We start from the raw sequence: 278,434 nt of genomic DNA, 5'->3' as shown, positions 1-278,434 counted from the left end.
ATTCCTTCTTCAGCCTCCTTCCAGCTCCCCATTTCCCTGCCTCCTTGTGGATTCCTCCTGACCAGTCCCTTAGCCTTAAAGGAGCAGCTGCTTACCAGAAGGCAGCCTGGCTACAGTCTCATTAGAAACAACAGGAGTTAGTAGTCATCTTTATCTAGCCGAAGTATTTTTATAGCCCCCATCAGTGCAGTATCTGAGAACCCCATAATCTTTAATTAATTTATCCTCACAACACCACTGTGAGGTAGAGAAATGCTATTATCCCCATTTTACAGATGAGGAACTGAGGCACAGAGATACAATTGATTGCAATGGGAGTTAAGTACCTAACTATCTTTGAGGAACTGGGCCTAAGTGACTTTTCCAAGGTCAGACAGGAAGTATGTGGTGGATCAGGGAATTGACCCTGAGTTCCAGGCTAGGTCTAACCTGTGAGCCATACTTCCTCTGTACTGCTTTACAGGCAGATTCACCTCCACATGCAAATAGTCTTGGGACATGGTGGCCATCTTGACTACAGGCAGCATGGCTTCAGTGATGTTAGCAGTAATGGGTGATGGATGGGTATTGCGAATAAGTGAAAATTCTCAATACCAGTAATGGGAAGCTTAATAAATTCCACCAAATATCACAAGGGTCACCATCAAAAATCATGAGAGTTGGCAACTGTGGAGGGAATACCTCACAAGAGTGGTTCTTGTGGTATCTCATTAACCCAATATATCGATCACTGCCCAGGTAATATTGTAGAAAAAAGAAAATTAATTTATTTAGAGCTATGGGTCATTAGATTCCCAAATATATTTGTCTCCTTATTTATATTTTTTGTAGCTTGCATAATCTCATAAATATATTACAATATACTATCTACCTCAGTCTTCAGCTGCAATGACCCTCTTACATCATTTCTCATTCCCCTTCTCCCAGGTACTTCACAAATGAATCACTGGTTAAATATATTACACCTAAGGGCTTTTTGGATTTATATGCCCCAGAGAGTGTAACAGAATACACAACATCCCTAACTATTCCCTTCCTTTGGTCATCACCATCATCCTGAAAATTCCAGTATCTCAAGCTTATATTGCAATGTGATAACCTTGCAATAGGTTTGTTGCATGAATGAGAAAGCTGTCATGAGGCTTTAAAACTTATAAATATGAGTCAATAAAATGATGGTGCAAAGTTGATTTGAGATTAATAGTTAAGGCCCAAAGAGACCACAGCAATATAGAAGAGAGACAATCACTTGTCTTCAAATCTTTTAGAACACTTATTTGACTGCCCTAGAATCATTATAATTGCAGTCTACGGGACACGGTCCTTTCTAGGGGTCAGTTAGGTTATGCTTAGAAAACTGGAAGGACTTCTGAAACCTGAAGGGCCATATGAGTCTATATAACAGGTCTCTGGAACTTCGGGGTTATACAGTATAAGAACAAAAGAGCTGTGATACTGGGTCAGACCATGGTCCATCTTGCCCAGTATCCTGCCTCTGACAGTGCCCCATACCAGAAGTTCAGGTTGAGTGTACACAACAGAGCAATTATGGAGTGAGCCATCCTCTCTTCCACTCCCAGCTTGTGGTAGTCAGGGATTTAAGGTTGCCCATATAATAATTTCAACTTTTCTTCCCTAATTCTCTGTCCTATCTTCTTAGCTGCACTTGTGATACTTTTCCTTAGGCTAGGGTGGAGGTGCTTAGTATTCCAAAACCTAATTCTGTTGCTGTTCCATGGATGAGCTGGCACTGGAAGCATTGTGACTGATGCAGTCAACACCCTTCCTCACAACCTGTGCGAATCACCTGTGCAAGAGCGCTGTTTGCATTATTGCAGGGAATCTCAAGTCTTTAAAGGAGTTATACTAGGTTTTCAAGTAATTGAACTGAAAATAGAGAAACAAGTATGGTCACTCAAAAAGTTTCATCATTGGTGGGAAAAGGTATTGGTCATCCCCTGTGAACCCATGGCCCAAATTTAGGATGTAGGAATTTTAAGCTCTGTTGTACAACAGACCAAATTAATCCCTGGCAGTTGATGCATGACTCCAGCAACTACACAAGAGCTGTGCATGTTTACTCCAAGGATGAATTTGGCCTGTTATAGCTAAGCAGAGCTTGCAGTTCTGTTTTACTTGTTCCTCTATGACATTTAGGGAAGGTCGGTCTTGCAGCGAAAGCACAAAAGTGAGAGTCATGAGCTGTGACATCTCTTCCTAGTTCTGCTAGTGGTTTCCTATGTGCCTTGCAGTGAGTTAGTTTCTTTGTCTACATTTCCAGGTTTGCAAATGGGCATAATACTGCTTAGAAGTGTTGCAAACTTTAATTCTTTTCTGTAACAAGGTTTGAAATGCTTAGATAGAAAGCACAGTAAAAGTATGAAATATTTTCATTATTTATAAGTTGTAGAGGTGGCTCTAAACCAAAATGTTTTGTTTCCGCTCCAAACTTCTCCATAGTTTAGGTCCAGTTCTAATAAAATTCCATCTCTACCAATTCTCAAGAACACTTTATGCAATGGTGCTGAAAGTAATTTTGTCCTCTGGATAGTAGCAGCTCAAGGGGACCTGTTGTTTCAGCATCAGCTCCGTTTCCAAATGCAGACAGGCTAAAAGCATTGGTGTGTAGATGCGTGAAAACATTTCAAGGACAAGCAATTCAACAAGACAGTTCTTGCCATCAATGTCCCTACAATGGTTTCATCCCTTACTGAAGATGCGCCCTGTTACAACCTAGCCCAATCACCCTCTGTAAGCATGCCAGTCTGTTGTGAGTGAACCCAGCCACTAGATCTCAAATGCGTCTAAGTCAAACAGATCCTGGCAGAGCCATGTCACTGTTCCTAGCTCTGGGTCTCTAAGCCACGTTCCCAGTTGCAGATCATTATGTCTTCACCCTCACCTTGGGATGTGGGGCTCTGTAGGCCAGACACCTTAAATCCCAAAACCAATGCCTCTGCCTTCCTTAGTCCCCACTTGCTTACACACATTCCCTCAGAGTCCCACCTCATTGTGGGTACTCTGCCTTCTCGATTAACCTTGTCAGGGACAATGGGACAAGCTAGCATGGAATGCAGACTTAGCAAAATAATTTATTTACTACAAGCACTTTACTCTTAAAAGCATTTGGGAGTTACAGATCTTTGGAAAATAAGGAATAGTTCTGAATGCACTTCCCCTGATGAGTCTGATCTTACCCCTTCAAGTCCTGGGTTTGGTCAGCATTCATAGGCTATGTAGCCCTTCCTGCCTTCTTCACTATCTCTTTTTTCTGCTTTGTGGTGATGGATTGGTCCCTCACTAAAAGAAGTACCCATCTTTTAAAACAGTTCCTGACCTGTTGGGTCAGGTGCCCAGCAGGAGAAACAGCAGAACTCCCAGCTATGTGTTCTAGCTAGAAAATTTCAGCTCTTCCTCCTCCCCCCCAGGCAGGCTCTTGTGCAGAGAGTTCATTGTTCCATGGGCTGGCGAGCTGGTCATTGGGAGACAATCAGAGCTGATGGCCCTAGATTGCTCTGTCCTAGCTTCTTAGACATAGGATATGTCTACACTAGAAACACTACAGCGGCATAGTTACACTGCTGTAGCTGCACTGCTTTAAGACTTCACTTATTACAATGACAGAAGCGGTTCTTCCATCGCTGTAGTAAATCCACCTCTCTAAGAGGTGGCAGCCAGGTTGATGGAAGTATTCTTCCATTGACCTAGCACTGTCTACACTGGGGCTTAGGTCAGCTTAACTACATCTCTCAGGGGTGTGAATTTATTTTTCTGGTGTAGACCAGCCCATAGTCATTCCATCAGGTGTCAAGCACCTAACACAAAATGGGTACTCTAATCCACAATGGAGAATACAACAGAACACGAGGGTCACATCCAAACCTGAAAGGTTTCAATACAAAGTGGCGGTCACAATGAAGGTTACAGTCAAATTTAGAGAGACAAGCTGGGTGACATAATATTTTTTATTGGACCAACTTCTGTAGATGAGAGAGACAAGCTTTTGAGCTTATACAGGTCACCTGTCTCTCTAACATCCTGGGACCAACATGGCTACAACAACACTGCAATACAACAATCAAATCTGGCATTCACAAAACAAAATGGAGTTCACAATTTGACACAGACCTATCCCCATTCTGTCACACACCTTATATAGATATACTATTCACAATTCAACTTCTCAGGGACAGAGGCCATAAGAAATCAAGAATGTAGATATCTGAATAAGTAATAATCATACAAAGTCTTTAATTCAAGATCTTAAAACACTTTTACAAACATTAATTAAATCTCATGACACCATTAGGAATTAGGTCCTCTAAATTATATATTCCTTTTTCAGACAGGTTGATCCAGCTGCATAGGGGTTCACTGACTTGTCCAGTGGCAGAGCTGTGAACAATAAATAATAATAATACCTATTTTAATCAGATCTCAAAGTGTTTTACAAAGGAGGAAAGTATCATTACCCCATTTTACAGGTGGGGAAACTGAGTCACAGAGCAATTAAGTGACTTGCCCAAAGTCACCCAAAGTTCAGTAGCCAAGCCAGGAATAGCACCTAGGTCCAGTGGTCTATCCACTAGGCCACATTGCCTTTCAAAACCTAGGTGACTTGACTCCCAGTCCCCCACTCTAACTATTAGACAACATTTCTTCTCAATAAAACATATTTTTGTTAATGGTAAAATAAATCTTACTCCATCTTGCAAGTTACATTTTTGCCAAATACAATAAACCAAACAGAACCTAAAAACATCCAGTATGGAGTATAACTAACCTTCAGAAAATTATAAAACCCTACTGCTTTTATATAACTGAAATATTGCTAACTTTAATCCCTGTTTTAAAGAAAAAAAAGAGTATAACAAAGGGGAAAGGATTTGTGTCCAAATATTGATCAGTAACGTTATCTATCTGTCATTATGCTCCCCAAAATCTTTGTAACACACTTGGTGTTAAATCATGGTCTACAGACTAGCACATATTGTTCCAAAGTCTCATATCTTGTGGTTCAGCAGCACCCACATAGCTCACTTAAGAAGAACGAGCAACATATGGTGCTGGGAGGAGCAAGGAAGAGCCTTCTCCAGCGCTGAGTATGTATTTCCTAAGAGTAAAAACACAGTCAACTGGTTGCTGATGGCCTGATCCAAAGTCCTCTGAAATCAGTGGGAGTATTTCCATTGACTTTAATGGGCCTTGTGTCAGTGATCAGAACCTATTTTATTATGGCCTAGATATTCCAGCAGGGAGCAAAGGAGGAGGGGGAGGAGCAAAGGAGTTCTGTGACGCACACAGTGAGAGACAAAGCTCCTTCAGTTTGAATCACAAGGGCTCTGCATCAACAAGTAACATGGTATTTGCTGAGTGGCAATAAAAGTACAGTACAATGGTGTGAAACCCCTCAATCATATATGATTGTGAGTGGAAGGGGAAGAGGAGCTCTGCTGCATGAAAAAAATAGCTGCCTCCTCCCCCATTTGACATTTAAAAATGTATATCATAATATTTTAATATATCATTTACTGCAGTATTTTTCTTGAAATCTTGACTTTCCCATCAAATTTTACTCTAGAGAAAGAATAACTGCTGACAAGTGAAGTCTTTTGTGGCTCCTCTTGTCCCATTCTTAAAGAATTTATGGGGAGTAACACCTTTTCACTCCTCACAATTCAAGACATTTTAGTCTCCCACCCTATTTTTATACTGTCTCAAGATGCCATTTAGCACCAGGAGCAGTTGCACCATGTTCTCATGGTCACTGATATGTGTAGGTCAGTCAGCTTGCATTTATTCAGGTAGTGCTATTACTATTAATCCAAATGTTACATTTAAAAATACATTGGTGTTTGGTTTGACTGTATGACCTCCATTAAAAATAATAATTCAGAGCATGATCTTGCAGCTTTTATTCAGCAGGATAAATGAGGGCTGTAGAATAGCCTAGATCACTGGTTCTCAAACTGTGGGTCACAACCCCATTTTAATGGGTCTCCAGGGCCAGCGTTAGAGTCACTGGGGCCTGCGGATGAAGCCAAAGCCGGAGCCTGCCCAGGCTGAAGCTGAAATCCAAGGGCTTCAGCTCAAGGTGGCAGGGCTCGGGCTCCAGACCCCTCTACCTGCCCAGGGTCATGTAGTAATTTTTGTTGTCAGAAGGGGGTCGCAGTGCAATGAAGTTTGAAAACCACTGGCCTAGATAAACTGAAGAGTTATATAACATGAAGGCCATTCCATGATAATAACAGGACAGAAGACATGTTCATTTATTAATTCAAAGTATACAATTTCTTCACAGAGTACTGAAGCCCCTAGCACTTAAAGAGGGATCTTCAACTAGAGAGTCAGCTTTTGTAATGTTGCTGCTGCTGCTATTTCAGTTTAATGTTCTAATGTTAAAACATTACAATGCAGAACTAAGGTCATGAGGTAGCCTTGATTTTACAGATGAATGCATTGAAGCAGAAGTATTATCAGCTGTCAGATCCTAAAGCATCTGCTGCAGTCAGTCTGTAGTCCTGGCTGCTTTCACATACTTTTCTCTCCTTACCCAGTGATTAATACAAGTGATTCCAGAGCTCAAAATTTTGCTGACTAAGAACCAGAAGCAGTTGATCAATATTGTGTTTTTTTTCTAAAATGATCTAACTCAAAGTAGTTGTGAATGTTTTTGATTCTTGATTCCTAATTAAGATGCCATCACTCTGTGAGCCTGATTCTGTCATGTACGTACCAGTTTAACACACATGCAACTTCATTTACTTCAGTGAAGTTACTCTTGATTTATACCACAAAGAGAGGAGACTCAGACCCTATAGCTAAATTTTGCCTTTACTGGGCAGCTATGCTAAACTGTATGGACATAATCCTGGAGTCCTTTCTCGGGTCCAATTCATGGTTGCTATACCTGCTCTGCCAGCATAAAACTGCTGTATAGCCACTATAACTGGGCATTGGAGAATTTTCCTGGTGTAGAGGGTATCTTCACATAGCTATTCTGATAAGGGGAAGTTCTTGGGGGGGAAATAGCTGCACTCCAGGTATGCTCAACTGCTGGAACAGCTCTTTGGAACTATAGGCAGCTTCGTGCAAGGTAGAGAAGCCCCTGAGGCTACTCTAACTCTGCTGCTGGTGGGTGAGATTAGTCGAGCCAACCCCAGAGGAGAAGTGAAGGTGACGCAACTCAGTTGGATTGTAACAATGAACTAAGCTTTCAGTATTGACTAGACTACAGTTGATTTCAGTGGGAGGAAGGTTGGGTAAGGACTTGACCCTAGTTGTACCAGAAACCTTTAGCAATATTTGTTTACTTAATATATCCCATTATGTCTCTTGTTTACAGTCTGTTAAATTGGAATGGAATTAGGCTATTTATTACTACAGCTCAAAATGGTGAAATAAATGTTTACCTGGTGGGTTATTTTACTGTTATCATGATGAAGATGTTGCTTGGATAAGAAAATTTGATCAGCATAATAATTTAATGAAAAACATTAGCTATACCTTCCTATCAAATACACACACTAAAACACAAGATGTTCATTTAATTGGAAAGATGAAGTATGTTTCTGTGGCTCTGCCAGAGTATTAATGTGTTGCGACAACTGTTTAACGTGTTGTACAAAGATTAATCTTTTCAAGTTTGTTGTTTTACTTATATATACTCTAAAAAGCATAATAATTGAGGCAGCACGGAACAACATGCACGGGATATAGTTCAATAAAGTTACATAAAGCTCTTACAATTTCATATCCACATCAGTGTATGTCCTTGTGAATTTATTACAAATGATTTTTTTAAAACCCTCATTAATACAAATGCTGCATTGTTACCAAAAGTTTACAAGATTTTTTAAAATAGAAATAGTTAAAAAAGCAAGTGTGTGTAAGGTATTTATAATTATCTGTCTCATCCTATACCAGAGTGGTAGTGCTTTCAGTGAGTAAACAGTGTGGGTAACTTCCAAACAAGGCTGACATTTATTTAAAAATGTAAATCTTAATATATAACAACCCTCCCCCAAATGTTGTTAGAATATTTCAATGTTCGCTTCAACCAAAAATGAAAACTCTTTGGTTCTACCAACACAGAAGAGGAAGAGTTTTGTAGTTCTTGAATATTTTAAAGGCTAAAAATAGCCATGTTCTCATTTTAGTAGCATGAAAAACCTCAGCCTGAGGGTGAGCAGAAGGAACATAAAAAAGTCAATGGTTAGGAGGTCAAAAAAGCAACAGAGCAGAGAGTATCAGAATAAAAAGTTAGGAAGAAGATGGGCATGTCAGATATGCTGAATGACTGAGTTAATAGAATTGCTCTAATTCCACAGCAAAACTCTTATAAGCTAATAGAGCTATGACTTAGGTGAGACGGCCATTAAAGCTCAAGACAAATAGAAGGCATGACTCACCAGGAAACCAGAGGTGGTGTGTTTATAGTAATAATATTTAAAAGTGTGCAGATGTATTAGGAAGAATCTGGTAAACAATCTCACTTTCTACTTCTGTTGTAATAATTCTATCCGGTTTGTAGAAGAATGAAATGAATTTCCTTTAGTAGTAGTTTACTGAAGGCAGGGAATCCCCTAGCTCAGTAACACTGGTAACAAGGAGACTAGCTTTATACATTCAGTTTATTGCTATAACTGGAGGAGATCCTTCAGTGTCAATTCTGTTTTTTAATAAGTTATATTATCCTATAAATAAAAACCAAAAAACAGTTTGTTGTCTGGGCTCTCAACCCACAGTGTTACACTCCAGTATTTCTCAGTTGAGGAATCCTCCAATTTCATAGGGCTGCCACAGTTGGTTCCTATGCCCTATTCCCTCCTAGCCTAAGGAACACAGGCAGGGTAAATAGGCATTGCTGGGGTGTAGGAATGTCCTAAGTTCCAGCTGCTGGGCAGCCAGCTCAGGAGCCCCAGGATCAGAGGAGTATAAAGCTGGCTTAAAGCCACCTTTGCATATCAGCCCCTTAAAAACAATCTTAGAAGCACAAAGGTTGAGATCAGGAATCTGGTCCATTGTCTTGAACTCTGCTTATTACAGCTTCCAGTTAATGTGAGTGGATGTCACTGATTTAAAAATAACCCACATACAAGCAATCCACAGCAAGGCTCTATTCAGATTTACTATCCTAGGCCATTTACTGATTAGCTTGTAACAAATCTAACTTGGTGAACTTCTTTCCTCCTACTAATACTGAAAACAAATCTTGAGTTTTAGAAACACATAAGCAAGTACTGTAACTTTATAGTCTCCACAAATTCATACTTCTACATCATTTTGAGGTATATTCACAATATCCACTCTCTATGAGCTGCAGGGAAGATTGCTCTCTCATTTTTCAGCTCTTTGAATTGCTGATTCACAACACCACAATGCATAAGGCAAGCTTTATAAAATTGTGGTATGGTTTTCTCTGGAACACACAGTTTTATCTCAGTTCTTCTAAGCAAACCCATTTCCAGTATTTAAATGCATATATATAGCTTCTGATTTACTCTTGACCATTCACATTTTATGTCTACATAAACACTTCTCAAAATACCTTTGCTTAACACATTAAAACGGTGAAATTTACTACTTCATCTGGAAACATCACATTTACTGATATTTAATTTCTAACTGCTGCTAGAACAAATTAATAGCCTGTACATTTCTGGATTTATTCCTGAACAGTTTTTTCAAACCTAATACTTATTGCTGTCCTTGGATCTAGCTCCATTTTGAGATTTCAACCATTACATTTCAATATCACAAGTTATAGGTATCACTCACAATCTGCATTCATATCAGTGATTTAATTCACTATAATTTCTGTTTTATAGTCTTGGGAATATAGAGAATTAGCATAAAGTGATCCGTTGTCTCCTGCTGTTACTGTTACAGTAGAAACACTGGGTTTCAATTAGCTCTGATGTACACCAGTGTACTGAATTCAGTGGAGGTATTCCTGATTTAATATAGCCAAAGCTGGTAGCCCCGCCTATTATTAAGGCTGCCTGACACTTCCCATTATAAGACTCTGTCTTCGGTTGCTCACAACTTTGCCAAACATTAACAGTTTAGGCTAAAATTTTCCATGATGGGTGTCTGCCTTGGTTTTGTTGTTTTTGTTGAAGTTTCAGCAAAAATGGTTCTGCTGTTTCCAAAAAAAGGAAAATATGGGTTTTTTGCCCATGTTAAAAAAATTCTTACAACTATTGCACTGACAAGCTCTAATATCTCTTGCCTTTGGAGTAAGTGCTTGAAATCTGGGGCGGAGGGGAGGGGGAAGGGGAAAGGACGGGGAGCTGCTGGGATGTGCCTTTTGCTGTTCCTGTAAAAAAACTACACAAGTTTGGCCAAGCTCTAAGTCTTTGAAAAATGTCACTTCACCCTTGCTGCCATGCCCATGTTGTGTATTCCTCAATACCTGGGCGTCCAATTTGAAGCAAGTGCTGAGCACTCACAGTTGCAACAGAAGCCAAATAGGACTGTACTTTGACCATAAAATGTGCTAGATAATGCTAAGTTCGCTGAAAAATCAGGCCCTAGATATTTCAAACGGGGCACTCAAAATTAGAGGTTATATCTACACTATAAACTTTGGTTGATGCAAATTACATTGGTGCACAGCTGCCAAAGTTAGTACATCGCTTGTGCAAGTGCATACTTGGCTGCTTGCATTGGTACTGAGCATACTTGCCAGGAGTGCTTGAGTCAATGCAAAGTGCAGTAGCTAACCCAGTGTGCCATGTGCTGCCATCTGGTGCAATGCCTTCTGGGAAGTTTTTACAATGTGTTGTTATCCACAGTGCTCAAGATTCTTATCCCAAATTTTCAACCTCTAATTTCCTTCAGAGGTTGCTGTTGTCAATGCCATAATATGATAGAGAATCACAGCTTTCCTAGTATGGAGAATCTGTTCCTACCCCTCCTACTGAAATCAGAAACAAACTGTGGCTCTCACAGGAGTTATAGGATTAAGATATTACCTCACACACTTTGCGTCCCTCAGGATTAAGGGTCACATTACCAAAGATGAAGGACTCCTGCCAGACTGGGCTCCTAAGTAAGGAACCAGTGGAAACGAGTTCCACCCCTCATAATTGGTTCCTCAAGAAAGCTGCATTAAATTAATAAAAAGGACAGGTGTGCTTGTGCATGGGCACACACACACACACACACGTGTTATGCTTGGTGGGAAGGTCTCAAACTTAATCCTAGACTCTCCCTGCTTACACATTTATCTTGGCTGTTCTGCTAACATGGGGAAGCTATGTCTCCATTGTTGCTATAAAAGGATTGGACCCAGATTTTGTGAAGCTCAGCCCTATGCCTCACACACAAAAAGCCACCTCTGAATGTTCAGACAGGGTGGGCATGGAAGGGTTTGGTTTTATGCTAGTCAGTTCACCCATCACTACTAATACCCTTATAAGGGAATAAGTTTCCACTGCTGAAATGATTTTGAAAGTTACCTGTACGAGAATTAAATCTGTTAAGTCAGAATGTTTTGTCCAATTAAAACACATTTAACAGATCTAGTATTTGAACAAGTCATTTAATTAGGGATGGATGAACTGAATTGCATAAAATAAAACCCTCCCATGCATATCCTGCATAAATATTAGAGATTAGAATTAAAAACACGTCTCTGAAATTTTCAGTTACCAGGCAGGACTGGATGAACCAAACCACAATGGCTGTTCCATCTGAGACTAGAAGCAGCAGTGTTGGAAATCTGATTGTAAACTCTCTAGAGTAGGGTAGAACAATGTCTTTACAACGCTGTACATACAACTTCAGATAAGCATCCAAAAGTTTGCTTATCTGATCCTTAAATCTGAATTCTTGAAGCATCAAAAAGGGGTCAGGCTGTCATAATGCAATGCATAGAATTTATTTCTAATACTGTAGCTTTTTTAGGAAGTGTTTTTGTTTGCATGATCCACTGCATTTGAAAGTGTAAATTACAGAGTTCATGTGTTGTAAGCTGGCAACTCTTGTTAGCAGCTCAAAAAAAAAATCTCGTTGACTAAGAAGTCTTTCTGCACATTTTTATTCTTAGTGTACACAGGTTTAGAATAAAACAAAAGATCTGTAAGCCCTTTGGGACAGGGAGAGTCTTGTGTTGTGTGTACAGTGCCTCACACCACCATGGGAAACCAATTCCAAACACCACCACTGAAGTTTCTATTTGAAGAGAAGCCAACAGAAAAAAAACAGCCTCAGCTCTCTAGGAATAATCCAGAGCTCTAACAAGAGCCTTCTCAAGCTGACTTCTTTTTAAAGGTTCCCTGATTTCTTTCCAAGTGCTCGACTGGGTCATTGATTTCTATAGCCTGTACAACTGGATAAAATTGTGACGTCAAGGAGGCCCTCTGGACCTGTCCCAGTCTCACCGCTGGGATCCAATACCCACCCTCCTGGTGACATCTTTTAAATCTGCTCTTCTTACCATTCTCAGGAGACAGTTGCTTGTTTTTCCAGGCCTTCTACAGAAGCTTCCATGGAGGCAGTGAACTCATTCAATATTAGAGCTTGGCTGGAAATTTTTAATTAAAATGTTTTTTGTTGAAATAACCTTAGGTGTTACTTGCACCTACTATTGGTACAAAGTGTTCAGAGAGTGACTTAAGTTGACAGTATAATGAATGCATGAGTTAGGCGGTATGGACTTGATGAACAGGTTTTTGATCATGAAACTCCAGTCAGCTTTAATAGGAGCTGAGAGCTAAAACCTCCATACATCTAGTTTGGAATGTAGACCAAGCTTTCAGGATCTACATGGTATTGCTTACACAGTAGGTTAACTTCATCATATTTTCCTTTGCACAGCTGAAATCTGCAGCATAGACAGCCCTGACCTAACAGTTGAAGTCTGTATTAGCTATGTCACTGACAGCAGCTTTTCCAAGATGTCTCAACTCCATAAAGGCAAGATGGCACGGGTCCTGCAAGTCCCAGCAGGTTTTAAGTTTCAGGTGTGCATGTGTGCACACATGTATACACTAACCAGTTGGTTCCTCTATCCCCCTCCTGTATGGCCAGTGGGAGGCAGAGAAACCCCTCCCCCCCATGCACAGATATAGGGAAAAGGGCCCACTCTGGATCTCGCCCCTTATCCATGAGTTTATGTGTCATTAATTTTAGTCTGGCCAAACATTTCTTTCTCTCCCTCTCACACATGCACACGCACGAACACACATCTGATGCGAGAGGTTGCATATTAGACAGGCCCTTGCTATGGACTGGAGCACTGTAAATTCTTCAGGCCCACTCAGATGTTGCCCTTTAGGATTGACAAAGGCACCAACTGTTAAACTTGTGTTTGTGTAGTGGAGATTCAACTAAGACTATAAATCAAAGTCATTTCATAGAGACCACCACAGCTATTAGATTATAATGACCTTTGATCAAAAGTGACCAGGGCTTGAGACCTAGAGATGAAGGGCTTTTTATCCCTGTGACCTGTCTGTACCTAGGGTAGCCACCTGGAAATGCCAAGGTCAGGGCAGGCTGTAAAAGGAGAGCAGATTCTCCCAGCACTGATGGGTGACACTGAAGTCAGACTTCCCAACCAGCCACAAACAGTGCTTCTGATTCCCCACACTGGTTATCACGAAGCCAAAATAAAAAGATGCACAGCTCCCTTTACTGCATTTCAGTCTCTGGCTCCCAATCAGCTACTAGGTCCAGTAAAGAGATCAGTTATTTAAAACTCTATGGTCTTTACCAAAAAGGTTTCTCCTGACTCCAAAGGGTCAACTACAGTACCAGATCAATACAAGTTTGGATCTTACCCAAAATACCACGCTGCCAGCCAATCCTTTAGTAACTAAAACTAAAGGTTATTATAAAAAGAAAGAAACAAATTATAAGAGCAGTGTTAAATAATTAAAGCAATCAGACACATACAATTGAAAGTCCATATATATCAGGTTTCTAACAGAATTGTGGAGTTTGCAGGCTTATATAGTCCCTCTGGTGTACATCCAGTACCTGGATGGGTCTCAGTCCTTTGTTTCACAGCTTCAGTTCAGTTGTAGATGAGTTGATCCAGAGGTAGACGGTAGACTGAAGACAGACTGAAGACAGATTAAAGACTAAATGGATGTCAGGCAGCTGCCTTTTATGTCCTTTGGCCTTTGCGATGCTGCTTGTGGAATTTTACAGGAATAAGATGGAGTCCAGAGTCACATGAGTAAGTCCTGGTGACTCATCGGGTATACACCTGGCTTCTCCCCCTGGGCCCATACCTGTGAATTTCCTTAATGGGCCATTAAGCAAGCTAGTCCTGCAGCCATCCTGTCTGGGGTGTCGCCGAGACTCAGCACAATTTGAAATACAGATTTATCAACCATATCCATAACTTCCATTACACATATAACACATGAACATAAACATTATCATCTTACTTAGCACATTATAGCCTTTCCAACAGTACCTGACATGGCATATCTCACATGAATTATTATGATTCTGACGTATTGATGTTAAAAAATATAATAAATACCCCCCCAATCCAGCCAGCGTGACACCCCCAACGCGAGATTGATGTAGAAGGGAGTAATCAGAGCTCCTGAATAACCTCAAGGGCCCCCTTACTCCAGCCAGCGTCACAATCCCATTACCACAACCCAGCACATAAACCAGCCAGACCTGCCAATGTCATTTATGCATATTTTTTTTTCTGACGTTAACAAACACTTTCTGTCAAGGCCCAGGCAAATCATGCAGAGCACATGAGCACACCTTGCGCAGGAAGTACCTGTGGAAAATCACCCTAGTGGTTTAGGAGCCTCTAGGTCTCTCCTGCACCCCAACAATTTGCTCCTTCCTTTAAACTAACAAGGAAATTTAAAAAAAAAAGACTGAGTGAGTCCCCAAAATGTGGAGCAGGAAGGAAGATGTTCCATGGGAGTTATTTCAGGGGAAATTCTTGGGATTCAAATCTTGCTGAAAGCATATAAAAAAACTCTAGCTTGTTTTGTTACAAACCCAAAACTTGGGCCAAGCTAGCCGTGGCTCAAGAACCAGTCAATCAGCCATACTGGGGCTGAAGTTTAGGAGAACTAAGGTAGGGTGAGGGATTCAGATAAAAAACAGGCAAGATTTGGCATCTTTGCTGCAATGTAACTGAATGAATGATAACGAGAAACTGATGAAAAGTGCAAACAAACATCTGGAAACTGAAACAGCTGAATTTAACTCATCTCTAATTCAAACCCTAGCAATCCTACCATCAGACCCTGGCATTCATGTGACATACTATTACACACACAAAAACTATTTTAAAAAACCATTAAGGTTGCAAATTTAAATATTTAAAAGTTAAGACATTCAGTTAAACTAAAACAACCTCCTGGTGCATATACATTTGGTACAATATTTGGGCAGGTCTACAATACTGCTTAGTCGATTTAACCTATGTCGCTCAGGCATGTGAAAAAGACTCCCCGAGCAACGCAAGTTACAGTGACCTAAGAGCTGTCCACACCGGCACTATGTCAGCAGGAGCCGCTCTCCCGTCGACATACAGCATCTTCACCAGAGGCACTACAACGGTGCAGCTGCATCAGTGCAGCTGCGCCGCTGTAGCGCTTCTAGTGTAGGTCTGCCCGTTAATTATAAGAGCGCAAGCTATTTTTTCCAAAGGACCCCTGCCTCATTCAGTGCACAGAATGGATGGTGCTCATTTAGTGAGCAGGTATTCCATATTTTGTTTTCTCCTTATTGTTCAAAGCTCTGCCCTTGGCCTTATTTACAGCACTCTATTCAAACCCTGCCCTGGAGACAATTATTCATTTCCTCATGGGCTTTTCTACGATTCTCATCACCAAAATATCCAACTGATTCACAAACATTAATGAATTTATTTTCACAACAGCCTTGAGGGGAGGAGGTGATAGTATCCCCATTTTACAGATCGGGAACTAAGTGACAGATTAAAGTCAAAAGTATTCATTAATTTTGAGTGCTCATTTTGAGACACCTAGGAACTGATTTTTCAGAGTACTTAGCATTATAAAGCACTTTATAGTTTTACCTATTTTTGACCTGAGCAGTTAGTCAAAATTTTGGATCCTGTGGATTGTTTCCATTAAGAGAAAAATTTGATAGTTATATCTTAGATGCAATCCTATTTCTTTACAAAGAACGTACCAAGTCTTGTTTCCTTGAACACAAAAGGAATCAAACAGGAGATAGTTACTTCCTCTGCTGCTCCATCTAGCTCTTGTCCCCTCTGCATTCAAATCTGGCAGCTTCTTTCTCCACACTGGGTGCAGCGGTGGTGGAAGAGGTGTCATTGATAACACAGGCTCTCTGTTCTCAGTTACAGGTCCAAACCCTGCACACAGCAACAGACCAGAGCTGCAATATAACTGCAATAATATATAATATATAATAAAAAACCCTGCTCAGTCTGGGGGCTGGAGCATGCTTAGTCTAGATGGAATCTTCAGAAAATGTAGCTGCTAAGATTTAAGAAGTCTCTACCGAGCATGTGCAAACTGCAGTTTTTCAAAGGCTTCTAAGTTGGCCAAATGTGGGTGGATTTTCACTGGGACACCCAAAGGAACATCCCTGACCAAAAGGCAACTCCCTGCCAAATTTCAAGTGCCTGCTCCTAAGCACGGTGGTACTAGAGCTATTCAAAGAAAAGGTTGCAAGAATTTAACATGGACAAAACACATTGTCCCATACTCTTGATCTTGGAAACTGCTGAACCATCTCGGCTGAAATGTTTAAAAAAAAAAAAAAAAAAAAAATTCAGTGTGAGGCAGACATCCGGCATGGAAAACTTTAGTCCAAATGGTGAACGTTTGGCATAATTATAAGCAACTGAAAACAAGATCTTATAATCTGAAGTGTCAGGCAACCTACGAATGGGTGATGTCCCAGCCCTGGCTATAACATCCCAAGATAGATATTGTAGTCAATGGGAAATATGAACCAACTGAAAAAACCAAGAAGAATTTTAGTCGTTCTGATATTAGAGATGGGTACTGTCAATTTGGTACAGGCCTAAAATTTAGCTCTTTTTAAAAATTTCATACAAATTCTAACATGAATTCCTCACCCAAGTCATTCATTTAGAATTAAGGATGCTCAAGTGCATTTCCTATTAGTACAATCCTTAAGAAGCAATTGCTTTTTAAGGCAAAGCCCACTTCACATGGCTTCCCGCCCAACTCTCATACCCAAACACGTTGGCCTGACTCCTCACTTCCACAAACTCCATTTTAAACATTTATCTCCCATCCAACAACTCAGAGCACAACTGTAGGCCCCAGTTCAGCAATGTATTCAACCAGGTGTTTAACTTCAAGCATATGAGTGATCCCATTAAAGTCTACCTTGCTGATTCTTGGCCTTACTGTTGACCTTAGGAAGGGAAAAACACTTAGCCAAAGCATGACTTTTTGTTATAGCCACCACCACCAAAATAGGTTCTAGATATTAATATTGCCTTAGCAGGCAGTTTTAGTGAATTGCATTGATAAGGAAATAAAATTGATCAAACATAGTTAATTAAGACTATATGGTGGATATCAATGCATCTATTAGTCTTTCTTGAAATCAGTGAAGATTGATGGGATTTACTATTTCCTAAGAGTAAGGGAATTATTCTTTCTGTGTAATATTAAAATTGCCAAAGCTACCTGTGTCAGATGTTATAATGGCAGATTGCATTTCTAGTTTTGAGTTTGTGGTGACCAGTTAGGAAACTCTTGGGGCCAAATTTAAAAATGGATATTTTTCTAAATAATCTGATAGAAAATTCAGTTAGAATCTGAACAGTAATTGTGGTACACTTAGAAATATGAATGAATTTACTATAAAAGAGAAATGTTTAGGCCTGTTTTAAGGGGAAAGCTTAAAGCAGCATAACTCAAGGGACACTTACTCTTCTGTAATGTATACGTTCATGATTTTAAAAAAGCATGAAGTGTGGGCCTCTTGTTTTTTGTGTTTACTCCCTCCCATGTAGGGTTTTGAAATTTGAACCAAAACGTAACAGCACCATGCTCAGCATGAATAATCAGAAAGTGAACCTTGCTAGCAAGTGACTAGACAAGTGAAACTGACTAGTTGTCCTTGCCTCCTTTCATTAACTGCCTGCACATCATATGAGTCTAACTTTGTATTAAATGCAAAGGTAAAGGGTTACTCGGTGTGTGATGAAGGGGACAACTGAAATTAAAAGAATAAGATTTCAACAAGAAAACAATCAATGACAAGAATGAGGACTTAAAATAATTTATAGCAAACATTATAAAATCCTAATTATGATATTCCCTCCCACCTCAGTTTTGCAGTGGTATTTTGACTCTAGTATGGAAAAGAGGTCAAGTTCCCCTCTGCAAGTTTTGTTGGCAACTACAGAGCATCTAATGCAAGATGGGTTCATTGGTTTCCCTACTGCTTTCTCAGTTATACAAACACACGACAGAAGACACTAGTTTCTTCAGCAGCCAACACTGAAGAGGAAACACAATCTTTTTTCTTAAAATGACTTCAAGTGAGTGCTGGTATCCAGGATATTATAACTAGTCTGTCAGTTCCTATGGATGGGTCTCTCTACTATGAAACATTTCTAATAAACAAACAGGTGAGACCTCATCTGTTGCTTCAGTTCCCCTTCTCTCACTCACCAAATGGTCACTCACTATGCAGAATCTCTGCTGGAATACTGAATGCTCTTGAGACTAATTCATTCTGGAACAAGGGATTTAGTTCAAGGCTTTGATCTGTGGCTTTCTGAAGACAATACTAGCATGTCCAGAAGAAACCAAATGACAATTGTTGGATGACTATGCCATGCAACCCCATTGCTATGCTGAAAAGAATTTCTAGAATCTCCTAGCCAGCGGAAAGATATCCTAAGTGACAGAGAAGCAGCTGAGTTCACACCTTCTCCATGTATGATGTAACCTACGTTAGGTCAGTCTATATCCAGTAAAGCCACTCAGACAACCAGCTTAATGCTCATAGTTTAGGAGCAGAGGCTGGTAGAAGGGGAGGATTTGTAACTAGAAGCTGTACAATATTGACTCAAAATCTTGTCATATTTCAGTCATTTAAAACAGAGACTGCTTAGTGTTGGCCCTTAATGCAACTTTAACTGCCACATATGCAGACTAAAGAGCTTGTCTATATGGGGAAATTGACCAAAATAGCTATTCTGCAATACCTTCCTGTGTGGATCCTTGTTCCTTAATAAGGGTGCTTTTGTCCAGTTTAACTTAAACCCCTTTGAAGGAGGGAATTAAATTAAACTGGAGAAAGGTTCTCTTTTGGGAATAAGAGTGTCCACACAGAGCGTTATTCCAGATTAACTACTGTGCTTTAAAATTCATACCATACCCCACATACCTTCTTCTAGAATACATTTCCCATGTACACAAATCCTTGAAGCCTGTGCTGTGCCTTGCATCATCTTTGTGCCCTCTGAATTCTGGGCTTAGCCAGGAGACTGCTAGTCCTCCATACAATGCACAGCAGCCTGTGAGTCTGTTTTAAGTTACAGAGGGTTTGTACAGTCATCTACGGGCTGTTCTGTGGTCCAGAACAGCTAGGACACAATGCAACACAGCCACATACTTCTCCCTCCCCTGGACATATAGATGTTCCTTTATGCAAGGGGTATTTCCCAGGGGGCCATTTCCCCTCCCTTTATGCTGCTAGGGTGTAGACAGGCCATAGTAAAGGACAGAATGAGCCCTTACTGTCTGTAAATCATACACCATTTTATTGTTGTGCTAGCCTCAAGGTAAACAATTCCTTTCCCAAGAACTTTAACCCAGGATACTGAGATAAAGATCTAGGCACTAATCTCTGCATCTAGGGGGACTTTAAAAAATAAAATAAAATCAGATGAGTTTGTTGAAGTGGCATTCAGTTAAAGAAATCACGTTTGGGATCCCTCTGAATGTTCAACCCAGCAGATTTTCTATTGCATATGCCAGAAAGTTACAGGTTTTGCCAGGGCAACATTTTGACACAGCACTTACAAAAGTGATCAGTTGAAAAGCAACAATTCTACCTTCTACCTTCATGCATCCGACGAAGTGGGTTTCTGCCCACGAAAGCTTATCCCCAAATACATTTGTTAGTCTTTAAGGTGCCACAGAACTCTCACTGTTTTGCTAAAAACAGACTAACATGCCTCTGGAATTCTACCTTTGAACAACGACAAGGCAGAAGGCACACAGTACGGTGATGTCACATTTTTCCTGCCATGTGGAATAGGATGTGGGAATTCCAACAGATCTAATTTCAAGATAATCTTGTTTTTACAATTCTGGTGCTCATCTTCTGTTACATCAAACTCAATCATTTGAAAGAGGTGGTCTCTGTTAATGTTAAGTCCTGCACTCCCTCTCTGCTTGCTTAATCTGGGTAGCTGAGCTATCAGCAGTAGCGCCAGCTTTATGTCTGACTTGTACTTTCTTTCCCCTCCCAACTTCCAGATCTGGCAAGAATGCTAATTTGGGAAGCATCCATACGCAGGATTAAGAGAAGGGAAGGGAGAGGCGCTTTCTCCCTGACTGTCTTGTTTCTCCAGCATAGTAGGACTCCAGGATTATTTCCCTTCACACCAATACCTTTAAAGTCTTTCACAAAAGGGCCTCAGTTCTTGGAGTCAGTAAATTGTAATTCTCATTTTCAATTTAGCTCATGACTCACAGTGTAATTTGTGAGGGAGGCACATACCACAGATGAGGGGTAAATTAAACACAAGTCTATGCAGTATAGTTTAATTAGTCCTGCTAAAGCTATTGCTGGAATAGCTGGAATAATTTAATTTTTCCATTCACCTAGCTGAAACCCTTCATATAAGTAAATAGCAAAACATCTAAAACCATCCGATACCAGAATGTGGGATTTCATAATGTTCTAATAATGCAAGACATGTGAGCAGAATATCAGGATTTATCTATGCCAATGAGTTAAAAAGGCTAACCTTAACAAAAATCAGGTAGTTGTCAGGTTTCTATTTTCTTCTGCAAAGAACAGAAGAATACATTAGATACCATAATTTTCTTCAACACTTTCTCCATGAACTTTGTCTTTTTAACAAACAGTAGGGGTGACTTATGACTAACAGGACCCAGTCTTCCCTTTCTCCATCTGAAGGCAAGTACGTGGGTGAACATGCAAATGCTTGCATCTAGCCCAGTGTGCGCACAGATGTTTCCAGAAACCGGAACAGACTTGGGCTGAACACACTGCTCATATATTCAACAAGCACATGCCTTTCTCTCCTGACCAAGCTGCCTATAGCACTCACCAAACATACTTACTCCTCCAGACGCCTTGATCTTCCCTCCAGTCACTTGCCCCAGATGGGTTCTTTGATCTTCCCTTTGCAGCCCTCTGAATACATTCTTGAGGCCTGATTCTCCACTCTCTTGAATCTTAGAGTCACTAGCACCTGTGTAAAGTCAGTGTAACATTACCAGATCACAGTTACTTTGAGCAGCCACATTATTCAGAGGATCTAAAGTGTGGTGGCTGCATGATTGCTACAACTGGAAGAGAGTGAATCTGATTCAGAATCCTCTGTCCTGTTAGGATGAGCACCCCATCTTCACTGGTGTAAAATTATTAACTGAGTATCATCTTTACAATAGCCTTTACTACATCCTATATGGATATCTTGGCTGGCTGGCGCTGTGAATCCTGTAGATCACAAGTTGACATTATAGAGTTATCCTGCAATTGCAGGACTATGGACTATGGTCTAACCCAAGATTCTCAAGCGATGGGTCCAGGTCCACTATGCAGTTGCTTTGTGCCATACCACCAGAAGATCCTGATTGTAGCGACAAAATCCCTGATCTCAGAAGGATCACACCCATGCAAGCCATATCCTTTAGTGATAGAGAGGCTCCCATGGCCTGGTGATGTAGGGACATGGCTGGGATGCTGCGACATTACATCAGTCCTCAGCTATAATTTCAGTCCCTTGGGCTATTAGCAGCCAGCATAAATTAGTGGCCTTCTGGGTGCTCCAACATGAAGCAGCGGGACCAGCCCTATGCACAGCAGACTCAGAACCATTGTCAAGGGCAATCTAACTGGTGACCCACTGGCTATGTTAGCTTGGCTTGTTTATTAAAAATATCTAAACTGAATCTGTGGGTCAGCCACAAGAGGGAGCAAGTGGTATGTGGTAGAATGAAATCAGGTACTTAAGGCTTTGTCTACAAGCCAGGAAAAAGTTGCACAAGTTTAAACTGCTATTTTAAACCAACTTATGTAAAATCAATGCAATGTGGATACTTTTAGTTCAGTTTAAAAGTGCCTTATTTTGGTTCATCCTAAATAGATTTCAAATTGACTTAGGGTAAGTCAATAAAGTCTATAAAGGCATTTGTACTGGTTTAACTAAATTGTTTACAAAACCCATTCATGTTTAACCAGTTCAATTTTTTCATTTACACAAGGCCTAAGACTGAATTACATTAAATTAGCTCAGAGACATATACATTTAAAAGCTTAACTTGAAAAGTAAATTGTGTTACATTCATTAGCAACGTCACAAATATTCCCATCTTTAGAAAAGGCTACTCACCTCTTTTAAACTTTTCACACTGATTTTATTGCATTTGACATCTTTCATAACAATTACATCTCAGAACACTAGGATTACTGTAAATACAGTGACAGAACTAGTCAGAGAGGGAGAGAGAAATTAACAAATGAAGACAACAGAGAAGAGATATTCTATTCAAGGATTTTATCCTACCACCCACTACCATAGCATCTGAGCACCTTCCACATAAAATCAACAGCAATAGCAAAGTCCTCAGTGGACTTCATGGAGTCTCTGCTAAGTCTGCCTTTCTGGAGTAAAAATTCAAGTAGGGGCAGACTTTGTGTTTTAGAAAGCGTGTGTGGTGGGGCGGGGGAATTGGAGTATAAAGGTGTATCAATATTGAGTGTTTTCTTATGGTGAACAGCCTTTTACACAGAGGAAAGTTGTGGTTTTCCTAAAGATGGTTGGACTCCTGATACATCTTAATCTTCTCTGGATGTTGATCCATAGCCAGATTCCCCTTAGGTGATAATGCTTTGTCCCCCAGTTCTCATGTGCTTCCCCCTTAGTTTTCTGATTTGCATTGTCCCAGGGGACCACAGATGTCATGGCAGTTCATAGATCAAAATTAAGCCTTTACTGTAGCTAGGGCTTGACCCATTAATTGCTTTGAAGATTAGAATGAAAGCCTTAAGTTTCATATTTCAGATGCCAGTTTAATCATGAGAGTCAATGAGGCAGAGACACAGGAAAAGCTGTTCTAGGCAATCAGATGCAAAGGAGGAAGCTATTGCATGCAGTGTGATAAGATTCTATAGAAAGACAAAGGAAACCACTACTGGAGTAGTGGAGGAAGTGGGGAGTAAACAAAGTAAGAACTAAGGGATGCTGAGGCAAGGCTAGGGATGGATAGCTTTGAAAGCAAAAGGGTAGTTTTGAACTGGAACCTGAACTGAATGGATGAGCCAGTGGAGTCTTTGGACGAGAGTGATGCGGCACACCTTGTACTCATGAGAAGTCAGGCAATAGCATTCTCCATATTTTGGTGTCAAGAATTTGAAGGTTTGAACCCATTGAGAGATAAGTTGCAATAATCATACAGAGAAATCAAAGGTATGGATGAGGATTTCTGCAGAGATAGAGCTGAGGCAGTGGCATACCTGGTACTATGGTGGACGTGGTGATAAGCAAACTTACTAAAATGGGAAAGGGAGAGAGTTCAGAAGGATGATGTCAAGGATGCAGAGTTTAGAAGGGAGCTCGAAGTGATGGCTGTACGTTCTTTTGACCACAAATACTAATGTTCTTGAACCATCAAGCTTCCTTCTACTAGATATAGGTATTTATTTGATTTCCATCATCATAGCATCCAAGTACCTGAGATGGATACACATGTTTATTGGTCATGGCCATCAGAGAAAGTGGACAGGAAGGTGTCATTAAAGATGTCAGATATTATGGTATATTTCAGTGTCATCAGCATGAAAATAGTTGGGTTATCTTGGGTCTACCCTTAATCCTAGAAAAAATAAATTAGAAAGCAGAAAGAAAAAAAGGTAGAGAATTAAAGATTATGGGGTGCTAGAGGAAGTGTTCTTAGAGCAGAGGTGAAAACAACAGAGCCAGAAGGAGAGTGTTTGGAATGAACACCCATTTAATTCATCCAGTTACTTCTAAAATAAGAGCTTTTTGATTATCAGGAACATCAACTTTGGTTTTCCTTGGTTTTGCCACAAGATGTGTTGGTCCACAGAGGATAAGGTGTTAGCTCATAAACCTTCATTGAAGGGGCTGAGGTGCTGGATCTTGAAAGGCTTTTTTGCCCTAAAATACTTAAATCACTAGCGTTAAATAGATGTTAAGAACAAGAGGAAAAAGTTTTTAGTCTGAAAAGCTCCCCTCTTGACTCTTGTGATGTCATAATTCAACTATTTCTCTATTCCAGTGGTTCTCAACCAGGGTACATGTACCCCTGGGAGTACACAGAGATCTTCTAGGGGGTACTCAACTCATCTAGATCAGTGTTTCTCAACCTGGGGGTTGCGACTGTCAAGGGAGTCACAGGATGGATTTAGGGGGTTGCAAGTGCAGGGTCAGAGTTAGGGGGTAGCAAACAGAATAACTGCCCAGGACTTCATGACACAAAGCTAAGCTACATGCTTCAGTTCTGGGTGGCGGGGCTCAGGCTTCAGCCCTGCCACTCAGGGCTCTGGCTTCAATCAAGGCTGATTAGTGAAAAACAGGGACAAGTATCGCTCTGAAATGTAAGTACAATATTTCTATTCCAATCAATTTATTTTATAATTATATTGTGAAAATGAGCAATTTGTCAGTAATAGTACGCTGTGACACTTTTGTATTTTTGTGTCTCATTTTGTAAGCAAGTAGTTTTTAAGTGAGGTGAAACTTGGCATATGCAAGACAAATCAGACTCCTGCCATGAGTACAGTAGTCTGGAAAGGTTGAGAACCACTGCTGTAGTCAGAGTCTCAGATTAAGACAGGGCCTCAATTTGTAACATAAGAAACTTCAGGCAAACCTTAGGGTGGTGGCGGTAAAGGGCGCAGGAGGTGGGAAAAGGGCCAAAGTTGGGGCAGCTTTCATCAGAGGTGAAGAGGATGTGGATGTGGGGTGAGTGTGAAGGTACAGCGAGTGGAAGCAGTGACAGGATTAAGGTAAAATGGGGGGGTTGGAGGCTGTAGGGGAATAAGAGAATTGAGGGAAGGAGTAGGATCGTAGAGACTATGCAGCAGAAGAGACGTGTGGTGAGAGAGAGCAATAGCTGAGGATCCGAAAACCCTCGAGTAGTGAATTAGTAAGTGAGGACTAATTAAATCAATCAGTGAATTGATAAGCAACCAGATGAAATGAGAAGTCATTTATTTCAGCAGACAGTCATACGATGAGTGGAGATGCAGTGAGCGGTCCAGGGAGTGGGACAGCAGTAGCCAGTGAGGGATAGTTACTCTGAGATGATCAGGGGAGAGCAGGAATTGGCTGAGGTCAGCATTTACAGAAAGTTTTTGGAGGCAGCTGGGAGCTCAGCAGAGAAGGTAGGGGAAGATGGCGGCCACTCAGCAGGACCATAGAGTCAGCCACAAAAGAGGTGAGATGGGACTGGGGCAGGTGGGACAGGGCAGCCATTAATATGGCAATGCAGCCAGGAAGGTAACAGGATGTGGGCAGCCAATGGGAGTGAAGAGAAGTTAGAAGGTGCTGATCTTGCAGGGAGAAAAGTCCTCCAAGGTTTGAAAAGGCAGGTTTGTAGCCTATCCATGGCTGGGGTGCTGGTGCAAGGTCTCACCCTGGGAGGGAGAGAAAAGAAAGCAGCTTGGCGCAGACACTAGAGAGTAACTGGGGAAGGAGACTTGGGATGCAGGCTTTCTCCTTATAAACCCCATTGCTGGGAAGCTGGAGGGCAGTATAGCAGAATGCATGTGCAGCAGCTCAATGTCACAGAAAAGGCACAAGCCAAATAAACCACAACATCAAGCAGAACTACTGAGCAGAAGAAAAGGGACAAATTGGCACCCCTGAATGCAAAGATTTGGTGCCCACAAATGTTGGTGGCAAGGGTAATTGCCCTGGTCACCCACCTCTAAGGCCAGCTCTGGCTAAGAGGGGAGCAAGGCAACAAAGTGAGATGCATGCTGGCCCTTTAAGGAGAGCAACTGTTAGCCAGTTGGCAGCAAATAAGGAACAACAGGGCCTACAGTTCTCTATTCACCTCCCCATATCCTGCTACCTCCCCGGTAACTAGGGTGGTGGACGGCAACACAGAGAGGCAAGGAGTAGCAATGCTAAAGATGCAACTTTTCTGTTCACCCCTTAGCAAAGCTAGATGAAATACTCGATGCAAGAACATTTAGACACAAACCCACCCAGCCAAAGGTTAACAGTCTTCTGAAAAGCCCCTGCCAATGGGTGGCCCAGATCCACCTCCCTTCCTGAGAATCTCTGCTCCTGATCCAATGAAGGGAGCAGGGATTCTGCCAGATCCATCTCTTGCCTCAGGAATCCTTGTGTGTGTTTGTATGGTTAAAAAATTCAGAGTGTATTCCCATAAGTCTCTTCCATGGCACAGGTTTAAACAGAATTTTTGTTGTCTTTAAGGGACCCAGGAGCTACCCAAGGGGTTGTTAATATTCAGTGGACCAAAAGTGCTGTTTTTACTACTATGTAGCCCAGGAAAAAAGTGCCCAGTCTTATTCTCCCCTTAAAATCCTTCAAATGCAGTTCTTTCTTAATGCTTTGATTTCTTTCATTACTTCTAGAGACAAAACACCAAACTTTGTATCCCATGGAAGCTTGACTCAGCCAGTTCCATTAACACTCTGGTTAGAACTGTGTGGGAACTGGAATTTGTCCTATGGAAAAATTTGCATTTCTGAAAAAATAATTGTTCCAAACTGGAAAACACTCAGAAATGTAACTACAGAACAGAAGTTTTCAGAAGAAAAGAATTTTTCAAAGATTTCCAGACAGCTCCCCACAAGCAGCCCAGGGAGGCTGGCAGGCTGGTAGGAAACTGAGGACACATACAGGCTGCCTAGCCTGCTTCCATGAAAACTTTAGATAGCATAGATGCGTCCTGCAGATCATTTAGATTCCATCCAATCAACATTTTCTGATGGAAAACTGTTCCATATAAAATTTTCAACCAGTTCTATCTGTGGCATTGAAAACATTAGGTACCACTTCCACATTCTTTAAATACTAGTTGCTGCTAATCACTTTCCATTACAGATTTAGCTGCTATCATATGTAATTATACAAGCTATGATTCATTTGGTAGACTAACTGACAGAAGCTCTGGGGTTTTTTTCTTTCTAAAACATTCCTAGGCAATTTTTTTGTATTAGAATTACTCAGTATGGTACTTATTTTATATGGACTTCTATTACAAAAGATAAACTGTTTTGTTCACTACTTACTCAGGGTGTTTTCTATGCAAAATATTGTCATTGCACCTTGGTCATGATATGCATATTGGCTGATTATTATGTTCCACACATGACCAATTGCATTTTAAAAAAACTGTATTAAGATGAAGTTTAATAAAATGGTAACATACTACATTGTTTATTACTTATTCAGGATCATGTTAATATTCAGAGAACCTGGCTAAAATTTTGGCTTGCTGGTTGGGGAGCCCTCCTTTTTTGAGTACTCTACAAAGGGTGACCACATTTCTAAATACCTATCCTTTTTTTGGCGCTTCCCTTATGTATGTACTTGGTGTGAAAGCTCTTCCATTACAAGGATACTTCCTACTTTCCTACACTACAATTCTATAAGAAAAGTCGTCACATTTTTCCAATAATGTGCAAGTCTAGCTGCTAACAATAAAGAAGAAATTCACTTGTCATTCTGTTTAAAATACAGATTATTTACTGGAACATTAAGTAAGCAGGTCAGGGGAGCTCTAGGAAGCTACAATCCTGTTTTCCTACTGGCTTCATTTTTTAAAAACTGTATTCATTTGGAGAAATGAATTGACTACATAAAAATATATTTTGTTCTTGTATTGCACAGGACAAAGTTGGAAAGGCTTGCTCATGCACCTAGTCCTACTAAAGCCTATAGGGCTACTCATTGAGCAAAGAAGGCAGGATTTAGATATTTAGAATAATACCCAGTTTGAAAGTATGCACTCTTGAAATGCCTCAGCTATTGCATATAAAATATCTATAGCAGAGTAAATCCATAGTGGGACATTAGTGTCAGGATAACTAAGTCTTTACACTGTAACCCTCTATTTGGTGACAGAGCAGCAGGGAGGAGGTTGGTATATCTAGGCAGTTTTCAGAGATCTAGCTTTTAATTAATTTATGGTTTTACATTAGCAGCCTGGTTGAATTCTTTTGTTATGGCTACTTTTGTTTTTACTAGCAATTATTAGTCAGCGCAGCTATTTTTCAGTTAATTAACTGCCAACCTTACAGATGGTTTGACATGTTTGCTCGCAGTGGCTAAGAAGAGTGTAAAAGCTGCTTAATTTCCCATAATGATTTTTTTTTAAACCCTGGCAGTTAGACCACAAAATAAACCACATCTGACTGATTCTTTAATACACCAAATATTTTCTTCATATGTACCACACGCCATAGAGGTGAACAGGATAACTCCAGAGGAGATACTTCTACTGGAGGCTGCAGAGTTTTTACAGGAAACCATGATTCCTCACTCCCATACTCCCTTTCACAATCACCCCTCCTTTCCCCCCCGAAATCATGGACACTGAAAAGTTGCTGACCACAACTGTTTTCACCAGTTGTGAAAACATCCTCAAACCTAGTCAAAGTTGTCCAAACTAACTCAGCAAGTTGTACCATCCCAGCAGCTCATGTCTGACACAGTAATATCAATATTCAAGGCATCTAAAGATGCAGAGTCCTCTGTCTACATGTACAGCTCTGTCCACTCATTAACCAATCTGAAGGAAAGACAGATTGACCCTAGTACATACACTGAACGTGGCTACAGCGGCTCTCACTTGCTCTTTACATCTCTATTGTCAGGATCTTCTGTCTACATTCCAGTACAGCCAGTTTGTGTACTCCAGGAGCACTACTGTAGTGAAAGCTGAGACTTTAAAAATAAATAAAATAAAACCCTACCTGTTAAACTATAAGTTAAAGTGCTAACGGCCACATGCTTACTGGGGGAGTCTTGAAAATTGCTGTACCTCTGGAAAACAAAAATCTGGAATCACATTTAATTGTTTTTATCTTTTTGCACAACCTGCAAATACAAATACACATACCTCAAAATACAGTCTGCTTTTCTCGAAACTCATATCAACCCCTCAGGATTGACTTTGAGGATCTGGGTACGCACTGATCCATGGGGGAAACAATATTTAAAAAGTTATTTAGAGTAAAACTTGCATCTCAAGCAAGTTTCTTGAGCCAGAGAAAGTCAATTGCGTACATGCAACAGGACTAGGCCTTGGCTGCAAACACTCTGGCATGAAACCAACTATTTCCTGGTATTCAGATGTTTAAGTAAATGGGCATTCAATGTTCTGAAAGAGTACAAGGCATTGACAGACAGCCTTAACTATGTTGACGTTTTGGGGCAGTTATTATGTACATTATAAATAGTATTGTTCTAACTGGGTTGTCTTTTCCCAGGCTCGTTTATTCGTTTATCAGTGATGTTTGGTATGAAATATGTCAACTGACTGACTTCACAAAATCACTGTCTGCACTGAGAAAATCACATGTAAAGATTACACAGTCTTCCCTTTGTATATACCTGGATGTGGCTGTGCTTATTGGAGCTTCCCAAATCTTCAATCCAAAGTTTGACTAGCTTTTTAGAAATAAGTGACCTCATAATATAAATATCTAAATACATAATTATTGAAGTAGTACTATGCCTGTGACCCGCCCGTGCCTAGGATAGCCACCTGAAAATGCCAAGGCTGCAAAAGGGAGCAGATTCTCCCAACACTGGTGGGTGACACTGAAGTCAGCCTTCCTAACTAGCCACAAACAGTGCTTCTGATTCCCCACACTGGTTATCACAAAGCCAAAATAAAAAGATGCACAGCCCCTTTTACTGCATTTCAGTCTCTGGCTCCCAGCCAGGAGGTCCAGTAAAGAGATCAGTTATTTAAAACTCTATGTTCTTTACCAAAAAGATTACTCCTGATCCCAAAGGGTCAACCACAGTACCAGATCAATATAAGTTTAGATCTTACCTAAAATATCAGCCAATCCTTTAGTAAATAAAACTAAAGGTTTATTATAAAAGGAAAGAAACAAACTATAAGAGAAGTGTTAAATAATTAAAGCAATCAGACACATACAATTGATTTGAAAATCCATATATATCAATAGAATTTCTAGTACAATTGTGGAGTTTGCAGGCTTGCATAGTCCCTCTGGTGTACATCCAGTACCTGAATGGGTCTCAGTCCTTTGTTTCACAGCTTCAGTTGTAGATGAGTTGATCCAGAGGTAGGTAGCTGGTAACTGAAGACTAAATGGATGTGGTGCAGCTGCCTTTTATGTCCCTTGGCCTTTGTCATGCTGCTTGTGGAAATTTACAGGAATAAGATGGAGTCCAGGATCACATGAGTACATCCTGGTGACTCATCAGGTACATCTCTGGCTTCTCCCCCATTGTACCTGTGAATTTCCTTAATGGCCCATTAAACAGGCTAGTGCTGCAGCCATCTTGTCTGGGATGTTGCCCAGAAACACAGCACTATATGAAATACAGATACAAACATATCCATAACTTCCATTACACATATAACACATGAACATAAACAGTATCATCTTACTTAGCACATTATAGCCTTTCTAACGGTACCTGACATGGCATATCTCACATGAATTTTTATGATTCTGATGTATTGATGTTAAATAACATGATAAAGGCCCCGCCCTCCCCCCAATCCAGCCAGCGTCACAATGCCATTAGTAAACCAACTTTAGATTGGACTGATAAGAGGTTGATTGAGAGAGAAAGTAATGATGATGTCGTAGTAAGTGATGTAATAGTTATGATGTAATTAGATGTGATGCTGTACCAAACATGATGAATTTAAAACCCTCCCTTTCAGGTCCATGAACCCACCAGGATATCCTTCCTTTCCAGTGCCTTGCCTATCCCTTTCAACCATCCTTACTAAGGCAGGGAAACAAACAGGATTCGGTGTAGGGCCTGAGCCTATAAACCAATGACTGAGCACCACCCCTAGAAATACGGAATCACAGCAGAAAAGTTTTAAAATATTTGGAGAGACTGGTTAAGGAAAATAGATTTTGTAAAGAAGTTCTGCTAGAAACTAAAGGCTGCCTAAAACCCTAATGTCTTTTCCTGCATGGACAACTGAAAAGTAAATTGTAAGAGACTTCCATATTTACCTTATAATCTTTGATGAAAGTTATGTATGTTTGCTTTTGAACAACAAAAAGTGTAATACATGCAATTCAGAGTTATTTTTAATTTCTCCACCCCTTCCAGAAAAGGGCTAATGCTAGGTGGGACCAAATATTGTTATGGAGAAACAAAACAGACATTTTACAGAAGCCACAATCTAACCCCATAATCTATACAAAAGCCAGTACTAAAGGAAACCCTTTTTCCAGGCAGATCAAAGTAGTTGTATGGTGCTACAGTAATACAAATAAATAATCATTCCAATAACTATACTTTATTAAGACTTGTATTAATTTTTGTTTTTCAATACAATCACAATACAAAAAAAAAAAAAAAAAATTATAACCTTAATTGAGACACCACAGCAGTAACACACCTGAGCAAACATCATGTAACAATCTTACTATTAAAGTGCATAAATCAATACTTTACTTTACAGACAAGGCAGGGCAGGGAGCATGAAGGAGTGAAAAAAGGAGAGGAAATCAAGGGGAAAAAAGAGGTCTGGACTAAGCCTTTGGGTGTCCCTTAGTCAAAAAGTTTCTAAAAACAGAGCCCAGATTTCTTTAAACATATGTAGTCAATCCCTAAAGTGGAAGGTGACCCTTTCTTTGGCAGAATACCATTGTTTTGTTCTACTTTTCCACCTCGGTCAAATTATTCACTTTGTGATCATAACTGCTCCCAAACCACAAATGTTGTGCTGATGAGAGGCCCAAATTTGCACATAAATATCTGAATATGTAGTTCCTTGCCAATGTTTGCTTGCTAAAGTCCAAAATCCTTTTAATTCTGCATCAATACCTTTCCACAGATGTTTAACTGGAGGATATTCCCACAACATGGGCACCAGTGTGGCATTATCTTTACCACAATGCCAGCATATATCCAAAGAAAGAGCTTTAATCTTATATAGTCTTTGCAGTGTCCAATAGACTTTAAATATTTTGTTTAATTAAATGTAAACAACTCTGCAGAAGCATGTTTTGCATTGACTAATACAATTGACCATTGTAGAGCCTTAAAAGGACCCGCCAGCTCTTTATCCCAGGTTTTAATATCTTCAGGACTCAGTCCTTTTTCCTCAAAAGACATACATGGATGATACGGTGTCTGGAAAGTTGATGGAGCATCTCTACTACCCCTCTACTTCTGGGGTGTCAGTCAGTCCCGTGGCATTTATACCAAAAGTGATAAGTCAATAACCATTTCAGCCATAGGTATATGTTGCCATACCATTGTGGCCAGAAGTTATACTAAGGTTTGTAGGATCTTGAATGAAATGATACTCACATCATCATCCAACAGAGAGACACAATAACTTACTCAAGGGCATGCTGGTTGATGGGACGGAGCCAAGATTAGAGGTCAGGAGCTCCCGGATACCAGACCTGTTTTCAGACCTCTAGACCATCCAGTTAATTAGAGACAGAACCTACAAGGATGAATGCTTAGCCTGATGCAATAGAATTAAGCAAAACAAACAGTACAGGGAGGGGTTATGCAACTCAACTTAAGCGCTAAGTGTGTTAAAAGACAAGGCAAATCCTGAAGGCCAGTGGCATGTCTAGAATAGCATATAGAGCAATGTAAACCTAGAACAAGGGTCCTTCCAACTGGTGGAAATATCACTGAACCCCAACTGGAGTTTCACATATGGTGATACTGATCCTGCTTTTTCACACCTCAGACTTTTCCCTTGTACTCTCCCAGCAACTCCCTATGCACAGGATCCCCTTTGGGTAGGAATTCAGAGAACAACAGATGATTCTGGGGCTGAAAGCTCATTACAATCCTAGACTTTGATTCCAGACACATTAGTAGTTAAGTCCACTTTTAACAAGATATAGTAGCTATGATGCAGAGGAAACTCAAAAGTTGTTAGTCTGCAGTTCAAAATTCACATAACTGATAGTATCGATGTGGTTCAATGTGATTCTCACCTATTTGAAAGCTCTACACTGAACAAAACTGGCATATTTCTCTTGATTGAGATGGATCCAAGATGTCCATAGACGTTCTTTAAAAGTAGCAACTGTCTCTAAGATGAAACGTACACAAAAAAAGTAGCAGGCAGGGGCAGTAGCCACAAGGAAACAGTCCTGATTTCCAGTTTAACAACCCCTTTTCGGTTGCTTTTAACTTTATTAAACAAATTCCTTTTGGGCTGGAACTTTCTGTGCTTAGTCCGAGATCAAAGGCTAACTTTCTCTTTTGAAAGCCTAAATAAAATGAGTTGTCAGTTTTGAGTTATTCAAATATGGAAGTGTGGGAGAATGATACTTTTATGTTGTGGTCAGAAATTTTGCATTCTAGTTACTCAAAGCTGTTTAAGTAGTTTAAAATCCCCTAAGCAGCTTAAACAGTTTAATCCATTTAAACCATCTATCAGCAGACTACTTGGATTGTGGAAAATCAGGGAAATATGGTTGAGAGTTCAATAAAATCAGTGTAAGGTGGCTTCAGGTCAAAATCTCTTCTGTGTTGCAGCCCCTAAGATATAAAGGGACTGGTGTAAGTGTGCCATGAGGCTCGGGGTCTGTGTCACACTGTCTGGAGTGGCTCACAACTGTGAGTGTTTACCTCAGGGCAGACTGTCAGAAAACAGGGCAGTGTGGCAGACACCCCACGCTGGGGGTGAGTTCTGTAATTAGATTTCACCAAGCCACTAACAGATGTGAACTCCTGGATCACTATGTCAGGCTTACCATAGAGTCACAGCAGTCCCCTTCAGGATTCTCAAATTGAGTGTTGCAACCCCTGAAGGGGTCACGAGGTTATTATGTGGGAGTCACGAGCCATTCAGCTCTGAAGGCAGTACTGCTGTCAGCAGCAGTGCAGAAGTAACAGTGGTAATGGGGCGCTAAGTCTGCTGTGAAAAGTGATATGACAAACAGTGACTATTTAAAAAAATAATTTTTCAGCTTATAACAATAATGCAATAAGAATGTGTTTTAGACATAATTTAAAAACAGTGAGAAATGATAAAATCATTTTAAACAATAGGGTTATAAATGTAGCATTTAAAATAGTGTTAAATATAAAAAAAGAATTTTTAATTTACAAGGAGGGACACATTCAGAGGCTTGCTGTGTGAAAGGGGTTGCCAATACAAAAAGTTGGAGAACCACTGGAGCCTCTCCAGTTTATCTTACCACCAAACGAACTGAATTTTGTGATAAAAGGTCACTTAAACCAAAAAAAAACACCACATCAGGTTGCTCCCAGTCTGAAAAGACCAGTCACTTACCCCAGATCAACTAATACTCTAGATCTTACACCAAAGACAATGCTGGCAGCCAATTCTACAGTAAACCAACTAAAGCCTTATTAGCTAGAGAAAAGGAAATGAGAGTTATTGAGAGGTTAAAGAAGGTAAAATATATGCACAGGTGAGTCAGAGTTTGTAATTCCAAATGGTGGCAGTGATGTAATAAACTGCCAGTTTCCCAAAAGTCTTTTTCATCTGGCACACTTCCCTGTGAGACTCCGAACAGTTGACAGAGTAAGGATCTTTCCTTGAATCCATGCTTACAGCTTCTTCTCACAGAAAATAACCTGACAATGTCATTACCCACATAGGCTTTTCCTCTGATGACAGTGAGTGAGGAATGCACTTAGAGTCTTTGACCTCCAGTCATCACACACAATGGCCACTTGCTTTGACATTAATATTTTGCTGTTAAAGTTCTTCTTTACATTCCACAAGGCTTCTTACACATTTGATGAGTTGGTTAGTTATAGGGGTGAATGCAATGTAAATGTTTGCTATTACATTATGACAAGAACCAGATAAGTGAAAACAATGCAAGTAACTTCCCATTAGTTTTCATGAAGCTTAAACACCAAATACACTCATACGTTTAACAATCACTTCGATCTATATGAAGACACAAGTGAATTGGCCTCGGGCTCTGGCATGAGCTGGCATCTGGTCTGCCAGCATCACAGCCAGCTCCCTGACAACAGCCCCATTCTTGCACTGAGCTGATTTGCATAGGACAGAATCTGGCCTTTAAATCAAATAACTCCATCCTCAGGGTGATGCACTAATTCTCTCATCAGGAGAGCTCTAGATTTTTTTCTAAAGGTATATTAAAATGCAACACAAGATTATGAGATTGATCACTCAAAAGCTGGGCAATTCCAGAGTTCAGGTTGTTCCCACATGAACTTGGCTCTAGTGCACATACTTCCCTGTGTGATGCAAACCTCAATTGTTATTGTTTGCTCTTAAGGTATACCATAAAATATGCATGCTGCAATGTGGCAGAAGCAAAGTTGTGGAAGTAACCTTGTGTTTGAGAGTTTCCTGATTTGTGTGCTTTAGATCACCACCTTCGGGTGCATTTAAACGAGAATTTTGCTTTTAGTTTGGTAGCTTCCCTCACAGCTCTGTGTGCAGTGCCTATCCCACTTGAGTATTCCACAGTTTTTCCACTGCAGAGTTCCTCTTCTGGACACTTGGCTGAAGACACAGGACTAATGTAAATTGTAGCCGGTATGGTGCAGCACCTAAGTCAGTAGTATGCTCTTGCCTTATTAGACAGACTGGCTGAAGAAACAAAAAAATACGCAAAGCAGTTCAGCTTGTTTTACCATGTGTGCAAGGGCCCAGTTACCTTTATGTAAAAAGCCCTAGGAGGAAGTGTAACCTGGAATTTAGATCCTGTCTGAAAATAGCTGAAGGTATTTAGGTAATGTAATAAATCATTGATAATAGCTCTGGAAAAGACGTATCATATCCATATATGAAGGACGTACTCAGTCTCTTATCCTTCAGATACCTGCCTGTGCCTTTAAAGGAATTAACATTGACTTAACCTCCCTGGTATGCAGTGTCAGATAAACTAAAGCTATGCTGAACAATAGATATGCAGCAAAAATACCTGCAGAGGAGCAAACCAGGTTTACATTAGGCATTTTCCATGTGGCATTTTGAAAAGTTACACCTAAACCTACGAAATGGAGGAATCAGAACAGGTAAGAACTGCACTTAACAAGGTGTACAGTAAACAGACTTGAGAGAATGTGATAGGCTCAGTTAAAGTGCAGTTCTAATCTGAAAACTGATTGTAAAGAGTGACTGTGTGGGTTTATTTCAGTGCATCTGTCATTTATTTAATTAATAAGCTTTATAAACTGCCTTTAACTGCCAACCCTGCCAGTTCCCCCTGAATGTACGTCTTCACTGCACAGTTACCAAGACTCCTACTCAAGTTTTAGGCCCAAATCCCCTATCATACCCACACACAACTCTTTAACCTGGATTAATACATGCTTTGAACCCAGGCTTGCTGGCACAATTAGGGCTCTGGGTTAGAGCGTGGGACTGTCTGTAAGGCTGCTTCAAATTCACCTACTTTGCAGTGTGGACACAACTGAAGCACAGGTTGTGGAGCCTGGTAGTCCTCCAATCCCCTTCTACAATACCCTGGGCCTGCATCTTCCAGCCTTTCTACTTACTCACTTCCCACATGCCTCCTATACTCCTGAAACCATCTGCGGGTTTACACACATATGGTCAGCATTTATCCCCTCATTCTATGTGACCTTCTCCATTTCTCCACAGTTCATCTGAACATTGCAATAAGGTGCCATCCCAGCATGCACCTAGCCAGCCACAGGATCACACCAGGGTTCTGGTTGCCCTCTGGTGCAAGTACAAGAAAGAACACAATGTTGGTCTGATGGCCCTCAACCAGACCCAAAAATTCTCTTAATTTTTTAAATGAAGAAAATCTGAAATATACTATGGTAAATATTTGGGGCTGATAACCTGCTATGCAACAGCTTCTGAACAGGTTAGTGTGTGGAAATGAAATAAAGACATACCAAGTAGATAAAAGTATTGACTTTTGGCCTTGCCATGATGCAGAACATAAAAGGGTAGATTCTTTTCTTTCCATGGACAAAATTATAATGTTCTTTCATTGCCTTGGCAGGACCTTCCATCTCAGATGGGCTGAGGTACCCACCCAGGTCTCTTGGGGAAAGGACCAGGCTTGAACAAGGAATGAATAAAGTATTTGGGGTTGATCGGCTGCATAATGACTTTGGACACAGGTCAGACCAGCACTTGGAGTACCAAAAGGAGGAGTGGGACAAGGAGAAAGCAGAGAATGGCATGGAGAGTGTGAACAAAATGGCACTAGAGTACTTAGCCCACAACTGGAAGATGGGGGAGAAGGATCAGCTGCCACAGAGGAAACTGTTTGAGCATACTCAATGAGAAGTGCTTTATGTGACTGTGTTGGTGGGCTACAAACATTGCCGCACAGGGGCTCAGGACGGACAGGCTAGCTCTTGGACAATACACTGCAAAACTATTCCTAGAGCAGCTCAAGTTAGTGATGCACCAAGAACCTTGGGATATGGCCCCAGAAATCTTAGCACCTAACCCATGTTACTACAGCATCAGTGTGGATGCAGCTACATGGGTATGAGCAGAGTGCGGCTTTGCAGCACTGATGTTCACAGGCATGCTTGACCCGGGTCAACTCTGCAGTGATGACATCCTGGAAGGCTAAAGTCAAGCTGGTTTCTTCCTGGCTCAGACATCACCACCAGTAGTATGGGGTTCCACAATCATAACTTGGTTAACAGTTCTGTTGATAAACAGTACCTAGCTCACTGTCCCCTAGCTGTGTCTGCTCTAGTAGAAAGATTTTTGTATGAAGAGCAATTAGGCATGACTGAATACAGATGGAGTTGATTTCTAGGCATAGTTCTATCTATAACAGCACTTTAGGAACAGATTTTGATGTGGACATGACTGAAGCCATACAAGCAAATTAAAGAAAATAGTTGCAACCATTGAACCAACAGATGTCTCCTGTAGTTACGTTAGCCATCGCAGATAGCAAGCTCAGACTAGTTCATAAAATCACCTTCATGTTAAAAATCGTCTGAGAGTCTCTATGGCACCAGTTGTATTTACGGTCTCATTCTTCCTGGAAATCAGTTGAGACTGATCATTGTAATTAATATATGGTCCATTATAACTCTGTTCTTTCAGGACCATGTACTTTTGGTGTTATAAATAATAAGTAAACCTGAAAAAGCTCAAAGTTCAGATAAGCATTCCTGAGTCTGCATGCTCATCTGATGTTTAGGGCTATCCCCATGCTGCACAGAGCTCCCTCTCTGGTCTGCATACAACCTTTTTGCCTTGCAGAAAGCCCTGAAAGCTTCCCAACCTTCCTCTCTTAAAGGGTCCAGTTTCCCAGTATTTGGCAAGTTTAAATAAAGAAGTGAGCTAAATACAGAATGCTGTAGCAGAAATTCCTTAGAATTGGTATATTTAAGAACCAAACATTATGATGTACTTTAGAAGCGCTTGCATGGAAAAGGAGAGCTGATCAAAGACTTGGCAGCTGATTAACCTCACATTCTTAGCAAATTCATGTTTGTTGCTAAAATCATATTTTAAAAGATAACCAGTAGCCTTGGACAAAATTATCTGGCTATGACTCAGTCCAGGGGGCGTTCTGTTATGGCAATAGCACTTCTAAATTATACTTGTCTCATTTTGCAAACTAGGCTGTGTATATAGCTATTTTTAAAGCAGCCCTGTAAAGTTGAAAGTTACATGTTTTTGAAAACAGTTCATTGTTACTACTAAATTAGATTAAGTGGTTCATTTCAAATTTAATAACATACTTTTGTTTCCATCAGCATTTGTCTGTTTGGAGAATGAGGCTAAACTAAAAACAAGTGGCACTGAGCAGTTAGTTTCTGGGTCTCTTGCATTAGTTCAGTATTGAAATGTTTAATTTTCAAATACTGTAAAAGAATGTTTATATCCAAAAACTGTTTTAATTTACTTGATTTCCCTCTCTTCCTTCACAAAAACATTGAACCTAAGCTACTGGACAAAGCATACTCGGAAAATTTTCTGCCCCTCTATACAAGAGGGGAAGGACAAGCTTGTCAAGTTAAGGGCTAAGAATCAATCACAATAGGGAAACATGGGAAGTCTCTACATCTGGGCTGACTGCAGGCAGACTGAGGCAGTGGCAGCCACATGGGGGTCAGGGATTTCCCTAACTCCCATTGCTGGAGCAAGGAGTTTGTGGACCTAAACTGATTCTGATGTCAGAGTAGCTGCTATAAGCACCAGAGAAAAAGGCAGAAAACTTTCATGATACAGAACAAGTTTCTTACATTGACAGTCGCTGACATGATCCACACCTTATGGCTGTATCTTCCGAAGAACTTTTAGTCCATCAGAGAACAGATAATGATTATAACCCACAAAAAGTCTGAAAATCCTTGACTCACCTTGTCTGGGTGAAGATCAATTTAGCAGACTCAGATATTCTGCTGGGTGGCCTGGAGCTCTAAGTGATATATGTCTAGCATACAACATTCTCTGCCAAATTCTTGGGCTCTCTTAAAGTACCTGCAGTAGTAATAATCTGTGCCTACCATAAATACAGTAATACTTCAGCCAGTGATCTCAAAATGCTTTATGAAGATTAACTAAACCTCACAATCTTAAGTACAGTAGAGTTCTACTTATCTGAACCTCCTTCTCTAACAAATTGCCGGTGTCCTCTATTGATTTAGTTTTCCAAACTCTTGATTATCCAAACATATTTACTGCTGCTACCCAAGCAGTTTCAAAAAGTGATTCTACTGTATTTTCCATTTTACAAATGGAGAAACTGGCAGAGAAGTTAAGTGACTTGTCTCCATGATCACATGACAAGTCAATTGCAGAGCCAGAAGACCTGGCTCACAGTCCCTTGCTCTAAATTAAACATTACACCACAATGTTGAATTTGTCTGTTCATTATTTTTTCTGATATAGAGAGAAGCCTATTACCTCCAGCATATTTCCTTCTGCATTGTTTATTTTATGCCATAATTTCGAAATCTTATCCCTGCAGAAATTAAATTTGTTAGTCTTTAAAGTGCTACAGGACTCTCGTTGTTTTTGCTGTATACAGACTAACACGGCTACCCCTCTGGAACTTAAGTATTACAGTTGCTAAAGATACTACAGTGATCAATGTTATAGAAATTTGTATAAGAAGACCATATAATTCTTGGTATGCATTTTTACCCCCAAACAAGTTAACCACTATTTTTTTCCTTAAAAACAAAACCTGTAGTAAAACTTCTCATGGAGGCCAGCCAACAACAAAACCTATTTGGAGTGATGGGATAAAATGCATTTTGATAAAAAAGGCAGAATTTGGTTAAGCTTCTAAGAGATTCCCCCCCTTCCTCCATTCCCCCCCCCCCAAAAAAAAGTGAGTAAAAGGATCAGACTATGAAATGTTGTTTGATCTTTTAATTAAATTTTATCTTTAATCTCAGTGTCACATTATAGGATCTGAAAAGCTATTTATTAGGTTTCAGTTCTTCTATTTCTTTGGAGTAGCAGAGTTATTCACTTTGGTCCTGAAGTTCATCACATGTCAGGTTTCTTAACTGCTGCACCCACACATATCTGTCTGTCTTATGCCAATCTGTATTCTTGAAAATGTGCACACTCCTTTCTGGTGGAAAAGCTTGTTCTGTCAGCTTGGTGGTCCTGATCCAAAAGAGCAAGTGTAGGTCAGACTCAAAACTAATAGGGTAGAAACAAAGTAAAGAAACTATACCAAGAGTTACAAAGCACATGCAAGTCAGTGACAAAGCTGTATGTTAGGAAATTTTTTTGGTCATCAGATCAGCTAGAGTCATTCTAGTTGATGCAGTAATTTCCCCTTACTTGAGCAATTAATTATGAGGAAGTACAAAGTATGTTATGGCATTTAAAAAAAAATCAGCGTAATGACAACAACAGACTATGATAACTCTACATCCATAAATTATCACAATGTGTGAGAAGGGGAATATTTCTCAAGGGAAGAGTTCAAAGTACGTCAGTCAGAGTTGACGGATTAAGTGGTCACTTTAAAATATATCCATTCCCATCTGTGGGTGCATCCTGACATGTAACTACTTCGAAAGGTCTCTTCCAACTAGTAAATGTGGGTGACTAGCATTCCATGTAAAATATAAATCACTGAAGGCCAAAAATTAGCATAGAAGCAAAGGATTTGCCATCAGAGCATATCCAGACTACATATGGCTGTGTTGTGCGGATATCCTAGGACTTCTGTTTAGTCCTCTGCTTCAAGATGAAAATATTCCCCAGCCCTCATGTGGTAGCTCCAGAGGCATGCAAATATAGTCTTTCTTTGGACTTCTCACTCTTCCAGGATTGAACTCCATAAGAGTAAGAATCCGTGCTTAATTTGTAATGAAAGAGGTGCTGAGGCTCAAGCAATTAGGTGCTGGAGCTGAAGCAATTTTTTTTACTTTCATAACTGATGTGGCAAGCCCAGAGGTGCCGGGGCTATGAACTGCCAAGCCCAGAGGTGCTGGGCCCTAGCACAAATTAAGCAGCGGTAAGGAGTAATTCTGAATAGAGCCAGGTGCCATACAAGGTTCCCTCCAGGCAATCTCTGGCAGCTGAAGTCTGAAATCTGCCCCTAAATGGGCTAGCGTAGTGCACAGTACACAATTTCCATTGGCATTTAAACAAAAAATCCTGGACTGCTGCAGCTCTTTCTAATCAAGAGTAGCATTATTGAACCATGAATCTAAAGTCTCAGCTGCCACCATCGAGTCCGTTCCTCAGCATCCAGTAATAGAACCTCTTGCTGATCCCCCATTTTCTGAGGAAGCTTGGTGTGCCATCATTCAGATTAGAACCAACGAGGAGCCAGGCCCAGATGGCATCCCTGTGGAGGTCTTCAAAACTGGTGGCATAGCATTCGTGCAAAAACTTCATCAATTTCTGGTTCGCATTTGGGTTAAAGAGGAAATTCCACCTGACCTATAGAATGCTAATATTGTGACCATTTTTAAGAAAGGGGACAAATCAATGTGTGGGAATTACTGAGGCATTGCTCTCCTCTTCATTGCTGGGAAGCTCCTTGCTCACATTCTTTTGAACCATCTCCTCCCTCTTCCTGAAGACGTCTTTCCGGAATCTGTGTGGTTTCAGACTGTCTTGGAGCACCATGGATATGATTTTTGTTGCATGACAGATCCAAGAGAAGTGTTTATGGCATTTGTTGACCTAACTAAGGCCTTTGATTGCATCAGTTGGGAAGCATTATGGAAGCTGCTGTCTAGGTTTGGTTATCCATTGAAGTTCATTCATGTTCTCAAGCTATTTCATGATGGAATGACTGCCACCATCCTCTGTAATGGGTTAGCGACAGACCTGTTCACCATCCAAACTGGTGTTAAGCAGGGCTGTGTCATTGCCCCAACTCTTTTCTCCATCTGTTTTGCCATAATCTTGATTCTTATTTCTTACAGCCTTTCCTCTGGAATTGAGACTGAGCATCACATGGATGGCCAGCATTTCAATCTGTGGTGTCTCCACTCTAAAACTGAGGTCACCAGGACAGTTATTACCAACCTTCAATATGCTGATGACTTTGCTATCCTTGCACACATCAAGGCTGACTTGCAATTCACCCTAGATCTCTTCTCACAAGTCTATCATAGCTTAGGACTCACCCTCAACATTAGGAAGACTGAGGTGCTCCACAGGTCTGCCCTAGCAGAAGTTGCCCCTCTTCCACCACAAATTGTCATCAGCGATGACTACCTGGAAAACGTTGAGCACTTCCCTTACCTTGGTAGTCACCTCTTCCAGACAGCCAATGTTGATGTGGAGATCGAACATAGGATCCATTGAGCCATCACATCCTTTGGAAAGTTGCTCTGTTGTGTCTTTATTGATAGAGATCTGCAAATAGAAACTAATATCCTGGTCTACAATGCAGCAATCATCCCCACTCTTCCTTATGGGTGCAAAACATGGGTTATATATCGAAGTCATCTTAAGCATCTGGAATGGTACCAACAGCACTGGTTTAGGAAGATTTTCCGTATCAGAAAGGAAGAATGTTGCACCAATGCCAGCATTCTCTCCGCAACTAACATCATCACTCTTGAAGTGAAGATTATGAAATGTCAGCTTTGCTGGGTTGGTCATTGTGTGCGGATGGCTGATACTCATCTTTGGAAGCAAGTCCTCTTTTCTCAACTTACTCATGGTAAGAGGACCTGGGGGGACAGAGGAAACACTACGAGGACACCTTGAAAATATATCTTAAGAAGGGAGGCATTGACCTCACGAATTGGGAAGAGCTGGTGGGCAATAGACTGCACTGGTGTCACATCATACATCAAGCCTCCACGCATTTTGAAGAGAATCACCTTGCTCAAGAGGCTGAGAAATGGCAGAGGAGAAAGGAAAGTGTACAGCATCCTGGCCAGCAGTTGTGCTCTCTCCAAGCAACCACCTGCTACATATGTGGAAAAATCTGTAGAGCACAAATTGGACTCCTCAGCCATCTTAAGTCTCATCAATGACTTTTACCCTCATATTGAGGAATAGCCAACAATGAGCATTGTTGGAATAGTTTAACTGCTAAATATAGATTTATACTTGCAAACATTATACTTCATTAATGAAGTGGTTAATGTTGATACAGTGCTCTGAAGCCCTAAGTGTTAATTATTCTCCATTTCCATCATTTTTGCTCCACTGATGGCCAAAATCTTTAAATTCAAAGCTAGGATCAGATTCTGGGGGAGCCTAAGAGCCTGCTGTGAAGAGCTCACAAGAACAGCCATACTGGATCAGACCAATGGTCCATCTAGCCCAGTATCCTGTCTTCCAACAGTGTCCAATGCCAGATGCTTCAGAGGGAATGAACAGAGCAGGGCAATTATCAAGTAATCCATCCCCTGTTGTACAATCCCAGCTTCTGGCAGTTAGAGGTTTAGGGACATCCAAAGCATGGGGTTGCATCTTTGACCATCTTGACTAATAGCCATTCATGGTCCTATCCCCCATCAACTTATCTAATTCTTTTTTGAACTCAATTATACTTTTGACTTTCACAACATCCCCTGGAAACAAAGTCTACAGTTTCACTATCTGCTGTATGAAGAAATACTTCCTTTTGTTTATTTTAAACCTGCCGCCTACTGATTTCATTGGATGACTCCTGGCTCATGTGTTATGTGAAGGGGTAATAACACTTCCTTATTTACTTTCTCCACACAATTCATGATATACTAGACTTCTATCATAACCCCCGCCCCCCTCCCCATCGTCTCTTTTCCAAGCTGAACAGTCCCAGTCTTTTTAATCTCTCCTCATATAGAAGCTGTTCCATACCCCTAATCATTTTTGTTGTCCTTCTCTGTATCTTTTCCAATTCTAATATATCTTTTTTTTATATGGGGCAAGCAGAACTGCATGCAATATTCTAGGTATGGGTTTATAGAGTGGCATTATGACATTTTCTGTCTTATCTATCCCTTTCTTAATGGTTCCTAACATTGTTAACGTTTTTGACTGCCACTGCACACTTAGAAGATGTCTTCAGAGAACTATCCATCATGAATCCAAGATCTCTTTGAGTGATAATAGCTAATTTAGACCCCATCATTTTGTATGTATAGTTGGGTCTGTGTTTTCCAATGTGCTTTACTTTGCACTTAACTTTGGGCAACAAAATGGCAGATAAAATTCAGTCACTCAGTTTTGTAACTCTTTGCAATCTGCTTTGATTTTAATTATCTTGAGTAATGTTGGATTGTCTGCAAACTTTGCCACCTCACTGTTCATCCTTTTTCCAGATCATTTATGAATATGTTGATCAGCATTGGTCCCAGTAGAGATACTTGGGGGACCCCACTATTTACCTCTCTCTACTGTGAAATCTGACCATTTATTCCTATGCCTGTCTTTTAACCAATTATTGATCCATGAGAGGACCTTCCCTCTTATCCCACAACAACTAACTTTGTTCAGAGCCTTTGGTGAGGGACCTTTTCAAAGGTTTTTAGAAATTCCAGGTACACCATATCCACTAAATCACCCTTGTCCACGTTTGTTGACTCTCTCAAAGAATTCCAATAGATTGGTGAGGCTTGATTTTTCTTTAAAAAAGCCATGTTAACTCTGCCCCAATATATAGTGTTCATCTACATATCTGATATTTCTGTTCTTTATTATAGTTTCAACCACTTTGTCTGGTACTGAAGTCAGGCTTACCAGTCTGTATGATGTGTATTATGGCAGGTCAGGATCATCTCTGGAGCCTTTTTTGAAAAATTGACATCATATTAGCAATCCACCAGTCATCTGGTACAGAGACTGATTTAAGTGATAGGTTATGTTCCAGTTAGTAGTTCTACAGTTTCATATTTGAGTTTCTTCAGAACTCTCAGGTGAATACCAGCTGGTCCTAGTGACTTATTACTGTTTAATTTATCAATCTGTTCCAAAATCTCTTCTTACACCTCAGTCCAGGACACTTCCTCAGATTTGTCAACTAACAAGAATGGCTCAGGTGTGGAAATCTTCCTCACATCCTCTGCAGTGAAGACTGATGCAAAGAATTCATTTAGCTTCTTTGCAATGGCCTTGTTTTCCTTGAGTGCTCATTTAGCATCTCAATCATCCAGTGGCCCCAGTGATTGTTTGGCAGGCTTCCTACTTCTGCGGTACTTACAAAAACTAACTGCAGTTTTTTTCTCCTCTTTTGCTAGGTGCTCTTCAAATTCTTTTTTGGACTGCCTAATTATACTTCTATATTTGATTTGCTAGAATTTGTTCCTTTCTATTTTCCTCAGTAGGGTTTGACTTCCAATTTTTAAAGGATGGCTTTGTCTCTAACTGTCTCTTTTACTATGTTGTGTAGCCATGGTGGGTTTTGTATTTTGTCCTTTTAGTTTTTTTAATTATTTATTTATTTATTATTATTCAGGGTATACATATGTTATTTGAGTGTCTATTACAGTGTTTTTAAAAAGTTTCCATGCAGCTTGCAGGCACTTCACTCTTGTGACGGTTCCTTTTAATTCCATTTAATTAGATTCCTCATTTTTGTGTAGCTCTCCTTTTTGAAGTTAATGCTACTGTGGTAGGTTTCTTTGGTGTCCCCCCCCCCCCCCTACAAGGATGTTTATATTTAATTACATTATGGTTGCTATTACCCAGCAGTTAAGCTATATTCACCGCTTGGACCAGATTCTGTGCATCACTTAGGACTAATTCAAGAATTGCCTCTCCTCTTTGTGGGTTCTAGAACTAGCTGCTTCAAGAAGCAATCATTAATGATGTTTAGAAATTTTATCTCTGTATCCCATCTTGAAATGGGATGTTTCCAGTCAATATGGGAATAGAAAACCCAATAATAATGGGGGATTTCAACTGTCTTTGTAGCCTTTCTAATCTTTGACAATCACGATCAGGGTCTTCTGCTATATTCTTATTATTCAAGCACAGAATTTCTATCCATAGAGACTCCATGATATTGTTTGATTCATTTAATATTTTCACTATATTTGACTCTATTCTTTTTCATATGTACTGCCACTTCCCCACCAGCGCAAACTATTCAGTCATCCCTATGTATTTTGTACCACTCTACTGTATCCTGGGAAGTCTCACCTATGTACCTCTGTCCTCCTTAGCTCCTCCAGTTCAGCCATTATGTTTCAAGAGCCTGTATTCTGAGGGCCATGAGTTGCTTGCACCAAATACACATATGCCACCTGCCCACAAGGCAGGTAATCACATATACACCATATAACACAATAAACTGGATAGCCCCCATTCTGCAGTTGGATTTCTACCTGCATTATTTTTGCTCTTGCTGAGGATGTTTTGTTGTTCTTTGTGTAGGTTTCTTTTTTGTTTTGTTCTGGGGTTTTTCTTTTGCGGGGAAGGTGTTATTGATCTAAATTTAGAGAATGTTTATTCGGTGTATCTTGTTCTCAGGCTCCCTCTCAAACGTGCCCTGTCTGTTGCTTGTTTGCCAGCTCCTCTGATAATTTATGAGCTGTCTTTTTAAACCCCTGTTCTCCCTAAATTAGTCCCAACCCCTCATCAAGGGATTCTAAAGGGATTAGGGATCAAAGAATGTCAGGTTAGAGCCTCATTAGGGAGCTCTCAGCCTTGCCTAACAGGCTGCTAGGTTCAGCACATGGCCCCCAAAATAGAGTACACTATAAAACTTCAATCATGCAGGCACACAACAACAACAGACTGACCCCAAGGGTCACATAGTTGCTTCTCCTTCACTTGGAGAACGTCCCTACAAAACTCTCCTGTTTGCTTATGAGATGATTTTTTAAAATCCCTGTTTTCCCTGAGCTAGCCCCGCCCCCTCATCAAGGGATTCTAAAGGGATTAGGGATCAAAGGATGGCATCAACTCCCACTGATCTCTGATTTGGGATTTTTTTAACATTAATAAAATAAAAGCATGAGATTTGTTCCATAGTAAGTAAGTAAGTGACTTTCATGCACCAGGTTTCGCATTAGCTGACCTAAGTTTAAACTCTGCAACCACTGCAGGTGCAGGTACATATTGGTTAATATTTGATGGACATATCTCTTCTCACCACCAATGAAAGAAGTGTGAACAGGTGCATTTCCCATCTGGCTCTAAAAGTTCATACCTCCTTGAATCAGCTCTTTTTCGTAGGGTTTGGCTCCATTAACAATAAGATAAAGTAGCTAGCATTCAAGTTTCCTTCATCAGGATTTGTAAATCCTTGCCAGAGATCCTCTCTAGAGAGAAACTCTCACCCATCTTAGAGTGGGGTCATAAGTCTCTTCCTCACTGGCCTTGTCAACACTAGCCTTTCACTCTTCCTCCACTAAAGCCACCACAGTGACTGCTTCAATGATAGCAGCAATAATGTAGGCCAGGGGTGGGATATTCAAAAGCTCCTAGGAGCCTAAGTCACTTAGGAAATTTTGAAGATTTTACCCAACGTACCTGCAACCACAGGCATTTTAATTCAGAGTCATCTAGATTTGCTCTGAGCAGGATGAGATGACACTGCTTCCAGTTATCTAGATTCTTACATTGGTACCATCACTGCAGTATCCACTTAAAATATCAGTAGATAGTTTTCACTAGTGCTTCCACCACTATTACCACTAGTGAAGCTATACTGGTGGGAAGTTTGGGGGGCTGGGGAGAGAGGTTAGTGCAGACAGCCAGAGTCTGCAAAATACACTTAAGCCTTTCCCAGGAGGAGCAACACATGCCAACAGGGGGTGATGCTGCAGGCCTACTGCTAGAAGGAAGGAACATGAAGTGGTGTTCTTACACCATTTTAAACAATTCAGCTACTGCTTCATAGCATAGCGTCAGTGTGACCTTTCATTTTAACTGTGAAAGATAAAATCTCAGTTTGAGGAACAAATATAGGTTTGTACCATGTTTAGCACTGCAGGGCTGGAAGGCCTCTATATGCTATTTTAATACAAGTAATAAAAATTGGCATATGATACTGAAAGTAGAAGATTATTTATCTGGAATCCTGGAAGGGATGGGTGAGGAAAGACTCAGATCTGTAAATTGGCAAAAATACTGTAAAGGCATTTATACATCTTTGTCCATCATAACTCTTAATTTTGTAAGTTGGTGACTAGACCTACAGAAATACAAATGCGATTGAACAGTCTTTACTATTGTAAAACTAAGTCTTTAAAACTGGAATAATTTGCACTTTCAAGTAGTTTCTCGTTGAAGTCTGCAGTTTTTGCGTGCTTTATGTCATCTCAACAGTTTCCTTTTAAAACCATCAATAGTTGTTAGGTAAGTGGCCTGGCTCAAATTATTACTCTCATTGAGCTTGTTCTGATGATTAATGCTTGTACTGTAAATATCCCAGGGCTTTTTTGCGGGTTGAGTTCTATTAGAAGTAGCCTGAATTGGTTTCTCTAGATTAGAATCCTCCAGCTCACTTGATTGTGCAGTTAATTAATCTCTCAATATAGAGCCAGTGACTTAATTTTAGCCTATATTATAGTATATCCCAAACTTTTAAAAGTTTACATGTGTCACATGAGTCAAACTTCCCTGCAGTCCCCCCATGTGATGTTAAGGGCTTACCCATCTTACTTTATACATTTTCTACACTCTTCTCCCCACTAGTCCTTTACACCACCTCACCATCACACAGGAAAGTTCAGGTGGACATTGTCAGTTGTTTCCTTCACTGCAGCCATTTTGAAGCCATTCATGTGTGCAGTTCCCACTGAAGTCAATGTGAGCTGTGTATATGCAAGAACAGAACTTGAACAGTTTATGACCAAGAAACTGAAAATTGAGTTTGAATTATTTTAAATCAATAACTATTCCTAAATTTGTTACCACATTACATAGCTCTCACCTGGGGAGCATGTAGCAAATTCCTACTACCAATGTAATCACAGGTACTTAATTTTTGCTCAGACTAAACTCCCACTGAAGCTTGTGTTTTGTCTCAAACAGGGTGGAGTAAGGAACTCCAGATTTGGTCCTAATTTTTTTTTTTAAACAGTTCTGCACCATCCAACTGTATCCTCAATGGTATTTCTCCAGTCTCCGTTTTGGAATCTCCTTTAGATACACAGTGTAAGTCAGTAACTCTTAGCTGAAATATAGTAAAACAAGTCTCTCAGGGGTTAAATATTAAGCCAGTATCTCCCCTTGCCAAGATTTCTAGTTCCCCTCTACGGCATCCAAGCGCTGCCCAAGGAGAAGAAAGGTCACTCAGGGAGTGCTTATAGCAAGCCTGTATACAAATGCAGAAAACATGACAGTGTGGGAAGCTATCTTTCCTAGAGATTAGTTTAAAGAAACTGTTTACTGGAGGAGATTACACACCACAATGATTACGGTCACAACAAAACACACTTGCATTTGAATGTATAACAGAAGAACTTATGTTTACACGAATGCACAGGATTCACCATCAACACTAGAAATATTTACACACACCGGCTGCTTACAGGCTTCTTGGGTGTCCAGCTCTCACCTAAATTCACCCCTCTGTGGTTCTGTGTTAGACGTGCTGTGATTTGCTCTGGTATAGAAATCATGGCCATCACTGGCAACTCAGCTTTTGTTGCTTGAGGTCTTGGTGATTTAACAACATTCCCACCTTCTTCAGGAACCTGCCTTAGGCCATAATCCAAACCGCCCAGCACATTGAGCTGCATTCCCTACCCAGCACAAACATCAGTTTCCTTAGTGCAGCACCCAAAAGTCACATGGTGAGGGCACTGCTGTGTATAAACTGGTGGATCTGAAAAAGCACCAAATTAAAGGGCTAGCTTCAGGCAGATTGGCTGAAGTATGGAGGTGCAATATACACCTCCTTACAGCAGTCTGGCCCTCTGTATTGCAGGGGTATTCACTGCTGCCATCCTCATTCTCCTGAGGGCAGCCTCAATTGCATTAGCACTAGTGAAAACTATTTACTGATATTTTAACTGGATACTGCAGTGATGGCACCAATGCGGATCTCAGAGCCATGCCAGCAGAGGCTAATCTGAGAATGTGCTGATTCCATACATCCTCTAGCACAGTGGTCACACCCATTCCCTAGCCAGTACTACCCACTTCTAAGGTTGTGCTAATCCACACAGTTCCCTGGTGGAGGAAAGTCTGTGGTTGCTTTCTACCTCTGCCATCTCCCATAGCACAGGTCAATGGATTTTCTGCACTGTGAGCCTTCTCCAAAGTCTCAGGAAATACCATCATGTGGCTTTGGGACAACATTAGAGCTTCTGAATCTCCTGCTAGCAGTTTGTCTATATGTCAAGTTATATGGACTAGCACCAGTTGCTCAAGGGCCCAGGGCTGGAGACCATAAAAGAGTTTCTCATCTACTATATTCTTCTAAAAAGTCAACTTTACCCATTTAATAATTTGTTAAAAGAATCAGTAGTATCCAAACAGTATGGGAAGCAACAACCTTGTTGGCAGAAGCCTTTTAAAAAGGGATCTACATGCACGTCAGTCCTGATAGATTATTAGGAAGTAAAAGGGCCCTATTTTCTGTAAAGATCCCTGGGCTGAGTTTTGGAAGTTGGTCACAGAAATCTATAGCAGTTTGCATTTTTAATTCCTATTTACATACCCTTAACCTTCCCAGCTCTTCCTCTTTGCCTGTTGATGAACTTCTCCTGATCTCTTTCCAAGCCCTGACGTAAGATAAATAGAGGATTCAGACTATTTGGTTTTGGCCAGTGCCAAGGTTTGTGCCCTTGGCAGCATGCAGATCTTGGCTGCAATTCCTGGCTCTCAGGGGCTTGGGATCCAGTTACATTTGCTGGCGTCAAGCAGGCTGTACAGGCCACTGTGAAATCTAGAATCTAAAAATAAAATAGTGAAAAAAGCATGAAACTTAAAAAAGGGGAATATTAAAATCCAGGGAAAATTGTAGGCCATTTTGGAAAAGACACAAACTAGCTCAAGGGACAATGCTAACATCTTGGGTTTCGAGTAAATTAAGATAGTGGGTTTGTCTTTTTTAGCTCTATCACCCATGTGACACTCAAGAGTTCAGTGTGCGGGTCCAGGTATTTCTGCAAACAGACTGAGCATGAGAGCCTTTTGGAACTGCAAATCATTCTGACAGCCTCAGTCTATCCCCCCTCATTCTCCTTCCTCTCAGAACTGTTAACCCTTTGTGTGCATCCTTCCAGTCACTTTGGGGTCCTTTCTCAGCCCTCTCAATTTTTCTCTCAGATTACAAAACAAGATGATGACGCTAAATAGAAGCTTTTTCTGCTAGCTATTGTGGAAAGGAAGTTTTCAGGCTTCCTTTGGTGAGTTTCATCAGGGATGGATAGTGGGACTAATTTTTTTGAATTCCGTATTTTTAATAGGTGTCTGTTGGTTGTGATCTGACATACAGAGGGTAATTTCATCTGGAAATTATCAAAACTAAACGTCAAAGATTATGACTAGATGTGTGTTGAGTTTGTTTTGGAAAGTTGGGAGGACTAGCTTGAGATCAGATGGAAAGGGACAAGTGCTAGTCAGCAGCATATTTTGCTCCTTTCATAAAGTCTGCAGTTGTGCTTTCCTGATATTTAGGGAAAAAATATACGGGATAGATCAAGTGTTCTTTGAGATTGTCTTTCCCTGTTTGTGTTTACGAAGCATGTGCCTGTTTATTGTGCCTGTTTCTCTTCCCACTAGCATGTTTCCATTTTGAGGTTTTATTCCTAAATCCCATTTTTGAAAGGTTTATAACTCAGGTGTAAGAATTCAATGTAGATTTAAACAAGGTCTCATTGCAGAAGTGATTAAAACAGTCACATCTTCAGTTAGCCCACAGTGTGCTGTGTTGCCTTGAAACTGTAATCATGAAACATCTGATACTGAGGTTTAAAAATAAGTGTGTGTTTACATAACTATTTATTGCTTATTCAGTACTATGGCACCATAACTGGAGTTGATTGCAGTGATAATGCATTCACAGTGGTAGCTCCACTGGAAGTTTGCCTGCAGGTTAGAGCTTTCCAACCTGGTGGGCCAGATATATATCGATTACTGGATTCATTTTCGTCAAGCCGTGCAGAGATTTAGCTACGTGACTCATGGGAATTGTGAAGTTATATCCCTGCATGCTAGACTCAAAATGCAGCCCTGCATTCACTGTAATACCTCAGAACACTTAAATGAACTCAGATTTCTAGGCTTCACCCTCACTCAAATTCCTGTTCTTTGCTGAAAGGGTGTCTTAGTGGTCAAACCATCAGGTATGAAATACCTAGCTTCCCCACAAATCACAGGTTTGTATATAGTTAGAATTGACTTGGCATCCTTTATCTTGAATACTGTAGCTTATGCTCTGTATTTTCTAAAGAAACCCTAAAATTGATCTTTTAGCTGTTTTGAGTGAACATTAAAAATCCCATGGCTTTTTCCCGTAATGGCTAGGTCCAGTGTCTGCAGCCAAAACACAGCTGGGATGGGAGGCAACCTGCCATATACTTCATTTAAAGTATTTTCTTCTATAAAGTTGTTTTGATTTTTTAGTGGGAGATTAGAGTATTTAATGATTCAAAACAATTCGTTTTACTAATTTAGTATATTCTGTGTTAAACCTATGTTGATAATTTAGGTTTCCCCTCCTTTCACCTGATTAACTTTGTAGAGTAGATTAGAACCATATGTTTTAACTTAGGTTGGTGGGGGAGAGTTAATAGAACTGTCGAGCAGTCATTTTGGGTTGGATTACTGCCGCTCACTGTGTGTGTTCTAAACATGAATCAGCTTACACTAAGTATGCAAAATATTTGGTACTTACATACACAAAAGGCCTTCCCCAGTATAGTTCAACATAACACCAGGGTTCCAGCTTTACATCCGATATTAAATGTGTAACCCTTCTGCCAGTCGGAGTCAGCAACAACATGGGCTGGGTTCAATATCTAGGGGTTCCTTTCAACAATACAACACAAAACCGAATCGAGCCCCAACCCAATTACCTGGGACAATTACACACCATCCCCTTGGGTGCCTCTAGAGGCAGTACTTCCCCTCTTGCAAGCCCAGAGACTGAGTGTAGACAAGAGACTTTTAACAAAAAAGGGAAAAAGTAACCAGCATTAAATTGGGAAAACACTGCAAGCAGGATTCACATGCATAAAACCATGAAAAAAAACACCCACCCCAGAGTACACTGGGCAGTTTCCTTTTGCCTCAGGTTCTTAAGTCCGGCAACAAGAAGTTCCTTTAATGTACCCCTCCCTTCACAGCACCTCACTCATAGGTGTTGTCCTTAGTCAGGGCAGACCCAAAGTCTAGAGGTGCAGCTGCAGAGTTCACTTCCCACCCTGATTGGGGAGGGAGGTGAAGAGGGGGAAAAAAGCACCTTGCTCATTCCACTGTCTGGCCGCTACATTCTGGCTTCCCTGATGACGGCCACTTGCCACCTTGCTGGTTGCCTTGCTAGCTGCCCTGCTGCACACCATCACCTTCTACTACCACCTGCTTCTCCACTATGACCTCTGTGGGTCGGTCTCTTGAGGTCCCACCCAGTTCTCTGATGTTCAGCTCTCATTGATTATCAGCTCTCATTGATTATCAGCTCTTAGTGGGTGAACCTCAGTGCTGACGCTGGGCAGGTGCACTGTCCTACAGTAGATTAGTTCAGCTCTAGTGAGCATTTAACAAAACAAAAGACTCCTATTGGAATCTTAACTAGCGTTATCTTTGAACAGTGGGAGGGGGAGATTAAACCATGCCCAGGGCTCTTAAGCAAAGCCCACACTTCCAGGCAGGTATACCTGTCTCCACCCCATATCAATCTTCAAAAGGCTCTGGCATCCAAGCCCCTTTCTTAGCCAGTTCGGTTCAGATGATAGTAACCCTTCAGTCAGAACAGGCTAAGCACAGTTCTACTGCCCTTTACTCATACAATAACGAGAACAACATTTCATTACCCTGCCTTTAACACTAGAGTGATTTGTAACCCAACACCAGCCAAAGGGATCGTTTAGGCAAAGCAGTCCCATACGGAGTGCCTAAGCAGGGTGGGTGTGCTGCAAATACAGTCTGGCTCTGATGATTGTTCTCCTCCCTCCAGGCAGCTCAGCAGAAGAGGGCTCATTCAGACCAGGCTTACAAGTGTACCTTTCAGTGTTGGATTTTTGAGGCTATAACAAGGGAGTAACTTAATCCTGTTACACCCATGCAACACACTAAAGTCTGTGTAAATGAGGGTGGAGTTTGCCTTGAGGACTCCATTTGTTAGTTACTATGTAACAGTGTCCAAGCCAAGATCAGGACCCAATGGTGCTTGGCACCGTATATATACAGCTGAGGTGCAGTTTGTTGAACACCACCCTGATGGATGTCACTAAGACCTGGACTAGCCATTGCCTCAGCTAAGAAGCAAACCCTCCAAAAGGCTCCCATCGATGAAAATGAGCCTGATAAACTCTCATTAAAAATAATATAAAATTCTTCTTTGAGAGAGTTTTCTTTCAAAAGAAGTGTAATATGTTTCAGCTATTAACCTGGAGTACACTGTGGGGAAAAGACAAAAACGAAAAGCATCATAAAACCCACTGTTCTTCAGGGTATGTGTGACATACCAGGGCACAATCCAGACTAATGAGCAGCTGTGTCTCTCCTAGTCTCTAACCTGGGGTGCCCTTTACAATGCTTTGCTGCTGTAGCCTGCAAACTGCTCACAAATGGCATCCAGCATGCAAGTCACTCCCAGCTACATCTGGTTATACTGCAGGGTGACTCCAACACACTGCCAGGCTTAGTTTTTGCCCCAGAAATGTAGATCCTGTACTGCCCAGCCCTTTCCTGGACAATATATGTTTATATAAAGACCCATTATTTCTTTAATAGGAATTATATGCACACAACTTGTCACCTCAAATGGAGTTTCCCAAACACTTCAATTTAAACAGACTGGATGAGATAAAACAATAAAATAAGTTTATTAACTACAAAGAGATAGATTTTAAGTTAGTACAAATAATGAGGCATAACAGTCAGAAATGATTATAAGAAAAGTAAAGATAAAACACAACTGGTGCCTAATTTAAACCCTGTTAAATTCAAAGCAAAGTTCTCACCAGATGCATTCAGCAGTCTTAATGACCAAACTTCTTAGGTCAGGACCCCTTTTCCCAGAATCCAACAAATGCTTTCTTTGTCGCTTCAGGTGCTGTGAATATGAGGGAGGGAGGGAGAGAGAAAGAGAGGGGTGTCTTGGGGTGTTTGTCCCTCTTATTTATAGTTTCAGTCACCTTCTTGAAAAACACTTCCAGCTGGGGACCAGAAAACAAAAAAAACTATGAAGAAGGAGGTGCTTTCCCGCCCCACCTGTTTGAACTTCCTTTCTTTCCCTTCCTGCTTGATGACTCTGTTTACTGCTTAAATGCAAATTAAGCAGAACATTCATTCCTTTGTTTGAGACAGACCTGTTTGCCAACCTCAGTTTGGAACACGCGTTAATACCATGATACAGTGGAATCTTACAACTTCACATACAATGTTGCCACACATTTTAGCAAGAGAATACTGATCAGCAAAGTATGAGTTTTCAAATGATGCCTTACAAGGAATACTTTGTACAAAGATGGTCACAACAGTGTGTAGGGTGTGTTTGCAATGGTACATTCCACCGCAATATGGGACTATACGGAGGCACTCCCAAGCCTTTGAAATGACCATCCATAGCAAGACTGTCTGGCGCCATGTTGGCCAGCAGCAGGCACAGGACCACAGGTTAAAAGTGGCATGAAAAAAACCAGACAACCCTTTTTCTCAGAGCCGGTGTCAGAAGAGCCATTCACCTCACACAGATCTGGAGGCTTTCCCTGACTGACAGTTAACTCCCTCCAATTGCCATGAATTTCCACAATTCTGCTGAGCTTGTTCACTGTAGTGTGATCTGTCCAAGTGTTTGCCAAAGCCCTTCCCTTACAGCTCTGCAGGAGGAGGGAGTTATACATACATATTGTAAGAATCCCTTGTCCTCAAGGGTTTACAATCTAAACAGACAAGACAGAGGGAGGGAAACAGGACGTATTAGTTCCCCATCTACAAAATGAGGATCTGAGGAAGAGATTAAGTGATTTGCCAAAGGTCACACAGGAAGTCTGTTATTCCTAGAAATGATATCCAGATCTGCAACACACACACTGTGCTAGTGCCTTAGTCACAAGACCATCCTTCCTGTCATCTGTGTAGATGAAGTAAGAGTCATAAAAAATTAAGGACACATTTCTGTATAATTTCAAGTCTCTGTCTAGCAGAAATCTGAAGGAATAATTGTTTGCCATCTATAGGCCACTCAGAGGACTGAAGAACATGGCTTTAGAAGAATACTAGATAGGCTAAGGGAACCGAATGGCATGTCCAGCAGATCTGAACAATTAATATATTGACATGGCATCCTTTAGGGACTTCAGTATATTTTTGGTATTCAGTACTTTAAAATATTCATAGAAGGACCACTAAGGGCATGTCTAAATGGCATTTTTGAACAAGTCTCCCAGCCCAAGTTGAAAGACCAGGTTAGCAGGGCACATGCTAGTGCTCTCTAAACTTAGCTGTGTAGACAGGGCTCTGAAGTTGCAGCTGTGTAGACATTCCCTATTTGTTAATACCAAGCACTGTGAGGGTGCTTGTCAGACCATCTGGTATACATTTGAGGTGTGGTTCTCAACTTTCCCCTTATCAGAGCCATCCTGGGACAATATTCCCACCCCTGATACCTGATCCCTAAAGGAAAAGTGATCCCAGGTTGAGAACCTCCATCTTAGGAAAAATTAAACACAAAAGTTCAAAGCAGTGATTGTTTCTCTAATGACATAATGGTTCTAAAGTAGGCTAGCAAGTACTTCTTATTCATGTCAAATATAGTACATTAAAAAAACCAGGTTAAAAAGAACATTAAGATTGCAAAGTCAAGCACTCAGTTCTGGCATTTCCTAACTTTTAAGGTTGCCTGTTCTCATCCCACTCCCTCCCCTGCCTCGCTGTCAGTCTTCCCATCCTTCCACACTCCAGCCAGGCTGTTCCTCCTTGTTGGTGCCAGGGCATCAGCACTCCTGGGGGAACATAAGAAAGGATCTCTGTTCTGAGTTCCTCTTCCTGGCCACACAGTGCCCCTCACTCCACAAGGAGAAATTGCAGGCAAAGTCCTCCTGAACCCAAGGCTGGAGCATATTCAGTGCTGATGGAATCTCTGGAGAATTTAGCTGCCAAACCAATAAGCCTCTGAGCATGTGAAAACTGATTCAGAGATTCGTAACTTGGCCAAATTTGGATGTGTTTTACACAATAATGGCAAAAGGCATATCCCTGTCACCAGAGCAATCACCCTGCCAAATTTCAAGCACTTGCTTCAAAGGCTGGAGGCAACAGAGCTTCTCAGTGAAGCAATTGTAAGAACTTTTGATGTAGGGAGGAAAAAAAAAAATCTTTTCCCTAACCTTGTCCTGAGAAACAGGTTAACTTGTTACTTAAACTTTCAGAAAAGATTCAACCTCAGCAGAAACCCAGAAAGGAAAATTTCCAACTAAATAGTTAATGTTGGGCAAAGTTATGAGGAACTGAAAACAAGATCTTATAATGGGAAGTGTCAGGCAACGAGGCCTTGGTACAGGTACCACTTATAATGCATAATTTATATTCATGCACTGTGTTTGCGGGATGCTTTAAATTCCAGCTTACTACCTGCATATGCTCCAGGGATCATGCTTTGCCTTGGCACAAACTTCTGAAGGCATTTTTTATGTCTTTGGAATGCACCAGATTGATGTTTATTAAATAAAACAAGAACCTTCCTCCTTCTGAGAAGACCAGAGCAAAGAGAGCTCCAGGCTCCCTTCTGATGATTTTATTATCCTCTGCCTTCTCCTCCTCTGATCATATACAGACCAGTGTTAATGTTTAGAAATGAAGCATAAAGAATTCCAGAAACTGTTTGTTCTTGGACTTTTATTTAAATAGGAGAACTAATCCATATGCTGCCAAATCCTTCCTTCTGGCATTTGATCTGGCATTTATCTCCAAATAAAGTCATTCAAGATAAAAATGTTGGCAAGTCTGACTCATCCGCCTGGTTTGGAGGACGAAGTCCAGAGGGATGCATGCACAAGTGTTTTTTGTGTGTGCAAATCAGGTTTTTTGTACATACAAATTTGGACAATTACAGCAGCAGAGTTGATGCAACTTTGAGAATATATCCCTTTGGGTTCATGCTGTTCCAGAGCTTCAATTTAAACCACTGTGCATACTGGGAATTTGTTCTACTGTAGAAAAAACTCTTGAGAACAAAGATTTCTGCTAAATGATTGATAGCAGAGACATGGCTCCTTCCTACAGTAGTTTACATGCTTTGGAATTAGTGGGTATGGGGGGGAAGGCAGGGGAAGAGAAGTGCAGAGATATTGCTCAAACTGCTTATCAAAGACCTGAGGACTGTGGGCACCAGGCTGGATCTTGACAAGTTGAATTTAAATTGGTCCTTTTTGCTTTCTACCAGCTTTATTTTTGTTCTGATTTCTTTCCTTCCTCTCATTTATTGCCATGAAAATTAATAGCAGTTTTACAATTTATTTTAAGGGACAAGGATTGGGCCTGTTTATCTTTTGCTTCTGCTGGTTATAGAGCATCCTGAAAGGCAATGCAATTGGCTGCTATACTGGCTGGTTGTAAATGCATGTTTTCCCTCATGACCTCTGAAAAGCGATTCAGCTTTTTTAGTCAGGAAAGCCCTAGAGAAGTTGAACTGGAACTTGGGGTATTAGGAAGTAAGTGACATGGAACAGTTACAGATGCAGAGACTTTGAGTTACAGGCAGATCTAATAGCATTGTCTATATTTAAGGCTGTCCCAAGCTTTCCATGGCAAGGCCTTCTTTTCAGTTGCTTATAACTGTCGTACTAACTATTTAGAACTGAAATGTTTCGTGCCAAGTGTTCATCTCAGGCTTTAAATTTCAGCAAAAGTGGGTTCAGCCATTTGAGAAAGATTATGGGAAAATACGTTCTCTTGCACACATTAAAAAAATGTCTTTACTATAGTTTCATTGAGAAGCTCTTGCACCTCCATGCTTTAGTACAATGGCTTGAAATTTGACAAGAGTTGCTTGGCATAGGCAACCTTAATTCTGTATTTCTCACCTTGACTTTGCAGCCTCAACATTCTTTCAATGTAGTTTTTTTGTACACATTACATTATATATATGCAGAGCCAGCAGCACCAAAGGGCCGGGTTCTATATCTAGGGGTTCCTGTCAATGATACAACACCAAACTGGCTCGAGCCCCCACCCAGTCACCTGGGAAATCACACACTATCCCCTGGGCGCCCCCAAAAGGCAATGCTTTCACTCTCGCAAGCACAGAGTCTGATTGTAGAAAGTAAACCTTTTAATAAAGGAAGGAAGTAACACAGCACTATTTTGGGAAAACAGTGAATTGATGAACACAATGAGCCGAACCCACCCCACCCCAGAGTACATGGGGCGTGTCCTTTGCTTCTCCCTTCTTGCTTTCCCCTGCCCTACTGACAGTCGTAGTTGCACTGCCCACCTCTCGGTTGTGGGGCCCCGCCAGTCCTCTCTGCTGGGTCCTGCCAGGGGCCAGGCGCAGGCTTGGGTGGTCTCCTCTGCTGCACCTGCTGCCTGCAGACCCCCTCCACCACTGTCTCCTGCCACCTCTGGGCCTCGCTGAGTCCCTGCTGCTGGCTCCTGCCATCTGCAGGCGCCAACTGCTGCTGGCTCCCGTCATCTGCAGGCCCTGCTGGGTCCTCTCTGCTGGTTGTCAGTCAAGGTTTCCCAGTTCCTTTAGTGATTTCAGCTCTTAGTGAATTTCAGCTTTCAACTCATGGGAAAACCGTCTACTGACCCAGGAGCAATGTCCCTGCTTTTAACAAAACGAAAGACTTCAAGAGGAATAATTAATTCTACCTTTTAACAGTGGGAGGAGATAGTCAATCCATGCCTGTGGGTAGCCCTTTGCCAGGACTAGTGCAGCCTTAACAGGAGATTCCCTGACCCCTCCCTGCTAATCTTACAATACCTGAGCATCCGTACACCACCCTTGTTGAGTTCTGTTCAGATGAGAGTAAATTTTTCATCAGAACAGGCTAAACACAGTTCTGCTGCCATTTGTTCATACAACTGAAGGACAACAGTTAACACAAAAGTGATTTATAACATGATACCAGCCACATGGACCATTTCCCATCATACCCAGCACCTAGTGTGCTTATGCAGATACAGTGCAATCATGCTGAGTACTTAATTGTTCTCATGAAAATACAAAGCCCATGCAAATAAAGTCCCCCCTCTTTCACTGGATGAGCAGGAGGAGTGTCACTCAGACACTCAGACCTTGCTTACATGTAAGTGCATGCTCAGTTTGCTATTTTCAGCAGGATCCTGGGTGGATATATACTAAGCTACTCTTTGTAAATCACCTGTAGCAAGTCTCCAATGTTCCACTAATAGTATGCATAAGGGCTACCCAGCAGAACAGTGGCTATTCCACATGCTACACAGTGCCTAAGTACTGCGTTGCTACTCGCTGCAGATCCAAATAAGGGGGCACATTGGAGGAGTGAGTGAGTGTCAGGCCAAAGGCCCCTTCGCATGTTATACATGGTAAATGTATGGCTGCTGAGCAGCCACTGTGTGTCTGAAGCCATGTCACACACACCGGGCATTCCTTCCCACCCATTCCACTCTTACCAAAGGGGCCTAGTGGCCTTCATCCCTATCCTCCTCCCACGATTTCAGGGTTGTTTTCCCTTAACTGGACTTCTGGTTGGAAATAGGGGCAAGAAGCTCCAAAGTAAAAGCCATAGTTCTTCCAGCCTCCCACTTCACACCAGGCAGAAGGGAGAGGTACCAGTTCATGACCTGGGATGAGGCTATAGAGAGCAGGGCATAAGAACAGGACTCAATGGCAGTGCAGCAGGACACAAGTCCTGGAGGATCCAGACACAGGGCAGAAACACAGAACAGTACCCCAGTACCCCCCACCCCACCTACCAATCCCTTGAAGTAAGTACAATCCCCTTTCAGTGTAGAATCCAGAACACCAGAGAGCTGTCTGGATCCAACAAACCCTACGTCCTCAAAAAGAGGTTTGGGGAAGAGGGGTCAGACTTTGTATTCTTGTTCAAGTCCATTTCAAGTTGGGTATTCTCCCTGTTAGATTTGTACCGTGGTGTGATCCTTAACCCCATGACTGCAGCTAAACATTTAAAAAAAATAGAATCTATGCAAAAAAGCATTTTTGTTATAAATAGTGAAGTGGAACTTCATAGTATTCCATAAACTGTGGGCTCAAGTACATGGCCAGTTTCAAAGACATTTTTAAAAAAGCAATAAATGTCATCTCCATAATCCATAAGCAAAAAAGCTTCCATACATTTCAGCGTGCAAGAAACACTGTAGTGGTACATTAGTGTTTGCAAAATTAATACGCAATACAAATTCACTAATAAATTTTCCCAGCATTGCCACACTTCCGAAAACAGCGCAATTACAAATGCCTTTTCTCTCACCCTCAGACACCGGGTGTACAAAACATCCCTGATTTCTAGTGCATGTGTGAATCTAGCCCAAGTAATGATGTGCACTTTCTGGCTATCCACACCAGTTCAGCAAGCCAGCAGTGTCTTGGGTTCAATCCTGGTGAAGAGATTCCCCTAGTCCTCCCAGACACTGTACAGAACACAGCAGGCCAGTCATACAGATGGCATTGACACCACACCACCCAAACAGTTCTGAAGGCAATGCCAGCAGGATTTCATTCTGCCAAATACACATTTAACCACCATTATCCAGCTATGGAGTGCTTAGTTGAACCTTCTTTTGCTTGGCCCTCTGAAATTAGGGTATAGTTTCTAAGACACCACAAAAGAAGGTTAAGTGGGCTCCCCTAAATAACAGTGGTGACAATGACTCCATTTACAATGTTATTTGGTGGGATTAATGTCCCAGCTGGTCCATGAAGGTAGATTCATGATTTCCAGAAAACCCTGGCATCATGCACCTTGCCAGTGCCATGAACATGCCTCTGTGGTTGACCAGGACCTGCTTAAAGATGAAGTAACACCCTTTGAGGTTTACATACTCATGTGCTCCTTGCAGAGAGTGGATTATGGCCACATAAGTCCCATCAACAGCCCCAGCACAGTTTGGAAAGCCCATTCTCTTAAAGCCAGCAATTATTTCAGGGACCTTTTAACACCACCACCACCTTTGGTTACATCATAGTCCCAACTGCCTCACAAACCTCTGCCACAACAACCTCCACAGTGGACTTGCCTACTCCAGACTGGTTAGCAACAGACCTGTAGCAGTTTGGGGTAACCAGCTTCCAGATGGCTAAAAACACTCTGTTTCTGGATCAGCATGGCCTCCCTCCTGCATATGCCAGGGCACTGAAGGGTCAGGTCAAGCTGATCACAAGCCTCCAGGAACATCTGCTTCTTCATTCAAAAGTTCTGGAGCCATTGCTGGTCACCCCAGATCTGCATGATGATGTGATCCTGCCAGTCTGTGCTCGGGGCTCTGTCCCAGAAGTGCCACTCTAGACATGCGGAATGTGCAGCATCAGGGGGTCACAGCCAGCATGCTAATGTCACCCTACGAGAGGTGCCTTCGGTAGGTCAAATATAACCAAAGTGTCCAGCATCTCAGATGCTGCCTGATTCCCAAACTAAAGACAGCCTTCTTTGACCAAGGGGGCAGAGATGAGATGTAGCATAGACATGAGAAATGAGCTTCAAAATGAACAGAACTAATTGATGCATGGAAACGTGTTCCCTGGTATCTAGCCAAACAGTGGGTTGACACAGCATGGACTGATCAAGTAAAGCTGATTTTAAGATTCACCAATAAAAAAAATCTCACTGATTTTAATCAGAGTTCCACTTTAAATTCATTTTCTAGAGTTAATCATATGGGTTGGAATGATCCCCAAAAGTAGGCTTGTTCGAGTATTCAGACTGCTCAACTTTTAAAAGATGTTTCTCATATTTTATATTATGAATGTTATTTTATTAACTAGAGCTTTTACATTAAAAATGTGAGCTGTAATGTTAGAATTAGCAGAGCAACTTCACTCAAATAAATGTGCATTTATCTGATTATGAAGGGCTAGGTCATTCTTCCTGCAGAGGTAATGTAGGGAAGTGCACAAAGGTAACTCAACTGTGAGCATCTTCTCAGTTTTCATGTAACTTTCCACCACATCTGAGGGCACAAATTTAGAGAACGGCCTCCTCCTCCCAGCTCCCCATCTCTTTAATGGAGCCTGTAGAGGAAATATTTTCTAATAAGTTTAAGGCTTACCATGACTCAGTTTCCGCATAAGCATTCCTTTATTAGTTCAAAGGCCACTTGGTGTTGGTTATATCTAAGACACAAATATAAGCATATACATACCTCCAAACCCTAGCAACAATATTAGCTAAATACTGACAACCAGATCAGGCCCTAGAGACACTTTCCCATCATGGCATGACTCCAGGGGGTAAGAAAAAGCTCTGACAAAACCCCTAAAAATCCTTGCTTTTTATAGACTTTTTATGCATGATTGAGGCCATGCAACTCTGCCCCCAAAAATTGACCAGCTAGAGAGTAAGGCAGAGAGCAAACTCTTGCTGTTTGCAACAGCTTCCCCAAAAGAAACTACATCAAAAAGCATGGCATTTCTTCAGAGACGGCACACAGTACACACACTAAGTGCTTCCGTACACATAGTGTTATTCCGAAGTAGCTATTTGGGTGAAGAAAACAGAATAGCTGAAGCTAGCAATGTCAACTGTTTGTTTTTGAAATGAATGCAAACTTAATTCAGAACCTGTTGGAGAATGTTCATGTAATTTTTCTGTTTTCATGTTCATGTAATTCAACTGCTCAGAATTTCTGCACATAAATCATCTTAGGGCTGAGGCCAAGCATGGAAGACTTCAGCCCCAGTGGAATTTGTTTGATAAAGTTATGAGCAACTGAAAGAGGGGAGTTAGAATGGAAGCCATATTTCAGCCTTAGCTATGGTGTTCATTACTTACAAATGCTATCCTCACTTTTATGCAAGAAAATGGAGATTGTTTTCAGGCAGGAAGTAAAGAAGATATTTAATCCACTTCAGAAGAAGTAGAAATTACTCATACAGATTAAAATCAAATGATGTGGAGGTTACTCATCTATAAATTGCGCTTGTTTTCAGATGCAATGTTGAGATTACTCACATGCTATATAAGGTACAGTTATTTTCAGACAAGACAGAGGAAGATTATATATGTTTCTTTCTGATTAAGTATTATTTATGTTAATTTCATTCTTTAGATGAAATTGAGATTGCCCATGAATTGCAGTAGTATTCAAATGAAATATGGCAATTACTCAAATTAAAGGTGTTTCAGATTTGAAGTCTGGAGTGCTTGTGTTCAGTACATCATATACTGCTACAAGAACTACATGTTGCAAGATCTTAGACTCATAGACTTTAGGATCCCTCAGAAGGGACCATTATGATCATCTAGTCTGACCTCCTGCACAATGCAGGCCGCAGAACCTCACCCACCCACTCCTGTAATAGACTCCTAACCTCTGACTGAGTTATTGAAGTCCTCAAATCATGGTTTAAAGACTTCAAGGTACAGAGAATCAACCAGTAAAGTGCCCCATGCTATGGAGGAAGACAAAAAAACCCAGGGCCGCTGCCAATCTGTCCTGGGAGAAAATTCCTTCTGGACCCCAAATATGGCGATCAGCTAAACCCTGAGCATGTGGGCAAGACGCACCAGCCAGACACCTGGGAAAGAATTCTCTGTAATAACTCAGAACCCACCCATCAAACCTCCCATCACAAGCCTCTAATACTCCTACCTGTATAATACCACGTTCTCACAGCACCAGGATTCTTCAGATGGCATCTCCTCCTATTTCTTTGTTCATACACTAATCGAGACGTAGAAGAACCTGCTTTATAAAGGGCCCCAGACTCCACCTCTTCCCAGCATGATTTGAGAGGAGCTTGATAGCCTTTCTAGTTCTTTAGTCTTTCTCTAGAATAAGCCTGGTCTTCATCACTACTCTAAGGCTATTCCGCAGGTAAGAACAAACTTACCAGTTTTGTTTTCTCCCCTCCGTTCTCTCCCTAAAACCAGACTATCTAACTTAGTAATATAGGTGGTGGGGAGCCCTGTTTCTTTTCCCTTCCCCCGCTCCTCTTTTTCTCAAGGTCGTGGAGTCTTAACCAACATCAGAGAGAACAAATTTAGCCTGTTAAAAAAAATTAAAACTATTTTTCTCCCTGAGGTCCATCCTTACATCATAATGACTGCTTGCTCCAGTATACTTCCCTCTTGTTTCCTTGTTTCACTGTTTAAATTTCAACTAACATGAAAAAAAATTATTATGTAGAGATTTTCAGTGTCATCTCCAAGATAGCACTGCAGTATTACTAACCCCAAAAGTTCAAAAATCATGAGTCAGACCTTAAAAAGTCATGAGACTATAAAAACAGTTGGGTTTTTTTTTTTGGTCTGTCTTTTCACTTTTTAACTTCCGCTATCCCAGGGGTAGTCAATTATTTGTTATCAAGGTCCAAATTTCTTGGTCAGTTTGTCAAGGTCCAGATTCCAAAGAAAATAATTTAAAAATTTAAAATAATGATAATAAAATAATAATTATAAGTAAATATATAGATTTACAGGTCCATTCAAAAGCATCTGGCAGTCTGGCTTTCCTATTGTCCATGTATATCAGATTCTCAGCAGAATTGTGGAGTTTGCAAGCTTGTACAGTTCCTCTGGTGTACATCCAGTACCTGGATGGGTCTCAATCCTTTGTTTCACAGCTTTAGTTGTAGAGATGTTGATACAGAGGTAGAAAGGGTAGGAAGCAGGAATGAAGACAAGATGGGGATGGTGCAGCTGCATTTTATATAGTTTCCGCCATGTGGCTTGTACTTCCTTTGTCCCAAACACAGCCACAAAGTACATGGCATGGAAAAGCCTCAGAGTCCCCTATCCACAGGCATGATCCTACATGTCCTGGTGACTCATAAGGTGTAGTCCCTGGATTCATGAATCTTTTACTGGATTAATTGTACATTTGAGTTCCCTTGATGGGCCATTAAGCAGGCTTATTGCTGCTGCTATCCTGTCTGGGGGGTGTCACTTAGAAACAGAGCACAAATTTGAAATACAAATATACCAGACATATTTAGAACTCCTAATACAAAACTGATACATGCACGTAAACATTATACTTAGCAAATTATAACCTTTCCAATGGTACCTGACACAGCATGTTTTGTAAGATTCAGTGTAATTTTGCAACAGTGATACCAATATTATAAATGATCACTTATATTCTAGACAGCATCACACACAAACCTGTGTCAGTTTTGCACTATCTATATCTGCATGTCCCCTAGCTCATCATTTGATTATATTCCCTGCGTTGCATCTGCCTCTTGTCCCTCAGTACACTTCTGCTCCTTTTGCAGCTCTTGGGTTTCTTCATCCCTCCTCTTCTATGCCTGGGGGGGGGGGGGGGGGGGGCAGCTATAGTGGGGGGAAGCTCTAAGTGTGCTGTAGGAATGCAGAGAGAAGTGGGAAGAAGAAGAGAGCAGGCAGACCCCCCTTTTAAAAAAAAAATACCAAAGAGGAGGTCGGAGGAAGCACGACAGCCTTGAGCTGCTAGGCTCTATCTGCTTCCACCCTCTTTGTAAGAATGGTATTTTGGCATTGGTTCTTCCTTCCTCTTCTCCCCTTCCCTACCCCATAACTCCTCCCTCTCTGCTTCTGAGGGGAGGGAGGAGAGTTCTGCCTGCCTTCTACAGCAGCCCTATGGAGAAGGCAGCTAATCAGAGGAGATTTCCCTCAAGTAGAGATGAAATGTGTGTGAGGACTGGAGCTTCTGACTTCATCAAGAGACTGACTCCACCAGGGGCCAAAACAGCTTAGTTGGCACCACCGCCCATTTTAAACCCAAAGCAGTAGCTCAGGGACTATTATCTAAATCTTGGTTTGGCTTCAGGAAATGAATGTTTTGTGATGAGTGAGCTACACCACCAAGAAGATGGGGAGATTCCCCTTCTCAGGAGAATCCTGCTTCCAGCAAGGAGCAATCAGTTGTTGAGGTGTTATAAGCTTAAGGCCTAATAAAATGTATGGTCAAAGAACCAAATGTGCCCATTGTAAACTGTTGAGAGCCACATGGTATAGCTGCTATTAATGGCGTTAGTAGTTAGACTGATGTAACAACTGTCCCTATTTAGCAGGAATGCTCTTTTATCTTTTTAAGCAATACTTCTGCCACCTGGACACTCCAAAAACCTCTGTTCAATGTATTTAAAAGTGTCTTCCTTTCCCTATTCTCCCTCCCCCCCGCCACAAAATAAACTTGTCACTATTTTAGTTATTTCTATCTATGAATTTGTATGCTCCTCCATCACCCTTATATCTAAGTACCTGTCAAATACTTAAAGTGTATTTTCTTACAGACCTGTGTGCTAGGGTAGCAGTATAGTTTGTTTTATGGATGGAGATCTGAGGCACTGAGTGATTATGGGCCCTGATTCAGCAAACCATGTAAATACGTGGAGTGAGAGTTTCAAAAGTGCTTAAGTGATTTAGGAGCACAAGTCTGACTGACTGTCAGTCTTGAGTATTTAAATCTGAACCCCTCACAACATTAAATGCACTTATCCTCACTTTGCTCCAGTCCTGTGAAGTAAGGAAGTGGAAGTGTTCTCATTTTACAGATGGGGAACTGAGGCATAAAGAGACTAAATGACCTGCTCAAGGTCTCACAAGCTCTCTAGCAGAGAAAAGGATTGCCCCTGGATCTCCCAAGACCCAGACTAGTGACCTAACCACTGAATGGTATCCTCTCTCTGCCTCGTGTTGCTAGGACTTTTGTGCCCAAGTCACTTGGGTGTTTTTGAAAATCCTAACTCATCTGTTAAACTTTAAACATGTGAATAATCCCACTTACATCAATAGAACTGGTAAGCATTGTTTAAGTTCTTTAGGGAATCTGGACTTAAGTGACTTGACCAGAAATTGAACCCTGCGCTGCAGAGTCCCAGCCCCCTGCTTTAACCACAAGTCTATCTTTCCTCCCGCAATAAGCTAAACTTTTTGCTGTCACTATGTGGATGTTTCCTTTCCAACTACATCCAACTACATGGATGGCTGAACACTGCCTAAGTTTTATAAATAGGCAAAAAGTGCTGTAAAGCATTATGCCTGAGTATTTAAGCATTGTAGAATAAAAAGAGGACTATGGGAATTAAAGGGATAGCGCTGGCAATGGGACTTCCAAACAACCACAGGTTAAAGGGAGGCTCTGCAGCTAGAGGATTCTCTATTGCAGAATTCCTCACTGGTGCTATTCTATGGCTGTAAGGAGAGAGAAAACAGAGCCCAGTTTTTTGCTTAATTTACCATCAAAAACAGTTTTGAAGGATGAACCTGGTAAGATATGTGTAATTCTTAACAGAAACTTTTTTTTCTTTTAAATAAAAAGCAGTGACTCTAAAACTATTTTTTTTCTGGACACATTCCACCTTGGAAGAAGCAACACTTCTCTCATGTGGTTTGAAATATCCAGTCATTTGGCCAATGATTTCATACATTGGAGCACATGGAATGAAGCTCTGCTTATATTAGCATGTTGACACACATGTTCCCTTCTAGTGGAAATGTCACTGGTTGCATTATCTGTTCTGCTGACCTCCTCAAACTGGCAATGTCTTAGGATCATTTATTTAATTGGGTTTTTTTTCAAAAGATCTCAGATCTTGTAAATACTTGTGCAGGAGCACACAATTGCACAAGTGTGAGTGGAGGCAAGAAGACGGCTAAGCATGAAGCACAGCCCTCCACTGTGTTTCAAGATTCTTGAGTACCCATTCTCTTACCTGCAAGCATGCATGAAAGAAAAGGAGGTAGCAGAAAAGGGCAGTTTGAGGAGACATGGGCCTCCTCATGAGGAACAAGTCTTATCACGTTAATGAGATGCATAACTGTGCCATTTCTTAGGCAGAAGTAATTGGTGGCTGTATAACAGTGCTGTCAGTACAGGATGATTTTCCCATATGCTCCCTGTCCTGCACCTCACTTTTTATCTTGTACTTATATGTGCAGCACTCTGTACCTACATTTTGCAGGAGCAAGGCCAGTATAAGAGATCTTCTATAGTAGGACATTTAAACAGGAAATGCATAAAGGTAAATGACTGCTTCAATGACCCACTTCAGGGCACTAAGGTTAGCTTGGCTTTTCTTAACATTTCTCCAAATGTAAAAAGTTCAGGTTGTTTGAAAGACTTATTCTGTTATTTACATTACTACGTGAGCTTGCTGATGGAGCTATTTTTGTATTCTGTGGTCACATCACTGAGTTCCTAGAATTAGGATAAATTTTAATGTTGTACATTTATGTAGTCAACTTCTGTATTTTGAGTTCCTCTTTTTTACTTCTCTTTTGAGCTTGCATTTCTGTAAAGTCTGTTTCCTAGGCTGGATGGAGCATGTGACACTTTTCAGAATACCTGGATGACAAAATATTGTCCCCTCCTCTTTGCCCCTCTCCTGTAATTTTATCTAGAGTTGGCATACAAAAAATCTCATTTTAGGGAGCAGGCTGGGATGACAATGCTCTTTGTGCTATGTGTTTACTCTAAATATGCTATCAATATATACCGCATAGTGCGTATGTCATGCTACTTCTATAAATTGGTCTGAGTGTCACAACAAAACAAAAAACATTGGACAGAAACAAAAGCCCTGGTGCAATCACTGCTTTGCAGCTTACATCCTCTGCATGTCCGCACTCCAGAAATGATCAAGAGATGGGGCTGCTCTGAAAAGTGCTACCCTTTGAATACACCTGTCAGGACACAAGAGTTTTTTGTTTACATAGTACTTGACTTTTTTGGTTTTTAGAGTACTTTGCTAGAATTACTTTTAGATTTACTTTGCTAGATGAGTATTTAGTAATGTCACTTCTACCAATTACATGCCGTCCTGCTCAGTGGCAGAATATAGGTCTTTCAGTGAAGGTCTGAGGTTCATATGTTAACTGTAGAGGGGAGCCTGAGCCAAACCCTTGCCTCCAAACTCTCCAGAACTTTGTGAAGGTGTTTGTGGGCCAGGTGGTGGGGCTGAGTTTCTCTGAATCTGGGTCAGAATTTTGCTAATAGACAAACAAAACCCCAGATCAAACCTCACCAGATTATGGGACGTTCAAAACACTGATATTTAAATCCTTCTTAAGTTAGCAGATGAACATGACAGACTGGATAGATCCTTTTACCTATTTCTGTCAGTCAAAGAGGGGCAGTCTATGGGATTCTTTCTGTTTTGTGCGTTCAGATCCACTGAATTTTCCTTCAGATTCAGAACTCTGAATTTGAGACAAGTTGAAAAAGGAAAGAAAAAGACAGAGCCTCCAGGACAAGGATTACAAGTAAAATTATCCACCCTGCTATCCCATTGGGAGTGAATCTAGACACCTGGCATGCATAATTCCTGACAGGAAAACAATTACAAAGTATAAAAGGGACTTTTATGACATGTATGGCCACCAGTTCTACTAGAGTTCTGAAAAATCAAGAACTAGCAAAGGGATGAAAAGGCCAGGAAATTCTGCCACCAAAAGAATACATACAAACTATTCCTATTTAGAAGTGATAGGCCCATTTAAAAAAAAAAAAGGCTCTCATTTTCCCAATTTACAAGCTCTACTAATCAAATACATTTCAGTGGATTTTTCTCCTTCCTAGTTGTCTATTAAAATGTTGTCCAATTTGGCAGCATTGATTGTGAACCTGCATTTTGTGAAGGTGTGGATGAATTTCAAAACAGCTGTTCATACGCTTCTTTGGGAACTCTCCTCAATGTATATGATCATGCCTCATACATATTTTTGCTAGAAATGAAGACAGATTTTTGAGATCTATTCTAACTTCCCACAAGGTTAAGGGGGTTTGGTGTTCCATTTCTGTCCCATCTCTAATTCTTATACTCAATCAGTGATGTGTCCAGCTGTACAAGTCATGGATAGATGGTGGGGAAATTTTTCTATGTAAGTTATTGCTCCATCTGTAGAAAAATGCAAAAATATAGCCTCTGATAATGAGGTTTTCTGCTTTTATTAATGGCATCTTATATTTAGACAGTACCAAAGTGCTTTACAAAATTGAAGCACAGAGGATACCCAGGAACCATTTCATTACTGCTGAAGAGCAGCACCTGCAGAGATGTGGTAGCCATTTATTAGCATAGTGAAAGTGTGCAGCCGTTGACAAGAAGTGAAGAGTATTGTCACTATAAAGGGGAAACTTAGGTGGCAGAATACCATTACCAAGCTGGAATTTGGTTTGAATATTATGAATTAGGCTATGTCTTTACTAGAAATGCTGCAGTGGCACTTCAGTGTTGTAGACACTCACTACTCCTGTCACTGTAGTTAATCTATCAGTCTAAGAGGTGATAGTTAAGACAAAGGAAAAATTCTTCTGTTGGCCTAGTGCTGTCTACACTGGTGGTTAGTTCAGCTTAACTATGTTGCTCTGGGATATGGATTTTTCACACCCCTGAGTTGCATACTGGGTCAGCCTAACTCTTGTGTAGACCTGACCCTGCTCTAAGGCCTTGTCTACACTACAGAGTTTTGTCGACACAAGTTATACCGGTGTACAGCCACTGCTGTAATTAAACCGCTGTTGCATGTCCTCACTATGCTCCTTTTGTCAGTGGAGTGCATTCACACTACCAGCTCTTGCATCAACACAGGGAGCAGTGCACTGTGGGTAGCTATCTCACTGTGCAACTGCACACAGGGTGCTTCAGGAAGTGTTTGCAATGCCTTATGGGACAGGCATAGCATCACATGATGGTTTCTGAATCCCATTGTTCCATGGGCCTCCTACTAGACTGACAGCCACTTTTCAACTGCCCTGTCAGCCAGACTGACATTGCTGAACACAAACACAAGAAGCCCACGAGGGGGGGGCGAAGGCGAAGGAGTGAGAGAGAATGTGTGACAGGGAGTGAGTGTGTGTGAGTGAGTGAGAGAGATGGAGGAGTGTGTGTGTTGGGGGACAGTGTAGTGTAAACCAGCCCTAAGAAAAGTATCTTTTCCATAAAAAAGTGAATGTACTATATTCATTGGGGCTTTTGGGTGCATAATGTCCCCTGTGTCTCATGTATGGAGTATTGTTAATTATATTAAACTGACTCAGCAAATAAGTTACTTTGGTAATGGTCTAAATGTTTTTTGTTGTGTTGGGGTTTCACTGCATAGACATTATTATGACAATTTCTAATTGACTCTGGCTCAGTATAAAATGGTCAGTCGTATGGCAGTGGAAGAGATGGAGCTTTACTCCAGACAGCATTCTTTTGCCAGTTACTCTGTCATTAAGTAGTATCCGTATTTGTTTCACTGATATATATATATATATATGGTATATAATAGATATTTAAGTTTTTAAGATGAGGCCTATTATCTGGATGAGGCCAAAAGGTCTCTCTCATCTACACTAGGCCACTCTAGAGATCTACATCAGCACCATAAAGAGATAATTTTGTGCACCTGTACCCTATAATCAATCTGCTTTTATATTCAGTGATTCACTTGTTGGCTGTGTTATGCCTATGTGGTTATCACTTAGAGCTACATTTTCAAAACAATATGCGCTACCTATGTTCCTCTATCATGTGACATTATGTGCAAATTTGCATTTTCATGCTGCATAGGAGATGACATAAATAGGCATCTGTAGTGTTTTGTAACTAGTTTGACTCTTAAAACAGGGTGGAGAATACAGGCAAAGCTTTGAATATACCGTAGACTATCAAATCAATGTTTCTATAAGTATTTATCCCATTCAGCTTTACCCAAAGGGTAACCTGACGGTGAGGTTCTGTGAGAGCTAGAACCCCAGATCTGCAAGGTGGGGGATGGCCAACACTTCCCTGCCACTATCTGGTAGCTGTGATAGTGCTGTATGTATTATCACATAGACCCAGGGGAGAAACACACAACAGGAAGTACCACTTCAAAGGTCCAGACTGATAGTTTTCCTTATGGCCCCTGATTGGTCCAGACACCCTATTTTAGTCCAGGAGGAGTTCCCAGAAGTGTCCGAGGTGGACTTCCCTACCAATTGTAGTGACAAACCTGCCTCTCAGCTCACTCTTGGATTCCTGATCCCAGCTTGGACCCTTCACGTCTGCCCTTGAACCCTGACCCCAACCCCTGGTTCCACTACTTGAACTCTGATCTCACCTTTGCCCTCTGGTTTCAGTGTTTGACTCCTGACTCCAGCTCTGACCTTTAGCATTGTTCCTGGCCTCTGACTGCCACTGCTAACTATGACCACCCAAGCCCCAGTCATGACAGTGACCAAGAAACTAACTTCAACTGAAAATATGATTTAAAGCAGGAATGACTCTAGTATCTCAGATTACCTGAGAAGATGTCTTGTAGGTCAGGATCAAGAGGAAAACATGAGACAAGATTTTACAGGGGATTAACTGTTCCATAGGGGAGGGGATACAACAGCTATTTCACAAATATTAGATACACATACAAAAAAAACTGTCCTTGGATTTCTGTAAGACTGTATATGTCAAACATGGAGGTGCAATGCTGTAAGTTAATTGTGATAGCAAAAATACCACAAGCCTAGAATTCCAATTTTGAGAACACTGCTGTCGTTTTGAGATACAGCTGTAATAGCAAGCCTTGCCTGATTTACATAAGACAAGGAATCAGTTCTCAGAGCTTGAGAACAAACCCATGTAGATAATATGATTTTCTTTTTGAAGTTGAACAAACGATGATATAACAAACCTTTTTTTGCTGTGAGCCACTGGCTTAATGTTTCCATCACCCCTGACCCCAATACACTGCTGGTATTTGATAATTCCCAGAGACAGCATTTACCATTAGTTCATACCATGGCTATCCATGACCCTGTTACAGCCCCAGAAGTAAAAAAAAAACCAAACCTGGCAGTTGGCCTTGTGTGGGGCAGGGAAGCCTCCTATAATATTTTGACATGGCGGTATTGTTAAACTGTAAGAGACAGAACACTTGTCTCTGGCAGAAATTGATACAATCTGCCCACCATTGGGGCAATATGGGAAGCAAATGATCTTTGCAATATTTCACTTGTTCCATAGAAGTGCACATTCTCACTATGTTGGCAAGAGTATGCAATGTTGCATCTACTCTGGAGTGCCATATTTCAACAGTCTTGTTCATGGTAACATAAAATGGGATCTATGGTAAAGAGTATTGCCAAATTGAGATTAAAAATGAATCCCCCTCAAGACATGAAAAATCATAGCTTAGACTCCCCCAAGTCATGAGATTAGCCCCATGAGTGATGAAATTTTAAAAACATTCTCAAACCATGTTTTTAGTCTGTCTTTTGATTTTTTTAAACTAGCCTTGCCAATGATCCCATATTATAAGGGATGTCCCTTATATAAATAACAAACAGCACAGGCTGCTTTTTATCCAATATTTCAACCAGGAACTTCACGCTACAACGTGCCACTTGTTGGCAACCTGACCTAGCACATAGGGTCAAAACACTCAAATTTGACCCTGCTGCCTCTCCATCTGAGCCAAATTTGAGAGGCATTGCAACCTGACGCATGGGATCGCAATGCCACTCAACTCTGTCCAGATGCCCATTCCTGGAATCCAGCTGAAAGTTCCCCCTTGCAAAAGGAATCCCTCTGGTTGCCGCGAGGTCTCCTCCAGCTGCTCTTTCTCCAGTCCACACCCTCCTTTCAGATCCCATGCACAGCTCTGCAGTTTCAGATTGAAAAGTCAACCTTAAATACATGCTTTCCCCAGGCTACTCCACCTCCCTCTCCTCACCCCTAAGATAGGGGAACTACCATACATTTCCTATTGCTGTCTTGATTCCCTGCCTCATTACCCCCTGGGGCTTCTCCCCAAATAAGGGAGAGGTCCCAAGGCAGCGGGAGGCAAGGTAGAAGTGCTGGGTCCGGGGCCCCAGACGTAGTATCAGTTTTTCCCTGACTCCCTCATCCAATGCCTTCCACTGCTCTAGGATCCTCAGTCTGCTCCAGAGCCATACATGCAGGCAGGGCTCAGTGTCAGGATAGGTCTGTGTCCTTAGCCCCTAGGCTCTATGCAGAGCTCTGTCTGTGTGCCCAGCCCTGAAAATTGCAGGATCAGGAGAGCTTCTTGCATCAGGGCGATCCATAAATTACATAACGCTTTAGGGGCTGGGTGCGTCCTTAATTTTGCATATTTTGTTTCAGTGTTAAAATGTTACAAGGGGTGGGTGGGTTGTGAAAAATCACCAAAAAATCTGTTATGTAACTTATGAGCAGCCCCTCTTCATGACAGCTCCTCCTGCAGGTTCCAAAGTCCTGTGACTCATGATCAGTTTGTAAAAGTTGGCAACACTGCCTTCCCCCGGCTTCTGAGAGGGCACTCCCCTTACCCACCACAACCTCCACGGGGAAGCTGCCATTGGATCCTCTATCAGGATCTTCTGCACTCCCTGCAGCCTCCCTCCACATCCCCTGCATCCCATTCCCCATAACACCTAAATCTGCTTCCTGTTCCCACACTCTCCTCATCCACCTTTCAGTGTCTCTGTTCCTCCTGACAGTCCTTGTGTCTAGCCCCCTGAACTATAGAGAGGCATTTTCCCTGTGAGCCTGGCTTCAAAATATTTGAAAACAGTGGGAGGTGGCAGCCTCCCTTCCACATGTGGATAGACTGCAGGGAAAAGCAGCCAGCTTGCTGGCTTTAACTCCATTGACAATAAAAGGAGATGGTGGTCATTTTGAATTAGGGAAACTTCATGTGTTTGGTAGCATGCTTTCATCATATTTTAATGAAACAGATTAAAAAAAAAAAACCACCCCAAACTTGCTAGAGTCACAATAAAATCATGAGAGTTGGCAATACTAGGTTAAACTATTTCTACACTGGAGAAAGTTATTTGTGACTTCAAATTAAAGATGATTAGACACTGGTGATGGATTAGGGCCGATAGGTTTCTTAGAGGAAATTTTCCTGGTCTCTTCTTGCTCTTTTCTGAAAAGAAGAGTGTTATTTCCTTATTGGCTGACAGAAACTGAATTTTGGCAGGTAGGTCTTGATTCATCAGGTGCTTAAGTATATTCTTAACTTCAAGCAGTCAGGAGCTCCTTTGATTTAAAGTTAAGTATGTGTTTAAGTGCGTGTTTGACTCGGGGATGTAAATAGGGTTTTGACCTGTCACGAGTAGTAATTTCAATAGTCACCGTATTTACTTGAGGCAAATCTTGAACCAACCTAATTTAATGTGTCCATTGTATTAATAATTCACTTAAACTCCAAAAGACAGAGAAAGTACCACACAAAGTATTATTACATGGACTTCAGGCTGCTGATTTCCACTCATAAATAACAAATACTTAAAATAAAGGGATGTCATGAAGTAAGGTACTTTTGCTGACTTTAGTATTCACGTGCATTTTCAAAAGCAGTATTTCAATCAATACGCTCATATTTAAGTCTGAAGAATAAATAAAAATTAATATAGCATCCTTAGCTCTGACCATACACACTATTGTCTCATAATATTATGTTATAGGGTATGATTAAGATGTTCATGGCAGATGGATTGTTAGGTTAAAATTGTAAAGTGGGATGTTTATTTTGTGTAGGACATGAAATACATGAAAACATCAGATATATACATTTAAGTGTTTTACATGCTTGTCTGATGAATATTGATCTATCTTTATGACAAGCATTTTTGTAGCTTCAGTTATTATTTTAATCCATATACATGTACTGTGACTTTCTTGACAATATGGCTAAATAAGAATGTGTAAGATTATCATTATCTAGAGTTCTTCATAAATGGCTTAAACATGGAAACATAAATACTTTATATATTTCAAAGCTGAATTAATATTGTTGTAGTCTGAGTTAAGTTTACTATGTGAATTTTTATTTCTTCAAGAAGTATTCTTTATGAAAGAGGAAGTGATTTCTTAAGTTTGTGAAAGAATCTTAACTCAGGATTTCCTGTATTCTTAGCTCTTGTTATATATGATATCAGCAATCTTAAGAGCATCTTAACACAGTTTAGTATCTTGAAATATAATACAAGTCTTCTCACATCACTAAAAGGGACTAGATTTAAATATAAGCTAGACCATTCCTGGCAGGTATTTATCTTGTAATTTACCTGTTCTTAAAAACCTCTAGTGACAGATTCCACAAGGCAACTTGTTCCTTAACTGCAACTTAACTACTCTGACAGCTAGGAAGTTTTCCTAATGTCCATTCTAAACCTCCCTTGCTGAAATTTATGCCTGTTGCTTCTTATCTTATCCTCAGAGGTTAATGAGAACAATTTTTCTCCCTCCTCCTTGTAACAAGCTTTTATGTACTTGAAGACTGTTATCATGTGCTCCCTCAATCTTCTCATCTCCAAACTAAACAAACCCAGTTTTTTCAACCTTCCCTCATAGGTCATGTTTTCTAGACCTTTAATCATGTTTGTTGCTCTTCTCTGGACTTTCTCCAGTTTGTCCACATATTTTTGGGGCACCTAGAATGGACACAATACTCCAATTGAGGCCTTATCAGCATGGAGTAGAGTGGAAGAATTACTTCTCATGTCTTGTTTACAACACTCCTGCTGATATATCCCTGAATGATATTTGTTTTGTTTTGTTTTGTTTTTTTTTGCAACGTTGTTCATCTGTTGACTCATATTTAGCTTGTGATCCACTATTACCTCCAGATTCCTTTCTGCAGTACTCCTTCCTTGGCAGTCATTTCCCACTTTGTGTGTGTGCAACTGATTCCTTCCTAAGTGCAGTGCTTTCCATTTGTCCCTATTGAATTTCATCCTAGTTACTTAGCACCATTTCTCCAGATAATTTTGAATTTTAATCCTATCCTCCAATCCCTCCCATCTTGATATCATTTACAAACTTTATAAGTGTGTTCTCTATGCCATTATCTAAAATCATTGATGAAGATATTGAAAAGGACTGGATCCAGGATTGATGCCTGCGGGACCCCATTCACTATACCTTTCCAGTTTAACTGTGAACCACTGATAACTACTTTTCCAACCAGGTATAGCAACTCCATCTAGGCAATATTTCCCTAGTTTATGAGAAGGTCATGTGAGACAGTATCAAAAGCCTTACTAAAGTCAAGATGTGTGAGGCTTCAGGAGAGTCTGAGTGGTGAGAAGCAAGGCTTCTTTTAAAGCTGAGCATTAAAACAAGGATTAATAGGCAAATTAGCAAGGTTGTAGAGAGACTAAGTTTACATTAGCCAGTTAACCAGTGCACAGGGAGAGATAAGTGGAGGAAAACCTTTACCTTTTTTCAGCTTTTCAAATACAGGCACTGCTTGCAAGGATAATTTGCATGAGCAGCAGGAAAATTCAAATAAGTGTCAGTTAAGGACTCTAATTTTTAAATTGCCAGAAAACTCCAATATGCTACACACAGCAAATGGCTTGCATATCTGAGGGCACAATCCAGGTTTGGACTGGCATGCTTTGACCAAAGCACCCTGATTGTCTCCCCTTTCCCATACAAATTATTCTTGCCAGAAGCAGAAGTAATTTGTGTATATGTGGAGTGGGGGTTGAGACTGTGGCTTCTTAGAATATGAATATGCTGGGAGAACCAACAAGTGTCAGAATTTGCCTCCTTACCGCATTAGCAGCCTTAATTGACTTACATAGAGTAACCTCTTAGCTTAGGTGTATTTACAGTGGAGCCCTGATCCTAACTGGGAGCTTTGTGCACTTATTTCAGTGCAAATACAATTATAATACTTGTTAAACTGTTAAAACTGTATACAACTTGTTAAACTTTACGTACATTTATCCAAAAGATGTGGAGGATGCCCAGATATTTCCATTAAGTCAGTTTCTGGATGAATGGAGCCATGCCCTGCTCCACTGACCTTGCTACTTGCCTCTAGCGGAGAATCGCCCGTCAGCATAGGACTGAAGCACTACAGCAGCACAACTGTGCCACTGTAGCATTTTCAGTGTAGACAAGCCCTCACTGAGAATAATTACAAAACTAATGTGACTCCTACAGTCTAGTTCTATAATATGAAAACACCACTGCAGCGTTTAGTATATAGCAGAAAAAGTACCAAGCTCAGCACGTATTTAGCATTCTAACTGGGGAAGCATGCAGGTTACCTTGTATATAATGGAGTGCAGGTGATACAAGGAGTATTTGGAGCAGAGGAAAAAGGGGAAGGGAACAACTGCAGTGTGGGAAAGGAAGACAGATTACAAAGGCTTGAGAGAGAGAGAGGTCTTCCTGGTAACAATGTTATCAAGGGCAGATAGTGATCAACCACATCTGACAACAGATCTATAGTGTTAGTATCCTTTTTGCTACTTGTTTACTCCTTTATCACCTATGGGAAATCAAGATGACACATCTAGTCTTAAATTAAAAAAAAAAAACTGTTTAAACTGTTTGCAAATGCAGATTAACTGAAAAATGAAGAAGTTGAAAAGGCAATAACCACTGCAGTATGATATCCTGGGTACTATAATATACCATTGTTTATTCTGAGATACTAGTGGAGGCCAGGGATTTATGCTAATGCGATATAAATAGTAATTTAAAAGAATAGTATTTTCATGTATTATTTCTTCAATACATTTCCCACTGTATTAAATCACCACAAAAGACTATCATGTTTCCCTTGCCTGTGATAAACACCCACAGGAGGGATCAGGGGGTTTTGAGAAATTACCTTGCCCATCTTTGAAACTCAGTTCCTCATCCAAGGAAACCTGAACACTTGGGGATAAAGGGGAGCCTGCCATAGATCCTTGTTTTTCTTTTTCCTCCCCACCAGTGGAGAGGAGCATAGGACCCTATATAAAAGCCACAGACCTTCCAATGGTTTTGATCAGTAAACAAAAAAAGGTTACTAAAAAGTAGATTTTATAATATGGCTTGATTTTTTGGGCAGCTGACTTTTTTTGTCCAAATCCACTCTCTCCAATGAAGCCTTACTATTTAAAACTAGGGTTCAGAAAAGACTATCCCAGATTGGGAGCCCTGCAAAACAGTTTAATTTACCTAGCATATCAAGGTTATACAGAATTACCTGCAATGCAGTATTCTCTTACCTGAAAGGTTTAAACTCGAAAGCACAGTCAGCAGTATGCACCAGATCTTTGCTTCATTCTGTTCAATAAGCATACTTGGCAAACAGTATCTCAGATATTGTGTGTCGGTAACTTTACTACAGTATCATTTGTGTCAGGGGACTAACTTAAAGATCAGGAATCTGTACTATTACTTGTTTCTTGACCTGTAATATTTAGTGTTCCATATCACTACTCAGCAGTAGCATATTTTGATTTTTGTGATGAATTTTTTCCATTACTCATAAAGCAATGGAAACATCTTAGCACTTTCCTCAGAGAATTCTTCACTTCCTACAAAAACAAGCAACAAAAAGTCACCAAGAAAAATAACCAGGAGGCTTTTAATCACTTGAGTCTGTATGCGACTCCTAAGTAAAAAGGAAGAATTTGTCCCTGATCTCACTGATATTCACTTCAGTGAATAACTTAGAGCAGTGGTTCTCAGCCAGGGTATGTGTACCCCTGGGGGTATACAAAGGTCTTCCAGGGGATATATCAGCATCAGTGTTTCTCTACCTGGAGGTTGTGAGCTCCAGGGGGTCAAGGGATGGGATTAGGGAGGGGGGGTTCCAAGTGCAGGGCCAGCATTAGGGGGTGGCAAGCAGGGCAACTGCCTGGGGCCCCACACCACAGGGGGCCCCGCAAGCTAAATTATATCTTTCAGCCCTGAGCAGTGGGGTTTGGGCTTCAGACTCCTGAAAGGGGTACAGTAGTCTGGAAAGGTTGAGAATCACTGACTTAGAGAACCTAAATTAAGCCAAATACCTCCACGCTCTTAGTTGGTTGTAATATTCTCAGTGTTAGCTGAAACACACTTTCAACCTAAACTTTCCTAACAAAATTGTATTTCTATAGATTCAAAAAATCCCTGTTTACCAACTGCTAGGAAAGGTTTTTAAATCAATCCCATGCTACCATACATTTATTTTTTAAAAGGATCAGAAAATACACTACCGTACAGTCAATAAACAAGACGTTACAAAGTGACATCAGTAGATAGTCAAACTCCCACTATCAACTTTAAAGTTTTTCTTTTTTTAAACTCCTTCCAAATAGTTCTTTGGATAAATCCCAGAATGGATAACTAGCCCTTGTAGCAATACCTTGCATAGATCCTATGCATGTTGATAAGCTCAGATTCTGTTCAATGAATAGGGAAAGGGCCCTAAAGTCAAGAGTCCCCCCATTACAAATGCTCAGCTACCAGGTCCTTCATGTTTAAACCCATGGGCTGTTATATCGATCATGTGATACACTCAATCACTGTGATATGCGAAGGAGAGAGAGGATTCTCCAAGATAACCAAGCTCCAAATTACAAAGGGCTTCAATGGTCAAAATCAACATGCACTTGGAAGCAAATTAGAAGCTGGAGATATTTTAGGAATCATGATGGCAAAATCATTAGAATGACTGACATTTCAAAATGATGATTCAGGAACCCAAATGAGAGACTGATTTTGAGATCTACAAGTTGGTGGAACATGAAGTGGGGAGGTTAGTATGGACAAGAGCATGGTGGAATGGAAAACAGTCACTTCTTCATTTTGACTCTGTCCTCTTTTCCCTTTTGTCCCTGGGATTGCAAATGCCAGTGGAGTTGGTAGAGAGACAAGGTGGGTGAGGTCATATCTTTTATTGGACCAACTTTTGTTGGTGAGAGAGACAAGCTTTCGAGCCACAGTGACAGAGCTCTTCTTCACTTCTAGAAAAGGTACTCCCAGCAAAATGCAGGTTTAGCATAAGTGCCTATTATAAGGGACCATTCAAGGCAGAGTGGGCCGTTAATACCTCTGCAGTCATGGGACAAAGAGAGTTGGTAATCTGTTAATATTTATTTTTCAGGTGGTATGCACTACCTGCCATCTTCCACTCTTCCAGATAAGGTGAGGCCCCTTAAAATCTAGCCCTTCATGTACACGTTTTAGGTAATTGATTTGCATAACAACTTTCCCATAACCTGGCATCTGTATTATAAGATGTTTATTGGTATTAACACTAACAGCTCCATATTATGCAGATTGATAAAGGCACAAAAGGAGTTACAATAGATTGTCCTGGTGAATTTCACTATCTCTATACTGCAAGAATGCCAGGCAGAGCAATCAAAAACAAATTTGTAGAGTGTCCAATAAAGATACTGATAAAACACCCACCTACATTAGTACAAAACTGTGGAAGCTTTTTAGAGAATAGTTTGGGGCTTATTTAGAGAGACACAATATTGACTTTTCAGTATCAGGGTGACAGTACCCAGAGATGACATTTTGCTGTAATTTACTGTGCCTACATCTACTGGGGAAACTAGTAAGCAATACCATGTTTATTATGGACTTTGGAAAATAAGGAACAAAAATGGCTTATTCGTGAGAAGAAATGAGCACCCACAGCTCCAAATGAAATCAATGGAAGCTGAAAGAGCTCAGCTTTAGTTTTCAAAGACAGCCTTGAAGGAAGAATATCCTTCATGTCTCCTGGCCAGGTGCCCTAGTCACACCAGCTCCCTAGCTGGCACTACCATTCTTGGACAAAACTGAGCACCTCTAAAGAAGTGCTCACCCAAAGTCTTGAATGATGTTTACTACCTCAACCCCCTTCTGGCCAGACTTCCCTCCACTCTGAGTTACTCTGTCAAGAGCCATCATAAACAAGCATTGATCATTTAGAGTGATATTGACAGTAATACCCAGTTAGAGTTAAGGGAGCAGTTTGGATATCAAAGAATGAGAGTAGTGGTTTGTTCATGTCATCAGACCCCCGAAGGTAAAATTATAAGCAATCTTATGTTGTACGCTGTCAACAGGAATTTGCCCCCAGGTTTAAATTTAGAACAACAAACTTTTATTCTTTATCTTTGACATGGGGACTGGTTAGTGCATGAGTGTGGAATCATCCTATACTAGTTACTAGAACTGGAAGAAAAACTTGCAAAAAAAGTACCATTCTTATTTTTAAAAATTTGGAACAGATTTTCCTGTTTTTCAGCTAATTTCTTAGCATTTGCTGAAAGGTTTCATGATTTGATCCAATTCCAACATACAGATATTTGAAGAGAGACAGAGCAATAGACTTTGTCCTGATGTCTGTAATAATTATTCTTGTACAAATTAAAGTGTCTTATTAAATTTTTTTTTCTGATATTAGAGTTGGAAGGGACCTCAGAGGAGGTCTTTTTAACCTCAGCCATCCCAAACAGTTATTTTGAAAAACTTGCTGAGGGTGCAATCTACCCCATCCTCCAGATCATTAATAAAGATGTTGAACAAAACCGGCCCCAGGACCGACCCCTGGGGCAAGAAAATGAATCCCCCCAACCCAATCATAAAACTTAAGACCAATAGAAATGTTTCCATATCTTTTTTATAAAGTCTAATAAAAACAGTTCTTAAAAATTTCTCTGTAGAGTTGCGACCAGGACTTCACCTGTAGTATAGACGCACTGCACCAGTATACATTGTGACTGGCATTGATGAAGCTTACTCCAGTTTGAAAACAGGGTAAGACAGAGAGTGTCTAGAGGTACAAAGAACTGATGTACTGGTACAGCTGCAACAGGCAAATCTAACAAAATCCCTTGATACAATGAAGGCCTAGGATGTTAATAACAAACACATTTGTTTACAGCATATGACTTAAGAGGACTATGTCCCTTTCTATGTACATTTTCCTATAAGTTCCAATGTCATGTGCAGTATCCCAAAAGCTAACTAAAATGTGAACATATCTCCCAAGGATAACATGTGTTTGATCATTTACTTCTCAGTCTGTTTATCTGAATGTTTTGGATGCCCTTGAAACATTTTGGATAAGTAAGGTTGTACTAAATGTCAGGCACTATTGTGTACCTTGCTCGCCTTTTTATATTTTCAATCCAATAACTGAGAGGTTAATGTCTCTCAATGCCTGTATATGGGCTAAGATGGACTCATTAATTGCTAATAGGTTCCAATTTACTAGTCATTCAAAGATTGAATGTGTTCATTACCTTGTACCTGTATTCTAATCGGTTTGGCTTTGTCTGGAGACAGCAATACAGAAGAGCAGTTCTGAAGTAGTTTAGAGAAATGTCCTGGCTAAACTGCTTTTGGTACCTCATTCTTTGGAACCTTTCTTTCTTTGCTAAAAGCTGAGATTTATGTTAAGAGGAATGAGAATGGGGGTTTCAGTACATAATACACAACATATGATAATGGGGATGGAATCTTCTTTGGAACTGTAAAAAGTTTTGACTTTTGTTAAAGAATCACAGTGGATGGGCTCTATGAAAAGAGGGAAGTGTCTAATCCTCTTTCATCACCTATTCCCCCAGCTGTTTAATAGTTCTTTTTATAAAACTACCTCTGAGGGTATAACAAAAATATTGTACATTTTAACATCAGCTTCTCATTGTATACTTTCCTATTATGAAATCAGTATAGATTCAATAACAAATGAACATATGAACACCTCTATCTTTCCACCAATTATAGGCTCTTGAATAGTATTGTAGCAATTACTACCTTGAGTTGTTTCTATAGAAACTATGTACTGTAGCAAATATTTGTTAATGAAGTCCATAAAATAACACAAGCCATGATTAGAAATAAAACCAAGATTACTCAGAATCAACAGATCACTAATATCTTTACGCAGCTCAGAACTGGGCAACTAACTAGTGTAGAGGAAATAAAAGTCATCTGTACTTGAACAATTATATTCACACAAGGGGCTGAAAGAGTTTCTCGAGAAATAGCTATTTATATTTTATATCTAAACCAACTTTGGTACCTTGTTCTGGATAGTAAATTTTATTGTGGTTAGGCTCTTTTACAGGAAGTAAAAATAAGCCCAATAAACGAGCCTGGTTAGGTTTCACAAATAGAACACGTGCCTAAATCATTAAGTGTTACATTTATTGTGTATGGAATTGGGATGACACCACAAACAGCAAGCAGAAGAGCTGGAAAGCCTGACTGACTATGCTTTTCCTCTGAAGTTCAGGTATTACTTATCCAAATAGGATACTTATTTACTGATTTTATATAAACAGTACCCATTACCTTACCATGCTCATATTAAATTCACAAAATACTGTTCTAAAGAGTCTCAAACTTGCATATTCTGCCCATAAAATAATACACAGCTTGACTTACCAGATGTCTTACACAGTTCCTAGAAACTTGCCAAACTGACTGAGCATGAATGTCTACGCTGCAATTTTACAGCCCTGTGACCCTGAGCCCAAATCAGATGACCTGGGATAGACACAGGTGTTTTATTGAAGTGTAGACATACCCTGACAGATCTTCATAAAAAACCTGTCATAAAGGCTTAAACCCTGCACTGAGAACCTTGCCACCATTCCTTAAGTTCTCAATTCCAAAATCAATAGGAATGGTGATTCAATATAATGTAACTATATCAATGGGATATAAGGAAGGGCATTTTTTCAGGTAATTAGGTACCAGATCTTACATAATTTCATTGAACTTCACTGCATTTGTAAACAAACTGGTACCTAGTGCATGTAACAGTGACTGAAGTCAACTGACACTGATCCAGTCATAAGGCTGGATCAATCAGTCTTTTGTGACTTGAGCCATGTCTAAAGACTGGGGACATGAAACGTTCTCTCTTAACAGCACCCCTGGGTGTCACAACTTTATTACAAGATATTAGAAGAAAACTAAATCTTGGCAAAAATAGAATGAAGCCATCTGAATTCTGCAGCCTAGAAGGGAGTCTGGCAGAGAACAGGGTGAAATGGTTGCAATGTTTCAAAATTTTCCTAGAAGCAAGTGGCATTGACTGAAATCAGATAAAGTCTCTATATTGCTACATGTAGGTATCCAGTGTCTCTGAGCTTATTATAATATTATACCTTATAGTGAGAGCACTCAGAGGACTGAAAACTGGTAGACGAAGTCATTAAAATTTTTTTCAAAAATACTCTGATTCAAGACTATGATAGCAAGACTATAATTTGGGAAAGATGCACTTTATTTCCAAGAAACTTCCTGTGATGGAAGCCATTGGCCATTTTTATAGACACACATAATAAATCTGAAGGATGGTGTACACAAATCTTTGTAATGTCAAATCAATATTTTCCAGCCTTAGCTGAACTTAGTTATCAGTTTTATCAAACAATTCCTCTGCTTTTATAATCCATCATATTCAAATGACTCAGGTGGGTCTACACAAACTTGCACCAAACTATCTAAATCAGTTTTAATTCATACTTTGTTACTTCTGTAAAAGTCTGTATGGCCATTTTAGATCATCTTCTATTTCAAGTTAGCTTAGCAAAATTTAAAACAGAACCTTTTCATTCTGAAATAAGTGTCTACACAGACTTGCACTGAAATAAATTTGTTTTAATAAACACATTGTTAGAGATTTTGGTGCATGTTTGTGTGTAGACCATCTCTGAATCATGTAAATATGAACACTTAACACATGGATTATAAAATCAGAGCTGGAATTGTTTCAATAAAACTAATAACCAAATCCAAATCAGATTGCAATATCAAGTCCATTTATTTTCAAATAACATTGTGTACAGCTGCTAGGATAGTGAAAAATGTATTTTCCAAATGAAAGAATTAACACACAGTGGGAGAACTGAAGTGCATCTAACTAAAATGGGCATAGAGACCAAAAATACAATGGTAAATAAATTAAGACAAGTTTTGCTTGCAATAAATGATAATTGCAATGCAACACAAAGGTATCCAGCACAAGAGGTGTGGCATCATGTATGTAGTAAAAGCAACCATTTAGCAAGAGCATTGTCCTCCGCATAAGTTAGAGAAATATAAAGTAAATACATTAATGAAAATATAGCCAGAGGTATGATGCAGAAAGTGTTTTTTGCTAAGTCTCAATAGATAAACAAGGTACTAAAAGCAAATTGGTTTGACACTGGAAATAAATTTTAAAACTATTTCAAAATAGCTACTGGAGTGGAGTGCAATATAATTACAGCACCAATATAGAATTGACAGACTGTTATACTTAAGCTTGTTTCATAAGGGCCATGTGGCAAAGCTATGCTGGGTTGTAGAAAGGCATATTTTACTTTGAGGACCTAAAGCATGAGATGTCACTAATCTTATGGCACATAACTAGAGTGTGAGTTAAATAGGTCCTTACCAAAAGAAAATTTTTTGGGATTAGATCCTGCAAATGGATCTGCCTAGGTACACCCCTGTGTGGTATCTGAATTAAATGGGTCCTGGATGACTGCAGGAGTCTGCCCACATGGATCCATTTGCAGGATCTAATCTTAACTTGAAGACAGTGGGAGTTGTGTGAGGAAAGATTGCTGGATTTAGCCCACCACTGATGATAAATTACATGGATTTTTAGATTGTAAATTCTTTTGGGAAGAGGGGGAATGTGTCTGGTGCCTAAAATATGCTAGGTGCCATTTTAATAAAATAATAGTCCTCTAAGATCTAACTGCTGTGACTCACCACAAGAGAAGATGCACTGTACATAACCAAACAACAATTTTTCATGTGGGAACTGATTAATGCAAAAGTTTAGCATTGCTATATTCTTGCTATTTTTCTTTTGTCTTACCTCCAGGACATTTTGGGATGAACCAATGTGAACAGCTTATTCCACTTTTTCCATTCCAGAAAAATCAAGCTTTCCGCCTTAATAGCAGCTCAATATTTAGAATGTCCAGTTGCTGTGCATTAAACATGTATGCAGTCTAAATTTAAAATGGAAAGGGGAAAAAAACCTCACAAATTACTCTTCCATTATATTTTGACCACACCAGATACGTACGGGCCACAAACCCTTTTAAGGCCTAGCTGTAAAATATAACAAGGCTACAAAGAGCTGGAGTTGTAAACTCTTTCTTAGTCTATCATAGCTCTGTTTTTTGAACAGCTTACCTTTTAGATTTTCATTGCTCAGTTTAATGCCTTCATTTGTTCAAGCTGCTTTCTTTACAACCTATTTACCTTGGACTTCTTTTGTACCCAGTAATATAAATACTGTAGGCTGAAGATAGAGGTGAAGTACTGCTGTGCAAGGTTGCAAAGTTAGTCTATGGCAATCCTTTGGCATAAGTAGTAAATTATATTTTATAGCCATTCCTCCCTGAGGACTTTATGTATGCATTTTTTTGTCTTCACTCTGTTACTTTTTTCACTTACCCCTGGTTGACACTTAAAATACAGATCAACCTAGCTATATTGCTCAGGGGCGTGAAAGTTCAAACCCCTGAATGCCTTAGTTAAACCAGCCAAACTTCTATGGCAGATACTGCTAGATGGATGGAAGAATTCTTGTGTAAACCTAGCTACTGCCACTCAGGGAGGGGGCTAACCCACATCAATGGAAAAAATCCTTCCATTGATATAGACAGTATTTACATTATGATAATACAACAGAACAGCTGCAGCTGTGTCACTGTAATGTAGATATGCTCTAACAGTGGTCTTTGGTTTTGCCTTTGTTGCTCCTTGAAGTTTATCCATATCCATTTATTTATTTATTTTAATGCAGTGACATTGCAATTAAATATTATTGAAATTTTAAGAACAATGTTTTACAGCCATCATTTGAGGATTTTACAGCAGTTTAAGGCCTTGTAATCCCAGTCAAGTAGATGAAAAATATATATACTGACTCTGCACATACTAAATTGAGGCAATGAGAAGATAAATAATTCTCAAGATCACACAATGATTAGTGGCATTTCTGGGAATAGAACTCAGGTGTGATGACTTCTATTCCCTCATTCTAATCACTGGCCATACTACTTCTCACATTTGTACATAGCTTCAGGCAGAACATCACATAAGAGCTCACTATGTGTCTGGACAAAGAAAAGCATGACATACACATCAAGTGAGAGACTCTGTATTGTACTGTCAACCTAAGCAAACATGAAACAAATCAACCCAGAATGACAATAATAATTTCTAATTTATTTTGACTCATTCTCTTGACTTGACTTATTCTCTTTTGTTTTTTCCACTTCTATTTTTGTGTTATGATAATTTTGTTTTGTTGCTCGATTTGCTTGTTCTGTGTTCCTTTTTCTTTACAGTGGCTATATTACTTTACAATGCTTCATTGTTTAGCTATTTGGAAGTTGGCTTACTTTCTTCCCTACATATGTTCACTTTTTATTTTGCTATCAATACCACTTACCATGGTATCATTTCCCCCTTCCCTCTCTATTTCTTCTTTGGTTTCTTTTGTCTCGTGTTGTCTTGTATTTTCTCTCATATGCTACATTTCTTTATATGTGGTGCACAGTGTTGGCTCTGCCAAAACCTATCTCCTTGACACAATATTATATAAATTAAGTATGTCTGTATAACTAATGCTTAAATTGTTTGTTTTTCTGGGCCAGATTTTGCAGTCAGATGTGCATATAGCTCCTATTAAGGCCTTGAAAGTTGTATACATGCATCTGAAGTTAGATCCGGACACATAAGGTTTAATATAATAATTTAACAAAAACTACTCTACATGAAAAGTACAGTTCATGTTTATAAACCATGCCTTTTGGTGTGTGTCAGGGTCTTGCCCTTTGACGATACCATATTGGTTTTATTTGGTAGTCTTTTTTCAGGACCAAGCCTGTAGTAGAGGGAAGAAGGGGAGAATAAAGGCATGTCTATATGGGAAAAATTTACCAGTTATACTATTATAGTTAAACTGTTATAATGCTCTGTAATGGGGCATGCTTACCTCTCGTAAACACCCCCTACTCAGAGTGTGTGTGCCTGCACTTTCTTTCTGTAATTAGGGTGGTTCTTCAGCAGCTTCTGGACAAGCCCTACACAGTCTGTATATAGGTAAACAAACTCCTTCCAGGGTACTCTGTCCAAATGTCCTGCAGCCCTCCCTGGGCTCAATCCCTTAATAATCCCAGTCCCGGTATGGAGCCATGTCCTCAGGGCTCCCTCCCCAGACCCTCTTCACCTGCCTTGGCTTTTCTGGTCCCTGCTCTCTGGCCGGGCCTCTAAAAGAGTTCAGTTCCCCTTCTGGGGTATATCAAAGTCCATGCCACTTCCCCAGTAGTTGGTGGGGGGGATGGGACCCCAGGCCCACCCACTACTCCAGGTCCCAGCCCAAGGACTCTCAAAATAGCAGCCATCAATTGTGTCCCTTTCCTTAAGCCCCACCACTACTTGAATTCCCTGGGCTATCTTCACCCTTACCTCAGGGCCTTGTCTTTGTGCAGCCCCAGCAACTGGCTTCTGCCTGCACTGCCTGTTCAAGGTCCTTCTGGTTGGTTGGTTGGTTGGTTGGTTGCTCGCTCACTCGCTCGCTCGCTCAGCCAGCCAGCCCAACCATACTCCTTCAGTTCCTGCAAAGAACCACTTAGCCCTAGACTGGCTGAGCTCTGCTCTCCCGTTCCTTTTTATAGGGCCCTCCTTGCACCCTGATTGTCTGCTCCCTGCAGCCACTCTAGCCCACTTGGAGAACTTCCTCTCTGCTCCTCTTCTGGGAGGAGTGTGACAGAACTCTGAGGCCTCCAAGAGGAGGCCTTTGAGCCTCATCCACCCCATCACACATCCCATATGGACACTTACTTTGGTATGAGTGCCTTTTTCATTTTTTTTGGTTGAGCTTAAACCCCCATCAAAGTGACATAAATTAAACTAAAAAAAGACACTTAGGCCAGGTCTACACTAGAAAATTTGCCATTATCACAATGTTGGTTGGTGATTTATTACATTTTTAAACCAGCAAAATCCTAATGTAGATGCAGTTATACTGGCTAACAATAATATCTAGCTCTTATATGGTGCTTTTCAACAGTAGATCTCAAAGTGCTTCACAATCTTTTATGTATTTATTCTCAAAAAGTGTTTTTGCCAGTGTAGTTTAATTTGTTCCAGCAATTGATATAAGCTATGCTGTCAAAAGCACAGTTTTGATAGTATAAACTACATCTACACTGGGAGAGTTTGCTGGCCTGTCTATAACAGCAAAGCTTTTCCAGTGTAAGAGTACCCTTTATGCTGGTATAAATTTCCATACATAGTGGTATACTGGTATATTGGTTTAAATTCACACCTTAGTTGTTATATTGGTATTTGCCGAACTGCAGTGGCGTGTGCATATCTTTATTTCTGGCAGCAGTCCACTTTGCCATAGAGTAAACCAACAGAAAGGGCTACTTTTCTATGGTTATGCAAGCATTGGTGGATCACTGGGGATGTGTCACCAATATCAATGTGGGCTAGTCAAAGAAGGTGCATGACATTTGCATTTTTAAGAACCCGGGACTGTTCAGAAAGTTGCAAGCAGGGATGTTCTTTCCTGACTTGTCAATTACCATTGGTAATATCGAAATGCCAATAGTGATTCTGAGTGACCTAGCCTCCCCTTGTTCTCCTGGCTCATGAAGTTGTACACTAATCATCTTAACAGCATCAAAGAAAGATTCAACTACTGGCTCAGCAGGTGCAGAATGACAATGTACTTTGGTAGACTGAAGGGACACTGGGGGTACTTATTCACTTTATTCTCAGTAAGAAAAATATCTCATTGGTTGTAGCTGCCTCTTGTCCTGCATAATGTCTATGGATATGACTTTTTCACGGTAAAATTAAACAAAATTCACAGAACAGCCATAGTAAAAATGTACAAAATCAAGGTATGATTAGTACAAGGGACCTACCATCAATCAAACGTTATCCCTGCCCACCTGTTACCAGAAGTCCCTCCCCATCCACCCACTTGTCACTGGAAGTCCCGCCCCATCCAGTAATCTTACTTACACCCCTGCCTCTGGGAGGCCCCGCCCCCTCACCCTTAAGCCCCGCTCCTGTCACCGGAAGTCCCACCCAACCGGTAACCTGACATCCGGTCCCGCCCCAGGTTATGACTTCTGGGTCAAGATGGGCACCTGACTGTAAGCGGGTGGTGCAACCCCTCCAAGGACACCTCCTGCCCGCTCCCCACCTATGGGAGAGGGTTTCGCCCCATGGGACCACCCCAAGGGTGGGATTGGACCCCAGATGGGCACCTGTCCGGAAGCAGGTGGTGCGACCCCTCCGCCAATCGGTGTGCATTTCACGCCGAGAGTGGGATTGGCCCAGAAAGGGCACGGTGAGGAGTGGTGCGCCCCCTCTGCCAATTGGAGTGGACTTAGGCCATCCCAGAAGGGAAAGGCGCACCAATCAGGGATGGGGTGGAATCTCTGGGGCTCAATGGTTGGTTGGACGGCAACACCACCTCCGGAAGTCTCAGGGCCTTTAAAGCGTCTTGTTTTCAAGACCGCATGGTTCACAGCTCGTGGAAAAACGCTGAGAGGAGAACATGGATGCCTTCACCACTCTCATGAGGTCTTCGGAATTTGTTTTAGCTCCTAAGGCCTTGGCCTCCCTGAGTAGAAAGTGCTACATCAGCAACAGTTCTGAGGACAGCCCTTTGGCTCAGCCTTTGTTCGACCCGCCGGAACCCGAACCCCGAGCGACCATGAGGCAGCCCGACAAGTCTGACGGCCTGACGTTGTCCGTCCCCACAGAGTCGTTGACAGGCCAGACCGAAGGAGAAGACGAGACACAGGTAAAGGAACGAACATGGTTGGGGAGTGTGATGGGGTTAGTAACCAATCTGGGTTGTGTAGATCTAAAAACAAAAACAAAAGCCAAGCCGTAGAGACCTACAGCTATTTCTTTTCTGAAAATCTCTCAGCAGGTGACCCCAAACAACGTTGCATCAGACACCGTAGATGAATCGGACCCATCTTGTTTCTGCTCAACGCTGATACAAATCGATGAAGAGGATGACCCTGAGGATGACGCCTATATGGAGTTTAAGAGGAGTCTTGGCATGGAACAAACTGAGCTGGTGCCACGTCATGAGCGTAAAAAAGTCATGCGGGCTATTGTACGTGTTGCTGTTTATGCTATCCTTAATCACTGTCTTAGGGAAAAAGTTTTTTGAAGATTGTGAGGGTTGTGTCATAGACGCTCCAGGCCAATGGGACCATGACTGCATGACTTGGACTTCAGAAGATATAAACTGCAAGCTTTGGGACCTGTGTGCTGAATTATGTTTTGAAAGCTTGTTGAATTCTGTTATTGCCATAAGTTATGTTATGCAATGTTGCTGCTTAACTCAAGAACATTTTGCACAAGGGGTGACCTTGGTAAAGGCTGTGCAATTCGGTTAAGACTCCGGCAGTGTTTTAAAGAAAATGACCAAACTGGAGGATGCCTATTTAGAGTGTTATATGGATTGTCTGGTCCGCACAAAAAGTTACAGAGCCCTACTTAGGAAGCAGACTATTTGTAAGAAATCCAAGAGGATTAAATTAGAGAATGGTGAGGGGCCCTACATGCGATATCAGGCTTGTTAGCTGTAAATAAAAGTATTGAAAAGGAACTTTGTGACTCTCTGTGTTTCTGTAAGATGGTCTGTGTGGGCCTAATATATATATTATGTTTCAAGGTGGCTGCATGTCTTTTAAATAAAAAAAACGTTTTTGTGAGAACCCAGCTATTGTGTCTTTGTGTATTTACAGCAAAAAGCTGAAATGTGTGTAGTAGAAACCCATGGGGGAGGAGAAGCGTTTAAAATAAAAGGAAAAAAAATCTGTAAAAAACAGAAATGTTTCAGACGTGTCTGAGTACAATGGCTCTGACTCATCACCCCACTCCACTGAATTCCAAGGAGCCAACCTTTGTTTCCATTAGGGTTAGTTAGTGATCAGGTAATTAGGTCTGCTGGGTCTCACTCACAGTAAGGGAGGTGACTGAATGCTATTGGATAGTTTAAATATTACTTTGGGAGTTTGTAGAATGCGATTGGACAGTTTAAAAAATAAAGCCTCAGGAATTGGTGGGTCATTTTTTCTCCTAGCAACTCAAAGTCATGACAGGTTTAAAATACTATATTAACAACAACCAAAATAAAAAATCAAAGCCTCCACCATACCTTTCATATTTTAAAAAAAGCATTTGTTGTAATAACAATCAATGTTATTTGTAGAGGGTGTACTATGGTTGTGGTACATCCATTTTATTTTTAAAATGTTTTACGGTTTCAGCATATTTTTTTATTTAAAAAAAAAAAATTTGTTGTAAGAACAATCAAATATTTAAAAGCTATGGGTGTTTACTATGGCTGTAGTACGCACATTTTTATTTCAAAGCTTTTAAGCATTAAAAAAAACAAACAAACCCCAAGCCATTCATTGATATCTGCAAGGTCCTGGAGTCAGAGGAGGGGCGGGGGTAGTACAAAGAAACATTAAGGACTGTTATGTATGGCAATTACTGTTTAATACTATAAGAAGGCCCTACAGTTTCATTCAAACAGGAAAATGTTATTTTAATTTAAAAATTTTTTAAAAAAGTACCCCAGTTATACAGATCTCAAAAACTAGTTGTGCATGTTACAAAAGGGAACATTTGGGGTGAGGTATGCATTAATTAAGAGATGTAGTGATCAAATCAACTTGCTAACTGGACTTTGAAAGACTCAGAATGGTATAAAAACCTCAGCTTTTTTGAAGACTGTCCTTTCTCCTAACAGACACTATTTGAACTGCTGCTGGACTAGGTATGTTGCTTATTCTTAACTCCGAAAAATGTATATATTATATAATGTTACTCTTTTGTTCATGCTATCCTTACTAAGGATGATATGTGTCTTTATTGCAATGTGATCTATTGATCATGGAAACAGCACCTTCAAGCAGCCTTTCACCAGGGCAAGATAAACCCCCCTATTTTTTAACTATATACTTGGGGTTTAATGCTGTTTAATTTTTTTTTTTAAAACCTGGGTATTAAACAGGTTGCAGGGTGGAGGGTTTGATGCATTTGTGGTATCATACTAACTCAAATTATGCTTGTTCTTTCATTCAAAAAGTGCAGTTACACGTGTGCCAGCTTGTCTTTAACCTGTGGTGGAAGGTAAATATTTGCAATTGGTTTTTGAATTTGTGTTTTAAAATGTTTTTTTTTTTTTTAAAGTTGGTGAGGCCAGGGTTTATTTTATGTATTTAAATTGACTGTGGGGATTTTTTTTTTCATTTTGTGCAAAAGATGGTGTGTTTTTAACACTTGAATTGTTGTTTGTGAGGCAGGCCTTGAGCTAAGTTAATCAGTGGGATTCTTGAAAAGTATTATGGTGTGTTTAAAACTGCCTGGAGGATTTTAGTCTGAGCACAGGGTGAGCTAGAGATAAGTGTGGAGGTTTTTTTAAAAGTATTTTGATGGTGTGTTTTAAATTGTTGTTTATTTATTTATTTATTTTTAAAGTCTGAACACATGGTGATATGTTTTAATTGTTGGTGAGGCCAGGGTTTATTTTTTTTAAAAAGTATTTTATATGTTTAAAGCTGACTCGGGATTTTTTTCATTCTGTGCAAAAGGTGGTGTGTTTTTAATGCTTGAATTGTTGTTTGTGAGGCAGGCCTTGAGCTAAGTTAAGAGGTGTGTTTCTTGAAAAGTATTTTGATGGTGTGTTTTACATTTTTTTTTTTAAGTTTGAGTTGCTGTTGGGGCTAGAGATAAGGGTGTTTTAAATGACTGTGTTTTTAAATTCTGTGCAAAAGGTGGTGTTAAACAGTGATTTTCTTGAAAAGTATTCTGGGGTGTTTAAAACTGTTTTTTTTTTAGTCTGAGCACATGGTGATATGTTTTAATTGTTGCTGGGCCTTGGGGTAGAGATAGTTATGGTTGGGGGGATTTAAAAAATATTTTATTGTACATTTTGGTTTTGGGGCCTAGTGGCAAACTAGGATACACTAGGGGTAGAAATCCATGTCTGTCGTACAGCCTGAAATAGACATTTTAAAAATAGTATGGAAAGATTAAAATGAGTATTTTATTTTAAAAGCTGATAAAACCATTTTATAATAATGTTGTATTTGTTTTACAGAATGGTCAAAACATGAAAGAACTTTAAACCTGGGGGTAAACAAGCTCAAAAGATAAAGGAAAGAGGAAAAATCACCACTGTCAGCGACTGACAGAGAGATGAAGTCCGGTAAATATATTTGTTTATGTGCTTTTTATTTTAAACAAATATGTTGCCAGTGTGGTAAAGTTACATTTTTTAAAAATGTTATAGTTGATGCTAAATTGGAACATCTGTTTTCCTAATCAGGCATGGCCTGCTTTCCTGACGCTGTTGTAGTTGGAGTTCCAAGGACACCTCCAAAGAACCAGAAATCTTCTCCAAGACCGTTAACGACGCCAGCTCAAAACAGCAGAGGAGCCCAGATGAAGCATCAGGAAAGTCCCAAGCTCAGATATGTCAAGCCCAAGGACTCTGGTAAAAAGCACTAACACACCTCCAGTTCCTCAGCGGTCGACACCACACCAAGCCCTGAGCTAACTGTGAGCGAAAACACACGCATTCAGAAACCCGGAGCACACGCTCTAGGGGTTGTGAATCAAAAACCAAGGACTGAAAGCTCCCACGATGCTTGGGGAATCTGAGAATTATTAAAAACCAGGTCCCCGCCTCAATATATTTGATGCAGCTCTTTGGTATTGTAAAAAAGATGTGGGAAAAATATGACGCTTTGTTCAGAGAGCGAATGGGTGAATATCACACTTCGTTCAGAGAGTAAATGGGCGAATATGACACTTCATTCAGAGAGCTGATGGGCGCTGTATTCTCCAGGGTTCCAGAAGAAAGAATAACCAGAAACCATGTAAAAAATGCAAAAGCTCTTGATAAATACGTTGAAAAATATTTCCGTTTTCCAGAGGGTGGCTCTGAAGCTGCACAGCTAGTCATGAAAAGGGGCACCCGACCATTAAAGTGTAATAAAAACGGGGGATGTCATTTGAGGGATAGATGAATGGCTGCCAAAAAGTTATGGGCCAGGGTCATTGTAAAAATTTTTAAAAAGGCTAAAGAGGTGATGAGAAAAAAACAAAAAGAGATGCCCCCTAGTGGAGATTCTCAAACTGGCGTGTCTGAGAATGGGGAGGTGGAAACTGACTTGTGGGGTGGTGGTGACTCTGATTCGGAAAGCTCTCTAGGTGGGTCCCCATCTGCTCCTGATGACCCCTTGGAGTCTGACATAGAAGACGGCCCTGTAGAAGAACCCCCAAATGACCCCAGCCCCGATGTGTATACGGAGCGGGTGAGAAGCTGGCAAAGGGAGTTACCTAGATTTAAGGGTTTGGTGTATTGTGAGGAATTTCGTTTTGTCAATCTTGAGCGAATCAGTTCAGCTGAGCAGGTCATTGAAGCCGTGCACAGAGGGATACAGTCGGTGCTCGATGATGTTAGTGTCAGGCTAGACCTGGACGATTACGTTCAGTTACGTTTAGAGGGTCGTAATTTAAACAACCCTTTTTTTTTTGGTCAGAAGAAATAGGGACAACCTGTCTGCTGAGGATTTCTTAAATCAAGCCTCTAAACTGTTGCAGAGTAACAGAGAGGTGCACGTCGATGGGACGTTACGCCTCATTGTGACAGTTGTGAAAAACATGGGTGGGGGCAGCTGTAGGGTTTTAAATTCTATCCTCAACTGTCAAATCATCCATAAAAAGAGACAGTGTTTAGTGGACCTGGCTTACACCGGTACCTATCTGTTTGCGGGTGGGCTCATGTCCGACCACAAACCTACAGATGCAGAATTGTTAGACGGGGCGAGAAAGTTGCATGAAAAACTGGGTTGGTCAGACCAAAAAAGGGTTTTGCTCAGTGACATGGCGTCACTTGAACAGCATTTGTGTGTCAGCATACAGGTGGTGGTTTACACGATGAAAGGGAGGTGGGGGGTTTTTAAAACGGGGGGTTTGGTGTACCCCAAGACATTTTTCATCCTGCTGCACGATGAGCATTACTATGGGGTTTTGGATGTGAAAAGGTTGTTTGGGGCAAAAAATTATTGTGAGTTTTGCCACACAGTGTTCAGTCACGACCACTCTTGCGGATACCGTTGCCGCCTCTGCTTGAGCGCAACGTATTCGGACAATCTGGGCACGCCACTGAGATGTCCTACCTGCAGACTGTATTGTCGGTCCCAAGAGTATTTTGATGGTCATGCAGAAGATGCGTCCAAAAATGAAGTCGAATGCCTGTCTAAAACTTTGTGCGATGTGTCAATCTTACGTGGACAAAGGGCATAAGTGCAAAGGCCCAGGCATATTTGGATAGAATGTCTATCACTGTTAAGATGTGCTTAAAACCGCTGTTGTGTTTGGCGAACCTTTGCATATCCACCAAATCTGCCTGCCATTGCGCGTCCACGTCTGAAACAACCATCTGGTTTCTTTTAAAACGTATTTGAGTTGGTTTGTGTAAAGTGTAAGTGTCCTGGTCCGAAAGCCAGGCTGTTACCACTCCCCTGTTCAAAGTTTCACTATGCTTTTTGGCCGCTTGAAAAAGAGAGTTCACCCCTCCTAAGCTCCCAATTTCCCCAGGGGTGTAATATATTTTTTTAAAAAGAGCCGCCTGCGTTGACATGGCTGTCACTCGTAATACCTGTTTACTAACACAAGTATGGAGGAACACGGTCATGCTGACAAATTTAAACAATTTTTATTAACCGCCTGGTTTAACATGCCCTTTTACAGTGTCCCATGAGCTGGTTCATTCTTCCATTTTGCTGTTTCCCTCTCAGATCGGTGTTTCACACACAAGCAAAAACAGCTGACGCATGATTGATATACTCTCACAGGGTTACCAATGTGGAGGGTCTCAAAGGCCTGTAGAAAGGCATCGTCGATCTGTCGAGAGATTTTCAGAAAGAAATAGCTGTAAGTCTCTACGACTTGGCTTTTGTTTTTGTTTTTAGTTCTACACAACCCGGATTGGTTACTTACCCCATCACTCCCCCCATGCTCGTTCCGTTACCTGCACCGCGTCTTTTGCTTCAGTCTGGCCCGCCGGCGACTCTCGCGAGCCGCCTTCCTCCATGGGGACAGACAATGTGAGGCTGTCTGACTCGTCGGGCTGCCTCACGGTTGCTTGGGTTTTGGGTTTTGGTGTGTCGAACAGAGGCTGAGCCAAAGGGCTGTCCTCAGAACTGTCGCTGATGTAGCGCTTTCTACGCAGGGAGGGCCAAGGCCTTAGGAGCCAAAACAGATTCCGAAGGCCTCACGGGAGTGGTGAAGGCATCCATGTTCTTCTCTTGGCGCTTTTCCATGAGCTGTGGACCACGTGGTATTGAAAACGAGACACTTTAAAGGCCCTGAGACTTCCGGAGGCGGTGCTACTTCCCAACCAAGCACCGAGCCTCAGAGATTCCACCCCATCCCTGATTGGTGCACCTTTCCCTTCTGGGACGGCCTAAGCCCACTCTGATTGGCGAAGAGGGCGCCCCGCTCCTCCTCGTGCCCTTTCTGGGCCAATCCTGCTCTCGGCGTGAAACGCATGCCAATTGGCAAAGGGGTCACACCGCCAGCTTCCATTTGGGGTCCAATCCTGCTCTTCGGGCCATCCGGTAGGGGCGAAACCCTCTCCTATTGGTAGGGAGCAGGCAGGGGACATTCTTGAAGGGATCGCACTACCCGCTTCCCATCAGGTGCCCATCTTGACCCAGAAGTCATAACCTAGGGCGGGACTGGATGTCAGGTTACCGGTTAGGAGGGACTTCCAGTGACAGGTGGGCGGATGAATCGGGACTTCCGGTAACAGGTTTGCAGGGGTAACGTTTGATTGATGGTAGGCCCCTTGTACTACTGGTATGGTAACGTTGGGGCTGAAGCCCAAGCCCTACTGCCCAGGGAGATCTGTTAAAGTCACAAAATCCATAACCAAATCATATCCTTAATAATGTCTGTGAGGCAAAGGGGGAAAAACTGGTGCCAAGGTGAAAGGAGGAGGTGGGGCTGCTGTCTTTGAATGGCCAGACACAAGAGCCATTACAAGAGCCCAACATAGAGCTATGTGGTTGAGGGAGGCTTTAAAAGAGCACTTTAATGATCAGAGACAGTATTGTTATGTGGTGGTCTGGGCCTGCAGCTTTGGGTGCTGCTAAGAACTATGGTAGTGGTTGTTGTACATTAATAAATGACTGCATCTCTTCCTAAAGCTATGAATTATGTGGTATTTGTTGTGCATTTACAAGTATTGTTCATTCTGACTACCACTATGCATTCTGCAATATTTGTTGTGAACTAATAAAGATAATTTGATTATCCAAAAATAGAACTTTATTGAGTCGGGGGGTGTAGAGGAAGAACAGTGCAGAAATACAATGTGGAAAAAAAACCCAAACAAAACCAAAGCCAATGTATACAGAATTTTCAACTTAATGGGATGAACATTTTAAATTAGAAAGGAAATAAATGCTTATGTCCATTTGAATGCACAAATGTAGTCCATTATGGCTACTCATAAATTGTCCTGTGTGAACCGCAGTTGGTGTATGTAAAGCAGTGTTCCTTGCTGTTCCCTGGCATGGAGTGGTAGGGTAGTAATGTGACATGTTATGTAGGGGGGTATAGTGAATGGCAACCATGGAGTCCTCCAAGGATTACAAAGGGTAGAAAGTCTGGGATTTTTGGACCCATAGAGGTCAACCAGGGGCTGAAGCATTTGTGTTTACTGTCCGAGAAGACCCTTTATGTATGTATGCATTTTCCTCTCCTTGTCTTGCTGGAACTCCTGAGTCACCTTCTCCTCTTTCTCCATGCTCTTTGTCATATTGGCCCTCCAACCCCTTTGTTCACAGTCCAATGCAGCTTTGGCATGACATGTTGTGCAAGATCCTGCTTCCCTCATCCTCTTATTTCTTCTCCTGTGTTCTACAGGCACAGAGGGGCATCCCTCAAGGCTATCACATCAGAAGTTGCTAATAAAAACAGATAGATGGGATTTACAGTCACACTGGAAAGGAAAAGATATGTTTCAAAACTCCCTTCCCTTAGTCCCACAAATATTTTGAATAAGAAATGCTTATTGATACTTCAGCTTTGGAGTGTCTTGGCACAGCGCTGCTCTCCAGCCCAAGCCATGGTGAATATGGCGTATCAGGGACTGGGGTGCGGAGGAGGGATTTTCTGTTGCATGAAGCTATAACATTTTGGTCCTTATTCCATGGTTATGGATATAGGGCAATGGCAGCGTATATTGGCTGTATTTCCAGTGGCGGTGATCATTTTAGCTGATCTCACTCTGGAGGGTCAAAAGCACAGAAAGCACAGCTGCTACTGGTTTCCTGAAGCCACTTAGGCCCATATACCACTATCCTGTTTACTGCAGTAGTGCCAGCCAAATTCATCACAGAGTGGCATGGAACAGTGTCTTACCATGGAGAAAAAAATAAAGCAGCTATCCCTAGAAACCTTTGGGAGATGAATGCAGAGCATCTCCATGAAAGGTTGATTGAAATCTCTAGAAAGATAAAACAGATGTCCAAATGCACATAAACAAAGTGTTTGCATGACCCCCCTCCAGCCTACCACAAGGGGAAAAGAAAGCTGTTGCCAACTTGACCTCTTTTTGTTGTGTCTCTACCTTCTCTCGTATGAGTAAAACCATGAAGTCAATACCTTTTGTCTTGTTAACTTGGGGATAGGCTAGGTGCCATCTTTAAATTTAAACATTGTAAGGAAAAATAAATATACAGACTTACCCAACTTCTCTTTCCCTTCACCAGGCTCATCCGCTTTTGCCTGGTGGGACTGGTTAGACTATGGCAATCTCAAATAGCTCCAGGCTTGCAGCATTACTGGAGTCCCCCAACCCCATCTCCCTCTCCCTGCTGTTCATGGCGGCAGGGGGGGAGGAGGAGGGGTCTCCTGGTATCCACAGTGATCTACAGAGTGCTGGTGGGGTCTTTGCAAAGCATGGCATGCAGCACCCAAGTACCCAGATCTATTGTTGTGCTCCCTCACCTTGTGGTTTCTCTGATGTAGGTCCTTTGCTTTCACACTGCACTGCTCCTGAGCCCTGTCATACCCCGTTGCCTGAGCAATCTGCTCATGTATGAGATGCCCATGTTTCTACAGTTGGTCCATGTACAGAAGAGTTGGTCCTGCCTACTCCAGACAGGAGCACATCTAGTGTGAGGAACTGGCATGGTCAACTGATTTGTTGCACACAACAAGGTGTGTTTGCCAAGGTAGGAAACCAAGAAAAGGCATTTCAAAAACACAGGGTGGCTTCTGCTCTGTGAGCCTTGAACAGTAGAGTTTAAAACTGTGTTGACTGGTCAGTGTAACAGAGAATGGGGGACAGCTTCTGGAGGGCTGGTAGGGTCAACATAGGCCCTGCAAGAGATACACACATGCACTGCGTCATCCTCAGTAGGTTGATGATGTCTCCACAACGTTGAGAACGTGGTTTTCCCGCACGCTGCTGTAGTTGCTTTTACAGGGGCTGGAGACAAATTGGAGCACAGCCTCAACCACAAATAGGTCAGCGCAAGCGAACCTGCCGTACCCGAGCTCTCTGGGGGAACCCGGGCCCTCGCCTCCTGATGATAGAAGCAGCCCGAGCTACCTCAAGAACTGCAGCAGGGGCACCCCGCTCCCAGGGGCCCTCCCTCCAGGGGAAGAGCAGCAGACTCAACGGAGCGGCTACAGCGGGCAAGCCGAGCTCTCCTCAGCGAGGCTGGGGGCGGAGGGAGCAAGAAGCTAGACAGGGCAGCCTCCTGAGCCGAGGCCGTTTTTAATCCCCTCCTGCTGCCCCCGCTCGCAGGGGGCGGGACAGAAGGTGGGTCTGTGTCTGTCTGTCGGTCGGTCGCTCTCCCTCATCCATGGCTCAGCTCGGCTCGGCCCAGCCTGGCGGGGGGAGGAGGAGGAGCCGAGCGCCGGCCCGATCGATGGGCTCGCGAGAAATGTCTCGCGCAGGGTGAGGCCGCCATTTTAGATGGGCAGCGGAACGAGCGGCGCCGACGAGTGAGGAGCGAGTCGGGGAGCTGCGGAGCCTGCGCGGGGGAGGTACGGGCAGTGCGGAGGGACAGGGACAGGGACAGGGTCAGGGAGGGGACGGAGTAACGGTGGGTTCTCCTCCCCCGGCCGGGCTCCCCTTCCCTGGAGCGGAGTCAGCGGCTCCCTGCCCCGTCGCTGAACCCCGGGGACACTGACCCGCCCGGGGAGGAGATGCCGCCGCCCCGCTGGGCAGCGGGTGTCAGCGAGTTTGACCCTCTCTTCCCCCGACGTGGGCGGAGGGCCCTGGGCTGCCCCTGCGCCGGGAGCGTGGAAGGAACGGGCCAGGGCGGAGGCAGCCCGATGTCCCTGTGCGTCGTTTGCAGCTGGGTCCCTGCCCGGCCTGGGCCCTGAGCAGGGCGCTCCTGGCGCGGCGCAGCCTGTGCAGCGGCCGGACCCAGCGCCGCAGAAGATGCCAAGGAGGGGGCGGGGGGGCTCCTCCGTCCCAAAGCGCTGCGGGTCAGGCGAAGGGTGGCCAGTCTCGGCCGTGCTCTTCCGTCTGGCGGAGTCCATGGGAGCCCCCCAGAGGTGACTTGGAGCCGGGAGACGGTATCGTTCGTTCCCTTCTGCGGCCGGGAGGAGAGGCTCTTAAGGGGCTTGTTGGGGGTGACGTTAGCCAAGCGGCTGAGTAGCGTGGGGCGCGCCGTGTACCTGAGGAGTTTGTACGGACCTTCCGAATCCGATTTTAGCTAGTTCCTCCTCCATCGGGGTTTTTTTTTTTTTTTTTAATCCCCAGGCACTGTGTCCTGGGTCTGGTGGAACAGGTGAGCAATGGGCATCTAGAAGCACCTGGAAGGTTACCCTGGCAAAGGATGGGATGCTGTTTCATATTTATCTGAACTGAAATGATGTATTTGGAGCTATACTAATATTGCATAGAACTGGGGATTATTGTGCCAAGTGTCTAGTGATCGACTGGCACAGCAGTGGCCCACTAAGCCTCACTGTCACCTTGATCTGCTTTACTGCATTGAGACTAGAAAGTGTACATGTATTTCATATGGTTAAATGAATCAGTTTTTAAACACAGTCCAAACCACTGTGTGGGACATTGGTATTTCAGTTTTGGTGCTACGTAGTTTGGTTAAGCTTAAACCAGTTCTCAGTTTAAACTCAAATTAAATAAACCTTTTGTGAACTGAAATAAGAGCATCTTTTCAGGGTTTTTTTTAAAGTGATTTAATCAAATCTGTTCAAAATTATGATTTTTGTTAAACTTGGGCAATTTTGCAATATAGATAAGGCCTTTCTCTGGAGCAGTACTTTATGATTATGCTATTATGTAGAGTTCACTTATCTAAGACCCTCATGGGTACACACATGGCCTGTCTCTAAATAGCATCCTCTTGTACAGTTGTCATGTCTCTTGGCTCAGATTCTGAAACGTACATGCCTGATGTTGCCTTCTACCTCAATAGCCTTCAAATGGCATCCATAAATGAAAGGAGTTCACCAGAGGCTTTGGGATCTCAGAACCAACTGAAATGGGATTGTCAAGCTGGGGATGTGTTCCAGTCCTTTAAGAGGCAGTTGGAGATTGTCATATGCATGCCAAGTAGAGAAGGAAATTAAGTGGGTCCTTGCACACTTTACTTGCCTGGGGCTCCACAGAAACTGAGGCCAACTGTGGTGGATGGAAAATATTTGAAAAAGACTATGTAAAAGGATTAAAAATTATAATCTGTCTTGAAAAGCTTATAAATGGCTAATATTTATATAGTGTTCTACAAACACTGACTAATTAATAGATCTGTTTGTTGTATAAAGATGAAGTACACTTACATTATGTTTACACAGGGAGATTGAGGAAAATTAATCCAAATTAACTAAAATTGTGAATTTAAAGTAGATTAGTTAAATAGCATTAAAACCCTGTGCGGACATTCTCATTCAGAATTAATATGGTCTTAATTTGATTTAGGTTAAATAGTTAATGTCTCTCTAGATTACTCTTGGTTACTAAATTGTGTTGACACACATAAATAGGGCCCTACCAAATTCGTGGCCAATGCATCATGGACAGTGAAATCTGGCTTCCCCCATGAAATCTGGTCTTTTATGTGTTTTTACCCTGTGTTATAGGGTAAAAGCATACAGAAGTGCACAGCATTTCTCAAACTGGGGATCCCAACCCAAAAGGGAATTGCAAGGCTATTGTAGGGGAGGTCGCGGTATTGCCACCCTTACTTCTGTGCTGGTGCTGCTGGCAGGGGTGCTGCCTTCAGAGCTGAGCACCTGGCCAGCAGCTGCTGCTCTCCAGCCACCCAGCTCTGAAGGCAGCACAGAAGCAGGGGTGGTAATTCTGCAACTCCCCGTGCAATAGCCTTGCGACGCCCTTTTGGGTCGGGACCTCCAATTTGAGAAATACTGAGTCTTAAGGTCTTTACATGTTTATATTTTGCCATTTTAAAATGCATATTCATGCTTTGTTACAATACCGTGAAATTTAAGATTTAAATATCTGAAACCGTGAAATTCAAGACTTCAAAAATGTTATGACCATGAAATTTATGAAAATGAACCATGAATTTGGTAGGGTCCTACACTTAAGATCTTTAACTTATTTCATGAGCGTAATTTCTTTAATAATACAAACCTGACAAACTGTGGTGGTAATATTGATCTGCAAAGATTACCTATAATGGATTATTAAATTTGAAGCACATTCATCATGCAGTTTGTGTACATACTTAATATCGCCAAGACTAGATGTTTTATTTTGCAACAGTTGTAATTGACTTTACTGAAGAGGAAATATGAAAGTATCAGGGAGAAAATGTGCTACTATTTCTGGCCAAATTATATCAACTTAATACCTACTATTTGTGATGACAGGATCAAGGTGGGTTGCACATGGACACTGGATAAACAAATTCTAACAAATTCTCTTGTATTTTGTGGCATGTATTTGTTGCAAGAAAACTTCTAAAGCAGAAATTTGAGATATGTTAAATACATACATAGGACAAGTTCTCTTAGAAGACTGACTAGAATCCTGAGTTGATAATTCATGTCACTGATCAAATCAGAAGTGGCCAAACTACGGTTCCTGGAGCCTCCTACGTGCCTGCCCCTCCACCTATCAAACTGGGGTGAGGAACTCAGGGCTTCTGCCCAGGGGTGGGCTAGAGGCTTCTGCCCAGCAGGGAGGGGGGGTCTTGTGGCTTCAGCCCCATGGGGTGCACCTGCCAGGGCTTGCGGGGCTGAAGCCCTGAGCCCCACCACCCTGCTGCAGGGTTGAAGTCCTGAGCCCCAGCAGGCACACCCCAGCTCTCAAACTTCTGAAGATTGTTGTATGCTGCTTGGACGGGTCAGTAAGTTTGACCATCCCTGAAATATAACAACAGAGTTCAGTGAGGCAAAAGTGCTACCTTTTTGGTCTTTACAAAATTAAACTCTTTTTAGGAATGGCTATGAATTAGTTGCTTTTGCAGTTCTGCGATAACTTGAAGTTTGTATGTATGCCTGGTATAGTTGAGCACATGAATAATCTTGGAATGCATTCAGTTATGTATTTGCTCTAGTACTGCTAAAAGGAGAGGCTGAATTTAGATACAAAATTCTGTGTACAGTTAATTCTCAGTGGATTATTGGCTCTTGCTACTTGCACAGTATTTTTTGTAAATGACTATTTTACTTTGGAAAGCAGTGGCTGAATGTTTACTTCTTTAGTCACTTGAATATTGTGTTTATACAATAAATGTAATCTGTTCCATGCAAAGGTGATTTTGTTGGAGTTCTGGATGATAACATTTTATAGTTTAATGGAACATGCCCTTTTGTGTATTAAATTGTTATTGTGGTTACATTAGAGTCCAATAAATGAAATACTGTCAGGCCAGGTCTATACTACAAATTTACGCTGGTATAAGTATATAACTTAGGAGTATGAAAAACCCACATTCCTGAGTGATGTAGTTATACTGACCTAACCTCTGGTGTAGACGGTACTATGTCGATGGGAGAGGTCCTCTTATCGACATAGCAATCGCCTCTCATGGAGGTGGATGAACTGTGCTGAGAGAAGAAGCTCTCCTTTCGGTGTAGTAGCATCTTCATTAAAGCCGCTGCAGCTTTTTAAGTGTTGACCTGCCCTCTGTGAGAATTTTGTGATTGAGTATAGCCGTGATCTCTCAGTAGAGTTTAGAGTTAAGAAATGTAAGAACCACTGATAAATGGACTTTGTATCAGTAGATGTTTATTTTCATGGGATATAGTCAATACTGATTGACTCCAAATGTTTTCTGGAGCTTTTGTCTTATTTCTGATGAGGAAAAAAATAGTTTTTTGAAACAAGGATTACAATACAAAAATGCTCATATGAGCAATACAAAAATAAATCTTGGTCAGTGTTTGCAGTTGCAGGTGTGTGGAAGTTCTGCCATCCCTCTCTAGTGTCTGCTCCAAAAACAGATATCCTGCCTATTTTCCTAAATGAAGCAGAGCATGTGTTCAAACCAATCAAAGCTGATTGCCTAGGCTGTTTTGTCAAGAGTTAAAACCAATGGGCCTTTCATGTAATGCATATGGCAATGCTGGCTTGTTTCCTTTACGCTATTGGGGAAATAAGAATTTGTTTTCTATCTTGAGACCATCCTGATATTTAGCCTGATCTTTCTGTTCTGCAGTGTCTTATTCCATTTTACACTTTGGTTGAATCGTTTCACTGGCTACATACACTACCTGAGGCCTGCTATCTGCGTATTTCACTTATATACTTCAGTGCTGCCTGTCTTCTCTTGTTTATTATGTTATGTTAGACTGCTCCAATTCAGATTCAAAATTGTGTGTTGCACTGCATCTTTGTTATTGGTTTGATCCAAAACTGTTTCTGTTCTTTCATAAATCACCCACAAAAGGGTGTTAATTTGTATTGCATTCCAATAGATATACGTAGTATCACTTAAGAACAGTTGGGACATCTTGTAAGTATATTTTTAGATCACAAACTGAAGAAGGTTGCTTCATTGACTTGCAGCTGGGTGTGGTGTGGGTTAACCATATTAATTAAAGCTGGCTCACAATTTTAGATTTTTTTAATGTAATGGGGGCTTAGAATTGCTTTTCTTAACTTTTTACTGGAGAGCAAGCTAGAATTTTGAAAATCAGTGTTTGTTGAAAGAATTGCCCAATGGAGATGCTAAGCTGGAGACTTAGCAAGAAAGAGAGACACAGAATTGCCCTGCTTCAAGGAGCGAGGAGGTCCCCTCTTCTCTCTTTCTGACACCTGGATGACTTGGGGAGAGTGGGAAACCCCATTCTGTGTTGCACTCCTGCTACTAAACCCCATTCTCACTCTTTAGAGAGGAAGAGTATTGTGACTTTTATTCTCTGATCATTTTCTGCTCCCTGCTCTGTCTACTCTTTATGTGTAAACCAGACAGTGGCTTGCTGAGGTGGTGGGAAAGACTGTTGTATTCAATGCTTGTAAATTGTGGCAGATAATTACTAACCTGTGGTAGGTATGAAAGGATGAAACCAACAGGGTCTGGGAGGGCAATGCTCTGATGAGGCCAGCTACACTGGAAGGAGAGGATGCTGAGATTTCTACCAAGCTGCTGTCTCTGGATCCTGCATGGGGTTCCTTCATATCAGCATTGAGTAGTACATATTTTAAGGACCTTTTGCCTTCCTTCCTGTAGTTTCTGGAAGGGAGAAGGAGCTTACCTCCCCCCTCCCCCCTCCATAGCTTCTTCACTGCTGCAAGGGAAGTAGATCTCCACTGCCACTGTACACTGTTCCCTCAGCCCAGCCTGCTGCAAGGAGAGGAAAAAAGAGGTCTTAATTTATAATTTTTGGGTTTGCATCTCCTGTGAATAACTCTTGTGTCTGTTGCTACTGCTGTCCACAGTTTCCCCAAGCAACAATAGTAGCTCATAACTGACATGATTTTTAAGTTTCACTGATGCCCATAGGATTCTGAACAGCAGCAGTGACACAAGTCTTAAGCAAGATCACAATGAAGTTGACAAAGTGGTGAGCAACAGTAGAGGCACAAGCGCTACCTGTAGCCTTAAGAAGGCAAAAAACTGCCTGGTTCTGATTCAGTTCACATTTGAAAGGTTGTCTTTGCAACTGCAAATATGAGAAACTTTGTGCAGAAATTGGTATAGGTCCTCCTGCTCACCAGAACAAACTTCCCACTCACTGTGGACATCTGCATTTTTTTAGTTGGCTGTGTAACCTATCTGCAAATCTGATTTACCAGGGCAAGTGTGTTTCATGAAATGTAGAATTAAGGATCTGAGGAGTTTAAAAGAGAACTGTACTGAATTAGTTTAGCCTAGCAAAATAAGATATTACTTACATGAAGAAATTATGTGTACTTGAAAATAAATTTTAATAACAATTGAAATATTAGAGGTTTGGCATTTGGAATTTTTTCTAATAAAATGGCCATTTTAAAGTTTTATATAAGACTGTCTTTCTAGTCTCCTCAAATGCTTTTTTTTGTATCGTTTAAATGGGTTTCTCTCTGTCCTCCCTCTGCCTGCTTGTTTGTATTTTGGTTGCACTCTTCCCTGTCCACTCACTAATTGTTTGTGAAAGTTGCTGGCCTATTTGACATCAGTAGAAGTCTGGAAAAGCCTTTGATTTATGTAGAGAATAGTAACATCTGCAGAAGCTTCTATCAACTTTTAAAATGTCTTGACCCTATCTAGACTATCTCTAGGTTTGAGAGCATAGTTCAATCTCCATGGCCAAACCAGGTATTTGTAAGTTTAAAGCTCCATATCCAATTACTAATGTGCCTATTTTTCTATATTCTTATATTCATTATTCTGCTAATCTTTTCCTTCCTCTCTTTTAATCTCTCTCTCTTTAATTTAGAGCATTTCTGTCATGCACCACTTTCTTATTTTAGTCTTATTACTTCAAAGATCTTGGATTATGGATACTTCATTTGCTGAAGACCTGGATATGGTTCTCTCTGCAGTGTTTAGATTGGTTCTTTCAGTCTGCTTGGGAGAATTGCTAGAGAGAAAAACATAAGATACATTTCATTTCTTACCTCCTTCCATTCTCTGTCCTGTAACCTCCTCTCTTGGGATGAGTTTCTACATAATGCACCCACTCACTGCCTATTGGACTGATGAGTGATGGACCACAACCTTGTTCTCTTGCCTCTTTCCACTTGCAAAATTCCTTTTTTCCACTGCCTAGTTTATAGAGCACTATGGTAGCATAAGGAGAAACTTGCCTGTGCTGTTTTTGTATCCCCTTCCTTAGTGACAGTGGCTGGAGCACAGTGGAACTCTTCAGTTCACCATATCTGTGGACATTTTATGTTTGGGAGCAAAGGTAGCATACATTCACAGGGTAACGTAACAAATGCAGGAAAGATTGGTGTGGAGTGGAATGAGACTGTATTTTCGCAATCTTACATCTAAATTGGCCACTAATTGAAAAATGTTTTTGGTGAATTAATTATATGAATTTGGTATTTTTTTAACCCGTTGGTCACTCTTTTACTGAAAGTTGACCTCGTTTGTGACAGATGACATGGGCCTGATGTTAGGTTGAAAACCAGTTTCTATCCACAATTCTAAAATGACAAAACTAATTTCAAAGTTGTAAAATAGTACTTACCTTAAGACAACTTGGAAATTGACCTTTCAATGGAATCTGAATTTTCTCAGTCCTAATCTACTTTATAACCTTGTTAAAATGGCTGTTTTTCTTTTTGTTAACAGTTCATCATATTTTATATAGTTAAATGACTCTTCATTAAAACAGCGAGAATCCTTGGCATCTTGAAGACTAACAAATTTATTTGGGCATAAACTTTCATGGGCAGAAACCCACTTCATTGGATGGGGATGGGGTGGGGTGGGGGAAGCGGGTATTGCAGAAGTCCCTGAAATAGAAGGGGAGGGAATGGAGGAATACAAGGGGCTCCCCTGGGTGGAATGAGCTTTTCCTACAGAAGCAGAGCATTCTGACTCTTGTTTTACTGTTTATTTCAAATAAAAAAATACAAGGTTCTAGACTCTCATAATTCATTTTTATGAAACTACAGGGAAGTCAGTGTAGAATTCAGTTAGGCAATAATGGTTTGCTGGAAAAAAGTATATAGGGCACAGTAAGGTAGTAATTTTGAATTTAACTGAAGGTGAGTTGCTTCCAGCGCTTACTTTTCTAGTCCTTTAAGCTTTTTTAAGTTTACTGCATTCACTGTGTAGCACATACATAGGCAGTTAAGAAGTTACAAAAAGAGAGCCAGCTTATGTTGCAATCTAAGGCTATGCTACCTTACAGTCTTTACAGCAGTATAGCTGAGCTGCGCTGCTGTAAGGTCTTCTATGTAGCTGCTCTATGCCAACAGGAGAGCATCTCCCGCTGACGTAGTGCTGTTCATACCAATGCTTTTGTCAGTGAAACTGATGTTAGTTGGGTGTGTTTTTTCACACCGTTGAATGACAAAAGTTTTACCAACAAAAGTGCTCATGTAGACAAAGCCTAAACAGTGGCTGTATAGTGGAAAGATTCTCCTTTGGGGTGTTCACTAGTGTTATTTTTACCTATTCCAGTAAAAACTGTGCTTGTGATTTTAAACTATAGTAACTGGAATTATTTTGTTTTACCAACTTACAGTATACACTGAAGAAACTTATGAGAGAGATTGTTAACCAGATGCTGCCAGCCTAAAATTCACCTATGTCAGAACATAGTTTATATTGTCACAAATAAAATGACCACTACAACTGAAAGAAATACTTTTCTCCATTTCTTTTGTTTTTATACTTTGCATTTGACAGAACCTTGTCAATAGTCAGTTTTTAGAGATTCCCGTGTATGTTGAGTATTTCCCTTGTTTGTTAGTTTTCTCACACAGCAACTAGGGAGAAACATTTTTTAAAAGAGGCAATCTGATTGTAAAACCACAAAAATTGGCCTGGTGGTTTAGGAATGGGCATAGTGTCTGAAAATGTTAACGTCAAATTTAGTCAATTAAAAAAAAATATTTTCCTTTATGTTCTGCAAAATTTAGAACCTAAGACTTCATTCACCAGGGAAAATTTTCCATTCCAGTGGTGAGTGGATTTTTCAAGTCCTGCCAGAAATGACACTTTACCTAGAAGATTGATAATAGTGAAAACTGGAGCATATAGCGGGAATGCCACTTCTGATATTACCATAATATTGCAAAATTAATAGGCTAATAGAAAATACCACATATATACAAGTTATAACTGCCATGTAATCATAACTTTGAATTTTCTAACTTTCATGATTATGTAATCTTAACTACAGCACGGCACTACTGTGTTTTTTGGATCTATTAAATGTAATGCCTTTATTTTGATTAGGTGTGCTTCTTTCTTAAAGTTAGCAGGTATTGTGGTTTAAAACTTTGCTGATTGCAAACTGTTAAGCATGCTTTTTATGGACTTCAGAATTATATTTATGGTGAGCAGAATTTTAAAAATTACTCTAGCAGGTCAAAAATCAAGTGATGCTAGGTTTAAATGAATTTTTTAAAATGAAAAGCAGTTAATGATGAATTTACAGTAGGAAGCCAGTACTCTGTTTTGCTTTTATAGAGTAATGACCATATTGAGTTGATTTTTAAACAAGAACATTACAAGAAGTTTTTATTAAAGTGGCCTTTATCTCTATTTAGCTGGTACAGACAGAATTTGTTAACAACAAAACATATTAAGTGTTCTCAAATTAATGTGAACTGTTGCTATAATTTACAAAATAGTTGGTGTGATTAAACAAATAGCCTGTGTCTGTACACATCTGTTGGTTCCCATTGCAAAGCAAGAACGGGCTGGCTTTTTGATCTTCACCATTTATGTTTTCATTGTAAAAGCTGAGAGCAGGGCAAGAAGCCTCAGGCTGCTGGACCCCCAACCTGCTGTGACTGTAAATTGACCTAACATACCCCTCTGGAACTTTTCACTAACATAGGTCAGTTTATTTTTGTAGTGTAGACAAGGCTTAAGACCCATCTGGGTTCCCTAGACATTTTTTCCTCTTCTGATGCACATTTGTTTAAGTAGTAACTTCTTTTATGGCCCTTAAAGTTCTAGTTTGGTACTGCATTTTCTTGAACCAGCGCTTGGCAACAATAGCCCTAGTTCAACAAGGTGCTTAATCGTATGAATTTTAAACATGAAGTAATCCCATTGTTGGTCAGCGAAACACTTAGCAAGTGCTTGTCTTTGACTTCAGTGAGATTTAAGCATGATGTTTTGCTGAGTAAAGATGAGATTAGTCAAGGGCTTAAGCATCATGCTGAATTGGGGATAGTATTAGAATTTTGCTATCTTAATTGTGTGATATGTGGAGACCAGTCTAGCCTATAAATTCACTCTTTGCACTGAAATATTGCCTAAAATGATTGACAGCTCCTTACCTAAGGCTTAGAAGGCCTTGAAAACTTGCCATTATAGTGTAGGAGGAAATCAAATCAACTCTATATTAAGTAATACCCAAGTAATGGTTTCAGTGTGGTGTGGTGTATTATATAGCTATCTGTCAATTTGATGTTTTTGTTAAACCCATGAAAACTTCTGTTGATTATTGTTCATGTTCACCAGGTGTTGTACCTCAGGGTTTCATTCCATAAGACTTCAGTCACTTTACTAAAGATTTAAAGGTATAGATTCCTCTTCCATGCCTCATGACTCCTGGGTCACTTTCCTGAAGGAAGGACATCTCATCAGTATCAGCTGCTGTGCATGCACTCTTTGGCTTCTGAATAAAATCTGGCTAGTTAATGACTTTTCAGAAATTTCTGACAGCTGGTATGATAGCTACAGTTGTGCATATTTTTGTTTTGTAAGAAATGCACAGTTTGGGTGAAGTGCAATGTAACAATAGTTTTTAATCAATCTTGTAGGATATTTTTGCTTTATGCACATGATCGTGCAGAAGTTTAGTTTTTCCCTTATTTTCATGTTCTCTTTCTCCTGATAGCATCTGTCTTTCTGCACAGCTATAGGTCTGTCACAAATAATGGTAAGCCTCATTAACTCATATAATTTGGCTCTCCAGAATTGACATAAATCCTGGTTGCAGCAGCACCTTGTAAATAGACCTTGCTCTTCCTTTGAACCAAGAAGTCTATTATGAGGAAGATCTCTTTTGAAGTGAAGTTTGCAATTAGATTCATGGAATTTGGAGCCATTATAAGCATCCCTATAAAAGAAATCTTTATAGTGTAGGAAAATGTGTGCTTAGGATGCTGTGGGGCATTGTGGCTTGCCAAGCCAAATAGAGCTAAAATTCTTTGAGAACACCATCTAGAACATATTTTCTGGACACTGGTGAGGGTATATTAAATGATTGACCGTATTAGCAAGCAACTTTTTTCCCTGTAGGATCTGGAGTTTCTAACTGAATCAAGTACTTGTTTACTATTTTATGTAGACTACTTTGTTCACTTGTCTGGTATGGTAAACTGTAAAACAAGAATAATAAAAGTAGTTATAGAGCTGTCCAAACAGTTTGGAGCTAGAAACACACTAGAGTATTATCATGTGTTAGGTTTGGCTCATACTGTAGAAACATATTTTGACTGATGCCCAGATGTATTTTAAAAGCAATGAATGTAGAAGAAAATGAAAACCTCTCTTTCAACTTTGAGGACTCAGGAAAATAGTTAATTGTGAGTTTATTGGTATGTAGACATAATAATGTACTATAGTGTCTAGTGATTTGTAAGTATCCTAGTAGTGAGGCTTTCTTTAGGATATGTTGAATCCTAACTATTTTATATTTGCTCCCCCATTTTTGTAAGATGATACAATATAGCACCATATTTTTTATCTTTGTGTTATTGGCATGCTCTGTAAACGAACAGTCTCATTTGACTGCATTGTAGTTTCAAGAATACAAACAACTCTGAACAAAATGCTTTTTGGCTTTTTTTAGTGTGAAAGGATTATAAAAGTTGACTAATCTTATTTCTATTAAATATTTACTCATTTGAGCTTTATTTTAAGATTTAGGAACATCTATGTCTCTTAACACTTAGATGCTTTACAAGTAATTACATTTTTGTTTTAATGAAGTTAAAGCAATATATTTTACTGCAGTGGGCTCTTCAGCTAATTAAGGCCTAGATAAATGAAAGTCTTGCATTACTCCTTAAAGCTCACCAAACCTGGTTTTAAAGAAAGAAAACCAGAAAACAACCACCTTGGTGGTCTTAAAGGAGTTCTGTAGAAGAATATTAAAAATTAGATTTGCACCATCTTCTGCCCTTTTTTTATTAAAGTGGCTTGAAAAGTTTCTAAAAAAACTTAAAAAAAAAATAAAAAAATTTACTTTTACCCTAGATCTTGCTGACACTTAGTTTCATCAGCACAGTTATATGTTGGTAAGAGGTGTGATTTTTTTTTTTTTCTTTCCTGAAAAAGTTATTCTGGTGCAAAGCCCTAGTGTAGATAGTTATACTAGTATAAAGTGCTTTCTATTGATATGGCTTATATTGGTTCCCAAATCTGAACAAGCTACACTGGTATAAGCACTTGTATATTGATCTAAATACATCAAGAGTAGCGGTGTGTTTGCTACTTTACTGATGCCAGCATAGTTAAGGCAGTAAATCTTTTAAGGATAGACAAAACCTTAGAAATATGAGGAAATAAATTCTGGCCATCTGTGGGGTTTGCCCTTGTGGATGTTTTGGAACAGGTGCATTGTTAGCTCTTGCATCTTCTTTGAAGGGGCAATGGTGAAAAGATAGTCATTGCAGTTAAATAGATTTAGCAAAAATGAGAAAACCGAAGTTTTGAATAGTGTGACTACTATGACCTTCATAGCTTAATTTTCACTCTTTTGTGATTTTGATACTAAACTAGTTCCAGTTCCAGTCATCTTAGGCTATGTCTTCACTACCACATACGGTGGCAAAATTCACGTCACTCTGGTGTGAATATTTCCCCCCTCGAGCGACTTAAACCACACCAACAAAAGCGCTGGTGTGCACAGCACTATGGCGAAGGGAGAGCTTCTCCTGCCGACATAGCTTATGCCCTTCACAGGGGTGGGTTTTTTTATGCCAACAGGAGAGCTCTCTCCCATCGGCATAGTGTCTTCACCAGATGCGCAGCAGTGGCGCAGTTGTATCAGTTTAGTTGGCCTTTGTTTTCCGGGCTAGATAAGACCTGCATTTGTAACGTAAAAAAAACAAGCGGGGGGGAGGAAAACCTCTTGAAAGAATTTGGAGGGAACCCCTCTCAGTACCTTTTTTATATCATAAAGAAGCAAGACCGTAACAAGCCCAATTCTGTTGCAATTCACTTATTGCGTGTCAGTGCCATCTTATTCTCTTTCTTCCTGCTCTTTGTTAAATGGAATTTGTGTATATTGTGTCTAAATTCTTCTCCATTGAAAAGTCTGAAACTTGTTTCTATTTTTGGTAAATAAAAATCCTTGTCCAAACAGCTGTTAGAAATATAATGGAATTTAACTTCTTTATGAATAATGTAAACATGTCAAAAGAGTGAGGAACACAGAAGGAAAGAGGAAAACCACCAACCATCCTGGACATAAAAAAGCTAAGGAAGTATTGAATGTCAAATATCAAATGTCTCTTGCCATCAGTAAAAATATAAAAATGCAAAAATCTTGCCTGCTGCTCTTCTCTATGAGATTATAGGAACATACAGCTGGAAGTCATCAAGTCAGCCCCCTGCACTGAGGCAGAATCAAGTAAACCTAGACCATCCCTGATAGGTGTTAGTCCACCTCTTCTTAAAAACCTCAAATGATGGATTCTGAAACTTCCCTTGAAACCTATTCCATAGTTAATTACCTTTATAGTTAAAAGTGTTCCCTAATATCTAACTTAAATCTCCTTTGCTGCAGATTAAGCTCATTACTACTTGTTTATACCTTCAGTGGACATGTAGAACAATTGATCACTGTACTCTTTATAACAGTCCTTAACATATTGGAAGACTGTTATCACATTCCCCATAGTCGTCTTTTTCCAATACTAAACATGGCCTTTTTTTAACCTTTCCTCCGAGGTTAGGTTTTTAAACCTTTCTTCATTTTTTTTTTCTTTTGGTTCTCTTCTGGATGATATCCAGTTTGTCCACATCTTTGCTAAAGTATGGCACCCAGAATTGGATACTACTCCAGCTGAGGCCTCACCAGTGTGAGCAGAGTGGGAAAATAATCTCCCATATCTTAAAGTAAAATACATACTTTATTTACCTGGATGCAAAGGGTAGGAAAAGAGTAATTCCACTCCTGTCCCTGGTCAGACACACCCCTTCTTTGTTGGCTGTATTGCTGCTAGAGGAGCTATAATTGGGAATTTGCTGTGTTTCAAGCTCCTCATCCTCTCAGTGCTGATTTTGTTTGGGTTGCTCTAGTGATGGACTGAGAAAGCTCTTAGCATCTGCATAGATTCCCACAATAATCTCCCGTGGTCTGAGCCTGGCTCAGCTGATTTGATGGCCATAATGTACCATGTTATAGCTTAAACTTGATCATTCTAGGGAAATTATTTTTGTAACCTTGAAATTACTTTGCATCAAGAATATCCTGTCTTTTTTTTTTTTTTTTTTTTTTTTCTGGCTTCTGAAAGGTAAATGTTTAGTCTGAACAGCTAAAAATTTCAGGCTTCCTCACCAATGAGTGTTTAGTCTGGTTATCAAGAAGTCTGGAAGCTCCCATGATGTATAGTTAATATAAAATTTGTAAGATGATTTGTAAAATGTCTTTCCCTTCTCTTTCTTTCCACTATTGTACAAAAATTTAAATACAACTTTTTCCCGCAACCAGTCACTTCTACCTGGCTAGCCAACTGATAAATTCACATTGATTAAAAACCACAACAGGTGGAAAATATAGAAGATGAACACTTTGAAACAAAATCTGTTTAAATATGAGATTTTTCTAGGGGGCATGAGGATTTAAAAAAAACAAAAACTAACTAGTTGCTGTCTCTGAGGCATAAAAATCACCAAATTATCCATCAACATTTTCAGTTGTTTAATTTAACTCCATGGTCTTTTTTGGATGATGCATTTTTTGTTTCTTTAATGTAATATTAATGTTAATGGTACAGAGGGGTTTTTTTGGTACAGAAAAGCTTTGAACATTTGTCTACTTCAGTGTTTTGTTTCCTTATTATGCAAGATACGGAATACTTTTTTAGTCAGTTTTTAAACCAAGAGCGTTGACAGATGAGACTAAAGTCATGGGTATAGAAAAATGTTTTAAATAAAATTGTAGTGCATGAGGTTTTGTTCGACTGAATAGTTAGTATGGATTTAAAAACTGAGTATTTCAGAAACTCTTACACATTTTTTAAAATCTTGGTGTGTTCTCTGTGCAAAACATCAGAACTGATGAAAACAAATACACAAACCATATGCATCTTCAGTAAGACATTTGTTTTAATTAAACAGTGATAATAGTTTCCTAGGGCTAAGTGCGCAGTTGTCAGTGTGTAAGTGTTAATTTTGGCCTTTATCCAGCAAGCTGGTATCTTCTTATAATATTGTAATTCAATTGATAATTGTTAGTTATGCTGGAGTTAGCGCTAAGTTCTGGAGGGAACGTAGGTCTCATCCACGTCATCTCTTGGTCCATTGTGATGGGGGAGGGGATCCAAAGCCATCCCTCTCTAAAGCAAAAAGTCCTACATCATAAGAATTCAATGTTTGCTGATTGAACATTTTTCTTAATGTGAGTGAAGTAATACAGCTAACTGCATTTGCTTTCCTGCTAAATGCTTACAGAATTTCTGTTTAAAATAGTATATGGAAAGAGAGGGCAGGGAAAGCCTATACACACCTATATGAACTTGACAAATTAGTTGTCGTGTACAATAGGGCATGAAGTGTAGGACTCTTTCCTGAGTCTTGTTTCAGGCTTTTCTCTTTAGTAAATTTAATAGTATTTTCAGTTCATTGAAAGTTGCATAAAATATGCTCTATGCTATATCTAAGTTCATTTTGTTATAACTAATCTTGAACTTAATCGGTACTGGTTTTCTCAGGGATTCAGAGATATTGGGGATGAGGCTGAATTTAAATCTTCAATTTTAACATTATGTGGTGAATTCAGGTTTACTAGTTAAAAAAACAAATGACAAAACAGTCTGGAGGGTTCATTTCTTATCTGAACTGAGCATACCACATCATGGTGTTTTTATTATGTTTGATCAGATTTGTTGTTTCTTAGCAGTAACATGGTAACATTCTGACAACTGTACCCTGCTGACAGGTTTTGTTCCAAGAAAAAAGTGTGTAAAGCAGAGGAGTGTGCTGTAGAGGTGGGGCTGTAAGACTGAATCTCTATCAGCATGCAGTGGCTGCAAAGAGGAATCAGCTAGAGATACCGGTAGGAGCAGCTGCAGAAGCAGCCAACACAAGACGACTGTTGCACGGGGGGCCGGGGGAGAGGGAGGATAGAGTAAAATGGGGCCCAGCTGCAGCCACACCTATCCCAGCACATGCTCAGACCCAAACAGTACAGGGGAGACCCCCCTCCACTTTGGGGAAACAAGAACCCAGCTAGTGCTTCCCTTTCCCTCTACATTGCCTTGGGGAGCAGCTGCAGAAGCACCAAAGGAAGAACCATCAGACATTCAGAGAACTTTCTGTGGTTTTGACTGGACTTTGTGCTGATTAGCTGTTTGCCCAAGTCTCTCTCAGTCTCTCTAACTCCGCTTCACTCCATATCTGCCCTTCTTACCCTCCCTCCCCTTGCTTCCCTTTCCTCCCATCCCACTTCTTTCCATTTAGTTTATCCCCTCCTAACTAAAATTACTCTTCCCCTCTCCCCCCCCCCCCCCCAAAAAAAATCTTGGAACTGACATTTTTTGCCATCACATGGTTTACGCAGAGTGCATATTATATTACACACGCAAGCTGTATTAAAATAATATTAAGTTTGCAAAGTGAAGCGCTCAAAAGTTAGAAAATGCCAATGTTAAGGTTGCCTTAATTCAGCCCCCTTGTGTGTGTGCATTTTGATTGTCTTTAATTATATGACCAAGTATTGTTTCCTCCACTATGCTTTGGAGGACTCAGGGTTGTGTACTGAAGAAGGTTGTTATCTGTAGGATCCTTGCTCCATTTGTATAAGAAGTTGGAAAGTGTGAGAATGAGATGGGAATTGGAGGAAGAGAGGATGATCTCATGGTTAAGGCAATTGAATGCTATACTTGAGAATTGGATTTGATCCCTGCTTCTGCCATAGAATTCCTGTGTGATGGTAGACAAGTTACTTAAACTGAACTTTTCACAAGTGATCACTAATGTGTTCCTCACTTTCTGGGTGCCCATCTTGAGACCTTGCAGAAATGTTGATATCTCCAGCAGCAACTGAAGTTAATGGAAGTGGTGCTTTGAACATATGAAGTACTACATAATGCTGAGTATTCTGAAAAATCAGGTCCTTGGTTTCTCAAATTAGTTAACATTTGGCAAAGTTATAAGCAACTGAAAACGGTCTTGCATTGGGAAGTGTTGGGCAACCTTAATAATAGTCATTGCTACCAGTACCACCTGTAGTCCCTTCCCCCCAGCCTGTATCTGTCTTGTCTATTTTGATTGGAAAGTCTTAAAGACTGGGACTGTCAGCTACTCTGTTTGCACCGGGGCTAGTGTAGTGGAGCCCTATTCTTGATTCATCTTGCTGTAATAAATGTGATTAGAGGCTACATGTGATCACATTTGACACTCCCCATATCAGGGCTGCTCAATAAATAATCTTCTCCACAGTCTAGGAACTAATACACTACGCATGCAAAATACATGCCTATTTTGTGCATTCAGTTTGTGTCTGTGCAGATAACTAATATGATGATTTGTGCATGATTACGAGAGTTGCTGGTGTGATCCTGATAACTATAAGCAAATGTCAAGAGCATATTTATGCACCTAATATTTTTTAAACATGAGTCCCAATATTAATTCTGGTTGAAAAGTATAATTCTGGGGTAGGCTGAGGAAGGGAGAGAAGAAAGAATGGTATAAACAGAGTAATAAAATATGATGGTTTGTTTGCCATGTTAAGAAAATCCTGTATAATTGCCTGCAGACCATACCAAACCATAGCCTGGAATCATGGTTTTTGAAAGCCTGAAGATACAGTTCTGATAGTGTTATTTGCTTCCACACAGTCAACAATGATTTTTATTTGTACATGAAGAGCATATTTAAAAAAAAAACACCTTAAAAATAATTAAATATAAATAAACAGTGTAGGATAGCAATCAATAAGTAAACAGTACAGCAATATATATGAAAACATAAACTTTAAATAAATCCCATGAGAAGGGCACTTATTTGGTACTTAATTCAGTACTTACTGAAATATTTGTGAAATATTAATTAACTGCCATTTGGAGGAGGAATGAGTGTAAACTGAGGGACAACTATTTGTGATGGCATAAGTATAAACCTCCCTCTCCCCAAATAATTGCTGTAAAGTAAATGTGATTATAACTGAAACCTATCAAAGATCTGTTCACTGGATTGAATTTGTATGGACCTTAGAGAAAATCCATTTAGTTTTAACAAAGTTGAAATACTTACAGATAGTAGCTAGAGCAAAAAAGTATTCTAAGTAATTGCTTGCCTCATGTGATTCTAAGATTTGTCTCCTTTCAAACAGAAGGATAGGTTATTTAGGCCAAAACTTACATTCATCAGTTTTCAAAATGAATATTCCCAAAAAAATTGTTTTTAGAGGTTGGCTCAGAATTGATACTAACAGCAACACTAAAATAACAAAATAGTGTGAAATATGTGACAGGATAAACCAATTTACCAAGCTACCTAATTTAATTTTCACGGTGATAGTTTATTCTAAGCCACATTTTAAAAAAAGATATTTCACCCTCTGAAATTCTAAGGTACATTCACAGTATAAGATTATCAAGTTAATGTTTAATGATACTGTATAATTAGAACTGGCATAAGATTTTCCAACAAAGGCTTCAGATATCAGTATGTACACATTGCTTTAAGCTTGGAAACTGAGACTAAAACAGAACGATTATACTAACATAACAGGACATAGATGCACATTGTGTGGCACCCTCAAATGCAAACAATACAATGTAGATTTTTTTAATGTATTGGTGTGGTCAGAAAAATAACTGTATCCCAGGTACTGTGAAATAGTTAAACATTTATTAGTCTCTTTGCTACTATATTCAAAGTGACCTATTATATCTGTTACATATGACAGTGTAATATGGTATATTTTTCAGCAGTCCAGTGATTACAAAGCTCCTTTTTTTTTCTCTTGTCTGATTTGTGGAGAATTTCTTCTCTCTGTGTGCAGTATGAAGCCTTTTGGAATCAGAAAGTAGTTTTAAAATTACTTGTCACAATCTGCCACTGAAGCTCTCTTCATTCAAAGCTACAGGAGAACTGCTTCAAGGGTCAGTGTTAATTTAAAGGTGACTTACATAGAATAATGGGGGAGGAGAGGGTTTTGTACTTCTATTTTTCTGCATTTGCAGTGTGTAAAAGTTAGGTCAGTGTTTTTGTGCTTTTTTTAATATTACAACTTCAATGTGAAAGATAAGACTTTACATTCCTGGTTTTTCTAAGATAAAAAACAAGAAGATACAGAGCCCCCCCAACCCTCAAAAAATGGGCATAAATTATTTGTAGGTCACCTTAATCAGTAACTGAGGCCATGGAGTCTCTGTTCCACAATAACAATGCTCACATCAAGAATAACAAATATTTCTATGGTTCAGAAATAAAAAAAAAATATAGTCACAGAAAGTTCTTCTGATACTTGTATAATTCCTATTAGTGATGATGGGAGTCAGGTATGTGTGTACACAAAGGGAACAATATAGGCTCCTTAGGCTTTTTAAGCCAATTAAAAACATTTTGTTTTGCAAGTTAGAACACAACATAATATCCATATGAAACTACTACATTAAAAGAACATTAAGGTTGCAAAGCAAAACACTCAAAAGTCATGAAATAATAAAATTAAAGTTGCCTGTGCAATTATAACTGTCATCTTGTGTCTGTTATGATTAGAATGATAACCTACTATTTTTCATCAGAACCCTTGCCTGATTCAAGTTTGCAAAGTGCTTGAGGAATGACAACTGCCCAGTATATCTCCTGTTCTCATCATTCATCATTTGGCCCCATATTTCATTTACTGGACACCATCCAGTTCTTTCACTAAAGAAAGAAAATGCTTTTGTCATAGTGACAGGGTTAGTGACACCTCTGTCCCTTTTCTGGTCTTTGAGTGCACCCCCTCAGGTCTGAGGCCTCATACCTTTCCTATCACAGGATGGAATTCTGCAGATCTCCCACTCTGTCTGGGCCCTGAGTTACAGTATCCTGTGTATCAACTGTACTTACCCAGCTAGTCCAGATATTTTTGGATGCCTGTGGTTCTTCCCTTCAGGAGCCTGTAACCATTGGTACACAGTGACAAAACAGCCTTCCGAAAACCAAAGTATTTTTAGTAGGTACAGAGCTCAAGAGGAAAAAAGTCTATACTAGTGGTTTCCAACCTGTGGTCCGTGGACCCCGGGGGTCTGCAGACTATGTCTAATAAGTTAGCCAAAGATGACTATGAAAGTAAAGTATCAGATCCCAAAAAGATACTGTTTTTCTGATGTCAAAAATGTGAATACTCCCACCTACAGGTCAAAATCTGGAAGTGTTGTCATTACCATAGAAACCCACAGTTTAATGCCCTTTCTCATGCTGTTTCAAATACTGTGCCAAGCATGTGCAACATTTATAGTTGAATTCTGTTCAGTCTGTTTTCAGTTTGACTTCTGTGGTAGGGGTTCATGGAGCAGAGGCTGAATTTCCAAAAGGGTCCACACCTTCATTTGAAATTTTTTAGGGGTCTGCAAATAAAAAGAGGTTGAAAACGACTGGTCTGTACTCACTTCTTACCTAAAGGCTTCCCTGATAGAAACCTATGCAGGCTTAACTTCTTCAGACATCCCCAGTGGTTCCCCCTCTGGTTCCCCTGAACAACTTTCCCTCTCTTGAGAAAGTGTTCCTTTTTAAACCTACCACAACTCTCTTGATCTTTAGTGTGTGAGGGCCTTTTCCTGTCCTGAGACTGTCTCTCTTAACTCTCAAGTGTTTGTGAAGAAATGGAATATCTTGAGCCTTTGTTTTTCCTTACAGCCTCCCATTAAATTAAAGGAATGTGTTCATACTGTAAACATCCCAATACGCAGATCAACGTGCAGTATTAGTAAATTACTACACAGCAGCTCTTATTCCGTCACAGATTTTTCTAGACTTTTCTATGGCTGTTGTAACTGTAGTATAATATCTTGATTAACTTATTCCCAGAACATCCCCATATGTCCAGGAAGGACAATATTACTACCATTTTACAGAACTGGCACTGAGATACAGATTAAGATTCTGGAATTCAGTAAAACTGTTAAGCATGTGCTTAATTTTGAGCATATGAGTAATCCCATCAAAGTCTATGGAAGTATTCCTGTGCTTAGTGCTTTGCTGAATCAGGATCTAAATGAGTTGCCCAAGGTCACACGAGAAGTCTGGTGGAGGCAGGAATGGAACCCATATTTCTAGGGGCCTAGTCCAATGGCTTAGTCACAAAGCTATTTATTTTTCATTTTCCAGCAGAACCCTGCTTCATTTACTACATGCCTTAAAACTTCTACAGTGGACACTAGACTTATGCATGGCACATTAGCCAACTAGTGCAGTGCATAAGAGAGGGGTTTCGGACTCCTAAACAAATGCACTCCATAACCTTTATTGTCCAATGTTCTAAGGATCATAAAGCAAGGGTTCTGACTAAAAAAGTATGTGAACATGTAATTAAAGACTCATATTATGGGGAAGCTGTTTGCGATCCTCATTTACACTGCCTAACACTTTCTGTTATAAAAGATTCTTGTGATCTTTACTTGACAACCTCTCGCTGTTCTCTGATACGAAGCAGGCTTTTCATATTTGGCAGGGGGAATGCCCTTGGGCTGGGGAAGTGCTTTTTCTTTGTTCAGGTTTTGCTAACAAAATTTTTTTTTAAATTGCCATTTCTCTTCTATTTTATATTCCTCAGAAAATTTTGGTAGCATGTCTAAAAGTAATAATGAAAAAGAAACATTTTAATTCCTAGGTTGGTGCACTGTCACACAGACTGCACAAAGGAATACCTGTGAGCTGCTGGAGAAGCTGAAGAGATTTAAGGAGGTGTGGGGAGAAAAGAGAGCCCCATCTCCCAATCACAGCACATGGCCTATTTCTCCTCATTCTTGCCTCCCCAGCCCAAAACACCACCTCCCGGTGGTGAGGGGAAAAAGAGTGAGACAAAGCTGGGCTGTCGTTCCCCCCCCCCCTTGCAGTCTCCCAGTCCCTGACCAGTTGTCTCCACTTTGCGATAACAGCGTTCTGCTGGTGCCAGCTAATATAATTAATCCTTTAGCTCAAGTGGTGGCTATCTGTGGTTAGGGGTTTTTCTAGTTGCACACAATAGTAATTGATTGTACCTTTTTCTTTCTTAAAACCACCTGAACCAATCTAGGAAATGACATCCAAATAAAATATAGGGTCACGTGCTTCGTTGCTTCTCTAGGCTAAGCGCATGGTCCTCATCAGGTTTTCTTGAAGTCCTCTATTTCCGCATCTCTTCCCCACCACAAGCACCCTGGGTGCCACCCATCCTCATCTATTTCAGGAAATCCCTGCAATCCTCTCACCCTCTCCCTTATGCCAGGGACTCTGTGTACCACCTAATTCCCTTCTTTCTCCATGCCAGAGGCTGTGTTTCTGTCTTGCTCCATGCTCCAAATTCCCCTTTCTACCCCATACTAAGGTCCCCTATTCCTTCTGTGTGCCTCTCCCATTATCTTTCCTATGTCAGAGGCTCTGTATGCATCACCATTTTCCTGTCCACCACCCACCAACAGCACTATTCTTTTTCTTTCTCATTCAGGATGTCAGCGTTTTAAAACTGTATTGTGAGAATTGGCAGAACTAAGATCAGGGGTATTGCCAACGAATTCCATGTGTCCCCCATTTTTCATTTTTCCTATTTTCACCAAAATCAGTAGGTTCTTCTTTGAGTAGTGTCCCTGTGGGTGCTCTAATTTAGGTGTCCTGTCCCGCGGCCTCAATCGGAGATCTTCTCAGCAGTACTTGCTCGGGCCATGCATGTTTAGCCCTTGTCTCGCAGTGCCATTGGCACGTCTTCTATTGCACATGCGGCCCAACCCCCTCAGTTCCTTCTCAACCGTCCACAGGCTGAAACAGTGTTACCAGCAGTCAGAAATTTTTCTTCATTAACAGTTTTAGAATTAGTTATTAGTCTAGTTTAGTCATGGTTAAGTTTAATTTAGTCAGTTAGTTACTTATCTGTTGTTTAAAAAAAAATAATGTAAACATTTTTTTTTTTTTAAAATCTCCAAGTAGTGGAGCCTATAGGAATAAGACATGCCAGGTTCCCCTGGTTTTAAGAGGTGTACCTCTTGTAGAGAGGCTCTGCCAGTGTCCGATGGATGCTCACTCTATGTACGCTGCTTGGGCGAAACCCATGTACCACAGAAGTGTACACTCTGCAAAATTCTCAAAGCAAGGGCCAGGAGGGACAGAGACCTGAGGTTAAAACTATTTCTAATGGAAAAATCCCTCAGACCCTCATCTGACCCGGGACCGGACAAGCCTAAAGCAGAACACCAAAGAAAGAGGGCCTCTTCCCCTACTTCTAGCTCTGCGGCAAAAAGAAAATATTCGCCTAAGAGGCTGTCCCCCAAACAGAGTACCAAAGAGGCAAAAGGATCTTCAAGTACAACTCGGTCAGTGCCACCTAAGGATTGAAAATGTCCTGGTGAGGAGTCAAGCAACTTACAAAACCTGTCCTCCAGTACAGCACCACATAAAAACATGGTACAGAAACCGCCTGACCAACGGTCAACGGCGACTTCGGCACCGCAAGACTCAGCGGCACTGAAGAAAAGTACAGTGCTGAGAGACACATCAGCACCAACACTAATCACGGCACTGGCAATAGACAATATGCAGGCTGCGGCACTGATAACCAGTAAGGTACCAACCACAGCATCGATGATCAGGAAGGCACCAACAGCGGCACCGACGGTAAGTGATGCATCACTAACAGTACCTACCTCTGATACAGTTCTGTCCTCGGCACAGACTACCACTGCGGAACTGAAGGAAACCACAGCACTGACCCCAGCACCTTCAGGTAAAAGGAGCTGCAAACAACATCACATACAACCTGTACAGCCTTCATCTCCAAGGTCAAAAGGCACCCCTGAGTCTCCAATACATTTTGCACGTGATGAGGCGTTTTCACTGGTATGCTCCCTCAGTTCCGATGATAGTGGTGCAGAAGAAGCTCAATTCTTGTCTGAGCACTCCTCCCCTATCAGACCTTTACTACTACCTCCTGATTATGCCTACCATAGGGGAAACAAGCCATATCCCTGCTATGGTCCATCCTGGTTTGCCCCTACTATACCATATCACAGGCAATGGCATAGCTGGGTTGTCTGGTCCTCCCATTCAAGAGCATATGAGAGACCTAGCTCCCATGTTAGCACCACAAAATCTGAGACCATCAACTTCAAATACAGTGGCTGAAGCGGGGATGGAACCTCAAACAGAGAGCTTCACTGTGGATCAGGATACATCTCCTCCCACAAATGAGTCCTCATCTTTCCCAGATGAAGCTGTGATTCCCCCTGCACTTACCATTGTCGATGATACCAAACAGTTCAATGATCTTTTTAAGAGGGTAGCTCAAGATCTGGAGATCTCTACAGGAAATAACAGAATATCACCACAAGTTACTGAAAATATTACATATGGCAACACCATCCAAAATCGCAATCCCCATGGATGAGGCTTTAATGGAACCTGCTAATAATACATGGATGACACTGGCAACCATTCCTCCTACCAACAAGAAGAATGATAGAAAATCTTACATTCCAGCCAAGGGGATGGAATTTTTATTCTCACCCACCTCCAAACTCACTTATGCTAGATACTGCTAATCAGAGAGGAAAGGAGACAAACTATAAAGCCACACCACATGACAGGGACGTCTTGATTTATTAGGCAGGAAAGTCTACTCATCCTCTACTTTGTTAATGAGGGTCTCTAATTATGCATCACTCCTATCTAATTATGATCACAACATTTATGAGAAGTTGTCACAATTGACCAATGACATCCCAGACACTAAAAGAGCTCAGTTTAAAAAAACTGATTAATGAAGGACAACTTGCAGCATGGACATCTCTGCAGGCCGCTTTAGACGTGGCAGGTACCGCGGCTAGGACAACAGCCACATCGTCATGCGTATGGCTTCCTGGCTTCATTCCGCAGGTCTTCTGAGGGAGCTGCAGACAAAAATATAAGACCTGCACTTTGACAAAACGCAGCTTTTTGCTGAGAAGATGGATGAAGTCCTCCATTCAATGAAAGACTCCAGGATGACCCTCAGAACACTGGGCATATATGCACCTGGAACAAAAAGAAAACAACACAGGTTTCAGCCCTATACTCGCAGATATCCCTTCCAATCCTAGTATAAATGGTACGAACCTCAAAGGGGAAGACAAAGATCACAACGCTGATAGCCACAACAATCATCTACCACTTCTCAACCTAGACCATCTAAGCAACCATTTTGAGAAGTTGGTTGAAGATCTGAGAAACCCCAATCAGCATGCAGTGCCAGCCTCACTTAAAGAAAAATTTTGAATTCTGCTTAAGACCGTTCCATCCCAATTGGTAAACAATAACAGACAAATGGGTTTTGGAAATAATCAACTCAGGATACACCATCCCATTCATATTCATTCCTCCCACTCACTACCCTTCACTGTCTCTTTTCAGGGACCCATCTCACATGCAAGTATTGCTACAAGAAATAGAACATATTTTTCAAATAGGGGAAATAGAACATGTACTGCCTCAGCACATAGGGAAAGGATTCTATTACCACTGTTTCGTAGTACAAAAAAAAGTGGGGGATGGAGACCCATATTAGACCTCAAGGCATTAAACAAATTTGTGAGGCAACAAAAATTCAAAATGTTTACTCTGACTCTAATATCGGCACTACAAAGAGGGGACTGGTTCTCAGCCCTCGACCTACAAGACACATTTTCATATTACTATCCACCCGGTGTACAGCCATTTCCTAAGATTTATGATCTCCGGCAACCACTACCAATACAGAGTTCTACCATTTGGCCTTTCCACGGTACCAAGAGTGTTCTCCAAAGTGCTCGCAGTGGTAGCGGCACATTTAAGGAGACCGGGAATTACCATCTTCCCATTCTTGGATGATTGTCTGATAAAGGCATTGTCACGCTGGCTGGATTGGGGAGGGGGGAGCATTTATGATAATGTTTGACATCAGTATGTCAGAATCATAATAATTCATGTGAGATATGCTATGTCAGGTACTGTTAGAAAGGCTATAATGTGCTAAGTAAGATGAGGATGTTTATGTTCATGTGTTATATGTGTAATGGAAGTTATAGATATGTTTGGTATATCAGTATTTCAAATTATGCTGTCTGAGTGGCATCTCAGACAGGATGGCTGCAGAACAATAGCCTGCTTAATGGCCCATTGAGACATTCACAGGTGCAAGGGGCCCAGGGGGAGAAGCCAGGGATGTACCTGACTAGTCGCCAGGACTTGCCCATGTGACTCTGGACTCCATTTTGGTTCCTGTAAAATTCCACAAACAGCATGGCCGAGGCCAGAGAAGATATAAGGCAGAGGCCTGGGAAGCCATTTTGTCTTTCAGTCAGGATTCAGCTACCAATCTACCTCTGGATCAGCTCATCTGCAACTGAACTGAAGCTGTGAAACAAAGGACTTGAGACCCATCCAAATACTGGATGTATACCAGAGGGACTATACAAGCCTGCAAACTCCACAATTCTTCTAGAAACCTGATGTATATGGACTTTCAAATCATTTGTATGTATCTGATTGCTTTAATCCTTTAACATTTCTCTTATGGTTTGTTTCTTTCTTTTTATAATAAACCTTTAGTTTTAGTTACTAAAGGATTGGCTGGCAGTGTGGTATTTTGGGTAAGATCCAAACATATTGATCTGGTACTGTGGCTGATCCTTTGGGGTCAGAGGGAACCTTTTTAGTAAAGAGCATAGAGAGAGTTTAAATAACTGGTCTCTTTACTGGACCTAGTGGCTGATTGGGAGCTGAAGACTGGAATGCAGTAAAGGGGGCTGTATGTATTTGTATACTGGCTTCTTGATAACCAGTGTGGGGAATCAAAAGCACAGTTTGTGGCTGGTTGGGAAGTCTGGCTTCAGTGCCACCCACCAGTGCTGGGAGAATCTGCTCTCCTTTTACAGCCTGCCCTGACCTTGGCATTTTCAGGTGGCTGCCCCAGGCACCTACCCAAAACCTAGCCAAACAGGCTACCGATCAAGCCATACAAATATTTAAAAAACTTGGACTAAGGATAAACATTGAAAAGTCCACTTTAAATCCAACTCAACGTCTGAAATTTATAGGAATAGCCTTGGACTCATCAATAGCTGGGCATCACTACCAATGTCAAGATTCAGAGCTATTACGGACCTGATATCATTAGTAAGGAACAGCCATACCGCAACAGCGCATGTAGCCCTACAGCTTTTGGGTCGCATGGCAGCTACAATGTTTGAAGTGCGTCCTACACGTCTACATATGTGATGACTCCAAGGGTGGCTCGCTTCAGTATACAGACTGAACAGACACAGCCTGAACAGAGTGTTAACAATACCAAACATGGTAAAAGACTCTCTGATATGGTGAACTCAGGAAAACAATATCATGACAGGAATTAATTTTTCCCAGAAGCCACCATCCATTATGATCACCGTGGATGCCTCACTCCTAGGATGGGGAGCTCACATGCAGGAATACACAATTCAGGGCAGATGATTAGAATCAGAAACTTACCTTCATATAAACATATTAGAACTTTGAGCAGTGTGCAACGCTTGCGGACACTTTCTACCACACACAAGGAACAAATCAATAAAAATGACAGACAATATAGTGTGCATGTTCTACATAAACCGCCAGAGGAGAGTAAGATCCCACTCCCTATGCAGCGAATCAATGAGACTGTAGAATTGGTGTATAAAACACAATTATCGACATATTGGCGGCATACCTGCCCGGCAAACAAAACATAATCGCAGACAAACTAAGCAGACATTTTGCATGAAATCACGAGTGGGAATTGAACAACGAAGTCATCAGAGAAATTTCCCATCAGTGGGGACATCCAATGATAGATCTCTTTGCCATGAAACAGAATTGCAAATGTCACTTTTTCTGCTCAAGAGCAGGACTGGGACTAGGATCATTGGGAAATGCCTTCATACTCAACTGGAGCGAGGGACTACAATATGTGTTTCCACCCATACCACTGATACACAATACCATGCAAAAAATCAAGGCCGACAAGGCAACCATGATAATGATAGCACCAGCCTAGCTGAGACAAACATGGTTCTCAGATCTCAGCATGTCAATACACAAACTGATCATGCTTCCCTGAAGACACGTTCTTCTCTTATCAGAATGCGGGCCAAATTTATTACCCACAGATACAAAAACTTTACCTCACAGCATGGCTAATAAGTGGTTCTGTCCTGAAGAATTGCAATGCTCTGATCAGGTCAGACAGAAACAGCAGAAAGCTAAAAACAAGGAAGATTTACCTGCAGAAATGGTGTAGATTCCAATCATGGTGTGAAGAGCGATGAACTGACACACCATCTTTTCTAATCTGATGATTCTCTAATATATAATGGAACTAAAGAAATCAGGGTTATCAATTAGTTACGTAAGAGTACATCTGTCGGCGATCACCGTTTTCCACAACAAAATAAAGATACAACAGTATTCTCTCACCCGACAGTAAAAAGATCCTTAGCCGGGTTACAGAGAGTATTTCCAGTCATTCGTGCCCCCACACCATCATGGGATTTAAGTTTAGTACTCAGCCGTTACTAGACCACCATTTGGCCTCTAGCAACATATTCCATGAACATGTCCACGAAGGTTTTATTTCTGGTTGCTAGTATATCTGCCTGACGAGTAGGAGAGAATAGCGTGCTGATGGCTTATCCTCCCCTACACAATATTTCACAAAGATAAAATCACCCTTAGATCACACCCTAAATTCCTACGAAAGGTAGGGTCGGATTTCCATATTAACCCAACCCATACACCTACCTACCTTTTATCCGAAACTGCATTCCAAGCCACAGGATGCAGCACTACACGCTCCTGAGGTCAGAAGGGCCATAGTTTTCTATCTGGAGAGAACAAAACCATTTAGAAAATCAGACAAATTGTTCGTGTCACTAGCAGAGTGCTTGAAGGGCAAGGCCATCTCCAGCCAAAGACTATCTAATTGGATTTCAACATGAATTCAGTTATGCTACAAACAAAAAGGTTTACAGGTTCCCTCAGGGACCAGAACTCATTCCACGATAGCAATACCCACTTCCATAGTCTTCTTGAATGATGTTCCTTTAATGGACATATGCAAGGCTGCAAAATGGGCATCAATTCTTACCTTTATAAAACATTATGCTATTGATCAGGAATCAGCCAGGGATGTCTGACTAGGACTAATGGTACTGTCATCCATACAAAACAATTAATTCTGAAGTCCCTCCTCCTATACAGGATACTGCTCTACAGTCACCTAAAGTGGAGCACCCCCAGGAATGTCACTCGAAGAAGAAAAAATTACTCATCTGGTGCAGTAACTGGTGCTCTTTGAGATGCATGTCCCTGTGGGTGCTCCACTACCTTCCCTCCTCCCCTCTACTTTGGCATTCTAACCGTGGACTCTGTAGTGGAGAAGGAACTGAGGGGGTCGGGCCACGCTCATGCAACAGAAGATGCACCAATGGTGCTGTGAGACAAAAGCTGCATGTTCACGGTCCGTGTGAGTACAGCTGAGAAGATCTCCAATCAAGGCCGCAGGACACAAAGACACTTAAAGTGGAGCACACACAGGGGACACATCTTGAAGAACACCAGTTACTGCAGCAGGTGAGTAACCTTTGCTTCTGCCCATTGACACCAAGAACAGTCTCCTGAACTTTTGGAATTGAATAGATACAGCATTCAAAAGTTATCGTATTACATCCAAACAGAGAAATGCTGTCAAATTGACTCTAAGCCTTGCAAATTCAGTCGATTACATTAAAAGAATGGTATTTAGATTGCAAAGACAAAGTACTTGGAAGTGGGGAAATGCCAACTTTGTGTTCGTCAATGCAAACTTAATTATTTCTTCTTGTGCATATGTATTATGTGATACACTCATTAGCTGCATGATCCCATTCTATTTTTTTCTACAGGATCCCTGCCTCATTCAGTGCACAGGCTAGACATGCAGTGGGGCAGATATAACTTGGCAAAGGTAACCGTAAATGTGGCATTTTCTGACTTATCTATGCCTGATGTTGCAACATAAATGTTCTTTTAATATAGTTTATTGTATTTCATACATGTTAATATGTAAGGACAATGTATATGTATATAAAGAATCCATGTTAAGGATTACACAGGCAACTTTCATTTTTGTCACTTCCTGACTCTTGGTGGGTTTGCTTTGCAACTTGAGTGTTTTTAATGCAGTTTTTTTGTATAGAATTTCCTACTTTTAAAAAAAGAAAAATGAAAAAACACCTTTTACTTTGTATTGCTATTCATTAGACATGAACAGAGTGCTGATTACTGCATATGTGCAATGAATGAAGTGGGAGTCCTTGTCAGATTACATTTGTACCTTTCTATAACATATGAAAGAAAGGCCTCCTTTGGAGTTCCTGTATCCCTTTTTTTATGCACCTCCACAGATCACATTTCAGTGCCCTACATAGTATAACTGAAATATTGCTCCACTTTGACTGTACTTTGTGTATATTCAGTGGAATCTTGAGATGACCCCTTTTTGATTGAGATTCCACTATGTCTGTTTACAAATACATACACAGTGTCTGAGGAAGGAACTTTGGGAGTTTGTTAGTTACATTTTAAAACCCTTTTATAATTCAGCACAACAAATCCAGTTTTCACTTGACTTGTGAAAGGAACACCTACGAACTAAGGAGTCCTCATTATCACTGTGTGTTTCCATCACCTTCCATTGAGATGTTACAGCTGTTCAAAAAGAGTTACTAGATTTTTTTTCTTTGTAGAAAACTGATTTTTTTTTTATAATTGTGTTCCAAAACAGCTTATCTATTTCAGTAAAAGTCAAATGCAACCCTGCAAAACTCACATAATTCTGGGTAGTTGCATTGCTCCTTCCGAATGTTTTGGGCAACAGTGAAATTGACCAGAATCATGTCATTGTCACTTTGCTGCTTCCCAGGGAAGTCAGGAAGAAGATTGAAAAATAGAGGTGAGGAGAGAAGGGATAGAATACAGTAGAACCTCAGAGTTACAAACTGACCAGTCAACCACACACTTCATTTGCAATCAGAAGTACGCAATCCAGCAGAAGCAGATACCACCTTCCCCCCCCCCCCCCCCCCCCCCCCCCCAAAAAAAAAAGAGCAAATTCAGTACTGTGTTAAACATAAACTAGTAAAAACAAAATAAAGGGAAGGTTTAAAATATTTTTTGACCAGGTAAACTTTCTGTGCTAGCTTCATTTAAATTAAGATTGTTAAAAGCAATGTTTTTCTTCTATATAGTAAAGTTTCAAGGCTATATTAAGTCCATGTTCAATTGTAAACTTTTTGAAGAACAACCATAACATTTTGTTCACAATTGCAAACAACTGCCATTCCTGAGGTGTTCATAACTCTGAGGTTCTACTGTAGTTAAGAATCTCCACCACCCCAGCAGCATATAAGGGAACAGGGCAAGGTGAGTAGCAGAGACTTCTTCCTTCAACTGTAGAAGGCTTTTGGGATAAGGTGGAGAGAGTACTCCTTCCGTACAGGTGGTGGTTGGAAGTCGCTTGGATTTAATCACATCTGTGCTGCTACAAAGAGAAGCATGGAGAGCACCCTCTTCTTCCCAACAGTTGCAAGTTGGCGAGTGTCTAGCTTTCTGTGCTTCTGCATCTCACTAATAGTAAAAGCTCCCCTCTCAAAAATCTTTCTTGTAGGCCTCTTGTTATTAGATGCTGGTAAATTGTTAAAGCCCTATGTACAACCTAAAAAAGTGACATGTGCCAGTGATGTAATTCTAGAAAGTCAAAATAATGTTCGCAGCATTTCTCTTTAAAGGCAATTCATAGCTGGAAGGCATTGTAAACCAGCACTGTAATACCAAGCCTTTTAATATTTATGTTCAATAACAGGTATATTTTGCATATCAGAATCAAAGGCTTTTATGAATGCTTCTTCAATTGACTAGAAATAATAGGAAATTGTAGTTAGCATCCAGCTGTTGTCTGTAAGATGGCATTATGAAATTCATTCTACATTTTTATATGTAACATGTAACTTGGTAGGACTCCTACGTAACAGCTACATTTTAAACTGTAATTGATTAATGTAGAATCTACCTCATTTTAACAGATTTGTTGTCCTGAAGTTTGGGAAGGCTGGGAAAACTAGTACTTGTCCTTTTTCCCCCTAGCATTGAAATATCATCAACTTGAGATTTTAGGGGAAGTAAGTGTAGAGGATGTATTTTCCCTGATATCTGTCCTGTCCCTGGAAAAAAAAAATACAGCTAGTAAGTTATTCATCTTGATCCAGATTGGCTAAGCAGTTTATCAATTTAAGTTAGACAGCCACTCTAACTATAAAAGGTTATAGAAAGCTTGTTGTAATTTACGTCCTGCCCTTAGTTCCCTTTCCGTTGATTCTCTTAAATTGGATCAAATACAAGACCAGTCTCATTTATGCATGACAGGTAAATTTTCAAAAGTGCCCAAGTCCCATTAACTTACAGTAGGATTGTTACTGCTAGGATTCAAACTGCTAGTAGCCAAGCCAATGTTCTCTTTATTTTTTTCTTCTTTAGATTATTAAGTGCTGCTCTTGTTCATCAGGCTAGAGCTGTAGACTTGCGAGAGAGAGCGGGAGCACACCACCTCTGTTATGGGTGGGGAGAATGGGGGACTGTGGCGTGGCAGGGAAAGAAGGAAATAGGGTGAGCACCAAGCCCCTGGCGTGGGGTGGAAAGTCGAAAGGGGGACATAGAGCCACTGGCATTGGGGAGGAGGGGTTTCAGGGAGTCCCTGAAATAAGAGATGAGAGGGTGGGCACAGTTTGTGGAGGTGGGGGGGGGGAATAAAGGAGCCTCTAGTGCAGGCAGTGAGTTAAGGCTACAGAAGCAACAAAGTGTGCGACCCTCTAGGTACCCAGGTTGGACATTGGCAAGGGGCAAGGGCTGACATCTATTATCTTATAACCAGAAAAAAACCCTCAAAAAACCCAAACTATAGTTGAAAAGAAATTTCATCTTCATTGAAGATTGTAATCTGGAGGATGGCACATTTGACAGTATGGCACCTCAACGCCATGCCTTGTGGACTGATTCAATAGTGACTCAGAAGAAAGACTGCCACCTGCAGTATGGAATCACCAGCACCACTGGTAGTCCTTGGAATTTCCTTTGCTCTTCTGTTCAAGTACTGACTCTGCTTAGTTTATGAAATCTGACCATCTTGCAGAATAGTGTTTTATGGCTGCACACTGTAACAGAGATTTCCAATAATTTCAGGAAAGAGGCTTCAGAGAATCTATAGGGCATAAATTTAAACTGGGGAAAAATGATTTTATCTCTTTTATAAAGTTTATAATGCAGTAAACTATCAAAATTGAACTCTTGCATATGGTTTTCTATAGAATTGACTCGTGGACACATCTCTTCTGTAGCTCTACTCCCCTTGAATATTTAAAATGGTAACCTGACCCTACTCCCTCTCTCTTGATTTTTATTTTTTTTTTTTTTTTGAGCAGTATTAATTTTTGAGTTGATTGCTGAGGACTGGCAACAGATCACTCAGTTCAAAGTAAGATGATGTATCAAGGGTACAACGTCAGCATTTATATATCGGGATGTGCTCGCTGATGCAGATACCAAAGCTTAAAAGTTTGATTATGGGCAAATATCCTGTGGGTAAACATAAACGAAAATTTCACAAGATGCTTATATATTATATCATTAGCTGTGATTAAATTTGATTCGGCTATTAAGATGTGTGTTAGGTACAAATGGTTCCTTGACTTTTCAAAAGTTTCTTTTGCACCTGCCATTGATTATGGGAAGGGCTGGTAGCACTGCTTGTTGTTAAGGTTGCCTGACACTTCCCATCATAAGATCCGTTTTCAGTTGCTTATAATGTTGCCGAATTTTACCATTTGGGCTGAATTTTTCTATGCTAGTTGTCTGCCTCAGGCTGAATTGTTTCTAAAGTGTCAGCCAAAATAGTTCACAGTTTCCAAGAACAGGACTAGAGAAAAATATTTCAGCATGTTTTACTTTAAAAAAAAAATAAATTTTTTTTGGGTGACCTTTTCTTTGAGAAGTTCTAGTACCCACATAGAATAAGATTTGGAATTTGGCAGGGAGTGGCCTTTGAGTCAGGGATATACCTTTTTGTAAGTACTGTGAAAATCTGAAATTTGGCCAATTTATAAGCCTTTGAAAAATTTTAATTTACACTTGCTTAGTAGAGACTTAGTAGAATTTAGTGGCTAAAATATATGAAGATTCTGTCTTCCTGGGGCATGCTTCATTAGCTCTTAGTGCTGACCAAACTCTGCATCACTGTCCCAACAAAGTGACTGAGCATGCTCTATTTATTCCTACGGTTAAGGGGGCAAAGCCAAACTTTTCCTATAGTTGTAGCTTCCAGTAGCTGTTACCTGGGGTAGAGCTGGGTAATGGAACTGAGACCAGAGACCCTGTCTTTCCTCTACTCTCGATACCACCCTGGTACCCAGGCAGCATGGAGGAGGAAGTTGTCTGACTTAAAACCTAAGGGGACAAAAGGCAGACCAGAAGAGGGGGAATAAATTGGGACAAGGATCGTGATGACACTGGGACTAGAGAGAGAGGAGCTGTAATTGTAACTGGGAGCTGGAGTGTGGGGGAGACTGGTGGTTGGACAAGGAGACTGGGTTTGGGAACCAGAGGGGGTGGGCTAGTTGGGCAAGAAAATTGGGATTGGGAACTGGTGTGGGAGAGGGAAACACAGATCAGACAAAGAACTTGATGGGAGAGGAAAGTCTGGGACTGGCTAAACAAGGAGACTGGGACAGAGAACCGATATGTTGGGGGAATGGAGCTGGGAGGTGATAGGAGACATGGAGCCAGGGAATAATTGGGATTGGCTTGGCAAAGAGACTGGATCAAGCAGCCAGGAAGGGGGGATATTAAGATAAGGGAAGGAACAGGTGTGAGGGCAACTGGAACCTGAGAGTAGTGAGAATGAAGTGGTATCTGGGATGGGGGAAATGAGACTAGCCGGACAAGGAACCTGGGACTGGGATGAGAAGCCTGAGAAATGGAGACTGGGACTGGGATGAGGAGTCAGGCATGGGGACGAGACAGGAATGGGACTGGGACAGATTGGAGGAGATAGTGCTTGGTGGCACAGGCAGAAGGATATCTGACCCCTAGAGAACACTCTCCTCCAGAATTTAAAATGGAATCCCAGATTTCTGAGTTTCATCATTCCTCTGCTGTCAGTAAATATCTGTGAAACCCACTAGAAAAGTATCTTTATCTGCCTCTAGTGCTGGTCAACATAGAGGATGACAACCTACTACTGTTAACACTTGTTCTGTTAGCTCAAGTGGCAGAAGTCTGTCCAATGTATCTAAAGTTTCCCTCACCTCTAATTAACAGAACGTTAAATTTAAGCACAGAAAAGTTAGGAAATGCCAGATTTACAGTTGCCTGTGCAATTTTTATTCAACCCCCTTCTGTATATGTATTATGATGCGGTCTTTATATGATCACATACTGTTTTTTCTACAGGATCCCAGCTTCATTCAATGCACAGGATGGACCTGCTCTGGGGATGAATCAAGGTAGTATAGTGATGGAGGCTGTTGTCTGTAGGACCCCTGCTTCATTAGTTGCAGAAGTTGGAAGGTGTGTAGTGAATGAGCAGGAAATTGCTTAAGTAGAGAGGATGGTCTTATGCAGGCAGTTAAATGCTGCCATGGAGAACTAGATTCTGTCCTATCCTCGGCCACAGAGTTCCTATGTGGTGCTTGGCAAGTCACTTAAACAAAAGTTTTCACACATGGTCAGTAATTGTGCATTCTTCAATTTTTGGATACCTTACTTGAGATCCTGGGGTCTAATTTGTAGACGTGCTGAGCACTCACAGCTGCAACTGACATCAATGGGAGAGCTGTGCTTGGAACTTAAATAATGCTGAGTTTTCTGAAATAATCAGTGCCTAGACTTCTAAAGCTTGGCATCCAAAATTAGTGCACGCTTTTCACTCTAATCTCTCTTTCAGCTCTCCATCCAGAAAATGGGGGTAATACCAGCCCATCACTAACAGGTTTTGTGAAGCTAGATTAATGTTTGTGAAGCACTTCGATATTATAGTGATGAGTACCATAGAAAAGCCTATGAGAAAATTAATAATTTGGCATTCAGAGCAGGGTTTAAATAATGTGCAGTAAATAAGTTTTAGGGCCACACATTGAACTGTGAAGATAAAACAAAGTATTGAATAGGTGCTCATTAAGTGAGAACTGTCCATTTTAGGTACTGAATGATACCGGGCTCTTTTGGAAAAAATAGTATGTGATCATGTAATTGAAGACTTACAATGCGCATATACAAGAAGGCTGAATTAAGGTTGCACAGACAACCTTAATTCTGGTATTTCCTAACTTGAGTGCTTGACTTTGCAATCTTAATGTTTTAACATTGTTTTGTTTGTATAAAGAATATTAAGATGATCAGAAATGTAGATAATAGATTGTCAAAGATTTATTTGGCAATAATTTCTCTTACTATAACTTGGCTAGAGAAATATACTTAAAAAGCTTGCATTGTTTAATTGCAGATCTTTGTCTTCAGATACTTTGTGCTCAGTTTTTTGGGGGGAATACATGTGCTTAATTTTGTTCCTTCTCAGTTTTTGGAAAATGTGATAATGACTTTGGCCACTTAGAAAGATCTGAACAAAAAAGACTTCACACAAAATAAATATATTTATACTTTAACTCAGACCTTTTAGTTTCAAACTTAACATGTGCTTAGCCATGAGCGATGAATGTATACGTCAGTTTGGGAGGGGGAAAAGAACTCCATCAGAAATGTAAGCATGCACCTGATGAGCTGCTTTTGAGATTCACAGGAATATGTGTGCCTATTTGTATATTTGGAGATTGACATAATTAAATAAACATAGTTGAGGTTGCTGTAAATACATTTTAAAGAATTTGTCTGTTGTAATAATACATGTACAATGGCACTGTGCTTACATGTTATATAATTTTACAGTATAACTAAGGAATGATATCATGGTTGTAAAGCACTTGAGATCTACCAATGAAAAATACTATATAAAAGCCTAGGTGGTATTACTATTTATTATATTGTTTGTTTGGCCTTTTACTGTATTTGCTTTCAGATTTGACTTTGAGAATGTTGTAATTTCTCTTGTCTGTACTTCATTTCAGATTTTACTGTTCCTTAGGCAGTATCAATGGAGCACATTCAGGGAGCTTGGAAGACCATCAGTAATGGTTTTGGATTCAAGGATTCTGTCTTTGATGGATCAAACTGTATTTCACCTACTATTGTTCAGCAGTTTGGCTATCAACGCCGAGCTTCTGATGATGGCAAACTCTCAGATACATCTAAGACTACTAATACCATTCGGGTTTTCTTGCCTAACAAGCAGCGCACAGTGGTAAGTCTACACCAGCCTCATGTATGGCTATGTCTATGTTACACTCTACTGGTAATGCTGTATAGTGTAAGTGTAGCTACATGCTGCAGTCAAAAGCATATCGTGTCCACACTGTGGTGTGTAGCTATACATGTCAGTGAAAGGCTCTGGCAGAGGGGAAGCAGTGGGGAAAGCTTCCCCCCTACCAGAGCCTTACCGTGGGTCAGGGAAGGACTCCACCAGCAGGGAGCTGATGGAGCCCTTCGCTGCTGCCAGTTTTTTTCCTGCAGCAGGAAAAACTCCAGAAGAAGGTAGGCAATGGGACGCTACACAGCTAAAAATAACAACATAGACAGGGAGGCACAGGTTGAGTAAATAGAGATCCATTGAGGAGTACATACCCTTCAGGCGTATCTGTAGTCTGTTCACCTAAGCCATGCCTCAGTCTACACTGCTATTTTTACCTGTGGTAGGGGGGACTGCATGCATGTACACTACACGCTACCAGAAGAAGGGTGCTGTGCTGATGTGCCCTATGAGATATTATGGACTTTTACCACTGTTAATACCAGGATGTGTATGTGGCAACAGAGATTAAATAAAACCGGAAGGTTGGTCCATGTTTAGGAAAGTCATGATCAGTCTGTTAATCATAAAGGCTATATTTTAAAAATAGTATCACTATATTCTGATGCAATGTTCTACCAATATATATATATGCAAGTTACATTCAAATATTTAATGGCAAGACACTTCAGTAGTGAGCTAACCTAACTCTCAATACAATTGCAGAACTATCCTAGTCTATGTAAACTCAAGTATATGATGATTTTTGTCACAGGTTGCTTCAGCATGGATGCCTACAATGAAATATGTTGAATATAGATTGAACTTAAACATCTCTTTGTCTTTTTTCCAGTAGCTGCATTGGAACGGAGCAGTCCAGTAATAAGCTAAAATTTAATCATGTTGCTTGAAATCCTAATTCATGTTTTGTCCCTTCCCTCGACATAATGTCACCTACCCACAATGCTATCACTTCTGTCTGCATATGTGTCAAATATAAAACACTCTGTCCAGAAGAAAAACAGTAAACTGCAACAAAATTTCCTTTCATAAGTGTGTGTACTATTGTGGGTGTGACAGAAAATATGCCTGTCTGGCCTTGCTGGCACAGTATGTCATGAACCAAAATATTAAGGCCCAACAAATCCATTGTTGCATGCCACAAGTTAACTTCTGTAGACAAACCTTCAGAAGGGAACTGTAATGCAAATTTTTTTTTAAAAAGTGGAATGGTCGTTTGGTTTATGTAACTTCCTCAGATATTTTCTGAAAAGCTTTTTTCTGTTTCTACATTAAGCGTATATGGTCCTGACTTACTGCTTTTCCTGTGGAGGACCTGGAATGTGGCATCACAGTTGGAGGCTGAAACTTGAATAGGAGGAAAGGTTGAGGCTTAGGCTGGGAGATCTGTAGCTCAGATTTCAACCTCCAGTGCAAACATCACATTCCAAGTGCAAATACTGCCAGTGTTTCTTAGGGAAAAAGAAATATATCTGATATTTCTTATTAAACAAGCAGAATCTTTTTCTTAATTTTAGGGCTGTCTTTTCTTATAATAAAGGAACATCCAGAACAATTTTTGGTGGTATAAAAATAAATTAGCCACAGTAAATATAGCAAACCTTTATAATAAAGTGATTGTGGCAACCACCAAAATAGCTCCTTCCAAAACTGATGAGAAGATATTGGTTATTAAAGCAAGGGGATAAAATGAAACATGACAAACTCAGAATGCAATACATAAAGTTTGTATCATCTGCCTTGATTTTGGTTTCTCTTTTGGTCAGGATCAAGTGGCATGTTGAGCCAAAGTGTTATACAGGCATAATTCTTGAACCTACTGTAGGTCAAGTAGTAGGTATACAGCATTAAAAAGTTATCACGTTCCATCCAAACAGAAATGCCATCCAGTTGAGTGTAAGGCAAACTTGTCCAATGCGCACATGCACATTCACACATCAAACCTTACATTTCACTTCCTTTAATGTCAAGGCAAACAAGTGAACAAAGCAAACAGTGGCTTAAATTCCTCTTACTCTTTGCTGACCTGCATAGAAATCAAAATAACTATTAAAATGAAATTTTTTTATGGGAGGACAACTTTTCTTTATCTTGGGGTTTTAAATCCACACAGATGCCCAAAAGTTGAATAGTCACCACATGGTGTAACCGTAACTTCCACTAAGCATAGTTGGTTGTTCTTCATAAAAATTCAGGAGGGCAGCAAAGGCAGGTCTGCCCTTTTAAAATGAGGCGGGTATACCATTTGTCAAGGAAGTTCACAACTGTGGAGATGCTTCTGAATCATAAGGTAAAATTGATGGCCAGAAAGCACCACTGTGTACATCTGATTAGATTTACAACCTTTCATCTTGAAGGGAGAACTTGCCACGATTGCCAGTGCCTTTGTCATATCCAGATTTGACAATGCATTCTATAGGAGCTATCTTAGAAGATCATTCTGAAGTTGCAGCCAAGAAGAAAGCAGCTGTAAGCATTGGCTGCCAATCTGCTTTTGGGTGCCATTCTGTGTGGTGGTTGATTTTTATAAAGCCTTGCATGTATGGTTTGAGATCTGCTACTTAAGAGACTGCCTTTGTCTCTCCATTGTCACACCACCTCAAATTAGCTGAGGTACTTTCAGTTTCACTCAGTTCCTGGATTTGAAAGTTTGGGAACTGTTCTGGTGGTCAGATGATTTTGGAAGAATACTTCACTACTGCTTCACACGTACATATTGGTCTGACAGCTCCAGGTGTCTTTACATTAAAGGCATGTGTCAGGCTCTTTTGTTTTCTAGGGAAGGCTGTATTGAATGGATTTTTGGATGTACTTTTTCAGTTAAATTCTGAAGGAAATAGTATCTTTTGTTAACTGATTTAGCATTGTTCCTAGAAATGCTTGTACATGTTGTCAGCAGGGCACATTAGGCACAATTTAAAATATTAGACTCCATTAATAAAAGTGCTACTAAGACTGTCTTTATTGTAGTGATGTGTAGAGTGTGATGTCTAATCTTCTGTAGAATGTGAAGATCTGAAAAATGGTATTTTTAAACCCCTGTATATCATTCTCATTAGAGTTTTAAACTAAATGACCATTCACAGGTAAATGTGCGGAATGGGATGACCCTACATGATTGTCTTATGAAGGCGCTCAAAGTCAGAGGTCTGCAGCCAGAATGCTGTGCAGTTTTTCGACTTTTTAATGAACAAAAAGGGTAAGAATATGTATACTAAATCAGAAAAACAGTTTTAACATCTTATTGGATTTTTCAAATCCTGTTTTTAAACTAGCAGAAACAGTGGTTTCTTCCCCATTTTTACTAATTTCTTTAGAAGTTTAACTTGGCTGTGGAGACAGTCTTCTCTTGCTTTCTTTGCTCTTCTCAAATTTCTTCTTCAAAAATCCATTACTTAAGCATGCTGAAATGATGCAAGAAATTAAATATGTGTTTTATTTAAATGTTAAGGGTATTATATACAGGGAAATACCATGAAAAATTCCTGCACTTCTGTCTCAAAACTGAAGAAGAAAAAGCCTCATTTAGCTTTTTACAGACTTTGTTATATCACCCTAATCTAGCTAGATTATGTTCAAATTTGAGTTAATATTTTCTTCCTGCATTTGAGGATAACACTCCAGCATTATATGTGCGTGGCTCCCTCAAATAAGGATCCTTGTATTCAGTTTTAAGGTTATAAATTCCTCTGGAAATTTTAACATGTTATGGATTTAAATCTCATCTCAAGTGTTTCTTTGCTTTTTGTAGGCGGGGGATGCTACTATTAAATACCAAATTATTATTTTACAAACTCTGGGAGTGAAGGTTTCATGCCTTGGAAGACTTGGGCTCAGTACTTTTTTTAAGCCACAATCATGAAATAGTTGTTCGTTGGTTTTCAGCTTTGTGTAATTGAGTCCGTATTCAAGTAACTTTGGCGCTAAAGCACATAATATGGTTTCCATATCACTGTCTACCATCCATAATTTAGTACTCTAGTTTATAAATATATGTCTACAGTGCCCATCACCATAGTGTTTGGATGCCTTATCTCATAAAACCAATAATCAAAATATATGACAACCCATGTAAGGTAGTTAAACTGCTGCTTCTGAAAAATTGGTAATCACTTACAATTCTGTGTTTAAAAAAAACCACACTGAAATACCTCTCATTCTAAGAGGTTGGTTGTCCTTCTTTCATTTATAGGTGCATGCATTACAATTTACTTTATTGAATAGGCCTGTTTATTCTCACTTCTCAAGTTGTTGGGTTTTTTTTCCTTTTAGCAAAAAAGCACGCTTGGATTGGAATACTGATGCCGCCTCTTTGATTGGAGAGGAACTGCAAGTAGATTTCCTTGATCATGTTCCACTTACAACACACAACTTTGTAAGTTTAGTTTTCTTATTTCTTAGTTTTCTTCTGTATTTTGAATTCAGGCTGCTGGTGCAGTTGACTTCCTAAACACAGGAAGCAACTTCAGATCTTGATGCTACAGTATGATCTCTCCCAATAAAATACATTAATTAATAAAACCAGAATGACAACGTAACCCCAAATTATTTATGGGTGTTAGTACCCTTATCTCAGTGATTTTTTTCAGACCTGGCCAAGAACATGTGGCAACGTCCTCTTTCATTTACAACAATAATAATAAAATTCGGCTGCTCTGTCAGGTTGGTAAACAGATTTTTCTGTTGCCAATATTGTTGACAGTATTTTCTAATCCCAAAACAGAATGGATGTCTTCACCCTAGTCTTTATTTCAGAAAACCAAATGATTTCTGTTACATGTTCAGTAAAATGCCCACTATTTACTCAAAGAGAGAGTATTCATGGTTTCTTTGGCACACATGTTCATTCTTTTCATCAGTTGGAAAATGATTGTTACTAGAATAAGGTGCTGCTTTTTGGGCTAGCAGTAGTCCTAAACATATTAATGAAACGCCTGTCTCTGGTGACTCCCCATCTTCATCATCTGGGTTTACCTTTGTATCTATAAATGTATCACTAGGTTCTAAGGATATGACCTTCTCAAAGGGTGGTCAGGTTCTGAAAATGACTTGCATTTGGAGTTTCTGGGTCTTTGGTCAAAAAATCAGTGATGGAAGCCCACTTAGAGTCTGTTATAGAGGGCTATTTTTTTTCATGGTATTAAACATGTTGGTGTCCTGCAAATTCATTACATCTCTTTGCCAGGCTGCGTATAAGGCTATGTTCACAATTTGATAGAATTTTGTTCTCTCAGGAGGTGAGAGACTCTTTGATTATAGTTTCTTCCCAACAACATGTTATGGGGTTCCTTTGCTTGGGATCCAGTCAGGACTCTACTCAGTAGAGATGGGGCAACAGATACATCCAAGCATAGTTGGAATTCTGATCTGTCAACTTGACGTCTGTAGCACGTAGAAGCAAAAGAAAGCCAGGCTACATTTAACTGTGTTGAAGAGGAGAGCAATAAGGCTAGCTCTCAAGGCCTTTCTTCCTTCTATCAACAGGGAATATGGCCAGACATTTTCCCCAATATGGCCATGCATTATCTAAACTGATGGGCAACTTCATTCCAATCTTCTCTGTCAGGATTTACTTTTCCTTAGGGATATTGTATCAGAATGGATTTCATTTTTTGATCCATCTGGTAGGACTAAAGAATTTTTTAGCAGATTGTCAGTTAGAAAGGTTGATAAAATAAAGCCCTTTTATTTGATCATTTTTTCTGTCTGTGGTAGACTATAAGTGGACTTGTTTGTGGGTAGGCAGAACAGAAAATGCAAAAAGTTTTACTCCAGAGTGGGCAGGAACCTAGATTTGGAGCCTGTCTTGATTGTGCATTGTGGAGGAAAGGATTGTTGTATGCCTTGCTTCCCAAGTGTCTTGGTAAAGAGATGTCAAGATGTTTAAAAACACTAAAGTTCACTTAAAAAGAAATTTGCCATAAGGAATATAACTATTAAATAGCATTCTTCTGTGCATAGTATACTGATTACTTATACACACACAATTCTATAACTCTTCAAAAAAGTCCAAGATGTTGTGATTGGCGCTTTAGATTAAGGGTCTAAAACGTCTTCCATTGAAGTCAGTGTCAAAACTCCCAAGCACCTGGCAACAAGATCATGCTCCCAATCTTGCAAGGATGCACATACATTTTTGTGTTAAATAGCTAAGTAAAGAGCTCCTTAAATGTTTATCAAATATCCATGATTGTAACAGCACAAACCCACAAACTTTCTCAGGTGTAGTGTTAAGCTCAATATTTGGTTTGGAGCAGCTCTATAATAATCATTCATGATTTTACAGTTAATTTTTGCCAGATCTTTAGGTATTGATTTGAGCCACTTGACAGAGCTGATACCATAATGGTATGTGGGGTGTGTGTGTGTGTGTGTTCATTTTAACCATTTAACTTTGTTTTCTAGGTTCGGAAGACATTTCTAAAGCTTGCCTTCTGTGACATATGCCAGAAGTTCCTGCTAAATGGGTTCCGATGTCAGACATGTGGCTACAAATTCCATGAACATTGCAGCACTAAAGTTCCAACCATGTGTGTAGACTGGAGCAATATCAGGCAACTCTTGTAAGAACTTTTAATTATTAATACTAATAGTGAGTGTCTGTGTGACTGAAGAATCTCAGACTCAGGGCAGATCTACACTAGAAGTGCTACATTGGCGCAGCTCCATTGAAGACGCTGTATGCTGATGGGAGAGTGTCTCCCACTGATAGAGTGCTGGTGTGGTCAGCGCTTATGTCACCGTAACTTGCATCACTCAAGGGTGGGTGTGGGTGTGTGTGTGTGTCTTTTTCACAACCCTGAGCAATGTAAATTAGATCAACTTAAACAGTAATATGGACCTGCCCTCAGTCTATGTTAGTGAGGTGTTATGGATTGTTGAGCTGTGTAATAGTACGATATGTAAAGATTTGGGTATTGATGTAATGAAATAGCTATCAGTGTCTGCTCCCAGCCAGTTTATACAATAGGACAATTGCCATGAAGTATATGAGGCTTTTTTTTGTAAAATAAATATTCTGGGACAAGCAGACAAATGCACGCCACTGTCCAGCTAATTTCTGTAGAGTCGCCTCAAAGTTTATTCAACATGGACGTATGTAGGAGTTCCTCATACAACTCTTTTTGTTTAAGGAAAAAGTTAACCCTTTTTGACATGCAGTACCACTGATAGTAATAGGCTTTTGAAAATTTTACCCCAGACCTCCTAGTTTTTATGAAACTCAATGAAATTTAGACTTCTGAGTCACTAAGCATTTTTTTAAAAATTTTATCCCTTGTTGATATTAGGAAGTTGCACCAGTGTAACTAAATCAACTTAAAATAAATCTAATTATACTGCTCCAAACTTGTAATGTAGATGCAATTAAAATAAATGAAGTTTAAAATGGTTCAATAACATCTACATTAGGAGTTTATATTGGTTTAACTAAATTTAGTTGTGTAAGTACAAATTTTCTAATGTAGATCAGCCCAAAAATTGTAGGATAAATTGTAGTGCTAACTTCTAAAACTCCCTTAGCTCCTTTGCACGAGCAGTTGGTGTTAAATGTCATGCCAGAAAAGGTTAATACCTAATATAGAAGAATTGCAGTTGAAGTTTAATTCATAAGTAACACTTGAAAAATTCATTAGTGTGTAAGAACATACAAGGGTTTTTCTATTTGTCATGGTTCACACAATAAGCTTAAAGACGGAGCAGGAAAACAAATGGTATATAAATATGGATAAATATAATATATTGCATGATAGCAATCAACCATAATGCAAAAACAGAAACCTAAAGCCATAACTCTTTCAATAGCATTGATCAGAATTGAATGTAGCACACATTTGTAAATTTTTGTTGATCTTTCAGATTGTTTCCTAATTCAAACATCAGTGACAGTGGTGTCCCTGCACTGCCTCCCTTGACAATGAGGCGGATGCGTGAGTCTGTCTCCCGGATGCCTGTTAGGTAAGCTATTTCCAGTATTTTTTGTTTCGGAAAGTATAGATTTAATAAAACAGAATGATCATGTAATACTGGTGATGGATGGAATACACTAAAGCAACATCACTTTAGTTTTAATATTGAAATGCTAATATCTGTTTGCATGTAGATATTGTAAATAAGGTGTGTAATATCCCCCTTTCCTACAGTTCCTAGGATCAAGAGGAACTTGCACCTGGGATTGCAGGCTTTGAATTTTTAGTCTTGAGGTTTTAAATGAGACCATTAAAGGTGTGAGGGGTTTTTTTGTTAAATATTTTTAGACCATTGTGTCTTCCTGTTCATCAGTAGCAAAAAGTAATATGCTGTAGAATATGAGGCTCCTTCAGATAGTATTGTGCCAATAGTCCCAGTAAAGCACAACCAGTTATGTAGTGTGTGTGTGAAGATGGATGATTTATTTGTTTTGCATGAGTCCTATATAGAAGTTTTTAAAACACCATCAGTTTTGATACTACCATGTGTTCTTATTGTTTTAATCTAAGCAAAGGGCTTTAAAAAGGAAACAAAGTGTATAATAGGTTAAAGAAAGTATATCACCCTTGAAATTCTGAAACTCAGAGAAAATTTGTGTGGCTTTAGATGCTAAGTGCATATTATTCTCCTTCTATGCAGCATGTCCTTTGGCCCTTACTTGTGGCTCGAGTCCCTTTCCCTGCAGTTTTAGAGGCTGATGAGGTTAGGCTAGGCCAAAACTGATGTCCCTCAACGTCCTCCTGACAAGACTCTGACTTCTCAGGAATGGTGCAAGGCCAATTCTGTGATCCCTGCATGTTAATTTGAAAATTTTTCTTTTGGGGATCTGCAGAAGTAACTAACTCCTCCTTATCACTTCCACCTCTACACCTTGACTTCTTATGCCACTTGCAACCCAAGTAATAGCAAATGAATTAGGGGTGTATCCTCATCATCTTTGGTGAATAGTCGCAATTACTTCAGTCTGGCTATTCATGTGATTAAGGTAAACAGGATTTGGTTGGCCTTTAGTCCTGTTTGATTATTCTTTGCTTCAACTATAATCCAGTATTTGGTCCTATGTTAGAGCATAGTTTCTCAACCTGTAGTATGCGTACCCCTGGGGGTATGCGAGACACAGGCGGGGGTACCTGGGGAAAATCTAAGTGAAGGGGAGGTGGGCAGCAGCTGCCGACTTCTGGGGGAGGTGGGCAGCAGCAGCCTGCTTCCCACCCGGTCCCAGCTCCTAGCTGGGAAGCAAGTGGCAGCTGCCGGCTCTTGGGGGAAGTTGGTGGCAGCCCCCAGCTTCTGGGGAAGCCGTGTGGCAGAAGCCCACTTCCTGCTGGGTCCCATCTCCTAGGTGGGAGCCTGGGCTTGCAGCTGGGTGGCAGCCACCCATGCCCCGGCTCTGAGCTGAGGGACAGCCTCCAGCGCCCCAGCTTGAAGATAGGCAGCGGTCGCCTGCTCACATCCCTGGGTCCCAGCTGGCGCGGAAGCCTCCTCCACCCCAGCTCAGATTGGGTGGCAGTCGCTCACTTCCCAGGCTGGCAGCCAGGCGGCAGCTGCCTACAGCTTGCCCAGGTGGCAGTCCCTCTCTCTGGCTCAAAGCCCTGTGCCCAGAAAACTTGTCAATTTCAGCTATGACAGCCCCAGATTTTACTAGTTACCCTCTTTTCCTGTCTCTCTCTCACCCCTTCCTCTTCTCAAGTCTATGGCAAAAAATTTGGGGTGGCGTTTATATTCCCCAGCATTGGCATACCGCTCAAAGCCTCCGAGTTTTGGCCAACATTACCTCTAGCCCAGGCACATACTTGAGTTGTGCACCCCTGGTGTAAAGGTGGTAACCCTGCCACACTGGATCTGACCATCAATCATATCACGGCCTTATATACTCAGCCCTTCTTCCAATGTATGGCTCACATTAGTCTGTAAATATAAAATCCCATGGAATATTGAGTGTTGGGGTACTTATTAAAATTTTCAGAAGTTAGGGGGTACTTGCTACTTAAAAGGTTGAGAAACACTGTGTTAGAGAAATTACATTCTTATTTAACCACTGTTGTTTGATTTCTATAGAACTGGCATTGGGTTTCATGACTTCCTTGTGAACTGTTCTGCATGTATAGTTGAACAGTCCCAGCAATCTGCTCCCCGCTCCCAAACTATAATTCTCACAGCAAATTAAAACTATTTTTTTAAACTCCATAAATTGACTAGGCTTGAAAGAAGTGTTTTGCTTAAATTTCACAGATCTGAATTAATTCCAACTGAGCTAGTATTTTAATAATCAATTAAATATGAGTTGGCAGGAGTTGAGATGAGTAGTAACAAATAATGGGAAAAATACCACAGACTGCTGCTGAATGGGCTAGGTAGGTATTGCCAGCTATTAAAATCTTGCTGAAAATCCTTTGATTTAGTTCCTAAATTAAATTGGGCAAGATCCAACTGGCTAAATAGTTTAGTCAGCAAATAGTACTAATCCTTCTGTTAGGGATTCTGTGTGTTTTGTTTTTAGGCAGGATGTACTATACAGTAATATACAACTAGTATAGAAAGAAAAATGAACTGTGACTTACTTTCTCCCTTTCCCCATGTTAGTTCCCAGCACAGATATTCTACACCTCATGCCTTCACATTCAACACATCAAATCCTTCCTCTGAGGGCTCCCTTTCCCAAAGACAGAGATCTACGTCCACCCCAAATGTCCATATGGTCAGCACTACCATGCCTGTAGACAGCAGGATAATTGAGGTAATATGCTGAATAAGAAATTGTGTAGAACTCATCTAAAGCTATTACTGGTTATTTAACCAGGTTTTTTTTATTTTTTCATGTTGCTCCTTTCTGCTTAACATCTTCCCTTAGTATGGCAAATGGTGAAAGCCCAGGGTGACCAACGTCTGTCTAGTCTAGAGACATAAGCATCTTATCTTTCATGCTTGCAGCCTGTCTCCCTTTGCTAAAGGTTTTTAACAGATTTTGTGCTGCTTTACAAAGAATTGGTGGGATCTAATGTTAAGAAATTTAACAGATCCCTCTTACTGACAAAGAGCAAGACCAATTGTGCTGCACAACTGCTTATTGTTGGTCCTTTGGAATGTGTTCTTTGCCATTTAAAGAACATAAATCCACATGCAAATTGATAAATCAGTCTGTAGGTGGTGCATATCTGCATGCCATTTACAAAGAATGAATATTAAAGGCAATGCCTCTTGTGCTGTTTAGCCCATTAGACCTATATTTAGTATTAAGGACTCTGGAATTATGTGGTAAGACTCAGCACAGCTGAGATGCTCCCTCCTCCTCCAAACTTCTATTCTTTTCATAGACTGGCAGTGCAGAGTCAAGCCTGGAACATGCGCTCTAGTTAAGGTGCTATTAATGTTAAAACTCAGGGCAGGTCTACATTACCATGTAAGTCGGTTTAACTTAGTCACTGAGGGGTGTGAAAAAGGCACCCCATGAGTGATTCAAGTCACAGCAACCTAAGCGCTTGTCTACACTGGCACTATGTCAGTGGAAGACACTCTGAATAGCAGAGCTCCTAAGTGCTCTTTGGAGCAGAGGCTGTGTTCAAGGTGAGCTTTATAGAGGAAGTACCTTTCCTTTTACGTTGGCCACTGTCTCATTCCCTCTTCACCAAGTTCCATTGCTGACTGTATTATGGCACGTAAATTATTCACAGAGCAGTTTTACAAATAGGGAATATAGATGGCTGTATAATTTATTCACCTAATAATTACATAGTACACACGGCTTTGAAGATACTGTCATCTTTGCGTTTCATATACTGTATCCTTCAAAGTCTAGTCTTTTTCATTAAATACTGTGTGAAACACCTTCCAGAGATTATGCAAAAAGTCTTCCAGAAACAAATAGCTTTTTACATAATCTCTGGAAGGTGTTTCAGACAGTGTTTAATTAAAAGGACTAGCTTTTAATAAAGTAGTTTAAAAAAAAATGGACATTAATATTCTCACTGTAGTTTAAAACTACACTTAATAGAAAGAAAAATGTAACCTGCCACAGAGCTAATGAATAAAGCTGCTTTTTCTTTCTTCAAGTTCCTGATAGTTTCTATTCTTTTATTCATTCAGCTTAGCAACTGAAAACTTTTTTTTTTACTACTTCCTCTGTTCTTTTCTTTATTTCTCATTGCTTTGTACTAGAACAACAACCTGAATGCTTCTCCCAGTTCCTGGTGCAGAAGATTTTGTTTGAGGGGAAGAGTAGGTATTTTTCTTCATGCCTTTTGCTTTCTTGCAATTAACAGGATTTGTAAGGCTGTAAACCATAGTAATGTCTAAATTAAATTATTAATCTAAAGTTATTTAATAAAGATGTTGGTATGGCATGTTTGTTTTGGTAGCAGTTCTAATATTTGAATACAGTTGTTGGAGGCGATACCTAGGCAGCATAGTTTCAGTCATGGGTTAAGTTGATAATTCTACAGAGTGAAATTCATCCTTTGAATAAACCCATTCACTTTAGTAGGTTTACACTAAAGATGCATTGGCCCCACTATGTCTAAAATAAAATCTTATCTCAAACATGTCCTTTGAAATACTGCCTGGCCTTTTCTTTAGGAATTGTTTTGGTGAATTATAGCATGGCCACACCAACGTGATATAGCCAAGTAGAAACCAAGATTAAATAAATATTGTGCTCATGGAGTCATAGAGTTTGAGGCCAGAAGGTACCATCAGATCATCTATGTCATAGGCCAGCACCACCTAGCACCCACACACACAGTCCAGCAACCATAATTATTGCAGCCCAAAGGCGACTAGGCTATTATGTGTACAGTTAGTGAATGGGAGGAACGGAGGTGCCCCAGTACCCAAAGCCCGCACAGTGGCAGGGAGATGCCAGTCCTGGCAAGTGACCCAACTCACATTATTTATACTTCACATAAAGGTTAAGTGTAAATGACAAATTATAGTACTCCATATGTAAATCTAAAAATATAATTTCTTTTAAAATGGCTTTCTTTAAAGTAGGTGAGTTTTTTTCAACTCATTTGACTGAAATTACACTCCTAGGTAGTTGTACAAAATTCATCACTGCTTCTGATTGCAGGTTTTTAAAAGTTTTCTGCTTTCTGCATGGTTGTCTCTGTTTTTGAACAGGTAGTAATGTAAGAGTGCTTCAAAGAGTTAGATTTGTGTACATTTTAATCTGCTCAGGATTAGAGCAGAGAAGCACAGTAGGAATGTGTGAATGTTTTGATTCAAAACACAGGACGTAGGTCAAAGTTTAGTATACTAGCCATGATAGCATATCTTTCTGAATTAATCTTTAGGAATTATAATTAGAGCAACCTTTAAAAATGTGTTGCTTACCTTATACAGTTAGTATGAATCATTCATAAGCCTTCATATAGTGTTCCTGTGGGCTGTTCTGCCCTGCATGAAATCCTAAATGTCACATCTGTGGATGATTGGTTGCAAAATTTGAATTGACTTCTGTTAAATCTTTTTTAGTATTTGACATTTCTGTAGTGCATGTTCTTGCTTTGTGTAGTACTCAGCCATTTTGCCTTTCCTGTACTTACTTTGGGATAAGATTTAGTAGAAGGAACAAATTGTAAAAGATCCTTCTGCCAGAACTGATCCTATGCATGACTATAGAATTAAGTGCCATAAAGTTTGTGTGGCATGATGTTAGGGGAGTAGAAAAGCCAACTCTGGTGCAGCATAAGAACCTATTTTTAGCTCATTTGTAGAGTTGTATTTTGGTCAGCAATGTAATTCTTGTGAGAGCTTATTTACTTTGGTATTAGAGTACAAATCTCAATCTTTTGCAGTCTCACATGGTACAGTGGGTGTATATACTTCCGAAATGTCTATTGGTGTTAAAGTTTGTTCAGGTTCTAGCAATATCCCCTATTATATGTCTAAGGAATCTCTCTCAATGCAGTGCCAAAATAAAAATGATTTTCTAAATGCACTCATTGTAGGGAATAGGCCTCAGTAGTAGTTATGTACCTATCTGAAATTCAGGGATGCATAACAGTTTCACAAGACAGTACAATGGCTGGGAAAATCTAAAACATGTTCGGTACTTTCTTTGACAAGAAGGTTCTTATTCAGCAGGAGCCATCGTATAGCAATATAGTTTAACTTCCCCATGAAAATTGTCAGTTAATTGAGCAAGCTCATGATTAGAGTCAGAGGCAACCTAGATGTTTTCAGCAAATAACAGTAAGATTCTTAAATGATTTCTAAAATAGCCAAACCATTCTCTTTTGGAAGATACTGGTCACTAATCTGGTGCCCTGAATCAAAGCTCTTTAGCATCATTTCATGGGTAGCCTACATTTTCTGATATCTGATTTCCAGACCCCTTTCCTTCCTCCACACTCTGTCTGACATCTTACTGAAGTGTTGATCTTTTTTTTTTTAAAAAAATTTATTTTCCCTCCCCTGTTTTAGGATGCAATTCGAAATCACAGTGAGTCAGGTAAGGTTTCTTTACATAAAATAATTATATTTCTTTCTTTTACTGTACATTTATTTTCTCTTGTTCATAATTTCCTGTTTTTGTGTATTAAGCTTCACCGTCAGCTTTATCTGGAAGTCCCAACAATATGAGCCCAACTGGATGGGCTCAGCCCAAAACCCCAGTGCCAGCCCAAAGAGAGAGAGCTCCTGGATCCAATACACAAGAAAAAAACAAAATTGTAAGTACTGTATTATTTGTTTTCAGACTTACCCTGAAGGAGAAGAAAAGAGGGACCTTGGGACAAAATTCCAGTATTTGAAGGACATAACTTGTGATAAACTATTTGGAATGTTCTGTGTAGTTTGTATTGAAATGAGATCAGCCTTGTACTTAGCCCCCTAACAAATCACTGTGTGTAATTTCAATTTCACATCCCATGTTAAAATGTTTGCAGTACAGAGTCAAGCATTATCATTTGTGTTTTTCTAAAGGTCCCTATATTTTTTAAGATACTAAATTTTTAAGATTAATCTTATGTCTTCATTTGAAACTCACTGCCACAGCTTTCATTGAAAAATGATGTTGACCTTGTCTGTTCACTACAGTGATAAATGGTTAAATGAAATTTTTATGAAATTTGAATTTAACAAAATGCAAGTATTCTTTTAAAATCTTTGTCTAGTAGTTTAGGCCTCAGTTTGTACCAAAGTTTTCCTGCCTACATTTTCCTAACTCAAACTAATCATTGTAATTCTAAGGCCATGTCTACACTAGCAAGCTTACAGCGACACAGCTGTACCACTCCATTCCGACAGGAGAGAGCAATCCCATCGACATAATAAAACCATCTCAGTGAATGGCAGTAGCTATGTTGGTGAGAGAAACTCTTCTGCCGACATAGCGCTGTGTACACTGCTATGTATATCTCTCGGGGTGTTTTTTCACACCCCTGAGTGACATAAATAATGCCAGCATATATGATAGTGTAGATTTATCCTTAGGAATTAATTCTCAGGCACTGCTCTTGGGGTTCTTTCTTGCCCTTTCTTTATTAGGCTCTGCAAGAGAGTAAAACAAGATACGTATATTACTAGTAAATAATGTAGGTCTTGCTCATAAACTAGTTTGTGCTATTACATGATGGTCATGGTCAAATATACTACTTTAAATCATACACCAAGTATAGTGTTGGTGTGTTAATAATTCAGTGCTGCTATGCTCAGTTTTAGGGAAAAAACATTTGGAATTAGGAATGCATTTTCCATTCTGCTGTGCACTTTAAACTGCCTAAAATTTGAGGATTAAATAACTTTATAGCATCCTTTTAAACTTAAGGGATGTCAGTCTGGTATGAAAGGTGATTCACCATAGAGCTGTTATTTTAACGTGAAAGGACAATTTGAATTATTCTGAATTAGGAGGTAGAATGATTTTGTGGTTGGGTCCTGGTCTGAGACTTGGCAGATCTGGGTTCAGTTCCTGGCTCTGCCACAGATTTCCTGTATGACCATGGACAAGTCACGTGATCTGTTCCTTGTTCCCCCTCTTTCCTACCTCAGTGTTGTTGAGGATTAATTGATGCTTGTGAGGTACTCAGATACTGCAGTGATGGTCATATTTAAATGTATGTATTTTGTACTCTTCCCCAAACTTCCTAGTGAATGCTTTTCTACTTGTGCTGGTTATGGTCTTTGGGTAGTGGGCCACTTTTTCTTAACAGTTGCTGGAGACACTGTCAGTACCTTAAAAATCTTTTCTTTTAAAATCATGTGTTACAATTTCAAATTGTCCAGTTGCATATTTCACATTAAAAGGAACAGATTGGAAAATAACATCATCAAAATATTAACCAGTGGAAGCTACTGACAAAAATACGTATCTAGTTATCTTCTTTATTGCAAAGTGTCTAAGTGATTCAAGAGTATAAGTCCTGTTAAAATGGAACTTGTGCTCCTAAGTCACTTGGGCTTATGAAAATGTCACCCTTGTATCTTGTCCGTTACCATGAGCAGTGGGTGCCTTTTGAAATACATTTAATAAACACATTTCATTCAGGAGTATTTTTTATCAGTAGCTGCTCTTATAATTTCAAGAAGTTGTTGAGGTCTTTAAATGTTACGAATATGTTTTTAAATATTTCATTCATTTAAAAAAATCCTTACTTACTTGCCTTTCAAGATCTAATATCACAGTTCTGCTTTTCCCTTGCAACAGTTGATGACATTTACCTGGATGATTTTAGCTGTTCATGTTATCAGCTGTTGTAAGAGAAACACTGAATCCTGAAATGGGTCCTGGCAAGAAAATGGAGGAACAAACTTGTATGTGTTAGAATACAAGGGAACATATTAGCAATTATCTTTGCATATAGTCAGATCATCCAGAGTTTTGCAGTTTGTCTTTTTAAGACAATATGAATCAAGTTGAGCATATTTTTAGGTACAATCCTTGAAATATATTGTCCAGGCAGCTAGCCATGTTAACACTTAGGAGAGCTGTTCAAATGGTTGACATGCTTGTACCTTAAATATGTATTTGTTTTCCAGAGACCTCGTGGACAGAGAGATTCAAGTTATTATTGGGAAATAGAAGCAAGTGAAGTTATGCTCTCTACCAGAATAGGGTCGGGTTCTTTTGGGACTGTTTACAAAGGCAAATGGCATGGTAAGTACTAAACACTTAATTTTGTATATTTTTTAAATGTTGACACTATAAAATGGTGACAGCTATCCAAAAAGAGGTAAACTCTGTAATAACACTTTGTACTTTTGGTCTCTAATAGGGTTGCCACCTTTCTAATTGCTGGTAATCAGACCCCCAAGGTCCTGCTCCATGTCTTCCCCCAATGCCCTGCCCTCGTTATTTGCTCCTCTCCACACTTCCCCCTGTCACTCACTGGATTGTCTCAAGGATCCTGCCTTTCAGGTAGGAAGCAGCCCTTGCTGAGCATGGGTTGGTGCGGGTTAATGACCCTCACCCTGCGGTAACCAGAATTTTGGTTTGGGTGCCATTTAAGGTAGCCAGGTCCCTGAACACCGGGCACCTAGAAACCCTAAATGGCACCCAAACACAAGCCAGAAACCAGACTGTCTGCGTTTAAAAAATAAATAAATAAAATGGACAGGTGGCAACCCTAGAAATGTGTGCAAAACATTAATTTTCTCATTTAGTAGCTGAGGAAACTGTGGCATGGTAAAGTCATGACTTTCCCATGGTCACATAGCAAGTCCATGACAGAGCTGGGAATAGAATCCAAATCTCACAATTCTATTCTGTGTTCAGTACACTAGACAGACTTGCATTATTTTCTTCAATCTAATATGTTATACAATAGCTTCATTCCTGACAAGGATGTTTAGTTGCCAGCAATGGAGTTTGTGCAAAGAAATTCCATATCCTGATGCTAAAAACACTAACCTAAATGAATTTTCACCTGCTGAATTTTAATTAGCATGGTCATCTTGGTGATCTCAGAGAAAGGAAACAAGCATATATGACTTCTGCAATGGAATTTGGATATGGACGGGAAACTATCTGTTTACATGAGCTTTACTATATGGTGCAAAGCTACAGTACTCGTAACTGCCAAGTCAATTTAGGTCTCAAATGTAGGGCTTGTTTTTTTGCTTTTTTTAAAAAAAGCCTAAGATCAATAGCAATGTTTCCATAGTTAAAAACAAAAATTAAATTAAAGCTACTTTTCAATTATCTCAAATGTTGCATCATCTTCAGGACTAGACAGTTAAACTGAATAGCAGTTGGTTATAAATAATTAAACTGATTAATTTTCATTGTCCAAGTTGAGTGAAATATAGAAACAAAGAGTATAACTGAGAAAAAGTTAATGTTTTTAAAATGTCTTTCAATTAAAATTTTTATTAAGAATCCTTGTTTGTTTTGTTTGTTTGTTTTACCTGACATTTGCCTTTTACTGAGTTATACTTCATGGACCAGATTTTTAGGAAGTTTGGTTTTTTAATAGCACACCTTAAATGTATACAGTTGTGTATGCATGATGGCTAAAATTGTACATGCAGTCAATAACTGCATTGCAATAAATGGTGTTGTTTGTATACTCATCGGGGGTCTCACAATTGTGCTAGCTACTTGAGAAAATTTGCCCCATTTTTAATAAATCTTTGACCATATTAAATAGTAACAAAATGTTTTTTCTCTTCAGTTATATATAAGTAAAAGTTAAAACAAGGGAGATACAACAGAAGTCACTAGGTAGGATCCAGTTTGGTTCTTATTTACATTTGTCTGGGAAGTCAAAATCAGCCTTATTTACTTGATTTGGCTCTGATTTGGGATGTGTCATTGAGGGGTGGTCTACACTACACAGGTTGACATAAGGCCATGTTGACCTAATTATGTAAGTGTCGACACTAGAGCCTTCCTCCCACTGATGTAAGTGCCCTACTACAGTGACGTAACTCCACCTCCATGAGAGCCATGAGGCTTATGTTGGTGTAGTTAGAGCAACACAATGACTATGTAGATACTGCATCCCGTATACTGGCTGTTGGCTGTCTTGTCTTGACAAGAAAGCTGGACAACTAGGTCCCTGAAGAGCCAAGGAGAATGGATGCCGCTTCCACCTGGGAGCTGGGGTGAGAAGCCCAGGTGGCCGGATTGGGCTTCTCACTGAGAGCCAGGGTGAGAAGCCTGGGCAGTTTGGGACCCCGCCGGGAGCTGGGCGCCTTGTCAATTTCTTGCCAGCTATGTTGCTGCGGTCACCATCCTCCCAGCACCACATCCTCTGCCTCTTTATTTACCTAAGTAATATAATTGTAAACAGCTGACACTAGACATCAGTCCTCCCATAGATAAACTTAATTGTTGCTTAACTTTGGTCTTCATTTACATTCCTGTAGCAGGTGCAGAATCCAAAGCAGGTGCTCACATTCAAGTTATTTTGAATTATCTTTTCAAGTAATGTTTTGTGATATGATGCTTCAGATGGTTAAAGAACTGATGCACTATTACACTTCCTTTGTCCACTAACTCCGTAATTCACGCATTAAAATAATTTGGCTTTGTCATGGTTTATTCTGCTGTCCTCTAGACATAAATTTTGAGGGAGTAAAAATCTAATTCTATTAATTTAATAAAGGAGGTATTTCTCTTTGCTAAACCTGGGAAGAAGAAGAAAGAGAAATGAGAATTTGGGTTCCTGATGGAAAGCTGTCGAATACAGTGGATATAGTGCTTGAAACAATATGCTGAGGATGCAGTTTCCCCAAAATAACTCTTATTTAGAAAAACAAAATAATTGGTTCCCCCTAGATTAAAAACTAAACTGTTTCTACCTTCATATTTCAATATCTTGTGCAGGGGCCTCTATTTAATAGTACATATGTGGTCCCATCATCCAGTTACTCGCCACTTAATAATGAAAAAGCTCATTAGTAGTTAGATCAATCATTTTTCTTTCTATTTGGGGTTACGTGATGTCATCTCAACCAAATGAATTTGTATTTTGTGAAAATATAAAAGTCTATTTTGTCTGTGGACCTCCCTGTATAAAATTACCAAAGGTGTGTATTGTGCAGAAATTCCAGAATTTTTAAGTGTAGAAGTGATAATGCTGTTCTGAAAGACTGTTACAATGATATTGGTAATTTTTATGTTAAATATATTTGCAGGAGATGTAGCAGTGAAGATATTAAAGGTTGTAGATCCAACCCCAGAACAGTTTCAGGCCTTCAGAAATGAAGTGGCTGTACTAAGGTGAGCTGATAACATGGATTTGCATAATTTTATGTTTACTAATCTTCTAAAACAACCCTGACACTATTACTGACCTTCTAATAGTGAATGTCACAGGTTGAATGAATTTTCTGTACAGTAAGTGGTACGGTATTTCTGCTGTGGGCTGTAAATTTACAGACTTTTGAGTGCCCCCTTATCACATGGTGCAGGATAATGAAGAGGTACTGATCAGTTTTGAGACCTTTATAATTTTAAATGCCTCATTCATTATCCCTTGAACTCTTCTTTCCAAGCTAAATAATATTAACCTTTGTAATCCCTTGTCATATGTAAACCCTGCCATAATTTTGTAGCCATTCCCTGGAACTCTTGAATCTCATTACTTTTAGGTAAGGTGATTGATAATGGACAGAGTATTTTACATGGTGTGCCTTTTAAAATTATTATTATGACATAGTATTTTTTGTATTTTTAAAATCCATTCTCTAGTCAACTCAGGAAACGTCTTTGCTTTAATTACTGCCTGTGCAGTGTCTAATATCATTGGTCAATCCATAATGATGAAGTAGAAATCCTGCAATTAAGAGCCATTTTGTTTATATGGGAATAGCTGTTTTTGCCTCCTTGAATTATTTTACACTCCACAAGTTAAATTTGTCTTCCATCATGCTGCGCAATGCTCCGCTGCATTTAGATCTGTCATTTTCTCATAAGTCTCTGTAGTCTTTTCTGTGAACCAGAACAATTTAATGTCATCTGCAAACTGCAGCTTGACTTTTTCCTACCATTTCAATTAACTTTATCAAAGTACTTTAACGTAGAAGAGAGGGATAATTTGCCTTTACAGAAGCTGTAGAAGTTTGATTCTGTCACATTATACTTAGGCCTGGTCTACACAGGCTGCGGATTTTGGCGGCAGTCGAGGGAGATACGTGAGCTTTGTACAGTAACTTGTGTATCTCCCGTCAACTTCCCAACATCTGCTTACTGCGGCGTCTCCACTCTGCTGCACTGACGGGAAATGCCCTCCTGTCGGTGCAGTGCTACGCTTTTTGCTGGGGTGGATTTACAGAGTCGACTTCTGGGTTTGATTGAACAAGTCTTCACTGCCGCTCAGTCGAACCCTCAAAATCAACCCGGCACCGCCGGCAGTGTAGACATAGCCTTAAATATTGTATTAATCTGTCTTTACCTGGACTGTGAAATAACGTCCTTGAAACTAAGAAGAAACATTTTGAAGTTAATAATTATTTTTTAAAAACATGCCTGCTAACTTCCCTGTTTTTAAGAGGCAACTGTGATGTGTTGTTTTCTAAAAATAAAATCTTATGCACATGCATCCATATGCTTCACAAATCATTTTGTTAAACTTTGGATCTAAACACTTTGATGTCTCCTTAGCCAAGAATACATATTTCAGGGAACTTTACAAATGTTTAAAATAAAATGTTTATTCTTTTCCTTTTCACTTCTTCCATTAGGAAAACCCGTCATGTTAATATTTTGCTGTTCATGGGCTACATGACTAAAGATAATCTGGCTATTGTTACACAGTGGTGTGAAGGGAACAGTCTGTATAAACACCTACATGTACAAGAGACCAAGTTCCAAATGTTCCAGCTCATTGATATTGCCCGACAGACAGCACAAGGAATGGAGTGAGTACGATTAGAAGTTGTCAATTCTGATTTGTCAATCTTCTTCAGGAGAGACTAATACATAAAAGAAACATTGTCCTAGTATACAAGAGATATTAAAGTGGTACCAAACCCACAAAAAGTTACACAAATTGTAAGGGAAGATAATGTTGGCTGAGGACTGAAAGTCTGAATAACACTTCAGAAAATACTTATTTAATGTTTCAGAGCATCTTAAAAACACAATTAAAAATCCTTTGTCATATAATTTTAAAATGTATATTTATATTATACACAAACTGGGGAAGAATACTATGTGATCATGTAATCAAAGACAGTATCCTAATGCATATGCACAAGAGGGTTGAATCAAGATTGCATGGCAAATCTTATTTCTGGCATTTCCTAACATTTGAGTGCTGATTTGCAAACTTAATGTTCTTCTAATGTAGTTTCTTGTATTTAATTTCCAAGGTTTTTAAAAAAGCAAACTGAAAAAACAAAGTCCATCATGTGGCATTATATTAATACTGGTATCTGTTCTCATCAGGGGTGGAACTTTTAGATCCATAACTTAGACCTCTGTCACTTGAGCTAATGGAGTAACTGATAGCAGTAATAGATTCTCCTCTGTGTGCACCAGCACTAAAGAGGATGGTTCACAGGTTTTGCCACTTGCTTTTGCAGATATTTGCTGACACCAAATAAATAAATGGTGAGACTCAGGAATCTTGGGCTCTGTTCCAGGCTTTGGAGGAAATTGTTTCTAGTAGTCAGAGATTCTTCTGTCCTATGCCCTCCAATCTGTGCCTTTCCTCTCTTTGCCCCACTGTTGGTTCCTTGTCCCAGTCCATTCTGTTTGCCTACCCAGTCCACACTTCTCATCCCAGTCCCAGTGTCCTTGCTCAGCCAGTCCTAGTCTCTCTGTGTGTGTTATATCTAAAATCAGATCCATTTTTATATATAGAAAAGCATCTTAAACTGGTAACCCTTTATGTAATTAAAGTTGATTAAGCAGATTAATTTAATTTTAAAAAACAGTGAAATATATTTACAGTTTCTGCTAGGCAGATACTTTGTGTAAATCTTGGCTCAGAATAAATTTTAAAACCAAATTATAAACTAAAATAATTAATATAGAAAATCCCTGCAGTTTCTTAAATATGTACGGTGGTACCAGTATGCCTTTATAATGATCTGTCGGCATGGGTTGTAGGAGGTTTATAGTGAGTCTAAAAAATCTTGATAATGCTGCTTGAGATTGATAATTTTTTTTTTCTTTTCTTGAGACAGAAGATAACACTGACACAGCCTTTCAGAGATGGGGCAGTTCACAAATTTTCAATAAATTTGTAATTAGTGATGTGTGCAATGTTTGGTTTGTTCTCCAGAGAATAAGCTGGAAGATAGAGTTTAACCTTTAGTTTATCAGCAGACAAGTTTAAATTGATAAACAGTAAAAGGAGCATGAGCACAAAAATATCTTTATGAAGGACCTATAGAAATATTGGGTATTTTCTCTTTTTTTAGTCTTAATTGTGGACTGGTAAAATTAAAACAAATACTCTCTAGCAAGCCAAAAGGTCTTTAGCACTGGGTTTTAAATTTAGAACAAGTTGAATTATGGTCCTATAACACTTAGTGGTATAATTCTATAATTTATTCAGGTAGCTTTTTTGTAACTTTTTTTTGAACTTTTATTTTATTTTATTTATATTAATTTTGGTTTGCCAAATTAGTGTAAATATGTATAACATTTTTTAAAACATTTTTTCTTTTCACAGCTATTTACATGCAAAGAATATCATCCACAGAGACATGAAATCAAATAGTATCCTTTCTCGAATTTCCTTTAACTGTTTAACTGGATATGATTGAATATAAGTACTGTGTAGGTCTTTCTATGAAGTTGAAACATTCCAGTTAAAATGACAATTTTTTTAAAAACAGTTCTCTTTGGTGATCAAGAGGAAATCATCCCCCAACCAGGTAAAGATGTTTGGAATATAGATTTACACACTTACTCTTTCTTACCTGTGTGCATATGTAATCTTGGGATGCAAAACTGTTGCCCCAAAGTGGCCAATTTTAATCTAATTGTCTCCTTTCAAGATATCCCCAGCTTCAAAAGATTATTTAGGACAGATATTATACTCTTCTTTTAATTACTTTCATATGAGGATAGATGACCAAAAACACACAAAAGAGGGTGCTTTTGGTGGAAACTGAGCCAAAAATCTTCATGATTCTAAAGTTGGGAAAGGTAAGTTCATATTAATAAACTTGACTAGTGCATACCTAGCAGAATACCAATTAAATAATTTGTACTGAATAAAGGTTTTGCAGCTTCCTTTTGCTTCACTTTTATTTTCTTGATATGTTTGGCTTATGTACAGGTAATTTAAAAACAAATTCTGTTCCTGGAGCTCAGCTTGCGAACTGAATATCAGTCTCTTCTGGCAAGTCACTGGCTTTGAAACTACCAAGCAGAATGTTGACTGAACAGGCAAAATAACAAACTGAAACTTGTCTCAGCAGAATGTAGGAAGGAAAAAACCTGTTTTCTTAAAGGTCATTGTAGAAATTCTGCTAACTTCAGTTGTTCAGTAAACAAATGAGGATTCATGTTTTCAGTGAGGATGAAAGAGTAGTCATTTTAAATGTAAAATTGCTGTTGATGATGGATTTATAATTGCAACTATCTTTTATAACATTAACTTATTTCAATCTGTTTTTCCCCTCAAGTTCACTAGATATCATAAAAGTAAGGAATATCTATCTCTGACACATCTGTAGAATCTTTCAGAATGTTCGGTTTTCTTAGTTAATTCTTAAATCAGATTTTGAAATGTTTTTTCCTTCTAGAACAGTACCACTACTAAAGGACATATTAGAGCTGTTAATGATGGGTCTACTGTATAAGGCTTATTACATGCTACAAAGTGTAGAGCTCTCAACTGAATGAGATTCCTAAATTAAACCTCCTGGGACACCTCCCCCCACACCAATAGTGAGCTCCAGATAGATAAGTTTAATTTGGTTTCTGGTTTCATGTGATAAATGTTGTTTCCACTTACTTTGAATTCTGTGATGAACTGTGTGCTTTATTCATCTACTTAGGTACATATACAGATACATACATAAACTGTTGTCAGTTATGATCTAAACTTAGCTATGGTAGAAGTAAAAGGCTAGTACATTAAACAATGATAATGAGCCAACTCATACTGTTATTCCAACCCCTCTGCTAGACATTTACATTTTCTCTTAGAGTTAACTATGTTAGCATAGATGTAATAAAATAATGTAATGAATAAAATGAAAGGGGAGTTATTTGGGATTATGTTTATCTCAAAGCTAGGAAAATGGTTTTTATTACCACCTACTCAGGTTGTGCATGAAGTGACACAGAGCAAATAGAGAAACTGGGCAAAACTCGGCCCACTGACCAATATGAGAAAAAACAAACCATTTCGTAAAGTTGATAGAAAATCCAACCTGATTTACATACATTTTCTACAGAAGTTCCTAAACCACCATTTAGATATATTTCTTCATGAAGGCCTTACAGTGAAAATAGGAGATTTTGGTTTGGCAACAGTAAAATCCAGATGGAGCGGATCTCAGCAGGTGGAGCAGCCTTCTGGTTCAATCTTCTGGATGGTAAGAAAAATATTTGAATTTTTAAAAAAATATTTTGTCTTATTTTTGTGCAAATTCAAACTTCTTTGTCAATTGGAGAATAATGTGATTCAAACTGTATTTACAAAGTAATATTAACATTTTTTTAACAACAATATGAAAAATTATATCATAATAAAACAGAGGGCAATTGCAAATATGTATATTATATATATATATTGTTGTGGTTAATTACTTAATTGTCTAGTCCAGGGGTGGGGAACCTTTTTGTTGCCAAGGGCCTGATGGTGAACCTTTTTGTTGCCAAGGGCCTGATGGTGGCCCTGGCGGCGGGCAGGGATTCGGCGGCGGCACAGTTACGTGTGGGGCGGTGCCCGCCGCCGAAATGCCGCCGCTGTTTCCGCCTTTTCGGCGGCACGGTTTTGCAGTGTCCGCAGGGTTCCGTGGGGCAGTAACCGCCTCCGGACTCCACCCGCCACCGAAAATGGGCAGACGGCGGCAGGGTTTCGGCGGCGCGCACTTCCCGCCCGCCCGCGGGCCGGATCAAATTCTTTCACGGGCCGGATCCGGCCCGCGGGCCGGAGGTTCCCCACCCCTGGTCTAGTCAAAGGTACTTTGTTGTTCCAAAGCATGTACATTTCTTTGGGTACTTGGTCTCCTTACCCTGGAGACATGGGTGCAGTGTGTTTCCTTGTTTTGGGTGCCTATTTCTGAGAGTGTTTTACCAGCATAGAGCAAATACTGCCATGTCAATCCTGTAACTGTCATTTTTAAAAGATGGTTTTGACAGGATAGCAAAATATTTGCTCTGCTTGGAGGTTTGAAAGTGTCAAAATTCTTTAGAACCGATTTGGCATTTTGCTTGTATTGTGCTTCAAAATAAATACTTAAAAAAAGATATCATCGAATCATCTGGCACATCAGGTTCCAGTAAACTTCAGCCATAGAACAAAAAAATTAATTATTCTAATTTTAAGAATTAAATATTCTGATTATTAAAAGCTATTCATTTTTATTCCTTTGGTTGATGGGATTTTTAAAAACATTTCTAAAATCCTGAGTGTTGCTGGATTAGTATTTTATTGTGTTTCTGTAAAGCCCCTGCAGTGATTTTGTTGGCAATGCTTAAAAATATCATTCTAGATTACTTTGAGTAAATAAGTGTTTTTTACTTCTCAGCCAATATGATCTTTCAGTTAACTCTCAAGAAACATCCTGTCCTACTATACGGATACTTTTTTTATAAAGCTACTCATGGGCAATCCCTGTTGCTAGTATGCATACTTGTTGCATATTCTTGTAATGTATGTTCCTACTGCATACATTTAATATAGTAGACTTAGCATGAAGGACATGAAATTTCTGTGTTTCCCAACTCAGAATCTATGGAGTATATTTGTTTTGACTTTTTATTAAATTGGAAAAAAAAATCTGAAACTCTTGGCGGGAGTAACTCGTGTATAACTTACTGTACCTTTGAAAGAAGGTTACACACTATGGGGGAAATAGCCAAATGTATCCTCCTTTGACGCTCTGTTTACTACTTAAATGCATTTTGCTAATACATCTGTTTAGTTTCCCCTATTTGTTCTTGCAATGAAGTTGTAAGGCTGTGTGTGAAAGATATGATATTGCCACCCATACATGGTGGTTTCATTGGTGAATCAGTGAACTGTGGAAGCATGAGTGCTTATTAATGTATACATCTTGACTAATGGCAAGAGAGAATTAGAAACAATAGTAAAGTGAATCACTTTAAATATTCTGTCTCAAATATGAAATTACCTATTTACACAGCTCCTATGTTAGGTTGTATCAGTCAGTTCACTTAATTCTGATTCATGGCTCTAGTCATTTTCTTATTTTTTCCAATGTTTGCTACTTGTATACACTGCTTTCTAACAAACTGAAACCAATAAATGCATCTTTTTAAAAGAAAAGATCATTCCAATTCTTGTTAGCACTAGAGACCAAAACTAACCTTGTGTCAATAGCTGATATATGAGGACTCTTGTAGCATGTATTGACAGAAGAAAGTATAATTAACACTGTATAAGAATCTCAGACTTCAGTTAAGATTCCTGTCTGTAGAACTAGGATATAGAATAGTAAGTATTGGGTTTTTTCTTTTATATAAACAAGAGTAACAAAACCTTGTGAAGTCTTTCTCTACCATTAAATGCCAGTTCTAATGAAATAAAGACAAAGATGTTAAAGAAATATTAAGTTTGAAACTTACAAGTGAAGAACAGAAATTAAGGCTTCCTGTCTATCCTTCTACTTCGAGTGATTGCTCATGTCCATTCCAATATAGGGTGAGTGCACGCCACCATGCACTGGTTCCTGGAACTTTTTTCCCCTTAGCAGACCCCGTAGGGTCGGCTTAGGTGCCCCCTGGAGTACCGCACTCATGCAACGGTATATGAGGCACCGCCGACCCTACGGGCCCTTAGTTCCTTCTTTCCGCCCGTGACGGTTGCTGGAACGTCTCTTGCCTCTCGCAAGTAGCATTTCCCTTACTGAACTTTGTTATCGTGGTTTGATTAGTTAAGTGTTAAGTATAGTGTTAAGTAGTGAGTTAAGTTAGTTAGCATTAGAATAGAAGCCCTTAAGGGCTTAAGGCCGGGCCATGCCCGGCTCACCTGGTTTTAAGTCTTGCGCCGCTTGCAGCAAGCCCCTTCCAGTGAGTGACCCTCACGATCGCTGCCTCAAGTGTCTGGGGGAGCAGCATCGGAGGGACAAATGCAAGATCTGTAAAGTCTTCAAGCTGAGGACTCAGAAGGAGCGGGATATTCAGCTGAAGGCTATTCTGATGGAGGCGGTGCTCCGACCAGCCTCCAAACCGCTGTGTTCCACCTCGGCACCGAGCATCCCCGGTGCCGAAGAAGAAACTGTGCCAGGGCATGGAGCACGAAGGTGCACCAGCCACAGCCTGTTGAGCTTGCTCCGGAGCCTGCATCTCCATGCAGAGAGCCTCCCCTGACTCCTGCAGGTGGGGGAGCGCCCCTGCAAGGTCCGTCGACACCGGAGGCTTTCCACGCGGCACGGGCCTTAATGGCCATGCCCACGCCTCCATCTTGTCCCCTCGGCCGAGGGAGAGAGGGCTGGTGTCCCGGGGTAAACCCGCACTAAGTGCCCCTGGTGGATGGTCGAGACCCCCGTCAGGGGCGAAGTCTCCCTGCAGACAGCCAGAGAGGGTAGAGCATGGCACTGGAGCATAGCACTGGAGGCATCGCGCTCGAGGCGGCACCGTTCCAAGACCGCCTCGCGCAGTGGTCGCAGCTCTCCTGCACCCCGGCACCGAACCCTTCGCCCGCGTGGTACCGGACTCGATCTCCGGCACGGAGCCCAGCACCGAAAGACCCGGTCACTTCAACCTGTCGCAGATCTCGGTCTTCAGCGTTGGGCTCGGCACCGAGATGCCATGGACGGCACTTTTCCTGGTCCCCGAAGGGCAAACGGTGCCGGAAGTCCTCGGTGCTGAGGCGGAGGGCGACGGCATCCAGCTTGTCGGGGTGTGCGTCCTCCTGTCGGCACCGCTCGCAGCGGTACTGGCACTGGTCATCTAGAGGCTGGTCCCCGACTAAACGCAATAAAATCCGGAGAAGGGATCGTCGGCACCGGTCCAGCAGCTCTGGGTCCTGGAAAGATAAGGATACCCACTGCCTTCAAGACACTACGCAGCCGGTACTGATGCCGGCACCGGGGTGGCTGCAAGGTCCCTGGCAGTGGCCTTATTGGAGCCCATGGGGGGCACAGATGGGACAAGGAACTGTGTCAGTCCCATCCTCAGTGGCACAGCTGGTGCCCCCCCCACCTAGCCAACAGACTAAGGGTCATTCCTCAGAGGAGGAATCAGATCCAGAGGAGGGACCCTCCGCGGGGCCCCCTCAACAATCCTCCTCCTCTCCAGATGAGGCGGCTGCTAGAGACTACAGGGCGCCCCTACCAGACTTCAAGGTGCACCAGGAGCTCCTGAAAAGGGTGGCCTCTAACCTTAATATAGAACTTAAGGAACTATCAGAGGAGGAGGACCCCCTCTTCGGTGTTGTTGGGTCAGCGGGACCATCAAGGGTGGTCCTACCCGTACATGACAGGGTCCTTAAGCTGGCCAAGGCCCTGTGGCAAACCCCTGCCTTGGTTGCCGCCACATCCAAGGGCGCCGAGAAAAAATACTATGTCCCGGCAGAGGGATTTGAGTTTTTGGTTACCCACCTGTCCCTGGGGACCCTGGTGGTGGATGCGGCAAACCAGAGGGACAGGCAAGGTGGCCACGGCACCACTCCCAAAAATAAAGACAATAAAAAACTAGATTTATTTGGGAGGAAGGTGTACTCCACCGGGGCATTGCAGTTCTGCATTGCGAATCACCAAGCCCTCTTCGGACGTTACAACCTTAATCTCTGGGACTCCATGCGGCGATTTGCAGAGAGGTTGCGACGGACTTTGCCATGGTCCTTGAAGAGGGCATCACGGTGGCAGGGGCGGCGCTGCAAACTGTGATGCAGCAGACACCGCTAGCAAAGCCATCTTAAGGATTTGCGAGCCACGCTCCGTTCCTTGGGACTCTACACTCCCCAGGCCTCGAGGTGTAAGTCTTGGCCGCAGCCCCAACGCCAGACACAGCCACAGCCTAGGCCATTGCCTAGACCCTTTCAGCCCGGTAGGGGCCGAGAAAGGAGCAGGGGGCTCGGGCGACATAACTGTTCCAACTCGTCTGCAGTCTCCCAACAAAGACCCTCTAAGGGCACCAACCATAAGAAGCAATTTTGATGGTGCGCCTGAGGGTGGCTCCACTCTCTCTCTCCTGGATCCGCCCCTTCCATTCTCAGACAGGCTGAGACCCTTCTATGATGAGTGGCAGAATATCACCTCAGACCGTTGGGTCCTCGGCGTAGTTCTCCGGGGATATGCTTTTCAATTCACGGCTTTTCCTCCAAACTCTCTCCTCTCTCCCCCCCCTTCAGGGACCCCTCTCACGAGCAACTCCTTTTGCAGGAGGTGAATACCCTCCTTCTCCTGGGGGCGGTGGAAGTGGTTCCTCCGCAAGAAATAGGGAGGGGATTCTACTCCAGGTACTTTCTCATCCCCAAAGCAAAAGGGGGCCTGAGACCCATATTAGATCTCCGCCGACTGACCAAGTTTATCAGGTGTCTCAGGTTTCGCATGGTCTCCCTAGCCTCCATTATCCCTGCTCTGGATCCAGGAGATTGGTATGCCGCCCTTGATTTGAAGGATGCGTACTTTCATATTTCCATCCTTCCCAGCCACAGGCACTTCCTCAGGTTTATGGTAGCTGGCTGCCATTACCAATTCTCGGCCCTGCCCTTTGGCCTCTCGTCCACCCCCAGGGTGTTTACCAAGAGTATGGCGGTAGTGGTGGCCCACTTGTGCTGCAGAGGGGTGCAGATTTTCCCGTACCTGGACAACAAGCTGATCTGGGGCAGGTCCAGGTCCCACATTCAGAACAGCGTATCCCTCACCTGTGCGACATGTACCAAACTGGGGCTGCTCATAAACAAGCATAAGTCCACTCTTATCCTGGTGCAACGCATAGAGTTCATTGGGGCCACCCTGGACGCTCTCCAGGCCAGAGCCTTCCTCCCGCAGCCTTGGTTCGTGGCTATCACTGCGATTATCGCCCAGCTACTCAGGTGCCCCATGACAACAGCCAGGCACTGCCTGCAGCTGTTAGGGCACATGGCGGCCTGCACATATGTGGTGAGGCTGGCTCGCCTCAAATTCAGGCCGCTCCAGGCATGGTTAGCCTCGGTGTATGCACCGATCAGACACCCCTTGAACAGGGTGGTCAGGATACCCCAGGGGTCCTATCCTCAGTGAACTGGTGGAGGACTGCCAGGGAGGTGTTGAAAGGAGTTCCTTTCAGGGATCTGGCCCCATCAGTCACCCTGATCTCAGACACTTCAGACGTAGGGTGGGGAGCCCACATCAGTGCTGACCTGAGCACCCAGGGGCTGTGGTTGGAGGAGGAGAAGAGCCTTCATATCAATGTAAGAGAGCTCAGGGCAGTCAGGTTGGCCTGCAGGGTGTTCCTCAGATTCCTGAGGGGCAGGATGGTTCAGGTCCTGACGAACAATACAACGGCCGTGTTTTACGTGAACAGGCAGGAGGGAGTGTGCTCCTCGGCTCTCTGCCAGGAGGCCATTCGACTGTGGGACTTTGCAGTGAGGCACGACTTTCATTTATCTGCCTCTCACCTCCCGGGGGTCAGGAACGATGAGGCGGACCGTCTCAGCAGGTTGTTTCTACCCCGCCACGACTGGTCCCTGCACCCAGAAGTGGTGACTTTTATTTTCCACAAGTGGGGTGTTCCACAACTGGACCTGTTTGTGTAGTCCTGGAACAAGAAGTGGCCGAGGTTCTGTTCGCTCCGGGGTTGCGAGCTGGGCTCCATCTCCGATGCATTCCTCATAGATTGGAAGGGGACCCTCATGTACGCGTTTCCCCCCATTCCGCTCCTGTCCAAGGTCCTCTTGAAAATCAAGAGGGAAAGAGCGGACATGATACTCATTGTCTCAGCCTGGCCGAGACAGCACTGGTACAGTATCCTGCTGGACCTGTCGATCGCCCTGCCAGTGGAGCTCCTGAGGTGTCATGACCTGCTGTCCCAGGACCAAGGTCGGCTGCTCCACCCAGACCTGGACTCCCTCCACCTGACGGCCTGGAGGCTCTGTGGCTGATGGAGGGGGAGAGAGCCTGCTCGGCGCAGGTCCAACAAATTCTGCTGGGCAGCAGGCAACCTTCCACACAGGTCGTGTACCGGACCAAGTGGAGACGGTTTACCTGCTGGGCGGAGTCCTGGGGCATCCCGCCGAGCTGCTCGCCTATCCAGGCGATCCTGGAATATCTTCTCCATCTGAAACTCCAGGGTTTAGTGTTAGCCGCCAGGTGGACTTTCAGGGAGGCTATCTCAGCTTTCCACCAGCTGCTAAAGGGGAGATCTCTGTTCTCCCACCTCATGTCAGTCAGGTTCCTCAAGGGGATGAAGAGGCTTTACCTGCAGGTCCGTGACCCGGTGCCTCCCTGGGATCTAAACCTGGTCCTTTCCAGGCTAACGGGGCTCCCCTTTGAGCCCATGGCTACATGCCAGCTGCTCGTCCTGTCTTGGAAGGTAGCCTTTCTGGTGACCATTACCTCGACTAGAAGGGTTTCTGAGATTAGAGGATTGACCTCGGAGCCCCCCTACACGGTGTTTTACAAAGATAAGGTGCGGTTGAGACCCCATCCAGCCTTCCTGCCTAAGGTGGTCTCCCAGTTCCACTATCACCAAGATATCTTCCTCCCTGTGTTCTTTCCAAAACCGCATGGGTTGGAGGAGGAGCGGAGATGGCACTTGCTGGATGTCAGACGGGCCCTAGCATACTACGACAGGACAAAGCCCTTCCGGAAGTCAACGCAACTCTTGGTTGCAGTGGCGGACCGGATGAAAGGCTCACCTGTCTCCACCCAGCGCATCTCCGCGTGGATCACCTCCTGCATTAAGTGCTGCTACGAGCAGGTGAATGTACCGCTTCCAGGGGCTGTTTCAGCACACTCAACCAGAACCCAGGCCTCGTCTGCGGCCTTCCTGGAGACGGTGCCCCTGCAGGACATCTGCAAAGCTGCCACCTGGTCGTTGGTGCACACCTTCACGTCCCACTACACCATCATCCAGCAGGCGAGAGAGGACCGGGATTCGGCAGAGCTGTGCTGATGAGAGCAGCTCACCGATAACTCCTACCCACCTCCAAGTTTTTGCTTTTTAATCACCTATATTGGAATGGATATGAGCAATCACTCGAAGTAGAAAACAGGGTTAATTACCAGTAACTTGTTCTTCGAGATGTGTTGCTCATATCCATTCCACACCCACCCTCCGTCCCCGCTGTCGGAGTCGGCAGAAAGAAGGGACTGAGGGCCTGTAGAGTCGGCGGTGCCTCATATACCGCGGCCTGAGCGCAGTACTCCAAGGGGTGCCTAAGCCGACCCTACAGGGTTCTGCTAAGGGGAAAAAAGTTCTGGGAACCAGTGCACAGTGACGTGCACTAACCTATACTGGAATGGATATGAGCAACACATCTCGAAGAACAACAGTTACTGGTAAGTAACCCTGTTTTCTTTGAGATAGTTGTCCCTGTGGGTGCTCCACTGCCCTCCTGCCTCCCCTCTACTTTGGAGTTTTCATGATATGTACTCTGTGGTAGAGAGAGAACCAAGGGGGGAGGGGAGGTTGTTCGTACAGCACTATGTAACCGCCTGAGGCGGCACAAGATAGGAACAGCGCATGTGTGGCCGAACCAGGCACTGCTGCTGCAAATCTCCGATTACAGGCACAGGGGTGCATGAACACCTGAAGTGGAGCACCCACAGGGACAATCATCTCAAAGAACCTGTTACTGTACAGGGTGAGTAACATTCTCTTTTACACTTCCTTAAACATAGAAGACGTGTGCCCTGGATTTTTTATTAAACCTATACAGGTTAGGCTTTTGTATGCTCTTGGTATATCCTGTCTTGTGTTTTTCAGTCAATCAAAACAGCAAGATTGTGAAGATGGAGAGTTCCCCCTTCCTTTAAATAGCTTTTAATATGTGAACTGCTGTATTGCATATCAAATTTACAAATAAAATACAAATAATTTGTATGAGACAGTTATTGCTCTGGCATTGGAAAGTGCACGTGGTATGACTTAATTTTGAATGAGGATTTGCAGTCACATCAGGACTTCAAGATAGTACAGTTTTGCCTTCTCTGAGATTATGGTCCAATACTTCATGGTTTGCTATATTTCAATGTTCCTTTCCAAAACCGAACTCTTACTATACTATAATGTTTTGACACTTAAACTCCTTGTGTTAAATACATATGTATTATCTGTCTTGTCTTTGATTCAAGTCCTACATTTGTCATGCCCTGTATTAATTTTAATGCTAAATACGTATGTTCATAGCATCAAGAACTTGACTAAAGAGCCCCAAAGAATAAGGTACTACAATGATGGGCACTATAGAAAACCAATAGAATATGGCTGAACACTTAAGATTGGCAAATTTTGGCACTTAAGAGTTTTAACTTTAATAATTAAAGAGCAGGGATTAAATGCAGTTTTCTTTAGCATCTGTCTTCCACCTGATATCTGTTTTCTCATAAACATTTCAGTTTTTTAAATTGATAAGTTTAAATTAGTTTTAGGAAATAAATATATTACACAAAAGAAAAGGGGGGAGGAAAGCTTTTATAAAGCATTGAATTTTTGGTACAATTCCCGTTTGCTATTATGTTTTAGATTATTTGTGTACTTATCTTTCATAAACAAATCTTAGCCAAGCATCCTTGTATTCTTAATAAACATTTCCTGTTTTTTTCCTCAAAACACAAATATGGAGTAACAATGAAGACTTCCAGCCCATGTCAACACCAAGAGCTTACGTTTAAAGTAACACTTGCAAGTAGTTGTCTAGTACTAAAATGCAGGACTGTTAAAATGTGTTAATTAAAAGTCAATAAATAGTTTTTGATTGAGTTTAAACTGTTCTTGTGCATTGTGAATATTGCAACATTGTCATAGAACATAATCTAGAAAATGATGCTGACCAATTTTTTTTCATTGTCAAAACTGAATGAAGGTTTTTTTTTTGTTTGTTTGTTTTTTTTTCTTTTTTTTTTAAAAAGAGGCGAATATAAATGGGGAAAGTGAAATACTCTTTTGAAATGTTTCAAAATGTAAAAAACTTTTTTTGTATATTTTTCAAATTCCTTTTTATCTAATAATGACATTTATTATTAAAGCAGCATTTCCCAACCGGTGTGCCATCAGGCCTGAGCAGGGGTGCCATGGAATTTTTTGAAAAACTACTTGAAGAGTTCTGGATTGGCTCATGAATAATCATGAGTTCATTTGGAGACTATATGGGGATGGGCCTCAAAATAATTAAAGGTATCAAGGTGTGCCATGGCAGAAAAAAGGTTGGGAACCACTGTATTAAAGGGTCGCTACAATATTTGTATTTAGTGCTCTTTGGAACTCTTAGTTTGATTTTTGACATATTTGACAAGTTATTCCGATAAGATTTCTTTTGCTAGATTTCATTTTATGAAGGAAAGACGTAAGACTGAATTTCTAACACTGGCAACTCCAAGGTCTGTTGTTTGAAATTTCCCTTTCAATTTGGCTTAGACTTTACAGAACACCAGCAGAGTAAATTTTCTAAACTTTCCTATAGGACTTAAGTTCAATTCAAATATCTATTCTGATTATTTTGCTTCTGAACCAGTAGTTATATTCTAGCAAATTCTCAGCCAAGAAGCATTACTTACAACTCTCTTGCAGGAGCTGAAAACAGTTTATGTATAAAGGGCCCAATTTAGGGCTGAATCATGCTCCTGTTGATAGCAGTGAAAGTGGGAACAAGCCCTTACTGAGATTTTATTGTTGCTGTCACAACTGCAATGGTCTGTGTAATTAAAGAATCTGAAAGGACTCTTAGGAACGGAAATACCTGACTTTGATTTTAGTGGCAAAAGACCAAATGCTTTGGTTTCTGCATATATAGTCCAATTGAACCACACATGCTTAGAAACTGATATAGCAGAGAAGAAACACTTGATGGAAAAAGATTTTTCTCTGTCACTGTAGAGAAATTTACAAGTGTGAATGTGGCTTTTCAGACTTTGTGACTTGGGGCCAAAATTTGGATAGTTCCTTATTCTTATTTCAGACTGTCTACAGATTCAGGAAGACAGCACTATATGGATGAATTTGGTTCACACTTGGAACATTATCTTTGCAACCATAAGATTAGAAACATGAAAGTTTAGGTTATGCAGCAACTTCTGGTAGGTCCTTATTACCAAAGAAAAGTGTCCTACTTGCTGTTGGCAAGTGGATTTGTCAAGCAAGCCCAGTTGAGAAAGCAAGTTATACAGATAAAGACTGTGGTACTTGTAGAGCATACAGTTTTTAATATTAATGTACATTACCCCTTAGATACTCTCGTTAAAGAACTTTTAGAATTAAATACAGACATATGTAGATTTGTATGACTTTCTGGATTTATTCATTAATGAATAACTTCACAGTATTTTTAGTAAACCTGATTGAATGTTTTCCACAGAGTAGAGGGCTGCATTCATTAATATAGAGCCTGATATGCTTGGTTTGGTAGCCTCCACTATTGTAAAGCCTATAGGCAGTTGTGGCCTGCACTTTGACTGTCTCTGTTGTCAAGACTCATGAAATGTCAGTATTCCTGTGTGGTTTTTTGTTGTACCAACATTCTTAAGGGGCCAGATTCATCCTTGGTGTGTATTAGGTGAGACCTGCCCTTCCATTGAGGAATATTGTTGTTTATATCTGTTCCTACAATATTGGCCTTTTGTAGTGACATGACAATTTTTCTGAGCAGTAATATCTATTTTGCCACTTTTACACATTGCTGTGGAATTTTGGAATCATTCCCTGTTGTGTGTGTCTGTGGTAGGAAGAAACATTCAAACATAGAGATAAACATAATCTGTACCTCCAAAGGACAAACTTCAAAATATTTCAGTGTGTCTCACCTACACAAATACACATTAAAAACACATTTAAATGTTTGTTTATAATGTGTCCTTTGCCTTTATATTATCATTAGGAGTCTGCTTATTTGCAGCTGCAGAATTCACATTTGCCACAAAATTCTGCCACAGAATCTAAGATGTGGATGTGTTGGTTTTAAACATTAAAAACATTTCTAGTTCTTATGATTGTGAAGAAAATCCAGAAAACTTGAATGGAGTATAAACCAATACTGTTGTATTTGAGGCTGCAAACCACCTGAAACAATAGCTCTAAGAATTTTGAATTGCCCCATTCATCTCAACAGATTGTTAACTCAGAACATAAAAAAATGACGAGGTGGAAACATAAGTTAATGTGTCAATACTACAATTCCAAATAGCTTCATACTCCTTTCCAAGTGTGAAAAGCTCCAACTTTCCTAATTCTGGTGACAAATTCTATAATGCAGTTAATGCAAAAATACCTGTGTGGATATTGTGGAGGCATCTTGGGCTCTCTGAAGTCCACCTGACCACCCCCTCCTCCCCCCCAGGGTCTAAGTTCAGGTGATTAGCCTGAGTCTCTGCTTGATCCACAGCAGCCACATTGCTATTTTTAGCATGCTTGCTCACAACCCGCTAGCGTGAGTCTGTCTACCTGGACTGGCAGGCTCAATTCCAGCTACAACCTTACACATACCCTATTTGGCTCCCCACTTCCCTTCCCCAGACAACAAAAAAGTTGTTTGATAGAATGTTTCTGAAGATGTCGTTCAAGGAAAACTATTTTAATGTCTAGGTTTACTAGAGCAGAATCTTTCAGCAGTGACTTTTTTTCATCCGTTTCTGGCTGCATTTGTCAGAGCACAAGCTGATTTTATTGTTTAGTATTCCATCTGTGTTTTTTTAACCCTAACTTTACATTCTATTACATACATTTTTGCTTTGTTAAATATTTGTAATATAAATTCTACTAGGGAATAAAAGTGTGCTAATTATATCAACTGCTGATATGTGAATAGGGATACATGTAGTTGTAGAGAAGCCATATATTGAGGGTATTTGTCATCATGAAAAAAGAATTTGAGCTTTGATAAGTTAGTCAACTGAAAATCTCATTTCTGAAACTTGTATGCCTACATTTATTGCAAATAACACATTCAATGATTATACCTGAAAGAGATTGGTGGTGATGGGAGAAGACAGTTTCTTTAGTCTGTTAACTTTCTGCTTTCCTGACACAAAAAAATGCACAAAAACCTTGAAATCTTTTGAAACAGAATTTAAACTGTCTTCCCCCCAAACTCCTCCCACACACTCTTGTGTGTGTGTCATATTTAGAGGGTAGATGGTATAAAACCTAAAATGAGTCAGTTTAAAAACATTCAGATTGTGTTCCTTTTATATATAGCGCCCAGTGCTCTCTGGCATCAGGGTGTTAACACAAAAAGACAGTTTCTATCCTGGGAATCCACTCTTCCGTCAGGCTTGGAATTACTGAATTTTCTGCCTTTTTTTCCCCCGAGTCTTGGAGGCTGGTATGTGGTGGTTCTTTCCTCCAACCCCCTTTAAGAACAAGTATAAAGACCAGTACCTAAGAATCACACAACACAAGCTCTAATGCTGTTAGCTTTTTGTGTCTTAATTGCTCATTTAAAAACTTTCTTAAAATGTAACATTGTGTTTATATGAAAAAACTAAAAGAAAAGCAAGATTAGGTAAAGTACAAAGATGTGTTTGGCTTCCTCAGGAAATGTGGGCTTATTATTTTAGTCCATGTCCACTGTTGGGAAAACTTCTTTATCACTTCACTTGCTCAGTTGTTTTAAAAGGCTAGTAAAATATGCTGAGACTTTTTAAAAAGCATTATGTTCTTTTCTGATCCCGTCTGAGCATTGTATGTGCATGTATGTTAATATTAGAAAACACGTATGTTTGTGGCAAAGTGAGGAATGTTGCAGAGATGGTTTTTATTTTTGTTCTTTCATTTGCCTGTCTGGACATCAGGACCTTTGTGGATTTACTGAAACCATGCACAGGCTGCCCTTCTTTTCAATGAAGCAGATTTCTCTTTCTGTCTTATTGGTTATTTTTGTTTATAAATTGACAGTGATGGAAGTGAGCTAGTGGTTATGCTTCATTTTGCCACTTCACACACACAACAGTATACTATGAGTAAGAACAGTAAATATTTTACCTAATGGTAAATGGATACATGTGAATGTTGCTTCTCTATTAATTATTATCCAATGTAGTGGGTTTGATCCATTGTGGATTAAATGAAATGGTTACCAAAAACTATTGTAGCCATAGCCATTTTAAAAATTCTTTACTAGAATACAGAGTTAACAACTTACCCTGTGTTTTACGCTAATGTGTTTTAATTCCAGCTAATATAGCTGTTAATTTGTTGGGTTTTTTTAAAGGCACCAGAGGTCATCCGGATGCAGGATAATAACCCATTTAGTTTTCAATCAGATGTCTACTCCTATGGAATAGTATTATATGAACTGATGACAGGAGAACTGCCATACTCCCATATTAACAACCGAGATCAGGTGAGGAACATTCAGCTTTGGTATATAATCCAATGTATTTCTGGAGAATATGCAGTCTGTTTACTGAATGTATGCAAGTGTTTACATTTTATGTTTATAACTTGTATTAGAATTTTCCCTGGGACATAGTTTATGTAGACATAATAATGCAATAAATCCTCTTAAATTAATACCAGCAGTGTCAATGATGCACATCTGGCCACGTCATTTTTTTCATTACACAAAGGGATTCTACGTGAGTTTGTATAGAAGGTGCCATCTTTATATATCTTAGAGATAGATGTGTATGGTTAGAACCTATTAAGCATCTATTCAATGGACAGTGTGCTTCCTGGTATACCAGTACTTTGTAAAGTTCTCTGTGGATCAAGTGATAAGTATTATATTTTATTAGAGAAGTAAAGTCGTAGCAGAGTGCTGTAGTGAACTAACATACTGCTATTGAATCTTTGTAGAGAAGTAAGAAATTCTCTGTCAGTTATGGATGGGCTTTATGGCCTAATGAAGTTCTAGTTTGAGCCTATTTATAAAGGAATGAATTTTATTAATTTAGTTGTCAAGATTTTCTACCATGAGGGTAACACATTAATATCTACAAATTTTGACACTTTGGAACTATCCTGAAATTTACTGAATTGAAAACAAATTAGTTTAAAAAAATCTCTCTTCCTGAATATTTTGCTAAATTCAAATGTAGTATTAATTAATGGATACGTTTCTCTTGATAATCTGCGCTTGCAGTGTGGACGTGAACTCATAGGCCAACCTTATATCTAGTGTCTTTTGATCTGAGATGTCTTTTTGAACCTTTAGTAATGAGTAATGGAAGAAAACTAGTTAAACTGTTGGCTAAAAAGATCTAGAATGTCTGAGTCCATATTCCAAAGTACAGGATGGCCACATTTGTTACCCTTCAGAGAAATTGTAACTACTTTGAATGTCACCTGAGAAGTAGCAAATTAGAGAACATTAAATTCTCAGTATGCCATTATACTTGAATTGTGTGGACACTTTGAACATCCATCCCTGTTGTAAAAATTGATGCATCAAAGGTATTAACATGGTTGTCTTGATACCATTCAAATAAATACCAATATTTATTTCTGAAATGAATGGAATATTTCCCAATGTACTGTAGGAGGACTCTTACTTCTGTGACTTTATTTAATGTTAGGCAATTAGTTTCCTCTTTGGGAACTTTAGTGGTTTTGAGATATATTTAAGTGTGGTACAGTTGTTGGAATATTTTTATTAAGCTATATATACATACCAAATCCTGAGTTATAACATTATCTTAACCTGAGCCAAGATAGCACTAGTCTGTTAGCCAGCTAGATCACATCGGTAAGGTTCATGAAAACCTGGGTAACATTATTGCTAAATCCGAGAAGTAGATATTCTGCTAATCAAGAAGGAACAAAAACTGCAGACACTTTTGCATGTTAGTTCTCAGTCTAAGAAAACTGAAGCTTATCTTAAGAAAAAACTTCCTTCACCGCTAAACATTGTAAGAGGCCTCCTTCCACTTTATAGCCCCCATGTAAATGGACATGTGTTCTGATAAGAAATTTTAATTAAACATAATACTGTTTTGTGTTGATCAGTCAAAATGTATTGGTAGATAAAACAGTAATGTCATATGAGTTGGACACTTACTGGCTGGGTTTAGGATTCTTTGTCACTTGAATCTTCAACTCTAGCAAGTTATTTGTCAGGAAATGCTCTAGAATCTGGCCTTGTTGCTATTATCAATTATATAAAAATTAATACATGAAGAAATTATGAACTAGCTATGTAGTGTCACTTAGCTTTTAGACTGGCAGTGTCATTCAATGGGAAAGCAGGACAACAGTTTGTTTATTAATTTTGATATTTGAATACAGTAGAGCCTGCTGCTGTCTCTTTGCCTTCAGTACTTCCACATTAAAGAGTAAATTAAAGGGCAGTGAAATAATTCACACCATTGATATACAGGTTATCTGTGTTTGTGCCTCCTTGTTTAGATCATTTTTATGGTTGGTCGAGGTTATGCATCCCCAGATCTCAGTAAACTGTACAAGAACTGTCCCAAAGCTATGAAGAGGCTTGTAGCAGATTGTGTGAAGAAAGTTAAGGAAGAAAGACCTCTATTTCCACAGGTAGGAGTCTATTTTTTTATCCATCTTGATTTTTAAAGTCCTAGAAATATCCATTGCATATTCTCTGCTTCACAGAAGGACTCTGTAGAAATAATAATATTAAGACTATGAAGTTCAATAATGAAGATGGAAGACCAGTCCACTGAAAACTGAGGGATAGCACGGAAGTGCTACTTGTCTCCTATTCTTAGTATATTTTTGAGTCCTGTGCCCTGCATGAGCTTGCTTCCCTATGCACTTGACAATTAACCACCAAAGCTGCACTCAAATTTTGCAAATGTCATAAAAAGCCTCATTTTACTTATACTGACATAGATATTAATAGTTGGGCAGCATTAAAACTGTTTATTTCTGGATGACTGGCTTAATCGCATTTGAAAATTTATTATCTTGCATTAACTTTGCCAGTTTGCCTTATCCATCTGTAAATCCATTTTTTCCCTTCAGTATCACTACAAAATGAACCTGCTCTGGGTATTTTTATGAGGCCATTTTTGAGTATTTTGGCAAAGATACTTTCTCGCTCCTTCCTAACAGAAGGGTTCAGAGGTTACATTCGCTTTCCCTTACCCATTGGCAGTTTGTCTGGATTTCTTGTTTTGGCATGGATGGGATTTCATTAAAATGTCCATGTTTCGGATAAAACGTTTTTGTTAAGAGGATATTTATCTCTAAATTCTGGTTCTTAAATTCTAAGACTATTCATCTCACTTTGCAGAAATAAAATTTAGAGACACTATAAATGGCTGCTTCTTGGAGCAGCTAGTCCTGGAACTCACAATGGGAGAGGCAATTCTTGATTTAGTCCTAAATGGAACACACAATCTGGTCCAAGAGGTAACACTTGCTGAACTGCTTGGTAATAGTGACTAATTAAATTTAGCCTCCTTGTGGGGGGAAATTACCACAAAAAGCACCAATCCCAACACAGTAACATTTAACTTTTTAAAAGGGGAACTACACAAGAATGAGGACACAAGTTAGATTGAAATTAACAAGAGCAGTCAAATGGGTAAAATGCTTATAAGCAGCATAAAGACTTCTTAAAAACACTATAATGGAAGCGCAGACTAAATCTGTACCTGTAATCAAAAAAGACAATAAGATGTCCAACATGGCTAAAGAGCAGAGTAATGGAGGCTGTTAGAGGCCAAAAGGCATCCGTACCAATTGGGAAGTCAAAAACTAATGAAGAAAATAGAAAGGAGCACAAACTCTGGCAAGTAACATGTAAAAGTATAATAAAGTGGGCCAAGAAAGAATATGGGAAGAAACTTGCTTAAGATGTACTTAAAAAATATTAGTTTTTGCATCAGAAGCAGGAAGTCTGATAAAGGTGTTAGAGCACTCAAGGGAGACCAAGCCACTGCACAGAAATTAAATCAATTATTGGCATTGGTCTTCACTGCAGAGGCTGTGGAGCAGATAACCATATCAGAGCTATTCTTTCTGGTGATAGATCTGAAGTATGGTCCCAAATTGATGTCAGTGGAAGAGGTTTTAAAACTAACAGATAAACAGAACAGTAGCAAATCACCAGAACCAGTTGGTGTTCACCCAAGAGTTCTGAAGGAATTCAAATATAAAATTGCAGAACAACTAACTGTAGCACATAACTTATCACTGAAATCAGCCTCTGTACCAGATGACTGGAAGGTAGCTAATGTAATGCAGATTTTTAAAAAGAGAAGAGATTTTGGCAATTACAGGCTGATGAGCTCAACTTTAGAACCTGGAGAATTAGTAGAAACTGTAATAAAGAACAGAATTGTCAGATAAACATGATTTTTTGGGGAAGAGTCAGCACAGCTTTTGTAAAGGGAAGTTATGCTTCACCAATCTATTAGTATTCAAGGGAGTCTACAAGCATGTGGATAAGGGTGATCCCTATGATTTCAGTTGACTTTCTGAATGTCATTGACAAGGTCCCTCACCAAAGGCTCTTAAGCAAGCTAAGCAGCCATGGGATAAGAGGGAAGGCCCTCATGGATCAGTAACTGGTTGAAAAATAAGAAACAAAGGGTAGGAACAAATGGTCAGTTTTCACAATGGAGATAGGTGAACAGCAGGGTCTCCCGAGGATCTGTATTGGGACCTGTGCTGTCCAGTATATTCATTAATGATCTGCAAATGGGAGTGAACAGAGGAGTGGCGAAGTTTGCAGATGATACAAAATTATTCAAGGTAGTTAAATCCAAAGCTGACTGCGAAGAGTTATAAAGACATCTCACAAAACTGAGTGACTGGGCAACAAAATAGCAAATGAAATTCAACGTAGATAAGTGCAAAGTAATGCATGTTGGAAAAAATAATCTGAACTATACATATACCTAAATTAGCTATTACCGCCCTGGAAAGAGATCTTGGATTCACGGTAGATTGTTCTCTGAAAACTTCTGCTCCATGTGCAGCAGCTGTCAAAATAGCTAACAGTATGTTAGGAAAGGGACAGAAAATATCATAATGCCATTATATAAATCCACGGTGCACCCACCCCTTGAATACTGTGTCCGATTCTGATTGCTACATCTCAAAAAGGATATAGTTCAATTGGAAAAGGTTCAGAGAAGGAGGGACAAAGATGATCAGGAGTATGGAACGGTTTCCATAAGAGGAGAGATGAAAAAAATTAGGGCTGTTCATCTTAGGAAAGACAACTAAGGAGAGGATATGATAGAAGTCTATAAAATCATGAATGGTGAGGGAGAAGTGTTGTTTACCGTTTCAGACAGTAAAAATACCCAGGGTGTCACCCAATGAAATTAATATGCAACAGGTTTAATACAAGCAATTGGAGGTACTTTTTTCGAACAACTAACCTGTGGAGCTCATTGTCATGGGATGTTGTAATAGCTAAAAGTATAACCGGTTTCAAAAAAGAACTAGATCAGTTCATGGACGACAGCACCATCAATGGCTATTAGCCAAAATGATCAGGGATGCAGTGCCACGCTCATGGTAACCCTAAACCTCTGACTGCCAGAAGCCAGGATTGGAAGACAGATGAATGACTCCATAATTACCCTGTTCTGTACATGCCCTCTGAAGCTCTGGTATGTGTCAATATCTGAGACCGGATACTGGGCAAGATAGACCAAGGTCTGATCCAGTTGGGCAGGTCTTATGTTCTTAATCTCTCGTATAGGAAACTTGCTGATGATCACATGGAAAAACTAAAGGAAGGAATCCCATCACCTTCTGCAATTACTCACTTAGATTTTCATTGCTATTATAACCTTTGTAGCACAGCCCTTTCAGCCTGATATGCTATGCTTTGACTATTCAAATGGCAGGTTACTGTAACTAGACAATTCTAACCAGTGTTTCAGTGAAAGCAAATTATTTATCTTGAAGGACACTCAAATCCCATAATAAACTGAGGTTTGGGATTAGAAACAGATTTTCAGGCAGGTTGTTTCTAATGGACCTTCTTGAAATAAAAGTTTCCTTTTGGTGTTCATTTTTTTCCCCAGATACTGTCTTCCATTGAATTGCTGCAACATTCTTTACCCAAAATCAACCGAAGCGCTTCTGAACCTTCTCTACATCGTGCAGCCCACACAGAAGACATAAATTCATGCACATTAACATCCACAAGACTACCCGTTTTTTAGAATTGCACGCTCTCTCTCTCTTGCTCTAACCAATAATGAGAAAGAAAAACAGTCTAGACGTTGTGCTTTTAATGCCTCAATGTACGGGATTGCAGTGCCAGCAGGATTATCTGTCTCCCAGTTTTAAGAACAAGCTGCTAAGGATTTCTACAGTTCTAATCCTACAGGGACATTGCTCCACATTGCCTTTTTCAACCATTTCTTTTATTGCGATAGAGTTAACTGAGACTGTAATAAAAAATCTATTACTATTTTTTTAATAGATGCACTTGAGCCTTATTTTCCCAAAAGCAGAAAAGATGGACATTTCTTTGGCAGTTTTGTGTCTTGATCTGATTCTGTTTAATAAACTGGTATTTTTATAGCAAGGATGGCTCAGCATTTGAGGAAAGAAATATTGTAGATTGGTGCTGTTCTTTGGATATCCTATGCCATGTGGCACTGCAAAGTTGTGGGATTTTGACTAAAACCACCACTACAAACAACACTGAGGTCAGAGAAAGAAACAAATTCTGGAAATCAGCTCCTGCGAAAAGTACTCCTGAAGGAGATGAAATCTGTTAAAACAAATTAAGACAGCACAAAAATAGTTTTGCACATAGAAGAAAAACTTCTGCAGAAGAATGGAATATATTCTGAATAGTACTGCTCAGAGAAGGAAGCTAGCACAATCTTGTTATGGTTCTCTTCAGTAACTTAAGAAGCTTTTTTGGTACTATTGACTTGTTTCTTGCAGCCCAATCAGGTATCAAGTGCGGAATGATAGGCTTTTTTGGATGAGAAAAGGCTAAATAACATTATCAGTATATTTCTGCAAAACACACAGCAACTTCAACCCATTTGAAGCTGTCTTCCGAGAGATGCACTATAAAAGAGGAAACTGAGCATATACAGTTTTTCTTGCTGATTTGGGTTTTAATTTTGTTTTTATTGATCCTGAGAAAATGCCTTTATTGTAAACCAAGGTTTCTCTGATTATCTTATTTTAATAAAATAAATTAAATTTAGGTTTAAGCTTCAGTGTCATTCTTCAGTGCAAGTATCTTACAATTCTAAGATGTCTATTTAGATGCATGTAGCTCTGCAGTCATGTGCCCATTTAGACATCAGTATCTTAAATTCTCTTGAAATTAAATTATCGCAAAAACTCTTTACGATATTGAATGCAATAGGTGACAAGTTTTCAAACACTGTGCATGTACTCTAATATGTATGTGAATGATTTATAATTAGAAGTTAGCACTTCCGAGCTTACTGTGAAGTGACACTTGGTAGCCCAGGGATTTCAAATATTTAATATGTTGACCATTTCTCCTATTTGCATAATGTCCCTAGGCAACTACAGCAGTGCTTACACATGCAAATATTAGGAATGTATTTAATTTACTTTTGGCTGTATTTATTGTCCTCTTTCAAGAAATGTGAATTATGCTATCTGCTCTGCATTTATCTTCTATCAGTCTCTCAGCTGTCAACACTGATGCATCATGTGACCAGTCAGCTAACTGCTGACTACAACCTACAGTAAAGTAGCTTAATTTCAGACTGTGGGCCAAGTCTCTAAATCTTTCTTGTTGAATAGTAGTACTGTTAATTGGTTTTGTTAGGGAAGAATGGACACTAGTTGTAGGGACCATGTATACTATGTAGGCCTTAGAGGCTATAATATGATGTTAGGCTCCTGTGTTTTCCCTACCTTAATTTCCAGTTACCCTGAAATGTACTGTCTCTTCCAGTTAAGAGGGATAACCATAGCTTACCAGTTATGCAATTCCCTATATGCTAATGATTGTGTAAATCAGACACCAACAACTATTTTTCTTTGATGTACAGTCTAGAATGCTTTAGCCTGACATGTTGTTAGCCGAAGTGGGGGAATAACTTGCTAAATCGTAGTTTTTTTGCTGTGAATTGTGCAAACCTCTGTACTCAGTTTTTCATTGTTTGCCAGCACCAAAGACCTCATCTTCTTAGTCCCATCAGATGATTAATTCCAAAGCCATCACAAAAGGGGAGAGAATGATTGAAACACAAAGCAAAGGAATCTGTCAAAGGGAGGTGGTACTTTTTTTTTAAATTTTACTCCCTGTGGATCACTAAGGTTTTTTGTTACCAGAATAAATGTCGTTCTTCCACAAAAAAGCTTTAGTTTAACATTAAAGTTGAAATAGTTTTATATAACCCTTACTGTTCATACGTTTGATTAAATTCAGCTCAATCATTCTAATGACATCCAAGCAGAATCCTAATCCACAAGATGTTATTAGTAACAAAGTATGGACTGTAAAACTTTGTTCAGTTCTACAGCTACCATTCCTTAAATATGAAATATTAGAAGAAAAAAATTCCAAGTTAGAGGATTGGAAAAATACAACCTATCCTATAACTCTGGCTTTCAAAAAGGAGTAATTTAAGTTCTAAGCCACTGAATCAATTTACTCATAACTTAATCAAATTTTAAATCTTTACCCTAAGATTAAGTGGTGTGTAAGTTGGGTCATAATCAACATTTTCCTCAAGAAGTGAAAGGCTAGACACCAACCCATGGTCCCAGCTAGCCCCTACGCAATGTATGCTGAGATGTTCTAAAGCAGATTTGAAAGCTCTTGTTTATAATGCATGGCATTGAAAATTTAGCAATAGTTGTCTAGTTTGTTTAATAAATATTACAGCATATAGCATTTCCTGCTGCCTTGCTGACAAAGGTAAATACAGAATTGTCTTGCCTAGAGGATTTCAAAATGAAAGCAAGCAAAAGCAGCCCAGTGCTGCAGTTTGATTACCTGCTCTGTTTTTAATGGGAGGAACTACTAGAAATAATGCAGATGTCCTTTCCAAAACTAATGATAATGCAGTAGAGTGCTAAAACAATAGAAAAAGTGAATGTCTGTAGATGACTGGCATGGACTTTTGGATACATTGTTAATGTTATAGTACAACATGGCTGACCATCTTAGTGAATGTGGCTGCTCTGTTCTGGCATACGTTGTTTCCTTATTTCTCCCTCCCATTGTTTTACACATGCTGTTTTTCCCAGTTTAGATTGTAATTTATGGAAGGACAGGGACTATCATTTTACTCTGTAGTTGTACAGATCTGATCCTAATTGGGGGGGCCTTTAGGCATTCAAGTAAGTAGAAAGGTAAGTGTGTCAAAGATATGCGGAGGTAGCTGCACAGGAAAAGTTTCACAGTAAGGGTGATATTACTATCTAGGTAATAGTTAATCTTATTGGAGAATGTTGTAATTTAAGGTTAGTATGCTGGGGTAGAAATGAGGGACAGCAATTCATGTTGTAACATAGTTGAAACTTAGATATTTATTTGTATAAAAAGGGTGCCTAATATTAGCATAGGAGGCTATGTAAATCTTCAGGCTTGTCCTAGGTATGGATTCAATGTGTGACAGGCTGCCTCTGAGAGGAGCAAGTGAGAGCTTTTTCTTCAAGTCATTAACTGTGTTCTTGAATACAACTCCACCTTTGGAGTTCCCTTTGCCCCTTTACTTGCACACCAAACTCTGTTTGAAAACTATTGTACTGAAGATGTTGGCTATAGTACTGGCATCATTGTTTTACTCTGTTCATTTAATCTTAAACTTTCAGCCAGACATTTTTTTGTGACATTCATACCTTGTTCGTTTTGTAAATACATTTATAGATTATCTGCAGGAATAAGATACCACAACCTGCACATAGTCAGTGAAAATTACCTTTCTCCATCAAACAATCTGCCTACATTAGAACTATGAGCAGCAAGATCATGGTCTAATAATTGTGCCTGGGCTGGCTCAGGTAATAAAGGCAGAGGGTGGGGGTAACCTGTGCAGCATTGCTTCCTAATGTGGTGCACTTTACAATGGGATTAACTTGTAACTAGGTGTATCTGAGTTGCTTTTCATAGATAAGTCAGCTAACTACTGGTGCATTTCGACCATGCAGCCTTTTACTTTTAAAAAATTAGGGAGACAAGATGGGTGAGAAAATAGTTTTAGACCCATTTCTGTTTGAAAGAGACAAGCTTTCAAGTTAACCAGAGCTCTTCAGATATTAGCTCACCCACCTTGTCTCTAATATTGTGGTTCTAATACTGCAAAGAATTAAAGATCTAGGCTTTCAGAAAGGTATGGCAGCTGGCCCTTGCTGTTTAAGAGGTAGGCTTTTCCAATTGCAAAAAAGCAAGATGGATATAAGAGACTCACGCCCCCCAAGCTTCCTTTCCAAAACCATACTGTTTTATAGATCACTAAACTTCCATCCAGTTTAGTTTTATTGAATGTTCTTTTATACAGACTATTATACCAAAGTTCTACCTGGACCTCACTAGTAAGTCACCCAGCACATTAATTTTCCTGCTTAGAAGTAAAACCTCTAAATAAATAGCTGGACTGGTACAGAAGAAAACAGAGCTTTTGTTTCTTAGTTCCCTTTATTGAGGAGCAGCAGCCTCTTCATCTGCCCCTGAGAGGTGCATGAAAAGCTCTCCGAGCTCCGTCACTTCATCTTCAGTATTGGGCATAGTCCTACTTTCTCTGTCTTCAATAAAATCCCAGAGCCGAACAGAATTGAAGAACTGTAAAAATAGATTATATTTAGCTCAGACAATTTACTTCTGAGAATGCATTAGATGTATGCAATTATATAAGTGTACAGCCTTCCTCAAAGCAGTCAGGCCAAAAATACCTGCTTTAGTTAGTGTATATTAGAAATGCTTTTCATTTAAATTATTTTGTTTTACTTTCCCTTTTTTCCTAAAATTGATAATCAAAACTCAAGCTATGCCTAAATTAAAAAAAAAAACCTACTGCCATTAACTAATCGTGTTTTGCTCAAAGTACTAAGCAGGCTGCGCCAACAGCTCTGGAAGGGAAGGTGGGACAAGGGAGCAAGACCAACAATATTTTCCACACACTAAATGTCAAATTGTGTTAGTCAGGGCAATTTCAACTATTGTCAAGTAGTTAGCTGAAGTTTTTTAGAGAATAGCTCCAGCTCTGTTTTATTTTAGTGATCAGCTGAAAGGGCTAGGTGCATTCACACACACAGCTCAAGTTCTTGAGCCTGTGTTCCAGCCTCATAAGCCAAACAATGTTAAAGGCACAAGCTAACTTAGACAGTAAGCCTGGCCTGCCCACTCAGAATATTTCCTACAATTCCCTTTGTAGATACAGCCCTGTGAGGATAACCGCTCATAGGGTGGAGTCCTGGCCTAGGCTTATGCCCCATTGAGCTAGTCTTAACTCCTGCTGCACATAAGAGCTTTGGTAAGGAAGTTAAAACAGATGAAATTAAGAATATTTTTGCAGCACAAATGGAGAAGTAGTGTAGGATCAGTCCCTCATGTGTAACTCCCACCAAAATCCAGGGAAGTGTGGACAACAGCTACAGGGGATTAGGAATTTGCTAAAGATCAGGTTTTAACTACAGGAGGAGAGATGTGTTCCCTCACTGAGCTCAGAGCTCTTGAAAAATGTAAAGAAAATTTCCACTCATTCTGGTTTTCAGACAAATTCTGCATCAGTGTCAAGTTCGAGTCAATTTTGAAAATCATGGCCTAAAAGGTGGTTTTAGAGCAAAGTTCTTTTCTTAAAGTTGCCTCTATCAAGAGAAAGTCATGCCCTGCTATGACGTGACAAGTTTATAGTCAAGTGGGGCTTTCAAGCAAATGAATGACTAAATATCTGCTTACCCGCACAGTCCCCTCACAGCTGAGTTGTTTTCGTGGTTTCTCAGGTTTGGCTCTTGTCCCGTCAGGGTAAGCATGAAGGTAAAGGCATTTTCCTCCAAATGGGCAGGTTCCCTTTCCTTGTTCAAAGTATTTGCAGGCTTTTTTCCTGAAAAAGAGGAACTAGTTCCTTAAACAATAAAAATGAAAGCTGTTTGAGTGCAGGAGAGTGAACTGAGAGAGCTTCTCCAGGGCCCTCTCTCCATTTTTCTCTTATTCTTACCACCTCCTCTCAGAAACGCACCGCAGACTGACTCATGGCACAGGTAAGCACCATCAGTTCAGTGGCTCCAGAATCAGAAAATACAGTAACTGCAGTGTCAAAGGATTTTTTAAAAGCAATGATATCTGCTCATCCCTGCAAGTACAGAACTGATCTTAGTCTCTGATGACCTACATTTAAACAGTAATCTTCAACAACATACACAAAGTAACAGAACTCGTTTAGCTGGGGAAGCCAAGTCATGACATAGCAATGATCACAGCAACCACTGAAGTAGAAAGCTAAGTGGAACAGGATAAGTCAGGTTTACTTCTTCAAAACTACAAGGACAAAAACCTTCAAGGTTATCACATTCAGTGTGTTCCTTTGGGGGAAAAAGGCATCCACGCACACTAATTGTCAGAATAAAATGAAAACAAAAAGATTTGATTGATAATCTTTGAATGTTCTAATTTATACATATTGTGGGACAAAGAGGAGACTCAGTTTATGAACTAATTGAATCTCACTGGAAAAGATGAGAAAACATGCACTTTTTTCAACACTGTAGCCAGAATAATCCTTCATCTATATTGGTCACTTAGCTGAGATCTTCCCAGCAAGGTGGAACAAGATACCTGCTTTGCTATACAAGGTAAGAGTTGCATTTCCCAGTAACACATACACCAAAAGTTGCCCTGATTTGTTTATAATTTGGTTAAAGTACATCTAAGACCTACATATCCTTTATGCACTCCAAGTCCAATGATTTCAATTGAAGTTATGTCCTGTCATCTATAAATCAGGAACATATTTCATCACAGACCTACATGAAATAAAAATGTATGAAAGCAAGTGCAACTTTTACTTTGTCCAGCAATTAATTAAAAAGGAGAAATACATGTCTGAAAGTTTGTTTTTCAAACACTAGTGGTTATACACAATCAAAGGTCAGACAGATTACTGCCAAATTGTGTCCCCCCCCCCCCCCCCCCCACTTATACAACAAGAATGTTTTTGGGAAAAATTATACTTTTTCACACACAAAAATGTATCCTGCAGTAAAACTACATTGAGCAAATCCAGAATACTGAGCGGGGTGTCAGCAGCTGCAAGTTCCAGCTCCTCTAATATTAATAGCACAGATACTGATGGGCCTGATAAATGTACACTCTAGAGAGAAACAATGTAAACAAGAAAAAGGGCATTCTCTGTAGCAAATGGTTTTACAGAGAAGGGCACAGCACTTTAAACTGATACTTTGTTAGCCTAACAGTTAACTGACTATAATGATTTTTTACAAGTCATTGATTCACTGTTTGTTCATAGACAAAAAAACCAGTCTATTGGCCTTCACGAGCTAATATTACAGATGGTATGTATTTGTCTCCTCTCCTTGCAGTCCCAGGGAGGTAACCTGATGAATGAGAGTGGCTTTTCTCCCCAATGACTAAGATTTCCAATAAGACAATTCTACAACAGATTAGTCTCTACCATATTGCAAAAAGAGAGAAAAGCCCAATCTAAATTTGCTGCTTCCTCTCTGGTTTAAATGATGATCACCATTCCACACTGCTCCAGGGAATCACTTTTTTTTTTTTAAACATTTATAGTAAGCCTTGCATTTGTCTGTGTTCTTCAGAGCATGAAAGCACTTCACTGCAATTTAAGGGAACATTCCTCAAACCTTTTCAGGGCAGAGATGGAAAAAATAGTCTCTTAAAATAGTAGGAATGCAAGTTTAGAAACATATCACTGCGCAGGCCTTTTAATTTTTGTCTCCAAGAATAAACAGTGGAAATGACAGACAATGCAGATTACTGAACAGATGTCCAACTACTCTTTCCAATACCACACTTCAGGGCTTGCTTTTCTATAGTGAAGTGGGGGGGGGAGGTGTGTGTTAAAGAAAATACATCACCTGCCTACTTCATAGACAACACACCTATTAATGTAGCCATTAAGGTTGCTCTATACATAATAAATTAAAACCCAAGGAGACAAAATTAAGGCAACCAACAGTACATGACCTCAATCCACCACCCAGAGACAGCTACTTCACCACTAGCAAAACCATCACATACCACACAAACCCCTGTGTTAACTCTGCCCCACCAGGGATATTAATTATACCTTGACTTCAGCAAAGCTTTTGATACTGTCTCTCACAGTATTCTTATCAGCAAGTTAAAGAAGTATGGGTTGGATGAAAGGACTATAAAATGGATAGAGAACTGGCTAGAGCATAGGGCTCAACGAGTAGTGATCAATGGCTCCATGTCTAGCTGGCAACCGGTCACAAGCAGAGTGCCCCAGGGGTCAGTCCTGGGGCCGGTTTTGTTTAACATCTTCATTAATGATCTGGAGGATGGGGTAGATTGCACCCTCAGCAAATTTGCGGCTGACACTAAGCTGGGGGGAGTGGTAGATACCCTGGAAGGTAGGAATAGGATACACAGTGACCTAAACAAACTGGAAGATGGGGCCAAAAGTAATCTAATGAGGTTCAACAAAGAAAAGTGCAGAGTCCTCCACTTAGGAAGGAAGAATCCCATGCACAGCTATAGACTGGGGACCGACGAGCTAGGCAACAGCTCTGCAGAAAAGGACCTGGGGGGTAACAGTGGATAAAAAGCTGGATATGAGTCAGCAGTGTGCCCTGGTTGTCAAGAAGGCTAATAGCATATTGGGCTGCATTAGGAGGGGCATTGCCAGCAGGTCACGGGAAGTGATTATTCCCCTCTATTCGGCATTGGTGAGGCCGCATTTAGAATATTGTGTCCAGTTTTGGGTCCCCCACTACAAAAAAAATGTGGACAAGTTGGAGAGAGTACAGTGGAGGGCAACAAAAATGATTAGGGGGCTGGAGCACAGGACTTATGAGGAGAGGCTGAGGGAACTAGGCTCATTTAGTCTGCAAAAGAGAAGAATGAGGGGGGATTTGATAGCAGCCTTTAACTACCTGAAAGGGGGTTCCAGGGAGGATGGGGCTAGGCTGTTCTCGGTGGTGGCAGATGACAGAACAAGGAGTAACAGTCTCAAGTTGCGGGCGGGGGGGGGGGGGTGTGTGGTCTAGGTTGGACATTAGGAAAAAGTTTTTCAGTAGGAGGGTGGTGAAGCACTGGAATGGCTTATCTAGAGAGGTGGTGGAATCTCCATCTTTAGAGGTTTTTAAGCTGAGGCTTGACAAAGCCCTGGCTGGGATGATATAGCTGAGGCTAGTCCTGCTTTGAGCAGGGGGTTGGACTAGATGACCTCCTGAGGTCCCTTCCAACTCTAATATTCTATGATCCCTGCATCCCCTTTCCCAATTTCAACCCACTCACTACCACAAACAGACCTCATACTTCTCTTATTGTCCCTTCTGGACAGTTCGGTGAAACTAGCCAGAAGATTATGGATGAGGTACAAGGTATGTACTCTTAGCCTTAACTATTCATTTCCTTTCTTTTTAGGTTTTTTATAGTTACTTTATACATGTAACATACAGTGCACTATTATGTACTAATTTCCAGACAGTGTATGTTTTAAACAGCTGGATCTTTAAACAAAGCACTAATTCCTTTTATGAAGAGCAGGGAATCATACTAAAGAGCCGGTGAAGTAGATCTACCCCTCAATCAGTTGAACTGTAGAGCTGGTTGAAATATTTTGAACAAACGCCACCATTGATAAGTGTCCTCCCTCTCCCTCCACATGATTTTTTAAAGTAAGTAGCAGCTTGCTTAAGAAATAACTAAAAAGAGTACATTTTTCAACAAAATTTGTTGGAAAAATTTTCCACCAGCTCTGCTCAGCTGATTCAGGCTGAGTCAGATAAACAATTTAATGAGAAGCAGGCTCTTCAACATATAATCTTGCAATGATTTTACATTGATGATGCAACTGAGTACTTTGTTGAAGATCTTGCTCTTCACAAACAAGCTAGTCTATTGGAGAAAATTAGGAAAAGAAAACCATGAGAGAAAATAATTGTGGATTTATAGATCAATGTTCAGTTAGTGTACATTTGTTAATTCTTTAAGACCTAACTGTAATGCAATGACTGAAGACCAGCTAAACAAGCTGTTAAGACAAGATGAGCAAGCAGAGGTAAACACATGTAATGTATTTGGCTTTACAGTAGAAAACTGGCCTTTAACTTCCTGCTTTTCATTTTCCAGGACTTGCTGCTTTCTTTTGTTCTACAACTGTTTTTTTAAACAGACAACTTTTAATGAAGAATGACTCTTTTGGAGATTACCTATTGCCAGCGGAGTTCCTTGGTTAAGAAATGGATAGGCTCATCATAAATTACTAGTAGGATTTAGTAAAATAAAATGTAAGTTAAGTTTACCCTGGTAGTATTTAATCAAAACTTTTTAAAAGATATGTTCGATTACCTCTATATTATCTGTAAGAATAGTTAATTCCTTGAGAAAAAGGACCGGGGTCAAATTCAAAACCTCATTGCTAATCTAGAGAAAACTGCTATTGAAGTGATTTACAGCACAAACTTCCAACTAAAAAGTAGGAATCTAACCATTCATATGTTAAAAATGACTTAATCATATATATATTCCAGCCAGTACACTTCATTAACCTTGGGTTAAGGCTTCAAATATCTATCTATCTATTTTTTCTGTGTGTGTGTGGTGGTGGTGGTGGACGGACGACACGGGGACAGACATGACACGCAGAGAAAGTTGTTACTCAAAAACGCAAAACAGAAGGTCTGAAAATTCAAATTAAAGGCAAACCAAAAAACGTTAAACTACAGAAGCATACAGGTAAGCTCAGTCAACAAATTAAAATGACTTTGCAGTTGAGGTCACCCAAACAGCCTCATCCCTGGACCTCTGTACCTGAACTAGACACCATCCTAACCTCAAACAAAGCACAGCATCAGCAACTCCAAAAACGGAGATGTTCTCTATGAATTTTTTTTTCTTAGTAGACTGTGCACTTATCTTTACATCACAACAAATACTCCTCCCTTTAAGAACATACACAGTTGCTTGGAAAAGACTTCATTGTTTTAGACTGTTCCCTGGATGTATGCAAAAGATGTATACAACTGGAAAATTGTCACAGTAGGAGACTTAGCACAGATACATAGGTCTGTTTCTTGCCCTACGAACATTGAAGTGATTGCAAATGATTTCACTTTTATAAAATGGGGTTTCTTCCTTTTCTGCTTTCTGGAAAGTTACTTAAAAACAAAAATTTGAATATCACAAAAAGGTTAAGTCTGGTCTTCCTTGGTTTTGTTGATGAACTTCTTGGGGTTCTCAGGATGTGAATAGTGAGCCTGCACCTTAATTGCAGGAGCAGAACTGAATCTTTTCCCAAACACTTGCTAGGCATAGTTCTAACATAGGTCTTAAGGATCTTTAAAAACCCCTTCCTCACCCAGCCTTCAGTTTCTTGCGTACTAACTGAAAAATTCACCATTTAGGCTGAAATTGTCTTAGCCTAAAGGTGATTTTTTTTGGTACTGAAATTGTGGTTAAAAACTATTTTAGCACTTAAATCACCATGCTACATTTTGGGTTATGATGACCATAATGCCACTGATACTTTTGCAGTTATTAATTTTGAAAGGAAAACAATTCAGCCCTCTCCTATGGGCAATGTAGTGTGTTCTTAAGAAGACCAAGATGGAGAAAAAAAAATAAAAATAGGCTACTTTTTACATGGTAAGCTCTGCAAAAGGCTGCATGACAGACTAACATTAAATTAAATATAATCTAACCAATCTTACTTTTCCACTTGTATTGCACCATCATTAACTAACATGCTCAACAGTCTACAGAAACCCCAACTGGAAGTAATGAATAGAAAAAATTATGAAGATTTACTTAAATAATAAATAAATGCCATACTTATCACTGTTTTTCCTATCACTCACTATTTGTACCTTTAAAATGAAATAACTTTCAAAAGCTTACACTTAAATTTTGAACCTACAGTCATGTAAGTTCTGCAAAACCAAAAATTAGAGATCTATGAAATGCCTGCAACCCAAATATTACAGCATTATACTAGTAAGAGTCAGGAAATGATATCCAGTAGTCAGTCTCATGTTTGCCCAGACTCAGTGAAAGACAAATGGCAAAAATGTTGAAATGGGGGGGAGGAAGGGGGAGAGAAAGAATATGAAATTCTTTAAAGAATTAATAGTCCAAGAAATTAATGTAGGCAAGAATTTTTTCAATATGATTTTAACAGCTTCTGTTTGCTTAAGGAGAGAGACTTATCTCATTCCATGTTTAATACTGAATCTACTATCATTAAGTTTCACATGTTATTTTATATCAGGAGAGAATTTTATGAAGGCAAAACAAAAAATGTGTTTTGGGGCTATTTGGTTTTTTAAAAAATGAGGGTTGGTCCTTTTTGAAGTTTCCCTTTTAAAAAACAGTTTGCCATTTAAAAATCAGACCAGAAATTAAATTTATTTTCACCTGTGTGCTTTGGCATGCACTAGTACCTTTGATTCTTTTGAGGTTGATGATGGTTGGATTTTTTAGAATTAATTTCAAGACTCCACGTGGTCATTTACTGGCATAAGATTAAGGCAAAACTTCTGATCCTGAAGAGTTATGGACTAGTGAGTAGGGCATTCCCAGGCTGGCATCACAGCTGCTGTCCAAGGCACATCTTAGGAAGTTTATCCTATTATGACCCAGACTTATGCCCTGATTGAAAACCCATGCATTTACTAAATGCAGAGTAGATAAGGTGTCATCAGAAACTTGTAAAACCTACTGAAAAACCTAATGAAATTCCCAGCCAAAACTAAATTAGAGTTGATCTCAAAGTTAAGCCTCCAGAACTGCAGGAAAAATAAACAAACTTATTTTAAACACATTGAGAAGATGGGAAATCCTGAAGTGTTTAAACTTAACTTTAAAGTGTTTAAAAGAATAAAAATGCATTGTTAGGCTATGTCTACACTGACAATGGCAAAGTCGCCGCTGTCAGATCGACTTCTCTGGATCGACTGAGCGTTCAGTGAAGACCCGCTCAGTCGATCCAGAAAATGACGTATTAAGACCATCTTCTCAAGTGGCGTAGCACTGCGTCGACAGGAACATGGTTCCCATCGGCGCAGTGCAGCGAAGACGGCGCACAGAACAGAAGCAGAGAAGTCGACGGGAGTTATGCAAGTTTTTTGCGTAGCTTGTGTAACTCCGGTCGACTGCCATCGAATCACCGAGGTAAGTGTAGACAAGCCCTTAGTGTCACCATAACAGCTTAACTCCGCCTGTGTCTACATAAAACATCATCCAAAATCAGGAGACCACCTTATGGTCAAAGACATCTTCTGCAATAAAAACAAGAGCCATGAGACCAACCCAACACCACCACTTCTAAACTGGACATCTGCCCTTTCTTGTTCGATCAAGGCTAGAAGTAGGGCTCTCCTGGGCCAGCGTTCTAGTGACATTTACCAGTAGCAAATTAGAATAAAAAGGAATGACTAAGAAAGAATAGTAGTTTTAGACCACTCAATTTAACATATACCAATAGTATTAAAACTGAATACAGGAAGTAAAATTTTCCAAAAATGGCTGCAAGTATTTCTACATGCTGTGTACACATACTTAGGTATGCTAAAATTCCTAGATGTGAACTTTCAATTTGAAATCAGAATGGCATAGTCTCAGAGATATTGCTATAATCTAATTCTAAAACCAATCTTTATTCTTGACCCACAGAATAAAAAATATTATCTGAAATATTTTCTAAGATGGCAATAGCCCAATGCTTCAGATAATGAATTTATCACTTCTTATTTTTACTGATTTTAGTTATGCTTCAAAGTTACACAAAAACTGTTATTTACATATGCCACATAAATGTTTGTTTTTTTACTGACATCTGAAACATGCTTCTGAAAAAAAGAAAAACCCTAGATCCACACCCAGCTAGTCAGAGTATGCTTATCCTGGGATCACTGGTTCCCTTAACTTTGACACTCCTTGTGACATCTTATGTGAAGCAGTTATTTCACTCCATGCAATGCCACATCATCAAATTAAATAGGATTCCAGTTGATCTATTCATAGAAAGCTCTTTGGCACTGAAGTTATACATATGACACCAAACAGAAAATCCTTTTGGTATTCTAATTCTTTCCTTCCTGCAACAGATTTCTATATCTGAAACGCCAAGATCTACTTACTTTCAATGCAGTACTACCTGGCAGCACCATTCTAACAAAGTATCTCTTAGTATCTCCATTATAAACCTTGGTCTTTTGGTTAGAATGTGACTATTTAAAATAAAATGCTGGACTTAATCTGGAACATGAGGTTGTCAGCCTGTATTCAAAATGGCTTTCAGTGGCAGAGCAGTGGAAAAAATATAGCAAGGGGACATAGGGTTTTCACACCATAACTGGAAATACCTTCATTTTATAATATCTAATTCTGTGGCAATCTGAATACTTCCCCCTGAAAACGAAACCAAAGGCAAAGAACAATGGTCAACACTTCAGAAACTGCAATTGTATGGTACCTATTTTCATGGTTTTTTTCTGCTAAATTAAAATGGTTTTAGAAACTTGAAGCTTTACTCATGGTTAAGTGTGATGTCACGTACTTGTTGATATTGCCAAGTAAACACAGGGGTTTTTTTATGGAACCATTCCACAACAAACACTCCAGAGTCTCTCCAGGGGATTAATGCACTTCATCTAGTATATCAGTCAGCTTTTAGCATTTCCAAGATGGTCAAAAATGTATTAGCCCAATGCAAAGATCTACTTACCCACCCTTTATAATGGTGATCAATGATAATGAAAGTAGGAGTGAATAATGATACTTTACCCTCCCATCACTTATCCCAGGCAAGTGGACAAACAGAGCTTTGATAGGTTGATATAGTACCATACTATATCACGTATCTCTAATGTTCTGACCCCACAGTCAAGTCTAATTGTTCAATAAAACCATGCATTTAATAATTGTTACATTTGCAAGGGACATTACAATAACAAACAACAACTCTGAAGTTTTATTCCATTTTACAGATGGAAAAATGGAGACAAAAAAACAAGGATCATAAAAGTCAGTTCAGTAACTTATTTGTTTTTTTCCCCTCAATCATACAAGAGTATGAATAATCCAGACAGTTAAGTAATAAAAATCAACAGAAGTTAACTAAATGTAGTTTTGGGAAGTGAATTAAAATACCCTCAACAGCCAATTTTGGAAAGTAGAATTACTAACATTCCAATTGGAGCGAGGGGAATTTCTAATTTAATAATGAGGGATATTATCAGAGGTCATTAGCCTAGCTGAAATGAAACCAGAGTTAGGTAAGAGTTCCTTCAATTCTCACTGAAGTCACTGGATATGAATACTGGTTTGTATTTATGTATAATTATATTCTACAAGATATGTTTTGTACGGTATTAAAGAAAACATTTTTAAAAGAGGCTATTGAATACCTGGGGCTACATCCTTTTCAGTTTATCTAAGAAAAACAAAAAATAATCATGGCTAATAAACTTACCCCATTCCTTGCTTAAATGCCTCAATCAGCTTATTTTTCTTGTTTTGATCTTCTACCCAGTATACGCTAGGAATTACGAACTCTGATGTCACTCGGCACTGCGGGCACGATCTTAAATGGGTAATGAAAAAAATAAATGTACATATACCTTGTTGAGAAAAGATATTTCTCAACTAGCCATCCAGAAACAGCAATTTTGGTGGAGAAAGAGGATTAGGATCTTTCATACTGAAGCATCAAAGTGTTTAATAGCTGATTACAGTGTATACTGTACATACAAGTTTTTATAATTGAAGTTTCAACTGAAATAAACAATTCAGCCCAACCAGATTTGGTCCAAACTACAATTAAATCAACATTTGAACAGTTGGCATGCTTTCCCTGATCTGTGTGGATAGTGATTATTTTCCTTGAGAGCTAAGCTATCCAAACCACATTAGAGACTATTTGGGTACTTCAATCCCTGTTCTGCAGAAGAATTATAAGCAGGGACAGAAAGGAAAGGTGAAGTTCAATACCTGACCTGTCTACTAAGATTGCAACAAGCAGGCCAATTAGGCTAGTGGTCTTGTGAGATGGACACATTTATTAGAACCAGATCAAGCACCCAACATAGGGAACACCCAACAGCCATCAAATAATTTCTGGCGAATACCAACAAGCTGGCAAAAGGCTCATATGTCCCATTACCAGCTTCATGAACCATCCAGTCTTTCAGCCAGAACCTCTTAGGATTAGTTCCATTTCCTTTCCTATCATCACTGCAGAAGGTTGATAAGGTCACAGGTGGTTTAAGAATTTCAGACTCGCTTTTTGAAAATGTTGAAAACATTTGTCATTATTGGCTCAGGGGACCTAGTGCAAAGACCACTGGCAACAACAGCATTTCCAGCTACAGACCAAGCTTCTCACTCAATACCCATTGAGAGCATCACCCTACTATAAGCAGCTTCCAATGTGCCAAACTCATTGTTAAGGATTTGGGGAATAAAACTCACTTCATTATACGAATGGAAAATATTTTCTAAAGTTTTTCCTGAGACATCTGTAGCTTTTTAAGGAATTCCAAGGGGAGAAAGAAGGCAAGTTTCCTCTTTTGTGATAGCTGGATTCTTAAATTTTCCTATATTTCTGTTCTAAGGAGAATCAAGCTTTAAATGCATTTATATAGCTAAAATGGCAGATACAACACAGGCATTGGCCAGATAAAGAATAAAGCATTCAGTGTGAGCATGACAATAGTTAGAATTCATGTGCAATCCAGTAATTGAATGTATGTATACAAAGAAGGTGACAGCAGTTTTCGATTCTTAACTAAAATACCGTACCTTCTTGGCAGATGGGAGTCAGGATTCTCATCACAATCTCAGTATTGGACATATCAGCATGTTAGGGCCATAGAATTTCTCTTTGTGAACATACTTAGTGCTATGTTCAGTCAAATGGTCAACAGAAGAAACCACGCAAATGACAGAAGCTACAACAAACAGTGTGATCTGAGTGGACATAAGTCCCACTAGTTGAGCTCTTGAACAAAGTTAACATACACTTACTTTATGATTAGATTCTCAAACTGTTTGGCACACCTCCACTGCCGGATGCAGGACAAACAGTAGGTGTGATTGCAGTTGGAAAGGATTCCAAACCTTCTCTCTGAGGCTGACGGTTTCTCATACACCACTTCCATGCAGATACTGCATACTTTGTCCTGACTTGCCTGAAAGGCAAAGGCCTTCTCCATCTCATGTTCAAATGCTGCCATGCACATCTAGCTCATAAAACAGGACAGAAGCAAAAAGAGTTACTTTGAGTCTCTGTCATATTTGAACAAGGCTTCTAGCTTGTAAAACAAATATCTATGAAAGGCATGTATAAAGAAAAAACATAGTACATTTAAGTCTGTTAAGAATCTTGTTCATACCTTTTGTTTTAGAAGACAAACCAAAAAAAGATTGTAGAAGAGCACTAAGGTAGCAAATTCCAGCCCACAAAAGTTAGAAAACACCAGAATTAAGATTGCCTATGCAACCTTAATTCACCCTCCCTTTGAGTATTCGTTAGGATACAGCCTTTAATTACATGATCACAATCTGTTTTTTCCACAGGACCCCCCGCCTCACTCAGTACATGGAATGGATGGTGCTCACTGAATAAGCAGCTTTCAATATTTTTTATGCTCGTTCACTGTGTGCCCCAGGCCTTATTTACTGTGCATTATTTAAACCCTGTTCTGAATGCAGAATTATTTTAATTTGTTCATTGGTTTCTCTATAGTGCTCATCACTATAATATCCAAATGCTTCACAAACACTGGTTTATTTTAACAATACTCCTGTGAAGCAAGATGGTATTAGTATTCCCAGGCAGCCTTAATTCTGGCATTTTGTAACTTGAGTGCTTGACTTTACAACCTTAACATTCTGTTAAAAAAAATTAGGAAATTACACTAAAAATCAGTTATCAAACAAAACATAGAAATTCCATCATGTGGCATCATATTGATACCCCTATAGGTCAGCAGCAAGGCTTTAGATCCACTGCATAAACCATGGCCACTTGAGTAACAATAAATGATAAAAAGTTCCAGTAGAAGCAATAGGGTTGTCATCCTTTATGTGGGCCAGCACTATAAGGGGATGAAGGACACTTTGCCAGTGGGCTTCACGGGTATTTGCTGATGACCGAGGAATCTCAGGTTCCATTCCAGGTCTGAAGGGAACTGTTCCAGTGGTTACAAACCCTTCTGCCCCTCCTTCCTCCTGAAACCTGAACTCTCTTGTCCACCCACTAGCTTCTTTTTCCAGTCTCCCCACTCTGCTCCTCATTCCTGTCCCAGCCCCCTTGCCCAGATAATCCTGGTCTCCCACCAGCTGCCTGATCCAAGTCCAGCTCGTCCACTCTGATTTCAAATCACACTGTTCCTGCACCATGCTGCCTCAATGCCAGTAGAGGGAACACTGAGGGCATAAAAGCGTCTGTTCTCATTTCCAGTGCCCCAAAAGCCCACAGCAATTGCTGGGCAAAGGACTGCTGGGTCCCTCCAGCCCTTGACTGGCGCATACTCAATACAGAAGGAATCTCTGAAGAATTTAGCTGTCAAACTAATAATTCCTTACTGAGCTTGTGCAAAATTAGATTTTTTTCAAAGCTTCATAACTAAGGTTAAGATTCCGTCACAGGTATTTTTTAATAAAAGTCAGGGACAAGTCACGGGCAACAAACAAAAATTCCCCAAAGCCCATGACCTGTCTCTGACTTTTACTAAAAATACCCTTGGGGGGAGGGGAGAACATTACTTCCCATGCTTGCAGCTGCTCCAGCAAGCAGGTTGCCCATCAGCTGTTCGGTGCCCCCGCCTACAGCAAAACCACATCCCTAACAAATGCAATCTCCCTACCAAATGTTAAGCCTTTGGTCCAAAGCATGGAGACACTAGACATTCTCTGCAAAACAGTTTAAAGAATGAATATATTTTTCCCTAATTTCATTCTCTGAAACAGCTGAACCATATTTGCTGAAAATTTCCCAAAAACCTCAGCCTGAGGGAGATACCCAATAAAGAGAATTTTAGCCAAACAGTTTGGCAAAGTTATAAGCAACTGAAAACAGAAACTTATAAAGAAAAATGTTGGGCATTCTTAACTATATGTACAGTGTTACCAGCTCTACCCCATAATACAACTGTATTAAATTTAGCACAGCAAAAATTCCCACTGCTAGCTGAAGGAGAACACAATTATAATACCAACTAGCACAGTGGCATTGACAGCTACTGTATTTGCAAGAGAACCAGTTGTACCATCAGCAGCTGACTTGCCTCTGATTAATGCAATTGGGTGACAGGGGTTACAGAGAGATCAATAAAACCAAGTGAACTGAGCTTAAAATCCTATCCAAATTGGGACTGTATGGCTCAGGAGAATACCAGTAGGATGCAGCAACTTCCCTGACCTCAAATACAGTGATGACTAGAAGTTTCCATCTGGTTGCACTGTGGTGGACTGTGTGAAATGAGTTGGTTGTCTCAGGTCAGTGTGGTCTGGGAGAAGGAGTACAAGTAGAGTTTAGAGAATCTGGTGACCTGGGTACACTGCAAGAGCCATCTATTTGAGAGAGTTTTTGGAGAGAGCCAAAGGGATTCTTCCCAGAATGATGAAAAGGAGTTTCTGTAGATGGCTGGCCAAATTCCTGTTGGATGTTTATTTTAATGCAACTAGGATTTTATTGTATTAATGACATGTTCAGGTGCCTAGAGCTTTCAATAGGTCTCTTAATTATTTTAAATCTAAATTAAATAAGTACATACATAAATACTCCATAAAGCACTCAAGTTATCCTATAACACACAAATGTCTGCGGGCTTTAGAACAAATGTATTTATATCATGTTTTAGATTAAAGTTTAATTCTGATTTTATTTATGTCAATCTTTACCTTCTCATGAGCCTTCCTCTGCTCTAGGTCAAAGGGATGAAGTACTTGCAATTCACAGATTTCACACACATCTCCATGGAGGTAAAGACAGCGGTCACCAAACTGGCATTCCCCAGCTGCTGCATAGGGACATAGCTGCTGTCCATCAGTACTGGAACTTCCAGCCACTGAATCTTCTTCGAGCCCACTGCAAATAGCTTCTAAATATGAATGGGGCTTCATTTCCAGATTATCATTTTTGTCACTGCAACACACTGGATCACTCACAACAGTGGGTCTCATCTGTTCTTCATTCAAACCACATAAATCTTAAAAGGAAAAGCACTGCATGTAGCATGACAGACCACAGGAGAATAAAAACCAGCAGCTACCTGTTGAATTATAGTTTCCTTATTAATACCTAAATCCTTTCACATGCTGAGCCCATGTATATAGCTCCTTCCATTCTCAAATCATTGAGTGCTTTACAACCTTAAACTACCCACCATCATAAAGCCTGATGATATCAGGTACAGTACAGTATGTATATCATGCATTTTCTCCTTAAGTATTTACACTTAAGATTTGCACTTAGAACAGGCTTAACGTCCTATTTCACATTTTAAGTGATTGAATTCACCACAATTAACATGTGGGCCCATCTCTGGCCAACTGGATTTTCTATTTTTTTTTTTTTTTTTTTGGGGGGGGGGGGGGGGGCGGGGGGAGGCGGAGGAGGACAGGGACGGGCACGCATCTCAACTCCGATGCAGGCACCTGTTTCCCCTGCCAAAAAGCCTTTTGAGAAATTTTAGGTTCCCCTAGATAACAATTGTCAGGTTCCTCTATTAAGAGACAAGCAATTACTAGAAACTCTAAACTTTCTATGCACATTCATTCCCACATCTCAGACACTGTCCACTTTTTCAATTTAAACACAAAGTTATGCCCCTCAAAACAGAAATAAAATGATTTATAGTGAAAGGAAAAACAGAGATCATGGTCTATTCACTATTTCTGTTCTCGGACACTGCTATCCAGTATCCCTGAGAACCTAGCTGGCCTTAGCACAAAGACTCTGGGTAGGAAGACTGAGCAGCAGAGGAGATCTGGGGTTCTGTTGGGTATTAGGAATATGTAGGGCTGTGACGGGGAGGAGGATTTGGCACTGCAATTTCACAGAAGATGGGGATGTATAGAGGGAGAGATTTGTGTGTGGTGGAGTTGGAGAGAACAGACTGGATATGTGTTTAGTAAAGGAGGACTGAGGCAAGTGGGAGTTTAGTCCCTCTGGACTGAGGCATCAGCAATGGAAGGAAGGGCTCCCTTAATGCTTGTGCCCAAGGGGCATAGGAAGATGTGGGGGGCAAAAGTAAGGTTGACTATTCACATGAGTAAGGTTACTGACATACATAAATGTTTGCAGGATTACATCCTATGCACGTTACAAAGGCAAAACGCACCCTTTATAAGCATCACTGAAAGTGACAGGAAGCAACAGAACTATTGCTAAAAGTCATCAGAAACCAGGAACAATGAAAAGACTGAAATTAACTGTCCCTACTCACCTCTATCCCTAAGCACTAATGTTCTCTTTTTACGTTTTCCAGGCTCCTGTGTTTTGCTCTTGATTACAGGCATGTTATGCTCTGGCAGAGGGTTAGGGCTGTGGAACACTGTTGAAGAAAGGCTGGGTGGCACAGTAACCATTGCACCACCAGCTCCAGATGGTCTGGTGTGATCGTATCTATTTAAAAAAGGAAAACAAAGTAATATTAAGTGCCACAAAAGCTAAGATCTAGTTCAATGCATAAGCAGTGTTATTCCAGGAAGTTAACAGATAATGTGGCAAACTCCTGATTTCCACTAATAAGCCTGTTTATTCAATATATTAACTTACAGATCATGATCTGTTTGGATACAAGGATGATAATACTTTGAGTTTCTACAGCACCTTTCAAAGATCTCAAAGCACTTTACAAACATTAAACCTTACAACAGCCTTGCAAGATGGGATCCACATTTTACACAGAGGTTAAGGCCTACATTTTCAAGCGTCCTCTCATTTTGGACAACCAGCTGAATTTTAGCTACTCAACATCTTTGAAAATTAGGCCATACATCTTTCATATTACGCTTGGAAAGACTAAGGAACCCCAAGTAGGAGGACACTTTTGAAAATGTAGTTTTAAATGATTTGTCCAAAGTTGCAAAAACAATATTGAAAGGACAATATGCTTAAAGTGTGTGTTTAATTTAACACTACCATTACATGCAAAAAATGTTTACTGACATTTATTCAGACATGATAACATCAAAATATTGTGCACACTGCCATTCTGTGATCTCTCGTGTTTTGTTTACAGATAGCACTGAGTATAACTGTTGCTTTTATTCACACATACAAATATGGTGTGTGTGTGTCTCTCTCTCTCACAATTTTCAAAAGCAGTCACTCAACACTGGCCAAACTCTGCACTCCAACTGAAATCAATAGGAGTTTTACTCTATATGCACATGCACTGATTTAAATCTAAAATATCTTTACTGGGGACAAGGGAAGTAGCAGTTGTCTACCTCAAGGTTATTCTAACGATTGTATTTAATTATTTTCCAAGTCTGTCATTCACTTACATGCTGTCCATTCTTGAGAATATCTATCATCTATAGAAGTGCCATGAACATCAATGGTGCTGTATGAATTATACAAAAATGCACATTTGACAGATATTGCAACCACATATATCTTTGGGGACCGTACTGCATTAAGGTTATGGTTTATATATCATTCTGGGCCAGGGGTTGTATGCAACTCTGAGGGGTGGGGGGGTTACCACAGTTCTGTCAGAAAGTAAAAACAGTGGTCAGTGATTAAAGTGAATCATTCAGATTGTAGACATGTCCAGAGAGGTACCAACCCCCTTGCAAAGCTTGCATATTTTCCAGAGACCAACAGACAAAGAAAGCACTTTTGGTATAAAATGGCTGTGTTTGAACTGATACATGGTCTTTTCTGATCCAGCAAATGGACATGAACTTTCATCCAAGTGGCCCCCATGTTGCTGAAGAGCTGGAAGGACTTTGGTTCATAAGGGCCTGATAAGACTGACATCAATAAGAGTGAGAGGTGATTCCTGTCATGTTTAGTGTTTGTTTAAACCTGTTTTTATTATGTTTTCTCTGTTATGCTTTAACCTTAAAAATAAAGCTGCTTGTTTAGAGAGAACAATTTGGATTACTGGTAAGTCACATCTATCATAACCCTCAGAGAGAAAGCAATGCACAGGAGCTATCTTTTAGGCAGACTGGCTTGCTGGGGATATCAGAGCATATGGCAGGGAGCCGTGCAGCCTTAAAACCCTTGGTTTGAAGGGAGAGAGACAAGGGTCCCTAACCAGAAACAGGTGATGGCAGGAATCATGAAAGCTGACTTGGCACTCCTAGAGTGGCCACAGAAGAAGAAATACAGGTGCAGTTTACCCTATGTAACAGCATATACGTAGCATTTAACATCTAAAGAGTAGTTTCCATTATTATTTGCCAAACACCAAGTTATAAACTGACATGGCTATGTGCAACGTAACTAAAGGCCTTATTATCATGTATTAGTTCAAAATGGCAAAATTAAGGATGCCATGGATATTTTAACTTCTGAATTTTCTGATTTGTGTAACTGATCTCCTTATCCTAACCTAGTACAATCAATTTAAAAAGAAAAAAAAAGTTAGTACTATACATACTAAGATCTAGAAGGATGTCTTATCTTTGATAGTTCAGTGCATATATGAAAGTTACTCATCTGTAGCTATAGTTCTTGAAGATGGACTCCGCACATTCACACTCTTGTGCCTTGTCAAAAAGAGATCTATTTCCAGATAATCCCCAGGAGCAAAGATCTCATTGACCATTGATGTCTTTAGAGGACATTTGAGCAGTTCTCTTCTGTCCCTGTTCCATTGATCTGCTAGGTATGCAGGATTATGGGGGTACATGTGATGAATGTACCAGTCTCATAGTGCCACAGCTTCCTTGCAGATCTGAGGGGAATGAGCTCCTCCTTGCTTGTTCACATGGCACACTGCTGCCATGTTATCCATAACAACTTGAACTGCCTTGCCAGCAAGATAGGCAAGACTAGAGAGCCAAGCAAATTGCCTTCAATTCTAGTGTTAGGCCTGAGGCAATTTTCAGCTAGCAAACTGCAACTCACATAACTAACAGGCAGGCATACCAATGCCTCAAGGACAATGGTGTATGTAAATACCTGATAACTCAGAAGGCCAGATGTCCACTCAGTGATTCTGTCTCACAATGAGAACAGCACATTCCTTACAAGTCCTCTGGCACGTACCCTCCTATCTGTAAGGATCCTTCTCCTCCACCCGACCCCGACCCCCGCCCAAATGTAGCCATAGATTCTTTGATGTAATTAGAGTGTCTCTGCATGTATGTTCTGTATCTGTCATTCTCACGTCTGTTCTTTCTGGGTGGAACAATGTGTATCTGTAACTGAACAGATAAAAGAAACTTAAATGGATTGCTTAATTGATAAAAAAAAAAAAAAAAGCATATATAAGTGACTCTTGTAACACCATGTATTTGAAGCTGTTTGGCAGTCTTCCCGGTGCCGTGAATAAACCCTCTTCAGGTATTATCTGTGCTGCCTGATTCTTGGGGAAAGAATGCTCATGCTTCACACTAGTACGCTGATAGTAGCTTCATCTCCAAGCAATTCCAATGGCTGAACTGTTGGGATGGGGAACCCCTTTCATCCACCTAAGCTGGACGCGCTGGAGGGTATTGTTGCTGATGACAGACTGTTGCCCCTTTTAAGATGCTGTTACACCACATCCACCTTAAGTACAGGAACACTTACTCTGGGAAAGTTAATTTAAAAAATGCTGTCTGAACTTGGCAGACAGTACTTTGCTAGCCAATGCTGCAGAGTTCTCATTGTGAGACAAGCACATGGAGTTACATAGCCAAGGTCATGCGGCCATTAGTCTGAAGGAGAGCATTACTGTCTGGTTGGAGTTCTCTTTACATCTGAGTAGAGCTGATTGAATTTTCAGGAATCTTCCTGTAACCTGTCCTGTGCCTAGGGTAGACCACCTGAAAATGCCAAGGTCAGGGCAGGCTGCAAAAGGAGAGCAGATTGTCCCAGTCCTGCTGGGTAACACTGAAGTTAGACTTCCCAACCAGCCACAAACAGTTCTTCTGATTCCCCACACTGGTTATCAAGAAGCTACAACAAAATATATACAGCCTCCTTTATTGCATTTCAGTCTCTGGCTCCCAAAAGTCCAGTAAAGAGCTAAGTTATTAAACTCAGTGCTCTTTACCAAAAAGTTCTCCTGACCCCAAAGGGTCAGCCACAGTACCAGATCATGATGGGCTTGGATCTTACCCAAAATACCACGCTGCCAGCCAATCCTTTAGTAACTAAAACTAAAGGTTTATTGTAAAAGGAAAGAAAAACTATAAGAGATGATTAAAGCAGATTCAAATCATTTGTATGTAAGTTCATATATATCAAGTTTTCATGAGAACTGTGGAGTTTGCAGGCATGTATAGTCCCCCTCTGGTATACATCCAGTCCCTGGATGGTCTCAGTCCTTTGTTTCACCACTTCAGTTGCATACTAGTTGATCCAGAGGTAGGGAAGACTGAAGAGACTGACTGAAGACTAAAGACAAAAAATGGATGATGGTGCAGCTGCCTTTTATGTCCCTTTGCCATGCTGCTTGTGGAAATTTACAGAAATAAGATGGAGTCTAAGGTCACATGAATAAGTCCTGGTGACACAAAGTGTAGCCCCTGGGTTCTCTTTCCCTGGGCTTATTGTACCTTTGAGTTCCCTTAATGGGCCATTAAGCAGACTAGTGCTGCAGCCATCCTGTCTGGGGTGTCACCCAGAAACACAGCACAAGTTGAAATACAGATATGCCTTTATAACCTACATTACAAATATATAAAATACACAATATCGTCATACTTAAATTACGACCTAACGGTACCTGCCATGGTTTCTCTCATATGAGTTATTGCAATTTTGACACATTGATGTTAAATAATATCATAAATGGTCCCCTTAATCCAGTCAGCGTCACAGTTCCCCTGGAAGGCTCTTCCTGCTATAACCTAAACCTTAAGCTTAGGTTCCAAGAGTGTTGTTGGATCTCTCACAGATGTCTCCCAAAGGTATGCAGAACGGTGCTGGGCTCTGCTAACAGAAACCATATTTAGCACCATAGTCTTTTCTGAATCCAAAGGGGTACTCCCACTAGGACTGACTCTGATAACAGAGGCCAACACCTGCAGTGTTCCATTGTGTCTGGAACTAGGATTTGATGGCTTAGGATCCTTCAATACTGAAGGTTCTGCTTTCACTCCAAGAGCAGAGAATAGTACCTTCAGCAGGATATTCCCTGAGAATGTAGAGCTGACACAGAACATTCAGTACTGACAGAACCAGTGGCTATGGAACTGGAGAGTTTATCTGCTAGTGCAGCATGAAGCAGTAAGGTTTGGAGCAGATGCTGATACTCTTTGCAAGCTCTTGGGGGGGGGGGGGGGGGGGGGGGAGGTGCTACAGATTGAGCCCCGTGAAGGAGCATGCAAATCGGACATCTTGTATGGGTGGGGAATACCACAGAAGAGGCACACCTCTTAAATCCTACCTACTTCCCCTTCGGGTCCACCACAGTATCTGTACACCCACACCAAGCTGAGTGAACAAACGAAAGCTAATAAAATACTTTATAAAGAAAACAAGCTGAAATTTCTAACACTAATACTAACTGAGAAATCTAAGCTAACTTCAAAATAGTTGGATCCAGGATGGATCAACTGGGAAAGGTTCCTACTGATTAATAGAGAATGAGCTGTACTGATATTTGACAAGATAATATTTGAATTTCTATAGCACCATTTATTTAAGAACCTCACGCAATCAACCTGGACAAATGGGATTATCCCTATTTTACACAGTGGTTAAGGCCTAAACTTTGTATTAACAACATTAAAATGTCTATTTTAATCAATATTTTTAAATCACACAAATCAAGAAATACAGCATAAAAATTCCACAACAATCTTAACTCAGTCCCCTTTTTTCCTAAGGCATAAAATGAAATAAATAACAGAGAGGCATAACTCTAGAATTTGTTATTTGTATTACACTAGCACTCAGAAGACCCAAGTTAGAAACAAGCCACCATTGTACACTGAACATTACAAACATGAGATGACATGGTCTCTTACCCGAAAGGAGCTTGCAGTCTTAAAAACAAAACAAAAAAAACTCTGCCCCTCCAAACACAAGGACAAAAAGCTATAGATCCATGCACAGCACAAAGATACAAAACCAGGAAACTGTTGAGCACCCAACTTATCCATCACAAGCACAATGTTTGCCTTTCCTGTTGGTTTTATAAGCTTTTCATTAACTTACTTTTTTTTTCTTTTTAAAGAAAATAAACACACCCAATGTACCTTTGTGGTTGTTCGTTTATTTTCTAGGGTGTTAAAACCTATTGTCTGCAATAACTTTTTCTAGTTGTGAGGAACACATTATGATAGAAGAGTGGCAATTTTTACCTGCAGCGAGATCCATAGGCACACTGTCCTTTCTGGTAGTATCTGCAGATAGTAGATGGTTTGCTTGTAGTTAAGTCATGTGAGAACAAACACCTGCTTCCTTCACGACACACTCCTTGCATATAATACCTGCAGGGATAAATGGTTATTGCCACAGAGGTCTGTTACATACTGTAAGCTAGGACAACAAACACTCATTTCCTAGACGAGAAAGGTTCTGAAGAACATTTCTCTCTCAATCCTTATTCTCTAACTCCAGCTAAAAATTAAAATTAGCCACTTTAATCCCATTATGCAACGTTTCTGGTTGACACCTTCCTAAAAGGTCCTCTTGGTGAATCACTAAAGGCACATTTTAAATAGGTGCAGCTGAAATACAGATTTTTGGTCACTGAAAACACTCTCTTTTTAACATTCGTTTTTTAAAAGAAGGCAAGGGTAATGAGCACTACATAACTCATAATTAAACAGAGCAGAAATATAAAATAATACAAACTATTTTGTAGTGTTATTTTCAATTCTCCATTCCTATACAAGTTTTTAACCAGCAAGCAGCATTCTAGTAAATTGACAATAATTACACAAGGCAAACACTGGCCCATCTAGCAACCTATTTTATTGAAGTTTGCTCCTCTGCAGGTTGCTCAAAAGATGGCCAGATGCAAACGCCACAATACCCTGGGAACTGAACATCACAAACCAAAACAACACACACAGCTCTGCTAACACCAGAGGAAACAGCAGATCGTTGACGTTAGGGAGAAACAAGCCCCAGCCAAGCCTTTAAGCTCTAGGAGTTATTTTGCCTAGGGTGTAATTTGCCACTTGTATCACACACCTGCGCTTAGGGACTGGCCACCTGACTGAGGACCCGACTAGGGTCGTTGGATCGGGTCTGCAAACGACCGTCCCTCTGGGCTCCCCCCCTCCTTGGCCGCTTTGGGATGGGGCGCTGAAGTAAAGCAGCGCCGCTCCACCCCGCGCCACAGGCGGGAACCCGGCGGGCAGCCCACCCCGAGCAGCAGCGGGCAGAGACCCGGGGGCGAGACACCCCCAGAACCTCCCCCGGGCCCGCATTTGTCCGGCCCGCGGCTGCTAGGCTAAGGCGCCCGGCCCGACCCGGCCCGGCCGACAGGCCCCTTGGACAGAGCCGCGTTCGCCGGCCGTTCCCAAGCAGCCCGGTGCGGCCGCTCAGACCAACGGCGGCTTTCGGCTGCGAGGCGCCATTTCCACTGCGGTAGCACAGCGGGCCCCCCGGCCCCGGCGTCGGCCCGGCCTGCGGCCCAGCGGGGCTCCGGCTGCGAAAGCCAGGCGGGGCCCCGCACCCAGAGCCGCAGGGAAGCGCATCCCAGCAGCTCCGGGCGGCCTGGCGAGATGGCGGGGCGGGAGCGCGCGGGGCGGGGCGGGGCGGTGCCGGGAGCGACACGGCGCCAGAAGCGGCGTCGGCCCCGCTCTCACCGGCAGGTCACCTCCTTGGTGCTGCTCATGGCGCCGCGGCTGCTGCTCCCGCCGGCGGGCACCGCTCAGACGCAGGGCGGGCGAGAGGCGGAGCCGCTGCCTAGGAGGGGTGACGCGGGAGCCGGTCCCTCAGCCGGACTTCTCCTGAGGGAGCCGCCTGGCGGCGAGTCCACCGGGAAACGATGCACGGGCGGATTGAGCCATAGACGGAGGGTGGGGCTAGAGCGCCGCTTACGTGAACCATAGACATGGAGGGGGTCGCCAGAGTGTCCCCGCCTGAGCTGTAGACACGGGATGGGGCGTGGGGCGTCCTCTGCGGTGAGGACCATAGACTGCAGAAACAGGAAGCCTCGCTCATAAGACTGAGAATTCAGGGTACCATAGACAGGCAGGTGAGCAGAGCGCCACTCCTTTACCATAGAAATGGCTGGGTGCAGAGCAGAGCGTCTCCACCTGTGCCCCTCCCCTCCCCCAGCTCCTAGGCAAGGGGGAGTTAAGTGTCTACTGGGGCAGATCATTAGAGTCAAAGGTGCCTGGTTCAGGCTGGTGCACTCCACTTCTTCAGAGACTCCAGGACAATCGTGGGGAGTCGGCAACCCTAGGTCTTTAACAAAGGCTTCTTTTATCCAAACAGTTCACTGACCATTAGAGTTCATGGGGCTATAGCACAAACCAGGAGTTTAAAACTTACTAACTAAAAATCCTTTCCAAGTTACTCAACTTTGGTTCATCAAAATTTTGTGATGTTGCCATTACACCAGTTCTCCAACATCCTAGAGACTTCCAGGTCAGACAGGACCTGAATTTTTAATGTAAAAAAGCAAGCAGGGTAACAAAAGAAAAAAACAAAAGACCCTCCCATTTCCGGGTGGGGGTTTTTTTTTTGTTTGTTTGTTTTTTACTCCATTTTGGAAAAAACAAAAAAGGCATGAATTCAGTATCATTTTCCTTTGCAGGTTACGCTTAAGGACACAACTGGGTAAATTCTGCCCTTGCTCCCTGTGACCCCGAGTTGATTCTATTTTCTTTACTGACTGTAATTTAAAGGAGCTGTACAGGTGGCATTCAGGCCAGGATTCATCCTGCTATTTTTACAGCAGTGAAGAAATATTCAATGCAAGGAATATAAAAAAAACTAGAGCAGCTGTGAGTGGTCTGGAATTTAGAAATAAGAATCCTGTCTAGAGATGGCTTAGCTCAGTGACAGGCTTTGCATAGTCATAAAAGATATTAAAGCAGGGCTCGACCTACCCTAGGCGCCAGGTCGCCCTGGCACCTAGAAATTTAATTCTGGTGCCTAGTATTTCTCCTGGGGGAGCGGCCGCCACACTCGAGTCAGGATGCCACTGCATCCATGTGGCAGGGCCAGGAGGGGGGAGCGCTACGGCTATCATGCTCCAGCCAGAGCACCCCGTTGCTGGGCCCAGGTTATGGGAGAGGGGCGGGGCCGGGAGGGGAGAGTAGCTGCTGTGCTCCAGTCAGGGTGCCCCGCCGCTGGGCCCCTGTTGTCTGGCTCCTTAAATTTTCTTTGGTGCTAGGAGCCAGCCCAAAAATTATCAAGCCCTGTGTTAAAGCAAGTTCATGGAGGAGCGACAAAATGATCAACATAAAGTGATCAAAGAGCTCTATGTAAATTCTTATGCAGAAAACAAAACAGTCACTGGAATTAGTTGTTGTTACATATTGTTAGGAAATAGCTAGTGGTATTTATTAGAAAAACAACAAGACAGATCAGCTGTACACAAGGCACAGAATGAATACAGTACCTGCCTACCAGAGCACACAACCTAGAAGTCAAAAGGAAGAAGACAGAATGACTGCACTGAGAAACCCAGAGCAAGGATTAACTGCTAACTTGACAGAGTGGAGTCACACCAGGGTTCAGTATGACACTAACTATTCTATTACCTTCACTTATAAACCATGTGATAGTAAAGATTACTATGAATACATACACAGAATTCAGAGCTAAAATAGAGATAACAGGTTTGGATTAGTACTAGAAAAGCAGCACAGTTAGCACTAACAATACCATTCTCAGAGCTAAGAAACAAATCTCTTTTTAAAATCTACAGAGAGGATGAGGCAAACACAATTCAATTTTAATATCTATAAGCAATACAAACTTTAGCCTGAATTTTCTTTGTTGTTAAAGGGTATTGTGTTGCATATGTACTTTGTATCCTAATCTGCTAATTGTAAAACCTACCAGATACACAGAGCTAGAGGGGAAGCTCAAGAACCGAACCAAAACAAAACTACATATATTGTCTCACCGAAAAACCTCTCAAGCCAACTCAATGTAGTATATTAAAATAAACACTAGCCCTTTAAAAGGCTGCCAAACATTATGTCTCTAGTTAATAGTTATCCTAATAGCGAGTGGTTAAGTGGGCTGTCATTCTGAATGACATCACTGAATAACATCCATTCCTAATCCAGTGAGGCTCTGGGTGAGATTGTTATAGGTAGTAAAAGAAGGTAGTTTCAGACAGCTTCCCTCTATTTGCACAGGTAGTTGACTGAAACAATGCAGTCCTTAGACTCAGAGAAAGGCTTAATCAAGTTCAGCCATTGTAAGAAGGACATATTTTGTTCCTACGTGCCCAAGCTCTGTCCTATTTGTGGGCAGAGTCTAAACTACAGGAGACTGGAAGACGCACCTGTCAGCATTCCTAGCCCATTTGTTAATGGGCATAGGCGGATATGTTCATTTTTACTTAAACCTACTACAGGAACATTTCTTAGGTATGGATTTTTTAGTTTTGCTATTACCATTTATAAAGTGTTTTCTAATGTTTGTTTACAGCATTTGCTTACGTTTATGCATTTACTCCTTCCAATGGCCTGATCCTACAAGTAAAGAGTTCCACTGAAGCCAATGGAACAACTTACGTGTGCAGAGCCTACCTGATTAAGGCCTTGCAGGATCACGGAAACTCCCAGTTAGTTCAATGAGAGTTTTGCCTGAGTAGAAACTGAGAAAAATCCACAGGATTTGTCTCTTTCATGATAATTTTTCTAATATGTATCAAACTGAACACACAGTCTAGGTATATACACAGGGATGTGGCTGTTTTTTGGGTTTTTTTTAAAGTAGCTTGAGACATTGTATTATTGATTACATAAGGGAGTTATTTAAAATCTTACATAACTTTTGTTTTATAAAAATAAATTACATGACATATTCAGACACTAGAATGAAAGATGAAGTTGAAGGATTCTATATATGTAAAACAATGATTTATACACATATACCAGTTTTCTCCCTTAGAGGGGAAAGAAGTCAGGTTTCATGTTCAGGTACTACTTTTAAAGAATGTGTTTTAAATAAAGTCAAACTGAATGAAGTTCCTCTTCTAGAATCTCCTGTGGGTTCTAGTGTCAGAAAAAGGCAATCGGGGCCTTGATTTTTTTCATCCATGAGAGCTACAAGATTCTGCAGTGTGAACTGTACCTTGTGGTTCTGGGGGTCACTGTTCTGCTTCTCCCTCCTTTGGTGCTGGTTACCACAGCAGCATGTGGTGGGGGAGTTATTTAAATGCATTCTTCTTTTTAAAAATAAACCTCCTTGAAATTGTGATACCTTATTTAAGGCCTAAACATATTACAATCTATTACAATAATTCAAATTAAATGTAATTTTAAAAAAACACCACGCATTGCTGCCAAAGCTTTAAAGAAAGTCAAAGCACAGAACTGGTGGAAGTCACTGGCTAAGCACCTGGAATCAGAGTTTGCTAAAGTACAAAATCAGCTTTTTACAGCAGTAGCCTCTTCTGCAGGTGCAGAGAAAATATTTTGATTCCAGTTTATCCAACTAGTTCATTGCAATGACTCGATCATTCAAAGTTGAAAAACCAATTAGGAGTTGAAAAAGGAGGAAAGTTTGTTTTTCTCTCCACTCTTTGGAGAATTGCTTTTTATTCAGAAAGGGGCATGTTTTGGGAGTTAAGTGTATCCACCCTACATACATCCACCTCGTATAACATTTGAAAATTTATTTTATGTTTGTTTAGATGACATATGACTTGGAGTGGTCACATGATGCTATAAACCCATACGCGAGGTGAAACGATGGTAGTATCCAAAACGAGTGTCATTTTTGCCCTGTTCCAGAAACACTGCAATATGACTGACTACAGTTTTTACTGTTTCCATTAATTTCAACACCTTAATGTTTATTGGTCAAAGCTACCAAACGACAATGCATTAAAAGCTTTTTAATCGATTTTACACGGGCAAGTATTTTTTTTCCAGAAATGATTAAGCTGGTTAGCATGTGGCAAAAATGGTGAATATCAATATTTTGCAGTATACTAATATGAAATCTTTTCACATTGCATATTCTTAATTGTCAAAGTATCTCACAAGTGATTACAACAGTTTCCTATATTTTCAGTTGAAATTTGCTGGCCAGATCAGTCTCATAGTGACAGTTGTGTACAATAGCAGCAGATAATGTGCCCATAATTTGTACTGCATAGTGGGTAGATATAAAAATATGTGAATTGCTAATGTAATGCTTCTCCACTTGTTAGCTTTTGTACAATGTAGCTGCTAGTCTGCCTGGTACAAAGTTTAAATATGTAATTGCTTAACTAACCTTTGAAATAGTCTAGAAACTGGCTTTTTAATTCAGTGACATGTTAGAGACGACAATATGCAGCTTCCACTAGGCTTCAAAGTGTTCAGTAAACAAAAATGGCAATTTTGATACTAATATATATATCTAATTCAGCATAAGTCTGTATATTTGTACAAAATGAAAAATGGTGATAATGCTAGCAATATACTTTGGAAATTTTACCTCTACAAGGAAGTTATAGTATAGAAAGACACAAAGGATACAAGCCCCTTAAAGCATCCATTAAAGAGAAAAAGACTTTCCACAACCTTTGAAAAATGTTATTTGTCAAGGAAAAATTAAAAATGCAAAACTGTCAAAAGCTACCAGTGTTGGACAGAATTCTGTGATGCTGGCAGCAGAAGCCAGGAGAGCTGAACTATACTGGAGACTACTATAGGAGTTTTCTAGTTTAGATGAAAGGCCACCAATACTCTATCCCAGGGGTTGCTTTCAGAAATACATAAAAGCAAGTGGAATTTGGCACACGTCAGATTTGTATTGAATCCAGAAAAGAAAACTCCGAATCTGATCAGAGAATATCATGTTCACCTGATTCTGCCACCAGAGCAAGCATGTCCTCCCGTGATTGGCCTTGTTGTATGGTTAACTTGAGAAAAATACACAGAAAAGACAAGAAACTTCATAAAACAGAAATATTTGAGAAAGCAACCAATCTAAGGGAGGCAGCACTTCAAAGAGACAATGACGACAAGTTGCAGAATATCTGTGGAAGACTTGATTGCTAAGAATGCAGTTTATCACTCTACCTCCCTTTCTTCCTACGTGAATAGAATGAATCTTAAAACAAAATCATCTAGTTTACTCTGCAACAATACAGTCACCTTATGACAGTGGATTTTGTCAGGTGATTGAAGAGATGGACAATGATCCTATGTACAACAAGAAGGCTCTTCTTCTGTCCAAGCTATAAAGTCCCACTTCCCTCAGATATAGAAACTATTCCAGGAGCAAATTACATGCCACGTTAGAAAAACAGTGTTTCTGCAATTTCATTCCATGCACAGTAGACAGGCAAGTCTACCATTGTTCTAGACAGTGCAATAACATTAGCTGATGCTATACAAGTTGCTAGTAGTCTGAAGCAGGAACTTACGTCATCCAAATGTTTTGTTTCTTCTGGCAAGTGCGCCTAATGAACAGCTTTCAAATTCACAAGTGGTTTTGTATAATGCCATTTCAATCCTTTGGTCTGAAATAGCCAAAAAGAAACCTCAGAATATTATTCAAAGCCAGGTGATTGTAGTTTACAGAAGTCAGCTACTTTTGTGCCTCATTGGTGCAGAAGTTTGTCCTTTGGGTGGTAGATAGAATTATATATTTCAGCTATCATCCTTCAGAAGACATTCAAAGACCGTGCCTCTCAACTGCAGAGTGCATAGTGTTTTACAGTTCCAAAATTATCACACTACTGGTCATAAGTCTTGTTGCACAGCTACACCATGAATTTGGGGGTCTCAGTTTAATTACATACTACACCCTCATGGATTCTGCATCAATTACTAGTTCTGCAAATACTGACTCCAGTGAGGTGTGTTCATTCTAAATGGAATTGTACCACTTCATGCTGGTTGAAATCTCATCCATGAAGGAAATGATAATATAAACAACATAGAGATCACTGATGAAAAGAATACCTTCCATTCAATAGCTAGAGTAATATTTCAAAAAGTTTGCAGATAGTCCAGCATCACAAGAAACATCACTAAAGCATGGGAAAGAAAAGTCACTTATTCTCCATGGACAATCAAAGTCTCTAATGCAGTGTGCAGTATTTGAAAAACCTAGAACACGTCCCTAACCACTAGCAATGAAAAAGTACTTGAGATAAATCAACTATAACTGTAGTCAGAACAATCTTCCCTGTACAGAGCTGTGTATGTGCTAAGGCAATGAAGATTGTAGTAACCCACACATTCTCAACAGATCATAATGATGAACAAGATGATGATGATAATGTTGACTAGAAATGTCACTAGCACTATTACATTTCAATGACACCTGTACAAAATGTATTATATTCTGTTTTACCCTTTAGATTGTTGTTGTGATGCTTTGGGGGTAAACAAAAAATCCAGTTTTATATCTTGAAATAATATAGGGGTGGTCAAACTTACTGACCCCCCCAAAGCCCCTCCTCCCCGCTGGGGAGAATCCACTAGCCCCACCACCCTGCCGAAGGGCAGAAGCTCCGAGCGCCCACCCCAGTCTGGAAGGCGGAGAATGGTGGGAGGAGGGGCACAGGGGGCTCCAGAACTGCACTTTAACTGTAAAAGAGCCTCATGAGCCACAGTTTGGCCACCCATTAAATAATACATAGAGTCATTAAACTAACAGAAATGAATGCAATATTTTGAAGTGGTCATTTTAACTTCTTGATGATGTCACTTTTTAGCCCAAATTTATCATAAGGTGGCACCACTTGACACCTCCACCTCATATTAAAGTAGACGTAATAAGCTTTCAAATGATGTGCATGTGCATAGAAAGGGTACATTAAGTCGACCCTTGATTGTGGTGTCTGCCACTTGCCTACTAGTTCTAAAAGCTTGAAGGACATCGTGGCTAAAAACTATTAGTTCAATTCACTAACTACAGAGAATACTTATTTTGTTTAACAAATCACTTTATTTCTTATTCATCCAGCATATTAAGGTAGTTTAACTATTTAAACAACTATTTAATTGTTAAAAAACAAATTTAAAATCCTGTTTTTGTGCATTTTTAATGTGAATTTCCATCCAAATGCAGCCTGACACAAATTGCAAGTAAAACATTATCTAGTAAATAAGAAATGCATCATTCACCATTTTCTAACATAATAAAAATGTAAATATTAAGAACCTGAATAAATGTATGTCAAGCTATACATCTATTTAAGCAATTTATACTCTCTCTCGCTCTCCTGGTTAGCATAAAGTAATACTGAATTATACCAGCCAATTAGAAACAACCTTTCTTTAGGAAAATATCTACAAAGAGCACAAATGCAAAACAAGATTAAAATTGCTGATTTAAGTCAGTCCACCCTCTATGGATGAGTGAATATCTTTGGATAAAGTAAAAATTGACACAAACCTTTGTGCAAAACCTGAACTGAGCCTTTACTGGGAATGAAAACGTTTGTCTATGTTTGTCATGGTGGTGTTTGTTCATTTCCATGTATTTGTCCACATCCTGGTTTTAGTTGGTGTGACACTGCCTGGATTAGGGGGACCCTTGAGGTGTATTCAGGAGCTCTGATTACTCCCTTCTACACCAATCTCGCGTTGGGGAGGTCACGCTGGCTAGATTCGGGGGGGGAATTTATTATGTTGCTTAACATCAGTATGTCAAAATCATAGTATTCATGTGAGATATGCCATGTCAGGTACTGTTAGAAAGGCTATAATGTGCTTAAGTAAGATGATAATGTTTATGTTCATGTGTTATATGTGTAATGGAAGTTATGGATATGTTTTGATTTTGACATATTGATGATAAACAAAATAATAAATGTCCACCCCACCCCAAATCTAGCCAGCGTGACAGTTGGGATCCAAAATACCAAGAGAGAAAAGAGCTTTGTCAGGGTATTTTTAATAGGCCGGAAGCGGGAAGTGGTGGAAATGTCTGTGTACCAGATCTCAAGCCAAGCAATACCTACAAGATAAAACATTTTCAGTCATGAAAACATTCCCATTTTTCTTTCAGAGGGTATGATGGAAACTCTGATCTTCATGTTGGAATAACCAATACTAATGGTAATAAGGCCTTTGCAATTAATTTACCTTCTTTTAAAAAATGTTGTGTATCTCTAGTGTATCTCCAGTACCTTACCATGATTTGCGCTGTATATTTTAGATTTGGCTTTACTCCTCTCTATCCTTCTGACCCTATTCTTGGGGCTAAAGTAGTCCTACTGGCTGAGTGCTGAATGGCATTCATTTCCAAGCCAGCCAACTCTGCTTACTAATTAGATTGCTGTGGTAACATGAGGCTTGCTGTCAAAAACATCCTCTTCTTTGCTACAAGAGACTTGCAATGAAATCCTGGCCCTATTGAAGTTAATGGAAGTTGTACAAATGACTTTGATGGAGCCAAGATTTCACCCAGACTGAGAATTTGAATCCAGGATCCTGTCTTGACATAGCAGTGCCAAGCAGAGATGTCCTCAAACCAGAACCATTTATCATTTTCCTTCCCAAACCCCACAAACTTTGGAAGTACAGACAAAAATGGAACCCTCATTCAAAACCAAGTGCAGCCCCATTTTGTCAATCTCTAGCACAAAGAACCAACAACTAGGCAGCCTATTGTACGATGCCTTTTAATGAGATTTAGTTAAGTATGCTGAATTGTTTTTGCTGATTCTTAAACACATACTAATCTTACAGGGACAATTGTCAGATTAAAACAATTTTTTAAAAAGAGATCCTTGCCTACATGCTATAATAACCCCTTTTATTATTAAAATTATATAATTTTTAAAATCTGATTTATTGTCAGTGCTATTTACTTTTTGCATTTTTCTTCTCATCTTGGACAATGAAAATAGATGTCAGTTTTACTGTTATAGTCTCTTTCTGGATAATTTCACTTTCAGGTTCTCATGTATTAGCACCATGCTACCATGTCTGGGTTACAAACATGGCACAGTAACAATTATTTGGTTTAAAAGAATTTGTTTCTTCTGGTGTTAAAAAGCTTTTTGGATTTAGGTTTTGTGAAAGGTTATTTTTCAAAATCTAAGTTTTGGATCCAATTTGTTTGTCACAGCCTTTTTAACAAAGGCACACTGAAATTACAGTATAAAATGAACTATTTCATGATAAAGATTAGACATGTCATAGTATGCTGTTTTATGGTGGAAACAGTGATTTGCAGTCTGTAGTAATTACTGTACTGTCATGAATAATGCCATTATGGAAAAAACAGGGTTACTTACCAGTAACTGATGTTCTTCGAGATGTGTTGCTCATGTCCATTCCACTATCGGTGAGTGCACGGTCTGTGAACGGTTACCCGGAACATTTTTCCCCTTAGCAGATCCCGTAGGGCCGGCTCTGGCACCCCCTGGAGTCCCGTGCGCATGCCGCAGTATATGAGGCACTGCTGGCCCTACGCCCCCTCAGTCCCTTCTTTCTGCCAACTCTGGCAGCAGGGATGGGGGGGTGGGTTGTGGAATGGACATGAGCAACACATCTTGAAGAACATCAGTTATTGGTAAGTAACCTTGTTTTCTTCTTCGAGTGATTGCTCATGTCCATTCCATTATAGGTGACTAACAAGCAATACCTTGGAGGTGGGTAGCAGTTACTGGTGAGCTGCCTACAGCACTGCTCTGCTGAATCCCATGTCCTCTCTCGCCTGCTGGACAATGGCGTAGTGGGATGTGAAGGTGTGCACCGACAACCAGGTGGCAGCTTTGCAGATGTCCTGCAGGGGCACTCTCTCCAGGAAGGCCGTAGATGAGGCTTGAGCTCTGTTGAGTGCGCTGTGAGGGTTCCCAGAAGCGGCATCTTTGCCTCCTCGTAGCAGAACTTGATGCATGATGTAATCCATGAGGAGATGCACTGGGTGGAGACACGTAAGCCTTTCATCCGGTCGGCCACTGTGACTAAGAGCTGCGTCGATTTCCAGAACAGCTTTGTACGCTTGATGTAGAAGGCCAGGGTTCATCTCACATCCAGAGAATGCCATCTCCTCTCTTCCTCCAAACCTTAAGGTTTGGGGAAAAACATGGGAAGAAAAATATCTTGGTTATAATGAAATTGGGAAACCACCTTGGATAGGAAGGCCGGATGCAGCCTCAGCTGGACCTTGTCCTTATAGAATACTGTATAACGGGGTTCTGAAGTCAAGGCCCTAATCTTGGACACCCTCCTGGCTGAGGTAATGGCCAACAGGAAGGCTACCTTCCATGAAAGCAGGAGCAGAGGGCATGGGTTCGGAGGGGGGCCCTGTGAGTCTCGAGAGGACCAGGTTGAGATCCCAGGGAGGCACCAAGTTACGGACCTGCGGATAAAGCCTCTCCACCCCCTTGAGGAACCTGACCGACATGGGATGGGAGAACAGCGATCTCCCCTCTAGTAGCTGATGGAAAGCCGAAATGGCCGCCAGGTGAACCTTCAATGAGGCCAGTGCCAGACCCTGGAGCTTTAGCTGGAGCAAGTACTGCAGGATCACCTGCATAGGCAAGAGACTGGGCAGAATATCCTGGGACTCCACCCAACAGGTAAACCACCTCCACTTAGCCCAATACACGACCTGTGTGGAAGGTTTCCTGCTGCCGAGCAGGACTTGCTGGACCTGCACCGAGCAGGCTCTCTCTCCCTCCATCAGCCACAGAGCCTCCAGACTGTGAGATGCAGGGAGTCCAGGTCCAGGTGCAACAGGCGACCGTGGTCCTGGGATAGAAGGTCGTGCCACCTCAGGAGCTCCAAGGGTGGGGTGATCGAAAGGTCCAGCAGCATGCTGAACCAGTGCCGTCTCCCTGTCCTCCATTTTCAGCAGAACCTTGGGTAGGAGCAGAATGGGCAGGAACGCATACATGAGGGCCCTTGTCCAGTCCATGAGGAACGCGTCGGAAATTGACCCAGTCTTGCAGAACGAGCAGAATCTCGGGCACTTCATGTTCCAGGCCGACGCGAATAAGTCCAGGTGGGGAACGCCCCACTTCTGGAAGATCATAGCCACCACCTCTGGGTGCAATGACCAGTCGTGGTGGGGTAGAAACGACCTGCTGAGGCAATCTGCCTCATTGTTCCTCACTCCTGGTGCGCCCTGAAATCCTCCAGTGGTGCCGAGTGGTCCCGGGAGACTGCCTCGTCCGGGGAGGAGGACTGCCGAGGCACGTCCTGGGGGCGTGCCCCCTCCTGGCGAAGGGTTGCACCCATTGAGGGTCCCTCCATGGGGTCTGACTCCTCATCCGAGGAGTGGTGTCTCTTGGCCTTCTCCTGTGCCAGAGGCACGGACTGCACCCCCGATGACATAACTGATTGGGGCCCCAGCCCCATGTGGATACCCCATGGGGCCCAATAAGGCCATTGTTGCGGCCACTGACCCTGGGGTCAACCTGGGACTGACTGTGCCAAAGGCTGTGATGCTTTGTGGGGGCATCAGCTCTCCCAACGACTGTCCCCCCTAGGAGACCGAGTCACTGGACCGGCAGTACCGTGTACTTCCTCAGTCCCAGGCGCCCTTCAATGTTGGGGACTACCCTCTCGACGTCTCCAACCTGGAGGATGATGAGGACTGCCTCCGTCGCCATGAACGATGCTGATGAATGGAGGTGTGCTCCGAATAGCTAGAGGTACTGGAGCATCGTCTCGGTACCGATGATTTCCGGTGCCGCTTGCCTTGCGGCCCTGCAGACACCTTCGGTGACTGAGGTCGGCGCCGCTCTGAACTCCTCGGTGGCAAGCCGAACTCCAGCGACCGTGTACTGCGTCGTGGACTGCACGGTGCTGGGTCCTCCGATGGTGACCGGGTTCTGTGCCGTCCCAGAGTGGGCGAACTCCTCGGTGCCAGGGATCTGGAACGGGAGCTGCCCGAGCGCCACCTGGCAGACCTCAACTGGTGCCACCTCCTGGCATGCGCTGCCTCCAGTGCCGGGGATCGATGTCGGCACCGAGAGGAAGACTCCCTGTCCCATGCCGGAGCAAGTCGGCTCAACAACACTGACCTGGAGCGACTGCTGGGGAGCGGCTCTGCTTTACCCTCAGAGACTGTCTGGAGGGAGATCTTCCTCCCCGTACCAGGGATCTCCACCGCCATTCAGGGGGACTCAACACGGGTTTCCCCCGTGACATGGGCCCCTTCTCCCTCGGTGGAGGGGGGACGGAGGTGGCGTAGGCAAGGCCAACAAGGCTCTTGCACCTGAAAAATCTCCGGTGTCAATGGCATCGGCAGGGGCACTCTCCCACTCCCAGGAGTCGGGGAGGCTCCCTGACTGGAGATGCAGGCACCGGAGAAGACTCGACGGGCCGAGTCCGGTGCATCTCCGTACTCGACCCTGCCCGTACCGACAGTGCAGGGGAATGTCTGCGTTCCACATGCTGCTTCTTCCTCTTTGGTGCCAGCGATGTTGCCCAGTGACGAGTTGAGGCCAGTGCTGGTGCTGCGCTCTGTACTGAGGTCATGCTTGGTGCTGAGGTGGAGCAGGCCGGCTTGGATGCTGGGCGGAGCGCTGCCTCCATCAATAGGGCTTTCAATCGGATTTCTCAGTCCTTTTGAGTCCTTGGTTTAAAAGCCCTGCAGATCTTACACTTCTCTTTTCTGTGTGTTTCCCCCACACACTTAAGGCAGTGGTCGTGGGAATTGCTGAGCAGGAAGGCATTTCCGCAGGAGGCACACGGCTTGAATCCCGGCAAATGGGGCATAGCCCGGCCGCTCCAAGTCCGCGTAGGGACTTGCCTTATCTCTAACTACTCTTAACAACACTTAACTACTTAACTAACTTAGAACAACAAACAAGTCCAAACAAGGGGAATAGTACTTGCTGTGAGCAAGGCTAGTTCTGTCATGGGTGGAAAGAAGGAACTGAGGGGGCATAGGGCCGGCAGTGCCTCATATACCGTGGCATGTGCGCGGGGCTCCAGTGGGCGCCGGAGCCGGCCCTACAGGATCTGCTAGTGGGAAAAAAGTTCCGGGTAACCGTGCATGGAGGCATGCACACACCTATAGTGGAATGGATATGAGCAAGCACTCAAAGAAGCAGCAATATTTTTGTAACTAATGGTCTCATTTTGTAACAGTGGACTTTTATTTATGATTCTCCTCTCTTGCTCACAATCTGCTGCCGTTTATGTTTTCAGGGTTGGTGTATAATTACAATGAAACAGGCATTCACAGAGTTGAACTCGGGTGGGAGCAATGCATTGGTATCCCACTAGTGCAGCCAGACATGAACGGACTGCTTAAACAATGGGATAAATACCTAGAAGAATTCTCTACTGGAGAGACCTGGTTTCTTCACAGGTATGTAGTTTAGCAGGTAGATGTACTAGAATAGTAATTCTTAAAAGATGAAGAACTGATATTCAGCTTTGGATCCTGCTAAACTTGTGGTTCACAGCTGGGATTAATTCAGTCATATACTGTAGTAGTCAATCTGAATAACCTTTTCCCATAAACCACCCCTTGAAAATCAAAACCTTTGTTAACAGAAAAGAGTATTCTGAGGTAGTTACTGAAGTAACATTCAACCCTGCTGGAATGCAGAACCTCTGTAGTGTTTTAAGGTCACTTCTTTAGCTCAGAGTGTTTGTGCAGTAGTAATAACATTTCCATCATCAAGTCATGGCTCCTGAAGAATCTACTGTTGGCTGTGGAAATAGAGATACACCGACTTTTCCCAATTCTATAATCAAAGAATCACTGGTTATGGGATTCAATCCTCTAGCTATCTTTTGATCTACAGGGTGAAATCCTGACATTACTGAAATCGATGGAAGTTTTGCCATTGACTTCTGTGGGGTCAGGCTTTCACCCACAGTGTACACACAGATGATGTATTTCATGTCAATAGTCAGAAATGTAAAAATACACAATCAGGCCTATCTCCAGCAGGTTTGCAATATTGTTCTTTTGCTAGTTAACTAAGGAAAGGCTTACACACACTATTTAAAGAACTAGTCTGTCATATTAATCTGGTGATCTGTTTCATAGATATGATGAACATCACCATAATTGTTACACCTATGCACTGGCATTTATTAACTGTATCTTGGCTGCACAAGATAAGCAGCAAATGAGTAAAACTGAATTCACTGAAAGATTTGTGATACCACAGACAAGGAAAGCTTCCAAGTACATCACTCTTTACCAGGAGATAGCAGAGAATTATTTCTACATTGGTGACAGCCCGGATCAAGAAAAGAACAGTTCTGAAGAGGACAAATTGTTACATTAAATCAAGCATACAATGCAATAAAAACAGATCCATAGATAGGACGTTTTTGGGTCCAAGCTTCAGTTCTCTATATATCTGACATGCATTCCTGAAATATTTGAACACAATAGAACTCTGATATGTCTGAGAAGAGGATGCCTTTCATATCTCTCTTAAGAGACATTAATATAACAAGTTAAAAATCTGTAAATGTGAATAAAAAGGAAAAGACTTGTATGAGGGTGTTCTGGAAGTTTTTTAATTTTGCACTCTGCAGTTAGCTAGCTTTCTTGAGCACTATCACATAGGAAATTATATATATATGTTCCTGTTTGCTATATCATACTAAAAGTTGTATGAGTGTAGTCATGTTTTACATGTTTACATTAGTAGAGAATGTAAGTGTCGTAAATTAAAATAAACAAATGTAGATTCTTTTGAGCAAGCTCAGAAAAACAAACTGTGACAAAAACAAACAGACACTTATTCACTATTCTCAACTAAAACACTGCTTGGATTAAGAAAGCACTGCCATTACTGATCACATACACTATCTTCTGCCTTATTTGCAATATGCAGATACCCGAAGTTAAATGCCTGAGGTAAGGTACAAAGTGTGTAAGTTTAAATTTGCCAATAGGTGGCAAAGTTCCTTCAGTACTACCATAAAAACTATATTGTACCTCCATATTTTTACTACCATTGCTAATATAAATAGCTGGAGTAAAACCATACTGCTTGCTTGACCCCTATCTGGAAGCATTCATTACTCTAGCTGAAACATTGAATACTAGCTAACAGATTTTTTGCAGGACGTTGTGTCCATGACTAGCAGAAGATTCATCAGAATTTACCCCAACAAGAAGTTAAAGGATCTGAAAAGACTCAACAGCAGTTTTACAGATGGTACATGACTGCAAAAACAGACCAATGTACATTATGGGCCAAATTCTGCTAGTTTGCATTGTTTTAAACCCTGAACAACAATAACTTCATTGGCGTTAATCCAGATAGACATCAATGTAACAGAATTTGGCCCTATTCTCCTAGTAGTTTTTATAAAAATCGAAGTTAGAGCTAATATGGATCCAGGTTCTATTTTCTCCAGAGTTCTAATAAATGGTTCTTATTTTTGTCCCACCTTTAATTTATACCTTTGTATAGCTGGTACAGTAAGTATAAAAACCAGTAACATTCTTTAACGTCTTACAATACACATTCCCCTTTTTTTCTTAGTGCCAGAAAAGCCTTCTACCATTGTTTACTATATTTTAAAACTGTATTTAACATCAGGCACTCCAAAAATGAAAATATCACAACACTGCTAGAGAAGTTCTCATTAGGGTGAAATTCACTTGTTCAGAAGGTCAGCACAAACCCTCTGTACCACTTAATCCCTATTTTAAGGGTTCAAGTGGAATTTAAACAGTGCAGGGGCCTTATGATGTGTTTCTGCCCAAGGGTGAATTTCTGTTTGGCTCAGCACAAGGACCTTCTGTGCTTCCACCACTTGGAATACACTTTGTGAATGAAAATAAATATATGGCAAATCTTGGTCTCCCTGGTTATGCACTTCTAAAATAAATAATTTGGTGCAATAGCATTGAAAACATGAACTATGGTTTGCACTTGGAAAATAAATGCCTTGATAACTACGTTCTATAAATACCTTGACATGCAGCTTGAAGATAGAGGCCAGTATCCAGCCACAATATTTTTCACTTACAGTACAGACACTACAGAGGGAAAACACAAACGTTAGAACATTTTCCCCTTTTTTCAATTTTATACATCGTGTAATGTACAATGATGGTGCTTTATATTGCTATATTGCTGAAACAGGAGAAGACACATCTGGAATGCACTGTGGTGACTATCCCCCAAGTGGCAGATGATTCCTTGTGGACCATTACCAGCTGGCAGAGTTTAGGGAAGCCCGTGCTTCTGCTGAGGTCAGGGTAGAATTGGCCAAAAGATCAGGGAACCCCTCTCTGCTGTGCTGAGTAGAAACAGTGTAGAAAAAAACAGGTCACATTGTGTAAAGCAATATCCACCAAAACTAGTTTAATTGACTAACCAGGTTATCTTCCATGACTAATGACACCCGCAGTGCCACCAAGAGGAACCCTTGTTGTGATAGCTTACCTTCTTGAAATTTTATATTTGGAATGCTTATTAACGCCAAATCATTGTGACAAGCATAAAAGTAACAAGCTCCCCAGACAGCTATGCTAAATACAGTAATAATTTGTATTTCAGCTGGTTTGTCTCATTCACAATTTCATTATAGAAATTTCAACCTAACTCAAAGTTAAACATAATTAAATTTACACCAAACTCTCAATTTTTTTACATTACCTACAAAACCAGTGAACTTGGGTATCATATCTCTCCTCTTCCCTCTACTGGACATAATCAGAACTGCTTGCTTGTGATTCTCATAGGCCCTATACTGTTTATGTAAGGTACTTATTTGGCCCCTCTATTACCATCCGGTCTGAGTGTTTCAGCCCACAACACACCTCTGGAGTAGGGAAATACTATTATCCTCATGTTACTGAGACACAGTGAGACTACATGACATACTTAAGGTCACAAAGGAAGTCTGGGACCTGAATCCTGGTCTCCCAAATCCTAAACTAGTGCCTTAATCAGTTGAGCCATCCTTCCACTCCCTGGAAACACTGCTAACAGAGATTTAGTTCAAGTAGCAAAGGCTTGTGGTTTCAGACCAGGGACATCAGAGTTTATGTAGTGTCTGTGAGGCTCCAAAAGGCCATAGCATGCAGTCAAGTGACCAGTGTGAAGTTGTAGGTGTGTGTGTATTTGTTACATATTATACTGTTAGCAGTAAATGGAGTGGTTACCTTTGACAGCAACATATTTACAAGTTCTATAGGAATACCAGTGTATGTTGGATAGGGCAGAGATTACTTTAATTTTTTTCACATGGACATATACAGTTATCCATTGTGTTTTTTCAGAAGTACCTTCTCTGACAGTACACAGAATACTCCATGTTCCATACAATTTTAAACAGCACCGAGACATGCATTCAGAGTATTTTAAAACAGGAATACAGCACAGTTCTGACATGTAAAGATTAGACTTGTCTCAACCTAATTTATAATATTTGCTTCTTTAACACTGGTTTTCTTGGTCCATCTTATTATAATTCCTCTTGTTCACTACGCTCACGGGAAGAGACCCAACGATTTACAATCAATTCCTGAAATAGAAAAATGGACTATTACAAGAGCAAAAATAATATTAAAAAATTATAGACATCTCTCAAAGTCCATGTCTATCAAATCTTCGTCTAAATAAAACATGTATTGTTCTCATCACTAAGGAAACTAGGTAGGGATATTTGTCACTACAGGGTGCCTGCTTGCAACAGCTAACTCCAGCCTCCAAGGCTTTCCCACCTCTCGTCATGTCAATCATAACTCAGTAGCAGTAATTCTTGATTCCCCCAATCTATATTTAAAGATTAATTTTGAGACCAGCTATCTCTGTGCCAGGCTTACCCTCCAATGAATTTCTACCGACTATGGGGTGCAACAAAATCTAGGATATTCAATGTCATAGTCTTGTGCTCTCCCGAATTTGAAACATACCAGAGAGCAAGCATAAATTCAAGTATGTTGCTATGCTAGGGAGTTGGGCGTCTTCAACTGCCACAAAGAATTGCTCAGCTAGCAATGATTAAAAAATAATTTGGAGCATAACTTACCTGAACTTTAATTTTTTTCAGACATTCTGGTGATGACATTTCTTTTTCAGTCATATCACACGGACTAATCAAATAGCATAACATAAGCTCCTGTTGACAAATAAATACACAAATATTCCTATAAGAGAAATGTACAAGCTTCACTTGATTTTTTTGAAAGAGGTTTTAAATTAGACTCGTGTTTAGTTTGAACAACAGATCTCATCTCTTAGTTAAATTAAGAGGCACATATACTAAACTGATGACAGAACACCCCCATTTGTATATCTGCCTTGAGGCAGACATTACCACTCATGGTAACTGGCACAGTAGAATTATGTACATAGACAGATCATACAGAACTAGTAATATTTTAGAAGCACAGCGGGGCCAGGACACAGCAGACAAGAGGCAGGTTCCCGGTTTGGTGCAGCTTGACCAAGATGGCTCCATTGGGGGGGGAAAAGGGAGGAGGGAGGAGGAGGGAGCAGCAGTGGAGCAGGGCAGTGGGAGGAGGGGCATCCCATGCCCCTAAGGCATGTAGCAGTTCCCCCCTGAGCATGGCACCCTGGTGTGCAATTAACACTCATTTAAATAAAAAAAATCAATTAATTAGTTTTGAGTTAATTACATACATTAACTGAGATTGACAGCCCTAATTATTTTTATTACAAATATTTGCACTGTAAAAAATAATGCAATCTACAAGTCAAAGTATGAAAGGGCATGCAAATGTTTAGCATATCTGGCACATAAATACCTTGCAACACCAGCTACAACAGTGCCATGCAAATACCTGTTCTCACTTTCAGGTGACACTGTAAATAAGAAGTGGGCAGCACTATCTCCCGTAAATGTAAACAAACTTGTTTGTCTTAGAGATTGGCTGAACAAGGAGTAGAACTGAGTGGACTTGTAGGCTCTAAAGTTTTATATTGTTTTATTTTTGAGTGCTGTTATGTACAAAAAATTCTACATTTGTAAGTTGTACTTTCACGATAAAGAGATTTGCACTACAATTACTTGCATGAGGTAAACTGAAAAATACTATTTCTTTCATCATTTTACAGTGCAAATATTTGTAATAAAAAAATATAAAGTGAGCATTGTACACTTTGTATTCTGTGTTGTAATTTAAATCAATATATTTGAAAATGTAGAAAAACATCCAAAAATACTTATAATAAATGTAAATTTGTTTATACTATTGTTTAACAGTGTGATTAAAACTGCAATTAATCGCAACTAATTATTTTAATCTAGTTAATTTATTTTGCATTTATCACTTGAGTTGCTGTGACAACCCTACATAGAACTCAAATTCTGATCCCAGTCCAGTGTCGTTTTTCCACAAAAATCTCCAAGCTAATTATTACATTTACCAGTTAAAACTATTTCTAGATGCAGAATCAGTATCTTATGTTGTTACCTTAGAAACATTCATTGTTGTTCTGTTCAAGCCAGACAAAGACATCCAGCTGAACGGTCTGCGCAGTGACCCTTCAAAGTTGTCATTTACCAATTCAGCAATGACTGAATAACTGGAAAATAAACCAAACAGAGAGTTTACAAAGAGGAAATTACGGTCACTTTAAAATCCTATAATTTAATAGCTGCAGCCTGAGAATATTTGGCTATTTTGACTGTCATAGCCGAACAACAAACTGTGGACTGCAGACAAGCCATAAGACCTGCATCCTGTTTCTACTAAACAAGGAAGAGGTGGATGAGATAAATGGTGGATTCAGTGAATGATGATTCTCTTCCTACCTCACCTCACCCTCCTGCTTCTCCTCTTTCAACTGTGTTCTCTTGGGAGTGACCATGTTTCATTCACACCCTAATAACTAATTAGGCATGCAACTAGATTGGCAGAGGAATGGAGATCACTTATAATAAATTATGGGTTTTTTTCCTGGTTACCCCCAAAATCACCTCGTTCATCCATAATAAAAAGATTCAGGGTTACAAAAATCAGATTATTTCTCAGAGTCCACTCAGCACATAGGATGTCTAGAGATGCCCAGGGAGGCATTCTGTAGTCTTCAATTATATTTGTAATTACTTGTATGTGAACGCACTCTCAAACTTCTTGTTTTGTGCTTCTACTAAAATGACATGTTGATTCAAAATATTTGATCATCATCCATGGTCAACCTTCCCGGTGAAAAATTTTTGGTTTGGGTGTAGAGAAGATACGTGGCAGGAAAATCATACTTTTATTAGGAGAAATATATCCAAGTAAAATGGGGATGGAAGAAAGAGAAAACATTATTCATCTGAAACAAAAAATGGAAGTTAAATCACACTAATCAATTGCAGAGCAAGCGCTTTATATTAAGAATGTGAATGCCAAACCTTGCATGGTAAAAGGGGGGACCTTTTCGATACAGCACTGCAACAAGAAAGAAATATTGTATTAGTCAGAGAATCATGAATTTCCGATTTGGATCTGCAGATCAGAAATCAGAATCTTTATAAATAACTAATAATCATATTAATTACATAAACAAGCTATTGCAGAACCAGAGGAGCAAGGCTGAACCCTTTCAACAGGTTCAAGCTGATCCTATTTAAGTGCATGGCACATGTAAAGAACTAGTGCTGTGTAAAGTGGACCGGAAACAAAATTCAGACCAGGAAGTACACTGCCAAAGAACAGGCTCAAATAACCTCATGTAGATGTCAGGCAGCCAATACCAACATTTTACCTACTATAATGGGTATTTTAGTGGACAGTGCATAAACTGCATTCAGGCACAACTTCTAAACCCTAAAGTGTGTTAACTCCTAGGGTGAACATAAAAACATTCCCTAAGAGTCTAGTTGCATGCCTAATCAGCAGTTTCATCTAACCAAAAAAAAAAAAAAAAAAAAAAAAAGAATTCTACTATTTTATACAGCAAAGCTTTTCCTCATGGTTTCCCATCATTTTACATTTTTCTATGGGAGTATAAATTATACTATCACAGTCATTTCAAACTACGTAAATTGTAATCTAGAAATTAATATTTAAACACAATTCTTAAGCTAATTAATATGGATATATGGACACTACTGAATATTTCCTTTGGGAAAAAAGCAAAACCAAAATAAGTGATTTGAATTACAACTTCGGGATATGCTCCAATTCAACTCCTGCTGAATTTGATGGAAAGATTTCTATAGAATTCAACAGGTATTGGATCAGGCTGTGAGAACAGAGAAAGTTCACTACTGCAAACAGTCATTAACTCCACTTGGGCTTCTCTGCAAAGTGGGTGGAATAAGGTGAATTCCAGTGCAGTTCCTCAGCTAATATCAAGCCTATAGGCCAAAGCTACAGGCCCTCTAATCCATTTATAAACTGTATTGGAGCCAATGAATCTGCACGGGGAAGACCATAGCCTCTACCTGCATTAATGCCTTATCTGCTAGCCTATAGCCTAACCAACATGGAGAGTCGTTTCTACAGACAGGAGCTGTGGCGATCTGCTCTGCTTGTACAGCCCCAATGTCAAGTTTAAGTGGTGCCCTGGCTATTGTATCTAAAGATTTGCTTGCAAGCATTCCTATTTTTTAAAAGAAACTACTCACAGAGATCGGTTCCATACTTCAGTCCTACTTTGGGGACCCATCCCTTACTGCGGAAGTAGTGATATGCCATGTACGTAGTTCTAAAGTTAGGTTGCACTTGACTAAAAATTTCCCATAGCTTCAAAATAGTTAAAGGTTCCTAAAATCACAACCAAAAGCATTAGTATTATTACACTAATATTACAACCTGCTGCTATTAACCAACAGGGAAATACCCAGGAAACTCTGCACATAAAACAGTGTCTTTAGTAGAATATCCCATTCAAATACCAAACATAATCCCAATGCAAAAAGATTACACTTGAGACACTAGCACTATGGGAGTCCATTATCTTCAGCAGAAGTCTGCTTCAATAGCAGTTTAATAATCAATACCAAAAAAACCTGAACTAGCGGAGTTCTGCTAGGTCTCATGCTGGTAGCTCAGGACTCAAGAGCAAGAACCCCACACTGATATGTAAAGAAAAATAAAAACTATTTATTGTTTGTTATGCAAAGACAATGCTTATAATTCAAACTGCAAACTTTTTCAGGAAAGGGAGGGACATTCCTCTACATATTTCTTCCCATGCATCCTTTTTTCTTGTATTTCTCCCACCAATTCTATTCACAAACATTCCATTCCTTTCTTCCACAGAAGGTATCTGTTCATCTGTATTTGTGTTGCTAAATAAAAAGCATTAAACAAAAGTTTATCAACAATATTCTTAGAATCACATGACGACTTAAGGGAAAGTTTCCAAACCCTTCTAGTTGGCATTTGCTGCCTTTGAGATTAACAGCATGTGATTCTGTCATAGTAATTGGAAGTTTGAGACAATTATCTCTATCTAGATCAATACTATTTTGCATCTTTCAGAGCACTAGTTACAGATGACTAAACGTAACATCTTACCTCATTATAATAAATACTCAAACATCCTAGAGCATAGACCAAGAAAAATGCCTAAAAACATAAAAAGAGTAAGTTAAAATAGTGTGTCTGTACCATGTGGAGGTCTGTAGTTATAAGATTTACGTTTTTCAACAAACTGTAGAATTACTGCATAAGAAAATTTTGAAAGCCACCAAGAGAGATTCGCAGAGAATCACCTTTGAAGTAGGTCATTATGACCTTCGAGATAAACCACTGACATGGCATTATTGGAATTTTACTCATAGGAGAGCAGTATATGCAGACATTGTATTCCAATTAAAACAATGTGTACAGATATTATTGGAAGAAAGACTGGATACAGGATTGTATGTGAAAATTATTGGTCAACTCCTACAGCCCTTACTCATGATATTTGTCCCTCTGAGGTAAATGGGATTATTCACGTGTAAAACCTGTAGGATTGGGCCTTTGAATTTATTTCACTATGTTCAGGTAATCTACAGATCATTAAAAATACTAGTAAATTTACCAAAAACAATGCAAACATTTTGGATTTTCAAAAAAGCATTATCCTTTAAGAAAGAGGTGTTTATTACATAGATTGGTGCTTTGTTCTGATGTTAGAAGAAAAAAGTTTCACAATATTTAAACATACCTCTTCCAGGCTGAGTTGCAAATATTCAAAAATCCTAAATGGATTTCTTCTGCATACTAATTTTTCCCTTTTGATTAACTAAAAGAGAAGTATCAAAATAAAATTGTAAAGAGCCAACCAAAGTAAAAAGAAATACATGTGTTGCATTCAAATGAAATTTTTCAAAAACATCTTAGATTTCACCTTAATTTTTCATTAAACATTTATTTTTAATGATTTTACTATATAAATGAAGCTTTAAAGGAGCAACAATATGGAATTGTGAAAAGAACACGACAGTATTTAGTAAAATAAAATGAGTTATTCAGGAGAAAAACAAATTGCTTGGCTCACATTTGATTTCTCATTTGCTGCTTCGTCTTCATGACATAATTTGCTTTCTTCTTCTTGCACCAATACATACTCATAAGTGTACTTTTTCCCTTCGGCCAATTCATTAAATACTGGGTTAGTACAGCCTTCAGCCTTGCAGCCACAGTGCACAATAAAATCATCATGTTTTTCACAATGTACTTTAGCAATAGCTTTAGCATCCAACATATCTAGTTCCTCAGAGCCATACTTGGCTAGTGGATCATTGTAAGCTGAATCACCTTCCAAACAAGTTTTATTACAGTCTAGACTCTTGTTATGACATTCAACACTTAGTGCTGCTGAATCTCCATTATTTATGGCACAACCCCTTGAAAGTTGCATTCCATCTTCTACATTTTCCATTTCTGCAGCCATTCTGCAGTAAGAGCCATAATTTTGTGCAGCTTCTCCTTCCCCTTTCATAAAAGGAAGGTCAAATTGCTTAGTATAATTTTCAAGAATTTTGTTAACTGAGCAGTCATCAAGTCCTTGCTCTTGCATAAGGCTTTTAGCCCATTCCAGATGACACTGGTACCTGGATAACGGAAAAAACAAAAAGTGGAAGATTCCAGGGCACAGTATCTTTCAACCAATACATTAAAACCAACACAATACAATATAGAAATTAATGTTAATGTTTCTGTAATTCATTTCTTAATTTAAAATGTTTTATATATGAACTGAGGGATTTTTTTAAAACTAATCCAACACACTAGTTAAAATGGAAAGTACCCAATTTATAAGACCCTTTGTTATGCTGTAGTACTCTGATACTGTAGAAAATAAACAACTTAAAATCACCATAACACTAAGCTTTCCACTTATTTTAAAAATAATTACATGTTTACTTGGAGCTACATACTGGGATCCCAAAGAGAATGTTATATTGAGGACTGAGTGAACAACAAATGACACTACTTAATGAGCAGCTGAATAACACAAACATATCTAAACATGAAGCCTACAAAAAATTAGACTGGACTAATTCACCTTTTGAATCTTAGCTTAATTCTGGATTTATTTAAAGGAAAAGACTGAACAGTATTTCAGACCAAGTATAAGTGGGCTCAATTCCACTGAAGGTTAATGAACCAGGCTGACTTCGGCATGAGATTTAGGGACAAATCCTCAGCTGGTGTAAACCAGTGGAGGTTCATTTACTTTAATGGAGCCAAGCTGATTTACATCAGCTGAGGATCTGGCACAAAATCTACAAAGGGAGTCTGAAGAGAAGGAATTTCCTAATGTCTGCTATATGAAAGCTAAGCACACTATAAAGTTTAAAGGCTCAATTCTACAGTACTCACTTAAGTGAATCTTAAAGGAAGGATTGCCTGTGAAAGGACTTCAGGATCAGGTCCTATATGATTACCAAATACTGCAGTGAAGACTACATAAACAGTTTTTGCATTCTTCATATGGTATAATGGAAGCTAAAAATAGAATTTAAGGATGCTGAATTAAGCAGCTGGCCGAGAATGATATGACACTAAAGACCAATGCCAAAATATGTCCAGAACCACTTTTCAGCTACACACAGGGGCTCCAGATCTTTGCAGAATTCAGTTTCAAATCAATAAATGAGTATCTGATGGTGCTGTACCATGGATACATTTAGACCCAACTAGTTCAGAAATGCCCTTGGAAAGGTCATTCTAAAATAAATTAAGTGATACTACTGTAAACAATTTATGGTTGAAGAAGGGCAGTTTTGTAAATGTGATTTGAACAGGCCATCAAAAGTAATTTACCACATGATAAAGATCTGAAATGGTGGGATTTCTGTTCTTTTTAACACTCCAGCCGGGTCATATTATCCTCTCAGGCCAAACATTAATTAAAGAAGACTATTTGAAATTTGCAAATATCCTGGTCAAAGATACCAGCGCAAATACAAATTGAAAATGTAAGGTACAAAAGTAAACAAGGGACTATAATTCCTAAATATAAAAAAATGCTAACTAATCTTTCAGATAAACCCAAACTAAAGTGACATCATCAACTTGAAATCTAGTAGTGTTTTTTTTTTTTTTTTTTTAAATCTTTAACACTTTTTCCTCTCTCCTGTTGTTGCTGTATAAGACATCCAGGCAAGCAGGGAGAAACTGACCACACGGCAAAAATAGTGAAACTGACTAAGTATTGTTAAAAAATCAATTCAAATCTTTTTTTTTTTAAAAACCATTTTAGTTTTACCAGTTTACTTGTAACAGTAGGCATAGAATTTTCCTGAGAAAAGTGGGATTTTTAAACTGACTGTCCTGTCCCTTCAAATGTTATTTCTTATAGGAGATTATTTGGATACCTAATTTAAGACAAAAGTTCCAGAACTGTCATTATGACAAAAACTGTCATATTATAAAGAGAATACAGTCAGCTACATGGTTTTAAAACTTTAACACTGCTAGTATATTATACTTCATTTCCCAAACTGAAATTTAGAGACGGTAATTAAGTAGAAAACAAAAGCACTGTAAGAACAGTTAAAACAAAACAAGGTTATGCATATTAATGTGAAATTCAAATCCCTCCATTCAAAATCTCCAAAAAGGAAAGCCCCAAATCATCCAAAGCCATTTACTACAAATTGGCTTTAAACTGTTAAAGAGTTTGATCAGCAGACATAATGTTACTGAAAACACTTTGTCATATTATATAAGGTGGTTCCATATCTTTCATGACCAAATAAAAACAAACTTTTATTGTACTGTACTTGATTACCATACAATACACACAATTCATAGATGTTATCTGAATAAAATACTATGAAGCATGCTGTACATCCCACAGTAACATGTATGTCACTTGACTGATGCACAATGCCTACTGACATCTGAACTGGTTAATTACAATACCTCAAAATAAATTAAATAGTAGTAATATGTGTTTCTGCAGTAGCAATCATCGGATTATTGGGGGGATAGGTGAAAAAGTATTTGGCACGTGTTTACTTAAATTTGAAATGGTTATTATAAAAGATTGCACTTTACGGTCCTATGAGTATGAAAAACAATACAGCAACTAATTTACATGTACACCCCCCACACACTGGTTATTTCTTAAACTAGCCGGTTGAACTTAAAACAAAAAAAACCCATCAACTCCATAACTTATTTCCTGCATAATAAACAAAAGTGCTAAAATCTGAAGTCATCATGCAGGCAAACTCAGGCAAATATCAAGCTATGTCAGATTAAAATTTTATTAAATGTTAAAGGCTGTTTCCGCTCATTCTGAATGAACCTAATAAGCAAATAGGGAAGCTATTAAAACAGTTTGCCCCAAAACAGTCCCCCTTTTTTGTTGTTGAAGTATAAATGTTTTCTTCTATGTTCACATCATCATGAATCAGTTACCCATATTATAGTAAATATACTCATACACTCTGCTTTTATCTTCACTTCTTACTCAAGCAAAACTCCCACAAATAGCAAACATGGAAAAAACAATGCTAGGAATATTATATAATATTTTCTCTCTCTTTGATGGGATTTAGGAACTGGAAACAAGGAAGGGAAACAAAACTATGTGGATCAGCCTTTTTACAGGCCACAGTTTGGGAACCAATGGCTAAAACATGAATTAGAATGAAATGTTTAAACTTAGCATAAAATAAGACAGCTGCACTTACTTTTTTGATGAGAGTATGGGCATGTTTATCTTGGCATCTGCAGTAAAAGAGAAAGTTTAATTTACAAGATTTGTTGGCAATGCAACAATCTACATTCATGTATCTGCAATTAATAATGAGGACAAACTAGATATTACTAAAACTATCAAGAAAGTGGAAAGTAGTATGATTTACCTTGCCACTTAGCAACCAATAAAGGGTCTGAAATATTGTATTCTGGTCTGCTTCTTGAAAGAATACCTTTTCCAAAATAGCCCTAGATGATGGGGAGCGGGGGGAGGAGGTAGGAGGGAAAGAAGTTGATCAGCATCAATACAAAAAATAAAAAGGGATACATATCCAAGGTTCTAGGTGTTCCTACCACAAATTACAGAAACAAAATTAGATCAACCACAGAACACCAAACTCACCCATCCCAAAACATCTGAATTCTCTCAAAGGCCCACCACTGCAGCAGCCTATGTAAATAGAGGTCTTGCAGTATGCTGCGAAGTTCAATATTTTTAGGGTATTTTGGAAGAGAGTGGAAGCCTGTTGCAAAGCTTAGGGTCCCTTCACAGAGAATGCACTACCACCAGCCCCCTCTTTTCAACTGACAGGTATTCAGCTTGAGTGCCTCTGTCAATTTCATCTGCAGTAGTATGGCACAAGGATAGAGTGATCTTTCAGGTAGTGAGGTCCCAAATGATTTATGGCTTCATATATCAAAACCAGCACCATAAGTTTAAATCAGAAACCAGCAGGTATTCATAGCATATCACAGAATACCAATGATATGTGCGGCCACCAAGAAGCTCCCCTTAATGCCAGGCTGCTGCATCCTGCACCATCTTAAGTTTCCTGACTGATCTAAGGCTTGTGCATTAATGTCTAACAATTAGTCCAACATTAGGCATGTAGGGTTTGGAGATTAACAATTGTTTTATTAATCCTAAACAACTGTCTAAGCATAAAACTTTAATAGTTTTTTTTTTAAATCAAGGTGCTGTTAATAGTTTTTAGAATATATTTTTATACTGATGACAAAGTGAGGTTCCAAGAACAGGCAAATCCTTATATGATATTCAATCAAATACAGTACTAACTACCATAAATCCTATTGACCTTAAGTGGGCATTAGGAATAAAGAATTATCTATATTACTAGTTTTATGACTTCTGATGTTGTGTTACCATTTTGCTCTAAAATGTATTCTTTTCAGGTTGGGAATAAAATGCTTTCTAAATTTTATATGGAACACAGATCAAATTACACTACAGAACGTTGTGTATGGAGAACATTAGAAACACTACCAATAGCAGGCATTGAAAAAAGAGAATTCAAACATGGAATGCCACCTTGCTATACAGCTGTTCAATGTCTTCAGGGTTCCTCACAATTACATTGTTGTTAATAATTTCAGCCTGGCATATCTTGAAATCCTTCCCACAGATGTCTTCCTGGGAGGCAGGAATAGGGAATGGAGAATCATACGACTCAAACACTCTTCTTTTCCTTCTTGGGGCATGGAAAACTGCTTCTGCCATTTCCCAATAATAATCTTTTCCTAAACAATGGTAAGCTAAAGACAAAGAACAGAAAAAGACATTTTTAATATTTTAGAAGCTAGTTTATTTTACATACCTGGATACCATTACCTACATTCTAAATCAGAGTATAACCCAGGTCTCCCAACTCCCATTCTCTAATCACTAGACAATACACCAAGAATTATTTCTTTAGCAAGTTATTCTTATTTTTGTACTGCAGTCGCACCTAAAGGCCATGGTCCCATTGAGCTATCCATTGTACAAACATATAGCAAAGAGACAGGCCCTGTTGAAAAGAATTTACAATCTTACATTTAAGAGAGATGACAGGTGGATATGATAGATAACACAGGTAACAGTAAGACAGTTACAATAAGCAGCAGTCCCAGCATAGTGCCTAACTATTGTTGTGTGTTTTGTAGGCATCATGACAGGGATGGGAGGGTTTTAAAGAAATTTTTAAAAGAATGTGGCATTTTACATAATTTTTACAGCAAGCTCCTGTCATGCATAAGTAGTGGTGTGGTAAATAGTATAATGGTACTTTTAAAAAATTTGACAAATGGGCAAATCAACAGTGTCATTGCTGGCAAAGCAGAGGCTGTTGTCCACATCTCAGTAGTGTAGACAAGGTAATAGGGAGGGCATTTCTACACTGCCTGTTATTATTAAAGACATGCCTACAGCCACAAATCCATCAACAATATAGCACACATGACGGAAAAGATGGGAAGGCATAACCAAACATTTTAAAATATGTTCTTTCTATACAAAATAAAAAAATGCACGAAGTGCTGGGTTCTTCCTGTGCGAGAAAAGTAAACCCAACAAACAGCCAGCTACTGAACATTTATAACACACATTGCTTCATTCTTCACTGTTGGGCACCCTGTGTAATTTGGGCCTGTGCAAAGTGGATGTAAATTACAACCAGGTCAGCCTCCTCCACTTGCACCAGACGTTTTTCTTAACATTTCTTTGCACAGATGTAAGCAGCAAAACACTGTGCCCGGCTATGGGAATCAGGCCCTCCTGCCTTTCCCCCTTTACCGCAGACTCTGTTCACAGCAGCACACAAATAACGAGGGGGGTGGAGGGGGAAGGACAGGCCATGTCACGACAGGACGTGACCTCAGTGCACGGTCGAGGGGTTACTCTATTGCACTGGGACATCCCCGACATCACCACGCTGCGCGCACAGGCAGCTCCAGGAGGTGGGGGGGGGGTCAGGAGGAATTTCCTCCTCCCACAGATCGGGACACAACAGGGGGAGGGGCTCCCCCTCCCCCCACCCATAGAGTAGGGCGCTGACCCAGCCAGGTCCGGGGTCCGTCCGATACGTGACGTGACGTTCTGGCCCCGCGTACTCTGAGGCGCCGGGGCGACTTTCTCCGGCCCCTACGCCTGTGGCTAAGGCTCGGCCACCGTGTCACAGCCCACGGGATCCCCCGCGGGCCCCAGCCAGCAGCGCCCGGCCGGCTTCTTTTCAGACTAGCACGCGGGCCGCCCGCCGCTCCAGCTCCCTGCCGTTACCACAGTAGCCAGGGAGGCGGGGCGGGGGGAGGCCGTAAAACAGCGGCGAAGTCGCAAAACAAACCCGCGAGCGGCGCGAGGAAGCCACGTGACCTCCCCTCGAGGCCTAAGCCCAGCCTTGCTCGGGGGCGGGCTCCCGGCTTCTCGTTCTCGCGCGCCCATGCGCAGGCGCGGGGGAGCCGAGCCGAGCCTGCCCGTAGTTACTCACACAATTGCCACCCACCTTCCTTCCGCGCCCTATGCTCTGGGCTGGAGTGGCTCCGGGCTGGAGACAGCTGCGGCGCGGGGCAGACCCGGCTCTTACAAATAGGCAACGCCGCGCCCGGCCTTCTTCGGCCCGCTCCGCTCCACGGACGCGGGGAGGGCCAAGAGGGCTCATTAAGTCAGGATGCCTCATCACCCCATGTCTAGGCGGGACCAACCAGGCTGGGACCCCACAGGCCGCGCGCCCCCCAGCCCACCGCCCCGCCCCATAGACCATGGCTGGGAGCGGGAGAACCGGGGGTGTTTGTGACGTGAGCGACGCGCTGTTGCAGTAATCGCTAAAGCAGTGGGGTTCTCAACCAGGGGCCGGGGCCCTGTGGGAGTACGCAGAGATCGGCCAGGGCCAGGGCCAGTCAGATATTTGCCTCGCTTTCTAGCTAGGTACATAAAAAGCAGTAAAGAAGTCACTATAAACTAAATTTTCCTGTAGACGGACTTGTTTATACACTGAAATGAAAGTACACTAGTTCTGTTCCAGTTGATTTTATAATTATAAAGGTAAAAATGAAAGTAAGCAATTTGTCAGTCATAGTATGCTGTGACATTTTTGTGTCTGATTCTGTAAACTTGGGGTACACAAGACAAATCAGACTGCTGAAAATGGTACAGTAGTCTGAAAAGGTTGGGAGTCACTGGCCTCTTCCCCCTCCCTCCCCCCCAACAGTTGGAGCAGTATTTACCAGTTGCTTTCTCTGTGGCCCTCTCTTCCCCCCCTCCCCCCAACTAACTTGTGGATAAAACCAAAACAAAAGTCTCATCCGATTACATTTCCTATTCAACTGCTTCCTTCTTTGGTGACCCACTTTACACATCCTTATGAAAAGAGTAAACTTGCTTTGAACATTGATTCTCAGGTTAAAAACAAAAGAAACCTTGTTCATTTCTTGCTTCCAAAGGACACAAAGCAATTGTTCAAACAAAAACGTCAAACCTTTTGGTTCTTTCTTAGATCTCAACCATTGGCCCTATAATATGTCTGAACTACAGCATTCTGGGTAGTAATATGAAAATAAGCATGTATCAAAGATGCCCCTTTGCTTTAGAATTCCTACTTGCAACTCTGCTGCAAACTGCCTTTAAGACAGGAGAAGTATATGCCTTTAGATAACTATTTCACATTCTTAGGACTTCTTAGAAGGAATAGAAATTCAGGCTGGTATAAAGTTCTGTAAAACTATTTGCATATGTAGCATTTCCTTTTTCTCAAGGATGTTAGTCATCAAATTATAAGCTAACAACATATTCCCGTAGAACCTTTACTTCATTTTGGATTGCATATGAAAAGAAAAAATTATAAGATTCCACAAAATTTAGTTTAATAACAAATGGCAGTTTGGCGTCATCGCTAGCTTCCACAAACTCATCTCATAAAGTTCTCTGATCAAATATTAGCTCTAGTCCAAAATGTCACACCTTTTCAAAATCAAAACTCAGCCCTCTATTATCAGGCAATGTAGCCAGTGGGTGGAGGCAGGGTTGCAATTATTTACATTAGCCAGTTCCAACTACCCTGAACTGACAGAAATTCCCATGGAAATTCTGGTTACATTAACTTTGACTGAGATATGAGACTGTTTTTGGAAACTTTAAAAACATCTAGGGAATACTTTTAACTTTTATTAATATGTGGTATCTGAATTTAGTTTATTAAAGAAATAAAGTTGGCTTCTGCTTAGCTTCAACTAGTTTTCACAAGAGGAAAAAAACCCCAAAAACAACAAAAAACAAGGAGAGAAGCCAGTCGTATATCAGCCAAGTGTTAACTTTGTGAGAAACTCCACAATATAAGAAATCCTGGAGTGCTCAAAAATGAAGGAACTTGTGGTGAATAGTATTAAAGTAGGGTGTATCAAAAATGAACGTGTAGTTACAGAGTTTACTTCAGACTTGGCAATAGCTTTGTGTCCCCGGATATTGCAAGCACATAGGTGAAGAACTTTTAAGGTCATTCACTGCCTCCCATCCACATGCAGAACTCCCATTAGCATCCCATGATATTAACATAACCATTATGATGCACACACAATCATGTTTTCATCCTATAAACTAGTCACTGATCTACATTACGTAGCTTTATAACATTATAAAAATGTGTAAGCTTTAATTTTCAAGGATTCCAGTATTCCTGTCAGAGCACTGAGTTCCCATTCCCCTTCTCCTCATTCAAACACACACTTATGGCCCAAACTCACAAGTTTCTAAGTGACTTCAAATCTCTTTGATGTCAAAAAGGAGTTGTGGGCACTTGGCACTGCACACGGTAGCCTGCACCCTTGAGCCCAGTGTCAGATCCACTGTTTTTGACAGAGGAGTAAACTCATCCTTTTAGTGTTTCTCCTTCATTAGTCCCCTGGATGGGATGTGTTGCCTTCATATCACACAATTTGCTGCTGGTCCAACGAGTAAGAGACCAGAACCAACAATCAAACCCAGGTTTCCAGCAAGGCAACCCATAAATTTTAATTTAATTTTTTTGCCCTTTCTCCTAGAACTATTAAGGGGGATTGTAATAATTAGTTGCATCCACTAGGTGTCCATATTTCAGCAAATATCAGCCATAACATCTTCAAAAAATATAGTAGTCTCCTGCAGAGAAAGCAGAACCGCTGTGGTCCACTGGAAAAAGTAAACCTTTTTTAGTTTATTGAGTTATTTTTCCATGAATGGGTTTGTCAGGCTTTTGGTGTAAAATTGCATAGGATTTGTCAAAAACAGTAAAAAATAATTTCATTTGTATTATATTTGTAAATTTGGCATCATAAAAGGAAACTTTTTGACTGACAGACTCTTCAGGTCCCAAATACTAACCCATTGATTGTACAAACACTTCTTGTGATTCTCCTTCTGATGGTACACGTACACTATTAAAAGAATAAGAAAAAAATAGTGGGGAAAATGCTTTTAACTTCGGAAATTATAGTTTTGGAGCTCAATTTATAAAATGGCTTCAGTCTGGCCTCTAATTTTTCTAAATACAATTCTCTTTGCATTCATTTCAGTAAGCACATTTCCACAACTGTGACACACATTTTTAGAACTCTTCACGCACAATGGCTAAGCATTTACTTCAGTGATCACAGCTAGCTTCTAATTCTGTTTTCTAACATTTGGCTGGTCATTTGTGTGTCTAATTGGTAATGGGAAGCACAGTTATACTAGCATGCATGTAATCATGGTAATTGAGCACATATGCTTCTTTTGCACTCACCATTCTAAAAATTGGGCCTGCATTCACACATTTTTGGGTCTGATTCTCATTTCCACAGAGGCCCCTTTTCATTGTTCTGGCAATGCAAAGAGACCTTAAGGTGAGTGCAAATTACAACATTTCTGCTCCTTTTTAAAGCATGTTCTCATCTCCTGCCAAAATAATGAATTTAGAGCTCATGAAAAATGCCAGATCTTCTATTCATCTGCAGAACAGACCCAGATTCATAGATTCCAAGGTCAGAAGGAACCATTGTGATAATCTAATCTGGACTCCCAGGCAGCAAAGTTTCTCTAAAGCCATGCTGCTGATTTGTCTCATCATCCATCAGGAGAATCACCTTTGATTTGACAAGTTAGTAATACTCCCATTAAGTCCTAAGACTAGCTGGTGATACTGCTAACATGGGTGCCAATTAATGTCCTCTGTGAATTGTTGAATTTTTGCCGCCTGGCCTTTTTCCTGGTTTATAATAATAGGGGGGTCAGAATAAGGACCTTTTATAAATCCTAAAGTTTTTCTGTGTGTTTTCACCATACAAGATGACAAGTGGGTGTTACCCCACAACCTCATTGTGGCCTGATTCACCAAGGTACTTAAACTTTAAGCACATGAATAATCATGTTGACTTCAATGGGATTCCTGAATCAAGGGCCATATATTGTCTGAAATATGCCTGGATTTAAGATTTATCCTAAATGCTGCTCTGGGATCAAGCGTCTTAACTGTCTGAAGGACAGAATAATAAGCAGATCAAGATAAATCCCTACATCACCACATTTTTAAAACTGAAATAAAGCAAAGAAATTAATTTACTGCCAAAAGTTTATTGCCTTAAAAAAACATCCTCTTATGAAATGTGTCCCAATTTGTAATATTTACTTTCCGTTTATTTAATAACAGGAAAAGGTTTGCAACTCCTTTCTTGAGTTTTACGTGTCAGCAGTTTAATATTCCTATGGCTTTTTTCAACGTTTTATTTTATCAGGAAAAAAACCCTATGCCAGGGCCCTATACTAGGAAATATTTTTTATTTTAAATAAATTTATGAGCAGGCAAAGGCAAACAACTACCTCTCATAAACTAGTGGAAGTATCTTTATAATGGATTGGTGGCTGGTCCTTCCACCCACTCCTGTTTTATTGCTACTTTCTCTCTCAGGTTCTCATTACCTCTGTGTTCTCTTTTTAACTCAGATTTTGAATTTTTTTATTTCCCCCTTATCTTCTGGGCACCTCCCTCCCCTGGTGGCTCAGCTCCACTCAGCGGAGTTAGGTGTTGCTCGTGCATGGGGAGTGCCCACTGGTGGATCCATAGGACCAGGCATGGGGTGTTTTTTTGTGACTGAGCTGAATGCCACAAGAGCAGAGAACTGAAGCGTGGAGCTGGTGGATTCCTTTCTGATTCTGTGCCTCTATACACATGGGCTAGCTGTTGTGGCCAACTGTACTGAGTCCTCCAGCCAAGCAGGGAGGGAAGGCAAGTGACTTTCAAAGAGCTTTACTCTTCTTACAACAGTACTTACATTGTTGCCTGCAGTGGTGGTGTTGCCATGTTGGTCCCAGAATAAGGGGGTTGAGGGAATATCTTTTATTGGACCAGCTTCAGGTTGGAAGAAGAGCTCTGTGTAAGCTCAAAGCTCAAAAACGGCTCTAGTCTTAGTCCAATACAAGATATTACCTCACCAACTTTGTCTCAGCAGAACTTGCATCCATTTAGGCCTTGTCTCCATACAATGACAACCATGTTAGAGGACCAAATTACAGCAATATTTTGTCCTAAACCATGTTTAAAAAAAAAAAAAAAAAAAGGATGGTATTGCCACTGAAGGGCAGACCAAGTCATGATAAGTAGCCTGGTTCTCTTAATAGGGAAGGCAAGTGACTTTCAAAACAGGTGGTAACTGGGTTACTCTTCTTACAACAGTGAGACTTACATTGTTGTAACTCATAAAAGTAGGCTTTTATCTGTGAACTATGGGGCAAATCCTGCTGCCCCCCCCCCCTTTCGCCCCCACCCCTTTGTGAAGGCATGGAAGAGACCCTTGCACTGGAATCCACAGAAATTAGTGGAGGTAGGACTTGGGGCAATTTGTAAATCTATGGCCAAGTCCTTTTCTAAGAAGCACACCCATTCAGAGATGCTCCAGATTTCAGAGGATGTATTTCAGTTTAAAAATGACAGCTTTCCAAGCTGTTAACCCTTTGCAAGACTGGCATATCTCAGTGCACCTAACTGATAAACGTTCCTGAAGGCTGGGTTATTCTGAGATTGTGTTTTTGCAAGCTTATTCTCACAGGGGAAAATTTACACCAAGCTACAGTTCTCTTGGTCAGACCCTTGCTGCATAAATTTAAAACAGAGGCATTCAGTCAAATAGTGTGGGTGGCTGCATTTGAATGCTGACAGTTCAGTCATTGCGATACACTGTGTTATGAAATCTACTTTGCTGAATAATGATCTGATTAGGTGTCACGTCACAAAGGAAGAATCTGATTAACAGCCACATGACTGCTGGTTATTTGTACTGTCTTTCATATCTGTATTAAAATGAATATAAACAGAATACTTAACATGTCCCTACAAGATTATACATAGGTTTAGAAGGACAAGATTTTTAATGGTAAATGTTGATTTCTCTAAACACACAAACTGACAATAATAGTCAAAATTTACAGATAGGCAAGTAAGAACAATGCTACTTAAGAACTTAAGAGTTTGATTAAGGATTTTTACTTTGTATGTTTTATATGTGATGTTGACAGTTTGTGTTTTAGCAGTTATCAAGTTTTAACTTTTGAATCTCAATATCTACTGTAATTAAATAATTATTGTCTGACCCTCCCAATTGTCTGATCCCCTATAATTTCCCTCAACTATGAACATTTAAAATCAGTAAAAAACTAGAAAAGTTTAACAAACATGAATATTATCCATTGAAATTATTTTAAAAATTCTGCCAAATCTAATTATACAGGTTTATAGTGCATAGATGTGTATTGCTCCCCACCCTTTTACTGACAATAGCAAGCAAAAAAAAAAAGGGGGGGGGGGAGGGGGAGGCAGGGCAAACAAACCACACAGCCCTAACTGTATAATTTACTGATATAAAATGTATTAGATCATTTTTTCAATATCCAAGTTTGTATAAGCAATTTCCATTCTGCTTTATTCTGAAACATTCAAGCAAAACTGTTATCTTAACTTGTATTAACAGCTTGGATTGCTTATTAAATGAAGATCACCGAGAACTTGTCACAGATGGTAAAATTACATCTGTAGATAAATGTACTTTATTCATAGATACACACGCACGCACACCCAAGTCCCACAAGGAGGCACCAATCTTGCTATACTCCAGTCCAATCAAAAAACAGCTAGTAAGATTGTTTTCCTGACACATTGTTATGGCCATATCACCCTGTTTCTCCTTGTCTGTCAATCAAATACAAATTTCTTGTCCTTATGTTTAAGGTCCTTCACAACTTAGCCCTCCCTCTATTTCTAAAATCTGCATCTTATTGCATTGCCTTCCATTCCATCAACAGTGTCGGCCTCAGTCATCTACTTACCCATGTCTTCCACAAGCATCTTTGTTCTCTTTTCCATGCCACCTTTTACACACGGAATGCCCTCCTTAAATGAATCAATAGGGCTACTACCCTGTGTTTCTTCAAGTCCTTCCTCAAAACTCACTTCTAGCAGAATATTTATGTTAAATTGACAATTGATAATGGCTAGGTGGATGATCAGCAAATATTACTGATATAACTATTTCTGGTTAATTTATTTTTTTTTAAAGTTCTGACTTGAACTAATTATTATATAGCTAACTATGCATTCCCCACACTATTATAAAACAAGTAGAGTGGGTGAATGAGGGTAACATCCATTAGTTGCGTCAGGCTAGGTCTACACTACAGACTTCGGCTAGCATAACTATGTGGGAAGATCCCTGACTGACATAGCCAAATTGAGAGAACCCCTAGACAGTTATATCAGTAAAATTGTGCTTTTAACGGTATAGCTTGTTTCATTTTACTATACTGGTACAAAGCACAACTTTGTCAATATAACTACATCCACACTAGGAGTGCTTTGCCAGTAACAGTATATCTGTAAAGCATGCCTAGTGCAGACATGGTTTACATTTAAATTATATACTCATCAGTGCAGGGACTGTTTTCAAATGTGAAATGGAGTCTCAATCCTACTTTAGTCTTTGGGCATTAAGTACTGCAAATACATAACATGATAGTAACGTATGTACCAATTATTTAAAGGTAAATGTACAGTGTAGAAATTGTAGGAGATCCCAAACTAACAAAATACAATTGTATATTTATATTACAAATCCATGCAATTTATAACAAAAGAGTTGAAATGATTTTTCCCCATGCTAAGGACCTCACAAATACCTAATGACTGCAGGATATGAATTGTCTGAAACAGAACACTGAACTCAAGTAAGAAGCCTTTGAGTTCACCTTTAAATTCAGAATGAAAAATCTATTTACACTTAATGCACCTTACTGTACTGCAAAAACAAGTTTACTTCACATGCCATTTTTTTATAATCTGTTCTGACGCAAGTGCTAAATAAGTATATTTACAAAATATTTCTATCACCACAAATTTATCTTCCCAAAAGGAATAAAATGGTTACACATTAAAGCCATTTATATATGCATGATACGCAACAGTAAACATTAATATATGCAATTGTAAAGCTATTTCTGTTTTATATGCTGGAAAACAAATTACTGAGGCTTAAGGAAAAGGCTGCTGCATAGAAGGTGGGACAGCTAAATACACTGAGGATTTAAGAGAGCTCTTGTTTACTGATTAAGTGCTTCAGATAAAACTAAAAAAACAAAATTAATTCTTAACTTGAAGCCCAAATGTCAGCATATGATTTTAATTACAGTGGTTAGACTCAGGTTTAGTTGCAGTTAGTAGAGGAACAATGTTGTTTAGAACAAGGGACTGAAAGTCAGGACTTCTGCAAGTTAATCCTGATTGCCACTTACTTGCTCAGAACCCTTGGATGGTGTGCGGGGAAATCACTTGATTTCTTTGTGCCTCAATTTATTCATCTGTAAAATGAGTCTAATAATAGCTATCTGTCACAGTCAAAGCGCTAGCTGCACTTATATTGCCTTCCTGGTCTCTTTGAATGGCCCACTCAGCTGACGGGCTTTGTGCCTTTAGCTCTCTCAGAGTGGAATTCCGCAGCTCTCCCACCCTTAGACAGTACCCTACGTGTCAACTGTGCTTACCCAGCAGGAACAACTGGGCTTGGCACCTGCAGTTCTTAGTCTGTGGGAGCCTGTGACCAGTGGTGTATATAGTGAGAAGATACCTTTCTTAAAACCAAAGTATTGTTTATTCTTACAGTAGGAACAAAGCATAAGAGGAAAAAGATTTTAAAACAACAAATAGTCTACATGCATGTCTCTCTTACCTAAGACCTACCATCCACTGATAACCTAGGCAGGACTATCTTCTTCAAACACTCCAACAGGTGTCTGTGTCTATCAGGTTTTCCCTGACTACGTCTCCAACAATTCTTCTGCTCTCTTCATAGTGTTCCTTTTTTAACTTCAATTGTTCATTTGATCTCCTTGTGTTCCCATGTCTTTTCCTGTCTAACACTGACTTGTAGCAACCCCATGGTTTTTACTGAGGGTGGTATATCTTGAGCCATTGTTTTTCTTCTTGCTTGTTTTTCCTGACAAACCCTCTAATACTAAGTCCACATATTCATGCAGTGAACATTCCTAATAACCAGGACAGGAACCAGGAATCCATTTTAAGGCACTTGGAAGAGAGGAAGGTGATCAGGAACAGTCAACATGGATTCACCAAGGGAAAGTCATGCCTGACCAACCTGATTGCTTTCTATGAAGAGGTGACTGGCTCTGTGGATGTGGGGAAAGCGGTGGACGTGATATACCTTGACTTTAGCAAAGTTTTTGATACGGTCTCTCACAGTATTCTTATCAGCAAGTTAAAGAAGTATGGGTTGGATGAATGGACTATAAAATGGATAGAGAACTGGCTAGAGCATAGGGCTCAACGAGTAGTGATCAATGGCTCCATGTCTAGCTGGCAGCCGGTCAGAAGTGGAGTGCCCCAGGGGTCGGTGCTGGGGCCAGTTTTGTTCAACATCTTCATTAATGATGTTGAGAACCGCTGATCTAGAGGATGGGGTAGATTGCACCCTCAGCAAGTTTGCAGATGACACTAAGCTAGGGGGAGTGGTAGATACCCTGGAAGGTAGGGATAGGATACAGAAGGACCTAAACAAACTGGAGGATTGGGCCAAAAGAAATCTGATGGGGTTCAACAAGGACAAGTGCAGAGTCCTGCACTTTGGACGGAAGAATCCCATGCACAGCTACAGACTGGGGACCGATGAGCTAGGCAGCAGTTCTGCAGAAAAGGACCTGGGGGTTACAGTGGAGAAGAAGCTGGATATGAGTCAGCAGTGTGCCCTGGTTGCCAAGAAGGCTAATAGCATATTGGGCTGCATTAGTAGGAGCATTGCCAGCAGATCGCGGGAAGTGATTATTCCCCTTTATTCGGCATTGGTGAGGCTGCATTTGGAGTATTGTTTCCAGTTTTGGGCCCCCCACTACAAAAAGGATGTGGACAAGTTGGAGAGAGTCCAGCAGAAGGCAACAAAAATGATTAGGGGGCTGGAGCACAAGACTTATGAGGAGAGGCTGAGGGAACTAGACTTGTTTAGTCTGCAGAAGAGAAGAATGAGGGAGATTTGATAGCAGCCTTTAACTACCAGAAAGGGGGTTCCAGGGAGGATGGATCTAGGCTGTTCTCAGTGGTGGCAGATGACATAACAAGGAGCAACAGTCTCAAATTGCAGTGGGGGAGATCTAGGTTGGACATTAGGAAAAAGTTTTTCGCTAGGAGGGTGGTGAAGCACTGCAATGGGTTACCTAAAGAGGTGGTGGAATCTCCATCTTTAGAGGTTTTTAAGCTGCAGCTTGACAAAACCCTCGCTGGGATTATTTAGCTGAGGTTAGTCATGCTTTGAGCAGGGGGTTAGACCAAGATCCACAAACCTGAGAATCCTGGACGCCCCATCATCTCAGGCAGTGGCACTCTCACTGCAGGACTATCAGGCCCTCAGGCCCTATGCCACCAACACTCCTAGCTATCTTTGTGATACCACTGACTTTCTGAGAAAACTACAATCCATCAGTGATCTCCCAGAAAACACCATCCTAGCCACTATGGATGTAGAAGCTCTCTACACCAACATTTCACACAAAGATGGACTACAAGCCATCAGGAACATTTTCCCTGATGATGATGATATGGAACACCTGATAGCTGAACTTTGTGACTTTATCCTGACCACAACTACTTCAGATGTGGAGGCAATCTGTACCTTCAAGTCAGTGGCACAGCTGTGGGCACCTGCATGCCAACATTTTTATGGCTGGCCTAGAACACCACTTCCTCAAAACTCGTCCCCAAGCACCTCTCCTTTACCTACGCTACATTTATGACATTTTCATCATCTGGACCCACAGGAAAGAGTCCCTTGAAGAATTCCACTGGGATTTCAATAATTTCCACCCCACCATCAACTTCAGCCTAGACCAGTCCACACAAGAAATCCATTTCCTGGACACTACAATACAAATAAATGATGGTCACATTAATACCGCCCTATACTGAAAACCAACTGACCGCAATACATATCTTCATGCCTCCAGCTTCCACCCTGGACACATTACACGATCCATTGTCTACCGCCAAGCCCTAAGATACAACCGGATTTGCTCCAATCCCTCAGACAGAGACAAACACCTACAGGATCTCCATAAAACATTCATAAAACTACAATACCCACCTGGAGAGGTGAAGAAACAAATTGACAGAGCCAGACGAGTACCCAGAAGTCACCTACTACAGGACAGACCCAACAAAGAAAACAACAGAACACCACTGGCCATCACCTACAGCCCCCAGCTAAAATCTCTCCAACACTTCTACAACCTATCCTAGCAGATGATGCCTCACTCGCTCAAACCGTGGGAGGTAGACCTATCCTTGCTTACAGACAGCCCCCTAACCTGAAGCAAATACTCACCAGCAACCGTACACCATACAACAAGAACACTAACCCAGGAACCTATCCCTGCAACAAACCCCGTTGCCAGCTCTGTCCGCACATCGACTCTAGTGATACCATCACAGGTTCTAACAACATCAGCCACACCATAAGGAGCTCATTCACCTGCACATCTACTAATGTAATATATGCCATCATGTGCCAGCAATGCCCCTCTGCCATGTACATTGGCCAAACCTGACTGTCACTACACAAAAGAATAAATGGACGCAAATCAGACATAAAAAATGGTAACATCCATAAACCAGTCAGAGAGCACTTCAATCTCCCAGGACACTCTGTAGCTGACTTGAAAGTTGCCATACTTCTACAGAAAAACTTCAAAAACAGACTTCAGTGAGAAACTGCAGAGCTGGAACTCATATGCAAACCTGACACAATCAAACTGGGTCCCAATCAGGAGTTGGAATAGTTATCTCATTACAAGAAGTAATTGTCACTGTTCACACATTCTCACCTTCTAATCAGTGGCTGTGAATAGGCCTCATCTACTCTAATTGAATGGATTTTGCCAACACCTACCCTCCCCATTGTTGTTCCTTACCCTTGGATGTGTATAAGTGTGTGTGTGTGTGTGTGTGTGTGTGTGTGTGTGTGTGTGTGTCTATATATATATATATATATATATACACACACACCCTGTTTGATTTCTGTTTCTTGCATCTGATGAAGTGGGTTGCAGCCCATGAAAGCTTATTCCTGCAGAAATTAAATTTGTTAGTCTTTAAAGTACTACAGGCCTCTCGTTGTTTTTGCTGTATACAGACTAACATGGCTACCCCTCTGAATATTCCACTCTGGTTCTCAATACAATCAGTGTCCATTAAAATGCCATCTATGCTGCCAAAAACAACCTCATAACCACATGCTCACTATTTTCATGATAGTAAACTGTAAAGCTTAGTGAAATGCATTTGTAAAGAGCCCTAGAAAAAATCCATTAAATTGAAAAGGCCAGACCCTCTGCTAGCATATGTTGCTGTAGCTCTATTGATGGCTGATATAAACCAGCTAAGAGTCTGGCCAAGTCCCTGTGATCATTAGTTCAAATCCAATTCTCTGGTAATAATAATGATAATAATAATATCCCCACTGATTGTAATGGTGTTACAATGGGGTAACAGAGGAAGAATTAGCTCAATATATTTAAACAATGGGCACCTATTGTAATTGCAAACATTATAAAAATATGCAGACAGTTAAAGAATTGAATTCTTTATTTCCTAGAAAGTCCCATGCAGGCAGAAGGAAGAGATGTCTTTGCAATATTAAATCATGGCCTTCAGAAGTTGGGATGTCTGCTGAATACAGGAAATCTACAACATGCACTCCCCAGGTTTTTGCAAAAAGATGAATAATAGAAGTAGAATGCACAGTGGCATTCAGATGCCATTAAAAATTGATTAAATGCCATTACCAAGAGCAAGTTCTCTTTTCAATTAATGCTATAAGTATTAATTAAGGGTCGGGAATGTGGCTACCCCTTACAAAGATGAGAGCATAGAAAAGTCACCTAATGAGCCATTCCAAATAGTTGAAAACGTAGTTGTTTAATATGTCATTCAGTCTGCTATGAGTTTCAGACTATTTATTTCTTTGCTAAATAATTTCAGACTGATATAGTTTTATCCATGAAATGTGCACGTGTTAAACATGAACTCTCAAAGAACATGAAGTCTAATGTTGCTGATGGTATGTGATACCCAAGAAAGGGTTAATATGGGAAACCACTTTCAGTAGCTGCTAGAAACAGGGTTATGCCATCTACATATGATCAGCTAATAAAAGTGCACTCTGAAAACTGTAGTACTGTTCTGAGACTGAAATATTAAAATGAATTCATGAAACTATGATTCAGCTATTTAGCGATCATCAGGTCATTTGAAATGGCCAGATATAAGTCAGGTGGGCCTAAAAGAAAATATTGTCCAAAAGAAGGGAGCATTCCTCTTTGTTAATGTTTGCGTTGGTAGCATGACCTTAAACTACCTGGTACCAATTGGCAGATCTTAGAGTTTGAGAAATGAGCTGTTACCACACACATTAATGGCATGGCTATCACATAACTGATGTCAGTAATGTGTATTAATGGGAAGTCCTGGGATTACAAACTATTAACACAATCCATTGCAAGATTTCAGACAGATTGCATCAATTCTTGCAGTGGGCACATGATTCCCTTGAGCCAACATTGTATATTTAAAAAAATGATTTGTGGTTGGATTTGGATGCTTGGAATAAGTAAAATAGCAATTGGCTGTTATGCAAGGTCAATACACTTTCCCCCATGGACTTTCTCAAGGATGCCACATGTTTGACACCTTTCCAGTTTATTATTTATAGGCATCATAATCTAACAGACTAGGCATAAAAACATGCGAATTCTGTTCCATTCTCTCCCACTCACTCAATTTATGATTGTGGCCAAATCACTGCAACTCTGTGCCTCAGTCTCCCCATTTTACAGATGTGGAAAATGTTAGTTATCCACCTTTGTAAAGTGCTTTGGGAGCTATAGAGGAAAAGCACTGTAATTGAAGGATTATTATTTCATAATAGGAATTTTGAAAACAATTGTGGATTCACAGGAAAAATATGGATTCATAAGAACAGCATCTGTTGAAATGCAAATTTACTTTTTCAGACCATTAAATATATATTATGCACATTTTTATACCTTCATAAACATCATATTACTTCATATGGGATATTCTGGTCTCTCAGGTAAACAGGCTTTTGAAAATATTTCAAAATTATGTGTTCACTTGAGAAAGAATTGGTGTGGTCATTTTGGTCCTTTTAGAAATGTACATGAAAGATTTTTTTGTTTGTTTCTTTCTTAACACAGTCACAAGGAAATAAAACAATCCCCAGCCCCAGACTTTTCAATATGCTGGTTACAATAAACTGAAAAGAGCCAGGAAATATTGAATTAGGGAAAACTGTTTGTAAGAACAGATTTTAACTGTTCACCCACCTCCAAAAACCCAGTACAGCAGGAGTAAATGAGGTCCAGTAGGTGGGCCTTACAAATGCTCACTCTGTGACAGATGGTGAGACAGGAGCTGTGTATTTTTAAAAAAAAGATTACAAACACATCTGCTAGTGCACATCAGCACAAGAGGGTCTTATTGACCTTTACTTGTTTACATATCTGGCTAATCATCACAGCAACTGAAATATGTAAGGTGTTCATTCAAAACTAATTCTATGCTTGTACCTTCCATTTGCCAATATTTCTGATCTTAAAAGCTGAACTGATATTGAGCCAGATGAGACCAAGCGAAAAATTGAAAGAAGTACATCTTCTGTTAATCAAAATCTTCGTACATAAAATTTGTCAATGATAGTTAGTCATATTTAAATATAAATATCCACTAATATGCAAAAGGAACATAGGAATTGCCAAAGTGGTTTGGATCTGGGTCCATCTAATCCGGTATCCTGTCTTCAATAGTGATCAGTGACAGCTGCTTCAGAGAAAGGTATAAGAATTACAGACCATGTTATTACAAAACTAATTATTCTTCCCTCCCAACACATGCACTGAAATGATAAATTATGTTGAGGAGGGAACCATGATTTTATTGAGTTTTGAGCTCATTCTAAAGGAGCTAATTCTTATCCTAGCATACTGCTTGAGAAGCCAGGCTTTGCATTTGAGATATATACTAGACCCATGGGAATAAAATCTTCACCCTGCCAGCTGTTGACATGATCTTTAGCCACTGTTGCTTTAGCCTCCATTCAGGCTGTGTCTAGCATGCAAAGTAGGATAGCCACTGGATTGCAGTCATAGATCCATCAGCTCCAGCCCTGCTCTTCTGCTACCCACCCTTCAATGAATGCAGCCTTTAAACGGATATGCAGAGTAACTCCTTAAGCATATATAATGGAAACTGATAAAATATAGCACAGACCTAGACTAATACACACAAACCTAGTGCAACATTATTCCTGTTACATACACTACTTATGCCATATTTTCAAGATTAGTTTCAGGTTCAGGAGAAATCCCGAGTTAATCACTGTAATTTAGACTCCTGCCAAAATCTCACTATTGTTTATTCTGCATATCAGCAATTCAAGGAAAGCTCAACTGTTTAGTCTTTGTCACCTCGTATCAATGTTAAATAATTTAAATGTACACACCCTGCTAGCTAAGATGTTCAAATAGCTAATTATTTTACAACAGGACACCTAACATTCAAGATGCTGAATGTGATTTGCAGGGAGTTCTTGACTGGTGTAATTTAATTTTATATTTGTACAAGGCTTAACATTTTCAGCATTGGGTGTCTCATGAAAGAAAGGAGGTAACAGATTGTAGACATATTTCATAAGAAAAACAGCAGACTACTGTATCTTATCACTCTATAGCCAAAACAAAAAGGAGATGACCAAGTACTAGCTCTCTTTAAAGATACATCACTGCTATCTGCCTAATGCCATTGAACAAAAGGTTACAATGTTATTTATGCATTATTGTGATAGACGGTATTTTGGCGATGCAATCATCAGTCCATATTCTGCCTCCAGTTACACCCATGCAATTCCACAGTAGGATTAGTAACCCACTAAACTGCAATCAGCTCTGGGCACAGGGGTCTTTCTGCAACAGTCAGTCCATACTGCCAACACCACACAACAAGCTTTCGAGGGGGAAGGAAAGCATAGCTTCAGTAATTGAAATAGAACATTTAAGTAAGCAGAATTTAATTACACACTTTGAAATTGGCCAAGGTACTAGCTTAATAGCCCTATGCTTCTGCAAATTTCCAGGAGTTCTTTCAGTGAAAAATAGTGGCCAGAGTCTTTATCTTACACCTAAGCCAAGAGTTAGCAGCACAGATCCCCCTAATGCTCATCCATTACTCATAGAAAAGGGAGGTGGAAGAGATTTGTTAGAACATCTAGTCCCTGCAGGATTGTTCCCTACAATAAGTTTTATAGTGTTTTGCTTCATCTCACTTTAAAAGTCCCAAGAAATGGAACTTTCCTTGCGACCCCATTTCTCAGCCATGGTCCTTGGTCACTTAGTTTTCATTAATATTTAGCCTACTTTCCTTTTCTTAATTTCAGTCCATTTTCCAGGCTATGCCTCCAGAATGTACCACCACCACTGTATAAATAGTGTCCTTCATTCTGTTGAGTCATCAGGAAGTAACATCTTAGTCTGATCCATTTGGCAATTGTATTTCATGCCCCATCACCTGGAAGGCAATAAGTGGAACATATAGGGCAAATGTATCCCAAACAGATATCCCCATGTTTGGAGTTACCCCACTCATCTGCTAACTATGGAGCATAGTCTGACTTGTCTGGCACTGAGGCAAGGTTAAACTTCTGTTGACTTTTTCAACTTCAGCCCTACTGCAGGGTCATGTTGCTTCAACATTGAGTTTCAAAACATAGCAAAACCCACTTGGCCCTTGCATGATATTTTATTTTATCAGAGTCTAAGAGAGCAGCAGCATTCTTAGCAGCAAGATGGTCTGAAACATCTGTCTCCAGCTTTCTACTGACCCCAAGGAAACAAGCTGTAATCTGCATATTTTAATTGCCATGGGGGTTTGTGGGCTGAGGGTGGGTGGCAGGAAATGTGGGAAGGCTTCATATTTCTGCAGCTATAATTAATCCTACATGATTCTGTAGTGAATGTGTAAATTAAATGGCAGCCTAATTATTGTAGGAATAATGTAATTGTAATACAAAGCTGTTAGGTATTTGCGGGCTTCTTTTCCTGTCATTAACAACCTACACATCTTGGAAATCAGGGGTTAAAGTAAAACAACAGCACTGGCACAAACTTTTTCTGCATCTCCTTGGCCTGTGGGAGTACTGCATCCCCAGAGTATCCCCTCCTGGGCTGGTGAGATCAAGATTCACACAGAAGAGGACGCTGAAGATGAAGCTTCTTGAACCTGGCTGTGGAGATTCTGAGGTGAATCTGGGGCTTCCATCCAACCTGGCAGTAGATAGAGCTGCAGCACCTGGGAGAAGCATTCGAAGCAGGAGTAGCCAGTCCACCTCCTTTTCTCTACAGATTGATCTGTCCCTCAATACAGCTTCCCCTCTTCTCCCAAGGGAGACAGGAAAAAAGAGACACTTTCCCTACTCCACCATTTCCTTCTCCCTCTCTCGGCAGAGAGAGCTATAAATGCATAATGCATATTTTAATGCAAAATGTGTTTTGAAACATCTTAGGCTACTCAAATGGCATAGATTGTTTCAAAGATTTCCATGGATGAACCCCTCTTCCCCTCGCATCTCCCATTTTTATTTGTTTTGGCATCAGTACAGATTCTCCATCCTAGTTGGCACTGACAGAAATGTTCTCTTACAAGCTCCTCCCCTCTCCACACACTTGTTTGACTACACATGGGGTTGTGTGGCAACAAACTTCTCCTGGGTATGTCTCTTCTTTTGGCCCCATCCTCTTTCTCTTGCTGCATACTGATTCCATAAGGTGATGTCACACTGCAACACCAAATGGCCTCAAAAGTCATCATGATATTAGCAATGTAATATAGGCTTGCCACATAAGTAAAAGACTGTATTTATTTCTGGGTCCCAGCTCTATGATATGGGTCATATTACAAAAGAATATAGCACTATCTGTGGTTGTGGTCAGTGACTCCTGTGTATGTGTACCAATGTGGAAGTGACAGCCTCCCTATGAAAGTCTGATTTATTTTAACCTCTTGGTGAAATATAAAGGGGAGAGAGATGCTATTTTGTTCTTACTTATTTTGAATGAAATTCATATTCTGCCATCTGTACACATTGCCACATATTTTGGGTTGGCTTCAAGTTACTTTATTTGGCAGCAAAGACAATTGTGTACAAACAGCCCATTGCTCAAACAAGTGAATTATTTCATTTCTCCTCTTGTGAAAGTTTAAAATTGTCCAGAAAAATGATTTGCATAAAATAAAGTTACCATTTAGTCAGCTCCAGCTCATGTGCTAATCACTACATCCACCATATCTTCTAGTATACAGAATGCAAATGGACCTGATTCAGTCCCTAATATAAATGAGCACAATTTCTATCAAAATCTGATGGATTCACTGAAGTCAGTTGGAGTCATGCCCATTTATACCAAGTCTGAATATGACCCAAGAAATAAAATGGTATTAAATTACAATAATCCAAGAATAGTTTTAATCTTAACAATGGAAAATAGTCACATTTAATGCTATGGAACACTGCTTCATGAATAAGGCATTTATTCCTACTTTTGTAGTATATGAATGTGATGTGGCCCTGAAAAATACATTGCATTCCCCGTGGGCCCATGTAAACATCAATATATATTGACAAAGATTATTAAGTAGCCCAAAGGCACTGAAGTGCAGCAAGAGGTTTCTTATGCTGTTCAGTGGCCTACATGGAATGAATTGGTCTCAGTCCTGCTCCTAATCGAAAGGATCCCGATCACAAGTGGTATTAGTAGCACCCATGTTGATAAGCTCAGTAGAAAGACCAAGAATTGAGTAGGTACATATCCTAAATTATCATACCCCCCTAGAGATGGGCTTCCCATGTTAGGGTTAGGGGACATTGGTGACTTTGTGGGTGGAAACTTGCAGTCTTGCTGTCCAGGCTGCATAAATCCCATAGATAAGGCCCTACCAAATTCATGGTCCATTTTGGTAAATTTCATAGTTTCAGATATTTAAAGCTGAAATGTCACAATGTTGTAACTGTGGGGGTCCCAATCCAAAAGGGGGGGGGGCACAAGGCTATTGTAGAGAGGTTGCAGTATTGCCACCCTTACTTTTACGCTGCTGCTGGTGGCAGTGCTGCCTTCAGAGCTGGGCGCCCAGCCAGCAGCTGCCGCTCTCTAGCCACCCAGCTCTGAAGGCAGCACAGAAGTAAGAGTGGCAATAATGCAACCCTCTACAAAAGCCAGATTTCATGGGGAAGCCAGATTTCACAGTCCATGACGTTTTTCATGGCTGTGAATTTGGTAGGGCCGTACTTATAGATAAACAGTCTGTCTCCAGACATGATAATCTGTCTCTTTTCACGAACATGAAATTCTTTGTATGTATTAAGAAGGAAAATATAAATAAAACAAAAACCCTAATATTCCATAAATCCAGCCATTCTTTTCACAAATTACCGGAAGAGAAATGTGCCACAAGAAACACATGACACACACTGTTGAACACACCTGTTAAAACTTGTATGGGTGCCATTTAAAATAAATTGTAACAAAAAGGGGAGGTTACTTAATATCCATTGAGACAGTAATGAAGCCCATTTGTCAGAGACCCCAAGCAATACAGTCACTTCATAGAAAATGTTCACTTTCTTTATAGGGCGCAGGGGGTAAGGAATACAGTTCCTGCATATTTTAATGGGAATTACACAAGTTTCCCAGACACCCAAATTGAAAATATATTTTCCAGTTCCCTACCTGCAGTGAGAGACTGGGCTGAGCTTACTGATGGGTGGCTGAATCAAAAGGCCAGCAGCTGAGCATTCCTGCAAGTGCAATGCTGAGGAGTTAGTAAGGTCACTGAAATTTCTTTGGTGTGACTGGGAAAGAGGTATGGGAAAGGCTGCTGGCTCCAATGTGTTGGGAATTACATGAGAGGCATCACATGTGTGGTGACATTGCTGAATAAGTAAAAGCAGCAAAAAGTTACCTGAAATGAACTACAGTGCTCATTTCCAGGAATAAAATGATGTCTACAGTTACTTTCGGACACTGGCACCCAGTTGTCGTTGAGTGAGATTTAGGGACAGTCTGCCTCAGTTTCCCCTTTGTTTGGCCAGTCGCCATTTAGTCCCAGACTGGTAGTTCCTTGCTGTTACTCCAGCTGGATTGCTAATAGTCTTTTCCCATCTCAGGGCAGTAAAGCAGGGGGTCAGAAATTCTAACCAAGGACCTCTTGCAGTTCACAGCCTTTTATTCTTCAGGCTTTAATAAGCCTTCAGTTGGGGCTGGTAAGGGAACCCCAGACTCACTCACTCCTCTGGGCTCCTATCCAATGACCCTGGGTGAAGCAGTTGGAACCAGTTTATTCCAATCCCTTGATTGCTTCCTACCATGCCTCTCTCGTAGGCTGTTTACCAGGCTCATGTTCTGTGAGCCTCTTCTTTTAGAAAGCCAGGTACCTGGACAGCTTCCCACTAGTCCATTGCTGAAGGCCCCTGCCCTCAGTGGGATCTCAGCCTCTCTGGAAGCCATCATTTCCTTTTTTTATCTCCCCAGCTATTGCAGGACTACCAATCAACCTAACTAAGGAGGCAGCTCATCTCCCTGTTAATCCATTATCAGATGGGACAGCCTGGGGTCATGACAGGTGGCAAGAACCTTTGACGAATGGAACTCAGCATTTCATAGCTGGAAAGCATTTCATGATCTGATGCAGCCACAAAACATTATGATATAGAGGGCTGGATCAACACAGTGAGCATGCAGACTGCAACATTTTGTGCCGATCTCTCCACTCGTATTATATATTTTAAAATCCTTTAGTCCCATCATATCAACAGCTCAGAAATGAAAGGATGGCACTGCCACCCTGTCTTCTCACAGATTTGGCTCTCCTAAATTAGCTGTGCAGCTCCTGTAAAGTCTCAGGGGTGGCTGGCACATCGACCCGCCACAGTTCACACAAGTGGCTTGCTATCCCTACTCTGGTATCAGGACAGCTGTTGCCTTGATTGTCTTCAGAGAGCAAACAAGCAGGACCATTGCCCCCACTAGCATCCTGGATGATTAATGTGTGGGAAAGGAGATGTGAAAAATACTCCCACCCACACACTCCCTCCACACAGTGCAACAGGGGACAGCAACCACTCCCACCTCCACCTTCCTGACTGATTTAGAGACAGAACACATAATGCAGCCACTCCCCTGTAAAAAATAAGTCCAAATAGATACTACTATCGCCTAAGTACTTTCAAGGTACATCTACACTGCAGTTAAATACTCATGGCTGGCTTGTGTCAGCTGACTCAGGCTCATAGCCCCACAGCCTGAAACCTGTAAAACTATAGTAGATGTCCAGGTTTGGGGTGGAGCTCATCTGGCAGGGTCCAAGTGCCTGGGCTCCACCTCGAGCCTGGATGTCTACACTGCAGCAGTTCCACCAATGGGGTAGGAGGAGGGCAATTGTCCAGGGCCCAGCAATTTAAAAGGACCCAGGCAGATGGGAGGATAGATACGTATCCTTCTCTCCTCCACAACCCCCCTTCCCTTGAAGCCCGAGCCACTCATGATCTCTGCCCCTCCCCTGAGCCCAGCTTAGTTATTATGCACCACCAGGGTAGGCTGAAGAGGTGATATATGCTACTCAGCTTCCTGGGTTCATCAGTAATCTTCCGGGGAGTCCCAGGGACCAAGGAAGCTGAGTAGCAGATACCATTCTTCAGCCATCCGGGAACCTGCATGGCACATAATAAATAAGTTAAAAAGTTCCAGTGGAAGACCACTCACACTTCATCAACCCCTTTCAAGGGGGGCCATTGACTGTTCTGCCCTTGGGCTCAGAATTGCTGTTGGTGGGCTTGCACTGCAGTTTTAGAGCCCCGCTGTCCAAGTCCCGTAAGCCTGAGTCAGCTGACCCGGGCAAGCCTTGAGTGTTTAATTGTAGTGTTGACATACCCCAGGAGACACAGAACAAATGTCAAGTGACTTGTGACCAATCAGAGAACATGGCTCAAAACAAAAACAAAAAAACCCCAGAACACCCCCTCCCCCCGAAAAAAAGAGGAATGTGAAAGTTTGTTACAAGATGTTCCATTCTCCTAAGAGTAAAATAGTTCCAATGGGAAATAAAAAGGCAACATTACATTTCAGTAAAATTGCTTGTTTCACCACCATTTTCCTGGCATTAAAAACAGCCACATTTTGATGAAAAAAATTTCATTGTGAATTTTGCTTTGCTCTAGTATCAGGCAGGCTGGGGAACAGGTCTGTGACTAGTTCTGTCTTTATTATGTCTCAGACCAGACAGAGCAAATGGGGTGCCAGTAAGATCCATGTGTCAGACCTTGAATTGCTGCATAGAGCTAAAAAGCCAGGGGTCAAGATTCATTGCATTAGTCATGCTGTAGATGATAATCTGATTTCAAGATCATGGGGAGACATTTAGGATGACCATATGTCCCGATTTTATAGAGGCAGTCCCAATATTTGGGGCTTTATCCTATATAGGCCTATTACCCCCCTCATACCATCCCAATTTTTCACACTTGCTGTTTGTTCACTGTAGAGACAGTGCAAATGTGTGTAGCTTGGAACAAATACTTGGGGAGTGTCCAGACTTGCCTTTATAGAGGGATTAACTACTTCAAGTTAATTGCTACACAGTTAACTGGAAGGAAAATACCCATATGTAGACATAACCTCTGAGCAGAACCTTGCTCTACAAGTAGTCTCATTGTTTTCAATAGAACTACTCCTGGAGAAAGATACTACTCAAAGTGCGTGCAGGTAGCAGAATCTTGGCCATCGTGAAATGTAAGCCCTCATCCACTATTTGGAAACTACCATCATTTTTGTATATATTATTGCTGTGTAATGCACACTACTCACACTGTTGTATGGCCTACCCCAGGGTAGACAAGTGGACCATTGCTGACCTTAGTTAAATATATACCTGTTTCATGCAGTCAGAAGCACTGAAGAAGTCATTCTGCTCATTTTTTGCTATTTATCTCAATGCTGCATTTACTCAGTTAATCTGTTTCTGAATCCTTCTGTCCAGCTTCTTCAATTGAATGTTAAAATTGCTCAGTTTGATTCAGCCACAGTTACACATTTACCCAATTCTATGCTCCCCAGCTGGAGTAATAATCAGGCACCAGTACATTGTGTAAGGTGCAAAGTTCTCTTGTTGATAACTTCATTAGCATCTTGCAGTGAAATACTGGTATCAATTTGGCAGGAACTCATACAGTGCTATTGTGCTTACTGTTTGTCACTCCAGTATTTTGTCTATATGCCCCATTCTACACAAGCAAGCCAAGGAATTTTGCTAACTCAGCTATTGCATTTATGCTTTGCAAAGCTCTTTAAAAAACATGTTCTCAGAAGAAATTCAAGAACACATTGTGGCAGGGAAAAAATATGTTTTAAATACATTTAGTGAGAATTACTTAAACAGTTCATCAATCAAGTGACAGAACAGAGTAAAATCTTGTTTATAATCCTTTTTTGCTTTGGGTATATTAAAAGGTTAGTCTATGCAGGAAATTAAGATCATATTTCATTTTTCCACCTGCTTTTTTCTATTACTGTTTGGCGAATGGTGTGTAATCTTAGTAAATTCCATAACAGACCCTGGGGCAATGTGGGAGCATTAATGAAACATCACTGTATTTTTCTGAGAGTGATCATGTGGGACTATTAGATTGGAACCTAACATCAGCCATAGACTGTTGAATATATGTTTGAACTAGCATAGTGTGGGGGGGAATAATCTGACTAAACTGAAAAATAGATAAACACCCACCTCCTTGATTTGCTTCATGATGAGATTTCAAATTGCACATATTCAGAACACTGCATTTTTATTTTACCAGTTTTCTTTCTTCTCTTATGGAATGTTGAATTTAATTTGACCCTTTGGCAGTGTCTAGCAATCAAAGAAAATCTATAGCTGAGCAGCCGGCTCAAGTCTTCAGCCTCTGCTAAATGAATCCATTGTATGCTTTAATCATGTGCTCTGTTATTGAAACAGACACAAAAAGAGGTGCAGAAAACACAGTAAAACACAGGATTCAAGGCGAGGAAATATTTCATCTGGTGTCCAGAATTAGAACTCACCTTGTGTTCAACTTCTAAAAATATAGAAAGACAAAGCAGGAATAGAAAAGGTTGGGAGAAGGCACTGGAAATGATTAGAGGCACAGAAGTCAGAGGATTCCATATAAAGAGAGAAAAAAAAGACGTTAACTCCTTCAATTTGGAAATAAAAGAGTGAAGGGGAAATAAGAAGAAATAAGGTAAGCAGTACATAAAACAGTGACTCCTGCTGAGGAGAGCATTTGGATGGTCCTGTTTCCTCTGTCCCATAGTACAAGAGCAAGGGGAGATTTGGGACCAAATATTCAAACCTGAGGGCAACAGATGCTGCAAAAATGTGGGTGCACTCTTGCAACTGCAAAGCCTTTCATTTTTATGAGAAAATCTGTGACTTGCACATTCAAATGGACAGTTAAGCATGGAGCTTGTGTGCTGGCTCAAAAGTTTGGTTTTGCAGGCTTTAGGAGCAGTCCAGGTCTGAAAATGTTGTCAGTTAACGGGGGAAAAACTCCAACACATTTAAACTAGGTAAAAGAAAACATTTTAATGAAACATAAGTAACTTGTGGCTCTCATTATTGCAGTACATTGATGAGGAAGACTTCCTAGTATGTTTAAAAAAACCAAAAAACCAGTTTTTTGAGATCACCACCACCTACTACATATGGAATAGCACTTTGCCTTTGCAAGGCACTTCACAGTAATTAACTAATTAAATTATAGGAATAAGTATATCACCTGTAATGACTTTAGCTGAGGGCATGTTTTCACTCATGATGGCACTGTTGGTGCCACAGGATCAATTTTGCAGGATCAATTAAGCGTCAGTGGAGACCCGCTCAATCGATCCGGAAGTCAACTCAAATCCACCCCCGCAAAAAGATTAACGCAGCGTTGACGGAAGGGCATTTCCCATCAGTGCAGCATAGTGGGGACACCGTGCTAGTTAGAATTTAGGAAGTTGATGGGAGTAGAGTAGCTTGCGTATCTCCTGTTGACTGCCGCCGAATTTCACCACGAGTGTAGACCAGGCCTTAGATAAAATTAATATTAGTCCTCATGCTTCAGGGTTGCAGCTGATTACAAGTGGGGTCTGGCCTCCTGAGATACATATTGCACAATTGGGTGCACTGAGGGTGTTTTATGTTTTCTGCTAAAGCAGCAGTTCCCAAATTTTTTTAATAATGTGGACCACACCTTAACAGAGCTATTGCCTTGTGGGCACACCCTCTCCCATTCTTGATCGCACCAATCACCTCTTCACTCATTCATGATTTGCAATCATCTCCTCGCCTTCTAGCCCTGATTGCACATTATCTCTGAGACAACCACAACAGTTGCTTATATGGGAAAGAAATATTAGGAAAGTATTTAATGTAGTGTTAGCTATCTTTTAAAATTAAATATATCAGCTGGGAACAAGGAAGAGAGCCAGAACCATGTGACCAGCCAGCTCTTAGTGGCTCCCAGTTTGGGAATAACTGCAATAAAGCATGTGGTACTTTGAGAGACAGGTTCCCAAACTAGACAAGCTACAGATCTGTGTTCTGGAATGGCAAATTCTGAACCTACTTTCAAATCTGAATTGAATCTTAAGACTTTTGCTTAATATAATTGTATAATTTGCTTAATATAATTGTATAATACAATTTTTTCCTCTTTGCTCACCTATGCAGTAGTATCAAGATACTATTGAAAAGTCTTTTCTATGGATTTCTAACTTTGCTGGAGCCAGGAAGTACTGGAAATCTCAGAAGAAAGACTGACAAGATCAGGTTCAGACCAAAGAACTTCAGAGATGCTTGTAACAGGCAGCCAGACTTTGAATGCAGCACTTGACTCATGATCCAAATACAACATAAGAGTCTCATCAAATCATCTGTGCATTACTAATGTGAATTGATTTTTTCTGATGATTTCCAGGTAGTCCATACAAGTCTATCAACCTAAGAGAGGATCAGGCCCTGACAGACAATGACTGAGCATTTTCTGAAACGTGCTGTATATGCCTTCTAACACCAAGTAACTTCTGTGACCCTTCCGTGCCTAGGGCAGCCACCTGAAAATGCCAAGGTCAAGGCAGGCTGTAAAAAGGGAGCAAATTCTCCCAGCACTGGTGCATGGCACTGAAGCCAGACTTCCCAACCAGCCACAAACTGTGCTTTTGATTCCCCACACTGGTTATCAAGAAGCCAGTATACAAATACATACAGCGCCCTTTATTGCATTCCAGTCTCCGGCTCCCAATCAGCCACTAGGTCCAGTAAAGAGACCAGTTATTTAAACTCTATGCTCTTTACTAAAAAGGTTCCCTCTGACCCCAAAGGGTCAGCCACAGTACCAGATCAATATAAGTTTGGATCTTACCCAAAATATCACGCTGCCAGCCAATCCTTTAGTAACTAAAACTAAAGGTTTATTATAAAATGGAAGAAACAAACCATAAGAGAAATGTTAAAGGATTAAAGCAATCAGATACATACAAATGATTTGAAAGTCCATATACATCAGGTTTCTAGAAGAATTGTGGAGTTTGCAGGCTTGTATAGGTCCTCTGGTATACATCCAGTACTTGGATGGGCCTCAGTCCTTTGTTTCACAGCTTCAGTTCAGTTATAGATGAGCTGATCCAGAGGTAGATCGGTAGCTGAAGCTGACTCCCAACTGAAGAACAAAATGGATTCCCAGGCCTCTGCCTTATATCTTCCCTGGCCCCTGCCATGCTGTTTGTGGAATTTTATAGGAACAAAATGGAGTTCAGAGTCACATGAGCAAGTCCTGGTGTCTCATCAGGTATACCTCTGGCTTTTCCCCTTGGGCCCTTGCATCTGTGAATGTCGCAGTGGGCCTTAAGCAGGCTATTGTTCTGCCACTACTCTGTCTAGGGTGTCTCAGACAGCACAATTTGAAATACAGATATCAAAAATATCCATAACTTCCATTACACACATACCACATGAACATAAACATCCTCATCTTACTTAGCACATTATAGCCTTTCTAACAGTACCTGACATGGCATATCTCACATGAATTATTACGATTTTGACATACTGATGTCAAACAATATCATAAATGCTCCCCCCCTGAATCCAGCCAGCATGATACCCCCAACGCGAGACTGATGTAGAAGGGAGTAATCAGAGCTCCCAAATACACCTTAAGGGCCTCCTGATCCAGCCAGCGTGACGACTTCAATGCAACTTGATGGCACTTGACACTTTTCAGGTGTTCAGATCTTGCAGCACTGAGCTTATGTTCCTATGCCTGTTAAGTCATAGATTTTTTCCATAGTGACACTGACACAAAGTGTTTCTGAAGGGTTTTGGAGATTTGCCTTATGTCTTTAGTCCTGTGAAATTACCACAGATCTTGGGCTGGGTCTTGAGGTTGAGGAAGTTTCCAAAGCCATTAAGGGGTGAGGATACAGAGTATGCCCAACTATAACTCAGGAGGGGTGAGGGTGGAGTGGAGAAGGAGGAAAACTGCAATATATCTGGGGAAATTGAGACAGAGAAATTGAAGGCCAGATTTTCAATTTTCAAAAGAGACCTCTAATTTGGTGTGCCTCAGTTTTTCCACTGCATAACATAAAACACTTAGGACCTGGGTGTTTTTTTTGTTTTTTAAAGAAACCTTGTACATGCAAAAGGTGACAAGGAAAAAAGAAACGAGGAGAGGAAGAGAGGGAGGGGAAAGAAATGACACCAGATATGCCAGGTTCTTTGTATCTGTTTGATATTATCTACCTATAGTGGCACTCTTGCTTGGATTTAGATACGTTACTGGGGGAAAATAGGTATATATAACCCCCACTGCCTCTATAGGTGGTCTAACCACTAGTGGTAGACAAAGAGCAACGATGTGTTATCTTGGGTTACATATATGCATATTCTTGCCAAGTCATAATGATGATAAAAAAAAACCAAAGAGAAAAAAAAAAAAAAAGAGCTAAGCCCTGGTGAGATAGGGAACAGGGCAAAGGGGCCAAATCTAAACAGTCCATCACAAGCCAAGGGAGACTATCTAAAAATGCCAGGGCTTACTGCTCTGATGCATGCATTCCTCTTTCTAAGATCACTTAGATATTCATGGATAAGTAAGCTGTATTTTTACTTTAGTCTTTCAGTGCTATTCTTTCTGCAATGTTTAAATGTTCAATGTTCACTTTAACCCTTAACTCCTGAAATATTGGAAATAATGTTTTTTATGTCTATTACTTTTGTAAGAGGCAAACAGTGTTATAAAAACATATTGCGGCTTTTCAGGACTTTTTGTAATTTCCTCCAGCTTTTTCAGAAACTGCAGAACATTGCGTCCTCGCTCCCCAGTATTCTTGGGAACAGCAGACTCTGTATGCACTAGAGACTGGTTAGTGTCAGATCCTATTGGAGTTGGAGAGACAGACTAATACAATTGTCTGAGTTCAAAAGGTCTTTCGAAGGAGTGCTGCAGTCTCTGAAGTATTCCCTGGATTTGGAGTATGTATTGCCAGCCAGTGTTGAAATAGACTTGCCTGAGATGTCACCAGCAGAAGAGTACAACAACATCGGTACAAGGGCTCAGATCCTAGCCTTGCTTTACTGTTGGCCTGCTATGCAAATGGTGGGGAAAGAGTGTTTTCTGCAGACAGGAATCCTGAAGCTGTATAGAGGAAAGGGAATGAGGCAATCCTTTCCCCCTACCCTCAAGTTACTAAGGCCTGAGAGGTTAATGACATCATCCTAAAGAGCACGATCTCCATGTGCGGCAGGATCACATATACGGCAGCTGCACAGATGCTCCACGGCCACCTCAGGAATGCCTTTGGGTGTCCACAGTTGTATCCATGGCCACAGAACTACTGAGAGATCAGTGCTGTGGGTGCTGCTAGGATCAGGATTTGGCCGAAGATCAGGTAATACCCTTCCGAGTGGTTGTCTGATCTTTACTGAAGAAAGACTTTTACGCAAACAGTTGGATCACAATGAAACACGTGCTTTGCTACTTTCTGAATCAGGGCAACTCAGTGACTTTGCAGACATAACTGGCGGAGCGTGTTCAAATAGGCATGTTGGAGATGTATCCGCAAACACCAGTGATTTATATATGTGGATCATATGCATATATAACCACCTGTATGCTACACTAAAGGCAGTAAACCCATTCAGTAAGGGCCATAAACTCCCCTCAGCACACATAAGTAACTCCCATTAATGGCTATCAAAGAGGAAGATATGCTCCTGAGTCTTTAGAGAAAGTCTACTTTAAATGTGTGCATTTCTCTGCTGTAACTGCTTAAGATTCCACTCTAAAGATGTGTATATTCAGCTTTTCTAGTAAAAAATAGCAAAAGTCATGTTGATGCACAGGGTCAGCACAAGGGCTGTGAACCACATAAACCCTCAAAATAGGGCCTAGCTGAGATGTAACCAGTGTGTAACCCTTGTGTTACGCCTCTGCACACAGGTAAGTTTCACTGAAACAGAAATTTTTATTGAAACAGAATTTTTCTAGTGAATAGGGCACTGGATTAGAACTCAGGAGACTTGGGTTCCATTCTGGGCTGGACCACTGATCTGCTGTGTAACCCTGGGAAAAATCACTTCACTATTTCCCCTCCCACCTTCTGTCTTGCCTATGTTGCTCTTTGGGGAAGCACTGTCTCTTAGTATGTATTTATTCAGCACCTAGCATAAGGGAACCCTGGTCTCATTTGGGGCCTCTAAGCACTATTGTAAAAATACTAATCCTGAAAAATATTACCTATTTCATCGCAGTCTAATGAAGCAGAGTGACTAAAGCAGAATGCAGCAATGCCATTCTTTTAAGTGCTAGTGTCCAGTAGAGAAGTTTCTGTTAAATAAGGCAGTACTGGAGGTCTGTTTTGCCCCCTGTACTTAGTACATTGGGCAGCATTCAAGTGGTTAGAGGACACATCTGTGGATTTTTTGTTGTTGTTGTTAACCATAGATTTTTGCCATATAGTAGAATTTCGACTTTTAAAATAACAGGCGCTATTGAAGTTCCATTGATCTGATGGGCAAAATAAATGACTTGCAGGGTGCTAATGCTGTGGCTCTTAAATCCATAGGGTTAGAATAGGGGACTGGGAGACAGATGGGCTAGATTTATACTATGCCATTGACGTGGTGTGATCTTATGCAGTTTCTTAATCTCTCTCTGGCTCAGTTTCCCCATCTGTAAAATGGGTATGAATGACACCGACTGTTGAAAGTGTGTTGAGATCCTTGCATGAAAGGTGCTGTAGCAATGCTTTGTATGTATATCTCATTAAAAACCTTCATTACTGACTTGACCATGAATGTACTCATAAAGCCATGGTGCCGAGAAGGGAAAGACTGGAGAGAGGCTAGTGCCTGTTTCCTTTCATAAAAGGGCAACTACAAGTTTGAGATTTTATCATTGAAACCACATTTGAAAGGGATATTAACATGTCCCATAAAACATGTTAGAATCTTAATCAGTTGTGCAGTTAGTCATGTAAAATTACAGCAGCGGTACCAAAATGCAGCAGGGCGGTCTCTAAGAAAATCAGAAGACACCAGTTATACAACAGACACTGTGACCAATCTTGCAGTCCTGTGCAGGCAAAAATACGGTTCAGCTTGAGGGAGGCCTTGTTTGTGTAATGACTGTGAGATTAGACTCACTGTGTATTAGAAAAACCTTTAAAATGCAGATTGCAAAGTGAAATTTGCTTCCTCTGTACTTCAGGCAGAATGTACCCAGAGTAGCATGATTTAAGACTTATTGAGCATGCCAAGAATACATTAGATTACTCTTGGCAGTGGGAATTGCATTTGTGTAATAACAAGCACTAAAACCCTCTTAAGAAACTCTGTCTGATCTGTAACTTGGGACTTACTCATTTTGTTGTTGTTGTAATTTTTCTGAAAAAAGTGTGCAAGATTCTTTTCCAGAAAATCTGTAGGGTACTTAGGAATTTCTTTTTTTAAAACACACAGATTGGGTAATAGTTCTGTTCTCTACTTATTTATTTAAGGCTTGTTTAGAACATAGAGAATATTTGTTAAAAGTGTCTGCTAGACACACTGCCATCACCGTGCTATCTCAGACGCAGATTGCACAAGATTTTCAAAACTAAAGACAGGCTCCTAAATCTATATTTAGGTATCTAGATTCAAATCAGTGGGAACTTCTGACTTCTCAGAACTTTTGAAAAAAAAAAATCAGGCTGCCTATTTAGTTTTTTAAATATGGACTTAAGAGGCTAAATGTAGACACCTGTCTTTGAAAATCTTGGCCATCTGCTCACACACTTAGCAAGAGAAACCTTATAGGGGCTAGGAAGATCCATCAGGTTCCCACTTAGTTTCCTCTAAATCATAGCTTTTGGAAGAAGATTTGCCCCTCATGGAATTGGCCAGGCCTTTTGTCCCTTATCCCACAAATGTCCTGTGATCCACATTGACCTCGGGATAGCTGCAGGGGGCAGGAACATCTGGGTCTGCTCTGCTCCCTTCCCCTGCCACAAAGGCTTCTGGGGGAAGGAAATGCTCTTATAACTTGTATCCTCAGCTTTTTGGCTGTCCACCAAACTATCATAAACTATGAGCAAGACAAACACCCAGCCAGGGTGCAGGCAGCATATAGGAACTGGGGGACAATGAAAAGAAGCTGGGATGCAGCAGCAGAAACCAGCTGTCCTCCAGTTTGCACCAGGAGTTGGTCCCTTACATAGCTACTCCTTTCTGGCAGCAGATAACTACAGTTGATATGGGGACAGACA

At 40.4% G+C, this 278,434-nt stretch overlaps 4 protein-coding genes and 1 long non-coding RNA gene across 15 annotated transcripts; 2 read left to right on the top strand and 3 right to left on the bottom strand.

Moving 5' to 3' along the window:
- Positions 1-100,366: 100,366 nt before the first annotated feature.
- LOC137150089 (uncharacterized) lies at positions 100,367-103,158 on the bottom strand. Its single transcript, XR_010918907.1, has 2 exons — positions 102,525-103,158; positions 100,367-101,741 (listed from the first exon to the last, which is right to left on the bottom strand). It is a non-coding gene; the product is annotated as an uncharacterized lncRNA (long non-coding RNA).
- Positions 103,159-103,506: 348 nt separating this feature from the next.
- RAF1 (Raf-1 proto-oncogene, serine/threonine kinase) lies at positions 103,507-197,307 on the top strand. 5 transcript variants are annotated; one of them, XM_067543766.1, is made up of 19 exons: positions 103,631-103,833; positions 134,183-134,244; positions 141,449-141,681; positions 144,834-144,946; positions 146,020-146,122; positions 148,153-148,310; positions 149,605-149,703; positions 152,296-152,449; positions 153,868-153,927; positions 156,133-156,160; positions 156,253-156,380; positions 158,689-158,806; positions 161,791-161,875; positions 163,339-163,515; positions 165,279-165,325; positions 167,039-167,157; positions 181,101-181,232; positions 183,236-183,370; positions 197,073-197,307. In XM_067543766.1, the coding sequence occupies exons 3-19, from the start codon at positions 141,475-141,477 to the stop codon at positions 197,109-197,111; spliced, it is 1,902 nt and encodes a 633-aa protein (XP_067399867.1). In that variant the 5' UTR covers positions 103,631-103,833; positions 134,183-134,244; positions 141,449-141,474; the 3' UTR covers positions 197,112-197,307. The 5 variants fall into 5 exon arrangements, with proteins under 5 accessions (XP_067399865.1, XP_067399867.1, XP_067399863.1 ...); XM_067543762.1 differs by lacking the exon at positions 197,073-197,307 and adding an exon at positions 186,844-187,991; XM_067543764.1 differs by lacking the exons at positions 103,631-103,833; positions 134,183-134,244; positions 197,073-197,307 and adding exons at positions 103,507-103,606; positions 186,844-187,991.
- MKRN2 (makorin ring finger protein 2) lies at positions 190,890-221,646 on the bottom strand. 6 transcript variants are annotated; one of them, XM_067543769.1, is made up of 8 exons: positions 221,627-221,646; positions 214,425-214,553; positions 208,394-208,572; positions 206,847-207,154; positions 203,967-204,181; positions 202,414-202,524; positions 192,672-192,816; positions 190,890-191,555 (listed from the first exon to the last, which is right to left on the bottom strand). In XM_067543769.1, exons 1-8 carry the CDS (start codon positions 221,629-221,631, stop codon positions 191,412-191,414), a joined length of 1,236 nt encoding a protein of 411 aa, XP_067399870.1. In that variant the 5' UTR covers positions 221,632-221,646; the 3' UTR covers positions 190,890-191,411. The 6 variants fall into 6 exon arrangements, with proteins under 6 accessions (XP_067399870.1, XP_067399872.1, XP_067399869.1 ...); XM_067543771.1 differs by lacking the exon at positions 221,627-221,646 and adding an exon at positions 216,118-216,230; XM_067543768.1 differs by lacking the exon at positions 221,627-221,646 and adding an exon at positions 215,883-216,070.
- MKRN2OS (MKRN2 opposite strand) lies at positions 218,385-230,640 on the top strand. Its single transcript, XM_067543775.1, has 4 exons — positions 218,385-218,630; positions 224,224-224,273; positions 229,329-229,491; positions 230,182-230,640. The coding sequence occupies exons 1-4, from the start codon at positions 218,413-218,415 to the stop codon at positions 230,423-230,425; spliced, it is 675 nt and encodes a 224-aa protein (XP_067399876.1). The 5' UTR covers positions 218,385-218,412; the 3' UTR covers positions 230,426-230,640.
- Positions 230,641-233,314: 2,674 nt separating this feature from the next.
- TSEN2 (tRNA splicing endonuclease subunit 2) lies at positions 233,315-246,304 on the bottom strand. 2 transcript variants are annotated; one of them, XM_067543774.1, is made up of 12 exons: positions 246,054-246,297; positions 244,550-244,773; positions 243,387-243,468; positions 243,213-243,249; positions 239,561-240,116; positions 239,228-239,305; positions 238,591-238,641; positions 237,696-237,834; positions 236,478-236,514; positions 235,549-235,660; positions 234,141-234,230; positions 233,315-233,633 (listed from the first exon to the last, which is right to left on the bottom strand). In XM_067543774.1, the coding sequence occupies exons 2-12, from the start codon at positions 244,736-244,738 to the stop codon at positions 233,574-233,576; spliced, it is 1,431 nt and encodes a 476-aa protein (XP_067399875.1). In that variant the 5' UTR covers positions 244,739-244,773; positions 246,054-246,297; the 3' UTR covers positions 233,315-233,573. The 2 variants fall into 2 exon arrangements, 1 of the variants encoding a protein (XP_067399875.1); XR_010918906.1 differs by lacking the exons at positions 233,315-233,633; positions 234,141-234,230 and adding an exon at positions 236,185-236,335 and having other exon boundaries at positions 235,548-235,660; positions 246,054-246,304.
- Between the last annotated feature and the right edge of the window lie 32,130 nt (positions 246,305-278,434).

This window comes from Emydura macquarii, unplaced genomic scaffold (assembly GCF_026122565.2).
Source record: "Emydura macquarii macquarii isolate MOO-44397 ecotype Brisbane River unplaced genomic scaffold, CSIRO-AGI_Emac_v2 contig_968, whole genome shotgun sequence".
NCBI classification, from domain to species: Eukaryota; Metazoa; Chordata; order Testudines; family Chelidae; genus Emydura; species Emydura macquarii.
This window is presented reverse-complemented; position numbering and strand designations above follow the sequence as displayed.

What these genes read in the sequence shown, in the direction of transcription:
- RAF1 (XM_067543764.1), top strand. Translation starts at nt 141,475, where the DNA reads ATGGAGCACATTCAGGGAGCTTGGAAGACCATCAGTAATGGTTTTGGA. An exon ending in CACAAGAAAAAAACAAAATT is followed by an intron (nt 156,381 to 158,688) that starts GTAAGTACTGTA and finishes TTTGTTTTCCAG; the next exon opens with AGACCTCGTGGACAGAGAGA. An exon ending in CAGACAGCACAAGGAATGGA is followed by an intron (nt 163,516 to 165,278) that starts GTGAGTACGATT and finishes TTCTTTTCACAG; the next exon opens with CTATTTACATGCAAAGAATA.
- MKRN2 (XM_067543767.1), bottom strand. Translation starts at nt 215,501, where the DNA reads ATGCGGGCCCGGGGGAGGTTCTGGGGGTGTCTCGCCCCCGGGTCTCTG. An exon ending in ATTAGTGCTTAGGGATAGAG is followed by an intron (nt 207,155 to 208,393) that starts GTGAGTAGGGAC and finishes TTTCCTTTTAAG; the next exon opens with ATTTATGTGGTTTGAATGAA. An exon ending in AGAGGAAGGCTCATGAGAAG is followed by an intron (nt 204,182 to 206,846) that starts GTAAAGATTGAC and finishes TTTATGAGCTAG; the next exon opens with ATGTGCATGGCAGCATTTGA.
- MKRN2OS (XM_067543775.1), top strand. Translation starts at nt 218,413, where the DNA reads ATGCAGTCCTTAGACTCAGAGAAAGGCTTAATCAAGTTCAGCCATTGT. An exon ending in ACTACAGGAACATTTCTTAG is followed by an intron (nt 218,631 to 224,223) that starts GTATGGATTTTT and finishes TTTTTCTTTCAG; the next exon opens with AGGGTATGATGGAAACTCTG. An exon ending in GAGACCTGGTTTCTTCACAG is followed by an intron (nt 229,492 to 230,181) that starts GTATGTAGTTTA and finishes TCTGTTTCATAG; the next exon opens with ATATGATGAACATCACCATA.
- TSEN2 (XM_067543774.1), bottom strand. Translation starts at nt 244,738, where the DNA reads ATGGCAGAAGCAGTTTTCCATGCCCCAAGAAGGAAAAGAAGAGTGTTT. An exon ending in CCCATACTCTCATCAAAAAA is followed by an intron (nt 240,117 to 243,212) that starts GTAAGTGCAGCT and finishes TCCGTTATCCAG; the next exon opens with GTACCAGTGTCATCTGGAAT. An exon ending in TGCAACTCAGCCTGGAAGAG is followed by an intron (nt 238,642 to 239,227) that starts GTATGTTTAAAT and finishes TTATGTTTTTAG; the next exon opens with GCATTTTTCTTGGTCTATGC.